At 32.6% G+C, this 288,358-nt stretch overlaps 4 protein-coding genes and 1 pseudogene across 14 annotated transcripts; 3 read left to right on the forward strand and 2 right to left on the reverse strand.

Annotated features, from left to right (window-relative positions):
- Nucleotides 1–428: 428 nt before the first annotated feature.
- On the forward strand, nucleotides 429–38,562 carry LOC143072978 (hexokinase-4-like). 6 transcript variants are annotated; one of them, XM_076248171.1, is made up of 12 exons: nucleotides 451–578; nucleotides 5,086–5,100; nucleotides 27,016–27,178; nucleotides 27,754–27,893; nucleotides 29,243–29,458; nucleotides 30,990–31,089; nucleotides 32,616–32,695; nucleotides 33,120–33,232; nucleotides 33,602–33,757; nucleotides 34,099–34,241; nucleotides 34,755–34,891; nucleotides 35,252–38,562. In XM_076248171.1, exons 1-12 carry the CDS (start codon nucleotides 495–497, stop codon nucleotides 35,378–35,380), a joined length of 1,476 nt encoding a protein of 491 aa, XP_076104286.1. In that variant the 5' UTR covers nucleotides 451–494; the 3' UTR covers nucleotides 35,381–38,562. The 6 variants fall into 6 exon arrangements, with proteins under 6 accessions (XP_076104288.1, XP_076104286.1, XP_076104284.1 ...); XM_076248173.1 differs by lacking the exon at nucleotides 5,086–5,100 and having other exon boundaries at nucleotides 429–578; XM_076248169.1 differs by lacking the exons at nucleotides 451–578; nucleotides 5,086–5,100 and adding an exon at nucleotides 14,403–14,830.
- A 4,326-nt stretch (nucleotides 38,563–42,888) lies between these two features.
- Nucleotides 42,889–87,330, forward strand: LOC143072979 (hexokinase type 2-like). 3 transcript variants are annotated; one of them, XM_076248178.1, is made up of 10 exons: nucleotides 42,889–42,909; nucleotides 63,392–63,554; nucleotides 72,167–72,306; nucleotides 73,607–73,822; nucleotides 81,081–81,260; nucleotides 81,676–81,788; nucleotides 84,946–85,104; nucleotides 85,478–85,617; nucleotides 85,961–86,097; nucleotides 86,888–87,330. In XM_076248178.1, the coding sequence occupies exons 2-10, from the start codon at nucleotides 63,446–63,448 to the stop codon at nucleotides 86,990–86,992; spliced, it is 1,299 nt and encodes a 432-aa protein (XP_076104293.1). In that variant the 5' UTR covers nucleotides 42,889–42,909; nucleotides 63,392–63,445; the 3' UTR covers nucleotides 86,993–87,330. The 3 variants fall into 3 exon arrangements, with proteins under 3 accessions (XP_076104293.1, XP_076104291.1, XP_076104290.1); XM_076248176.1 differs by lacking the exon at nucleotides 42,889–42,909 and adding an exon at nucleotides 58,196–58,353; XM_076248175.1 differs by lacking the exon at nucleotides 42,889–42,909 and adding an exon at nucleotides 58,630–59,190.
- An 11,428-nt stretch (nucleotides 87,331–98,758) lies between these two features.
- On the forward strand, nucleotides 98,759–155,026 carry LOC143072980 (uncharacterized). Its single transcript, XM_076248179.1, has 10 exons — nucleotides 98,759–98,941; nucleotides 107,365–107,452; nucleotides 110,179–110,339; nucleotides 112,022–112,118; nucleotides 116,398–116,510; nucleotides 128,104–128,209; nucleotides 137,578–137,723; nucleotides 141,089–141,239; nucleotides 145,999–146,135; nucleotides 153,363–155,026. Exons 1-10 carry the CDS (start codon nucleotides 98,896–98,898, stop codon nucleotides 153,431–153,433), a joined length of 1,116 nt encoding a protein of 371 aa, XP_076104294.1. The 5' UTR covers nucleotides 98,759–98,895; the 3' UTR covers nucleotides 153,434–155,026.
- An 18,395-nt stretch (nucleotides 155,027–173,421) lies between these two features.
- Nucleotides 173,422–177,050, reverse strand: LOC143073752 (uncharacterized; annotated as a pseudogene).
- Nucleotides 177,051–180,633: 3,583 nt separating this feature from the next.
- LOC143072981 (fibroblast growth factor receptor 3-like) lies at nucleotides 180,634–224,312 on the reverse strand. 4 transcript variants are annotated; one of them, XM_076248181.1, is made up of 12 exons: nucleotides 224,159–224,312; nucleotides 223,154–223,327; nucleotides 221,804–221,957; nucleotides 220,586–220,713; nucleotides 218,347–218,409; nucleotides 210,724–210,881; nucleotides 209,456–209,579; nucleotides 205,304–205,491; nucleotides 204,303–204,432; nucleotides 183,240–183,293; nucleotides 182,541–182,594; nucleotides 180,634–181,928 (listed from the first exon to the last, which is right to left on the reverse strand). In XM_076248181.1, the coding sequence occupies exons 2-12, from the start codon at nucleotides 223,242–223,244 to the stop codon at nucleotides 181,717–181,719; spliced, it is 1,356 nt and encodes a 451-aa protein (XP_076104296.1). In that variant the 5' UTR covers nucleotides 223,245–223,327; nucleotides 224,159–224,312; the 3' UTR covers nucleotides 180,634–181,716. The 4 variants fall into 4 exon arrangements, with proteins under 4 accessions (XP_076104296.1, XP_076104295.1, XP_076104298.1 ...); XM_076248180.1 differs by having other exon boundaries at nucleotides 204,291–204,432; XM_076248183.1 differs by lacking the exon at nucleotides 182,541–182,594.
- Between the last annotated feature and the right edge of the window lie 64,046 nt (nucleotides 224,313–288,358).

Here is a 288,358-nt window from a genome sequence, read left to right on the forward strand (position 1 = left end):
TCAGTTTTGGTATGTTTAGATATGTAGCTTATAAATACTTTGCATGTATTACAATGTGCTTGTTCTATTTCAGTGGTGTTGTTTTTTTTAAATAATTGCTGCTTATATATCGTAGTCTGCATGTTCTGTGTTTTAATGTTACATAGAGCTAGCTGGCACGTTAAACCCCATGAGCATTTTGAAAAGTTGGCAGGTCACATGATGATGTTATCAGTGTAGGCCCTATCTTATTTCTATTCCGCGGTAAAAAGCTCTCAAGATCATATTTTTACCGAATCAATATAAAGCTTTCGTATTCGTACTCGACCGCAAGGATTTGTATAGTCAGTGAGACTATAGAGGTCACTACACAAATTCTTGTCGTGACTGCAAGCGAAGTATTTTACCGGAACTGTTACAGATCAGTGTCGGTATTACAGACCGCATTTAGACACTCCTTTATTAAGTTTGACTCTCCTGACTGAAAGTCAGTGTTTACGGGTAAATTAATTATTATGTCGGCATCACATGAAGAAAATGTGTCATTAATACCAGCAAGCAAAAGAGGTTACCATCCAGTACCCAGAGATAAAAAATCGGTAAGGACATTTGAGCAAAATGAAACTTCTCACTTAGAAGCACAGCCACGACCCCCCTTTCCATCTGCCATTAGAGATTATTAACCCCCTTTATGATTATCTTTATGAGACTTTAGGATTGTAATAATTAGAGGCAAACCTTCCAGATCAGAAAATATTAGTGGTGAGCCTTTAATCATATTTGAGACTCGTGGGAATGCTTTAAAATAGTGTAAACAATTTTAAAATCTGCAACACAACTCCACTCAAATAATTTGTGAACAATTGACATTAAACAACAATAACTTTTTGTTTTTGCGTCAGTAGCCTGGGATAGGCTACATAAAATTGAACATAAGTGATTAAAATACACGCATATGTATCTAATGTACATGTATCTATTTCAAATGATTTCAAAATGACAGTAGTTGGCTAGTTGCCTAGTGATGTCCATCATTTGTCCATGTTCTATATTATAATAATTCATTATTCAGTGTTCTTCCTAGAAATTGTAGATGGAATACCTTTAACTGTGACTTGTTTCTTTGTCAACTCATACCTTTTTTGCAATCAGGATTTCACTTTATCCTTGAGTGGTGATTTGATTTACACCTTGTGTATTAATTAAGCTACAGGTGGAATAACAATGGACAAATATTATAAGTTATATGGTTCGCCACTGACCCCTTACGGATCCATAGAGGGTTAATAAAATTCATAGGGGGTGAGGCCGGTGGCCGAATCCCTTATGGATTTTATTAACTCTCTATGGTCCGTAGGGGGACAGTAGTTAACTGTATAACGAATTTATGGCATGCTGGACTTTTTCTGCTGCATAATGTCGAAAAATAAACAATGAAACACAACAACATTAATGACAGTCACCATTAACGCATCATGGACACCTTTTGAAATTTACTAACCCACTACGGTCTCATATGGGTCACCAAGTGACGACGTTAAACCAATTACAACGTTATATTTTACCCGCGGTGCGATAATGTATATACAATGTACAACATGTATATCGGATCAATCATGGTGAACATACTTTTTATGGCCATCATTTACCAGGTCGTACTTAACAATGTATATCACAAAATATACTGCATTCAGCTGTTTTCTGCTCTTTTTGTCAGGAGGTTGACTCTTTTACACATTCCCCATTTCTATTCTCAATTTAACATATATCTCTTACTTTCTTACACAAACTTGTTTTATTTCACCTGAAACTGAAGTTTTCCAAAGGGCCAGGTGAGGAGCTTTTCCCCATCACTTGCACAGGCACTTGTCTCAGAACTCAATTTTCAATGATGCTTTTTAAAAAATTGTCTGACAAATGCAATCTCTTAAATTTGTCAACAGTGTTCAATTAACCATTCCATTAGGTTTCACTTAACTTATACCTCGATATAGAATGTAAAACAACATTGTACTGTCAGGCTAATAACAACATTGAATGGTTCTCTGTATAGCAAATATGAATTCCACATAAAAAATCAAAAAAATCTTGAACATGTTGAATGGTTTGTTTTTCTAGCTTTAACGTTTTAGTAGAAACGAACATTCATTTTGCCATGGCCTTACTTGTACTTTTATTCAGTAAAGTCTTTTTTCAATTTTGTTGTTTTCCTAGTTTGGTATATATACAATGTTAATCAAGGGACACAACTCTTATCCATTTCCAACATGTATTGTTTAGGAATTTGTTTTTTTGAAGTCGAGAACTTACTAGTTTTAATTTTTGTATCATTGCATGTGCATAGATCTCATTTATTTTCAATAGATTTTAGCAGCAGTTCCCGTCTCACAATATTACATATTCAGCATAGAAATTGAATAATTTTAATAAGAAGGCACTTTTTATGTTAAAATATATTTTTACAATTAACAAGATTGTACTGAACTGTGTATATCATAGCTTTTTGTTGAGCTTGCAGGTTAAACCTGTGTTTTATGATAAATTTTATAAAAATAAATTAACACATATATAAAAATAAAAATTTATTAATAAAAAAAAAAAATATTGAATTTTTGATATTAATTTACCTCAGAAAGTGTTATCTTACATTATTATGCATAAAAAGGTAAAAAACTTGGTTTGAATTTCATCATCCAGAACCTCATGTCATTTGCCAAAAAGTATTGTAGCATTCTGGTGTGTTAATAGTGTACATGTACATGCTATTGTAATTGACTTATAATCAGATAGTTAATATCAATTATAAGGTGCATTGATATAATTGGTTCAGAAAGAAGTACCCTATGTATATCAGCTTGGATGCAGTTTACTGTTAGATTCTTTGCATGTGAATAATATACCTAACATTTATGTCAGCTCCTGAAATATACACAAAACAGTTAGCAAAAAGGCAAATTGCATAATATCAAAACAAGACATAGAATAAGAATGTTATTTTATCATGTTTATGATATGAAGTAATCAAATATCAGGGATTTATTATTAGTTGGATACCCATTACCAGTATTGTGGAATTCATGGGTACATTTGTTTAATGATAAGCGATCCACAAATTTAAATGTTCAACAAATTAAATTTTTTATATATTCTTGTATGAAGACTTTGTTCAATCAACAAAATCAAATGTACACAAAAATGCAACTTTTCCTAAAGTAATAGGAGTATTGTAGATTGCTATAGATTTGCAAACAAGTATAAATATGCATAAGTTAGGATTAGGATGAACAAGTATTAGGATCATGTAATTAAACTAAAAATAATTGCAGTATTCCAACTTGATAGATGTGATAGATACATGTATGCAAAAATACTTAAGAAATCGGTAATCAAACTACATGGATATGCAATACTACTAAAATAATGCAGTAATTCATACATGTATCTGCAAAAGTACTAAAGAACTGCAGTTATGTATACATTTATATGCAGTCGTACTAAAGAACTGCAGTAATCCAACTACATGTATATGCAGTCGTACTAAAGAACGGCATGTGCAATAATTCTAAAAAACTACAGTTATGCATACATATATTTGTAATAGTACTAAAAAACTATAGTTATGCATATATGTGTATGCAATTGTACTAAAGAACTGCAGTCATGCATACATGTAAATGCAATATTACAAAAGAAATGCAGTTATGCATGTACATGTTTATGTAATAGTATTTAAAAAAGTCCATATATTGAAACTTTATTAACCAACTAAGGCAACTTCATTCAAGAACAGTCTTCGAGTCTCAAATCCAAAATTATACAAATCTACAACAGGACCAATACAGAAAAAGCCAGTTTTATAACATGTTTGTTAAATGGTTTTAATTCTTTGATTAAACAAAGAGTAAGAAACTTACCGTGAAGAAGATACAGAAATTTCATAGCTGAACTTGTCTTTTCGAATTCACGATGGAATTTTGGTCAACATTGTGACTGTCAGATGTAATTTCTGGTTTCTCATCCAAGTACTTAATTTTATGCTATTAAAATTCATTTCATCTAGCAAATATAAAGTAGCTGGGAAGAATAAATCAGACAGTTTAACTATTCTTAATCTTTGTCTTGAGTAGTCTGCATTCTGAGGATTGAACAACGGAAATGAAACAGTGATCAATAATAATCAAAAGTCGTACTAGAAAAAGACTGTGAAATATTTCCGTTTCAAGTTGTTACAAAACATTGAACATCATTTAAACTTGTTTTTATAATATTAAGTTTTTTTTTTTTAAATTTTCACACTATTTAAAAAAATAAACGACATTTTGATTTAATTGATGTCCTGTTTCATCTGTTCCTAATGCATGACTGTGATTTCGTAATGCACGGATGTGATTTCATAATGCATGACTGAGGTTTCGTAATGATTAGCTGTAGCAATTTCTCCGTTCATAATGACCAGTTGTCAAAATTTTCGTTTTATAAAGCATTAGCATTTCTATACTTAAAAACTATAGTTATTGCATATAGTGTATGCAATTATACTAACAAACTGCAGTAATCCAACTACATGTATCTGCAATATTACTAAATAACTGCAGTTATGTATACATGTCTATATGCAATAGTACTAAAGGACTGTAGTAATCCAACTACATGTATATACAATAGTTATAAAGAACTGCTGTTATGCATGCATGCATGTGCAATAATATCAGGTTAATTAGTGTAAATGTGTATTCATGTGGTTTTTTGTTTAAATGTACTTTAATCATTCTAATCATTTCTGTGCTTTATTTTGTAATTCATTTGATTGTATAGCTCAAATTTTGGGCACCATGATTGGTTAATAAAATTATCTATCTAATACTAAAAAACTGCAGTCATGCATACATGCATATATGCAATAGTAAGTATAGAACTGCAATAAAGCATACCTTTATACTTGTATGCAAAAATACTAATGAACTGCAGTCATGTATACCTTTTTCTAGCACCATATACCTCCATGGAAAGAATAAAATATGATTTGAAATTATGCATGCAGCTTTTCCAATCTTTCCACAGCTGATTTCGAAAAAATCTTCAAAACATTTTTCTTCTAATTTTAAGCAAGTTAAAGAGATGGTGAGTATTTTTTTCACATTCATTGTAGTGATTATTTTCAGTGCATCATCAGTACTTCCATGACAAATAACATATACATGTATACGGTGGCACAAACTGTGCATTAACACCTATCCAGGAAATAATTTTAACACAATATTTTGCTTTTGCTTCTTAAATTGATTTAAAGTTTAAATAACATATAAGTAGCAACAGTTTCTAACACAGCCACAATTTCAACCCTAGGTTACCCAAAAAACAAGGAAAGACAATTACATGTATAATGATCTTTGAAATGAATTCTTAAAGTCATAAGAAACGAGTAACCGGTGTTTTAGATTTCTTCCAATTCTTGAACCAATGCATACAAACATCATAAACTTAGTCTTCTGTGCACGAATTTATCATTTTTTTCGTGTAAATTTCGTATAATTGTGATTTTTTCCCAATCGGTCAGTGTTGTTGTCAAAATATGGCAGGTAATTAAAGTTCGTGTTTTGAAGCCGAAGTTTAACGATTGTCACCTGTTTGTCAACAATCGACAAATAATCAACAAAAAGGGATGGAAATTGAGCACGTGTTTAACATGTAAATTCAGATAATAGTCTATTTTAAGGACATCCATGCGTATTGTGATTACCGGATTTTTACGAGATGGGTCACACTGAGGTCACTTTGCATACGGAAAATATGTCGGGGGGAATTGCTTGCTGGAAGGAAGCAATTAAAATAAAGTAAACTTCTTCTAAATATGAATAAATTAAAGAATTTTCTTCAGAAAAAAGTATATGTACATAAGTTTTATAATGAAAACTATCCATTGAGTTATAAAAAAACATATGCATTATTTTTTTTGATTTGAGGTTTCTTATTACTTTAACAAAAAAATCAATGTTTTTATTTTTTTATAACTTTTTTACACCATATATACTTAAATTACTTCTGGAAGTGATTTATAATTTAATCATAGTGTGCTGTTTTAAAAGAGCCGTTCTGATATCCCAAAATATTTTTGTAAATTTTACGTAACAATGATTCTTAATTCAATGACACACTGCTTTATATAACATGTCCACACTGGTACTTTTGCTTTATTTACATGTAACTCTTTGCTATTGCTTATGTTAAAATTGATAATGGGATGATAGCCCCGTAGCCAGGAATTTCCAACGGAAAGGGGGGGGGGGGGGTATTTGGACTCACGAACTTGACTTTTAACAGTGCTTATTTGTTTTAAAGGGGGAAGTCAAAAGAGCTTCAAGCTTATTTTCATGAAAAACTACTTTCATTAGAAAAAAATGATTTATTCAATGTTTATTTGTAACTATTGATTTTATATATAATTAACTAATGCAATTTTCCATCAGTTAATATTGCATTAAAATTGAGAATTGAAATGAGGAATGTGCCAAAACGACAACAACCTCTCCACTGAACAGTAAGCAGCTTAAGGCTACCAATGGGTCATCAACACAACAAGAAAATCCTGGCCCCAGAGTGGTCTTCAGCTGGCCCCTAAACAAAAAATGTATACTAGTTCAGTGAAAATGGATGTCACACTTAACTCTAAACAATATAAATGAACTGAGATTAAAAAAACACAAGCCCCCTCCCTTCCCCTTAAAACTTCTAGCCAGTGTAGAATTTCAAAGAAGTCTGAGTGTGATGTGGGAATAGGTAACAAAAAAACACTTTAAGCAAAATGACAGTGATACATAAAGTAACAAAGGACTTCTAACGTTACTTAAGACATTACATATTGACAACAATAGTACAGGAGATGTGCAGGTAGTTATGTTTTCATTTTAAATGCCAAGTATATATGTAGGACTTGGATAGCTTTTTGCTATATTAATGTTTTAACAATGCAGACAGATAAAATCTTTATAGCGTTATACATAATGAGTCAGAATTATATATGTCTGCTTAAAGCTACATGTATTGTATGCACCTTATAAGAACAGGGTGATATACTTGTTTGCATGAAGACAATATCTGGTTTAATGTTGGGAAGACATTTATACACAAGATGTATTATAACTAAAAATGGTCAAAAGGTTTTAAAATAATTTTTGGCTGTAGTGTCATAATAAGGCATATTTTGTTCATTTGAATTGTACTGTCATACAAAAAGTAATTGTTAACAGGGGGTTGAAGTTATATGAACATTTTTAGCATACCATCACTGGTACCCTTCTTAACTTGTTGTGAACAACTGATATTGCTACATCCTTGTTCCCTGTTAATGATGATATACATGTATCATATTTTTATATGAACTATCATATCCTTATGTTAACCCAACCTACAAAATGTATTATGAAGTTCAGGAGAATATATATATAAAAGTCAAAGTTTGAAATGCTAGGTGACTGAACTTTTGAATTGGTAATTTTTCAGTTCAAAAGTTTGAGTATATATACCAAAGATTGGTTTTAGCAACAATCGTTTTATTAAAAAAAACTTCAATGATAAGTACCTGCACATATTTGCAAATATCATGAATTTAACAGCATGAAGTAAATTCCTAAAAATTATAAAATGTCAAAAAATTATTACATAGACTAATGAAATCCCCAGCTAAATGGAATACAATGTACTGGCCCAAGACCACAATTAATGATCCCGCTTTTCGTTGTCCACGAATATAGTTCCCTTTAATTATAGTGTATTTTTTCTTTATTTTTTTTCTTTCCCTTTCTCATTCATTTCTTAGCTTTTCTTGGGTGGAAATGAAAGAAGAGAGCTGAAATAAACTTTTGGATGTTTTATTTTAACTGATTTTAATAAAGAAAGAGTGATTAGGCCAGGTGCAAAAAGGTAATATTTACACTTTTCGGAACATCTCTTGACTTGCCTATAGGGGTATGGATGTGTATTGGCCAAATTTGTATGATGTAAAGATGCAATTTTTCTGAAAATTGCATATATTTTTGGACTTGTACTGTACATTACACACACAAAAAATTAGACAAAAAGAATAGGCAAAATTTTTTTAATGCGACAAAACGTTATAAAGAAATGATAGAGGAATTAATTGTGGTCTCGGGCCTAAGAGGTGCATTTCAGTAAATTTTGAATTTATACTTTAACAACTTTTCTAAATGATCTATTGGTATTAATTTGTAAAACTATATGAGAAGAAATGATTTCCATATTTATTTGATAGAAATTTGTAAAAAAAAGTCAGTTTTCAGCTGATATGCCCAAAAAGTAGTTTTTTCACTTTTTTCAATATTTTTGCAAAAGCATGCAGCATCCTTAATTTTTCTCTGACATTTTTTTTTCTGATATCTATTTGTGTTTGTGGTATTTATTTCATGTGTTTTACTCATTTGTGAACTCTGAGCACAAAGAAAAGTGGATAAAAGCATAAAAAGAGTGCAAAATGTGCTGTTTTAATAGTCTAGGTCTAACGGTCCGTACGAAGCAAGTGAAATATGAAGTTGTATGCACTTAAAAATTGTATTCCTTTAAACAGATTGCACTGAATCTATATCAAAAGCACTTATTACTGGTTGTTTAAACTTGTCTGTTTCACAGAATACCTTTCTTTTCTTCTGTTGGATTGCTGTTGGTTAAAATATTGGCATTTTAAGACTGAAATTTCATGAAGGTTTTAAACAGTAAATTGAAAAAACTTTGCATCATACCATACTGTCTACATATATAGTTAAAAGCAACAGTCTTGTTACATCCAGGCTTCATATTTGATCATATCTCAGCAAGGATTTGAGCAAAAAGAATCATATTTCCATCTCCAATATCATTTATATGCAATTTAATATGGAAATATAGGGAACGACCCAAATTGACAACTTGTTATTTTAAGCTTGACATTGCTTAAGACCATGTAAAACTCATGTGTTATGCTATTTGAAACTTATATTTACATGAAAAGAACATTTATGATATGTAAAATGTTTTGTTTTAACTTAACAACTTCAGAAAATTGTTGTAAGTGGAAAATATTACATTTCCTATAAGGCCTCGCTTCATTTGAAAACCTCTATTTTTTGGCATAGGCACATATAAAATTAACTTTTGTCAAATCTTTATAAGTCACATACATTAAGTATGCTATCATTTACTTTGAATAGATAATATCTTATACATTGAGACATTAAAAAGTGCAGTTTGGTGGTTTTTTTTTTTATTTTTGAAACCAAAATTTGAAAGTTGAAATTGTTCTATTTCAACGTCACAATTCAGCCACCAAAGTTGAGATATAAAAAATGCCACATTTTCAATAATGTATATCATATGGCTTTGAAACTTTGTAAACTGACTCCTAATACACTAAGCTTAAATCATGCCAAGTTTTATTGGAATTGGTCAAGTTTTTGGCCCCTAATAGGCCCAAGACCACAATTAATGATCCCGCTTTTCGTTGTCCACGAATATAGTTCCCTTAATTATAGTGTATTTTTTCTTTATTTTTTTTCTTTCCCTTTCTCATTCATTTCTTAGCTTTTCTTGGGTGGAAATGAAAGAAGAGAGCTGAAATAAACTTTTGGATGTTTTATTTTAACTGATTTTAATAAGGAAAGAGTGATTAGGCCAGGTGCTAAAAGGTAATATTTACACTTTTCTGAACATCTCTTGACTTGCCTATAGGGGTATGGATGTGTATTGGCCAAATTTGTATGATGTAAAGATGCAATTTTTCTGAAAATTGCATATATTTTTGGACTTGTACTGTACATAACACACACAATTTTTCTGAAAATTGCATATATTTTTGGACTTGTACTGTACATTACACACACAAAAAATTAGACAAAAAGAATAGGCAAATTTTTTTTAATGCGACAAAACATTATAAAGAAATGATAGAGGAATTAATTGTGGTCTCGGGCCTACTAGTATTTATTTTTACATCTAAAAAAATGGGGGGACAACTCTGATGTTCTCAATGAGATTTGTGTACAAGGGAGATAACTCTGAATAACTTTAGATGTTCATTATGGGGAAGTAACTCTGTCTGACTTACAGTTTCAAGTGAAAAATGACTGCACGACTTTACCCATTTGACTTTAACCTTGAAACTACATTGATTAATTGAAGTTTTTATATAGATATATGAATAATTGTACTTGTCATGATAAGGTAGCATAAAATAATGTAAATAAAAAAGCATTTGGACAGAATTGTAAACATAAAGGTACAGAAGTTAAAAGTTCAATTAGTAGTACCTTTTGTCTCAATTTAGGTCATCTGGATCAGTACCAAATAGGTAAATAGACATTTTCAATGCAAGTTGGCGTACAATCAATAAAAATGTTACATGAAAGGTACCATATATATAAATCTTTGCCAAAGTCTATTGTTTCCCTTAGAACTCAGTGGCAGTGTTTCAATGCACTCATTCCAGTTTCAAAACATGTAAATACTTAAGTCCATGTTTGATTACAAGAATTAAATGGTACTGATATAGGTGATTATACGCTGCAATTCACCAAGGACGTAAATTATAATAGTTGTGACTAATTATCATAAGTCAAAAACTAATTAACATCAAAGAGAATAGAAGTTGTTTTGTATGTATTAAGCATCATTCATAAAGACGGTTGATGGTCTGTTATGAATGAATAGGTGTCTATAAAATGAGATTCTTGTCATGATTTCAAACTGTACATGTTGATATGTATTTTGTTTGTTTACAATTTTCATATTTGAATAAAATTGTTGACATCAATGTAATACATATCTGTATTTGGTTTAGAATTTTTCTTGCAAAAAGATTATAGACTGTGCAAATGTACTTTACATAAACCAATGAAAATATGAAATTGTGTAAATAAAAAAAAAAGAAGATGTGGTATGATTGCCAATGAGACAACTCTCCACAAGAGACCAAAATGACACAGAAATTAACATCTAAAGGCAACCCAAAATCTTGTCATTAAAAAAAAATACACACCCTATTGTCTGCAAAGATAACAAAAAACCCTAAACCTACATATGACAGTTGAAATTATTAATATATTCTAAAAAAAAATATATAACTAAATAGAACAAATTTCTCTTAATTAGTCTTCAAATATTTCGATTTGTGTCCTGAAAATTAAATGGTAATACATGTTTGATATTGTTAATTGCTAAAGATTTTGTCATTTTGCCAATTTTGCTTACTGTTTGACGCAAGTATGAATTTGAAAGCTCATTATAACTACAAGTGTATTTAATATTACAACAATGATATACAGTGTTTTTTAACATCTTTTAAATAAGAATGTTAAATTTCTATAATCCTGTATGAAAGTACATTAACAGGATTATTACAATTTTTTCAACTTGTTTGTCATATTTTATAGTACATTTGTTCAAAGTTTTGTTTACAATTGTAATGCATGTTTTGATTCACATTGGTTCATGCAGATAGATAATTGACATTCCACATGTATTTATGAAACCTACACAGATATTTATTGTCTGCGCAATATTATTTTTGTCTACATGTAGGTTGATCATGAAGAATTTTCCACAAAATATTATGTAAACATTAAATTATCCAGGAAAATCATATTACAAATGTAGTATGCACTATTCAGTTGCAATGAAAATTTTCAAAGTTCTCTCCCATTCAATCATATTTTCAGACTCTGCCTTATATAATTGTATATACAATTATTGCAGGTTCTTGCCGTTGAATATCCATGAAATACTTGCCACTGGATTATAAGCAAACTGCATTCAATATTTTGCAAAACTTTGCTTATAAACCTTTAATTTATACCTACTCACATTATATATGACAAATGTTGCTGACATATTTGTTCATCAGTCTGAACATCTGTAAATTACTAAGATTTGTAAATACAAAATTTCTTTTGCTTCACAAGCATGTTGAGAAAAAAACTAGAAACACTTTACATCATAAGATATCAATTGCTAGCTTATTAAATAGATGTATTTTATATATTCTGTGCATTCTATTTCTTATGTTAAAGCATTGGACTTTTCACTTTAACATTTCATAGATACCATGGCCAGATTTTGTAAATTGAGGATCATATTTACTTTAGGGGATATTGTTGCAATTTCATTGAAAATTACAGAGAAATAAACCCCTCACACCCCACAGCTGCCAATCAGTGTCCTTGCATTAACTCTTGAAATGTTCAACCTAGACATTTCAAATTTTAATATGTTGTTACTGATTACAAAACAGAGGTCAAGTTTGATATTGACAATTTTCACCATTCAGGAGTTGTGGTTCTTGAAAGATTGGAAAATGGTGTTTTCAGTTGTGTCTGTGTTTTAACTCATGAACTGATAAACTAAACCTTTATGAATTTTGATATGTAGTTAAAATGGAGTTCAAGTTAATAGCTAGTATTGGTGATTGTCACTTTTACTGTTCAGGAGTTATGGTCCTTGTATTATTGAAAAATTCCTGGACCCAAATAAATGTTAAAAAAAAACAGTTTGATGTAACTCTTGTTTTTGATACATTTAAATTCTACCAAAGTAGTAAAAGAGAATTATAATTTTTATTCTGCAGCACTGCCAGCTAGCATAACATATATTTTGAGACTGAAGATATTGACAGTCAGCAAAAATATGTTTTCCTGAAAAAAACACTTTCACTATATAGTACACTTATTTGTGGTTTCTGTTTTGTTGGGTTTTTTATTGCGATGTTTGTTTCATGTTTCATAGTCACAATTAGTATTGGAAAAATAGAGAAACTTAAGATAAACACTTGTGGTAGCTCATAACCTTCTCCTAAACTGACCAACTTTTAGGACAAAATAAAAAAATGTCATATTTATGATTACTTTGCCCTAATTGCTGTTTATCTAATTAAAGAAAACTATTTGACCTGTTTGAAAGATGTTGTTAGAATCTCCTTTTTATTTAAACTTTTTATGAAAGCTTGGAAAAGAAAAAAACATCCTTCATTTTGATGATTATAATATTCCAGTTTTTATCAATGAGTATTTCAGACAATCTCAGAAAAAAATGGATATTTTGCAATTTTGTCTGACCTTGTATTCACTGAATTGGTCTTTATATTGCATTTATTTACAAGGTTTATATTTTTGCTAATACCAAGTGTTTTCTTTTCTTAGAAGTAGTTTGTTTTTCTTAAGAGAATAAGTGTGTTTTTTTCTTGCTTCCTCTATTATTTTGTTGACCTTGTATTTTTTTCAGATTCTAATTAAGTGTTTTGATTTTACCTATTTTTTCAATGATAAGGAATTAAACCTTATCAGTCCTTATCATTCAATGTATTTTGAAATGCCTTTGCAAATTTTAGACCTTGACTTTGAACTAGGTTATAGCAAGAATTAATGACTACCTGGCCCATTGCCCTGCCCTTAACAGCTTGAATAGGGTAATTTATTACCAGCTAAATGATATACTGTTTAACTTTCTTTATATGGCATTAAATATCATACAAAAGTTTTATTAGGTGATACCCTCTTAAAAGGATGAAACTACCGGTAATTGAAAATAACTGAAATAAGTATGCAGATAGATTCAAGTTTCATATCTTTTTGAAATATTATACATTCAACTAAACCCAACTATCCTATGTCATGAAAACAAAAATTGAAGCTAATTGAAAATTGTACAGATGAGTTTAAGTTTCGTCTTACTTTAAAAATATTATGTCATTACCTTTCTTTTTTGTGTCATTGTCACTTGAAAAATTTGGAAGACCGAAGTGCACTTAGAATATCTAACATTTTCCTATTTGGGTGATGATTGTTCCAAATCACTAGAATGGAGAGCAGTGCCCTTCTCTGTTTTTAGATCTTGATAAATGTTACTGGTACTTGTTTTTTTTTTTTGCACTAAACTTAAAAGCAATATTTAATACTTAAATGCATTTTCATTATTAAAGGTCCATTTGAATATTTATCAATACCATAAACCTAAAAAGGGTAAATGCTGAATTATTTGAGATTCTTATCTAAAACTATTGAATATGCTTTTAAAAATTATCTGCTGTAAGAGTTTAGCAGTTTTATACAATTTTTATCAAAGCCTCTGGGCCTTTTAGAATGAAAAGATTGATTTCTATTTTAAATGTCTTAAATTATCCTTTTAGATCAATATAGAAAAATGTGATTTAAGTCATGTCTTCAAATGTATTCATGTAAAAATATTTATTTATTTCTGTTTTCCTGTAAATTACAGTCTAAGGTCATAATTAATCAACCAAGGTTTTAAATCTCCACACAAGTACTCAGCTTAATAATAAAGTTCATTTATATAATATCCAGGACGTAAAAAGGTATAAGCAGTTGTGTGTGACGTAGTTAAACAACTGAGTATAAATAGACTGAAAGACATGTTCAATACATATTCATATGTAAACAGTTGAAGACTAACTAACTAAGGAGAAGATTTTTTTCACAAATTTAAAAAGAAAAACATAACGGAAAAATTCCTGTGACTATTAAATCAGTTTATTGATTAGAAGGTTTTAGAACTGTGTGGTTTAATTGTTAAAACAGACTTAAATTTTTTGACGTGTTGAAGTTTGTAAAAGATTTTGTGAAATATGGCTGCAGAATATGAAAATTTTGAAGAAGGTTCTATGATGAATAGGCAAGCAGAGGCTGAAAGGGGAGATGGTGGGATTATTGGTTTAAAGCCCGAACTTGAAATGCCTGATGGGAACATTCTTTCCAAAGAAAAAATGGTCCAGGCAGCCAAACAGATGTTACAACCGGAATTTCAGGCCGTTTTGCAGGCTATGCTGAAACATATGCCTCACAATAAAGATTATCTGGTAAGACTTTTAGATTTTTGTGAGGAGTATAGAACTTCCAAGTTACTTATTTATAGCGTGCTTTTGTTTGTTTTTTTCTAATAAGTTAACATTATTTATGATAATGTTTTAACATTGAATTGGCATTTTGTTCAATTTGAAGAGGTTTTCTTTAAGTATTCTTTTGAAATTTTATGTCTTTTTACTGGTTCAATGTATTGAATTTTTTCCTTCTGAAATTTTGGGTCTTATATTTCTCTATTTACATAAACATGGAAAACTACATTGACTCTATGTTTCCTTGTGCAGTATGATTCATAGCAAACTTCAGCATAGACTGAACATATTTATTATGAAATATTATGCATAGTTAAATCTTGTAAGCAGATTTTCCATAATATTACAAGAAACTATCAATACTTTAACAAAGTACGTGATTTGAACAATGTAATAACAATAAGATGTTTCTGGTAACATATGTAGTCATATTGATCTTCATCGATGACCTTGATGGAGGAGTGTCATCATCCTTGTTTTTGATTGGCCAATAATGGAGGAGTGTTGTTAATGTTCCTTCAGAATATTATAGAATGCATGTTTAGAACATGTTTGTAATGATATCCTGTTTAAATACATAAGACATTTAAAAGTAAATCAATAGTTTATTAGAAAAATGAATACATGTTGTGATCAATACAGTAAAAATCACTATTATTGAAAGGCATTTAATTCTTTTCAGTCTATGCTTGCTACATGTAGATATATAAGAGAAATTGTAAATATTTTGAATTGTAATGTCAGTAGCATTTCAAAATTACCTTGAACACTTTTAAGATCTTACATGTTAAGTAATTATTAGAAAATTAGTGGTCCATTTCCCTATTGAACTTAATGTTTTGAATTTGATTGGCTGGTATGGTGTCAGATGACCTCAAGTTTATAAATGATGCAATACAAAATATTTAGATATTTTTACTTAAAATGATATTTAAGGTAGGAACTTTTTACTTAGTTTCTTGTTTTTGTTTTGTGCACAACCTGTGCAATAGAGTGATTTCAAATTATATGCTTTTTATGAATTGAAACTGATCATGCACTGATTAATATATATATATAGTTTTAAATAATTGATTAGTATCAGGAAACATTTTCTTATTATAGTTTATTATAAAAGACAGTATTATAGGGTTATTTGGGACCAATATTCATGCAATAACCCTTTTATTGTATAGCAGTATAATAATTGAAATTAAAAATTGGTTAAACTAAAATTTTGTTGTTGATGACGTCATGAATTTTGAAGATTTTTGCACTAGTTCAATATTGGAATTTATTGCACGCTAACTTTTGGTTATTTTCTGTGGGAAATATTATATTGCTATGCAATAAAAACACTTACTGTCCCATGTTAACTGGGACTATTATACTAAGAGTATTATATTTCCAGATGTTTATTAAAAGATGTAACTTTTTTTGTTGTGTTTTCAAACAGTCTTTACTTTATGAAAAAGGTTGACACAGATTCCAATTCCAATAGCCTAATATAGATCTAGATATATGGAATGTGGTGGAATGATTCCAAGAAAACAATTGGACTTCAGTTCATGTATTGTTTGTAAGAAAGTTTATACTTGTATGAACTTCCCTGTTAGAACTGAAAATAAAAAAAATCATATGACTGTTACTCACTTCCCGATATAGACATGTCTTTTTTTTTTAAATAATCGATATAAAAAAACAAGCCTTCTTGAAATATATTTGGTACTAGGTATTTTGCAACTTTTTCTGTTGGTTTGAGGAAATATTTGTATACATTAAATAAAATTATTTGATAACATCCGCATATAATAAAAGTAAGTTATACCAATAAGTATAATGTAGGTCACTGCAACCAGATGTGCAGAATTTTCAGTTGGTGCTCAGCTTTGGTTTAGTAATTGAACTTTCACAAAGATTATTAGCTCACATTGCCTGAAGGGCCACTGAATGGAATGAAACCAAACATGGCATGAATGTTCCTCATGAGGGGCTGACCAAGTGTTGTTACTTTGCAGACAATCCATCATCCAAGATGGCGGCCAGCGGGGGACCTAGTTTAACATAGGACCCTATGGGAAATATATACAAATGTCTTGTTTTAGAGAAGCACTGAATGGAACGAAACCAAACATGGCATGAATGTTCCTTATGAGGTGCTGACCAAGTGTTGTTACTTTGTAGCCAATACATCATCCAAGATGGCTGCCAGTGGGGGACTTAGTTTAACATAGGACCCTAAGGGAAATATATACAAATGTCTTCTTTTAGAAAACCACTGAATGGAATGAAACCAAACATGGCATGAATGTTCCTTATGAGGTGTTGACCAAGTGTTGTTACTTTGTAGCCGATCCAACATCCAAGATGGCTGCCAGCAGGGGGACTTAGTTTAACATAGGACCCTATGGGAAATGCATACAAATGACTTCTTTTAGAGAACCACTGAATGGAATAAAACAAAATATAGCATGAATGATACTTATGAGGTGCTGACCAAGTGTTGTTACTTTGTAGCCGATCCATAATCCAAGATGGCCGCCAGCAGGGGACTTAGTTTAACATAGGACCCTACGGGAAATACATACAAATGTCTTCTTTTAGTGAACCACTGAATGGAATGAAACCAAACATAGCATGAATGTTCCTAATGAGATACTGACCAAGTGTTGTTACTTTGTCGCCATTCCAACGTCCAAGATGGCCGCCAGTGGAGGACTTAGTTTAACATAGGACCCTATGGGAAATACATACAAGTTTCTTCTTATAGCGAACCACTGAATGGAAGGAAACCAAACATAGCATAAATGTTCCTTATGAGATGCTGATCAAGTGTTGTTACTTTGTAGCCCATCCATCATCCAAGATGGCTGCTAGTTGGGGACTTATTTTAACATAGGACCCTATGGGAAATACATACAAATGTCTTCTTTTAGTGAACCACTGAATGGAATGAAACTAACCATAGCATGAATGTTCCTAATGAGATGCTGACCAAATGTTGTTACTTTGTTGTCATTGCAACATCCAAGATGGCTGCCAGTGGGGGGACTTAGTTTAACATAGGACCCTATTGGAAATGCATACAAAAGTCTTCTTCTAAAGAACCACTGAATTGAATGAAATCAAACATAGCATGAATGTTCCATTCCTTATGAGGTGCTGGCCAAGTGTTGTTACTTTTAGCCAAATTGTATATTTTTTATATGATTTCAAAAACCCAAGTAGAATCAGGTGAGCGATACAAGCTCTTGAGAGCCTCTAGTTTAGTATGTCACTGTGACTTTGAAATTTTATGTATCACTTGTTTAACTCATTCGCCCCCAAGACATTTTTGGAAAATCAGGCATTTTCGAAAATTTGCAAACATATGCAAATTATATGCAAAGGAGCAAACTTCTGATGCTGTAACTGATGCTCATCTATTAAACTACTTATTGGGATTTGGTGGCGGATGGCATGGGTGGGGGTTGGGATGGGAGGTGGAATATTTTCTCGTGGGTTTGAACTCACCCCCAGTGTAAAAATGGTAATTTTCAGTCTATTTTCCGATTTCAAAACGACCTTGAGAGGTGAACACTGACACGACTGTGTTTTTTTGTCATTCAAGTATTACCCTATAGTTACAGTAGTACATTCATGCTAGCTGGGAGTATATTGGACTTCAGTGTCTTGCTTGGGAATTATTATTGTCAAGTCAGGTCTGCCTAAATGTCCGTTTTTATGGATTTTTAACAAAACAGTGACCTAGATTTTACAGACTAGATTCCTATTGGCCATATTATAACTCGTTGTGTTCCTATACCACCTATGCATGCATATATGATAATAGTTTTTACCAACAGTCACTTCCAGTTACGTAGTGGCCATCAAAAGATGCCCACCCCCACCTGATTTTGGCTACTTTTCATGTTTTTCCGATTTTGAACTCTTAAACGGCTTTCAAAGTGCCATATTTTCATGAACAGACATCGGAGAAGAGTTGATGGACCATGAACTGCTTGGTTGAAGTCCCTGCTATCATGACAGTTCAGCTGGGGCAGTTCAAAAAAAGTATGGAGGGTCATACGGGCCATCAAAGAATGGTTGTCGCCATCACGCCTACAGGCGGGATTGGGGGTTAAAGGGTTAAGAAATTTCTGTGCTATATATCTCTCAGTTTACATAAATAGAAATATTTGTATAGTGGACACCAGGACTGAAATTTATCAGATACAATATTGATATCATGGCATCTTTCCCCAACACACGTGAATTTATGGAATCCATGTGCATTTTATGCAAACTTAAATAAAAGAAAAAACTGTTATTTCATATTTTCTTACCATATTATTTGTTTTGACAAAATAAATGGGTTTAAAGAGTGCATGCTATTATTACATATAACATACATGTACACATATAGGATGCATGCATATAGAGGAATTTAGATCTAATCTGCATAAAACTAGTGTTAAATTTAAACCCAAATGATAAAAGCCAAGCTTTTTCTCAGAAAAAGAAATTTAAGAATACATAATTCATTTAACTACCTGTATGTAAGTATATACCAGTAATTTACATTTAACCCTTTTTAAGCTAGAAAAAATACCTTGAGATAGCCAGATGGACTTTATCAGTGATAAAATAGGACCGTTAAACATCTTAATTTTTTTAAGGTATATAAATGAAAATGTACACGAAATAAGTGCGTCGTCTGGATTCCGAAATATTTTTACACATTAGGGAAGATCTTACAAGATTTGTTCTACGGTCAACTTGAATGTATGATAATTGTGAATTGGAGTGTTCTTTGAGTTTAGATGCTATGGATATAAATGCATTCTGTCGATGGGTTTGTCCCATTCATCCAGATCAGGTATGCACTATTTTTTTGTACATTCCGAAATTTTGACCTTCATATTAAGCTATCTAATTCAAGATGACTTTCATTTTGCAATAACAAGGATAATTTTATTTTTATGTACATCTTATTAGATAAGAGAGAATTGTTTATCAGAATTATAGGATGATAATGCAAAATTCATAGAGGATGATATATAATGATTGAAATCTTCTATCTCAAGTCCTGAATAAAATAGTAGATTTATGACATTGGTACAAAATTAAAATTTTGTCTGGTTGAAGCTTGACATATCCCTACAAATCAATTGATTTTGTCATTTTCCACCTTGAATTGATGGGAGGTGCCACAAAACAGGCCAAATTTCTAGAGTCTCCTGTACCATACCAACTGTTTTGTCTGATATGTTTGCATCATTTGATTGCTGTGTCATTGAGGTATACTGTATCACTAGGATGTGAGTTTGAATTCTAAATGGTACAGGTGCACTTGACTCAAATCTCAATTGACTAGGATTGTCAGTTTTCCTCTCCTAGGTCTGTGGTTCCCCTCGGCACTCTGGCTACCTCAGCCATTAAATGACCTCCATGAAATAGCACAATAGTTTTGAAAAAAGTTCACACCAATGATTCAATCAATCAATGGATCTTGTCTCTAAAAGGATAAGTGTATCAATAAATTACTGAAACCTTTTGGAGCTATATTGTGTCTGTTACTTACAAATTCTACTATTTTTGCCAATTGAGGATTTTTTATTGAGCACTCCATTCATTGATTATTAGCATTGGAAATTATGACTTTCAATGCAATTTACGCACTTTTTATTAGATCATAATAAAGTTTTAATCCAGGACTTCCTCAAGAAAGAAAAATTATAAATTATAATTTCACAGTTAATTGAAAAACGAATATATATTATTGAATTAAAAAAAACTCGTTAAAAATTTACATAAACTTTGTCCTAATTTTCTTAAAATTGTAATCTATTTTTTATACAGTAGGTGACTTTAATGATAAATCTAGACAGGAAATGACTTGCAGACAGGATCTTAGAGATCTTTAATATTATGTTTCATATGTATTATTAAAATTTCATTTCTTAATTAGCTCGTAAAAATGGAATTTATCAGGAACTAATAAGAAGTTTGAATAATCACTCAAATTGTGTTTGTTATACAAACACTGGGAAGGGGCCATTAACAACTTGAGATAAACACAGGGTCAGACAGTGTATTAAGGACCATTTTATAGGTGACTGATGAATTGTGATTGCATCAGCCTTTCCTCACCTTTATTTGCATACAAAATAAACATGTTTAACATATTTAAAGGATCTTTCAGGTCAAAGTAAACAGATGATAAAAGTAGTTTGTTTTGATTATTTGTTGTGATGCAAACTCCTAAAGCATAAATTTTTTTGGTAAATTATTATGTTGAAAATTCATAAAAAATAAAAGGAGATACTGACCCAACAAAACAATGAAGCTAATTTTTTTTAGTATTTAAGACATTTAAACATATCTGAAGAATAGAATTTATTATGATCACTTTTTTTGATTTGTGAAATTTAAGAAATATGCAAATGAATACCTCAACAAACAGTATAAGAAAATTCTTTTCATGTAATTTCAAATTGCATCAATATATCATCATATTGCTATGCTTAAAGCATAAAACTCATAAAACTGAAAATATAAAAATCAAATTAATGCCTCGTTCACACATATATGTAATTCGAATTGAATTTGAATCGAATGCGAATCCAATTCGCTAATCGCGTTCACACACTCTTCTTTTTTAATTCGAATTGATTCGAATTGGCTAATTCGAATTATCCAATTTGCATTAGAAATATGCTTTTGTTGATACGAATTAAAAATTAACGTCGTTTGGACAGTAGAGCGAATTCAAATTAGAGTTGATGTTAGGACGTAAGAGGTTTCAAATGCCAATTAAACTAATTCGAATTAGTTAATGCAAATCGAATTCGAATTACATTTGAACTCAGCATAAAATGCAGACGTCATTCTAAAACTTTTTGACGATTTTTAGAATCGGATCTTAGCCTCAATAGTTTGGTTTATTTTGTTTCACAAAATTACAGAAAATATCTTAAAATATTAAGATGGACTCAGTTTTACTGAAAGCCATTTTTTTATGAGAAATTTATAAGTTATTTTTTTTATTTGAAAATTTATAAACCTTATAAATAATAATGATCAAAGTAGTGCCATGTTTTTTAATGTCATTTGTCTGGCTATGAATCAAATATTAATTTATCAGGGGTCATGTATAACTGTTATATATATTTCTTTTATGCAGGTGCCTAGAATTATGAATATGATAATGAGCTTATAATAATTAGTTATGAAACATAACCTAGCCTACTTGGCAAAAAGCCCATGCTTTACATTGTAATTGTTGAAGTGAACTTTAAATCAACTATCTGGTAAAAATCCAATTAATGTATTGTTTTATTTTAAACGTTTTATTCTTATGCCAATTTCAAATCATCAGTAAATCTTAAATTTTCAATAACAATCAAAATAAAACTATTACAAACCATTATTTACACCTAGGCTGACATAGTTGAAATAAAGCCAATAGATTAAACAAAACAAAAAAGAGGTAAACATTGAATAGACAATAACATTGATAAGTACATTATAATTGGTAAACAGATGAAGGGCAATAACTCTTATTTGTGATTTATTGTTTATCTTTGTATCCAGTGGCAAATATTTTAATCATACTTTGGACTATGTTGAACTGAAATATTTGATATGAAGCTTTGAATTTATGAAAGAAAATTTGTAAAACTATGTTTTTAAATGTATATAAATAGCATTAAGTCTGGATTTTGGACTGGAAAAATTCTTTGGATTTTAAAGTCATAAGAAACCTCAAATCAAAAAACGATAATGCATATGTTTTTTATAACTCAATGGATAGTTTTCATTATAAAACCTATGTACATATACTTTTTTCTGAAGAAAATTCTTTAATTTATTCATATTTAGAAGAAGTTTACTTTATTTTTAATTGCTTCCTTTCCAGGAAGCAATTCCCCCGACATATTTTCTGTATGCAAAGTGACCTCAGTGTGACCCATCTCGTAAAAATATGGTGATCACAATACGCATGGATGTCCTTAAAATAAACTATTATCTGAATTTACATGTTAAACAAGTGCTCAATTTCCGTGCTTATGTTGATTTTTTGTCAATTGTTGACAAACAGGTGACAATCGTTAAACTTCGGCTTCAAAACATGAACTTAATTACCTGCCATATTTTCACAACAACACTGACCTATTGAAAAAAAAATTGACGATTATACGAAATTTACACGAAAAAAATGATAAATTCGTGCACAGAAGACTAAGTTTATGATGTTTGTATGCATTGGTTCAAGAATTGGAAGAACATTATTTTTCACCGGTCACTCGTTTCTTATGACTTTAAATAGCATTTTTTTTTTTACATTTGTTTTGAACTGAATTTTGCTAGTCTTTGGCAGAGATATAAACATATATACCTCTAACAGTCTTTGGCAATTTTTCTTTGAATTTCTTCTTTGGTTTTTGGACCAATCTTGCTTCTTTAAGAATTGTGTAATGTTGGATATATATTTGTTGGTTTATAGTAGAACTTAAGAAAGAAACATAAACCTGAATTAGATAAAAGTTAGGGGCATTAAACAAATTTAGTTCTTTTCTAAAGCTTAATGAAAAGTGAGGATCTGATTTACTGATCATGCTAACTTCAGGACACAAGGGTCTGACTCTTTAATGGGGAAATAACATGAAAAACATTTTTTTTTAACACTATTTTTTGGTAGAAAGGGTGGTAACTCAGCATTCTGTGTCAAATATAACTTCTGCAATAAGAATAAAAGTAGGCATTAACATTAATAATTTTACATGTTGATAGTTGATCTATTCACAAAATGTTTGTGGAACCATTTTTGCCCTTTTTTTGGCAAATCCTGGCCATACAGCTGTGATTTATTGAAGTATGCTCCTATTTCTTTTTACATGTGCTGCACAGGTACAAATGAATAAAATGAAACAATTGCGGAAAAAAACAAAAAATCCTTTGAAATTTACCTATGATCTCTTGTTAATTAATTCTAGTAAGTTCAATCATTTTCATACTTTTTTTAACACAGTAAATTCACATGGAGAAAGTCATGTTTATATTTAAAAATAAATCAATATGCCCTTGGATGACATTGAAAGCTGTTGGAATGCTTGTATTTATTGATTCGATTGCCAGGCTTTGGGAGGTTTCCAGAAATTCTCGAATTATCGATTTAAAGGTGGTCAATTAGTTTATAGAAAGATGGGAATGTAGTCTAGATATTACGTCATATGCCCTTTTATGGCTTCAAGTCGCATGGAAACTTATTTTAATTAAATTCCCAAAATTTGCATGAACTGCGTTGTTCTGAATATTGGTAAAGTTACATATAAATTAAGACAATTTTGTTTGTGTTTATTTGTAAACATTGAATCCAAATACTTATTTCACTTGCTTGAGATAGTATCTAAAGTAGTGTTTGTTTATTATAAAGTCATGAAAGTTAGATGACTTCTAGGTCAAGCATTGGTCATTTTGTGTTTATATTGACAAAAGTCACTTCTCAGTATTAACTTGATATTTACTAAAATTGTTTATTTACCTACTGGTCACTACTTTGGATTAATTTGTTTAAAATTATTGCATCTGTTTACCAGCACTTAATTACCATATTCCTCATTGCTTAGGATTATTTGTTATTTATTTATAGTTTAAAAGTATTGTGGTCACTTCCAGGCTAAAGGTGATATTCTGAAAACTTTGTTTTTGTTTATGAATGGAAGGATATTGTTCAACACAGGATTGAATCACTTATTTTTGTTTACACATTTATAACAGGATATACCAACCATTATATATATTTGTAATTGAGGGGAAACTAGTTATTTGTAGAAGTCATCACCTACTAGCTTCTAACATTGTCTAAGAGCACACAAAACATAAAAACAGTATTTTATGTGAGATAATGTGATTGGTAGTAACCTGGTTGAACTGGTTTCAATTAACATCAATAAGAGAGCAACCTTTTTGCACACTTTATTATTGTGTACATATACATTTTTGTGTAATATTTTATTTTATTAATGTTAACTAAGTGACTTCAAGTGACTAAGTATACTGTAAAATTCACTAATCCGTGACGTCAAAGTGACTGTGTGTGAATTTATCTGTTTTACCATCCTATTTTATTCATAAGGGAAATTTTTACTGTGAGAATATTGATTTGTTTGTTGTGGAATCCATTTCATTCATAGTAAGCTATTTCCTTTTGTGAAATCTACATTATGAATATGATTGATAAAGAAAATGTACCTGCCAATGCTCGAATTATTAAGACTTATAGTGGTCGAAGAAAGAGTAAAAAGTTGGCTAGTGATGGGACACCATTAACAGTAAGTGAAGACAAATATTTACTTCAAGGTTAAAACTTTACCTGGAATAAGTGTGATCTTGCAAAATAGGTTAGTTTTATTTGCTTGTTTTGTTTGTAAAACTGTGACAAAATGGTCATTTTGAAAGATTGGTTTATGTAGGATGGGCTAAAGTTGAAATTTCTTTGAGAAAATATGATTGGATGGTTAAGTGTCATAAAAGGGGTCAACTTATTTTCTGTCTATAGAATACAAATTTCCACTTGAAAACTATGATGAAATAACCCTATTCAAATTAGTCTGATATTGTATAATTGGAATATTGAAAGGGGGAAAGTATGAAAAGATCAGGGAGGCAGACACCTTGCTCTTCTATCAGTCACGTTTTGTCGCCTATAGCAATCTATTATAATACATTGTACTGTAAATTACCCTAATATCCATTTGCATTCAATCAAAATTTGGCAAAAAAACCTGTAATGCATGCTAGGTAAAGTAAGGGGAGTAAAGAGCATTTTTAAGGGATTAGAGAACAAGGGATTCATTAATTGTAAGGGAGAAGGAAGGTATGGGAAAGGGGATACTAAAATGCAAGGAGGGAACAGGAGAGAAGGTCATGAGAAATAGATGGGAAAGTTACTCCTCATCTGTAATATGTGTGTTTGAAGAGGATATAAAGTAGTTATTTTATCTCAGGAAACAGAAGATTGGGAGGTAGGATGGACGACATGAAATTAGGAGATGTGATATAACATATACATGCATATATTGTCAAGGAAAGGATATGGGATGATTTTACTAGAAATACTAAGATGGGATGATTGTACTTCACACATCAACCCATGAATAACAAGTAAACACATCTTTCCCAGAACAATCTAGTTTTATGTTAGGCCTACATGTAGACAAGTGTTTGTGGCATTCTTTATTAGGTCTATATGTAGTCTTTAGCTTATGTCTTACCTGTAGGCCTATAATACCTGTAACTTGGGTTTTTGTCCAACTGGTTGGACTTACAATTGTCTAGCAGACATACATGAATATTGCATGTATTAGGAAAGCCAATAACATGCAGTGCAGTCATGTACTTTTTGTACAATAAAATACAATCAGTAGATTTAAATCCAAATTTTTTTCGAACATCCATGATCGACACAAAGCCCTATTAAGGTTTGCTTGACTTAATTCAATCAATAAGATCAAGGTCGTTTTTTAATTGAAAAAATGCAGATGCATGCACTGTGTAAACCTAAGAATGTTTTTCTAACATAATAAATGCAAAGCTAACTTGATAGTTAAGTCAGACTTTGTTATTTCTATGAAAGCAGTATGGAGTTCTTTTGTTGTTGCGAACATGTTTTGAGTTGGAATGGATTCTTATCTTGAGGGAGTTTGTGAATTAATAGTCATATTCAAAGTAGACAAGCCTTTATTTTACCTCTGTTTTCTGATAAAAATATAGATGACCAAGATGATTGATTGGTCATCTTATTTCCGGAATTGTCTTGGAAATTTTCCCCTCCAGTTGCATCAGACAGAATGAAGAAGTTGGAAATAAACATACAATGGGTAACCAGCTAGCAAGTGATTCGGTGAGGACGACTATAAATTCTGAATGGATTATTTTGGGATTTATTTTAGAATATAAATGTTCTAATAATTAGCTTTTTCCATACTGTTTTTGTAGAGATAAAATCGTCTTTTTTTCATTGTGGACTGTTTAAGCTGGCAGAATTACAGTTGCTGAAATGTCAATGATTTCGCTGCATATTTTCAGGGAATTACGAATGTTTCAAGAATGCAGTATTGGAAAGCATTGAAAAGAACAAATATTTTTAAGAACTTTGCATTTAATGTTTGTGTTTTGTGTTTCAGGTTGAAAATGTTGTTAAACCATTTATCTTGTCGGAGGACGACTATAAAAAAATTATGGATGTTATGTTGGACAGTTTTAACAAAGGATTAGGAAAAGAGACAAATGCTAAAGCAGCTGTAAAAATGTTCCCAACATACGTCAGATCAGTACCTGATGGAACAGGTTAGTAGTTAACTGTCATGTTGTAGAAACTAGGTACCACTTTCTGCATGTATGTGAAAAATACAAAAAAAAAAACTTTGCGAGTATATCATAATGGTGTTTTGAATAAACAGCATTTTAATCAGTAGTTTAATTTGGTGTCTGCTCACAGTTTTGCTGTTAAGAATGATTATCACTTTTTTTTTATTGCTTGAAATCCTTTTAAGGAAAATGCTCTTCATATTCACATAATATCTTATGATGATAATCTTGATTATTTTAACAGTAAGTTTAAAAATACATCTTTGTTTCTAAATATAGTTTCAATTAAGGGAGATAGTTTTTGGCATTGTTAACAGTTATCTGGATTGGATATTTTGAAGCCCCTGTCGTAGGTGATGGGGGCATCAAGTGTTACCAGTGATTGTCTTTCCTTCAGTCTTTCCATCTTTCTGTCTTTCTGTCCTTCCATCAGTCCCATTTGCAAAACTTGAGCGGGGCATTAATGTCCTTACAAACAATCTTCTTTTATTACTACCAGTAAACTGTTTAAATTAAACTATTCTTGTACGTAATAATTCATGATTTCTTTGCAGAAACTGGTAAAGTATTAGCCCTCGATTTAGGAGGAACTAACTTCCGTATTCTACTCATTTCACTGGACGGTCAGGAGGTCAACATGGAGAGCAAAATCTTTTTAATTCCACAAGCAATCATGACTGGTACAGGAGAACAGGTAAGAGTACCAGATACAACTTTCCATTCTTAAACAAAGATACCATAAATTACCAAAAATATAAGACAATACATAAGACCACAATGCAACCACTAATGTCTGGCTCCTCTGAGAAACTGAACATACAAACAAAGTCAAACAAAAAACAAACAATATTTGGGCTGAATAGGTCAAATTTGAAACTGTTGTAGGGCTAAACGGGTAGATAACTCATTGGATAAATTTGTACATGCTTGGATGCTTCGTGTCCTTCATAACCTTGAATTAACAACGGAAAAGATTCAACCTTTTCTGTCAAATTCTTTATACTGATGAACATGGTATTTAGCTCATATCATGTACAAATATAGATGTGGTACACTGAAATATCCATTGTTGCCAAATACCTGTCATTGATGTTAAATAAATCAAAAACTTTTGTCATGTACTTGTGGACAAAGTTAGAAAAGAAATGTCAACAATGTTTTATGTACATTGTATTTGTACTAATACTTCGCATGGTACACTGATTTTATTTAGATTTGACTAAAAGGTTTACAATACATTTTATAATTGATCCAAAATATCCACAAGCTTCAAGTTAAAGAAAGGAGCAAAAGTTAAAAAAAATCATTTCGAATCCTAAACACTACAGACTACAAGAGACAGACCATTCAAGACCTCATTGGTAGTCAAAGTCGTTAAGTAAAAACCTTTTCGTCTATAAGTGAAATGGACTATTGTACTAGCGCAAGCCATTGATTGAAATCATATAAAGAGAAACCACTTGAAATTCTAAGTAATCTCTGCTTCTTCACACTTAAAACTTCAAATGGTGTAGTTAATTCACTAAGTCATAACTTATAACATGTGTGTAGTCAAATGATTCTTATAATTATTCAAGTATATAAGAAATTATGAGTTTTCTAGTTTGTAAACAGTGAAAATATGTGATGGTGTTTTACCTAATAGAATAATAAGGAAGTAAGGCTATTTTTGGTTGTTTCACTTACATGTATTGGTTTATTTTTATCATAGCTTTTTTTTTTTTTTTACCAAAACTGAAGTTTTCTAAGCTTGATAAGTGCAAGGTGGCTAAAAAAATGATAGATTATAATGGGTAAAAGGTGATTGAGGTTGATTTGAGTTTGAGGATAGAGGTTGTCAGAATGCAAATCTTGTAGTTTTTGAAGTATAAAATTTTTGAATTATTATTGTGATTTACTCGTGTATAATAAATCTCACCTATAATCTTTTATTGAAGAACCCCTCAACCCTCCAATTTGCCCATTTCTTGAATGGGCCCTAAATAAAGTACTGGTAACAATTATAAAAAAACTAATGTTAATATATTTTTGTCTTTTTTTCAGTTATTTGACCATATAGCAGAATGTATACACAAGTTCATGAAAGATCATGATTTGCTACATCATAAGATTCCATTAGGATTCACATTTTCTTTCCCATGTCGGCAGGAAGGACTTAATAAAGCCATCTTAACTCATTGGACAAAAGGATTCAAATGTGCGGGAGTGGAAGGACATGATATTGTACAGTTGTTACATGAAGCTATAGAAAGGAGAGGGGTAGGTTTACATTTTTATATTTCATGAATTTGCTAGTGTTATGTAATGAATATTTGTCACCATATGGCATATTAATTTTTAGTATACATTTCATATATTTTCAAAAAATGAGTTTGCATACATTTATGATTGAATTTTGACAATCCATGAGTTATGTCTGTATTATTTGTTTATCTGTTTATAATTTTTTCTTCAAATGTTTTTATTTTCTCATAAAATGAACATGAATAATAATTTTTCACAAATCAATTTGATTGAACTATTTAGCAAAAGCTGGGTCGTATATATAAGAATTTGTATATCATATTGATCAATTGTTTAGTCAGAATTCCATTTATAATTATCTATTGTATTGTATTTGTATTATATGGCTAACTGAAAAAGGATATTATGGCAATCATTGTGCAAAGCTGTTATTAAGAATAATGAATACAAATTGCTATATTACTAGAAATGTAGGCTTTTTACGTATCATTTGTTTTTTGGGTTTCATCTATTTAATATTAAAATCACAAACATTATTTTTTTTATTTTATAGTTCTGTATAAAAATATAGCAAGTGGACATAAGAAATTCCTTTTTAATTGTTTCCATATCATTTTAAACCAGTTTAAACTTAAATGTTTGAGGTATCAATTCCAATATGTACATGTATATAGAAATATCGTGATATCAAAATTAAAGTTTATAATAGAATCATGATGTTATTAAAATTTCAAATTTCAAAATAAAGGTGACAGTTATCAAATGAAACTAAAACATACTTCTGAATGTATTAGTGCAAATTTTATAAAAAATAGTATAAAAGATGAGTTTTATTATTTAAACATTATTTTATGACTACTTGCATATTAGTTTCCTGAGGATGCATTATAAATCATGAAATCAAATGTACATGATAATACATTGTACATATTTTTACCAATCCTTGAAAACTGGTACAATGTACCAACGAAAAATAAATGAATCCATAGTTTTTAAAAAATTATTGAAAAAGATGAATGGTATTGACTTTTAGTCCACTTTGTGTATTTTAAAAGAAGATTTTAGTTTTCAATACAATAAGTGGTTTATTTAAAGTAAGAACATGGGAATATGTGTTAAAATTTATAAAGTGTTTTATTAAAAGATTATTTTAACAATAGGGGGATATAGACTGCATGACTATGAGATAAAAAGTACTTAGCGGTAATAAAAAGTTCTATTTCTTGCCATAAGGCTTAAAATCAAAGTGAAAGAACTTAAGTACCGAAGAAGATCCTTGTTCAAAACATTAGAAAATTGAATTTTTGTTCAACATATTGTTTTTGATATTCCTGTTGTTTAATTTTTATAAAAAAAAATCACAATATCTCAAAATATACCAAAAAAACACTAACATTCTCACTCTGAAGAAATAAATTATCATTTTTGCAAATCATTCAGATGTGCATTTGTACTTTTGTTTTAATTATGAAAACATGTTTAAAAGTTAAACTGTTAAAGTGAAATTATTTTTCCGTGACATGATCATATGGTTTTTATTTTTCAGGATATAGATGTAAATTGTTTAGCTGTGATAAATGATACTGTAGGTGCTTTGATGTCGTGTGCACATGAAGACAGAAAATGTGCTGTGGGTTTAATTTTAGGTAAGATTTTATAGAAAGTCTATGTATGATTCTGATTAAAAGTGTTATTGGGTAAACCTCTATGGTTGGGCATTCAAACAATGTACCTCCTTACCCAAAACGCCCATCCACCCCACAACGAAAACCTGAAAAAAAAATAAAATTCTTTGATAACAGTAAACTTTTGTTACAGAGCATAAAATACCAATTAAAGTGACAAAGTACATTGCAAAATAAGTTTAAAAATTCAGAAGAAAAATATGTTTATCCAAATAAACTTAAAATTATGTAATCACTTAAAAATATTCATGATGTGCCTGCTAGCAGGTTTTTCCCCCCAAGAAATTGCTTTATGTGAGTATTAAGATCTTAAGTAAAGTTTTCAATAAGGATGTAGACAGTTTGTTTTCATTTTCCTTAATAGAAATTTTGGTTAACCCAATATGCGATTACTATATACATATATTGGTATGTTCTGTAATCACCACACACAAAGAAACTCCTCCAAGGTACAAATACGTATTGAAATAAACAGAAAATCAATAATGACAAATTAACAACTATTTCTATTCACCAGCAAATGAATATTACGTAATGAAAACACATAATCAACAGGATTTATTTCCATTAAATTCTCAATAACATAGTGAATGGTTCATTTGAGTAGGCAAAACTACAATAATTACCAAAATTAACAATTTATTTTTAGTAGTCAATACTTGACATATAAGTTAGTTTCAATAGTTTTTTTAAAGTGTAAACTCAGAATTTTTAAGTGAAGTTAGAATTGTAATTGTTGATCTAAAGATACACAATGCAAATTAGTTATTACTTTTTCAGAAGATGCTTCATACAAATAATGCTATCTAAATTTAAAGTTCTAGTTTTTATTTTTTGGCAAGGAACTTATCTGTTGCCATTTTTGAAACAAAATAAATTAGAATTTATAATGTGTAATTCAATCCTTGTGATTAATATAATATTTTTCATTGATGTGAGGTATATCAATTTCCAATGAAATGTTCAAACTTGTGTGACAGCTAAGTGTCTGATTGAAACATGCTTTAGAAAAAATTTAAATCAAATCAGCTCTCTGTGTGGTAATGATTTTAGATATTTAGCATCGAATAATTAAGCAGAATTACGTCAGACAATACAACATTTGTCTTTTGTTAGTAACAGCTGATACACCTACTCATATATAATTATACACAACTGTTTGTAATCAAAACATTGGTCTATGGATTTTTTAAAGAAATTATACTTTCTAGATGAAAAGTATACATGAACTACATGAATTATGATTGATCTAATTAGAAAATAAATAAAGAAGGGGTCAGTCGACCAAGCTTGATTGAGGAAAGTTACTTAAAGTTGTTTCTTAATACTTTTATAAGTCCTGATTATTATGGCTTTTATTATCAATTATAAATGAAACAGGTCTATGGTAAATTCAAAATAGACTTCCAACCGGTTATGATTATTTTGAGTTTATTTTGATTTCCAAATAGCAGTTTATATTGTTTGGATTTTTATTATTTTTATAGGTACAGGGACAAATGCATGTTATATAGAAACATTAGAAAATACAGAATTATGGGATGGTGATACTGATGAACCACATCAGGTAGGATTCACTTAAACATGGACAGAAAAATATTGTTTCAATGAATTTCCAAATACCTTTTCCATTTATAAATTTTCTATGCTTATTAGATATTTTGGAAAAGGACTGTGACATTTTTACTGCAGTTGACTCTCTGTAGCTTTGAAATTAAGAAATAAAATTAAGAGATAGTTCATATTTTAGTATACCCACAAAAAATATTTTTGTACACTTTCTTTGGCACCAACTGTTCCCTTTCACAATGATTCAGATTTCCCCTTTTGCAATTCCTTATGTCTGCCTCTTCAGGTTTACAGATGACAAAAGTCTAATTGCTTTTAAATATTTCTTACAGTTTTAGTTTTATCTATGTACATTTAAGCATGATCAGATAGAAAGAAAAGTACATGCAAATAATATTTTTTATTTTTTTTTTATCTTCAAGGTGATGATCAATACAGAATGGGGAGCATTAGGGAATGATGGTAGCTTAGATTTTATTATGACAGATTATGACAAACAAGTTGATAAACATTCAATCAATGCTGGTCAACAAATGTAAGTATAACAAAATACAATGTTTTAAACACATCACAAACATTTCTGATTTTACAGTAACACTTTTTGATTGAAAGTTTTTCATTTGGAGAAAATGAAACATAAAGGATTAAGTATGAAGATATGTGAAAACTGTTTAGATACGTTTCTCTGCTTTTATACAGAGAAGAAAATATAAAACCAAGATTTCATATTGCTCCCTTAAATGTCCAGAAGAAATAGGATGAAAGTTAAGATACTAATGTATGTCATGAATGTACCAAACTAAAGAATTCAGAGAATTTTATTTTCCATTAAATTCTTTTACATGTTTAAGCTCTGAGACAAATTTTCTGTTTTATTTACAAATTTTTTAATATTTTTTGGCAGATATGAAAAAATGATCTCAGGAATGTACATGGGAGAGATTGCCAGACTTGTGATAGAGAAACTGAGGAAAGCCAAACTGTTGTTTAATGGAAAAGGTTCTGAGGAATTATCAGAGAGGGGCAGATTCTATACCAAATATGTCTCTGAAATTGAAAGGTATGTTGATTACATCCTGTCTTATTTAGATGTCCATTGACTATATGAAACAGATATAATATATGAGCATAGCATATTAGGAACACTTTGTTGTTAGGTTTTTATTGGTGAATTTCACATTCATTGACTTATGCCATTCATTGTTAAAGACTTATTATGCCCATTTGTTAGTCTGGAAATAACTGTAATGGTAGCTGGGGCAGTGGTCAAAATGTTCCCCAGTTTCCCTAAATCCAGTAAACCATTATTGTACTTCTTGTAATTTCAACAATTATGAAAATTATAATCGTCATCTTCTTTTCACCACATTTATAATTCAATGTTGTTTTTGTGTATTTCAGTGATGGTGATGATAGTAGTTTTAAGTGTACAAAACAAGTATTTGCAGAATTAAATTTAACAAAGTATACTGATGAGGACTGTAGAATTGTACAGTATGTGTGTTCACTCGTGTCAACAAGAGCTGCTTATCTTGCCAGTGCAGGTAAAGAATTAGATAATGATGAAATAGTTTACAGCATAAACTGCTCATTTGTTTTTACCCAGTTTCATTTGAAATTTCCAGATCTACTTTGATTTTTATCCGTAATTATTTTTTTAAATTATAAGATATTTAAATAAGAAATTGATTAACTACTATAAAAACACACATAGTTGATTCATTTAGCTTTACCTTACTTTAACCCAAGTTAGAATTCAGTACGTTTGCCTCGGTAGCCTACAACATGTTTTTAAAAAGCTCTTAGGCAAGGAATTTTTATTTGTTAGTTTATGGATCCACTGAATTATTTTTTTGAGGTTTCAAAAGAAAAAAGTTGTAGTTTAATCATTTCTAATACCGACTCTATTAAACACATAACAAATATACATAAAAATTTCTGCATAGTTCTGTATACTTTCTAATTATGTATGATTTTAATCATATACAGAAATGATTATAAATTGTATGCCATGTTTTTATGTATGAGTATTTATGATTTCATTCATATTTTTACAGGAATTGCAACGTTACTGAATAAAATGAATCGACCAGAAGTAACAATAGGTGTTGATGGGTCACTGTACAGATTTCATCCTCATTTTCATGATCTCATGGAAGAAAAAATCAGACAGCTAGTCAATCCCGGTATTAAAGTGAGTATTTAGATATGAATGTTATACCCCAAGTCAAGGAGTGGAGGTTATGTTGCATTCTTTGTTAGTCTGTCCATTCAATTGTGCATTGCATAACAGATTTTCGTCACAAATTTCTCAGATACTGTTCACAGAATGATTTCATATTTGGTCAGCAGCTTAATATAACGTGTTGAGAAGTTTGAGCATCTTAACGTCTTTTAGGATATGTCAGACTTCTTATTCCTGTTTTCCCTATTTTTTTATTACACAAACAAAAAAGGTTTAATATAACATAGAAATACATTGTTTTCATTACCAATATATGTTAGTGTGTATGTATCTGCTAGGTAACCTAATCTTGTGATCTTTAATTTTCAGTTCAAATTGATGTTGTCTCATGATGGTAGTGGTAAAGGAGCAGCCATTGTTACTGCTGTAGCCAACAGATTAGCGCTAGAAAAAGAACAAAAACTAAACGCAAAAAATGGTATACCAAATGGAGAATAGGTTTCACAATATAGTAGCATATCAGACAGTCTGGGATAAATAAAGTGGGACACACTAAAGTTCCGCATCACTGAGCACAATAATTTTATCTACAAAAGCCATCAACAGCTTTATTATAGAAAAAAGACAATTTTGCTTTGTTTGCAACTTTTGTCAGATCAGTTTAGATTTCGATTCATTAAAACTGTAAAACAAGGATAATGTTCTTTAGGAACACAACCTGGAGCGAGCTCTCCCTATTGTTATCTAAGTGAGAAGGACATTACCTGGTGCATATGTGTATGACCACAGAGTGAATGGTGTGTATTTGTGTATGTGTGGATGTATGGAAGGATTGGAAGAATGAATGATTGTTTCATAATTGTGCAATTATTTAAAGACGGTGTTAATTTTGTGTAATGTTGAATAGTTTAGTAATATGTTTGTCTTGTTTACTTGTTTAGTTTGAACTTAATTTCAACCTGGAAAAAAATTTGGATGAATACATTTTGAAATTGTTTTTTGGTTTTTGTTTGGAAGGTTTTGTTTGTATGCGCAGATTTTTATGAATTTTTTTTATCACTACCTGTTCAAGGCAAATATTGATCATTTGGCTTATTGTGAATTCTTATTTTTGAGAAAGAGAGTGTAGTTCTCAACATTCAAAGAAAAGAAAGATAATTCTTGTGAACATTTAATGCTCTCAGATGGTGCAAACACAGGCTTTTATCTAGTAAATTGTCAACTACCCTATTCCTGTTGTAGATGCAAACATTCCAAACATTTTGTAAACATTCAGTCATATTTTTGTTTTTTCCATCCCACCATATTTAAATTTTTATTTTTCAATGACTGTCATGCATCAGTAAAAGTGAAACATGAACATTCACATGCTGCATAATTCATGAATGTTTTCAAAACTTTTTTTCTCATTTTAAAGGCAGCTGTGTTTTTATGTTCATAATAGGACTGGGTAACAAATAGATTACAATGAAGGGAAATATGTATTGGGTCAGGTTGTTAGTCTAGCTCAATAATTAGAATTGCAATTGAAACTGATATGATTACAAAATTAAAATTAATAATAAATAATATAAAAGATGCATATGTAATTATCTATTTATATGATCTAGTTTTTGTTTATCTGTTGAAAAAATATTTACCGGTATCTGACGTTACCAAGTCTTTCAGAATTTTTAACATGTAAATAATTTTGTTTTATTATTATTATGTACATATGCATAAACATAAGATGGTGTATTCAAAAGATTAAAAAAGAGTAAAGGTGACCAATTTCACAATAAAATATTTCATAAATTCATGAACAACTCACTTTAAACTACAATCAATTTTAGTCTTAATATAAGTGTGAAAACAGCTGCAGATTTTGTAAGATTGTTTTTTGTCACATTAATTGTAACACAGGGATAAAGATTTAGATTTTTTCCCTGCAAATTTTTGATTTTTTTTATTACAAATACTATTCTTTTGAAATAAATAAAACTAGTCAATATTAGAGGTAGCAGTAGTTCTCATAAATCCCTTCAAAAGTTACAAATTGGGGTAAAAACAAAAAATGACGGCATCGTATGAACTCCAATATGAGAAAGACCAAGTGTGTCAATGAGGTTACAGTTATATTTCTTCCGTAGCTGTATTAATAAATTATAAATATAATAAAGTTCAATGAAATCCAGTTAGTACTTTAACAGGAGTTATGTTTAAGATGTGTAGACAGATGAATTTAGGACAGTAAATAGTCACAACAGGCATTATTGACAGAGATATATTATGAATATAAACATTAGAAAGACTCAGAAAGTGTTTTTATAGTAAGTCTTTACTACATGTCATATATTTATAGTGATTAATATAACATTGACACTTATTACAATGTTACCAATTGTCTGAACGCTTAACAGCCAGTCAATTTGGTTATACCCTCCCAAAGAAATAAATTTGCATAATACTAAATCGTTTAGTATACAGTAATTGCATAAAACTTTTACTGGTGTTATTCTTATCTTTCTGATTACCCGTACAAGAAAACTTGAACTCAGTCTCTATTTATTCTTCATCATCATGCACCTTGCATAGAATCATTTGTGATAAATACCCTTGCTTTACATTTTTTCAAAGAAAATCTTTTATCATTTTTTCATTGTGTCAATTTTCTTTTTTTTTAATCGATGAACTTGGAAAATGTTGAATTTTGAATTATTAATATAGTTTTTAGAATATTTTTGTCATTCACAGCTTGCCCCTCAGTAAAGAAGAATCTCAATTTAGTTCATTTTTTCTTTTTGGTTTGTACATTTAATGATAAATGATTTTTGATTAAATTGTGATTTAGTTTAGTCTCCTATGTATTGTAGAATTTTCAGATTGTTTTCGTTTTGAATTTTCAAAATATTTGTAAGTTGGTTAAGAAAAGTGGATGCATTATGCAGCAACTAATTGAAAAAATGTTCAATTGCATTTACCTTCAAAAATTTGTTTGAAGAAAACCTCATATGTTGAATTATTTGTCTATTTAACTGATATTTATGATTAGTTGAAAAAAAAACAATAGATTAGTGTTGAATTCTTTCAAATGTAAAACTTTCAATGTCCATCATAGGCACCAACTAAATTTAACATTAGTAAAAAAAAATTTCATGTTACACTTTCATAATTAGTCCAGTTGTGACATTTAACATATCAACTGATGACAATAAAATAAATGTTCAATTAATTTTTAGCTCTAATCTCAATACCAAATAATTTATTTGATAAGGCATTTTTTAAACTTTTTTCAACAGACTGTTGAATTTGATCTTACTATTGGGCTGTTCTACCAAATCTATGCCAAATTTATCTCAATACCAAATGATTTATTCAAAAGGATATTTTGTTTTTTGTAACATTTTTTAAAAACTTTTATTAAATGTCAGATTGATGAGTTTGAACTTTCTATTGGCTATTACTATAGTGTTTTTGCCAATTTTCTGATCTTGCATTTCATATCATCAAGTCATGCCTAGGAGGCGGAGTATGCAAATTATACGTAGAAATCCTAACTGCTTACAGTTGTTGTGTGATACTATAGAGTTAATGTTCTTACTGTAATATAGTGGTTTTGTTTAAGGTTTCTAGAAACATTCAATATAGGATTTGAACACAAAAGTTTACATCAACTTAAACAAATAAATTATCTGATCATTTGTTATACTTATTTTTTATTATAATGGCCATCCTATGAACAGTGCAACAGTGCAACCTGGATCAATGTTCAGTACAACCAGTTGATTGCCAGTTCAATATACAGTACAAACCTGTTTAAGCTGAACATATGCTGCATAATCTGGAAATTTGTGTAAACTGAATATTTTATGAGTATTTGCAATAAATATTCAGTTATTTAACCTGTGTAAAACATAGACATGTCTAATAAAAACAGAGGGTTCAGTTTTGAAAAAAATGAGATAAAAGTGTTATTGTCAAATCAGTATTTTATGGTTGAATGAATGTGTTTTGATGTTGTCTTGGTAATCTTTCCACCAAATCTATGACAGCAACACTTTGATGTCATGTGAAGATAGATATGCTTTGTGCTAGACTAACATGCTTAGTCAGATTTCTAATAAAGGCAACTACATAGACAAACAGTTCAAAAGAAAAACTGTTCCCAAAGTGACAATTTATATATTTCTTAGTCTGAGCTGGATAGTCTCCTCTTACTCTGAGATGCTATAATACAAACTCTAAAGGTCTTCAACAAATAACAGGTGACTATGCAATACATAAAGTCCTACTTCACCAAAAATCTATAAAAAGAAGTGTATAAAAAAATGACAATTAAAGATCAGCCATCAACACCAAATAATCCATACGACAAAAAAAAAATACAAAAAATAAAACATGAAGAAACATGTTTAAACAAAAACCACTGATGAGGTTTTTGACATGCACATGAACTTCTGGCTGAGGGAAAACACATGAGGAACTAGCAATACACTTTTCAACATACTTAATATTTCCAAGGGATAGCCACTGATTTTGGAAGTTGTCTAAAAATGTCAATATATGATACATGTTTCATTGGAAGAAAGACAAACAGACAGACAAGACTAACAAACTTCACTGAAGGCACAATGTGAACACAAACTACATTGAAAATAAGATAAAAACACAAAAAATCTACCTTAAAACAAGACAGGACTGCAAACAATACTACATTTAAAATAAGATAAGAAGAAAAAACAGCAATGAAAACAAAAGAAAAGAGAAAAATGTATAGGAATGCAAACAATACTACATTTAAAATAAGATAAGAAGAAAAAACAGCAATGAAAACAAAAGAAAAGAGAAACATGTATAGGAATGCAAACAAACTAAACTAGAATCGAGATAAGAACACAAACAAACAATTCTTATACAAGATAAATCAAACTGCTCTCAAACAAAATAGAAATGAAACGAAAACAAACAACTCTAAAGCAGTGCAGGACTGCAAACATCATATGCTTAAAATCAGATAGAAAATAAACACAAACAACTGAAATACATATAGGAACGCAAACAAACTAAACTAGAATCGAGATAGGAACACAAACAAACTACTCTAAAACAAGACAGGACTGCAAACAAACTATACTTAAAATAACTTATGAAAGCAACCAAAAAAAAAGAAAAATACACAAGATAGGAGCTCAAACATACTACACATGTAAAAAAAATACACTGAAAGCAAAACAGGAACAAAAAGACTACACTGAAAACAAGATAGGAATACAAATAACTACACTGAAAACAAAACAGGAACATAAAAAGACTACACTGAAAACAAAACAGGAACATAAAAAGACCACTGAAAACAAGATAGGAACACAAAAAACACTCCATTACAACAAAAAAGGAACACACATAAATTACATTGAAAACTAGATCGGAGCATAAAAACACTAAACTGAGAACAAGATAGGAACACAACAAGAATACACTGAAAACAAGACAGGAAGATAAAAAGACTACACTGGTAACAAGACAGGAACATAAAAAGACTACATTAACAATAAAGGAACGCAAAAGGCTACACTGAAAACAAGATCTGAACATATAAAGACTACATTAAAACAATAGAGGAACACAAAAAGACTACACTGAAAACAAGACAGGAAGATACAAAGGCTACACTGAAAACAAGATCTGAACATATAAAGACTACATTAAAACAATAAAGGAACGCAAAAAGGCTACACCGAAAACAAGATGGACATAATAAGACTTCATTAAAAAACAATATAAAGACTACACTGAAAACAAGAATGGAACACAAAAAGACTACACTGAAAACAAGAATGGAACACAACAAGACTACACTGAAAACAAGATAGGAACACAAAAAGACTTCATTTAAAAAAAACCAGGAACACAAGAAGATATTTACACAAAGAAACAATTCTAAAACAAAACAGGAATGCAAACCAAACTATGGTGAACTTTAGATATGAACACTGGAATGATTATGTGAACTTTAGATATGAACACTGGAATGATTCGAAAGCATGTACAAACTATTAGAACACAATAAAAGAACGTCAAAAAACTACACTGAAAACCAGATAGGAACACAAACAAACTTCACTGAAACCAAGATAGCTATAGGACCGAAAAAAATGTATAACAATTTAAATGAGAAACATCATGGTGCATGAGACTAACAACTGAAAAAAAAAACATTAAGTGCAAAAACAAACTATTCTGAAATTGGGATAAGTGCACTATAATAATGTATTGAAATAATTAAGAGTGCACAAAATTGAGATAAAAATATTTGAAAAGTATTATTTTTATGTTAATTTTGTCATATAGCTCTTCGACTGGTTTGGTCTTTAATACAACCTAAAATTTCAAATGTTCGGCTTTGAGAGTTTCAGATGAAGGTAAACTCAGGAAGGCGCTTCGGGTGCATGTAATTTATGAAGTATTGTTTTCGTTTTTTGACTAATGACTTTAAGCAAACTTAAGACACAGATAGCCAAGAAAAAAGTGGTGTCAGAAACAGTCTAATTGTTTAAAGATTAAGGTAATGGAAAATAGTCGATTATCTGCAGACATAGAAGACGAGATAAGCAGCAAAACACAATTCACCAAAGAGACTATAATATTTGCAATGAATCTGATTACTAATTTTAATTGAAACTATACATGGGGATTAGGATGAACCAAGCTGTCACAACTTCACTTCGTGCTATTGTACTTATGTACTTTCAACACAGACAACTTAACCAACTTCTTGCAACTCCGACGTTTGGAAATATCATTTAAAGTTACAGAAATGATTTAAACAAATTCTATTTGAAAAGTCTATAATTCGGATTTATGTTAAAACGGAAAGGTCACAATCGGAAATTTACTGACATAGTTTCATTTTGAAAACTAAACTATGCGAGGGACATGTTATATAAGCAATCTAAGTTTTACACGAAATCGGAATGCCAGAAATGCTTCAAATGCTCTGCTGAAGATAAATTATATTATGTTCATTTGACGGACCGTGAATCAACCCCCCCCCCCCCCCCCCCCAAGAAATTTTCGTTACCGATTTGGTTAACGATTTGACATTGAAGGAAACTTTGCAAGAAATGCCGGCTCGCGTGATCATATCGGCTCATATATATTTCGTCTATATCGTGTCACCTCACCCATTATTATATGTATATACTTGTGAGAACTGGGAGATTTTGTGTTATTCACATTTAAATACAATGTAAAATGAAACTATTAAAACACCTTATTGTTATTAAAAGTTGTGTTGCGTCAGTTGAATATACATGTATATATGCCAAAACTACATGGTTATAGTACTAGCGACTATATTTCGATATCATTTAATATTCTTAACATCTTAGCAAGGTTTTTGCAAATCTACAATAATGCTATGTATTCTTTATTGTCACGACTCATTTCCGGAACGCCCATTTCTCAAGGACTTCACGTTTGAAGTAAAAAAAGAAAGACAATTTCTTTTCAGCATGTGAATAAGCGAACACGAGCACGCATCGATCACGGTCTACACACTCTTAATTCAATTTTAACAAATGATACACCAATAGAATACATTATATAGCCCTCGGCAGAGCGATCGTTCGTGTATTTATTGATATTTAGCAACAAATATTACTTATCGTGTAATATATAGTTAATAATACAGTATATTATAGTCTTATAGGGATTTATCAGCAAGAACTGTTGAAAACAACATAAGCAGTAGAAGATAATATTGAACATTAGTGGACATTATACATTTTATAAACAAAGTTCCTACAAAAGATGAGAGTCCATGTACATATAACACGTGCCATGGAACAGAGTCTAAATGGTTGATTTGAAGAGATGGAATGCGCTTTGTTAACGTTTGGTTGTTCCTTTGATGGAATATAAATCCCGACACCATCTGGAGAAATGACGAATCAAGAACCGCAAGATCGATCGACTCTTACTTGAACGTCCAGTGGCAGTTATTTCATGCACACAGGACAAGAACAAATGAAAATTTGAAACAAAAGGTAGGTTCTGAAAGGTAGGCCAACCGAGATGAAATGAGTGGGATGAGTGGGTTGGAATGCAATTGGAAAATGAGGGTTTTTTTTAAAAGGGGCGGGAATTTTTACTCGCAACCGGCAGACAACTGATCCCTCAGATAGATGTACCAAGGGTCGTACAGAGATTGTTTTCATTACACATCGTATAACCCAACCCTCATCCCAACAGGACGTAGCTGCAGATTTATTCATCTTGCACAGCCAAACGAGCGCCCCCTCGATATATAGCTGTACTGCCGGCTGAATTGGAAAGGTCAAGGGATAACAAAAAATATATGCCAGAGTCAGAGACATATAATGCATATGTATCTGCCAAAGTCGACCTTAAGCCAACAAAAAGGGTGAGAAAAAATCATTAAACTGGCAATAATGGTAATTAATACATAAAATTTAAATATGATGATTAGACACATTAAAACAAACAGATATAACATTATTCTTAAAGAGATGGACCGAAAACATATACAAAGGAGAAAATCAAAAATAACTAACGAAATCCTCCCCTTAAGAACTTATAATATTTTTTGGCTGCATATTTTGTAACTTATTATGTGTTTTCTATGCCAGCGGATTAAACGTGCTTGACATACAGATAATCAAATGTCTTTTTATGTTTGTCAAAACATACATCACAAATACACTTCTGACTAAAAGTTATAATTTTCATTTTTTCGAACTACGATTTTCATACAGCTAAGCATTCCTTTCATCACATGCTTAATAAGGAAAACTAATAGGGAGCCTACCGCTGTTACATTGCTTATATCCACATGAAATAACAAGCAAACGGGGTTGTCTTTCTTTTTCCATAAATTAGTTCTTTGCAATTGGTCCAACCATGTGAACTATTAACAGGACTTTGCGTTTTTCGTCCATCCATCCATCGTTCAAACTTCTAAATTTGCATAATGTCCTCTGAACCACATGCTCTTTTGAAACAAAAATTGACAGGAACATAATCTTGTTTCCCATTTTGTTCCGGACGAGTGATAAAAATGGCTGTTGGGATCAATCTTTGTTTCTGATAACCATTTAAAAAAAAAAACAACAGATAAGTGTAACATGCAATTTTTAAACGGTTCCTGTCGTGAGGCATGTTTATTTTTTAGTTTAGCGTAAGGGTTGAACATTTTCGATCCTATATTTTCCATTGTCTTTCATAAAATGATAGTATGGATCCAAAGCTATGTACTTGTTGTGGGACTTGTCAGTAAAAAATAGGCAGGGAATAATCTTGCCGGTTTGTTGTAAGTTAAGTTATCATAACCTCACGGATTTCTTGATGTAAACAAGATATAGGCCTGGCTATTCGATGGAATTTGTTACAATACGACCGAAAAGAGTTAAAAAAAGACAAACAAGCAATTTTTATCCCAATGTTTGGTTGATTTGTTTCACCCAACAAAAATTAAGGGAAGTGAGGGGTTCCAAATCAACCAAAGGCTACGAATGAGTCTTATGACAACGAATTTATGAATGACGGTCGATAAATGGAGACAGAAAGGCCACACCCAGCAGGCAGGTTGCAGTCTGGTCTTGAAAAAAGTATTCAATATATCAGTTCGGCGAAACAGACATTCCGTCAGACATGCAAACCCCGGCCACAAAAAAAAAAAAAAAATAAAAAATAAGCCCGTTTTTATTTATCTTGTTCATTTAATGCTAATTAAATCCGTTCGAAATTTTGTTTCTAATAGCAAAAAAGTGGACAAGATTATTGTTTTCAATCCAATTCCGGCAAGAACTTGTTTACGGCAAAAATCAGTCATTTTTTTTCCTCTCAAATATCTAAGACTGCCACTTCAACTCAAATGGTTCGTACCTTAGACTTTAAATCTATCTAGAGCTTATACAGACTTGTGATCATTATTCAGCTATGTTATTTTAGAATTGGCTGGGTGATTGGGGTTAAACATGTTTTCGTAGGTATTACTGTTGAGGCTTATTTTTTCTTCATGAGAGTGTAATAGTGTATAGAGTATTTCTTTTCTGTTTGATGAAATAATGAAATAGAAGTCAATGCGTTCTTGTTCAATCCTTTGTCGCTTTATTGGTGTTATGATTGTCATCCCAAACCTAAATAATGTATAACTGTAATTTGAATTTCAAAATGACTGAGTGACGTTTGTTCGATGCACTGGTCCACTGGTCAACTCCATCATAGCGAATCACACGACTTTGACAATCAGTAAATTCCAGCGAAAAATATCTTTATAAGTAATGAATTGTCGCCAAAAAAATAAGTACTAGAGTACACGGGAAATGGCAAAGTTCATGAAGTCTAGTCTGATTTATCATTTTACCAAAAAAAAAAAGTCCAAACAAAAGGGGGGGCGTACGCCCTCTACGCCCCCCTCTGGATCCGCCACTGGCTCTCGCCGAGACGATGCCCCCACATGCAAATGTCTTCATTCCCTTATATAGTGTAAGCTTTGGTTCAAGTATTGAAGTTCCAAATACTTAACAACATTTCATTATATACCGGCTAACTCCCAAAACACAGTAATCTTTTTTCTATCTAGAGGGCAAAGTTCAAAATTTCAAAATCATGGACACAAACAATTGTTAGAACATGTTACATGTATGTAATGAAATAAAAGTGCAATCGGAATTCCGACTACCGTGATTCGACCCCCAGAGACAACACTCAAAAGGGTCATAGAAACATTACGACAGCACATCCTGAATGCAAGCTATGTGATTCAAGCAGAGGCGGATTTAGGGGGAGGCAGGGGACCCGCCCCCCCTTTTTCAGAAAAATTTTGGTTGGTTATATAGGGAATGACTGAAGCGTGACGAAATCGCTCCCCGCTTTTCCTTAGGAAGTCAGTGGGTCCCCTCTTATGAACATTTCTAGATCCGCCACTGTCAAGTATCAACTTCTTACCCCAAATATACATAAACCAGATAAGTTCGCAATCCTAAAGACAGCCTTGTCTCTATGAACTTATTGCAGATAAATAACCAAATATATTATACATTTTCAGCAAATGTAAAAAACATCTTAAAAAATAAATATTAAGAAATAAATAAAAAATACTGCAGAATAGATCAAATGACTTTTCTAGAGCACCAACTCTGACATATAAAGTAATTTTAACATTTAATCACCAGACTCTGTATGCATGACATGTACAAATATTGTATGTTGTAAAGTATCATAATATGTTCCACTTGGGAAACATAGGATATATTTATCTTTATCTCTAATTCATACCTATATATATATATGTCTTGATCCTGTGCGACAATTTTGTGATCTTTCTACAAATTTCAAATTTCTACATCGACGTGTTTGTGTCATAGATAAATGATTGTTGGTTACGATAGTTTTTATCCATCACTCCTTCGTTTGCATGATGGACTAAACCCTGTCCATCCTGTCCCAAGTCAGAGGTTGTTTTTGGTAGCTGTCTTTCACATTCATTTTTTTATTGTTTTGTCAATAATCAGACCGTTGATTTTCTCATTTTTTCTTGTAGTGCATAGCTGACGATAAGGTTGAGTTTTAGCTCATTGTTGAAGGCCACATGGTGATATCTGGTAGCTTAAAGCCACGTCAGACTTTGGTGGAAAGTTGTCTCGTTGGCAATCATACCACATCTCTTATTTTTATATTGATGACATGATTTTGCCCTTTTCCATGAACTGTTGTGGCCTTGATTTTTAATGTTGACATTTAAAAATGACCATGAGATAAAAGTTACAAATCAAATATTTGTGTCCTGGACATAGGACATATTATATAGTTATCATATATGGTTTCGTTTTTCATTCAGTAGTTTTGATAATATGCAATCGTATATGGAACAGCCGTGTCTCAAAAAAATGGAATGATATGTCCCACTTTAACGTCGAAATGTTGGCGGTCCTCATTAACAGTCGGAAACCCGGTTGAAATAGAACAAAAGAATCGAAGCTCTTTGTTAGAGAAGGCGATAAATGTGTACTGTATTGTTTACTATAGTGACCAAAATTTTAAAAGTTAATAGAAACAAACAAAATTACAATTTTCTTCACAATTACGAGGTGCTTTATTTTAAAAACACCATTTGCATAAGTTTTCAATTTATCTAGTACATAGTTAAGCAGAACAATTAGATTTCAAGTCGACGACATGGGTTTCTTTCAAGTTGGAAGAAGAAAATGCATAAACTCCGATTTTTTGGAAAAAATTACCACGGACGGAATAGTTATCAAAAGTACCAGGATTATAATTTTACACGCCAGACGCGCGTTTCGTCTACATAAGACTCATCAGTGACGCTCAGATCAAAATAGTTAAAAAGCCAAACAAATACAAAGTTGAAGAGCATTGAGGACCCAAAATTCCCAAAAGTTGTGCCAAATACAGCTAAGGTAATCTACTCCTGGGGTAAGAAAATCCTTAGTTTTTCGAAAAATTCAAAAGTTTTGTAAACAGAAAATTTATAATAAATACATACCAATCTATTAGTTCAAAAATTTTCGTGTCTGCCCTTCCATTATGTGACTCAAGAAAAAAATTCAAAAAATGGGTAACAATTGTATCGAAAAGAGAAAATCGAGTGCACATTGTTATGTTAGGGCGTGTTTGAGTTGAATATTTTGTCTTGATATCGTACAAAGTAAGACTATTTCATACATCGTCTCGCTTCAGATTCTATTATTTTTATATATCAAAGCTATAGATTGACTTTATGACACAAAAAAATAACAGTACTAAAAGATGAAATATATGGGTCAAGTGAAATACCTATCTAATGAGTCACAAAAACAGAGAAGGTGTGTTCGAATAGTTATTTTTTACTGAAAGTACTTGACGACAGTCTTTCAAGTTGGATGATGAAAATGCATATCTTTGAAAAAATATATTTTTGTGTGTGTGCAAACTAGGGTTTATAGTTTTTATACACTAAAAATATCTAGTCTGCCCTTCCACGAAATTTTTAATTAGATTTTTTTTAATGTTAATGAATTTTCGAAAATTCCACCTGACAACCGATCAGACAATAGTTTTAAGTTGAATCAATGCAGAAAGGATCATTAACTGATGCTCATTAGCTAGTTGATACATTTGTCTTTTAAAATACAACTGACATATAAGGATCGTAATGGTGCAATGTGGATAAATTTATCGGTTTCCATGAGCAAAATTGGTAGCGCGTCATCCCTACTACAATGGACGAAGTAGAATCCTGACTGTTAACAGCAGTTTTTTTCTTTCTTCAAAAGCATAGGTTGGTTATCCTAAATAAGAAATTATCAGTTATTCTTAATTTATTGCACCTTTTTTTTTTCTTGACATCAGTTGTTTTGCTAATTATTCTCTATTCTGTATATTTCAACACCCCCATATTCTCTATTCTTTTTTTTCAGCCTATTTATCTTTCTTCTTAATTTTAAGCTCTTTATTCTACACATTTTGTCAACTATTCACTATTCTGTAAACCCCGTCTAGACCCTCTCCTATTAGAGTTAATTTGTTCTCGACCTGAATGTAACTGAAATGGTTGCCACTGACCATTAAACAAACAACAGTTAATCATTAAAGCCCGGTAATGGCATATATGTATCTATTTGTCTCTTTTAATCTGATATGAGTGTGTGGTTTACTATTTACTTTTGATTTAAGCTATATTAAATAAAGTTCTAGATGGCAGAAATCTATCCAGATGTATACTACTTACCCTAAAAATCATCCTACATACTATGGAAAGAATGGCAGTGTTTCCATGAAAATTTATTATTTTTTTATCTGACAACTTTAGTTTTTGTAATGAAGGAAAAAATGATTGAATTTTGTTATCTTAATGTCCAATAGCAAATATTTCAAGTATATGCAACTTGACAATTAATCCAAGTCTGCATAGTGGTCGAAAATATCTTAGGGTGGAAAATGAAATTAAAAAGAAAACAGGGTAACATACATTCAGGATAGGTACGACACTGAAAGAACATACATGTTAGTAAAAGTATATACATACAGAGCACGGAGGTTCAATTGTGTACTTTTTGCATCTACTTCCGACAAAAATAATGAACGAGATTCCGTTGCCTGTAACATACTGCTAGATTTTCTTGAACTCAATGATTATCGTAATATACTTATATATACAAGGCTAATTGTACTTATGTTCTTTTTCACGGGTTCAACCGAACATAAAGCATTTCTTTTCTATACAAGGCTTAATAACACAAAACACAAATATACTATGGAATGTAGGTTTGCAGCATCCAGTCTTTTAATAATACATTCGGAACATAATAACATGTGGGGGGGGGGGGGGGGGGGGGGGGGGGAAACAATTAGAATGGCAGGTGTTACGCCAAAAAACGGTCCTTATCACATTCTCTTCACTAGAAGTATGATCAACAGCCTGAACAATCTACAAAATATAATTACAAAAATTAGAAACAATTCGCAACTACATTTAAATGAATGAAAAGAGAAATTGATTAAATACTGTAACTTTGGACAGTATACATGTGCATCTATTGAATTGCATAATTCTATAAGAATAATCTTAATATACGTGTGAAAGACAGTACCTATAGAACAACAAGTGTTTTTTAAACAAAAACAAAATAAAAGTCAAACAGACCTTAACAGCAATTGAATTAAACGTGTAGACTGATTGAATGCAAACCGTCGAATGATTTAATTCCCGCTTAGGTATGCACGGGTGAATCCACCCGTGCAAATTACTACGCATAACGGTATTCGTTAAGCCTTATAACGAAAAGAAATTTATTTATGTTCTTTTTCACGGGTTCAACCGAACATAAAGCATTTCTTTTCTATACAAGGCTTAATAACACAAAACACAAATATACTATGGAATGTAGGTTTGCAGCATCCAGTCGAGACAAAAGGCGAAAGAGTGTATATTAGATGCCAAGGTATAAGAAACAGACTGTCTTTCACCTATCCGTCTTTAGAATTTTCGGCTCGCCAACGGCCATTAACTTTGAAAAGCATATTTGAAACACCGTTGTTTGCGGCTTGAGAAGCGCCTTCTCTTCGTAAACTATACAAACTAAATTGTTTTTGTCTAACCCTATTGCACTTAAAGCTTCTCTGGCTCTAGTATAAGATGAAGGCTTATATATTTTACTCAATACTAAGGTATCTTTTGGGGGCTGCAAAGAACAAAAATGTACTCCGAAGAATTAATCTTAAGATTGCTAATTAAGTCACAATAATATTTAAAAAAAAATTAACAGGATAAGTTGGTATATCCGTATTTGCTATCATAACTATACTACCTTGTCTATAAATATCGGTCTTGCCATTGTGAACTATAATTTCAACGTGTGTTTTATGAAAATTGATATCACTCATTATTATAAGCGAGAGTTCTTTGTATCTAAAAAATCAAGCATAAGCCAATTATAACATACAAAGTAACCTACAATAGGACAGGTTAGAATTATCATGATACAGGTTAAATAGGAAGTTAAATTCTTTCTTTTGTATGGTTTTCGCCTATCCTTCAAGTACAGAAAATCACGACCAGGTCCGTGATACAAGCGGCCAGGTCCGCATATTAAACACATTTACAATCTACAATCTACTGTTACAATACCAAAAAACAAAAATCGGCAAGGTCCACATAAAGAAATTTTTACTCAAAATTAATTAATTCATATTAGCATCAAGTTTCAATACAAACATGGAAAGATATGCAATATCCTATCCTTCAAGGACAGAAAATCACGGCCAGGTCCGCATATAAAACATATGTACACTGTACAATCTACAGTTACAATATAAAAAAAACAAAAAAGCAGCAAGGTCCGCACAAAGATATTTTTATTAAAAAATCATTCATTCATTTTAACATCAAGTTTCAATACAAGATATGGAAAGATATGCAAGATCCTATCCTTCAAGGACAGAACATCACGGCCAGGTCCGTGATACAAGCGGCCAGGTCCGCATATTAAACATATGTACACTGTACAATCTACAGTTACAATATCAAAAAAATCAAAAAGCGGCAAGGTCCGCATAAAGATTTTTTTTTTCTCGAAATTCATTCATTCACTTTAGCATCAAGTTTCAATACAAGCACATTTGAAATAAACCTATAATCGTTTAAAACCGAATTCTCAGCACATCCCCTGTTGAAAAAAATTAGAAGGGGTTTTATACTCAACAAAGTCTTTCACTAAACCAACAAACTTGCCGGTGTCAACAGACTCCAGTATCGACCAGAAAACTCGATTTCAAGTAAGGGATACCCAATGAACCGTTAGCTTTAAATAATTGAATATGTTTTACAGTGTAAGCTATTAAAGATACATGTGACAAGAGCAAATTATTATCGATTGACCAGTCAAACGTGAATGCATCAATTATAAACATATACCTTTTGTTAAAGGATCAACAAGCTTTGAATTATACCTTGGGAGTTAAGCATTGTCACTATTAGCAAACCGATCTAAGCTAAAAGGTCCCAATATTTTATTAAAATAATGGAAAATTCTGTCCGACAACGACCAATCGTCAAAATCAAATATTTTCCTTTACTGATCCGCGGTAGTATTCAAAGTTCTTGGTATCCACTCAATTTTCAAACACATCGAACTTTCTGTACAAAAATAAAAAATCTCCATAGCTAGATTGGGCAAATCCAGTTTCATACTGCCAACTTCGAATATTTTATCTACGTTTTGGTAATCGGTGAGTAGTTTGAAATTTATTTTAAAATGATCAGGAAAGCTTTCCAAGTCAAAATCACTGCCTTTAATTCTCGCCAAGTTGACCTTGAGATTTTAGTGAAGAATGCCAAAATTCTAACTTTTTAATAGACACAAGCTTAACTCTAGAGTCCCAAAAGGATCGATCATTTACTAAATGGTGTAAGTGTCTTGTCAAAATTCTACATATATTACCTAATGCGGGTGATAATGCAATAATTTTACCAATATCCGCTGCAAATTTCCTTGCAGTCGTATAACAAGGATTTATAAGTGTCACTTTTCTATTGAAAACACAAGAAACTTTTGTGATTCAACATGCATATCTATATGAAGGTACCCCGATGATGTCTTGAATCAAACTTAAATGCAAAATTTTTATTTGCTGCATACGTTTTGGCCTCTTTTACAAACTCGTATTTAAATTTAAATAACATTTCGTATTGATGTACGTGTCTGAGGTCAAGAATCAACACCGATAAAGGATTAACAACAAAAGGGGGAGTGCTAACTTCCTTAGCGACTCCCGTAAATACCAAAAATACAGAAGTAGGTGCATCGGTAATTTTCCAAAAAAAGCCAGATTCAAGTATATTCTATTCTATTCTATTCTATAGGTAAAACTAATTTTTTTTTTTGAACTCGGCCGATAAAAGTTTTTCTTTCCAAAATGGTAGGCTATCATAATACAATCGACCTTTTACATTATAAACTTGTACTAACTCGTTGTCATACTCATATGTGTCTAAACATAAATTAAAGTCAATCGAAGATAATACCTCATTTGGAACTGCTGGTGTTGTTAGACCGCTTATTTCGGGACAATTAGACGACCAATATCCTGTGGAAAACAACGAGAAAGCATCAGCTGTAGGGATTCTAGTAGGATTGTCATCTTCACTCCTATAATGACTTCTTGCAGATGCACATTCAGGAGAACTTTGGACTTCCTCGTCAGACATGAAGTAGAAAAAAAGTCAAACAGACCTTAACAGCAATTGAATTAAACGTGTAGACTGATTGAATGCAAACCGTCGAATGATTTAATTCCCGCTTAGGTATGCACGGGTGAATCCACCCGTGCAAATTACTACGCATAACGGTATTCGTTAAGCCTTATAACGAAAAGAAATTTATATATCAGATGATGCTAACACATTGATATCTGTCAAATACACAAACAATCAGCCAGTTAAGATAAAGTGATTTTTAAGACTGTATACTGTAAAACAATATGTCAACCGAGAGATTCAAAAGATAAAATTAACATCCCCCCCACCCCACCCCCCCCCCCCAAAAAAAAATCTAATCAAATATATAAAAGTAGGAAGGTAGTATGATTGTCCATGAGACAACAGAAGGAACCAGAGTCCAATTGATATAAATTCAGTTTAAATATTTATTAGATACTTTGATATAGACGTTGGGTTTCGTTATTGTTGTCATTTTGATTTAGTTGTGTGTGGAAAAGTATTCATTTAACCGGTGGAAAAAAAAGACAGAACCAGTGAAAAAAAAGTGTGTGTTTTTTTGTATTTCGTACTATTTTGTGTTCGTGTATGTGTTTTTTGTGTATTACTTTGGATTTACATTTTTAATGTGAACACAAGACCCGATATGTATTTTATAATTTTTGTACCCGATCAGGATTGTCCATATATGTGTTTCCGATCCGGGGGTCACCCTCGACCGATAACATCAATAAATTTTTTCTAACAACACTTTTAAAAGTACATATTCGATGTAATGTAGTCTGATATCTAGTTCAAGTAGTTCAAGGCTAAATAAGTGTACAAGTACGCATAGTCCTACCGAAAGAGACAACATTTTTTTTTATCTAAGATGTCTATAAGAAAACAAGAAAAAACTCATTTTCTCTACGTAATAATATAATACGTATTAATATTTTGTACAAATTGCTAAAAAGGAAATTGAGTTATCCAGAATTTCTGTTAAATGCTCTGTCATTATTATCCCTCTCACTACCACACGCTTAAAAATGCGATTGAAATCCCATTGATCGATATTTTTTACATTGTTCAATATTTGCCGTTTCAGAATCTGTTACATAATCTTATTTATAAAACCGCGCATTAACATAACAACGAGAAAATTCCGCACCCGGGGTCGGGCTTCAGTTGTCCCCTAAACAAAAATGTGTTATAGACTAGTTTAGTAAAATGGACGTCACACTAAATTGCTAAACATATAAATGAACTAAAATTAAAAAAGCGTACAATACTAACAAAGGCCAGAGGCTGCTGACTTTGGATTGAATATTTGTTATTGGCGATCCACAACGCCAAAATTTCATGGATAACAAGTGAAAATTTTTAAATATCTAGAATATTTTGTAATCCCGACCTAAACGAAAATACTTTGATGTTTTACATGTCAAGATTACATTTGGATGACAAGAAAAAGCAAATTAAATATATAGTGAGTCCCTAGGGGTCATCCCAATCCATGACTTTGAAATAACTGGAAAATGGGTTAGATCCCCCTCCCCTAAAAAAAAACATATATTTTTTTTATTTTTGTTAAACCGTACGTTTCTTGTTTTTGAAGTACAAATGATGAGTCCTGGTGGGCAGTCACCAGACATTTGAGAATGTCGAAATATCTTAAAATGAATGTCACCACCCCCGAGACCATATTTTTGCTCCTTTTTCATATCAGAATAAACTGAATACAAAGTGTGAGTCACAGGTGTTATCTCAACCCATGCCATGTTAGAATGTCCAAATATCTTGAAAATGGTTGCTATCAACATCTCTGAACCATATCTTTGCTTTTTAAATGTCAAGATGATTTGAATGATGTATACGTGGTGAGTAACCAGGGGGTATATATTTACGGGGACTTTGTTTGGAAGACTTTGAATCAGTATCAGTAGTAACCGTTTTATCAGTCTCTTTTATCAGCTCAATATCTCTATGATTAATGCGTACGGCTCGAGTTTGTAGAGAGATACAGGTACATGCAAGATACTCAGTGCCAGTGGTGTACCCAGACACTGATTTATGCACCATTCCTTAATCTTGGCCAGGCCCATTATTATTTTTCTGCAAACCCTAACCTTTTGTCGTAAAGTTTTGTTTTCAACCGACCCTCATTGTCAATTTCTAGATGTAAGTCAAGGTATGAAGCCGACTTAACTGTATCTGTTGTATCCTTTATCTCTAGTTCGATTGGATAGATGCGTTCAACATAGTCACCAAATTTTGAATTATTTCAAGTAGTGAAAGAATATCATCTATATAGCGGAAAGTAGAGTTAAAGGATATTGCTCACTTCTTATCTTTCTCCCTAAGAAGTTCCTGTGTGACGTTAGCCTCATAATAATAAAGAAACAAGTCGGCAAGAAGAGGGGCACAATTGGTTCCCATTGGAATGCCGACAGTCTGTTGAAAAACACGTCCTCCGAATGTAACAAATATGTTGTCAATCAAGAAATCAAGCATCTTGGTAATGTCAGTTTAAGAGAATTTTTTGTTTGAATCAGAGTGATCCTTTACAAAGTAGGATTTATCTCTCCCTAAGACAAGATACTTTAACATTTGCGGGTCCAGAAGCGCGTCTGATGTTTTGACAGTGTTATATATGTAGTATGCAAAAATCGACGAAACATAGCTGACTCAACCGTGCGCCACGCCCCTTCTCGGATTCAAAAAATTCTTGACCCAACTCTGTAGATAACAAAAGCACCGCAAACGACGACAGATAAAGATAAAAGGAATAGCGGCACAGTTTTGACATTCCGTTCTGGATTAAAGAATCAATATGGTAAAATCAGACGGCGTAAAATAGAGAAGAAACAAACGGTTCATAGAAATATAAGTCGAATAAAAATAATCAGCTGTTTGGATCGCAACACAGACTTTTTTTAGCAGTCTATTAAAAACACTACACAGAAACTACGGATATACCCCCCTTCCCTCAACTACTAGCAGGCGCGTAGCTACGTTTACGTCAAAACGCCTTGGCGTACACTTGAATTTTGCACAAAAATTATTTTGATATACACAAATTAAATAGAACTGGTTGGAAGCACACGATCCTTGTAATTAATTCTTAGATGGGTTGTAATTGAAGATAAAAGAAATTTACTTTTTAATCAAATGGTATCATATGATATATGTGTTCATTTTCGGTCATAGTCCGGGGGCCCGTATGCATAAAGCTACTTAAGTTAAGGTTTTTTCCGAACGGACGGACTTTTCTACATGTCCTACGATAAATTAGTACTACGATTGGATATCTTAGGGACGACATCAAAAGATCAATGTAAGATAAAAAAAACTTAATTCAAACAGTTTGGAGGTGGGGGTTGAACTTCAGCAAGATTTGGTTATCCGACATTGATTTTTACATATATCCATATAGGTCAAATCAATTTTCCCCAAATTAAGTTAAGAGGGGGTGGGGGGGGGGGGCAGTGAAAAAACTATGTGAATTAAGTTTTTTATCCTTCATTGAACTTTTGAGGTCGTCCCTTAACCTAAGTGGTTTTATACATATCAGCCTTATCTACTGCGAGTTTTAATCATTTTCCCTTTGTTTAAAGCTATTCATTCATTATCTGCTTAGATTATATGTGTGGTTTGTATTTTTGTCAAGCCTAAAACATTTATGTCGCGAAAGCAATACAGAGCGATCATAAATTTCGTCGTCGTTGGCTTTAATACTTAGACTGGGCATTAAAAACAATTTAAACACAAATAACTTTGTCAAAACTTCATGAAAACAGAAGTTGGACAGAATCTTTTTATGATCAAAAGAGTATGCAGAGCTTTGCGAGTGAAAAAAAAATTACTGATAAAAGTTTTTAAGGGACTTATCATTATTTACCTGGGAAAGGGGGGGCTGGTCATTTTGAATTCTGAATTCAAACATATAAAATTTTCTTGATCCCCCCATAATATTTCACTATTTTTATTTTATCCCCCTACAAAAACATTTTAAAAAATGTGATGTAACATGCAAAATATTTCTTGTATCATAGACATCATGAGGCAAACATTAAATATTCTCAGTGGGTTGAGTCCAAAAACAATAATCGAGGGAACCTTGCCTTGAAATAGGGCTCTTCCATCATTATTTCCATGAATTTTAAGAGGTAGGCAGCAAAGCTTTTTCTGACTCTTTTTTTCTAATTTCCTATATTGAGCTTTTAAAGAAAACTTTTTCCTAAGTAGTTCTGTAAAAAGTAAACTTTTTGATACCGCAACAACACATTATTTACTAAGTGGGATATTTATTACCCGCAGTATGTGTTCCTCTCTTGGACGCTGCTTGAAACTTAAGTTTTACAGTAGGCCTCATTGAAACCTCCATAAGGTTTATATGGATTGGTTATTCGTTCATACTTACTCATTTATTGACACATTTCATTCATAAATTTATGTGTGATAGAAACCCCAAAATTTTGAATTGTCAGACTAAAAAATACAGATTTTGAGGGAATGAGAGTTATAAATTAACTCAAAGGGATCTTAAAATAAATAAAAACAGTACGATGATTAGTGATTTTCAAACTACTTATTTCTTTGTGCAAAAAATATTGATCCCCCCATTTTGAATTTACAATAAAATTTGAACCCCCTATTCCACATACAGGAAAAAACTTGTTCCCCCTGTATTTTGACCAGCCCCCCTCCCAGATAAATAATGATAAGTCCCTAAAGCAATATAAGTAGATACAGTCTGGGGTTTAAGTTTGTTTCACATCAATTACTTGTTCAAACCCTCAACCAATTTTACGGAACTTTTGCAAAAGCTTTTTTCACGACTTATTAACGAAGCCAAATTTTAAAATGATATAATTTTATTTCTTCATTTTTGAGTATCATACTGACAGACAGATTTGTCTTATTTTCAATTACAATTAACAGACGATCTGGGATTATATTTTTTTATAGTATAAATTCATAAACGTTCACAGATTGTCATGAAATTTGGGCAGTAGCGCTTATATTCAAGATCAAGAAAAAAGATTTTTAAAGAAAACGTTTGATTATTTTTTATCCTGTATTTGATTGATAAATGGGATTCACTTTATGCAGTCAATGATTACACTTTTACACTGAACGCAGCAATTACTGGCGAAACTTCCTCGGGGCTTCGCCCGATCAAACCCACTACAAAGAGGCCCTCAGACCCCTGTAAAGTTTCGGGCGTACACATAGAAAAGGCTTAGCTACGCCACTGACTAGTAACCAACAATTAAAAAAAACTCGGAAAAAAACATAGGGTAGTATTAAAGGCAATCCTACTCTACTGGTGGCATCTGTCAGGTTGCCTTGCAAGGAGTCCGCTCGCAAATGGTTGGAGTGAGCGAGGACACGAACAAAAATGCATATGCATTACATGATTTTTTTTAATTATGAATTCGGTCAGTGAGAAAAAAGGAAAATACTGATTAACAAATGAGGAAACATAGAATTAAGTAAGGAAATTCTGTGTATTTGTTCAGTTTAAATATGCTTGTTTACCCGGATACCCGTAAGAAGTACATTAAATGGACTGTTTACATTACAGTAGCAATTGACGTAGACCTCATGAATATGAATGAAGGTAAATTAGGTCAATATCGAAGGAGTCCGTCATTGCAGTTGTGTTAATTTTGTCTTGATTATTTGCTAAAAAATCGTGAATTAAGGATATTTATTAAAAACTATTGTGATGCCTGCTAATCAGGAAAAGTTATCTAAATATGAAAAGGTAAGAAATTATTTTATATTATGTTTTTGTGCTTCTCCGTTTTACAAAACAATTCGTGAAAACAATACACAACGACGAAAGAGGTCAATAATGTACGTCTGGCTTGAAAACAAGGATAAAGAATCTAACCTAAATATGTCTAAAGATAATAGAAGCACTATACAGTATCGATACATATTATTATACATATTTTTGAAAATGAATTATATTAGAAATGATATTTTAAACGCGTAGATTAGGTTCGACATTTTTAAATTGACATCTGCAAATAGTACTTCAGCTTCAACTTTTTTTAGCAGTTGTTGACCATGTTGACCACTTGCGTTGTCCTTATAATTTTAAAACAATCAGCTTGCAAGAATTTTGTAGACAACAGGTGCTCTTTATCAATTAAATGTGGACTTTGTGTTCAGATTGTTAACTTTTTGTTGACAATGTATTTAAAATTTTGACATTGTCAATATGATCGTCTAACAAATTAAAGGACTCGAAATTGACAATTTTTATTGTGGTTCTAAATTTGTAAAAGACTTGATACAACATTATATGTTAAACGATACTTTCTCCATTTGGGAAAATTTTAGACAAATCTACGTTCTAGCCAACAACAGCATCTGAATTTTCATTGGCTTAGATGTGCTGTGTGTCGGCACACACCTACTTTTCTGCCAGGAGTTCAAGGTCGTTTTCATGTAGATTATAAAATGTCTTTAACTTTCTCTCCCAACTTCCATTTGCATCCAAGCTGTGAACATCATCAGTTGCACACTTTTAGAAATGAACACCATTCTTAAAAATCCGTTGGGAGGCAACTTGAAGGATGCTCAAATAGAGAAGGTAAAGATTTTGCATGAAAAAAGGGGGGGGGGGGTATTTTGATTATTTTCATATACATTTAAAAATAAAAAAAAAAAAGATTGCAGGTTTGCATGGTTCCAACAATAAAAGATAGTTAGTAAAGCATTGTCTATAACAAAGTTTCCAGTTTCCTTTTTTAGGAACAAGTAAGATGACAATATAATTTGCATCATCTGAAATAGTCTAGTTGAAAGTAATTACAGAATAAGTAAATACAAGAATCAGTTATAGAATAGAATAGAATAGAATAGAATATTTTATTTACCAAATTAGGGCCCCAGGAGGGCATATGATACAGACAATATTATTATAAACATAATAAGTATGTTAAATTAAAATGAGTAATCTTTAGATAATTTGAAAGCATGATTTTGGAAAGATATGGAGACTAAATTTGACACAAAAGTATTAAAGTGAAATTCAATTAGGGACTTTAAAATAATTGTGAACTTAGTGTCTATAAGTCAGTGTTATAATAAAAGTGCGCACTTGAGAAGAACATTTATTGTTTTGAAAAATGGTTGATTGATCATAAGCTACCTAGTTAAAATCCAGTTGCAAATATTACATATAGATTAAGAAGATGTAGTATGATTTCATGCATATTTAGGATGAATAGACATTAATGAGATATTTTCTGCCCTATCATACTTCATGTACTTGGTTATCAGGCATGCTAACTAAAAGCCACTGCATGACTTTAATTTTTATGCACAGTCCAACCATGCGATTCTTCAGAAATTTACTGACTATATAAACTTCTGTACCCTGTACTGAGTTTTCTCATTCTTTCTTTTAATCATTTTCTTTGATTTTTTTAAGAAAAGTGTGTTTGAGTAGGAGAATTGATTCCATAAAAAAAAAAAATTGTATTGAAGAATCCCTAGAAAAAATGTCTGTCTTTAAGAAGTATTTTGATGTTCAATACAGATAGAATATTTAAAGGCAGTTTAAATGTTTTGAAATTCAATTCTGTAAATATATTGATACCAAGGCATTGATCATTGTAATGAATTCAATTGATCTTAGTATTAAATCATTTACCGGTATGCTCTACCAAGTAATATTTACAATGGAAATAATTCTTTCTTTATACTAAATACATGTTAAATTCAGGCCTTCCAATTGGAATAAAATTTGGAAACAGGGATTCAGGGTGGTTTGACAATACCTCTTTTCCTTAAAACTTTTGAAAAGTCTGAAAAAATCATTAAAAAAAAATATTAAAAATTGCATGATTAACCAATTTGGAAACATATTCATATTGAAGAAGGTTTATCTCTGTTCTATTGCCAGGCAATTTTAACGGTTGCATTTTGTAATTGCCATGGTTAAGATTCCTCTATAATTTTACTCAATAAACTTCTTGAATATAAGCCTTAGAAATCAGCCTCACATACTAGAGTAGACACCCAAGTATTAAAATCAATAATCTGAGTATTCAAGGACATCACTGAGTCATCCTAGGAAATATTTAAAATATCAAAGTACAAAAAAATAATGCCAGAATTATGACTGTCAGAAGATGTTTGAAACACAAGAAATTGATTGGTTGCATGATGGAAGCACAATTTGACAAACATCCTGCAAAACAGGATCAAACCAGATTAACAAATAAGAAATTGAGCTGAAGAAAATATTATGGGAAATTAAAACTGGATATTAACCATTTCTTCAATGCCATGTATAATAAATCATTATTTATTTTCAAATATGGTGAACATTAACAATTGAAATATCCAAGGGAACATATATTACATTATTCATTGCCTTCCAGTCAGTTGCAGAACATACTCACTGAGACTGTGATATAAATTAGCCACCTGTTATAAAACAATCAAATAGGACAACAGAAGAAATTTGTGGTGCCCCTCCCCAACACCAACCTGAAGGGAAAAAAAACACGCACAACAAAAACAAAAAAACCTTTAGAGGAAAATTTAGCAGTGACAAAAGCAGTATAATTAGTTATATGAATATTTTTGTATATAACAAAGTGAAATTTCAGTATTAGTGACATAGATGTATTTAAAGTAGTAAACTAGAGAGGAAATAAGAACAAATATGTGTGTCAGCCACAAGGTCATATGGTGATCATGAAGATAGAGATAAACATTTGGTATACACAGTATATTCATTTATATATGTATATTTATATCGCATTTATTGCAATTGATTGTGGCTTAAAAATATGTTAATGTAGAAAGACTACTAATTTACTTGTTGAAGTAAGCTTTACACTGTTTGTATGACTACAGGGGTGGATCCTGCCATTTTAAAAAGGGGGGGTTCCAACCCCTGGACCCCCCCTTGATCCGCCAATGGACTATGTAAATTGTCAAAAGAAAAGAAAAGAAGAAAAAAAAACAAGTTTCGCATTTCATTTCGGATAGTCATGATAGTTGACCTTATTTTTTTTACCGTTATCTTTTTTAACCCCATTTGATTATCATGATTATATTGTTTCTTAAGTGTATGTGTATTTGAATGGCTTTTAAAATTTTGTTTAGTGTAATTGTTATTGGTAACATTTTATTCAAGTGTTTTAAATGCAGTAAACTAGTATACTTTGTATGATTAGATATGTGGATATAGGAAGATGTGGTATGAGTGCCAATGAGACAACTGACTCCATCCAAGTCACAATTTATAAAAAGTATCCATTTATTTCAAATGAATCCAAAAAAGGCATCAGTGGCTGAGTGTTATATGTTATAGAACTAATTAATGTACATGACACTGACGAGCCTGTCGAAGTTTGAATCTCACACCTTGTTGATTCCAATCTTAATTGACTAGGATTATAAATATACAGAGGGTTGTCAGTTTCTCTACCACTCTACCCCGGCACTCAGAATTCCTCAACTGTTGAATATAAACTGTGCCTCAAAAATAGCACAACAGTGCTGAAAGTGATGATAAATACCAACCAATCAATCTATCTATAATTGTTTTATCTGAAAAGCAATACTTTAAGAAACTTTCAAAAAGATGGTAATTCAATTCTTCCCAAACATACTAAATTGATGAAAAAGTTCAAAACCTAAATCCTTTCTTAATCTTAACATTAATTTTGTTTTCCAATTTTTGTTGGAAATAATTGAAGTGCCAAAGTTTTCTAATCTTAATGGGACATTTACCCCATATTTGAAGTTTTGATTTCACCTATTTAGAATCAACCTGTATATTTGGACTTTGGCACCATGTTGCATCATGTTGTTTACTCAAAGATAATACCACTAACATTTGTGTTTCTTCACAGATATTTCTGTGTTGTCAGAAAGGAATTCATGATATGTTCTATAAATACAAGCCACTGTACTGTCTCACCCACTCACTGTTATGTAATTATTTGGCTTATTATTGTGTTATTTATTTATATTAAAAGATTCAATGTACTCAATTGTTAGTACATTTGTACATGAATCTCAGAATAGGATTATTTTTTATCGGTTATATTTGATATCAAGGTTATGATGTTACCATATAATTAAAAGCTCTCATGATTTGTGATTTTCAGGAGGCTGCAAATAATTTTTATCTCCTCTTGATAGAGTTACAGAGGCCACACTTATTCATGCTGCAAGCTAGCTGGCTAACATTGCTGCAGCTTCTTCAAAAATTTGTTTAGGCCTGTGAAGGGGAACAACTCAATGATAAGTCAATGATATTTGGTATGAAATTGTATTAGCATTGGCACATCTCTTTTCCATGGGTAATTTATGTGTCACGGATGGATACCCCATAGCCTTTTCTATTTAGTTTGTCTACAACGAATTAACTAGAATATGAGTCAAGGTCAAAGGGAATTGCATGTATAGAAAATCCTTCACTTATTTCTTTTAACATTTATGGTACATATACTTTTATAAAGTGGGTGACAATCATGACAATAGGAATTTAGAAAAATAAATATCATTATACTGTTCCTATTTTGTGGCTATTATCTAGTATTTTCTATTGGTTCAGTAAATTAATTAGATATAAAACTAACTTTTTGTAGAGGGATAAACAAAAACAAGGGGAGATAATTGGAAACCTAGATGGGCCTCTTTTTATTTGGAACAATTCCAGATTGCACGACACTTGGACACTTGAATTCTCTGATGACAGGTGAAAAAAAAGAACACAATAAAAAAGAATACAAAGCATTAATTAACCATATTCTTTATATTTTTAGATTGAAGGATTTGTACGAGGATTCAAGTTATCCTCCTTGACTTATAAAAGAATCATGCAGCTTCTTCATGAAGAAATGAACAGTGGGTTGTCAAAGAAAACCAATCATATGGCAGATATAAAGATGTTCCCTACATTTGTACGGTCATTACCAGATGGAACAGGTAAACATAGTTTCTTAAAGGACATTTAGTTAGGACATGCATCATGTAGTCCTAAAAGTGGTTAAGTGTGCCTACTAAGGTGTTATTTCCCTTTGCTAAAATTCTAATGGAAGCATTACTTATTTTGAAAATGAACTTTTTGCACTGAACTGAAAAAAGATTCTTCTATGCATTGACAATCATTCTTAAAACAGAAAGATGAAATAACAACCTATTTATTTGATTTTAATTGAACGCTTTTTATTAAAATTTCAAAATCTGTCTTTGGAATAAATGAGTTGTTTTCACGCATCAAATCTTAATGAAGCCTTTTCACTAGATATAGAGTCCAGTCCAGTCCAGTAGAGTCATTCTGCACTTATAACCAGACTTTTATATATTTAGAGCTATTTAAAATGGAGCTAAAAGCAGTGCCAAGTGAAGGTTGTGACATTCTCTCTGCCACCAAATTTAGCAGTGTTTATATAACCAAAACAGGGCATAATAATGTTCAAACAACCAAAACAGCACAGTTGTCATTTAAATATGATTGATTGTTGATGCATATAATGTGTATAATGTGTGTTTTGAATGTCTGGGTAATATAATGTCAATGTCAGAGGTTAAATTAAAAAAATAATATGTAAAGAGGTGTTTATATCATATATCACATGTTATTTAAAGTTACTTTGGTATTGAATCTATACAAATTTATCTTGTGATTAAAACATGAGACCAAATGAGGTTTAATGATCAGGCCAAAATGAGATACATGTTTATAGTATTTCCCTACCAACCATAATTGTTTTATTTCTAAAAATGTCTGTTAATAAATGTATAAAACATTTATTAACAAAATACAGACTTAGCAATCACTGTTTAAGAATAGAAACTGGCAGACATGAACGAATTACCAATGTATGTGGTAAATATGAAATATTACCTCGACATGAGAGGATATGTTTATATTGTAATACAAATTGTATTGAAAATGAAATGCACTTTCTTCTGGAATGCCCTATTTACAATAACCTCAGAAGAGATATCACTGATTATATAAAAAAATACCCCAGTTTAGATAGTTTAAATATAAATGATCTTTTTTCATGGATCATGATTAATGAAGATAGCAGATTTCTATCTATTTTATGTGCATACCTGGATAAAGGCCTGCAACTAAGAAAATCAGAAAATTAGTTAGATACTCTAAAATATATCAAAATTATCTCCCCTTGACCACTGATCCTTTCTTCATGCATTTGAATTTCAATTATTATTTTATGTTTCTTTAATCACTCTGTAATGTTTATGTCATGTTGTAATTAATGTTATGCTCTTAATGGGCCCTTTAATTTGGAAAATAAAAATATTGTATTGTATTGTATTGTATTGTATTGTATTGTAGACCCCAAATTTCTAATTTGAGCTTTAAATTGTAACAAAGTTAAGGGCACATCAAGGTAAAAAGAAATTGAGCAATATAAGAACAAGCTCTCATAAACAACAATAAGAAAACCCTTAACATGCATGTATTTTTGTCTGGCCTCTTCAGACAGATATACATACTTTAACATGTTATACGTGTATATCCTTGTCAAGAAAATGTTATACAGAGACTTGTATTTCAAGGGATCTCAAACTGCGTTGTATTTTAATTAGTCAGTTATGCATATCATATAAATAAACTGTTTTAACTGTCTGTCATATAATTACACCTTTGTCTCTGTATGCAATGTTTATATAATATATATGAATATAAGTTAATGAACCTATTAATTTGTGATACTTAATTTTTTAAATTTCTATATTTTACTACAGTTTATTTACATTAATTCACTTCCTGGTTGAAATGACATCTTAATTCAGAGGAATTTATAAACATTATATTTGCATTTGATAATCCTCTGCAAGTGGTTTTGAATGATTTAATGAAATAGTCCTTTTCAAATTTAACTTTGAAATATTAAGACATTTTTATTGACCATATCAACTCGAAAACAAGGTTTAGAATATATTTAAATATTTCCATCATGTTTGTATGAATTATTATATGTGATTTGCTGAAAATAGAATATAAATGTATTAGTAAATTATAAATGAAATACAGCTTAAAAGGGCAATATCAAATGCTCCTGTCAGAGTTGTTGCCCTTATTATACCCCATGCATAGGATATAATTTTTGTATACCTTGTCAACTGTCTGACAGTCCTTTTTTTGTCTTCCCAACTTCTCTAAATCACACAACATGAATCTTGGAAGATATTAGCACATACTATGCATCAACAAAAACTATTATTCAATTGTTGTTTGAGGAGTTGTGTCTCTTTGATCATCAAATTTTGCAGATTTTTTCACAAAAATTCTTTAGAGTAAAAATAGATTTGAGTTATATACATTTCATTATTACTAACGATCAATTTTAGTCGTAAGATTTGTGTGAAAAAAATGGCTGGCCTAAATATACTGAAGCAACAGTTTGTCATTGGAACTCTTCTGAAACTACCTATGAGGTATGCCCTTAGAACTTAAAATTTTGGCTTAGATATACTACTGCAACAGTTTGTCAGCACAACTCCTAAAAACACACTACAGAATTTCAAGAAATTTTGTAGTTGATGAGGACAAGTGAGAAATTTATCACTTACAGAGGTAAATATTATGTAGGTCTCTTATTATTTTGAAATTTTAGTTTTATAAATTAGACAGATAAGGTTGTAGGTTTGGTAGATTTGAGATAAGTTTGCTGCATTAAATGCATCCCTCATGGAAAATTGGTGGCTGAATATTGTCTGAATTATTTCTGAATTCTATCTGAAAAATCGTCTGAATAGGTCTGAATGTTGTATTTGTGTCTATTTCTGAATATTGACTGGATTTCGGACTATTCAGCCAGTATTCAGAAACAGAAATATTCAGAAACTAAGAAATATTCAGAAAATTTATGGTTTAAATGATGCTGCATTAAGAAATATTCAGCCATTTTTTAAGACATATTCAGCAATATTCAGAAATCTTCAGCCAACATTCTTCCAATCTTCAGCCATACTAAGAAATATTCAGACATATTAAGAAATATTCAGACATATATTAAGAAATATTCAGACATTAAGAAATATTCATATATATTCAGAAATATTCATATATATATTCAGAAATATTCAACCATATTAAGAACTATTCAGACAAATTCATCCAATCTTCAGCCTTATTAAGACATATTCAGCCATAATAAGATAGCATGAAATGGAATCAAAACCCGATTGTAACTGATTTGATCTTCCAATTAAGCCCAAGGTTTATCACTTTTTCTAAGAAACACAAAATATAGTGAGTGCTTTGATCATAGATTGATCTGAATATATTCAAATATTTAAATAAATAACATTCTTAACATCCTATCCATGAAAAAAATGGCCTGCATGGTTTGCATAAGAATAAAAACAGTAACTATGGTCAGCTTAAACCTCACTCACAAACTGATTAACTAATATAAAAATTATGTGTCAGATATAAACTTCTCTTCCTTTCTGTAATTTAAAACTTGCTGTCTCTGTACTTCAAACTTGAATTGCTGAATAAAGGTATTAAAATGGAGTCTGCATAAAATCTGTTTCATATCATTGCTGGTAGCTCATATTTAATCCCCTAAAAGTACAAAAATATCCACAAAGAATCAATTGTTCTTGAGGTTATGAAGCAATAAATTCAATAGAAACATTATTGCATTATGCATTTGTACTGTATCTCAGTGGCGGATCCAGGGGGGGGTTCCGGGGGTGCGCACCCCCCCTTTATTTTTGCCGATCAATGCATTTGTATCGGGACATATGTTTTGCACCCCCCTTTGCCATGGGTGCCCTGGGTTAGCACCCCCCCTTTCGAAAATTCCTGCATCCGCCCCTGTATCTTACATTGGAAGCCTAAACTCAAATTAAGACCCCCCCCCTTTTTATCCCTTGAAGATAAAATTGGTGACTTATAGTTTTCACTAAGTTTGTTCACCCAATTTAATTTCTACATTTAATGTAGAAAGTGGTAGTGCATTTTTAAAGTTATTGACTGCAGATTAACCTAGTTACTATTTGTTTTATGAATGTGACAACAAATTTTGAACAATATATATATTCATTACATTAATTGTCTGCCAAAATTTTCTGATGTTTTCTCAGATTTAAATCCTAAATGTTTTATAATAGTGCCTCAACAAATTGCATTTTATAATAATTACAATTATCATATGTTCAATCAAAATACTTATCTGAAAACATTTGCGTTTGGATTCTCCATTTTGTTTATCCAGCGTAATCTTTGATGACGTATGCCAGTGCGTTTCAGTCAAGGTGTCAATCTCGCCCCATATCATATCGGCCCGAAATTGATTCGTCCCCGTAACGGTGTTTCAGTGAAACTTCTCAAAACATGCCGCCGGTCAGGTCACAAATTACGGCCGATTTGCAGGGTTTGCTGGTTAGTTGAAATTTAAAATTTCGAAGAGTAACTTCCCCTTAATATGGGTGTTTGAGAAATATTTAAAAATGTATTTGATCTATTCAAATATACGTTTTCCTTTGTGAATTTTAGTTTTGTGAATAATTTCTATTGTAAAATACTGCTACAACTTGTATTTCATCTTATTTATTTTTTTTATTTTGCAGGAATAAAAAATAAAAAACACCATACACTAACGATTTTTCCCTAATAATTATGTGAAATTTGTAAACAATGTAACACTGGAAATTGCCGGTAATCACTATTTGTAAAACATTGGGATAATGAAAATAAATTGACAAGCTGAACAGTACTCACAGTTTACTGTCTTTATGATACATAACAATGTTATTACTAATCAGTGATATTAAGATGACAAGGCCCGTTTTATGAGGTTGAATTATTATGATTTTAATTATTCAAATACGAAAATGACACTTGCGTAGTATCCGATTGAAAGGAATCATATGGTCAGTTTTGTAAGGTTAAGTGACCATTTAATGTACGGGTCTCCTTGATTTAGCCGGTATGGTGGGAGAACTGTATTTAGAGAAGTTTTAATGTATAAGAAACATGAATTCCTGGTGTTGCATTAAAAACATTTCCCCACTGAATGGTTATTTTATTGTCGGCTTTGCACCTTGCTGCAAAAGGTGTCAAAGCTAAAATTAAATAGCCTTTCAAAACATCATAATTATTTGGACTAGGTACAAATAAATTGTACTGATAATAACTGTTAGAATTTAATATAAGTACCTTTTCTACCAAAATTAATGCCCATGCACCAGTATATCCAATATCTTAATGATAATAAAGCAATACTGCTTTAATTTTCAAAAACACAATATTTTAAAGTGAACAAGTGTTTGTTCAGTTTTTCATCACTAAATGATCAAACTACTCATGAGTTTTTTATTATGTACACTTGGTTCTCCAAAGTATTTCATAGTTATATATCAATGGGTTTAAACTGATGACTGTAACTGCATTCACGGTCATCCCAAAATGTTAGATGAAAAATAGGGGGGATTATTATTACCCCGGGATCGGGTGTTTTTAAGCTCAGGATTTCGGGATTCACTCTTTCGGGATTAGGGAATTCTTTTTTGGGGATTTCGGGACGTCGGGATTATGGGATTTCGTTTTTTAAGTCCGGGATTTCGGGATTAGGACCCCTCCTATCCCACCTCAAAAATAAGGTCAGTAGCTATATTGCCTTGGGAAAACACTGTAAGATTCTTGCACTTTTATGTTGATGAGCCAAATGAAGGATTTCAAAATTTTTGTAATCAGGGAAATTAATTCTTGCTGTTATTTGTACATTTTCAAAATATTTTATTTTATGTAGTTTTGTTGGTGAAACTTATTCACATAACATTCAGACTTTTGAAGAATTATTTTTTATGTTTCCATTTATGTGTTAAAATTAAATAACTCAGTGTAATTCAGATCTATGACTTATTTCTAGTTTTCTGAATTTTGTCTAACTTCTGAATGATTTAGAAAACTTCAGACAATATTCATTTCTATGAGATTATAATTTACTTATTTCCAGTTTTCTGACTTTTGTCTGACATAACTTCTGAATGATTTTAAAAAATTCAGACAATATTCAGATCTATATATTAGAATTTACTTATTTCCAATTTTCTGAATTTTGTCTGACATAATATCTGAATGATTAAGAATAATTCAGACAATATTCAGATATTTAGGGGTGTTTTTAATTAATTTTTGGTTTCTGAATTGATCTTACTGCTGTTTCTTAATAATTCAGACAAATAAGACAGTATTCAGAAGTTCTGAATATGTCTGAAACTTTTTCTGACTAAATAAGAAGTATTCAGACAAAATTCAGAACTATAAGACAATATTCAGACACCATCAATAAACAGGTCAGACAGGATTCAGACACCTGATTTGTTCTAAGACACATTTCAGCCAAAATTCAGAAAATTTCAGTCACATTCAGCTAATATTCAGAAATTATGGTTCATGAGGGAATTGTAAGCATTTTTTTTGGTTGTTAAGAAGGAGAAACTTAAATAAAGAGAACCATTTATTTTCTGTCAATATACGTTTCACTGACGAAGTGTAGAACAAATACACAAATACGGTATTGTTAAATAAGTGTTTTGTCAACATTATATTTTATTGAGCGACATATTGGATAGACATTTTATGGGTTGAACTTTAAACCTTTTCTTTTTATTGGCAAGATAGAGTTTGAAAAGCAAGGCCAGATTTAGTGAATGAAACCTTTTTGTCAAAACATGAAAAAACTCGTGCACCAGTGTTAAAAGTTGAAGATAACATAGACAGACGATGAACTCAATTTAGGTCACAGTTAAGAAAGATATACACCAAGTAAATGAACTTAAATGTAAAACACCTTAACATTTATTACCCTCATCAAATTCAAATGTTCATATTATGAATTAATTGAAATCTATTGTCATTTGAAATTCATGTTTATAGATTTGAAGCCAAATCAATAAAAACTTTCCACTGCACATTAAGTTAAACAAATGAACTGTATGGATATTATCTTTTTATTTTCTTATATTGTTGAGAGCGCCTAAACTTGATCACCACAATCATGATGATTATGAATCTTAAAATTATTTTATAGTTATTCCACTTGTTTGGGAGGCAAAATGCTTGTTTGATCTTAAAATTTCTTTATTTGTAGGTTTAAAAATAAATCTGTTCCTTTTATAAATTTTATGGAGCAACCAATTTCCAATTCAGATGTTATCAGCAATATGCATTTGTCCTATTAAAAGACAGTTGGTCAGTAACCACAGTCAAGGTCATGACAATTGAACATTCAAAGGTCATGGTACTTGAAAAGATTTACTGTCAAGATTGCATAAACCTGTGCATTTTTATAACCCTAAGATTTCCAGCAATCATAATGTAACCTTCATCATATCTTTACCCAGTGTTAAAATTATATATATGCATGTTTTTCACGGTTCACATTTGAGGTCAGTTAGATGAAGTGAATTGTCATAATAGTTGTGAGTTAAGTGGATACATACATTTATGTATTGCTAGTGGTCAGTTAGGATAATGGTCAATATGTAGGTGTAGGTCAAGTATGTCAGACATGTGTTTGTATTTAGTAATATGGTAGTGTTTTGTAAGAAATAGCTTGGCCATCAACTAGGTCAAACTTAAGCTGTTAAAAAGGTACAATAACCACTTCAATTGGATCAAAAGATTTAAACTTGACCCTGATATTTAACCCTTCTTTTCAATATATTAATGTTATTTTGATCAAGTCAGTTATATTCCTTGATCAGATAAAATTGAGAATGGAAGTGGGGAATGTGTCAAAGAGACAACAACCCGACCATAGAGCAGAAAACATATTCTCACATGACTACATGTAAGAAGAAATAGATAAAATCTGCAGGTTCACAAATGATAATTGAACATTTGTATTGTTCATGAAATATTACTTTGTATTAGAGAACCAGTTTTCTGAATTAATAACAATTCTTGATGTTGGGTTTTAATTGCTTTCATTTGAAAACCAAATTTATATGGCCATAAAATATCTATGTAATTGAAATTTTTATGTAATATCTTTTATGCAACGTTAACCAAAACTTAATTGCTTGTCCCCAGGTTTAGAAATACAAACTGAGTTGAGAACAAAACAATATTTCAGCGTTTTTTAATACTTTTGAAATTGAAATGTTCTGAACAACAATATTTGATTTAGGATTTGAAGATTGAGTTTCTCTGTACTAAATCATTTCACCTGCTATTTAAATATAATCAATGATACCTCAATTGCTTACTGACTGAAAAAAAAGGGCATATATGGTGGCATTGTCAAAATAAGTTGCAATGTAATACAAACAACTTAAGTCCACCAAACACTACCAGAAGACTAAAGATTGAGTCTCACAAACCGCATTAAAAAAACATGTAAAAACTTATGATGGGCTAGGATGGTTTAGAAGTGGTTGAAAAAAAAATAATATCCCTGTTTTGTTAAGATTTTGAATAGTATTGCCAGACAATGCCTTGAAATATATTTTAAAGAATGATAGCTCAAAACAAAGATAAGATACTGATAGTTCTGGGAAAAAAAATTATAATCTAAAATTGTCTCTTTATTTTCTTTCAGAAAAAGGAAAATATTTAGCCCTTGATTTAGGTGGTACAAATTTCCGTGTATTGATGGTAGAATTGAATGGTAAAGATGTAGACATCCAAAGTAAAACATATTTAATACCTCAGAGAATCATGCTAGGAACTGGAACACAGGTATGTGTACTTTTAGATGTGTTACAAAATAACAAGTGTCAAATATATTATAATCAGGTTAATACATTATGTATTGCCTCAGACAAATGTCTTAAGTCTTATTACATGACAATAGGTGCAGTTAGGTTACTTCCAATCTTATTTTGTGAAAAATACAAGGCTAAGGGTTGGCTCCATCAGTATTAACCCATGTTTATCCATGTATGGCTATGAGTTATCCACATGCACATATGTATCTAAAGATAAAGTACCTGCAATGACAGTTTTAACAATATTATTTTTTTAATTTGAAAATCATCATTTTTGGAAAAAGTTACACAATTTTTTAATTTTTATACTATTCTAAGTAAGACTTATAACAACATACAAATTTATAATATTTTATTATTTATGTTATTCCAAGATTTGAATAACTAAATTTATCAAAATGTATTTACTGAATGCAAGTACTGAAGACTTACAATATTCATGGCTATAGATATAAGACTTGTTTTGACAAATGTAGGCCATTTAAAATCCAAAACAATAGATAATTATACTTTGGAACCAGTACTGATGCACTGACATAATGTATTGGCTTTTACTGAAAAGAGAAGGATCGTTAAGATTGAGCCAAGTAATCAATACAAGCTATTACAAATTTAAATTGCACATAGACACAGCATCAAAGATCAACTAAATTTCCCTCTGTTTAAATATACTTTGTTGTAGAAACGCAGGTACCAGTATTTTAAGAAATTTGTGCTAGTGTCCTATTGACATGCCAGCTTAAAGTTTTTTTATTCAACAGAAAGAAATATGATAAGTTAAATCCAATGGGCCATTTAATTTATATTCAGTTTGAGTACAGAGATACTGATTATACCTTTAAAGTTAATTACTAGTAAAGAATATGTGGGTTATTATCCAGTTTTAGGACATTTCCAGAGGATAAAATGCACATTTAAACAACTCTTGCATTTTCACCTTGTAATTTCAGAAATGAATGTAAATGCTACAATTTAGTAGTAGCAAAGCAACCTATGAAAAAGTTCAAAATTTTCTTTTCAACAGATATAGCATACCATATGAGGTGATTGATAGATTTATGGCTGCATAATGTCCAGCAGCAAATATCACATGCATATTCAGAATGAAATGTATTATTTTTTAGACAAGAAACTATGGTAATGTGTCCTCTGCCCTTCTATCAAACTACAATACAGAAAAAGATAAATAGCTGTTGTGTCTTTTTCAGCTGTTAGAGTAATTCATACTTCAAATTGCGATATTTAATTTACATATATTATTTATATTGCAGTTATTTGACCATATAGCAGACTGTATCTGTAAATTTGTCAATACACATGACATTATGGGAGAGAAGTTACCGTTGGGTTTTACATTTTCATTCCCATGTAAACAAGAAGGACTAGCTACGGCGAGACTGTCCAAGTGGACAAAAGGATTCAGATGTGAGGGTGTAGTGGGAGAGGACCTGTGTATCTTGTTACATGAAGCTTTAAAACGAAAAGGGGTAAGGATGACTGCTTAACCTCATTGCAATGTTGTTTTAGAACAAATATTCAAAAGACATTCTTTACAAAAAGATGGGATCCCAGTAAATTATTTGACAAATAATCTCATCATGCTGTTTAAGAGAAAAACAAAATTGGTAATATCAAGGGGGATCCAGTGTCTGACAGCAAATTTCATTTTAGTTATTTTTTGACAATCACAGTTTTGAACAAATTCTGAAATTGCAAAGAAGGTAATTTTACCTTGTAATATAAAGAACATTAATGAAAATATTATACTTTTTACCATTACATTTCTTTAGATATTTAATATATAAAATTTTATTGTGTAGACTTATGTCCAGATATTATTTATCTAAAGTATTTTATTAAAGAATTGAAGGAAGCTTTAAAATAACCCCCGAAAAAACCTAAAAAATAATTAGAAAATATTGACCATGGAAATTTAGAATAAGGATGCTAAGCATAATTTTTTTTTCAAATCGGAAAAAATTCTAAGCTCTTGGCTTTTGAATAGGAAGCCATTAAATTTTAAAGTAAACAATTAAAGTCCTTTGTAAACTATCCTTATACGTAAATTTCTGATAAATGTGTCTGGACTATATCAAAACAAATCATGATTGTAATCTTTGCACCTGAACTTTTAAAGACATATAGTACATGTATGAGGTTAATAAACTTCATGAACAACATGTTTGCATACTAAAAAATATATTTTTTTACCCAGTGAATAATATTTGTTCTACATGCAAGGTCATTAGGTAACATCACTCAAACTGTACTTCAAATTACACAAAAACAAAAATAGAAGATAAACAAATTGACCTACATCTATAAGTAAAGATGAATAAACAAGTGCATTTTTGTATTGCATATTTTTTGAGATTTTCCTTTGGGCAGTCAGGCAGATCTGTATTTATACCAAGAAAGCTTAGATTTTATATTTCATCAAATTAAATGTTAAAATACTATTTATTCAAACATCATGCTGACCCTGCTCAGGTTTTGGTAGAACAACTCCCAATGCATGATATTTGCAAGGTTATCAGATGGCATACATTTTTGTGTTTATATATGATAAATGTGTCAGAAAGATATGTGTATGCGTACTGTTATGGACGAATTAGAAGATAACATATTTGGTCCTGTAAAGATTTAAAAACCTATTCTTATATGGAAAATATCAAATAATGAAAAGTACTGGACTGTACAGTAGAATGCACAAGGCCAATTCCTCCAACAAAATATACATCCAAGACAAACATCTACGAAAAGACTTAATTTTAAGAGACATTTTTAGTGGAAGAAGACGTCAAGTCTTCTGAAGACTTAAGGGGCCGACCATTGGCTTTGAGTCTCCGTATGCCGCATTCATTTCGTGTATTACAATTTCAAAACAACTTAGATTCCTGACACCGATTTTTACACATGATTGGGCATCTGAATCATTTAATTTGTAAATTATGATTGTAAAACAATCACTATCGTAAATATGACCCTTTTATTTTTTATGTAAATTATTAGATTTCATCTCATCTACATGAACGTAATTTGTTTACTTGTAACAGGATGTTTTAACTGTAGATATTTGTATTACGCATGTGTGAATTTGGTATCGGTACAACTCGCCCTGTTTACAAGTTCGCCCTTGAAGTTACGAATTTGCAATCCTGCAGACAAGAAGATTTTATTTTTATATAAATAAAAAGGATATATAAAGTGTTATCTTTATTCATGGGTTTCCTTTGTCATGTGAATTAGATGCCCTTCGTAACATACATGTGAACCTCCCGTTTAGGAGAAAAAACTCCCGTGTATGAAATTTTTCAGACGCCATATTTGATCATTTCTTACTACTGTACGGGTGTAATTGACACCTGTGTTAAATTTTACCTGAACATCAAAGAAGATGTATAATTATATGGCTTCACTTGACAGCTTGGGTGTCAAACATACTGGTAATCAACGATGTTTACCTCCGGCTAACTGCCGTTGTGTTATCAAAACGATGTGTATTGGGAATATTGAAATACTTTTTTGTTACTTCCCTTTGTTTTATCCTGTTTTCAGTTATTTTGCTTTTAAAAATGTAAATGGTAAAAAGACTATAAATGATTAATATTTTAATCAAATAATCATAAAAGGATGTTAATTAAATGAATTTAAATGATTTTGGACAAATAAAAAAATTAAAATTTATAAATTATTTTATTAATTTAGACCTCCTTTCAAGGATTAAATTGAAGTTTATATATTAAATTTGTTTAGTTAGATGGCAACATACAATATGTGCAACTAGGCTAATAGTCTAGCTTCTGCTAGCTTCATGTATAATTTTTCTACCGATTTAATATATAACTAGAATTATGCAAACAGACTTAAGGAAAAGGCATGTAAGTCATGTAAGTTCATACAAATATGACACTTTTTCTAGACAATCCAGATCTTGCAAAATACATCGCTAAAAATTGTAACCTTTAATTTTGTTGTTGTGCAGTAAAAACCCATATGGGAACTTTCAAAAGTTGGCAGGTATGTAACAAGTCTTACTATTTTTATGCTCCATTTATGGGCAATATGTTTTCTAGTCTGTCCGTCCGTCCTGCTTCTGGTTATAAAGTTTATGGTCGAGGTAGTTTTTGATGAAGTTGAAATCCAATCAACTTGAAACTTAGTACACATGTGTTCCTCTTGATATGATCTTCTTAATTACTGCCAAATTAAAGATTTTACCTAATTTCCATAGTCAACTGAACATAGAAAATGATTGTACGGATGGGAAATCCATGTACTTATGACCTTTTCTTGTTTGAAGAAAAAAAATACATTTTAACGATAATGGAACAAAGCAGCCTGGGTAAGTGGGGCTGCTTTTATGGTAATTCAAGTTACCTTTTATTCACCTTCTTCCACTTCAGAGCTATCAGCTCTTTGATTGTAATTGATTGAAGGATGATGATTGCTAAAAATTTTGTGATGCAATCTGTGCTTATTTTTATGAGCCCTACATTTAAAGGACTTTTTTGGCATTGTATTAGCATAATAGACAGAATATAATCGCTTAGTAAGTTTGTACTGCTAAGTGCTACAGTTATTTACACAATTGACTTGACAGCACATGCTGGTCCTTGTCATTCACTTACAGCAGGACCATGGTGTCGAAGTGTTCTAAGTGTTTTATCTACTGTATCATTAGCTTGTCAAAACTGTGCTGGTCCGTTTCAAACTTTGTATGTGGAATGTGTTTGACTCACATCTTAAGGATGTTTGCTGCTCAGTTTCAAAATAAATAACTTTTTATAAAACTAGTATATATTGACAGGGGATTCATTGAGGATCCAAAAAAGCTAAAAAAAAAATATAGGGGTCAATGTGCTTGTTTCGAGATATAAGCCATCAGAATTTTGGCGGGAAAATGTTCTCTCTTGATTTTTCATAGCTTTATCATTGACCAGTTAAAGTTCTCAAAAACTATTAAGAAATAAATAAAATTTTATAAAACTTTGACAAACGGCTTATATCATACATGTAAAAGATTTATGAAAAGAAAAATGGAGGTTCATGGGCAAAAATTTTTTAAGGCATTCAAATGGATAAAACCAGAGGATTTCGAAAATCTGACAAACATTCCAAAACATGACAAGCAAACATCCTTAAGTGACATAAAAATTGCCTAATTTCCTGATGCAGGTTGGAGGTTCTCTCAAGCCACCCTGGCTGCTCTACCAACTGGCTAAGTGTAAAATAAGTTCCTATGTGATTCCATTGTCTAATTTATAGAAGTACATTTTGTACAAAGCCCTTTCAAGGCTATCATACAAAACAATGCTTTAAGTGTTTTGTATCATTTACAATTGATATCACTAGCAGAGTCACTAGCAATGTCTTCTAATGGACAAACAAACATCAAGTGTTTGTATCCTTGGCAACATTTGCAATCATTGTGTTTTTCTGTAATAGTACTAAACATTAAGATGTTTGTTAGTATGGAAAAATACATTAATAGCAACACTTTGCTATATACAGAATATAAATGAAACATCTCTTTATTTGTCTAGATTTAAATTCTATTTTGCGTTCTTATCTGGAAAAAAATGACGTCATTGATGCAATTATACCATAAAATACCTTATGGCGAAATCTTTTATGAACTCTTAGTTCTAAGATGCGTTGATTTTTAATTGTCGTATAAAGAGACCGGAGATTAAACTCTCTTTTGCTATGATTCTGTCTTGTCATTATTAATGACATTTTCCCGTCTTCTTCTGTTTTATGTTGTTATTGCTTTAAAAGAAAATTAAAAAAGCTAATAGAACATTTAGTTTGAGGAGGCAGATCATGTTTTGGTAAACATCAAGTCAATAACTTTTGTCATATTTTATATTTCGTATTCATAACAATGATTATACAACAGCTTGGGTTTTGCTAGTTAAAATGAATATTGAAATCAATATGGAAAAGATTAACTTGTATGATTTATATCTACATGATTATAATAATGAACTCTGGTATATAAATGATGTATTTATAGCTAGGACCTTACAAAAGTTCAGCTGTTCTAAATATTTTCAGGAATTTTTGTCTGTCCTTCCATAAAACTAGCCTCTAACAAACATGTTTCACCCAATCACATTCTTCATGTGCCTTTCTTTAGTTAGGAGTCTGTAATTCAGTGGTATATGTTTATTTATTTGTTTTTCCTTTATAAGAAGATTTGGCATGAGTGCAAATGAGACAACTCTCCAAATAAAGTTTATAATTGATTTACATATATACATGTATCAGTGATTAAGGTTTATGTACCCTTCTGTAGCCATTTTTGTACGAATTTTTCAAACCTCAATTGTATCAAAACTAAAGATATAATAAATAATAGAGATAGCCCATTTAGTACATGTTCCAAGGGGAAACTTGATGGAAATCATAATTTTTTACTGTTTCATTGCATTTGATAGAAAAAGAGGACTTTGTGGCAAATAAATCAAGATTTTTATAGAAAATCCACAGCCTTTAATATAGAGATTTTTGTTATAAAATTTGAAACATAAATTACTCACTTGATTTTCTATGATGTGCTAGTGTTTATTTTTTACAAAAAGTTCTAAGTAACCTGTAAATTCCAAAACACCTCGTGCTGAGTCACTGAAGTCGAGCGCACCCTAAAAGGTGTACTTGATTTTGGCCATATTTATACTTGTCTTAACCAATAACTACATTTATCAACTTGTTTTAAGGAAATCAATGCTAGCACTGCATGCAATGCTCCTATATCTATCAGTCACCAAATTGCCAAATATGAGAGTACAAGGATAAAGGCTGTGGATTTTCTATAAAAATCTTGATTTATTTGCCACAAAGTCCTCTTTTTCTATTAAATGCAATGGAACAGTAAAAAATAATGCTTTGCATCAAGTTTCCCCTTGGAATATGTACAAAATGGCCTATCTCTATTATTCATTATAGCTGTAGTTTTGATACAATTTAAGTTTGAAAAATTCGTACAAAAATGGCTACAGAAGGGTACATAAACCTTAAGACATAAATATGAAAATAGAAATAAAAATGTTTAGTTTAGAATAAAATTACATTTTAAGAATACTGCAATATCTAAGAGAGCTATAGAGTTATTTTAAAAGCAATGATAAAATTGAGACAATAGGTTAGCTTATTATGATTTTCACCTATACATCAAATCCTTCTTCAAAAATTGCTTGCCTCAGGTCTCAGAGTTGACTTATGTGAAAGTTCAAAGAAGATTGATATTACAAAAAAAAGGTTTTCAAATGAATACAATTCCATAACATAAAATTTGTAAATTAGTCCTAGGTATTAAAAACAGACTCATCATAAAATTGAAATTAGCATAAATGCACTTTTATGTTGACAAGGTCATATTTTCCTAAGATTTTATAGATAAACTTTAAATTATTGAAATAGTAATATCAGATCATGAATAAAATTTTCAGAAATATAATAAAACTGCATAGATTAGAATTCTGTTACACAACTGTGTTTTATTGCTGTTTGTTGCATATAAGTTTTACTTATTATATCAGTGCACATGTTTGTAATTAACCTAGAAACACAAATTCTATGCTATTTTAGACCATAGACATTTTTCGGTCTGTCAACATTCTTAAACAAAGACATGCAATAAATGTTTCTGGTATCAAAAGTGATTTGCTTGCAAATGCATTTATTTATTTTTTTTATAATTATTGAAGAGTTTGAAATTTATACAAGTAACCTAGGCCTCTAATGTTGTTTTTCTTGAAATTTTGAACAATTCTTTAGAAAAATACTTGAAAGGTTTATCTTTGATCTGTCTATACAGATAAGTAATGTGTTAAAAGTCATATTTAGCAATATCAAAGAAACACATTAAACTTTTTTAACTTTATTTTTAGAGTTGCCTTCAAGTACAAACATTAAAAATGAAACATTTTATTCCTTATTTTAAAGATTAAAAGGGAAAGTCTACTTCTCTCCATTGACAGACTTACTCTATTTTGTATTCCTAATATCATCTGTACATTTATTATTGTGAATTATTCTTAAAGAAAATGTGGCACATTTGATTGTGTCCCATAACCTAACATATTATTTTGAAGGTCCTTGGTAAGTCTTAATGAAAAATAACTTGTGTCATAAATGTCAAAAACTGTACAAGTTTTCATTATATATATGTGTAGTGTTAACCTTTGTATATATATATTTAGTTTATAACAGAAGAGATAATTTGTTCAACACATTAATTTTTCAGTAGCCATTTAGGTCAATTCTAATTTTGTAGTTTCAGAAATGGTCTATTTGCATATATTACAATATCAGATACTAGCCATATTTATTTCAAACTTTTTTTTCTCATCAAAATTCACCAAAACAAATTAACCTTTATAACATTATATCATCTAACAGTTTATGGACCTTGGTGGCTGGTTCTCTGTTATACAACTTTTAGTCCTAATGGCTTTATTGTGGAGGCCTTTTGTTATTGACAGAGAAACGAGGAGTACCTGGAGAGAACCACTAACCTTAAGCATAAAAAGCACAAACACATCTTTTTACAAGGGGGATACTTAAGCCACATGCCCATGGAGGCTCCACTTAAGCTGTTCAGGATAACCCCTCCTAAAAAAAAACCAAATACCTACAGTATGTCAAGGAAAGGGAAACAAAGAAAAAGATATTTTAGAGATATTATAATGATAGTAGAAACATATCTCATTATTTTAACATGATTGTATTTTATTTCAGAATATTGATGTTGAAGTGGTTGCTATTATAAATGATGCTGTCGGTACACTGATGTCAACGGCTCACAGTGATAGAAACTGTGAAATAGGGTTAATCTTAGGAACTGGTTGTAATGCATGTTACATGGAAAATTTAGAACATGTTGGATTATGGGATGATGAAATCAGGAATCCAAAACAGGTAGATATATATTTATATGAGGAGATGTCAAAATAAGCATCAAGTTTTTTTGGTAAATTAAAATGTCTTTTTATTTGACAAATTGTTTAAAAAAATGTTAAATATTTTTCAAAACTTTTAGTTTAAAGAAGAAATTTTCATTGGAATTGAATATATAAATTTATTCTCATACTTTCATGAATCTTATACTTAAGTATTCTCTGAATCTATTCAAGTTAGGTAAAAAGAAACTTTTTTTCTTTTTAATCTAAATCTAACAATTGTTAATTAGAAAAAAATTGAAGAGAAACAAATGTTTGTCTAATATATTGGATGAGAATTTTTAATTTATTACTTTATAAGGTATTAAATGAGAAACAATGACAATTTCTTTACAAAATACTGGTATTAAGTGAATTTTTATAAATTTCTGCAGGTGATAGTTAACACTGAATGGGGAGCATTTGGTGATAACGGCTGCTTGGATTTTATAAGAACAGAATATGATAGAGAATTGGATACATTTTCTATAAACCCTGGAAAACAAATGTAAGTTGGAAAGTTAGAAAATGAACCAGAACAAAATAGATTCTCGTGAACTCACTCCTATACAACATTTAAGAAAACTCTCTGGATTTTTCAGTTATTTCACAGGAAATTTAGATTTTGCCTGAGCCCCTAATGTATGCCTTCTGGAAAGGGGACCTTAAAAGCAGTTTTTTTTTTTCGGATATGATGCCTTCAAATACATTATTGTTTTGACTTTTCAAACTCTTTCATTGTACTTTTCTCTTATGGATTTTATTTCTTAAGTATGTGTTGTTTGTTTATAAAATAGTGTCATAAGTTTTCAATGCACTATTATGTACCGTAATTTTAGTATTATTTTTTGTTAGAAAACAAGTTACTGGTACTCATGTTTTCTAGTTCAAGAGTTTCATCTAATTTCATTTTACAAACAAGAGAATTTATTTAAGACAGATTTTTTCTCTCTTGATTTTTGACTTTTCTTTATTTATATAAATTGAATGAGATGTTGATTAACAATTTTTAAAAGACGGTATCAACATCAGAACAAAAGTTTTTAAAGAAAAAATAATGTCTGTAGGTCACAAGGTATTGTGCCGTTTCTTTTAAACTGTCATTCAACTTCTTAAACTTAAAATTTAATCATGTTATGAACATGATACTTCATGTAGTCATGTGTTCATGTAATGGTGTCACTAAGAAGAAATTATCATGATGGTTAGCCCTTCACAGAGGACAAAAATGAAAATTGATATAAATCCCTTTTACAGAGGACGAAAATGAAATTTGATATAAATTATTCAATAGTATTTTAAACTGTGACGATACTAATGCAGTTATAAATAGGTTTACAGGCTAAAAACTCAAATCATAATTGTATTATCAAAGTTTTTATACGACCGCAAAAATTGAAAATTTTTTGGTCGTATATTGGTATCATGTTGGCGTCGTCGTCTGCGTCGTCTTCGTCCGAAAACTTTTAGTTTTCGCACTCTAACTTTAGTAAAAGTAAATAGAAATCTATGAAATTTTAACACAAGGTTTATGACCACAAAAGGAAGGTTGGGATTGATTTTGGGAGTTTTGGTCCCAACATTTTAGGAATTAGGGGCCAAAAAGGGCCCAGATAAGCATTTTCTTGGTTTTCGCACAATAACTTTAGTTTCAAAAAGGGCCCAAATAAACATTTTCTTGGTTTTCGCACAATAACTTTAGTTTAAGTAAATAGAAATCTATGAAATTTTGACACAAGGTTTATGACCACAAAAGGAAGGTTGGGATTGACTTTGGGAGTTTTGGTCCCAACAGTTTAGGAATTAGGGGTCAAAAAAGTATAAGTAAATAGAAATCAATGAAATTTAAACACAAGGTTTATGACCACAAAAGGAAGGTTGGGATTGATTTTGGGAGTTGAGGTCCGAGCAGTTTAGGAATTAGGGGCCAAAAAGGGGCCCAAATAAGCATTATTCTTCGTTTTCGCACCATAACTTTAGTATAAGTGAATAGAAATCTATGAAATTTAAACAAAAGGTTTATGACCATAAAAGGAAGGTTGGGTTTGATTTTGGGAGTTTTGGTCCCAACAGTTTAGTAATAAGGGGCCCAAAGGGTCTAAAATTGAACTTTGTTTGATTTCATCAAAAATTGAATAATTGGGATTCTTTGATATGCCGAATCTAACTGTGTATGTAGATTCTTAATTTTTGGTCCTGTTTTCAAATTGGTCTTCATTAAAGTCCAAAGGGTCCAAAATTAAACTAAGTTTGATTTTAACAAAAATTGAATTCTTGGGCTTTTTTGATATGCTGAATCTAAACATGTACTTAGATTTTTGATTATGGGCCCAGTTTTCAAGTTGGTTGAAATCAGGATCCAAAATTATTATATTAAGTATTGTGCAATAGCAAGAAATTTTCAATTGCACAGTATTCAGCAATAGCAAGAAATCTTCAATTGCACAGTATTATGCAATAGCAAGAAATTTTCAATTGCACAGTATTGCACAATAGCAAGAAATATTTAATTGCACAGTATTGTGCAATAGCAAATATTTTCAATTGCACAGTATTGCGCAATAGCAAGAAATATCTAATCGCACAATATTGTGCAATAGCAAGAAATTTTCAATTGGAGTTATCTTTCTTTGTCCAGAATAGTAGTTGAATCAACTTAAATCATTGTTTTATACAATATACAATGTATATTCACTTTTACTACCAACTGATAGATTAAAACAATCTTTACCATTCAGTGATAACAAGCACTTTATTTTACATTTTAATATTTTATGATCTATTTAAATGAGTAGTTATTGTTGCAAACTCCATTAGAAATTTGATTTGAGATGAGTTTTGGAAAAAGGGAAAGGAGGATGTGAAAAAAAAATGAGGATGGGGGGTTAAATCTTTCTCATTTCAGATTTCATAAATAGAAAGACAATTTCTTCAAACATTTTTTGAGAGGATTAATATTCAACAGCATAGTGAATTGCTCAAAGGCAAAAAAAATATTTTAAGTTCATTAGACCACATTCATTCTGTGTCAGAAACCTATGCTGTGTCAACTATTTAATCACAATCCAAATTTAGAGCTGAATCCCGCTTGAATGTTGTGTCCATACTTGCCCCAACCGTTCAGGGTTCAACCTCTACGGTCGTATAAAGCTGCGCCCTGCGGAGCATCTGGTTATTATTGTTTACTTTTGCATTATGATAAGCAGATTTTTGGAAAACTGTAGGGGTTTATGACCTTAGTTTAAGGTTTCTTGTGAAGATACAGATAGCCTGTAGTATTGCTTCTATTCACTTTGTGCCTTTGTCAAATTAATATATTCTTTGTGCTATATCATTCTTAGTTTGTAGACATCTTCTTTCTTATTGAAATAAATCAGTCCATAAATATTTATTTTGATTCAGACTCCCAATATTAATGCAAAAGTTTATAAAAAAGAAGCTTCTTTTTATCTTATTATGTAAATTGATAGGTTTCACAAAAATTAAAAGCTGAATTTTAAAATTTTAATTGCTTTGTTTGTTTACACCATTTCCCGAAATTGAAATAACTTATTCTCACAATTTTGTCCATTGTACATATGTAATAATAAATGCATCCAAAAAATTTCTGATCCTACAGTATTATATCCTTTTATTGACTCTACTATTAACAATTAACATTATAGATTGGAAAAGATGATCTCTGGGATGTACATGGGAGAGATTGTACGTCTAGTGTTAGAAAGGTTGACAATGGAAGGTTTATTATTCAGTGGTGTGGATCGGGAATGTGAATTGTTTGTACGAGGACGGTTTTACACAAAATATGTGTCAGAAATAGAGAGGTAAATAAACTCATCATAGATACCAGGATTAAATTAATATATACGCCAGACGCGCGTTTCGTCTATAATATTCATTTAATCTTTATCTTGACTCTTAAAGAACACACTGACACTGACACAAAGTACACAAGAAAATTTTGAAATAAAGCACAACAGAAAAAGTGTTTAAAGGGGAGATAATTCGTGTTGGATTTTACAACAGTTGAAATATAGTTTAAACAATATTTTATTTAGAAAACAAATAAATAAAAATGCACAGTACAACAATGCAATGGGTTGGAATTCAAGTGACAAATCACTTATTCAAATTCTTCCTCTAATTTTAAATGAATTCATTACCTCAGATTTACTAAAATTGTTTTTATTTTTTCAGTGATCATGATGAATTCTTCCGTAATACTAAACAAGCATTAGATGAGTTAGGATTAGAAGGATACAGTTCAGAAGATTGTAAAATTGTAAAATATGTGTGTACCTTAATCTCTGCAAGGGCTGCCTTCCTGTCAGCAGCTGGTACGTATTATAAGTTACCGGTAATCTATATGATATGTCTTGCGCAAAAATTAAAAAAAAAAATTCAACAAAGCACTCCGCTATTTAAAGCACAACTCAAGTTGACAATGGCAATTTACTGAAGACAAACAATGAAAGTATTCATTACCAAATCACATATCATTTTCTTAGTTTTAGATGATAGATGACATTAAATGCAAGATTTAAGTGTTTAATACACAGTCATTATTTTTTTTCTCATGAAAGAGAGATAACTCTGTTTTTTAAAGAAAATTTATAAGAAGGCATATAGACCTATTGTTGGACTTAAAGCAATGACATAATAGATCTATTCTTTTTCTAGGTCTTGCAACTTTGATCAACAAGATCAACAAACCCAATATGACAATTGCCGTTGATGGCTCGCTTTACAGATTTCATCCCCGATTCCATAATCTCATGTGTCTTAAAATGAAAGAACTTGTAAAACCAGGATTGAAGGTAATATTGATAGATACTGCTTTATTTGTACAAATAGGATCTATTTATAATGATTGTACAAACAGGATCTATTTATAACGATTGTACAAACAGGATCTATTTATAATGATTGTACAAACAGGATCTATTTATAACGATTGTACAAACAGGATCTATTTATAATGACAACAAATAATGAAACATCAAAAATTCAAAACAAAATCATGATTACTGAAGAGATTAATTATAGTTTCTTTAATGTTAAGTCTCAAAAAATATTTCATAAATTTCTGGAACAAAAAAACTTAAACAGTAGATACAATAGACAAGGATGAAATAGAAATAGATATAGAAGACATTTGTGTCAAAATAAAATTATTTTGTGGTCTTGTTTCAACATTTTCTTAAAAGATCCAGCATAAGTCCAATTTACCTAAAGAAATTGGATATTAATTTAGATGATATGGATAAAGCATTCAGTCTCTTACTTTTGTGGATAAAGCATTCAGTCTCTTACTTTTGTGGATAAAGCATTCAGTCTCTTACTTTTATGGATAAAGCATTGAGTCTCTTACTTTTGTGATTTTAAGATATTGAAGGAATAGACTAAATTACACATTTTCTATGATCTGTTTCCATTTTGTTTTGTACTTTCTATTGTTTCTATTCCCTGTGATATAACATTTACAAGAGTTTTTTTCCAAAATCACAAAAAAACACTGCACAAAATTTTACAAAATTACAGTATTCCACAATGGCTAAAATCCGCAGCAGCAGGATACATTTAATTAAAAGTTTATTTTATTTTCAGTTCCAGTTACAGTTATCTCATGATGGTAGTGGTAAAGGTGCTGCACTGGTGGCAGCAGTGGCCACACGACTGCGAGACAGTAAAGAAATTTCAGTTGATTGCTGATTCTGTCCATCACAAATATGATTTTGACAATGTGATATTAAAAAGCATTTCTGTTGATTGTATGGTGCATATGTTTGTTTTTGTTAGCAAGGTGTTATGAATGAAAAACATTGGTCATGTTAAATTAATTTTTATATTTCAATCCCTGTAATTTTGCTAAAAGACATACTTTTATAGGAAAACTGGATATATTCTAGTTTTAGTATTTTGTTTTTTGTTCCTTTAACTAAAGCAGAGAATTAAATTGCTGGATAAGCTTAAATATTAGGTTTGGGATTGAAATTGAAATTTTACTTTAGTGTGACCTCAGTAAGGAGAGGGTAATAGAGAGAGAGAGAGAGAGAGAGAGAGAGAGAGAGAGAGAGAGAGAGAGAGAGAGAGAGAGAGAGAGAGAGAAAAGGAGAGTGAAATTATGAAACATCCAGTTTTGATGAATGAAAAGTTATGTATGCATTTAAAGCTTGAATAATGCTATTGTGTGAATGTACTGTGTTCAAGATACTCAAATATTGTTAAATTGTTTTGTTAAAGCTAGAATTTCTAGAATGAGTTGTTGACTTTTTTTCAGGTGTATGAGAATTGTCTTATATTGTGTGAAGCCTTTTAAACCAAAGTTCTAGGAAAATAACAGTATTTCATTCAAAATTTTCAGTATTGTATTAGAAATGTATGTTTATTGGACAATGCATATATTCTACTTTGAGGGTAATTATTTAGACTATTCAGTGTTTACTTTTGATTTCTGAAAATATTAAAAGGAAAGGATTTTTATTCATTGGATATGTATAGATAGTTTTCAATGGACTTAATTTTCGTCATACTTATTTCCCGTTATTGTCATTTTTTAGGTCAATTGTACACATATTCCGTCATAAACTAACCAATTACAAATTGTTATACTGATTGTTAAAAGTTAGAAAAGGTTTTTCTCGTTGCATTGAAGACTTGTTGGTGGCCTTCTGCTGTTGTCTGCTCTATGGTCGGATTGTTGTTTCTTTGGCACATTCCCCATTTCCATTCTCAATTTTATGTCTTCTGAACAATCTACAATTGCTAATAATACATCACTACCATTTCAATCACACTCGATCACAGTGGCCAAGGGAAATAACTCCAGCTAAAATTTCATCACATTAAAAACTATTTCTTTAATCCTGTCTGAATTAAATAACCTTAAATCTGATATTTGGATCCTTAATAAAACAAAAAAAGATCTTAAGTAGTATCAACTCCTGGATTTCTTGAATGAAACATTTTGTCTTTTGGCAATGTTTTTTGTTCATTATATCAAAAAGGTGTGTGATCTGATTGGAAAGAGATCTTCTGAAAAAATCTGTAATAATTAAAGTTAGAATACTCGGTTCAATTTCTATCTACCAGGACATAATGAAATCACTTGCTGTTTGTCCACAGATAAAGTACAAGTTAATACTAGGAAATGAAGTTGTTGCAAATAAATGCATTGGTAAGCTCAATTTACTAGCTCTTCTTAACCCATAAAAATAAAATAGTATCACGAAATTATCACACCCACTAGACTTTTTTTATTTCTGGACTTAACAAAACTATTGAAAAAATCCTTATGGTTACCCCATTACTTTTCTTGTTTGCACATAAAAATACCATACATTAAGGATATTTTATATATTATGAAAATATTGCTGTCTTGTGCATTCCAACATTTAATTTCATAACATTACAAGGACCAATGGAAATTAAAAATGAATAATGTAACTTTTCTGCGGACTTCCGGTTTATTTGGGATTTAACGATCATTTTCATGTAATAATCATGAAAAACACACAGTTTAAGTCACCTATTTTTCTTGTTACAAAAATGTACTGCATCGGTTGTGAAAACCATCACCAGATATTGTATATAGTCCTAGCCTAGGCTTGTTTGAAGTTAACAAATATGTATATACTGTAAATACATTAATCCTCCAAATCAGCAAATTACACCTTTTTAGATAATTTGTAACATGTCCTTAAAAAAGTTTCATTTTATGAGAACATTCATGTAGGAGAACTTACATTGTATAGGAAATTGATGATATTTTGGATGAAAATAAAATTTCTCACCTAATATTTATGAATTTGACTTCTGTGGATTCATTTATTTTTAGTGGGTACCAATTTTCGTGGATAAAGGAACTCTTGTGTGTTCGTGGATATTTAATTTTGTGGTTTTGATGGGGTCTGCATTCAAGCCTATAGAAAATGTGTCCTACGTTGAACATTTAATTTCATGGTTTACCTCTGCCCACAAAAACCATGAAAATTGGTATCCAACGAATAGTAATGAATCCACAGTATTGTACTCAGACTCAGAAATCAACCAATCAAAATACAATAGGCGACAATACATTTACAGTTAAAAACTAAAAGGTAGAATTTGTTCAGTTGGGTGGATTAATGAAGTGAAATATGCAAATTGTATACAGCAAATATAACTTATTATAACCATTGTATATAAACCAATATAAGTTGTTACATGAATGAAATTAAGAAAATAACTGTGTTTGAAGTTGTTTATCAATGAAAAAATATAAAGGTGGGGTGTATGTTTAATTGAGATTGAAACCAAACCAATAATATAGCTACACAAGACCTACATCTAGAGGTTGCTAGGGTACTTAAACAAAAAAAAAGTGGTAACATATGCCAAGCTCCAAATGATCCTAAATTTACCAATCCAAAGTAAGTTTTGATTGAAAACAAAATTTTAACAGAGAATACCAAAAATCTGCCATCAATACCAGTAAAAATATGTAAAATTACGACCATTGTATATTAACCACTATAAATTGTATGTGAACAGTATGTAAAGTTGTTTTCCAATATATGAATAGAAAGTGATGGAAGTAAAGTTCAATGAGACAGCAACCCAAGAAAACTTAACAACAATAAGAGGGATGTCAGGAGGGAAGCACATGGTCTTTCTGTACCAAATGTCAAGCTTCAAATTGTCTCTTGTTTAGATTGTAAATGGATTTAACAGAAACTTTCATAGATTTGTCTGGGTCCTCAGTGGCTGAGTGATCTAAGTAGTTACTACTGTAGTCACTAGCCAGTCAACACTGAGGTTGTGAGTGGGAACCCCCCTGGTGTAGGTGCACTCGACTCCTATCTTAATCGACTAGCATTGTCAGTTTTCCTATCTAAAGTTGGTGGTTTTATCTTGAGACTCTGGCTTCCTCCACCAATAAAAACTGGCCACAACAAAATATCATATCAAACCAAACCAAAGATCTGCCATTGTCACAAGTATATAAGGCAGTTTTCCCTATAATTCTAATCGTAAACAGAAAAATGACATAAGATAATGTACAACTTATTATATATCACTAAAATATATGTAAAAAGGGAAGTAACCAGAGATTCCTGACTTGATATAGCTAGATTTACAGCTGATGTTGTTTACAATAGCTATTTTCGAACTCCACAGGTCAACACTCGGCCGTTTTTATATTGATCATCAAACAAAAACAGAAAAAAAATACAAACAACACTCTATAAATGATTATAGATAACAGAAACACATGTACATGTTATAAAAAAAGTATACATAATATTATAAAGTTCATTCCACCATCTACACGCCTTTTAGTTGAAAACAAGCAGAAACTGGATTACAAAAAAAATATATATAAGTTAAATAGCCAGTTCATCCTAGAGATTTGAAATAAAATAAACTCAAACAAGCACATGATTTCTGGAGATCAATTTACAGTCTTCAATAACTTCTGAGTTCTCTGAGCCCACTTGTGAGTGGTCTGAAGGTTTACACCAGCTATTACTTGGCCAATTGTTCTTTGTTGTCATACATTTAAACAAAAAACTTCCCTGAAAACACTTTAGAGATTTCATCCATTCTTTGTGTGATTCTCTTTTGGTATTAACAGTATATCATTCATATCTTGAGTTTTTCTTTCAACAACAAAACAAAAACGGCCTTTTCTAAAAATAGAACACTGGAGAGTATTTTATCCTCTTGACAACTGATCAGCTTTAACTCCAGCTTTCCTTGAATATCCATTGAACAATTATCTCAGCAGTTAATAAATTATATCTGAGGGTTCTAATTAATAATAAGACCATAAACAAACAGAGCTGTTGATGCTAATATTTGATCTGCAGTTTTTGCTCATACCTCAAAACCTAAAACAGAAAATCTGCAAGTCTATAATGATATACTTGTCCTGGGACTATTATACAAATATAGTATGCACTTAGTTAGTGTATTAATCCCAGACTTGTCAAGTTATACAAAATCTCTATTGCCTTGAAATTATAAAGTGACTGGCTAAATCAAAAGTAATTGCACCTGAAATTCATGTTCTGAGGAATTATCGCTGCTTGTTTGGCCAGACCATAGACAGTTCATACAATATGAGCTGACAGATTACAAAAAAATAATCACATCCAGTTGGAAATATTCGATGACTATCAGAGCTGTTGCCCTTGAAATATGTTTCTTTGCTGATTTTGGTTTGCTTATGCCTGATAAAACCTAAAAACTGTACAGCAAGCTCTTAATGAAATGTAGCAATTGCAAAATTTGCCTGTTCATCAAAATCTACAAAATACTTTTAATGTGGTAATTAAAATTTAGTCACTGATAGTCAATGTCAATATCTAAAAGTTTGACAATCTCATCACAGGATATTGTTGATGACTGTATATTAAAGGGCTACAAGATATATAAAAAACCTAATATATTATTTTTTTTGGCTCAATCAGTAATGAAATACAAATAGTGAAATAACAATTCCTTTTTAGTAGCCAATAAGGTTCAATTTTGTCAAAATAAGCAAAAAAACATTGATAATGATTTATTCACTTGCAAGTGAATAATTCGACTTCATTGAATCCGTATTCATATGAACTTTAATTTAACCCCTTAGTTTGAGATGGATAACATGTGAATTGTATGTGTAAAGTTATTTAAAGGAAGAGAATGTCAACATTGAAAGTGAAACAAAGGTACATCATTTTATTAAGATAAGATTTATTTTATTAAAGTGTCACCATCCATTACAATATCAATATATATACATAAAGTCATAAGAACTTAACATTTAAGTAAAAGAATTTTGCCAGCCGAAAACGACTTATGAGACACTATCATTAAAACAAACATCTAATACAAACATAAAAGGACAGCTTTGTTACATTTAAAAAGCATTTCGTAAATAAAAAAAAATAAAAAAAAACATATATAATTTCTAGATAACATGTTTTCGTCGATAAAACATGATAAAGGGAACTAGCTAAAAGAGGAACCATATTCTCATTACACATAAGATAACACAGTTTTTCAATATCGCATAAATACTCGAAATCCAGAGGCGGATTTAGAGGGGGGGGCCCAGGGGGCCCGGGCCCCCCCTTTTTGGGAAAAAATTTGGTTGCTTATATAGGGAATCACTGAAGCGTGACTGGAGCGGGCCCCCTCTTAGGTCAGTCAGTGGGCCCCCACTTATGAAAATTTCTGGATCCGCCACTGAAATCAACGTTTAAAGGACAGGCTTTAGCATATAATTCATGTCTGATATCAGAGTAAAAACAACAATTAAAAAGAAAGTGTTTTTCATCTTCAATTTGGCACTATCACAAAAAAATGCATAAACGGTCTTGTAGAGGTTTTGGTGGTCTAGCATATCGACCTGTTTCAATTTTAAGTTGTAACGAACCAGCTCTGAATAGTGACAAAATACGTCGGTGGCATCTATTATTAACTACCTTTACATAAGGGTCCGTACCAATACAAGTTTTAAACAATCTTTATTCACTGATTCGATCTACAAATAAACATTCTAATACAGGTAAACACAATGATTAAACATTTATTTTTTATCTGTAATATGAAATTAAGTAGACCTAGAATAATTAAACAGCTCGTGTTTGCTTACTCTATTTATATTTTTTATTTATATTTATGTTTATGTTTTTATATGGTCATCGGATGACTATAGAGGTCAACTCGATAAATAATTAGATGGCGTCTAGACTCAAATACACAAGAAACAAAGCTACGTATTTTCATGCCTGTGCCTTGTTTATTGTTTTATTTAGACTTTTAATGGTTTGAATAAATGTTTTACATTGTTTATGAATCAAATATGAGAATTTGATTAGAATCGGTGAACCTGAATTTGACAGCTAGTGCCCCTTTAAAAACAGGCTTTTTTCCCCAAATGTTTCATTTCCAACTGTAATGGCTTGGAATTTATTAGAATTAGCCTTTTATTAAATCTATTATACAATTAAATCTATACAATTAAATCTATACCAATCAATTAAAACAGCTCTTTCTCTTTCAGTGTACATATTAAATTTTCAAAATTGATGTCAGCCTACGTCAGAGTATTATCATCAGCATAATTATACAGGGTACCATGTTCAATAAAATAAATTATGTCATTTATAAAAATATTTAATAATATAGAGGCCCTAGGATTGAGCCTTTTGGGTACTGTGTATTTCTGAATATCAGCCCAACTGCTGAGTCACAGGCACTTGTCTCTGTTTTTTTCCCTAAAAATCTGAGACAAGTGCCTGTGTCTACAACCCGATTATCAATCCGCCAGTGTGTAGAGCAGGATCTGCTAACCAAACTTGAGCACATGAGATCACGTAAGTTTTTTATCGACTTTGTATTGCTCAGTCTTAAAATTTTGTCGTTTTCAGTCGTTTTAAGTGGTATTGTAAGTTTGTATTCGACGTATTCGTTTGAATATTGTTTTGGTATCTCCTAGCATATTTATCAATGGATGTTTTGAACAAATGAAATGAATTGACAATATTTTGTTTTACGACGAATAAGATTAGATAACTCGAAGAGTTCACTTTGTTCATTAATATGAAATGGAAAGTCATTATTCACTGTACAGCATTTTATAGTGCAAAGGAAGATATATATACAATGTACTATGACAAATCAAGGATGCCAGATAGGCTAATGTTATCTTGTCCTGTTTAAGAACATCTTCTTTCGTTTGTCGACTAATTCAAAGTTTTGTTAATCGTGAGTTGATTTACGAAAAAAGCGTCTAGTGTCTGAGGTCAAATTGATAAGTGGGTATCTTTTATGATTTTTGTCGAGCCTGCGACAGAAAGCTCGACATAAGGATAGTGATCCGGCGGTGACGGCGGCGGCTACGGTGGCGTTAGCTCACTTCTTAAAAGCTTTATATTTTAGAAGGTGGAATACCTGGATGCTTCATACTTTGTATATGGGTGCCTCTTGTTACGAAGTTTCTGTCAGTCACATGTCCAATGTCCTTGATATCATTTTCATGGTTCAGTGACTACTTGAAAAAAATTAAGTTTTTGTAATGTTAAATTCATTCTTATTATAAGTAATAGGATAACTATATTTGGTATGTGCGTAACTTGCACATTCCATGCACATTCCAAACTAAAAGACAAATTGAAAGAGTTGTTATTGCTTTGTTTCATAAAAAAGAATGGCCAACGAAGATACAAGTATCTTGTCTTAGAAAGGGTTAAATTTTACTTTGTAAAGGATCACTCTGATTCAAACAAAAAAATCTTTGAAACTGACTTTATCAAGGTGCTTGATTTCTTGATTGACAACATATTTGTTACGTTCGGAGGACGTGTTTTTCAACAGACTATCGACATTCAAATGGGAACCAATTGTGCCCCTCTTCTTGCCGACTTGTTTCTTTATTATTATGAGGCTGGCTTCATACAGGAAGAAAGATAAGAAGTTAGCAATATCCTTTAACTCTACCTTCCGCTATATATATGACCTTCTTTCACTAAATAATTCAAACTATTTGGTGACTATGTGGAACGCATCTATCCCATTGAACTAGAGATAACGGATACAACAGATATACAGTTAAGTCGGCCTCATATCTTGACTTACATCTAGAAATTGACAATGAGGGTCGATTGAAAACAAAACTTTACGACAAAAGAGATGATTTCAGCTTTCCAATTGTGAACTTTCCATTTGTAAGTAGCAACATTCCAGCAGCACCTGCATACGGGGTATATATCTACCAATTGATACGATATTCCCGTGCTTTCATTTCCTATCATGATTTTCTTGATAGAGGGTTGTTGCTCACAAGGAAGCTATTAAATCAAGAGTTTCAAATGGTGAAGTTGAAATCATCACTTCGTAAATTTTACGGACGCCATCACGAGTTGGTTGACTGTTATGGAATAACCGTTTCACAAATGATATCGGATATGTTCTTTACGTCGTAACTACAATCCCCTTCCCTTTCATGAATATGACCTACCGAATAAGACTATTTACCTGATTTGTTATCTCACTAATCAACACAATGGGTGCCACATGTGGAGCAGGATCTGCTTACCCTTCCGGAGCACCTGATATCACCCCTAGTTTTTGGTGGGGTTCGTGTTGTTTATTCTTAAGTTTTCTATGTCGTGTCATGTGTACTATTGTTTGTCTTTTTGTCCTTTTCATTCAGCCATGACGTTGTCAGTTTGTTTTCGATTCATGAGTTTGACTGTCCCTCTGGCATCTTTCGTCCCTCTTTTGCAAGGTCCTTATGCCTATCAGACAGTTTTCATTTGACCTCGACCTCATTTCATGGATCAGTGAACATAGTTAAGGTTTTGTGGTCAAGTTCATATCTCAGATACTATAAGCATTAGGTCTAGTGTATTCGGTGTATGGAAGGACATAAGGTGTATATGTCCAACTGACGGTGTCATCTGTCATGGTTCAGTGGTCAAAGTTAAGTTTTTGAGTTTTGGTCTTTTTTCTAATACTATATGCAATTGGTCAACTATATTTGGTGTATGGAAATATTTTATGATCTATATGTCAGTCACCCAGGTTTTATTTGACCTGGACCTCATTTTCATGGTTAATTGCTCAGTGTTAAGTTTTTGTGTTATGGTCTGTTTTTCTTAAACTATAAGCAATAAGTCAAATATATTTGTTGTATGGAAGAATTGATAGCTGCATGTATACATGCCTGCCTGGCATGGTTCATCTGACCTTGACCTCATTTTCATGGTTCATTGGTCAATGTTTAGTTTTCTTGGTTAATGTTAAATTTAAGTGACAGTTGAAATAAAGCTTTATATTTTGGACTATCAACATAATATCAATGACTAGTAAAGAATGCGAGACATTTCAGTGTGTGCACTCTTGTATCTTCATAGTAGTAATGCCCTTTGCCTTTTGATGGTTTAAAAGCCCATGCAATAGAGGGGCGTCTCCGTGTCCGTTTGGCTGTGCGGGATTTATAACCTCCTGGCTCCTGGTTAATTGGGATGGGCGTTCAATCCAAAGCCTTGGATAGTGTCACATCCGCGCGGAGGAGCCTGTTCAATAACTCTTTGAAGTGTCTGTATATATTGCCTTATCTTTCTCTTTTTAAACATAACTCTTTTTTTATATGCCACATAAATGACTTCTTGATAGACGCCGTCAAAGCTTCAGTACGACTTTTCGCTGGTGATTTGGTTTACTCTACAGTGTATACAAAATCAATCTAATTAAAAACCGATCTCTCATCGCTCCCGTTTTCTGATATAAATACAATAGATTGATACAAAACCAACTAAACGGCAACATACCTTAAAATATATAGTACTGCAAGCATGAAAATCAAACAATCTGAGACGTTTGAGCAATCAACATAGGAATGCGTTTTAATGCAAAAAAAATATGCTTTATCCTGAGCATCAAAAAGATAAGCCGTAGATAGTATACGCTCAATACTGGTGATTCCCCAACAAGTTAATATCAACCCATATATTTTAGGAGTAGACTTTAAGCGAATCTGAATTGGACACGCACAAATGTAGCCAAAAGGCAAATTCTACCCATGTTTCTTTCCAGAAGGAACCTTTCGTACTGCCCGCAGTAATAAAAGAAAGTTTAAACTACATATATATATATATATATACATTTCACTAATACGATAAACGTAGAATACACAGTAAGAGAATGGAACACTTACAATGTAGCAGATATCAACAAGCTAGAAAGCTATAAAACGGCAAGGGGCTTTATCAGGCGATTACAAAACAGGGCAAATTCGGTCGACATACCAAAATTCTGATTCTGCCTGTTGGATTATCAGTCTTAATTTTGTGTTCGTCCTGAATACTCATGAAATACTTGCCACTGTACTTTAAGTAAACAGCAAATCAATTGGCCAATCTTTCAATGAATTATTAACGTGTAAGAATTTGGCTGTCACGGAAATCAATCAATGCTTATATGTGATTTAATTAAAATACTAACTGATTAGTATTATTGTGATAGAATTAAGGAACACATACTGTATGCCATACTTATATATAGATTGTTGAAGTCTTTAAACGTATACTTATTTGTATGTTATGTTTAAACTATAAACCAATCAATATGTACACTCATGGTTATCGCACCGTTCTTGTCAGATTAGCTTATAAATAATAATTTATGTAGATAAATAATGGCAAATCCCCAATATGATATATCAGGGTTTGCTTCGCCATACCCATTACCTGTTAACTGACATGGATACAGATTAATCAGTCAAATATATAGAAATTAAAAATTACAATCTATTTATCTATTTTATCCTAGGATACAAAATCTATCATATGAGCTTTAAGCAACGGGTGATCAACCTCATTAATAAACTAAAAGAAATCAATTTATGCTATAGAAAGATGCATGTGCTCAGTTTAATGCATAAGTATAGATATCGACTTGGCTGAAAGTGTGACAAATGCACATGACTAATTGAGCTCATAAAAAATTAAAAAGATGAAGTCATTCTTCCCCACATGACCTCGAGTACATGACCAGAACATATGTCACTGACATTACTGATTAAAATTATACGTCCTACCATGAAAAAAGACTCGTTTCAATAGCTCACATCTACAAAACAATATAAGAGCTTATGTTGTATTGTTATTATGTACAACAGACTTTTAATAAATATTTCAAGGCCAGTATTGCTTAAGCTTATGCAGAAGCCTGCTTCTATATATAGTCACCATGCAAGGATCTGTATAGTTACAAATCCTTGGGGTCATAAATGAAAACTTTTGATGTCAGTGCCTATCTACCCACCTAAATAACAGCTTTCTACAAGAAAAAAATAGTGAGACTATAAAACTCCTTGCTTCATTCAAATGTTTAGGTGCAATGAATCGTGGTATTAAAACTACCGTGATTATAATATCGGAAAACTTAAAAAAGAATAAAGAGTCAAATAAGTGATAAAATTTAATACAAACACATCAAAATATAAAAACAAACACCTACACCGGCAATAAGGAGGGCCGGCATGTGACTTTGCCGTAGAAAATGTTGTCTATTACAAATATTGAGCAAATACTATCAAATGCAGGTACAATTTTACATTACCCAAACATGTAATAAAGATAAATTTGAAGCCAATTTTGCGTCAAAACAAAGTCTTCTAATTCTTATTTTCAATATATCACAAATATTTTATACATCTCAAAAAGCGATGAATATCAGATAATGATATTCACCGTATGTACTTATACAATAATATAATATTAAAGCCCAATCCCTGGGACTAAATATTATACTATATTAGTCCCAGCCAAGACTAAGATTAGGTTAGTCAAAAGGTAACTAGTTCAAAAGGTGACTTTATTTATTTTTTAGATGTGGTATGATTGCTATTGCCTAATGAGACAACTCCTTATAAGAGACGTCACAAGAATAATACAAAAATTCCCAATTAGGTCACCGGCGTAGGCGTACGGCAGTTCATTCCCAGACTAATCATTGATGTTTAGTGGATCAAGTACGGTACAGAGTTATCGAACTTTCTTGGCGCCGACTGCAGACTGTTGTAAAAGGAAGAAAGCCGGACGAATAACAAAGAGTAGACTGCTAGTTAATTCATCATGAATAGAGAAATTATCTTTGCAGTAGTTTGTACATTTATTGCAGGTAATTTATTGACTTTAATAAATATAAACATAACAATTTCATCTTCAAAAACTTAATAATGTCTCAGTTGATGCACATGTGCATGTAAATTCCATTATTATACCGGCACATTTTCGAAGAAGGGTGTGTCGCTGGAAATGTGGAAATTTTAAAATCATTGCATTTATTCAGTTGTCATATTGCATGCTTTTCATATATGTACACAGGTATATTTCCTTATATAATTTAAATAGCCATAAGGTGAATCATCATCATGATCTTATGTTTGCAGGTGCTCGTTTAATCGATGGTTTTAATAAAACAAGAGTTATCTTCCTTTGCTATTAATTTAAAAGCACTGACTTAAACAATCTTTAACAATATTGAATCATTTCACTAAAAGAACATTTCATGCATTTGATTAATGTCATCACTATTTTGGAAAAGATGAAAGAGTGCTGTTAATTAGATATATAAAGGCAACAGATTTGAGCTCAAATTTAAGCTACAGGTACACATTTAATGATATGGTACTATAACATGATTAATACACTAACATTTATATAGAGAATAATACATGGTAAAGTCCGTATCACAGGCCGTATCACCCTCGACCAATATCATCTCTCGGGCCTAAAGGCCCTCATGCTGATATTGGTATCTCGGGATGATACGGCATATGATACGGATTTTGCCATGTATTATTCTGTTTATTATATATTTTTTAAAACCAAATTAAATTGTAAATAAATGCATTTGTGCAGAAACAAACTTCACAAAAATTATGACCAAATAAACAATAAAACTTCAGATATTTCAACATCTTATTGTACTATTTTATATACAAATCGCTCGTCAAGTTTCTGGGTAATAATTATTTGGAAAAAAATCGATTTTAGTTGAATTGATAGGACGTGTTTTTTTTTTAATAGAAATCATTTTTTCCCTAAGCCTGAAAATGCAGCAACTGGACGTCATAGGTCAAACGTTGACGTCATTTTAATTATGACGTCACGCCAGGTATGCGATACAGATTTTGCTATGCGATACGGGGTATGCGATACGGGTTTAGCTATGCGATACGGGGTATGCGATACAGGGTAGGTGATACAGACTGGAAAAAAGAACCTTTATTAGATATACAAAATTGCTGTATTTTGTACTAAATATATGATAAAGTTATATATTTATATAGTCCAAGAAATTTTAAAACTTTCTGCAATTATTATTTTGTTCCAGATTGTTTCTTTTAAAATAGACATTGGAATATTTCAGGCCTAAATTAAAATATTGTTTGTTTGCCCTTTTCCGACCCTATGTTTTGAAACAGGGTAGGTAGGTACATGTAGGTAAAATATTTTATTTTTCTTTCCCCCCAAAAAAAACTTAGCTCGGTACATTTTTTGTCATGGGTAGGCATAATATTAAAATTATTTTATTTTATAGATACAAAATCTGCATGATGTCAATTTTGTCTGTATTGCTTTTGTTTAAGTATAATGCTTTTGCTAATAAGTTTCTGGGACTAATTAAGTATAAAGTCCCAGGATGTTTTGAAAAAAAAATTATCATGTAGAATGTGAAATTAATTCATATGCACTACTATTTTGTTTTTAAATATCAAAATATAGGGCTGTGCGCCATATTTTCAACGTTTATATGCCTAGTGCTGGAACTTTTTAAGAGTTTTGACTTTCACTAATATTCTGTACTACATACCCTGTACGCTCACCTGGACCTAAAGGTTTTCTGTAAGAGATAACTTTTTCCTAGTAAAATATGTCCGCGCAGACATACATTACTAGTAGAAAAAGTTCCTAGAGTGTTTAAATATTCGTGTGTGTCTGGGTTTCCAATAAAAAAGATACAAGACTTGAAACTCAATTGTCACATATTTTACATCGCATTTATAAATGATCTGTATGGAAAAACTTGGCGATTTTACTGCCAAATATTCTCTACTTTACAGACCTTTGGTTCATGTCAGATATAAATAATATATCAATGCTGGTTGAAGGCATTGTTGACATAATCATCCTGATCTTAGGATTACTAAAGGCCATTCTTACATAGGATACAATGTAGGAATGACCTGGCACTCACAGTTTGCGATATCTAGAATCCTTAGGGAGGCTGGCCTGGCACTCGCAGTTTCAGATAGTCTAGAATCCAAAGGGAGGCTGCCCTGGCACTCACAGTTTGAGATATCTAGAAACCAAAGGGAGGCTGCCCTGGCACTCACAGTTTGAGATATCTAGAAACCAAACAAAATATTTTGTACACACGTTGATTATTTTGTATTGGACGAACTTTTTTTTTAATGACCCCTACGTACTCTTCAAGTATAAAGACACAGAGTAACGTTCGTCATATCATGATTTCAAAGCTTTCAACATCGATTTCAAACAAATGCTTTGAAACTCTAAATGAAAGTGTTCATGTCAAAAGCTCACGTGATACCAACAGACTAGACCTTATACAGGAAAGATAAAACCAGAGGATTCTGGTAAAAATGTTTTGAGCAGGAAACACAAATATAAGATTTTTTGTAGGAACGGAAAAATAAAACAAAATAAAATCTTGCTGGTAGATAAGAATAAAAGATTTTTAGGCTAAACGAATTTATAGGGTCGGTCGGTAAAGGGCAAACAAACAATATTTTAATTCAATGGACATTTCTTGAGGGATCAATTTAACTAGTTAATCAGAATCTGGAAAAGTCATTAACCAACAGTTGCTATACAGTGATCAGACTGTGTTATATGGTAGTCTCAGCTATATGGTACTAGAATAGTCTAGAATCCAAAGTGAGGCTGCCCGTGCACTCACAGTTTGAGATATCTAGAAACCAAAGGGAGGCTGCCCTGGCACTCACAGTTTGAGATATCTAGAATCCAAAGGGAGGCTGCCCTGGCACTCACAGTTTGAGATACTGTGGATTCATTTATTTTCGTGATTGAAGAAAATTTGCATATTCGTGGATTTTGGCAAAGTCTGCCTTCACTCCTTTAGAAAATTTGTAATTCGTTGAACATTTAAATTCGTGGTTCTCTTAGCCAGTACCCATGAAATCCACGAAAATTGGTATCCAACAAATATTAATGAATCTACAGTATCTAGAATTCAAAGGGAGGCTGGCCTGGTACTCACAGTTTGAGATAGTCTAGAATCCAAAGGGAGGCTGCCCTGGCACTCACAGATTGAGATATATAGAAACCATTTAGGGAGGCTGCCCTGGCACTCGCAGTTTGAGATATCTAGAATCTAAAGGGAGGCTGGCCTGGCACTCACAGTTTGAGATATATCTAGAAATAAAGGGAGGCTGCCCTGGCACTCACAGTTTGAAATATCTAGAATCCAAAGGGAGACTGCCCTGGCACTCACAGTTTGAGATATCTAGAATCCAAAGGGAGGCTGGCCTGGCACTCACAGTTTGAGATATCTAAAATCCAAAGGGAGGCTGCCCTGGCACTCACAGTTTGATATATCTAGAATCCAAAGGGAGATTGGCCTGGCACTCACAGTTTGAGATAGTCTAGAATCCAAAGGGAGGCTGCCCTGGCACTCACAGTTTGAGATATCTAGAATCAAAAGGGAGGCTGGCTTGGCACTCACAGTTTGAGATATCTAGAATCCAAAGGGAGGCTGGCCTGGCACTCACAGTTTGGGATATCTAGAATCAAAAGGGGCTGCCCTGGCACTCGCATTTTGAGATATCTAGAATCCAAAGGGAGGCTGGCCTGGCATTCACAGTGTGAGATATTTAGAATCCAAAGGGAGGCTGCCCTGGCACTCACAGTTTGAGATATTTAGAATCCAAAGGGAGCTGGCCTGGCACTCACAGTTTGAGATAGTCTAGAATTCAAAGGGAGGCTGCCCTGGCACTCACAGTTGGAGATATCTAGAAACCAAAGGGAGGCTGCCCTGGTACTCACAGTTTAAGATATCTAGAAACCAAAGACATGGTCACACATTTCTTTTGTTTAGGGGAGGGGGTATTACATTTTTATCCTTGTCCATCTGTACATCATTCCAGAAATTGGTTTCAGATCTCTGTAGCTTGCCTAAACCGAATGTTTTTGCACTATGTCATCAGTGAAACAGACAGATAATTTTTTTTTTAAATTTGTTGTTATCACTTTGACCTTTCTAGAGTTTTTCCCTTTTCAAATGAAAAAAAAATGCAGAATTTTTTTTCGTTTCAATTCTCTTTCATGTCTACTCTAATACTATGCCTTTACCAAATTTGAATCTAATACACAATTCTTATTACCCCCAAAACAAATCAAGTTTGAATTTTGGAGGCTTCATATTTACTGTTCTAGAGTTATGCCCTGTTCTCTAAATTATCTTTCCCTCAACCACATATTGTGAAACTTATTCACAGTGTTTAATTTACCACTGGAATTTACTACCACAAAACTTGGATCAAGTTTGAATTTTGGTAGAGTCACTTATACCATTTTTGAGTTATGTCCCTTTATATTGGTGCATCATCTGTGTCCCTGGCGTTGATACATTCCCCATTTATCTTATAAGCCCAGATTTAGAGAATCAAGATGAATGATTTTTATGACATTCATGCAGGTTAACATTATCATTATCTGACTGCAAGGAGTTGCTAAGTCGTCATGCTTGATTATTTTTGGGGAGATCGAAATGTTATTGAAAACAGAAAAGTAAACAAACTTGCCTAGAGATCACAGACTGGTTTTGTTTGTTAAGTTTTATGAAATATATAATTATATATAGATGTGTCTTAAATATCTTGAACAAATTTGAAAATCCTTGTTGATCTATTATGTTTTACAGTAGTTATGCCTAGTATTTTAAGTGATGTGGAAATGAATGGTCTGAGAACATAGGCTACTCTGTAAAAAAGTTGCTATTATTATTTTATCCTCTTTGTTAATTTAAACACCTTGTCCCTAATACACTTTATTCCTAGTACTCTTTGCACTGAGCACATTTTTCCTCTTAGTAGCACAATTTTCTATGTCCTTTGCACACTTTGTCCACTTTAACCTAGCCTGGTCCTCTATTGGAAAATAGACATCATGTTTCTTTGTTGGTTGCTAGGTGATTGAGACTGGCCTTTTAGATATGTTTGTTTATGTAGTGAATATATGTATTTAATAGGGAGTTTAAAAACATATATGAGAAATAATTCAGAACTTTTTGTTTTTCTGTCTTGGAAAACCTAAGCAAATACTGTAACAGATACATATATTTTGATTTATATCAATTCAGGAAGTACAGATATATTTTTATGCCCCATTTATGGGCATTATGTTTTCTGGTCTGTGCGTCCGTTCGTCCGTTCGTCCGTCCGTTCGTTCGTCCGTCCGTCCGTTCGTTCGTCCGTCTGTCCCGCTTCAGGTTAAAGTTTTTGGTCAAGGTAGTTTTTGATGAAGTTGAAGTCTAATCAACTTGAAACTTAGTACATATGTTCTGTATGATATGATCTTTCTAATTTTAATTCCAAATTAGAGATTTAACCCAATTTTCACGGTCCACTGAACATAGAAAATGATAGTGCGGATGGGGCATCCGTGTACTGGGGACACATTCTTGTTATGTAGTAAATTAATCTAGGTGTCCACACATTACCAAGTCACAACTTGACAGGTATTTGATACTTTGCTTGTTCTCAAATTGCAAACTTTCTGCCTACAACATTGATTGTCCAGAAATACAAGCTAAGTCCTTTCAAGCTGGTGAATGACATTTCAATAGGGTGTGTACATGTAATTGTGATCACTGATGATATAATTAGGTTGAGAACTTCAGAAATTGGACACTATTTGAAAGTTTTGAAGTGCCCAATAGTCATACTATACTTATATATAAAACTTAAACATAAGATTAAAGTATATAGAACTATAAATCTAGGCGCCCTTTATGTCGGTCAGAAGTGATTCAATTTTTATGGGTTTTTCCAAAAAAGTTAATGAACTGTTGTACATGTTTAACAGAATGTTAAGAATTTCAGTGGGATGGGGGCTCCATTTATGATTATCAGTCCTAAAAATGAATATTATTTTTGAAAATGAGCATTGCAATTGAAATTGTTTAGTTTAAGAGCCTCAAAAATTGCAGTTATTTTATTATTGCAGGCATTTGAGCTTGTCTTTTGAAAATTTGTGGTGCTTGCCTCTCAGGAGAACAAGTAGTATAACATTTTCCCACCCTTAGGTTGGCCTTTTGTTTACCCAAGACAGGTAAAGGAGTGCTATGATTGATTGCAAGGATATAATATATTTTTCACTCCTTTATAAATAACTGATGTGTGTATAATTAGGACATAAATTTTTAAACACATTGAAAAATGTACTTAAGAATTATTCAGAATATCTTTCAAATTTTCATAAATTTCATGTAAAATGATGCTGGATATGGATATGTTATAAACTAGTCCATTTTTTAAGATGGTCATGTTACCATTTGACCTCAATTTCTTAAACAGACTACCAGTAATAAGTACTCATATCACACATAACTTTATTTTGCAGGTTTTTCTAACATATTAATTAAGTTGTAATTCTAGAAAATATAAGGATTATCGCCTATGGAGGAAAAAAAATACCATTTTCCCATCAGAGCCTCACAAATAGCATGAATAGTAGTAATTTTATTTATGCAGCCATTTATCTCAGAGATAAATGTTGATGAAACGTACATTCCATGTAATTAGTTGTTTGATCATAATTCATGATAATGCTGAAGGGGCTTTGATTATAACATATATCATACAGTTTCATTGCCAGTTGTGTAGTTTTCAGTACAGTTTTGTTTGTTTTGAAGTGTCAAGAAGAAATTTTACATATGTAATGTAAATTTCAGACTATTAAAATAGATGTTTTATAAAATATATGACCTAAATGTAAATGTTGAAATATGTAAACATAAAATTAAGTATGAATTATTTCTTTTGTAAGGCATTTTTAATTGATTAGGTTATTTTAAGAAATGGATCCAAACTAATTGATATGGGACAGTCTTTGGGTCATAATAAACCTTACTGGAATTAGATCTCTGTATGCGCTTTTAGTCTTAGATGCAGTGACCAAGCCTTTAAAAAGCAAGTGCATAGATTTAATTTAAAACTTAGCTGATGTTCATACTATAATATATATCTGCCAGAACATACCCTTTTATAATGTAATGCATCTGATAGTTGCACTGAAGAAATTGTGACATTAATGTATTCAAAATGAGGTGATCGGTGAAACAGGCATGTCCAAAAACGTTGAGTGGAGTGGAGTGTTGGTGTGGAGCGTTGGAGTTTTTGCCAGGAATAAAACATACATTTTTTTTAACTAGATGCCAAACCTGCCAAAATGCGAAAATTAACATGAGCACTCTTAGAAATTTATTTTCAAATGAATTTTTTAACAATTTAATTTGATAGGTAGTGTTATTGATTTGTGGATTCATTAAGTATTTAACAAAAATCCTTTACTTCACTCCACTCCATTTCTAGACTCCCATGTTTTCACTCTATGATTCCACTCAACCTTTTAGTACATGCCTCCTTGGAAAGATGGGAATGCTCAGGTCACACATCCCATGGACTATTAATGTCCAGACAAGATCCTGTACATATGAATGTCTCTCTGTTGAATATTTATCAAACCACCTGTATATTAATTTGTTTACTAGTGTATAGCTTAACAGTATGTTGTTTTATACCTGTACCTGTACATACTTTTGATCTGTTATTATAAAGAGTGAACCTAAGGGAAACTTTATTATACTTACATAGGTAGAAATATATTTTTTTTGTATATTCTAAACAAAGATTTTTTTAAGATCCCTATCACATTTATTTCTGCTAAATTTATCAAATGAGAAGTGATCGCTCTGAATGACTACTTCGAAATTATTTAAGATTTAATCATACATATCAAATAGGGTCATATTGAATGAGAGGAAAATCCATATTGATCATGAGGTGACCATCTCGTTTACTGTGGATTATAAAATGAAACTTAAATTTGTGTTACTGAATCAAATACTGCTTTAAGGGAATTGCATCCTTCATTGAAAATCTTGTCACATATTACTATGCAAGGAGGATCTGTATTTGAGGTCAATATCTCAAAGATCAAGGTCAAAGTGACCAGACAGATAGAAATTATTATGTTTCCAACCTAAGTCAAATACTGCATGGATTGCAACCTTAATTGAAATAATGAGAGAAAAAATCCTATTTATTTTTTGTCACAATTTCTGAAGGTCAAGAGTTCCTAAAAGAATACTGCAAGAGTGATTACCACATTGTAGATTTACTTACATGTAACTAAGCAATAGTGATTGTAATTGAATCACCTTGTTTATGTATAACAAATCTCAGAGTCATGTAGTAGGAATCTTAAGAACAAATTAAACCCTTGCTTAGCAAAAATAATAGTATAAATAATTGTTTCTTTTTTTTCTTACAGCTGTAAATGGAGTCTGTGACAGACAAGCAGTAGCAACATGTTTTGGTGCTATGCAGGGTAGTAATGAAAATATGCAGGCACAATGTGCGTAAGTATCTATCATCAATTATAAACTCACAGGTTTGCATTTTATGCCCCTGCAGTAGCAGAGGTAGCATTCGTTTTGCCCTTGTACTTGCGTGCATCCCAAAATTGGTTTCTGTTCCCTAACTTAGTTTGCCTCAAACAAATGTTATAAAAAATGATACACAAAAAATAATTGAAGTGTGATTTTTGTAGGTGTCATACTTTTCTAGAGTTATGCCCCTTTGCAAATGAAATAAATGCTGAATTTTTCCTTTCTGTTCTCTAACTTTGATTTGCTTAAACCAAATGTAATGAAAGCCAAACACAATGCTTATTACCACATAACACTGATCAAGTTTGAAAGGAGTAGGTTCAGTAAGACCTCTTTTTGGCCCCAAAATATAGCAGTTTTACAAAATTGTTAAAATTTAAACTTTTTCTTAGTTATTGGATAGTAGAATGGTTCTGCTACAATAATATGGGCTGTTTTTGACAAAACAATGCACATATATTGGGTACTAGCACCATGAAGTCGTGCTTCACAATTCCAGCATTTTTTTTTTTTTTTTTTTTATCCAACATATATAATATACAACAGTACAGTTATCAAACAATAAGTTCATATATATATAAATGTAATATGATACAACCTATTAGAAAATGTATAGAACTTGAAAAATAACATTTTGTTTGGATTTTATAATTGTATCTTATTAAAAAGGACATACAAAAAAAATATAATAGAGAATTAATAAATAAAAGAATTAAAAGATGATTAAAGAAAAAGAAAAAAAACAATAAAAGCAACAAAAAACAAAAAAAAACAAAAAACCAATATAAAAAAAACAAAAATCATTTTGAGCATTTTAGTTAAATTTTTTTAGACGGGTAAAACGAAAGTGGCCGCATTCGTGCTCATCCAAAATATTGAAATGGAAGTTGTATTTGATGATAATACATAACATATGTAAAGATTGAGGATGAACACGGATGCGGCCACTTTCGTTTTGGACAATTTTTTCGCATATTTGGTAGATTTTTCATATTTTAGCTTGAATCGGATTGTTTTTAATGACTAAATATGTTAAAATCTTGCACATAGATTAATTGAATCATATGAAATAGACACTTAAGAGTTAAAAAAGTGGTCAAAATCTTTCAACATGAAACTTAACAATTTGAGGCCAAAATCTATAATATTAAAATAACGAGGTCCAATTTGTCAGCCATCATAGGGTAAACATGACAAATCAAAGAAGTCAACTTTATATATATATATATATATATATATATAGCCAATATAGGACAATGGTGTTGATTAAAAATTACAACACTCCAAACCCTTTTGTTTTTCACATAATTAATATTGCTAATAATTAACAAGTTCAGGGTCAAATCTGATACTGATACCAATGGTATATTCAGTTGTTACCTACTATCTAATGTGTACGTTCCGCATCTGACAGGAGCACCACCAAACGGTGTATTCAGGATTTTTCTACATACACGGGTCATAATCACAGGATTGACACTAATAACTTCAATCATTGTCACATTGTTCCCGATTGAAGTATTTTAATCAGTATGACTTTCTAAGATGACAATACAAATACTAAAAATCTGGACTTAAGATAAGACTTATAGGTACAGTTTTTAATTTGTAAGCCGGAATGATGTAAAACAGCGAATCAAACAATTCAACTTTATTTATAACACATATACCACAATACTGTTGATTAAAAAATACTCCATACCAGGCCCTTTTGTTTTCCAAATAATTAATATTACCAATAATTGATAAGTTCGAGGTCAATGGGTTCAAACAGAAAGATTTTAAAAGCAGAGAAAACTGTGCATCTTATAATCGGCATGACTTTATCAGATGACAATACCTATACTAAAATAAGGCTTACATATAGTTATATACTTTAATTCAGTCACAGACCCGCAATATCACAGGTGTGTTCTAGTATGTATTAAAGAGGTTTGGTTTAGAACTTGTCTGTAAACATGAAAAACTATTAAAAATTTAAATACAGGTAGAATATAAGTGTTTTGTCTATTATTTTGAAAAGTGCTCTATACTTAGAGAAAATCTGATTTGGGTAGAATTATAAGTTATAACTGTTCTTTTAAAAGATATTTTCGGCTAAAACTGTCAGAGAAATTCATATAGGAGTTATTGCTTTTAAATGATGAATTTTACCATCTGACAGCTTATGACCCCTTACCTTGAAGTGATTATTTTTTTTACATTTGTATACATATTTTGTAGATCATATAAAAAACATCATATATCAACAGGATTAGATCTTCAAACATGTCAACATAAACTGAATTCAGCAGTGAACTGTTGATAAAGTTATTCCCCTTTTTAATGAAATTTACTAAAAATTTGCCATTTTTTATGCAAGTAAACTTGAGAGCTTTAGAACATCTAGTTTTAGTTTTACCTATTGTCTTAAAACTTTAAACATGATAAAAAAAACTGACATTACGAATACGGTAGACACTATTTACATAAATCAGGACAAATATGTAAAACTTAGATCATTCCTTGTTTAACCTCTCAAAGTAAGTCAGAAAATTGCAAAATTAGATATCCGCAAAGTGATCTAGAAAGGGTAAAACGTGATAGAAAGTATCTGAGAAAATATGTTGGTTTACAGTAAGTTGTTAAACTGCTATTCATAAAACATCTGCTTCTTATGAAACTATTTATTTTCATCTAAATACTTTTATTCATAGAGCATATGAGACCGTCAAGACATGTATAGCACCACATAAAGATGAATGCGCTGGTGATCCAACACTGACCGGCTTAGCAGGTTTAGCACAGCTGTGTGGTGGTGGTGGAGCTGGTGGTGCGGGTGGTGCCGGTGGTGGTACCCCACCAAACATGCCAACCAGTAAGTATTTAGTACTATTGTCATTATTTATATGTATATAAGTGTCAGACCAGCAATTCAAAATCTATTTAACCAAATTTTGAAACTTTCACAGATTACTTAATATTTCATCTTGAAGTGGTACCCAACACCTTTACTAAAATTAGTTTGGCTTGTTTGATTTTCACAAAACTTTAGCAAAGTAGTTACTTTGATCTTTTGACAAAAATATAAAATATTAAAAAAAATTGAACTACACACTCTATTGGAAAATGTTCATTGGATGTATAGCAGTTTGACTAACGCCAATTTTGATCATTGAGAATCTTTAAAATATTTCCTTCACAATAGAACACCATTAAAATGTTCCATTAATTTGCAGAGCTATCTCCCTGTTGTATTTTGTACCACCTTAAGTTTAAATTCATAGAAACTAGTTATACCCTGACGTGTACACGTATCAACATGCCGATTTTCAATCCATGTTTAAAACTTTCATTCAGATGTTAAGTACTGCTATAAATGACCCCTTTTTTTTTGGAAAACTTAAAATTAGCACTTTGGATTCTTTTATTTTTGTGGGTACCAATTATGGTGGATTGAGGAAAACTTTTTGGTGGAAATTTAATTTTGTTGTTTTGGCAAAGTCTGTATACATTTCTTTAGAAATATTTTAATTATTTGAACATTTAAATTGTGGTTCCCCTGTATCAAAAATCTTTACAGATCAATACATTTGAAAAGAGTTATGCCCTTGGAAATGTTTTTTATATGGAAATTAATATGTTCAATTCCTGCCAGAATTTTATGAAAGTTAAAATTGAGAATGGAAATGGGGAATGTGTCAAAGAGGCAACAACCCGACCAAAGAAAAAAAAACAACAGCAGAAGGTCACCAACAGGTCTTCAATGTAGTTGAATCTATCATAAGTTTATATCAGCAATTTTTTGACACTTTCAAAATTAATTATAATGGAAATCACATTGCATTTGCTCTGAAGCCTTCATTTCTCAGGATTGGTTGGAAATTTATATTGAAGGGTATATATTGTAAATTTTATTGGAAATTGCATTGCTAGCCCTTCTTTGGCTTATTATGTATGTCTTGTCTGAATTTTGATGGTTTTGAAATGAAAAGTTTTTATCAGTAATTTTTGGATGAGTTAGTTAGTCAGTGCTGATCAACAATTTTTAAAGGAATTTACAATGAGTATTCTGTTTTAAGCACTCCGATCCTTACATTTGTTGTTGGATTTTTATGAAATATAATATAGGATTATACCAGCAAAGCATTAAATTGTTTGATAATCAGTATCAATCAAGTATTTTTGTTATATGTTATGCCCCTTGCAAGTAGAAATTAAATGGAAAATTACATGTTAGCAATCTCATATAAAATAAGAAGATGTGATATGATTGCCAATGAAATAGCTCTCTACAAGAGACCAAATGACATATAAATTTACAACTGTAGGGTACTGTAAGACCTTCAACAATGACAAAGGCACCAAAATGACAGTGTAAAACAATTCAAACAAGAAAACTAAGGGCCTGATTAATTATATGTACAAAAAAACCTACATTTCTTATAGGATATTAATAAAAAAAAAATTTGAGGATCGTTAGAAAATGATTGTCAGTGAACATATGTGCTACAGCAGGGCACACTTTTCTTTTACTTTACCTTCCTTTTATTTTATTAGTGTGTGCAGTTGATAGTTGTGCTATGAGCATGCAGAAATATATGCCTCAGGGGGAAGGAGAGACACCTATTGTTAAAGCATCAACAGAGATGTGTGCGTAAGTATTTGAATAATCTAGTTGTTCAGTCTAACATTGAGAAATTTAAACTGTTAAATGTTTTGTCAAGTATAGCAAGAACTTAAAGGATCTTGTTTGTCAAGGTTCTGGATTTAAATTGGTATTCCTTGAATAGTAATGACATACAATGGAACACATATAAGTTACACAGACAAGCAGTTTTTAATATGGTACAATAGACTTTTTTCATATTTCTGACTTTTGGCTCGAGATTACATAATCTTTCAACAGGTTAGAATAATAAATAATAGGTTTGTTTGCCCAAACGCTACCTACCCAGAAAAAAGCTGCCTACTCAAATTCTTTTATTGTCCTGATTTGAAGAAGTTTTTTTTTCAATCAAATAGGCATAAAGACTAATAAACATCTGATACTTAAATTTCTTTTTTTGAAAAAAAAAAAAAAAAAAATACCTACCTACCTACCCACTGTCTCAACCTTTGGGTAGGGTTCGGGCAAACCAAAATATTTTTAAGTGTGGCCTTACATATTAGAAGAAGACATCCTGGTACTCTGTCAAGAAAGAGCAACCAAATGAAGTAAAATCAAATACATAATCAATGCAATTTGATCAAAAAGTTTTCTGTTTTCTGATGATTTTGTAATTTGTGTATAGAAAACATAATAATTTATTTCTCAAGAATAATTGTACCAATTGAAAGCATGATTTTACTTCTTAATGTGGCTTTTACCTAATGAGTACCAGGATATCTTACCACCAAAGAAGTAAAATGACGAAAAAAGCATTAATTTCAGTCATAAGTTAGTGTTATGAAAATGATCTTTTTATATGACCACTAACAGAACTTTTTTTTGCGTTGTATATTGGTATGACATTGCAGTTGTTGTCTAACTTTACCAGAAGGTATTTTTTTTTCCATAAAATTTATTCAAATATTTAATTCACAACAGCATAGTGAATTGCACATATTAAAGCAAAAAATTGAATATAAATTAAAATCATATAACTAATTCATAGTTCTTTGACTACAGTTATTCTGTGTCAGAAAACTGCTATATGTCAAATGTTTAATATCAATCCAAATTCAGACCGGTATCAAGGGTGAATATTTTGTTCTTTTTTGTCCTAACTGTACAGGGTTGGACCTCTGAGGTCGTATCCAGCTGCGCTTGGCAAAACAATTTATTATAGTGTAGGTTACTTTCATTCCATTGTAACAGTACAAATTTTAGGATTTTAAGTCTTTGATTTTAATATGCATAAATTGAAAATTTCAGTTTTTGTCTACTCTTTAATCTTTTTGTTTTACTTGAACTTTGTCAAAGTCTTTTATTTACCCTCTGGTACAATTTTTTTATGTAAAAGGAGTAGGTACGGTAAGACTCCTTTTTTAGCCCCAAAATATAGCAGTTTTACAAACTTGTTAAAATGTAAACTTTTAGTTATTTTATTGGACAGTAGAATGCTTCTGCTACATAAATATGGGCTGTTTTTGACAATATATGTACATATATTGGATACTACCACCATTAAATCATGCTAAATTACTGAAATCTTCACAATTCTAGCATTTTTGTTAAATTTTAGACGGTTTTCGTGTAAAACGAAAGTGGCCGCATTCGTGTTCATCCTTAATATTGAAATGTAAGTTGTATTTTATGATACTACATAACATATTTAAGGGTTGAGGATGAACACGGATGCGGCCACTTTCATTTTTGACTAAAGCTATTGGAAAAGTGAAATTTTTAGCATATTTTGAAGAATTTTCATATTTGAGCTTGAATCGGATCATTTTAAATGCTTAAATCAGTTAAAATTGATTCAAATGAAGTAGACACTTAAGTGTTTAGAAAGTGGTCAAAATCTATTGTTATATGAACCTGAAATTTGAGGCCAAAATCGGTCCTTACCGGACCTACTCCTTTGTCTTGTTTCTTAACTTGCGAGATAAAATATTCCTTCAAGTTCATTTGATTGGATGAAAATTGTGTTTCTGATTATAAATCTAAATATGTTGTTGGCAATTTCATATATATATAGATTTTGTCTGTCTGCAATTCTTTGTATTGATTTACGCACAATGCTGCTGTATCAGGCAATAAAACTGGTGATAAAAATGCTTGTTATCTCATATGGCAAATAAATATTAAGCATATTCTTATATTTATGTTTACATAAGCATTGTGTTTGCTAAAAATTAACAAAGGATTTTAGAGTTGTATCGAACAACATTTGAAAAATAAAAATTAAATGTCTAGCAATACAATTCTTTTGTTATTCTGTGTTTCTCCAAATTAATTTCCTTTATTGACAGCAATTGCTTCTGATACAAGTTATGACTTGTCTATAATTTCATACTAATTTTTTCTTTAGATTTCCCAGCATAAAGTATTACCAATATCATTAATGGAGCAGATAGATAGTATGTTACTATCACAATTGTTCTAGATTGCAATGCAGTCATGTCCCAGGACATCAATAGAACAATTAGTCTACTATTGATTTTGATGTAAATCATATACCAATACGTTGGGGATTTAGAAACTTTGACACAATATTCTCTGTGTCAGCATTTCCTTCTATGGGATATGTTTACTTAAATATTCATAGTCTGATCATTTCCATACCGTAAATGTTCAAAGTCAAGAAAAAACTTTTAATCTAGTAATTGAAAAATAAACGATTGCTCGTTGTTATAATTATAGATTATTGTTGATCATCTAAGCGTGATAGATTTTCTCGCTTGAGCCGGTACGGCAAAAGCGAGAAAAGCAATCGTGTTGAGATGACCAATGATAATCTGTTTATCGCTATTTTACCTATGACAACGTTGTCAATTTCATGTCAATTTCATTAGCAGCGCCACGTGCCTCCTTAGTTTCTAGCGATAATTTTCCATCTCAAGCCAGTAGCATGATATGAAAAATTATCACAAAATAAGATCAAAGGAAAAATGCACAAAATAGTGATAAGGTTACAGTCTTATTATATAGATCGATTAAAATGAAAAGTTGTGCTTATGTCAATAAGTGAATTGCAATGAAAGAGCAACTCCAAGTTAATAATAACCAAAAGACATCTATATGGGACAAAATAAAATCATAAAAGTAGGGGACCAAACAAATTAGATACTACTACTGAAGGGCTTCTGCAATGCATAACTGTAAGTATGTACTGATATTACAAAATGTGTGTCTGACTACTTATACACATGACAAATGTGTGTCTGACTACTTATACACATGTGTCTGACTACTTATACACATGACAAATGTGTGTCTGACTATTTATACACATGACAAATGTGTCTGACTACTAATACCCATGACAAATGTGTGTCTGACTACTTATACACATGACAGATGTATCTGACTACTTATACACATGACAAATGTGTGTCTGACTACTTATACACATGACAAATGTGTGTCTGAGTACTTATACACATGACAAATATGTGTCTGACTACTTATATACACGACAAATGTGTGTCTGACTACTTATACACATGACAAATGTGTGTCTGACTACTTATACACATGACAAATGTGTGTCTGACTACTTATACACATGACAAATGTGTGTCTGACTACTTATACACATGACAAATGTGTGCCTGACTTCTTTTACACATGACAAATGTGTGTCTGACTACTTATACACATGACAAATGTGTGTCTGACTACTTATACACATGACAAATGTGTGTGACTACTTATACACATGACAAATGTGTGTCTGACTACTTATACACATGACAAATGTGTGTCTGACTACTTATACACATGGCAAATGTGTGCCTGACTACTTATACACATGACAAATGTGTGTCTGACTACTTATACACATGACAAATGTGTGCCTGACTTCTTTTACACATGACAAATGTGTGTCTGACTACTTATACACATGACAAATGTGTGCCTGACTACTTATACACATGACAAATGTGTGCCTGACTTCTTTTACACATGACAAATGTGTGTCTGACTACTTATACACATGACAAATGTGTGCCTGACTTCTTTTACACATGACAAATGTGTGTCTGACTACTTATACACATGACAAATGTGTGTCTGACTACTTATACACATGACAAATGAAGAGATTATATAGACAGTTAAATAATTACATGATTTTGTACTCAATGTTATGTTAAAATTTTCTGTTTTAGTTAAAGCCTTATATAAAAGTCACACTTATTTACTGAAAAGTGCCCTTGAAGGGCTGAATCTTGAATAAGTAAGTTTATTCTGCTTATCAATAGTCTTCTTTTTAATGTCATCACAGGGCAGCGACTCAATATAAGACTTGTGTAGAAAATGGAAGGTCTCAATGTCCGGACTCCCAAAGTGTTACAAATGCAGATATGATGATAAAACAATTTGAATCAATTTGTGGAGGTAAGTACAACCAAAGAGCATGATATGTCTTAAACATATTTTATGCTGAATGCAAGGTTCCTTAGAATTAGGTTTTTATAGATTGAAATAAATTTTACATATGCCATTTCGTTTCATTCAACCTATGCCAACATTTTGAAATTTAGGTCTTAAACTGTATGAAAAAATGTTTTGTGAAGTGCACCAGCGTTTTGTTGTTGATCAGTTTGGAGTTTGTCATCTTGTTTATTTTCAGTGATACTACCATAATCAGTTTTTAGCTCACCTGGCTCATTGTTGTCATCATCGTCACTTTTACAATAATCAACTTAGTCTTCTGGGTCAAAAAGAATTACACTTAGCCACAATTTCCAATAGGGTATCTTGATTAAAAATGTGTCTTTTGATTTAAACCTTATTTTACATGATTTCCAAAAATAACATTAGATATAGATGAGTGACACAGGCACTTTGAGAGCCTCTGGTTTAATGTTTCATTTTAAGTCCAAATATTTTTCTTGTGGTGGTAATATGATGCTTTCAATGTATTCCAAGCATGATTTTTTGCCATTTTATATATATACGGTAGTAACTGTTCATTCAAAAAACAAACTGGCATTTTTGTTTTACATTTTTAACATTGAATTCTCTTTAATTTTAAAGATGTTTGCTTTGTAATTTAATATTTGTTTGGACTTCAAACTGTGACCAATGTACCTTCAACAGTCAGAGCTCTGACATAAACAAGTCAGAATAAAATGACTTCTTCAAGTCAGAAAATGTTTTGACATTCTGACCTGTACGGGTCAATTTTTGTTTTGCGTAGTTTTCCATCGAGTCCGTCAAACCAGAAGATATTTTGAATTTGCCGCCGATCTAAGACACATACGATCACGTGGTTTTTTGCGAGAGATCACGTGTTTGAGAGACGTTGTTTTGGGAGTTTCTCGAACGAGAAGTTATTGAAAATATAGTGATTATTTACGTTTTTTTATTGAAAATCTAGGTCAATGTGGTCATTTTCAGAAGGTAATACATATTACCTCCGTATTTTCATGGCCATTTTAATATTTTTTGCGTGTGAAGAAGGTCTTTGCAAGTGATTTTTTTGCTGTTTCATGAAGGCGCGTGACCTGTAAATACGGACGCGTGGCCTTTGAGATGACCTGGTGTCTGACAATTCTGACTTGTTCAGGTCAGAAAATGTTGTTATGATAATGAACTGTTATTTTCGGGAGACAACTCGTGTTGTCTTAAACAGTATTAACATTAATAACCAGTCAGTGCAATTTTAAAAGTAAAATTATTGCTTCGAGCTGAACATCATCACGTGATTTTTAACCGGATTTTTGTGACAAAAATGTCGGTTATTGATTTGGGGATGTACGGCGGGCGGCCGGGCGGTCGGGCGGCCGGGCGGGCGGGCGGGCGGGCGGGCGGGCGGCAATCAAATGTTGTCCGTGCATTAACTCATGAACCGTTCAACCAAAGCTTTTAAAATTTTAATATGTTATTACTGACAACTATACGAAGGTCAAGTTCAATAATGGTGATTTTGACTTTTACCGTTCAGGAGTTATGGTTCTTGAAAGGCATTCAAATGTTGTCCGTGCATTAACTCATGAACCGTTCAACCAAAGCTTTTAAAATTTTAATATGTTATTACTGACAACTATACGGAGGTCAAGTTCATTAATGGCGATTTTGACTTTTACCGTTCAGGAGTTATGGTTCTTGAAAGATTGAAAAATGGAGTTTTCAGTCATGTCCGTGCATTTACTCATGAACTGTTCTACCAAAGCTTCCCAAATTTTAATATGTTGTTACTGATGACAGAATGGAGGTCAAGTTCAATAATGACGATTTTGACTTTTACCGTTCAGGAGTTATGGTTCTTGAAAGATTGAAAAATGGAGTTTCCAGTCGTGTCCGTGCATTTATGCATGAACTGTTCTACCAAAGCTTTCCGAAATTTTAATATGCTGTTACTGATGACAAAATGGAGGTCAAGTTCAATAATGACGATTTTGACTTTTACTGATCAGGAGTTATGGTTCTTGAAAGATCGTAAAATGGCGTTTCCATTTACGTTGTTGCATTTACTCATGAACCATTCAATCTAAACTTTTCAAATATTATTATTTCAAAATGTTGATACTGATGACAAAATGGAGGTCAAATTTGATATTGATGATTTTCACTTTCACCATTCATCAGTAATGGTTCTTGTGATATTGCCAGGACACAAATAAATGTAAATAAATCCGGTTTGCTGTCGTTGTGACAGCCTCTTGTTCTATTTTTAAACTCAATCATGAATTGACTTTTTAACCTTTCCGAGTTTGCGGCTTATAAATATATTTGTTTTTTCGTTTCTCCCAATGAGAAAAACGATCTTTTGAATATTGATATTAATGAAAATGAAATGAAATCGGAATAATTTTAATAAAGGAAAAGGGAAGGGAGGGTTTAACTAAAAGAACCGAAATATTTTTTAATTTTTATTTTAAAAATGATTTTAACTTGAGAACATTATAAAGGATCTATAAAGAGATTCACAAAACGGGTTTTTCAATTATGAACATGGAATATGATATTAAAAACAAATCAAATGAAATGTAGGGTAAGGCTCCAGTGATCACCCTATCCCTGTCATTTGACAATGTTGAACAGTCGAGATCCCTGCCCCCTTAACTCAATTTTTTCTCTCTAAAGTATAATGAAATATACCAAGCTAGTCTCTATGGGTCGCCCCACCCCTTGTCATTTGAGAATGATCTTATATCTTGAAAATTGTCGAGATCCCCACCTGTAAACAGCCATATATATTCCTTTTTATAATGTCAAATTGATTTGAATGAAATATACCGGGCTAGTCTCTGGGTTTACCCCCTCCCCTGCCATTTGCGAATGTTCTTATATTTTGTAAACGGTCGAGATCCCCACCCCTAAACTATATATATTCTTGTATGGGAAAATAAAACAAACCGAATGTTATATAGGGGAAGTCCCTTGGGGGGGGGGGGGGGGGGGTTCACCCCTACAGTGTGAAAACATGTAAATGGTCAAGATCCCCACCCCTGAACCATATATATTAGTGTAAGGGACAACAAGACAAATCAAATGAAATAAAGATAAAGTCCCTTGGGGTCACCCCACCCCCTCATGTTTGAAAACATGTAAACGGTTGAGATCCCCACCCCTTAAGCCTATATATTATTATATGGGACAATACAACAAATCAAATGAAATAAAGGGAAAGTCCATGGGGGTCATCCCCATCCCCCTTTTTGAAATGGTCTGGATCACCACCCCTAAACCATATAATATTCCTGTTCGTCATTTCAAGAAGATTTGAATGACATACATGTACAGGGTCAATCCCTAATTATATGGCATATATGTTTTCCTATGAAGTTACACATCTATAATTCTTACCCCAGATGCTTAGCCACATAAAGCATTAACCTTTTATTTGAAATATAGATAGTCTTTGTTTCTACAGAAGTGAGAAGAACATTGGAAGTCAGTATGTTCTGACTTATAAAAGTCTGAATGTTCTGACTTATGAAAGTCAGAATGTTCTGACTTATGAAAGTCTGAATGTTCTGACTTATGAAAGTCTGAATGTTCTGACTTTAATTTAATAAGGCCAGAAAGACTCAGAATGATCTGAAGATAATGACTTGTTTTTAATGTCAGGGCCGTAACTACCTATGAGGCAGGGGAGGCAACTGCCTCCCCTGAATTTTCTATACCAATTTTTTTTTTGAAGTAATAAAATGAAATATTGACAATATGTACACGAAGAAATTGAATTAATATCATAAACAACACAAGTTTACAGTTTTAACAGTGTTATCATGATATGTGATATATCTGTCATTTTGCGGATTTTTGATCGAAAGTGAACCGTTTCAGTATTGTTTTTAATTTTTTATTCGTGTGGTCGTCCGGCTGTTATTCAGTATTCGTACGAGAACACATATGAGACTTTGCTTTCGACAATTTTGAATAAAACTCAACTATAATAATATAATAATAATTCACATTTATTTAGGGGCTCAATTAAGCACAGTAAGTTCCTTTTTTATTGTGAATCTTTTATGATATCGGAAATTCGTTACCAGCTGAATAGTATATATATATAGAAAGTCCCTGGTTGTAGTTATATACATGTCTGTTCAGCTTTCAATAATATTGAAATTCAAGGTCCTCGATAAAAAAAAAAATATCTTGCGTTCTATGATCTTGCTTTATATGTTTTTTTAACTTACCAGTTTCATTTCTAACAGAAATATCTTTATATGTTTTTTAACTTACTAGTTTGATTTCTAACAAAAATATCTTTATTTGGTTTTTTTAACTTACCAGTTTGATTTCTAACAAAAATATCTATAAAACGGATAACAATTGTATGCATAAATATTGTTTCCAGGATCCAGCAATACTGATGTTTCTTAATCGAAGGAAAACAGGTGATTTTTAGACATATTGAGAAAAAAATTATTTAATGTTAATAATTATAGGTCAAAGAAAGGTTTTTTGCATATAAATTGCGTCCAGGTTCAAGCAATACTGTCGTTTCTTAAAGGAAATCGAAGGAAAATGGGTCTTTTTTAGCCATTTTACTGAGAAAAAAATCGACAGGGGGGGGGGGGGGGGGCAAACCCCCTCTCTTGAGGGCCTCAATCGGCGGCCCCCATACCCCTGTCATGCTAGTACCATAAGAAACCCTGACAAGATTTTGTTCCCAAAAAAATATATATTAAGAATAACAAGTGTACAATTGAACATAAATTACAAAGTTATAAATGTTGCTAAAAAATCTATTTAAAAAACACCCAATAGATAGTTGTAGTGAAAATATTATGTATTTATATGTACCACTTCTTGAAGGACAACAAAGTCACCAAACTTAGTCTGATTTTCATAGTATTTTCTCCTCAACATTTTTTTAACAGAACATGATTTGACCTGTTTAAGTCAGTTTACAGAAAAAAAATCCGATCAAACTAGGTTTCTTCATTTTAGCCCCCCCCCCTTTTTTCTCGTTATCTGACTCTGCTACTGTTGGGATAATTAATTTTTTTTAAGAAACAATTCAGTCAAATGGTTTTTAGAATAATGATTTTTTACAACCAAAAGTTCTATATGTTAACTTTACAGAAAAAAAAGTCATGAAAATACAGAAATAAAATAAATTTTTAAGATATAAATTTGATGAAATTTGTTAAAAAAAATACATTTGAATATAAAATATACCAAATACATTTTTTTTTATAGTCCTCAATATTGTGACTTGAGGGGACCATATTTCATCAGTCTTTTATCTGGTTTGTCATACATTTTAAAATCAATATGAAAATCCTAGACTTAAAAGTCGACATAAGTTTAGTTCTGACTGACTCTCTGAAGTCAGAACATGATTTGACCTGTTAAAGTCAGTTTACAGAGAAAATTAAATCCAATCAAAACTAGGTCTTCTTCTTCTAAGCCCCCCCCCCCCCTCCTTTTTCCCTTTTATCTGAATCTGCTACTGTTGAGTTAATTAATTGATAAGTTTATTAGAAACAATTCAGTCAAATGGTATAAAATAATATATTTTACAACCAAAAGTTCCATGTGTTAACTTAACAGAAAAGAAAGGTCATGAAAATACAGAAATATAATAAAATTTAAAGATGATTTGATGAAATTTGTAAACAAAATATATTTGAATATAAAATATTAGTTCTCATTATTGTGACTTTATTATTGGGTGTCTTTTATCTGATTTTCCCATACGTTCTTAAATGCATATATTTATGACAATGTCGGACTTAACAGTTGTAATAATAAGTTAAAGTGAAGTTTTTGACTGACTCTTTGAAGTCAGAACATAATTTGACCAGTTTAAAACAAAATACATTTAAATATTGAATAATCAATATGCAAAATAAACTTTTTAGCTCACCTGGCCTAAAAGGCCAAGTGAGCTTTTCTCATCACTTGGCGTCCGTCGTCCGTCGTCGTCCGTCGTCGTCCGTCGTCGTCGTTAACTTTTACAAAAATCTTCTTCTCTGAAACTACTGGGCCAAATTAAACCAAACTTGGCCACAATCATCATTGGGGTATCTAGTTTAAAAAATGTGTCCGGTGACCCGGCCAACCATCCAATATGGCCGCCATGGCTAAAAATAGAACATAGGGGTAAAATGCAGTTTTTGGCTCATAACTCAAAAACCAAAGCATTTAGAGCAAATCTGACATGGGGTAGAATTGTTAAACAGGTGAAGATCTATCTGCCCTGAAATTTTCAGATGAATCGGATAACCCGTTGTTGGGTTACTGCCCCTGAATTAGTAATTTTAAGGAAATTTTGCTGTTTTTGGTTATTATCTTGAATATTATTATAGATAGAGATAAACAGTAAACAGCAATAATGTTCAGCAAAGTAAGATTTACAAATAAGTCAACATGACTGAAATGGTCAGTTGACCCCTTTAGGAGTTATTGCCCTTTATAGTCAATTTTTAACCATTTTTCGTAAATCTTAGTAATATTTTACAAAAATCTTCTCCTCTGAAACTACGGGGCCAAATTAATCCAAACTTGGCCACAATCATCTTTAGGGTTAGTAGTTTGAAAAATGTGTCCGGTGACCCGGCCATCCAAACAAGATGGCCGCCATGGCTAAAAATAGAACATGGGGTAAAATGCAGTTTTTGGCTTATAACTCAAAACCCAAAGCATTTAGAGCAAATCTGACAGAGGTAAAATTGTTTATCAGTTCAAGATCTATCTGCCCTGAAATTTTCAGATGAATTGGACAACCCGTTGTGGGGTTGCTGGCCCTGAATTAGTAATTTTAAGGAAATTTTGATGTTTTTGGTTATTATCTTGAATATTATTATAGATAGAGATAAACTATAAACACCAATAATGTTCAGCAAAGTAAGATTTACAAATAAGTCAACATGAGCAAAATGGTCAGTTGACCCCTTTAGGAGTTATTGCCCTTTATAGTCAATTTTTAACCATTTTTCGTAAATCTTACTAATCTTTTACAAAAATCTTCTCCTCTGAAACTACTTGGCCAAATTAATCCAAACTTGGCCACAATCATCTTTTGGGTTAGTAGTTTGAAAAATGTGTCCGGTGACCCGGCCATCCAAACAAAATGGCCGCCATGGCTAAAAATAGAACATGGGGTAAAATGCAGTTTTTGGCTTATAACTCAAAACCCAAAGCATTTAGAGCAAATCTGACAGGGGTAAAATTGTTTATCAGGTCAACATTTATCTGCTCTGAAATTTTTAGATGAATCGGACAACCCGTTGTTGGGTTGCTGACCCTGAATTGTTAGTTTTAAGGAAATTTTGCTGTTTTTGGTCATTATCTTGAATATTATTATTGATAGAAATAAACTGTAAACAACAATAATGTTCAGCAAAGTAAGATTTACAAATAAGTCAACATGACCGAAATGGTCAATTGACCCCCTTAGGAGTTATTGTTCTTTATAGTCAATTTTTAACAATTTTCATAAAATTTGTAAATTTTTACTAACATTTTCCACTGAAACTAATGGGCCAAGTTCATTATAGATAGAGATAATTTTAAGCAGCAAGAATGTTCAGTAAAGTAAGATGTACAAACACATCACCATCACCAAAACACAATTTTGTCATGAATCCATCTGCTTCCTTTAATATTCACCTAGACCAAGGTGAGCGACACAGGCTCTTTAGAGCCTCTAGTTTATAGTCCTCATAATTGCGCTGTATGGGGACCTTATTTCCACTGTCTTTTATTTGGCTTTTCCGTACATTTTTAAATCAATAAGAAGAAACTAGACTTAAAAGTTGAAATAAGTTTAGATGGGACTGACTTTTTGAAGTCAGAACACTATTTGACCTGTTAAAGTCAGTTGACAGGAAAAAAATGTCCAATCAAAGTTGGGTGTTCTTCCTCTAATCCCCCTCCCCACTAAATATCAATCTGCTACTGTTGAGTTAATTAATTACTGATTTTTTTTTAGAAACAATTCAGTCAAATGGTTATTAAAATATAATTTTTTTTTGCAACCACAATTAAGTTCCATGTGTTAACTTAACAGAAAAGAAAAGTCATGAAAATACAGAAATAATACAATATTTTTTTTTTTTTTTAGATAATTTGATGAAAATCTTTAAAAAACAAAATGCATTTGAATATTGAATATATCAAATAAAAATGTTCCATACATTTTAAATCAATATGAAAATCCTGGACTTAAAAGTTGAAATAAGTTTAGTTTTGACAGACTCTTTGAAGTCAGAACGTGATTTGACCTGTTAAAGTCAGTTTACAGAAAAAAAAATCCAATCAAACTATGTTTCTTCATCTTAGCCCCCCCCCCTTTTTCCCTTATTTGAATCTGCTACTGTTGAGTTAAAAAAAAATTAAGAAACAATTCAGTCAAATGGTTTTTAGAATAATGTTTTTTACAACCAAATGTTCTATTTGTTAACTTAACAGAAAAAAAGTCATGAAAATACGGAAATAGAATAAATTTTTAAGATATTAATTTGATGAAATTTGTTAACAAAATACATTTGAATATAAAATATACCAAATACATTTTTGTATAGTCCTCATTATTGTGACTTAAGGGGACCTTATTTCATCAGTCTTTTATCTGGTTTCCCATACATTTTAAAATCAATATGAAAATCCTAGACTTAAAAGTTGAAATAAGTTTAGTTTTGACTGACTCTTTGAAGTCAGAACATGATTTGACCTGTTAAAGTCAGTTTACAGAGAAAATTAAATCCAATCAAAACTAGGTCTTCTTCTTCTAAGCCCCCCCCCCCTTTTTCCCTTTTATCTGAATCTGCTACTGTTGAGTTAATTAATTGATAGGTTTATTAGAAACAATTCAGTCAAATGGTTTAAAATAATATATTATATAGACTAAAAAGTTGTAATAATTAGCTAAATTGAAGTTTTTGACTGACTCTTTGAAGTCAGAACATAATTTGACCGGTTTAAAACAAAATACATTTAAATATATTGAATATGCAAAATAAACTTTTTTATAGTCCTCATTATTGTGCCGTATGGGGACCTGATTTCCTCTGTCTTTTATCTGGCTTTTCCGTACATTTTTAAATCAATATGAAAAAAACTAGACTTAAAAGTTGAAATAAGTTTAGTTGGGACTGACTCTTTGAAGTCAGAACATGATTTGACCTGTTAAAGTCAGTTTACAGAGAAAATTAAATCCAATCAAAACTAGGTCTTCTTCCTTTAAGCCTCTCCATATCAAAATCTGCTACTGTTGAGTTAATTAATTCATAATTTTTTTTAAGAAACAATTCAGTCAAATGGTTTTTAAAATAATGTTTTTTAAAACCGAAAGTTCCAAATGTTAATTTAACAGAAAAAAAGTCATGAAAATACAGAAATATAATAAAAAAATTTAAATAATTTGTCCGAACATGCCCATTTGACCTGTTCAAGTCAGATTGCAGAACAAATTTTCCAATCAAAGCTAGGTGTACTTCCTTTAAGCCCTGCTTCTGAATCTGCCATTTGTGAATTTATTTGATAAATGTTTAGAAACAATTAAGTCAAATGGTTATTTATTTTAGGGGATCTTACATATATTTCTTATGTCTGACGTTCCCATACTTTCATTTAATATCATATGTCAGTGCCCCACTCTAAAAATTTCAATAAATTTAGTTTTGGGCTGCCTGTTTTAAGTCAAAACATGATTTAACCTGTTTAAAAGAAAATGCATTTAAATATTGAATATACCAAATATTTTTTTTTTTTGTCCTCATTGTGACTTTAGGGGACCTTAATATTTTCTCTGTCCCATATCTGGCTTTCTCATACATTTTTAAATCAATATGACAGTACTAGACTTAAAGGTTGAAATAAGTTTAGTTTTGACTGACTCTTTGAAGTCAGAACATAGTGTGACTTGTTTGAGTCAGTTTGCACAACAGTATTTACCTCAATGAAATATTAAAATAATAAATGTTTTGCTCTTGATAAATTTAGCTAAAAGTGGATGAGAATAGATCCCTTATTTTTTCCTTGGAAGATTTGAAGTATTGTCATGGTACTAGTTAATGTATCCAATATTGTATTTTGTAAATCTTTTGATATTGACAGAAAATTGTATGATCCATTTTTTCTGCTTTGGTTTTTGTTTGTATTTGGAAATGATTGAATTTGATGAGATAGATATATTATGTTAAGATTCTGGAAGAAGAAGGTATGATGAGCCCCACTTTTTAAACTCTTTGATTCGAAACTAGTAATCACTATATTTTATGGAGATTGATAACAAAGTGGTAGAAATGACTGCTTACAGTCAGAACAAAAATGACCTCTCTAAGTCAAAATGCATTAAAAAGGGACATAAATCTTATTAGAATATGAAGATATTAAGTCACAATATTTTATGCAAAAGCTGACCTGTGGAAGTCATTTTATGATAAATTAAAGTCTAACATAAACTGACCTGTACAAGTCATATTCTGTTGAGTGCAAGAAGGGAGACAACACTTACATCAAATTATATCTGACCTATGGAAGTCATTTTATTCTGACTTGTTTATGTCAGAGCTCTGACTGTTCAAAGTTTATTTCGAAATGATGAATAAAAACAATTAAGAATACTTTCATAACTGTTAGCGAAATACACCTTTAAGTGTTCAAGTCTCTAAGATCGGATTCTAAATTACAATTATATTAGTAATACATGTAGGTCCACCAGATTTGGTCTAGAATGATTGTAAGGTGATCATGTTTATCTAAGTGTGTTTACCTAACCTTGACCTCATTTTGATGGTCCATCTGACAGAGGTCATCTAACCTTAGCCTCTTAACTGAGGTTCATTGATCAATATCAAAATTTAAACACTTGGTTCAGTTCCTCTGAAAAAAAAATAGGTCATTTGTCATAGAATATTTGTAAGGTGTACAGCTCCAGGATTTGGATTTTCTAGCTGCATTGAAGACCCATTTGTGGCCTTCGGATGTTGTCTTGTCATGGTTCAGATTGTTGTTTTCTTGCAAAACATATTGTTACGAGCACAACATATCAGGATCTGTGAACAACATGAAATAGGATGTAATTACTTGATGTTTTTTGCATGATTTGAAATAATGTCGCAGAGCTTTTATGTCACAACCAAGTTGTTTTATTTGATGAACATAAACAATAGACTTTCATCAGCATTTGCTACTTCATTTAAGGGGTTAGATCTGGGTTAAGGATGGTACAAAATGTAACTAAATTAGCAATGGATATGTTATAATTAGTCACATAAATGATCAATTATGCAAAGCAGAATAAAAATAAACAGTGTTTATAAGTTAGAGGCTTAGAATGCATTTATTGAAATAGTTAAAATAAACAGTGTAAGTTAAAAGCTAAGAAATTTGTATCAGTCTTAAAGTTCTGTACAAAGCATATACCTTAACTTCAATTGTTAGTCCTAAGAAAGCATGTAATATTTACAGTTGGATGTTATTTTCCCATAAAGTATTAATTTGTTTTAAAGCCTACAAAAAAACCTTTCATGCATTAATGTAAATTAACAGAACTTAAAATTTTTCATATTTCTTATAGGATGTGCTACCCCAGAAGTGGTGAAATGCTTTAATATGATTGGATCTTTGACTACAGAGGATTTTGAAGGGTATCCTACTCATGAGCAAATTAATACAGCTTGTCCGTAAGTATACATTTCTTACAGATGAAACTGTAAAAATCATTTGGTATGGCAATAAAGAAGAGGCTGTAGTTAATTGTTATAACCTGTCAAACCATATCATTAGAATTATGAATTTGAGTTAGGGTTTACATTAATGATGTAACTGAATAAGCAACCCAACAACACAATATAATAAATAAAAAGAAAAAAAACCTACTGTAAAAATAAAACTTGGCTAGGGATTGTTTTCACTGATATTTTGCAATTTATATAGAATTGCAACTATCCACTTTCATACTGTGGATTCATTTTTATTCGTGGTATACCAATTTTCGTGGGTTTCGTAACACAATGTAACATAACACGTGTTTTTTATTGAAAGAAGATACAAGTATTTTGATTAAATCTATAATAAATATATCGAATATCAGTGATAATTTACTTTTTGAAATTGATTAAAACTGTTCATGGAAAATAACTGCAAGTTGTTAATTACCGTGTCATAGTTTGGTTTACCAGTGATTAAAAATTAATAGGATTAAGTACGGATATATTGCCCGTAGGTAATATTGTTTATGACAGGAACATTTATTTTCACACCTTATACTTATATCACTGTTTATTATATCGTGATTAGGGAAATGAGCTTTCAATCATAAAGTTTTGAATGCCTTATAGAATTCAGACAAGAATTTATTAATTGTAAAACAAACAAATAATTAGTTGTCTCTGTCCATTATTGTAATCGAAGTTATCAATGAACACTTTAAACTAGAATGACCAAGCGAGGATTTTGACAATTCAAAACTTTTTCAATGAATTCCTTCTTTTTAGCTCACCTGGCCCGAAGGGCCAAGTGAGCTTTTCTCATCACTTGGCGTCCGTCGTCCGTCGTCGTCCGTCGTCGTCGTCGTCCGTCGTCGTTAACTTTTACAAAAATCTTCTCCTCTGAAACTACTGGGCCAAATCAAACCAAACTTGGCCACAATCATCATTGGGGTATTTAGTTTAAAAAATGTGTGGCGTGACCCGGTCAACCAACCAAGATGGCCGCCACGGCTAAAAATAGAACATGGGGTAAAATGCAGTTTTTGGCTTATAACTCAAAAACCAAAGCATTTAGAGCAAATCTGACATGGGGTAAAAATGTTTATCAGGTCAAGATCTATCTGCCCTGAAATTTTCAGATGAATTGGTCAATCGGTTGTTGGGTTGCTGCCCCTGAATTGGTAATTTTGAAGAAATTTTGCTGTTTTTGGTTATTATCTTGAATATTATTATAGTTAGAGATAAACTGTAAACAGCAATAATGTTCAGCAAAGTAAGATCTACAAATAAGTCAACATGACCAAAATGGTCAGTTGACCCGTTTAGGAGTTATTGCCCTTTATAGTCAATTTTTAACCATTTTTCGTTAATTAAAGTAATCTTTTACAAAAATCTTCTCCTCTGAAACTACTTGGCCAAATTAATCCAAACTTGGCCACAATCATCTTTGGGGTATCTAGTTTAAAAAATGTGTGGCGTGACCTGGTCAACCAACCAAGATGGCCGCCACGGCTAAAAATAGAACAAAGGGGTAAAATGCAGTTTTTGGCTTATAACTCAAAAACCAAAGCATTTAGAGCAAATCTGACATGGGGTAAAAATGTTTATCAGGTCAAGATCTATCTGCCCTGAAATTTTCAGATGAATCGGTCAATCGGTTGTTGGGTTGCTGCCCCTGAATTGGTAATTTTGAAGAAATTTTGCTGTTTTTGGTTATTATCTTGAATATTATTATAGTTAGAGATAAACTGTAAACAGCAATAATGTTCAGCAAAGTAAGATCTACAAATAAGTCAACATGACCAAAATGGTCAGTTGACCCGTTTAGGAGTTATTGCCCTTTATAGTCAATTTTTAACCATTTTTCGTTAATTAAAGTAATCTTTTACAAAAATCTTCTCCTCTGAAACTACTTGGCCAAATTAATCCAAACTTGGCCACAATCATCTTTGGGGTATCTAGTTTAAAAAATGTGTGGCGTGACCTGGTCAACCAACCAAGATGGACGCCACGGCTAAAAATAGAACAAAGGGGTAAAATGCAGTTTTTGGCTTATAACTCAAAAACCAAAGCATTTTGAGGAAATCTGACGGGATAAAAATGTTTATCAGGTCAAGATCTATCTGCCTTAAAATTTTCAGATGAATCGGTCAATCGGTTGTTTGGTTGCTGCCCCTGAATTGGTAATTTTGAGGAAATTTTGCTGTTTTTGGTTATTATCTTGAATATTATTATAGATAGAGATAAACTGTAAACAGCAATAATGTTCAGCAAAGTAAGATCTACAAATAAGTCAACATGACCAAAATGGTCAGTTGACCCGTTTAGGAGTTATTGCCCTTTATAGTCAATTTTTAACCATTTTTCGTTAATTAAAGTAATCTTTTACAAAAATCTTCTCCTCTGAAACTACTTGGCCAAATTAATCCAAACTTGGCCACAATCATCTTTGGGGTATCTAGTTTAAAAAATGTGTGGCGTGACCTGGTCAACCAACCAAGATGGACGCCACGGCTAAAAATAGAACAAAGGGGTAAAATGCAGTTTTTGGCTTATAACTCAAAAACCAAAGCATTTTGAGGAAATCTGACATGGGATAAAAATGTTTATCAGGTCAAGAACTATCTGCCCTGAGATTTTCAGATGAATCGGTCAATCGGTTGTTGGGTTGCTGCCCCTGAATTGGTAATTTTGAAGAAATTTTGCTGTTTTTGGTTATTATCTTGAATATTATTATAGTTAGAGATAAACTGTAAACAGCAATAATGTTCAGCAAAATAAGATCTACAAATAAGTCAACATGACCTAAATGGTCAATTGACCCCTTAAGGAGTTATTGCCCTTTATAGTCAATTTTTAACAATTTTCATTAATTTGGTAAATTTATGTAAATTTTTACCAAATATAGTTCTCTGTTACTAATGGGCAAAGTTCATGATAGATATAATTGTAAGAAGCAAAATCGTTCAGTAAAGTAAGAACTTCAAACACATCACCATCACCAAAATACAATTTTGTCATGAATCCATTTGTGTCCTTTGTTTAATATGCACATAGACCAAGGTGAGCGACACAGGCTCTTTAGAGCCTCTAGTTTGCTTTGTTTTATTATTGATCAAACCAAGGAGGTTATATGATCTCATAAATCAAAAAGAAATCCATGAATTACGTATCTAATTTTTTGTTGTTGTAATCAGCGATCCACGAATTTACGTATACCACGAAATGCCTTTTTTTCTCTATCCACAAAAATTGATACCCACGAAAATAAATGAATCCACAGTAAGTTTAATCTTTTGGGCAGAAAAACAACAAATGTTTTAGTTTCTTAGTCAATGATATAATCATATATAGTGTAACCTATGTTGTTGGACACACTAATAGACCAGACAAAATGACAGATTAAGCAGGGTGTCAAAATACTCATTTTTTTTCTACAAGGATAGGCATATTTAGGGACCATGAAAATGTGCCATTTAAAGCAGGATGTTGGACTACTCAGGTGTCAGATTAGACAGGTTACACAGTACATACAATTTATATGCAAGTTATAAAAACATCACAGAGCTCTTTCTCGCAAAGACAGATTTTTTTTTCAACTGTTAGATTTTTTTTCAACTTCCTTGACTGGTTTGTAATTCATGAAACAATGAACAGTTAAAGCCACCTGAAGGATTAATAAAGAAACTCAAACATTTTTTATTTATTACTTCATTTATTTTTTAAGATGATTATTAATAAAAATTAATATCGATGATTTTTTCCATGTTTTTATACAGCCACAAAAATTTAAAAAAATTTGGTCGTATATTGCCATCACTTCATCGTTGTCCTCAACATGGTCCGAAGAGGGATGATTTCCAGATAATTACTTTATTATAAGTGAATAGAAATCAATAAAATTTCAACACAAGGTTTATAATCACTAAAGGAAGGTTGGGATTGATTTTGGGGACTTTGGTCTTAACAGTTTAGGAATTAGGGGCACAAATAAGCATTTTTCTTGGTTTTTCACATATTAACTTTAGTATAAGTAAATAGAAATCTATTAAATTTAAACACAAGGTTTATGACCACAAAAGGAAGGTTTGGACTGATTTTTGGAGTTTGGGTCCCAACAGTTAAGGAATTAGGGGCCAAAAGGTTCCAAAATTAAACTTTGTTTGAATTGATAAAAAATTGAATTATTAAGGTTCTTTGATACATATACCAAATCTAACTTGTATTTAGATTCTGAATTTTTGGTCCTGTTTTCAAATTGGTGTACATTAACATGTAAATGGTCGAAAATTAAACGTAGTTTGATTTTAACAAACATAGAATTCTAGGAGTTCTTTGATATGCTGAATCTAAACCAGTACTTAGATTTTTGATTATGGGCCAAGTTTTCAAGTTGGTTCAATTCTGGGTCCAAAATGAAACTTTGTTTGATTTCAACAATAAATGAATATATAATATGGGGTTCTTTGATGTGCTGAATCTAACCATGTATTTAGATTTTTGATATTTGGGCCCCTTTATCAAATTGGTCCACATTGTGTTCTAAAGGGTCCAAAATTGAACTTTATTTGATTTCATCAAAAATTAAATTCTTGGGGTTCTTTGATATGTTGAATCTAACCATGTATTTATATTTTGGATATTGGACCATAGTAGGTAACTGTCCGATTAATTTTTTTAAGTTCTTGGACCACAATCATTCTGTGTCAACTATTTAATCACATTCCAAATTCAGATCTGTATCAAGCTTGAATGTTATGTCCATACTTGCCCCAACTGTTCAGGGATGGATCTCTGCGGTTGTATCAAGCTGGTCCCTGTGGAGCTTCTGGTTAGAATGTGGTACCGTATATCTGAACACAACATACTTTTCTTAACATTGCAACCTGCAGACACAAAGTTTTTTGAATGACTGAACAATGCATCAATCAGATGTTTAAGAACACAGATGATTAACATTTATCCATGAAAATCATATCTGTCATTGATTACAATAATTATTCAAAAGAAGGGTCAATGACGGGAAAAATAAATTAAAAAAATATTACATTTTAGATGTTGCAATTTGCAATACAATTTTCAGGCCATTTTTCTGGGTCATTGATAGATCATGCCAAACAAACTTAATTTTATTTTAGGCACTATAAGCAACACATTTTATTAATAATTGTTGTTCAAGTTAACATACACCTAATTTGACTCTTTTTACAATTACTCTCAATGGTGACTGTAAATTATCACATTCAGTTTTGTAGGTTTTTTTATACCTGTGCTCTAGCAGAGTGGGCATTTAGAGTTACCTATGTCCATGTGTACATTCTTCTATTGTCCCCCTGTAGTCCAACTACAGTTTTTGTCGAGCCTGCAACTTTTGTTGCAGAAAGCTCGACATAGGGATAGTAATCCGGCGGCGGTGGCTACGGCGGCGTTAGCTAACTTCTTAAAAGCTTTATATTTTAAAAGGTGGAAGACCTGGATTCTTCATACTTTGTATATAGATGCCTCATGTTACGAAGTTTCTGTCAGTCACGTGTCCAATGTCCTTGACCTCATTTTCATGGTTCAGTGACCACTTGAAAAAAAAGTTCAAATTTTTTGTAATGTTGAATTCTCTCTTATTATAAGTAATAGGATAACTATATTTGATATGTGTGTACCTTGCAAGGTCCTCATGTCTGTTAGACAGTTTTCACTTGACCTCGACCTCATTTCATGGATCAGTGAACAAGGTTAAGTTTTGATGGTCAAGTCCATATCTCAGATACTATAAGCAATAGGGCTAGTATATTCGGTGTATGGAAGGACTGTAAGGTGTACATGTCCAACTGGCAGGTGTCATCTGACCTTGACCTCATTTTCATGGTTCAGTGGTTAAAGTTAAATTTTTGTGTTTTGGTCTGTTGTTCTCATACTATATGCAATAGATCTACTATATTTGTTGTATGGAATGATTGTAAGGTGTATATGTCTAGCGGGCAGATGACATGTGACCTTGACCTCATTTTCATGGTCCAGTGGTCAAAGTTAAGTTTTTGAGTTTTGGTCTGTTTATCTAATACTATATGCCATAGGTCAACTATATTTGGTGTATGGAAATATTTTATGATCTTTATGTCAGTCGCGCAGGTTTTATTTGACCGTTACCTCATTTTCATGGTTCATTGCACAGTGTTAAGTTTTTGTGTTTCGGTCTATTTTTCTTAAACTATAAGTAATAGGTCAACTATATATGTTGTATAGAAGCATTGTTAGCTGTACATGTCTGCCTGGCATCGTTCATCTGACCTTGACCGCATTTTCAAGGTTCATTGGTCTTTGTTTAGTTATCTTGGTTAATGTTAATTTTATGGTACAGTTGTTATAAAGCTTAGCTTTATACTTAGGAATATCAACATAATATCAATGATTAGTATAGAAGGCGAGACATTTCAGCGTGTGCACTCTTGTCTCAACTAAATGCTATGAAACTTATACTCAATGCTTAGTACCACAAACCACAAATCAAAACTGGTGTCACTTCTACTGAACTAGAGTTATGCCCCTTAACAATGAAAAATATTCTGATTTTTTAGGTTTCAGTTTTCAAACTATGGCTTGCCTTAGCCAAATATTATGAAACTTACACACAATGCTTACTACCACAAAACTCGGATCAAGTTCATATTTGGTGGGGTCAATTTAACCTTTCTTGAAGTTATGTCCTTTATAATGTTATATAGGTGTAATACCACCATTGATTTTCCCCTATTAGTCTTGGTTAAATTTGCACTTTTCAAAAAAATGTGCAGAATTTATCCTTGTTTCAAATAAAGAAATACTTGGCATGAGTAAAGTTTTATTCTGTCCAGTTCTACAGAAAAAAATTCACATAACATTACATTGCATATAAGAAAATAACCATTATTGGAAGTTAACCAATCAAATTTCTCCCCTTATTTTATCTGTGTACAAGGTTTAGTCACCATGTAACCTCAAGATAACACAATTTTCTATAGAAATCCCAAATAAAAAATAATGGTGTTTTGAAATACCCAAGACATATGTTTATGACACAGAAATGGTTTTACTGCAATAAAATGTAGGATTAATTACCTACAACTGTCAAATTCAAGGGAATATTTTTTTCGACCTACTTTCATATACAACCGGATGTGACGTACCATGATTTGGTGGTATTACACCTATATATGCTAGACTGGGCATCATTAGGTCCTAAGGACACATTCTTCATTTATTTTGTGTCGTTTTTTATCCTGATGATGGTGCCCAAGGTACTGAATTAGTGTTCATTAAGTTACTGCTATCCTATAGTCTTTAGTTTTCTATGTTGTGTCTTCAGTACTATTATTAGCTATAGCCATCACTTTGTGTCCGTCGTTGTCGTCGTCCGTCTGGTGTAAACCATTTAAAAAATCTTCTCCTCTGAAACTACTGAACCAATTCCAACCAAACTTAAGCTGAATGATCCTTAGGGTACCGGTATCTTGAATCAAGTTTGTGGTTTTTTTTCTGTTTCGTCAAAAAAACATGGCTGCCATGGCTAAAAATAGAACATAGGGGTAAAATGCAGTTTTTGGCTTATATCTCAAAAACCAAAGCTGACTTGGAGCAAATCGGACATGGTATTATAGGGTTTTCAAGGTAACGTTCTATCATCCCTGAAATTTTCAGATGAATATAATAACCCATTGTTGGGTTGCTGCCACTAAATTGGTAATTTTTAGGAAATTTTGCAGTTTTTGGTTATTATTTTGAATACTATTAATGATAAAGATAAAGTGTAAACAGCAAATATGTTCAGCAAAGTAAGATCTACAAACAAGTTTATACGACCAAAAATGTCAATTGACCCCTTAAAGAGTTATTGCCCTTTATACATTAAACCAAAAAAACAAACTACAATGAAATTGGACACTCTTAAACGTAAGATAAATGCCAAAAAATCAAGGTGAGCCATTCAGGCTCTTGAGAGCCTCTTGTTATTTTTAGCCATGGCGTTGTCAGTTTATTTTCAATCTATGAGTTTGACTGTCCCTCTGGTATCTTTCGTCACTCTTCTATACAAAGTTTTGTCAAATTAATTTTAGTGAAAGTGTTGGGTACCACCTTAAATTATAATACCTATTTGACTAAATTCTACAAAATGTTGTCTTTTTACACTAAACTGTTTATGTTTTGAAAGCAATTGACTCGTGTTAACTTAGATTTGAAGCTGTCTAAATACAATGAAATATTACCTTTTATAAATAATAGAGGCATGATACTGTATGGTAATTTATAAATAATAGAGACATCATCAGACAGATACTGTATGGTATTTATAGATAATAGAGGCATGATACTGTATGGTATTTATAGATAATAGAGGCATGATACTGTATGGTATTTATAAATAATAGAGGCATGATACTGTATGGTATTTATAGATAATAGAGACATGATACTGTATGGTATTTATAAATAATAGAGACATGATACTGTATGGTATTTATAAATAATAGGGACATGATACTGTATGGTATTTATAAATAATAGAGGCATGATACTGTATGGTATTTATAGATAATAGAGACATGATACTGTATGGTATTTATAAATAATAGGGACATGATACTGTATGGTATTTATAAATAATAGAGACATGATACTGTATGGTATTTATAAATAATAGGGACATGATACTGTATGGTATTTATAGATAATAGAGGCATGATACTGTACGGTATTTATAAATAATGTATGGTATTTATAGATAATAGAGACATGATACTGTTTGGTATTTATAAATAATGTATGGTATTTATAGATAATAGGGACATGATACTGTATGGTATTTATAAATAATAGGGACATGATACTGTATGGTATTTTTAAATAATAGAGACATGATACTGTATGGTATTTATAAATAATAGGGAGATGATACTGTATGGTATTTATAAATAATAGGGACATGATACTGTATGGTATTTTTAAATAATAGAGACATGATACTGTATGGTATTTATAAATAATAGAGACATGATACTGTATGGTATTTATAAATAATAGGGACATGATACTGTATGGTATTTTTAAATAATAGAGACATGATACTGTATGGTATTTATAAATAATAGGGACATGATACTGTATGGTATTTTTAAATAATAGAGACATGATACTGTATGGTATTTATAAATAATAGAGACATGATACTGTATGGTATTTTTAAATAACATAGGCATGATACTGTATGGTATTTATAAATAACAGAGGCATGATATTTACTACTTTACTTGGAATATTTAATTTAATTACAATGCAAATTTATTTATTAAACATTTTAATATATGTTTTAGAAAAATGAATCAATTCAAGACTTGCATTACTCCATTCAAAGCTAATTGTGATGCTATAAATACTGATCAAGCAAAGCAAATCAGCAAGGGTATAGAGGCAAATCTTGGTTTGGTTGACTTGATGTGTGGCTCTGAATTTAAAGCAGGTAAATTATGTTAAATATAGTTGTTTTCTCTTATTGTATGCTGTTTATAAGGGTAAATGGGGATTTTATTTTTGAGAATGTTATGCCCAATAACAAAAAAATGTAATATGATTGCCAATGAGACAACTCCCTTCATGAGACCAAATGACACAGAAAATAACAAATATAGGGCACCATACAGCCTTCAATAATTAGCAAAGACCATACAGCTGAACTTGTTATTTGTGGTATAAATTTGCACATCTGATGATAAGTGTGCCATTTAAAGCCTTATTGTTGACTTGTTAAAACTCTTTGAATGAGGGAAATATTTGTGATATTTCCACATTTAGAATAGTCAAAATAATGACAAAATTATGCACAAAAACTATTTTTCAGAAGTAGTTGAATGCATTTTTTCTAAACAAAGACCCGCTTTTTAAGAGATAACTGTATTGTATTTGAAACTTTAAGGACGTCCATCGGTAGTTTTACTGTCGCAAATTTAATTTACCTGGCAAAGCCTAGAGGAGACAGGTAAACAGGTATTTGCGACAGTAAAACTACCGATGGACACCTGCAAAGCTTCAAATACAATACAGTTATCTTTATTCTAATGCAAAACAAGTTCATAATTAAATTTCAATCATTATTTCGGTGTAAAATCTTCATTAAAGTAAATTCTGCGAAAAGATGTTATCTTCTTTGGTCCCTACACTAGGTGACCTCATAGGTATGCTTCCGGCGTCAAACATAAACACAGGGCGTTTTCTGGCTTCTGTGCCGCTTCAGAATGTAATAAAATTTGATTTAAAGAAGATTTTAGGTGCAACATGTGAGTTTTTGGCTTATTATTGTAGAAATCACATGTCAATACATTTAGCAATTCAAAATGTCGGCTACCTTAGTTACAGACAAGGAGATAGAGAATTTTAAGCTAACTGTCATCCAATCGAACCATTGATACAAAATAATTGCAATAGAATTCTTTGTATATAGTCTGAAAACTGTTTACTTAGTATTGCCCAACAGCACAGTTTATTACACAACTGCAAGAAATCTTCAATTGAATAAAAATTCAAATTATATATAAATCAATTTCAAGTTCTATGACTACATTAATTTGGTGTCAGAAACCTTAAATGTGTCAAATTTTTAATTACAATCAAAATTCAGACCTGTATCCAGCTTGAATATTGTGTCTGTTTTTGCCCCAACTGTTCATTGTTGGATCACTGCTGTCGTATCCAGCTGCTCTCGGGGAAGCACTTTATTCTTTTTAAAATTTAAATCAGGTGATACGTTGTTTTGGAGGCACTCTTTAGAAATATGTTAATCTGGTAATAACTTGATTTGAAAGACATGACAAAAGTAAATATGGAATTCTGGTGATCATGGTCCGAGACCACAATTATTTCGTAGTGCATTTCTTTTAAAACATAAATGAAAATTAAAAAAATCTCACCTGCGCTTTCCCAATGAAATTTTTACAGTGTGTTGTACTACTTTTGGGACAAATTATATCAAAATTATAGAAAACTGCATCGGCTCTAACTCAAATTATGGTCAATTTTATGTTAAGGGCGTCTTGAAATCTTTTGTCAGCTTCCGAAGTGCTAATTTTAAACCTTTTTCAACTGGACCAAATCACTTCTTTCCTTTAAAATTCTGTACCCAAATTTTTTTACAGTGTAATTTCACCCCACTACTTACAATTTGAGGCATTAAACATGGAGAAATAAATTTGGAAGGGGTATAAAATTTAATGGCAAGTAACCCACTGTCAACACTAGGAACTATATTCGTGAACAACGAAAATCAAGGGACAACAATTGTAGTCTCGGACCTTAATTTATTTAGAAGATATCAATCTTGTGATATGCTGTTTTAAAAGACAAAATAAATGTAAACCTGGTGATCATGGCGATTGGTTGTTTTGTTACACATGACAATTGAAAGGTATCAATTGACATCATGAAAAAAAATTATAACAAAAATACCAAACACTTAGTCAAATTCAGAAAAAGGGGGACGTCCATAAAAATTGACAAAATCAAAAGCTAAAAATCAAAGGAACAAGTGAAAAACAGCTGTCTTATTCCTGACTTGGAGTGCATTTGTTTCTAACCCGAAATTTTGTCATCGATGACTATCGTTTAGTAAACGTTAAGCTGCTAGAAACAAATACATCGTTTAATAAACTTTATCGACCCCGCGTAGTCAGACAGAAATAGATTACACTCACGCACTGTAAACAAACAGGTAAAAGTGCGGGAAATAAATAACCAGGACTTTATGAAAACAACACGTGCTCGTAATTATTTAAACGACAGATGCAGAAACAAATGTATCGTTTACACGTCTCAACGATAAACGATCAACGACTACGCGACTATTTTGCGCGTACATCGTTTACGTAAACGATGTCAACGTTGACTAAAAAATGTTAGAAACAAATGGATTAAACGACTACGCGCGTAGTCGTTTACATCGTTTAGGTTAGAAACAAATGCGCTCTTGGTACAGGCATTATAAAAAGAAACACATACATTAATAGTATTATTGGCATCAGTTCAAAGAAGTTATTTCTACTTTATGATTAACATTTTATTTTGTGATGAATACATTCCTTATTCATTTTCAGAATAAATATAATACATAAAAGGGTTTAAACAGGAATTATCGCCATTTTATGAAATTTTCCTTTGATCTTGCTGACTGATAATTTCCTTTCTCAGTCGAGTGATATGTAAAATTATTGCTAGAAACTAAGGGAACGTGCCCATGTCAATGAAAATAATCTCGTTGAGATAACAAAAGATAATTATAGATTATTGTTGATCATCTCAACGAGATTGATATTCTCCCTTTGGGTACCGGCTCAAGCGAGAAAATCATTTGAGTTGAGATGACCAACAATAATCTGTTTATCAAAATTTTACCTATAACAACGTTGTCAATTTCATGTCAATTTCATTAGCCATGCCATGTGCCCCCTTTGTTTCTAGTGATAATTTTTCATATCACTCCACTCCGCTGAGAAAGGAAATTATCAGATAGCAAGATCAAAGGAAAATTTCTTAAAATAGCGATAATCCTTAATTCTTACAAAACTACACAGTTCAACATACCATATCTTCTACCAGTAAAACGTACCTACAAAGTATGACAAACAAAAAATGGCCAATACATGGTCCAGAGTTCTTATCCTTTTACCTTTTTCTTGTACTTTGATATATTCACAAATTCAAAGTGTATTTTATAAACAGAAAAGAAAACATTTTATTTGAAAAAAGGACAAGAGTAATTTAGAATTTCAGCTTTAATTTAACCTGCTGCATGTGTTTTGCATACATTATATTCAAACCAATATTTTGTGTGTAAAGGTTTTATGAAGCATGGTATGGCGTGTTTTGATAAAGAATCCTTCAAAAATGCAACTAAGGCAAACTGTGACAGCATGAAGGCTCCAAAACCAGAACCAGGGACGACTGGATCTGCAGAACCTGAACCAGAATCAAAAGCTCAGGAATGTCAGTAAGTAAATAAAAGTATTCAGTGGTGGATGCAGTGTGGTTCAGGGGGTTGGAACTCCCCCTTTTTTTGACAATCTATGCTTTTCAATTGGAAAACCCTTTTTTCTTGGTTGGAACCGACTCTCTTTATCCTTGGTTCAAAGTTAAAAGTGGCTGGTTCAAAGTCAAAAGTGGCTGGTATTGGTGTATAACATTGTGGTCTGTTTTTATTACAAAGTTCATAAAATCAGTAGACACCAAAGATGACTAAAGGACTATCAAAATCCTAGATAGAAAAAGTAAAAGCAACACAACTGGTTAAAGGAAGTGAAAAAAAATGAAGTAAGGACAAAAAATAGTCCACAATTACTACTGAATGAGAGAAAGTTGAGGATTAATCAACATGAGCCTTAATGAACCCCACAAACAAAACTGGGCATGTACTTTGGAAGTATAAAAAATTCTTGCATATATATATATATGGACCTGTTAGTCAAATGTGTTTTGTTTAAATATACTTTTTCACTTTTTTGGTCTTTTGGAAAATGTTGTTTGTGCTGTATTTAGACCCTTCTACAACGAAATTTGTTTTACATGCAGACGTATAAAAATTGCGGTTTTTATCCAACGCAATCATAGGTTTGAACGTAGTTTTCAATTTAGACCCGTTTATACATATATATATATATATATTTATGCAAGAATGTTACATCTCCATGCCTTATATATCATGTACTGTAGTACGATGCTAGATTAAAACTGACGAGGAAAGGTAACACATGGCCACCGAAAGCTTAATTATTGTGAAGTCCAGGTGGTCGTGTGGTCTAGCGGGATAGCTACAGTGCAGGGGATTTGGTGTCATGATATCTCAGTAGAATGGGTTTCGAATCCCTGCAAGGGAAGAACAAAAAATTTGCAAAAGCAAATTTACAGATCTAACATTGTTGGGTTGATGTTTAGACGAGTTGTATATACATAATGTACACAGCCATGTATCACCATCATTGCTGGTGATCCGATTGATAATCTGTTGTAGAGTTGTCACTGACTCAGACGTACTTATAAATATAATTATTTTCTGTGACTGTATCTTACATTAATTTGTAGGATCCTTTACTATAGATAATTGAGCTGATCTGTAACAATAACATCTCCATGCCTTATATATCATGTACTGTCGTACGACGCTAGATTAAAACTGACAAGGAAAGGTAACACCCAGCCACCAAAGCTTTATTATTGTGAAGCCCAGTACGTCGTGTGGTCTAGCGGGACGGCTACAGTGAAGGCGATTTGGTGTCACAATATCTCAGTAGCATGGGTTTCGAATCCCGGCGAGGGAAGAACAAAAAATTTGCGAAAGCAAATATATATACTTCTAGCTGTAACACAAATTAAGTTTTCTCTTAAAGAAAATCTCTTTCTTGGCTTTCAAGAACTACCTTATTTTGGCCAACTACTTCTCTTTTCAAAATATCTGTTTAATATAAAAAAAGAAGATGTGGTTTGATTGCCAATGAGATAACACTCCACATGAGACATAAATGACACAAAAATTAACAACTATAGGTCATCCTTCAGCCTTCAACAATGAGCAAAGCTCATACCGCATAGTCAACTATAAAAGGCCCTGAAATTACAATGTAAAACAATTCAAACGAGAAAACAAACAACCTAATTTATGTACCAAAAATGAACGAAAAACAATATATGTAACACAAACAAACAACAACCACTGAATTATAGGCTCCTGACTTGGGACAGGCACATACATACATAATGTGGTGGGGTTAAACATGTTAGCGCTCCCCTAACCTGGGACAGTGGTAAGTCAATTTTTCAAAATGGCTGATTAAATGAGATAAAAGTTGAGAAAGGTAAGAAACTTCAGACTTCAGAAAATAATTTTGCAGTACCACATTTCTTGGGAAGTTGAGAAAATTGAAATGCAAGTTATTTCTGCCTTTTAGCAAGTTACTGTTTTGATAAAAAAAAAATTTTGTGGTCGATATTTGCAAAGATAGATTGTGAATACAAGTCCATTATATTGATGTTTTTGAGAAATACAGCTAAATCAATGCTCTTCAACTTCGTACTCTATTTGGCCTTTTTAACTTTTTTGGATTCGTGCGTCACTGATGAGTCTTTTGAAGACAAAAAGCGCGTCTGGCGTGAATACAAAATTTAGTCCTGGTATCTATGATGAGTTTATTTACAACCACTGGGTCGATGCCACTGCTGGTGGAGATTTATTTCCCTTAGGGTATCGCCAGCCCAGTAGTCAGCACTTTTTGTGCTGACATGAATTATCATTGATGTGGTTATATTTATAAATTAACTGTTGACAAAATTTAGAATTTTTGAAATACTAAGGCTTTTCTACCTCAGGCGTAGATTAACTTAGCTGGATTTGGCAAAACTTTTAGGAATTTTGGTCCTCAATGCTCTTCAACTTCGTACTTTATTTGGCCTTTTTAACTTATTTGGATTCGAGCAACACTGATGAGTCTTTTGAAGACGAAAAGCGTGTCTGGCGTATATACAAAATTTAGTCCTGGTATCTATGATGAGTTTATTTACAACCACTGGGTCGATGCCACTGCTGGTGGAGATTTATTTCCCCGAGGGTATCACCAGCCCAGTAGTCAGCACTTTTTGTGCTGACATGAATTATCATTGATATGGTTATATTTATAAATTAACTGTTTACAAAATTTAGAATTTTTGAAATACTAAATTAAGGCTTTTCTACCTCAGGCATAGATTAACTTAGCTGGATTTGGCAAAACTTTTAGGAATTTTTGGTCCTCAATGCTCCTCAACTTCGTACTTTATTTGGCTTTTTTAACTTTTTTGGATTCGAGCGTCACTGATGAGTTTTTTTAAGATGAAATGCGTATATATGTCTGGCGTATATATACAAAATTTAGTCCTGGTATCTAAGATGAGTTTATTTAGATCCACAAAATTTTATCGGCAAAACTTCATTTATGTTAAAAACGTACACATAAAGTAAGAATATTTTGCCTTTTAAAAGTTTAAAGTCATATGAAACCTCAAATCCCCCAAAAATGATGCATATGTTTTTTTTATAACAATATGGATGGTTTTTATACGACCACAAATTTTTTTTTGAGTCATATAATGCTATCATGTAGTCTGCGTCGTCTGAAGACACATTTAGTTTCCGGACAATAACTTTAGTTTTAGTGAATGGATCTTTATAAATTTTAATCAGAAGGTTCAAAATTATATAGGTAGGTTGGGATTGATTTTGGGGTTTATGTCCCAACAGTTTTGGAATAAGGGACCAAATAGGGGGCCCAAAATAAGCGTTTTTGTAGTTTTCAAACAATAACTTGTGTTTAAGTGTATGAATCTCTCTTCAATTATACCACAAGTTTTCATACTATTAAGGGATAGTAAGGATTTATTTTGGGGGTTATGGTCCCAATAGTTTAGGAATTAGGGGCCAAAAAGGGGGCCCAAAAGAAGCATTTTTGTAGTTTTCAAACAATAACTTGTGTTTAAGTGTATGAATCTCTCTGAAATTATACCACAAGTTTCTCTACCATGAAGGAATAGTTATTATTGACTTTGAGGGGATATGGCTCAAAATGTTTTGGAATTAGGGGCAAAAAAAGGGGAAAAACTAGGTTTTCTGGTCAATGGACAATTAAGACAATTTAAAAGCCGTGTAAGGTTGGTAATTCAACAACATTTAACATACAATGTTGGGTATGCTAGGACTTGCCTCCCTTACACTACTTGTAAATTATGTATAAAGGAATGTCAGGTTTTGGACTAGACTGTTGCAAAAAAAGGGAGGTGGTAGTAGTTTTCAATTTTTTTCCCCCAAATTTCTCAAATTTCAAATTTTTGAAAAGTTTGAAAAAAAAATCTTTAATTGCATAATATTGTGCAATAGTTTGGTAAGATCTTGACATTTATTTTGTATAAGAAACCCATATTATGTCAAAAATTTGATCACAATCCAAATTCAGAGCTGTATCAAGCTTGAATGTTCTGTCCATACTTGCCCCAACTGTTCAGGGTTCGACCTCTGTGGTCTTATTAAGCTGCGCCCTGCGGAGCACCTGGTTATTATTAATCTTATGTACATATACTTTTTTCTGAAGAAAATTCTTTAATTTGTCCACATTTAGAAGAAGTTTTCTTTTTTTTTAATTGCTTGCTTCTAGGAAGTAATTTGCCGACATATTTTCCGTTACCTTAGCGTGACCCTTCTCGTAAAAATCTAGTGATCGCAATATGCATGGATCTGTCACTGAAATAAACTATTATCTGATCGTACATGTTAAACATGTGCTCAATATCCATGCTTCTTTGTTGATTGTTTACCATAAGGTGGCAATCGGTAAACGTGGTAAACTTTGGCTTCAAAACAAGACAAGTAATGAGCTGCAATAGTATCTCATCATAACAGACAAAGAGAAAAAAAAATGACGATTATATGTTATATTTGCATAAAATATGATAAAATCGGTCACAGAAGACTAAGTTTATGATATATACATGCATTGGTTCAAGAATTGGATACACATTATTTTTCAACAGTAACTCTTTTCATATGACTTTAATATTGAAAAAGTAGTTTTGTTGAGAATATTGTTTTTGGACAGGGGTATCCAACTTTTTCAGTTTAAGACTACTAAGTGGAGTCTTCCATAATATATTGGAGTATTGTTAGTTATACTTTTGTATATATTGTATCATCATAATTAATCTGTAAACTTGTTGGTACATTATACTTTTAGGCGTACAACACAGATGTTTGAATGTACTGCTCAGCAGGTTGAGGCTGAGTGTGACGATGAGGCTGTGTCGTTTGTTGAAAAAGTTCAAAACAAATTCATGAACATGATGCTCGGAAACCTTGGCTGTTCAACAAGTGGTAATTACATCATATATATATCATGAATATTGTTATACCCTTTTTTTGCCCCACCTACAATAGAAGAGGGGCATTATGTTTTCTGGTCTGTGCATCCGTTCGTCCGTCTGTTCGTTCGTTCCTCCGTATGTCCCGCTTCAGGTTAAAGTTTTTGGTCAAGGTAGTTTTTGATGAAGTTGAAGACCAATCAACTTGAAACTTAATACACATGTTCCTTATGATATGATCTTTCTAATTTTATAGCCAAATTACACTTTTGACCCCAATTTCACGGTCCACTGAGCATAGAAAATGAAAGAGCGAGTTTCAGGTTAAAGTTTTTGGTCAAGGTAGTTTTAGATGAAGTTGAAGTTCAATGAACTTGAAACTTTGTACACATGTTCCTTATGATATGATCTTTCATATTTTATAGCCAAATTACACTTTTGACCCCAATTTCACGGTCCACTGAATATAGAAAATGAAAGTGCAAGTTTCAGATTAAAGTTTTTGATGAAGTTGAAGTCCAATCAACTTGAAACTTAGTACACATGTTCCCTATGGTATGATCTTTCTAACTTTAATGCCAAATTAGATTTTTTACCCAATTTCACAGTCCATTGAACATGGAAAATGATAGTGCGAGTCGGGCATCCATGTACTTTGGACACATTCTTGTTAAAACTTTAACCACACACTTTATCAGAAAAAAGTCATTGGATGTATAGCAGTTTGACAAATTCCCATTCTGATCATTGAGAACATTCAGCTGATTTGTACAGAGTTACCACCTGTAGTGTTATGTGCCACCTCAAACTGCATTATCTGATCATGAAATAAGAAGTTAAGGGTTGTTGTTAATTAAAAGGGGAAAACAATGTGTTCAATTAAATATTCCTAAGTTCAATTTTAACTTTCCAAATTGGCTTGCATTTACTAGAGCAAAGATGTTTAACAAATAAAGTTCATTGGTCATGCAATTTTAAGGAAATACATAGAAGAGTTCAAACTTTCCTTAGTTTTATTAATTTGTAGAAAAACTGTAGACATAATTTCTTCAGAGCATCAAACACATATGTGTTTCCTTAAACATATTAACTACTCACAGTTTATATAGCCTTTCTAATTATAAACCATGAGTATTGATGCTTGTTCATTTGAGTTTTTAACCCATTTTAAATGTATGTTATAGGTGGTGTAAGACTAGCATTGTTCATTTGAGTTTTTAACCCATTTTAAATGTATTTTATAGGTGGTGTAAGACTAGCATTGTTCATTTGAGTTTTTAACCCATTTTAAATGTATGTTATAGGTGGTGGAAGACTAGCATTGTTCATTTGAGTTTTTAACCCATTTTAAATGTATGTTATAGGTGGTGTAAGACTAGCATTGTTCATTTGAGTTTTTAACCCATTTTAAATGTATTTTATAGGTGGTGTAAGACTAGCATTGTTCATTTGAGTTTTGAACCCATTTTAATTGTATTTTATAGGTGGTGTAAGACTAGCATTGTTCATTTGAGTTTTGAACCCATTTTGATTGTATTTTATAGGTGGTGTAAGACTAGCATTGTTCATTTGAGTTTTTAACCCATTTTAATTGTATTTTATAGGTGGTGTAAGACTAGCATTGTTCATTAGCATTGTTCATTTGAGTTTTGAACCCATTTTAAATGTATTTTATAGGGGGTGTAAGACTAGCATTGTTCATTTGAGTTTTGAACCCATTTTAAATGTATTTTATAGGGGTGTAAGACTAGCATTGTTCATTTGAGTTTTGAACCCATTTTAAATGTATTTTATAGGTGGTGTAAGACTAGCATTGTTCATTTGAGTTTTTAACCCATTTTAATTGTATTTTATAGATGGTGTAAGACTAGCATTGTTCATTTGAGTTTTGAACCCGTTTTAAATGTATTTTATAGGTGGTGTAAGACTAGCATTGTTCATTTGAGTTTTTAACCCATTTTAAATGTATTTTAAAGGTGGTGTAAGACTAGCATTGTTCATTTGAGTTTTTAACCCATTTTGATTGTATTTTATAGGTGGTGTAAGACTAGCATTGTTCATTTGAGTTTTGAACCCATTTTAAATGTATTTTATAGGTGGTGTAAGACTAGCATTGTTCATTTGAGTTTTGAACCCATTTTAAATGTATTTTATAGGTGGTGTAAGACTAGCATTGTTCATTTGAGTTTTGAACCCATTTTAATTGTATTTTATAGGTGGTGTAAGACTAGCATTGTTCATTTGAGTTTTGAACCCATTTTAAATGTATTTTATAGGTGGTGTAAGACTAACATTGTTCATTTGAGTTTTTAACCCATTTTAAATGTATTTTATAGGTGGTGTAAGACTAGCATTGTTCATTTGAGTTTTGAACCCATTTTAAATGTATTTTATAGGTGGTGTAAGACTAGCATTGTTCATTTGAGTTTTGAACCCATTTTAAATGTATTTTATAGGTGGTGTAAGACTAGCATTGTTCATTTGAGTTTTGAACCCATTTTAAATGTATTTTATAGGTGGTGTAAGACTAACATTGTTCATTTGAGTTTTGAACCCATTTTAATTGTATTTTATAGGTGGTGTAAGACTAGCATTGTTCATTTGAGTTTTGAACCCATTTTAAATGTATTTTATAGGTGGTGTAAGACTAGCATTGTTCATTTGAGTTTTGAACCCATTTTAATTGTATTTTATAGGTGGTGTAAGACTAGCATTGTTCATTTGAGTTTTGAACCCATTTTAAATGTATTTTATAGGTGGTGTAAGACTAGCATTGTTCATTTGAGTTTTGAACCCATTTTAAATGTATTTTATAGGTGGTGTAAGACTAGCATTGTTCATTTGAGTTTTGAACCCATTTTAAATGTATTTTATAGGTGGTGTAAGACTAGCATTGTTCATTTGAGTTTTGAACCCATTTTAAATGTATTTTATAGGTGGTGTAAGACTAACATTGTTCATTTGAGTTTTGAACCCATTTTAAATGTATTTTATAGGTGGTGTAAGACTAGCATTGTTCATTTGAGTTTTGAACCCATTTTAAATGTATTTTATAGGGGGTGTAAGACTAGCATTGTTCATTTGAGTTTTGAACCCATTTTAAATTGTTTTTTATAGGGGGTGTAAGACTAGCATTGTTCATTTGAGTTTTGAACCCATTTTAAATGTATTTTATAGGTGGTGTAAGACTAACATTGTTCATTTGAGTTTTGAACCCATTTTAAATGTATTTTATAGGTGGTGTAAGACTAGCATTGTTCATTTGAGTTTTGAACCCATTTTAAATGTATTTTATAGGTGGTGTAAGACTAGCATTGTTCATTTGAGTTTTGAACCCATTTTAAATGTATTTTATAGGTGGTGTAAGACTAGCATTGTTCATTTGAGTTTTGAACCCATTTTAAATGTATTTTATAGGTGGTGTAAGACTAACATTGTTCATTTGAGTTTTGAACCCATTTTAATTGTATTTTATAGGTGGTGTAAGACTAGCATTGTTCATTTGAGTTTTGAACCCATTTTAAATGTATTTTATAGGTGGTGTAAGACTAACATTGTTCATTTGAGTTTTGAACCCATTTTAAATGTATTTTATAGGGGGTGTAAGACTAGCATTGTTCATTTGAGTTTTGAACCCATTTTAAATGTATTTTATAGGTGGTGTAAGACTAGCATTGTTCATTTGAGTTTTGAACCCATTTTAAATGTATTTTATAGGTGGTGTAAGACTAGCATTGTTCATTTGAGTTTTGAACCCATTTTAAATGTATTTTATAGGTGGTGTAAGACTAGCGTTGTTCATTTGAGTTTTGAACCCATTTTAAATGTATTTTATAGGTGGTGTAAGACTAGCGTTGTTCATTTGAGTTTTGAACCCATTTTAAATGTATTTTATAGGTGGTGTAAGACTAGCATTGTTCATTTGAGTTTTGAACCCATTTTAAATGTATTTTATAGGTGGTGTAAGACTAGCATTGTTCATTTGAGTTTTGAACCCATTTTAAATGTATTTTATAGGGGGTGTAAGACTAGCATTGTTCATTTGAGTTTTGAACCCATTTTAAATGTATTTTATAGGGGGTGTAAGACTAGCATTGTTCATTTGAGTTTTGAACCCATTTTAAATGTATTTTATAGGTGGTGTAAGACTAGCATTGTTCATTTGAGTTTTTAACCCATTTTAATTGTATTTTATAGGTGGTGTAAGACTAGCATTGTTCATTTGAGTTTTGAACCCGTTTTAAATGTATTTTATAGGTGGTGTAAGACTAGCATTGTTCATTTGAGTTTTGAACCCATTTTAAATGTATTTTATAGCTGGTGTAAGACTAGCATTGTTCATTTGAGTTTTGAACCCATTTTAAATGTATTTTATAGGTGGTGTAAGACTAGCATTGTTCATTTGAGTTTTGAACCCATTTTAAATGTATTTTATAGGTGGTGTAAGACTAGCATTGTTCATTTGAGTTTTGAACCCGTTTTAATTGTATCTTATAGGTGGTGTAAGACTAGCATTGTTCATTTGAGTTTTGAACCCGTTTTAAATGTATCTTATAGGTGGTGTAAGACTAGCATTGTTCATTTGAGTTTTGAACCCGTTTTAAATGTATTTTATAGGTGGTGTAAGACTAGCATTGTTCATTTGAGTTTTGAACCCGTTTTAAATGTATTTTATAGGTGGTGTAAGACTAGCATTGTTCATTTGAGTTTTGAACCCATTTTAAATGTATCTTATAGGTGGTGTAAGACTAGCATTGTTCATTTGAGTTTTGAACCCGTTTTAAATGTATTTTATAGGTGGTGTAAGACTAGCATTGTTCATTTGAGTTTTGAACCCGTTTTAAATGTATTTTATAGGTGGTGTAAGACTAGCATTGTTCATTTGAGTTTTTAAATGTATCTTATAGGTGGTGTAAGACTAGCATTGTTCATTTGAGTTTTGAACCCGTTTTAAATGTATTTTATAAGTGGTGTAAGACTAGCATTGTTCATTTGAGTTTTGAACCCGTTTTAAATGTATTTTATAGGTGGTGCAAGACTAGCATTGTTCATTTGAGTTTTTAACCCATTTTCATTGTATTTTATAGGTGGTGTAAGACTAGCATTGTTCATTTGAGTTTTTAACCCATTTTGATTGTATTTTATAGGTGGTGTAAGACTAGCATTGTTCATTTGAGTTTTGAACCCATTTTAATTGTATTTTATAGGTGGTGTAAGACTAGCATTGTTCATTTGAGTTTTGAACCCATTTTAAATGTATTTTATAGGGGGTGTAAGACTAGCATTGTTCATTTGAGTTTTGAACCCATTTTAAATGTATTTTATAGGTGGTGTAAGACTAGCATTGTTCATTTGAGTTTTGAACCCATTTTAAATGTATTTTATAGGTGGTGTAAGACTAGCATTGTTCATTTGAGTTTTTAACCCATTTTAAATGTATTTTATAGGTGGTGTAAGACTAGCATTGTTCATTTGAGTTTTGAACCCATTTTAATTGTATTTTATAGGTGGTGTAAGACTAGCATTGTTCATTTGAGTTTTGAACCCATTTTAAATGTATTTTATAGGTGGTGTAAGACTAGCATTGTTCATTTGAGTTTTGAACCCATTTTAATTGTATTTTATAGGTGGTGTAAGACTAGCATTGTTCATTTGAGTTTTGAACCCGTTTTAAATATATTTTATAGGTGGTGTAAGACTAGCATTGTTCATTTGAGTTTTTAACCCATTTTAATTGTATTTTATAGGTGGTGTAAGACTAGCATTGTTCATTTGAGTTTTTAACCCATTTTGATTGTATTTTATAGGTGGTGTAAGACTAGCATTGTTCATTTGAGTTTTGAACCCGTTTTAAATGTATTTTATAGGTGGTGTAAGACTAGCATTGTTCATTTGAGTTTTGAACCCATTTTAAATGTATCTTATAGGTGGTGTAAGACTAGCATTGTTCATTTGAGTTTTGAACCCGTTTTAAATGTATCTTATAGGGGGTGTAAGACTAGCATTGTTCATTTGAGTTTTTAACCCATTTTAATTGTATTTTATAGGTGGTGTAAGACTAGCATTGTTCATTTGAGTTTTTAACCCATTTTCATTGTATTTTATAGGTGGTGTAAGACTAGCATTGTTCATTTGAGTTTTGAACCCGTTTTAAATGTATTTTATAGGTGGTGTAAGACTAGCATTGTTCATTTGAGTTTTTAACCCATTTTAATTGTTTTTTATAGGTGGTGTAAGACTAGCATTGTTCATTTGAGTTTTGAACCCATTTTGATTGTATTTTATAGGTGGTGTAAGACTAGCATTGTTCATTTGAGTTTTGAACCCATTTTAAATGTATTTTATAGGTGGTGTAAGACTAGCATTGTTCATTTGAGTTTTGAACCCATTTTAAATGTATTTTATAGGTGGTGTAAGACTAGCATTGTTCATTTGAGTTTTGAACCCATTTTAATTGTATTTTATAGGTGGTGTAAGACTAGCATTGTTCATTTGAGTTTTGAACCCGTTTTAAATGTATTTTATAGGTGGTGTAAGACTAGCATTGTTCATTTGAGTTTTTAACCCATTTTAATTGTATTTTATAGGTGGTGTAAGACTAGCATTGTTCATTTGAGTTTTGAACCCATTTTAAATGTATTTTATAGGGGGTGTAAGACTAGCATTGTTCATTTGAGTTTTGAACCCATTTTAAATGTATTTGATAGGTGGTGTAAGACTAGCATTGTTCATTTGAGTTTTGAACCCGTTTTAATTGTATCTTATAGGTGGTGTAAGACTAGCATTGTTCATTTGAGTTTTGAACCCGTTTTAAATGTATTTTATAGGTGGTGTAAGACTAGCATTGTTCATTTGAGTTTTGAACCCGTTTTAAATGTATTTTATAGGTGGTGTAAGACTAGCATTGTTCATTTGAGTTTTGAACCCATTTTAAATGTATCTTATAGGTGGTGTAAGACTAGCATTGTTCATTTGAGTTTTGAACCCGTTTTAAATGTATGTTATAGGTGGTGTAAGACTAGCATTGTTCATTTGAGTTTTGAACCCATTTTAAATGTATCTTATAGGTGGTGTAAGACTAGCATTGTTCATTTGCGTTTTGAACCCATTTTAAATGTATCTTATAGGTGCTGTAAGACTAGCATTGTTCATTCGAGTTTTGAACTCGTTTTAATTGTATCTTATAGGGAATGTAAGACTAGCAGCACAGTTTTTAACCCATTTCATTTGTATTTTATAGGTGGTGTAAGACTAGCAGCACAGACATCAGTATTCTTAGCCTTCCTGTTGGCAGCTTTCTTCATGTACTAGAAAACCATTCTGTGTGCACCATTAACAACAAGAAGCTGAATGTTACAGAGTTACCATCAGTTGAATAGTTAAATGGATTATTTACCAATGAAAGAAACAATCTCAATGAAAGATTTATTACAACAAATGCTTCGAATTTCAGATGGTGTTACATATATACATACAGATAATATATTGGAGGAATTAAAATGGAGAATTAAGAATGAATAATGCAGTTGTCAATCCATACATTGCCATAGATAAGTTTCAAATATGGCAATTTTAATTGGTATGTGAATAAGATTTTTGGCCAGCAACTTTTTTTTTTTGGATGGGTGGCTTTTTTTATGGATATGTATCTTTATATATCTGTTTATTTACATTTTCCACTAAAATTAAAAAAAATGCTATTTGCTGGAGACTATTGACCATTGACCATTTTTTCCCCATATGGTAACTTCTGTTAACTTTTGATTGATACTTGATTATTGTGAAAATTAATGTTGTGTAAAGACCTTAGATTCAGTTAGTTCTCCATGAGTAACTTTGTTATCGAGACCTGAGAAGTTTTCCTTCAAATAAAGCTCTTAACAAATTAAAATAAGAAGGAATTTGAATTTTTTACTTGATAAATTGGTTTTTGTGGTACTTCTGGAAATACTCACAGATCTGTTTAATCAGTTGAATATATCTCAATGCAAAGGAATGTTTTTTGATAATTTTTAGTTGTTTATAGAAGTTTGTTTGTTATTGTTCATTATTTTATTAATTTACAACAAAACATTTTGGATATTGTATACTTAAGTTATGACTGTTAAGATTACAAGAATATGATTTTTATTTTATATTTATTAGTTGATGCAACTAAGAAAAACTAAATATAAGTTAATGGATGCATAAGTTATGACTAGGAAGATCATAAAAATTTTTCTTGAAATAATCAAAATATAAATGCATTTTACACCAACTAGTCTTTTTCTGGCATTTTTGATTTTATGTTTTATTTTGTGTAATTTTATATTCAGAATTTTTTAAAATGAAACAAAGATGAGGCACTTTTTCCTTTTGGAAATAAAAAAAATCTGGCACAGTTTTTTGTGTATCATAGATTTAGTCTGAATAAGGATATTGTCTGAACTGACAAGTTTTGGTCTATGCTTTTGAAAATATTACTCAAAAAGCATTAAATTTTTGAAACAATGAAAATGAAAAAAATATATTTGTTTCCTGTACCTGACTATCCAAAAGTGTTGAGACTGAAACATATGTTTTGAAATTTGGGCATTACCTTTTTAAAAATAAAAAAAAACCCAGTAGAACTGCTAAGAATGGGAAACAAACATATTTTTTAAGGTGCCTTTAAGGTTGTAAATGAGGCGAGTATGAAAGATTTTTTTTGTATACTTTTAAATCTTGATCTGTCAGGGACAGATTTGTATATACATGTACTTGTATTGTTTTGTGCTATTGGTCTCTTTATGGAGTCCTACACCTTTTTATTAAACCATTAATTGGAGGACTATGGATTTTTGCAGAATAGTGTGCCTATTTTTTGTTTGTTTTCTGCCTTATTGAAATATACAACACATTTTCCTTTTTTCACCTGTATAGAGTGGGGTGCTCATTTTCGCCGGGGACACAATTTCGCCGTTTAAGGATTTTGAGGTGTAAAAACTTCAAAGGATGGCTGAAATGGAAGAAATGTACCCGTAAATAATATTTTTATAACAAATATAATATTTTTTAAACTGAGACAAAATTGCGGCTCCTACCGAAAATGACCGAAAAACGGACAACGATTTTCGGACAATTTCCTGAATAAAAAACACGATTTCAAAGAAGTATTTCTAAGTAAATATTTGACTGAATGCGTCCTAATTTTGAATTCTTCATACCTTTGAAAAGTCTGCTATTCATCTATAATGCAATTGATTTGATAAAAATTGTTAAAAGCTGCGGTTATTTGGTTTTAAATAAATGTGTAAAAACGGCGAATATGTGTCCCCCATTGACAAAACATCCGGAAATTTCAAACACCCTTTAATCTAACTTTTCAGATGATTTTCTTAAAACAAACCGGTTTTCAAGCTTAAGTATATTTTGCATTTGAAGTTATCTTCATATAGAAATATCAGTATACTTCAAAAACATTTAGACCTGAACATAAACTGTAGAAAACATGGAAAGATGTGGCGAAAATGAGCACCCCACTACAAATTGTTTTTTATCAATAAAGTTGAAATTTTAACGATTGTTTACACTTAGGGGAATACGATACAGTTACAGGGAAGGTAATGATGTTGCTAACATGTAAAATGTTATTTTCGCGACCTCAAACTCTGACATATCGAGAAAAGATGCATTTTTCGACTGATTTTTATCATTCAAACTGATTTAATTTGAAAACGAGTGCATGGACCCCTATTTTTTAAAACAGCAATTTGTTTCATTTTGCAAGGAGATTATGTGACCCAAATTTTATAAAACTGTAAAGAGCGCAATTTTTTTAATTTTGATAAACATGCAGCAAAAAATGACGTTTTTTCCTCTATTCATGAACATTTGATAAATATAGAGTTATTTCTGAAAAAAAATTGCATAATTTTTAATGATACTTATAAAATACAGAAATTACCTATTATTTAACAAAAACCATTTTGTGTTTATCTTTTAAAACAAAAAAGTTATGTCTTTCTTTTGAAAAAGGAAATACGGACACAAATCTGAATTTTAAGCAAATATACAAAATTTCAACCTTATTTTACTCAAAAAGTAGCACATGAAGGTATATTTTTTATTACATATTTGATTTAATCAGGTAAAATGCAATATATATGCAAATTTTCATCAACTTGTAAATACAGGTTCAAAACTGTATCGTATGCCCTTAAGTGCAATTTATAGTTCTTTTCTGGAAATTGTTTATTTAATTTTGTAATTTACTGAAATGGAAACATTACCTCTGTTAAGTGTTGTCTTGACTTCCTCTGATACATGTTTACTGTACATCTTCAATTGCTTCAAGTGTTTAGAATGGAAACTAATACTAAAGGCATTAAACTCAGATATTTAAAAATCATTTTAGATCTGCACTATCAAAAGTGCAATTAATATTGTTATAAAATTAAAAGCCATTTTTTTGGTGGCATTTATAAGTTATAACTATATTTTTATTTCAATTCTAGCTAATCTCTAGGAAAGTAACACTGAAAAGCAGTGAAAAAAAGTTACCGTTTTATTTTATTACCAGTAGGCATGGTGCCTCCAGTAGACATGGTGCCTAAGTCAAGACACATAGTCCTTCAAATATGGTTATTTTATATAAGTGCTTCGCTGTAGATCTGGTAGTGGTTTATTAGTGAAAAGTTGTTTTTAGATATAGTATAATAAATGTTGTGTCTATTGGTTGTAAACATAGTATAAATTATTATGGAGACACTTGTTTTAGTATTTGACTGTTTAATGCTGATTTTACACTTTTGCCTGGTGCTTCACTTATATGTTAAATTATACTTTGGCTGACAATTTATTGGTTATTTTTGCAACATGTTCCCTGTATAATTGAAGCATAAAACCATTTTGCATGCTTTAAATAGGTTTTTCATTATATAGATTGTTTTTATACAACCCTTCTATCACTAACTTGATGTGTATTTACCTTGTTTTCAAAACTTTACTGATTATTAAGAACAGTGGTCTCCATACTCTATATACTAATATAATTGCCATTCCTCCGTGGCTGACTTTGTATGACAATTCTTTAATATAGGTGAAAGTTGCTGGTGATCGGGGCATTTAACATTGGGCATTAGTTTTATGGAATGTCAATTTATTTTTACATATTTTGACCCATTTTGCATTACAAATATTTTGTTTTTCTTATTTCAGTATTTAAATGATCTTGACAGCAAACTTGAATAAATTTACATTTGTTTACATTTAGTGTTTTTGAAAAGTATATATTAACTAGTCATAATTAGTGAAGAAATTTGACAGATTTTATATATTAATGAAAAAATTCTATTCATTATATATAATTAAATTCCACCTAAAAAAATGGACCTTCTAGTACAATGTCAACATAAAACTTTTTACTTACTATTAAATAACAATTTTTAAAATCCAGGCTTATAAATGTTAATTGTCTATATATTCCCATGGTGATTGTTATTTAAATTTTTCTGCAATAGATTGATTTATCTTGCCTTAATAACTGCCTTATTGCCATTATGCCATTGTAGTGCAATACTTCAGTTGTAAAGTGACATAATTTGCCTGAGTGGTTTTGCTTGTTTATTGTTCATTAGATAACTTCAGATGATCTTGAAGAATTTGACCTTAATTTTTCTGCATACAAAATAAAAAGATTTTTTTTTTTAAGAGTTGTAAGGTTCCACTGCATAAGGGAGATCAAATGTTGAAAAGAAAAATGCAAAGAAGGTTTTTCAACCTTATAACTTGTTCCTGAAGGCAATTTTACAGCCATTCAATAATGAAGGAAATATGGTTATTGCATTTCAGGTAATTTAATTGATAACATTTATTCCAGGGTTTAAATGGATACTTTATTGGTACAATTTCTAGCAATGATTTTTACCTCAGGTTTTGGTGATTTTGTGATTCCTTTGTAGTTGTAACTATGCAACATAGTTTTATATTCAATGTTTATCGTGCGTTGTTGTACAATGTAGCATTTATCCTCTTAATAAAGAAATTGTGAAAATGTACTTCTTCATTTTTATGCCCCACCTACAATAGTAGAGGAGCATTATGTTTTCTGGTGTGTGCGTCCATCCGTCTGTTCGTTCGTTCGTCTGTTTGTTTGTTCATCTGTTCGTTCGTTTGTCTGTTCGTCCCTTCGTCTGTTTGTCCTGCTTCAGGTTAAAGTTTTTGGTCAAGGTAATTTTTGATGCAGCTGAAGTCCAATCAACTTGAAACTTAGTACACATGTTCCTTATGATATGATCTTTCTGATTTTTAAGCCAAATTAGACTTTTGACCCTAATTTTATGGTCCACTGAACATAGAAAACGAAAGTGCGAGTTTCAGGTTAAAGTTTTTGGTCAAGGTAGTTTTTGATGGGCTGAAGTCAAATAAACTTGAAACTTAGTACACATGTTCCTTATGATATGCTCTTTCTAATTTTTAAGACAAATAAGACTTTTGACCCCCATTTCACGGTCAACTGAACATAGAAAATGAAGATGTGAGTTTTAGGTTAAAGTTTTTGTTCAAGGTAGTTTTTGATGAAGTTCAAGTCCAATCAACTTGAAACTTTGTACACATGTTCCATATGTTATGATCTTTCTAATTTTAATGCCAAATTAGATTTTTATGCCCCACCTACGATAGTAGAGGGGCATTTTGTTTTCTGGTCTGTGGCTCCGTTCGTCTGTGCGTCCGTCCGTCCGTTCAGGTTAAAGTTTTTGGTCGAGGTAGTTTTTGATAAAGCTGAAGTCCAATCAACTTGAAACTTACTACACTTGTTGCTTATGATATGATCTTACTAATTTTAAAGCCAAATTAGACTTTTGACCCCAATTTCACGTTCCACTGAACATAGAAAATGAAAGTGGGAGTTTCAGGTTAAAGTTTTTGGTCAAGGTAGTTTTTGATGAAGCTGAAGTCCAATCAACTTGAAACTTAGTAAACTTGTTGCTTATGATATAATCTTTTTTTTAAATTTTGAAGCCAAATTAGACTTTTGACCCCAATTTCACGGTCCACTAAACATAGAAAATGAAAGTGGGAGTTTCAGGTTAAAGTTTTTGGTCAAGGTAGTTTTTGATAAAATTGAAGTCCAATCAACTTGAAACTTAGTACATATGTTCCCTATAGTATAATCTTTCTAATTTTTATACCAAATTAGATTTTTACCCAATTTCACGGTCCATGGAACATGGAAAAGGATAGTGCGAGTGGGGCATCCGTGTACTTTGGACACATTTTTGTTTACCCAATTTCACAGTCCATTGAACATGGAAAATGATAGTGCGAGTGGGGCATCCGTGTACTTTGGACACATTCTTGTTTATATTCGTTATGGTACATTTAGTTGATAAACAAAAGTTTTTACCAAGGAAATGTCGACTGTTTTTAAATCTGATCCTTGATGGATTTGTATATTTGTGTCCTTTGGTCAAATAACTTTTTTTTTTTCTTCTTTTTTTTAAGACTTGAAATACATTTATTGAAAATCACCTGGATACAATTTACCTTGTATAACCCAGGGAAGTATACCCAAGGGGCCCTGTGTTTACAATAATCCATCGTCCAGGGATAAACAGTGGACTCTATTATAAAATATTTTTTATTTAATTTTTTTTTTTTACACATTAGTTATACCTTCATATTCATTACACATACTGAGTTTGCATACAAAGGGTTTACTATTCTACATTAGATAAAATACATCAAAAGACAAACTATAATCTACACTAAATAGCTCTTAGTGTTTCAAGTATTTATAATTTCTGGGTTTGAGCATTCCTGATGAAGTTTGATATAGTTGATGAATGAAACCAACCATTGAAAATTTTTTGGTCGTATATTGGTATTACCTTGGCGTTGGCGTCGTCGTCGTCCAAAGACATTTGGTTTTCGCCCTCTCACTTTAGTAAAAGTAAATAGAAATCTATGAAATTTAACCACAAGGTTTATGACCATAAAAGGAAGGTTGGGATTGATTTTGGATGTTTTGGTCCCAACAGTTTAGGAATAAGGGGCCAAAAAGGGCCCAAATAAGCATTTTTCTTGGTTTTCGCACAATAACTTTAGTATAAGTAAACAGAAATCTATGAAATTTTAACATAAGGTCTATGACCACAAAAGGAAGGTTGGGTTTGATTTTGGAAGTTTTGGTCCAAACAGTTCAGGAAATAGGGGCAAAAAACAGGTACCAAATAAGCATTTTTCTTGGTTTTTGCACAATAAATTTAGTATTAGTTCTAGAAATCTATGAAATTTTAACACAAGGTTTATGACCACAAAAGTAAGGTTTGGATTGATTTTGGGTGTTTTGGTCCCAACGTATTAGGGGCCAAAAGGGTCCAAAATTTAACTTTGTTTGATTTTATCAAAAAATTAATTATTGGGGTTCTTTGATATGCCAAATCTAACTGTGTATTCAGATTCTTAATTTTTATATGACCGCAAAAATTAAAAAAATTTTTGGTCGTATATTGGTATGATGTTGGCGTCGTCGTAATTGTCATAGTCGTCCAAATACTTTTAGTTTTCGCACACTAACTTTAGTAAAAGTGAATAGAAATCTATGAAATTTTAACACAAGGTTTATGACCACAAAAGGAAGGTTGGGATTGATTTTGGGAGTTTTGGTCCCAACAGTTTAGGAATTAGGGGCCAAAAAGGGGCCCAAATAAGAATTATTCTTGGTTTTTGCACCATAACTTCAGTATAAGTAAATAGAAATCTATGAAATTTAAACACAAGGCTTATGACCATAAAAGGAAGGTTGGGTTTGATTTTGGGAGGTTTGGTCTCAACAGTTCAGGAATAAGGGTCCCAAAGGGTCCAAAATTGAACTTTGTTTGACTTCATCAAAAATTGAATAATTGGGGTTCTTTGATATGCCGAATCTAACTGTGTATGTAGATTCTTAATTTTTGGTCCCGTTTCAAATTGGTCTACATTAGGTCCAAAGGGTCCAAAATTAAACTTAGTTTGATTTTAACAAAAATTGAATACTTGAGGTTCTTTGATATGCTGAATCTAAAAATGTACTTAGATTTTTGATTATTGGCCCAATTTTTAAGTTGGTCCAAATCGGGGTCCAAAATTAAACTTTGTTTGATTTCATCAAAAATTGAATAATTGGGGTTCTTTGATATGCCAAATCTAACTGTGTATGTAGATTCTTAATTTTTGGTCCCGTTTTCAAATTGGTCTACATTAAAGTCCAAATGGTCCAAAATTAAACTAAGTTTGATTTTAACAAAAATTGAATTCTTGGGCTTTTTTGATACGCTGAATCCAAACATGTACTTTTTTGATTATGGGCCCAGTTTTTAAGTTGGTTCAAATCAGGATCCAAAATTATTATACTAAGTATTGTGTAATAGCAAGAAATTTTCAATTGCACAGTTTTCAGCAATAGCAAGAAATCTTCAATTGCACAGTATTGTGCAATAGCAAGAAATTTTCAATTGCACAGTATTGCGCAATAGCAAGAAATCTTCAATTGCACAGAATTGTGCAATAGCAAGAAATATCTAATTGCACAATATTGTGCAATAGGAAGAAATTTTCAATTGGAGTTATCTTACTTTGTCCAGAATAGTAGTTGAATTAACTTAAATCATTGTTTTATACAATATACAATGTATATTCACTTTTACTATCAACTGATAAATTAAAACAATCTTTACCATTCAGTGATAACAAGCACTTTATTTTACATTTTAATATTTTATGATGTATTTAAATGAGTAGTTATTGTTGCAAACTCCATTAGAAATTTGAATTGAGATCAGTTTTGGAAAAAGGGAAAGAGAGATTTAAAAAAAAATGGCGGGGTGGGCGGGGGGGGGGTGGGTGGGTGTGGTTTGGGTTAAATTTTTCTCATTTCAGATTTCATAAATAAAAAGAAAATTTCTTCAAACATTTTTTTGAGAGGATTAATATTCAACAGCATAGTGAATTGCTCAAAGGCAAACAAAAAAATTTAAGTTCATTAGACCACATTCATTCTGTGTCAGAAACCTATGCTGTGTCAACTATTTAATCACAATCCAAATTTAGAGCTGAATCCAGCTTGAATGTTGTGTCCATACTTGCCCAAACTGTTCAGGGTTCAACCTCTGCGGTCGTATAAAGCTGCGCTCTATAGAGCATCTGGTTAAGCTAAATATAGAAAGTTATGGATTTAATATTGACCGTATATTACCTTTGTGATCTCTCGTTTTGATGGTTAAATCGCAGGTACTAAACCAGATGTAGATTCAAATTTTACCGAAGTGTCTTGTTGCTCTTTTGATAATTCGTTTGATACATTGAATACTGAGGTATATCCCTATCACCCCACCATCGTTTGATACATTGAATACCACTTACTGAGGTATATCCCTATCACTCCACCATCGTTTGATACATTGAATACCACTTACTGAGGTATATCCCTATCACTCCACTGGATTTATTTTTCAACGGTACTATAACTTCTTTGGGTATATAATTGGTAGTGCCTTGCTTTTGTAGTAGTTTTGGAGTATATTGCTTGATTCCATATAAATTTGGCAGTTTCAGTCTATAAAAATCTTTAAAGTTTTGATGTTGACATTTGTGACTAGAGTTAATGTTGGTACTGAAATCTCTCAAAGAATAATATCTTCGGAGTAGGTGTGGGCTTTTAATGCTAAACTCCTTTCAACAACCTATTAACTAGTCATCAAAACAACAATTCATCATTTATTTTTGCCAGTCTTGGGCATTCCACGATACACTATTCTCAATGAAAATCGATTCATAAAGAAAAACAAATAGGATGGCACTGGGTGGTTCACCAAATATTTCACAGTCCACGGTACCGTCCTCTACTACAAAGTTACGCAGAAGCAATAGACAAAAGTAAAATCCACAGCATTGTTGAGACAAGATTAATAAGGATATACAACAAAAAGAAAGATGGTTCAACTGGAAATCAACGCAAGTATACAGTAAACAGCTATAATACATCATCTAGAATCCCGGTCAATGGAGTCAAAACAGACAAATATTCCAAAAATGTCTTACCAACCATACTTTAATTAATTACTAGTAATGAATCAGAACTTGACTCTATTTCTAATAACATTCAAAGATCGCTACAATCAATTGAAGTGTATAAATGGAGTAGCATCTCACCTAATAAAGATAATACAAATGTAACTGGACCTAGAATAACGCAAAACAATATAGAGTAGACCTAAATCTCTCAAACTGTTACTATTTACCTCTGTCTTATATGCAACGATAAAACAGGCAAACGTACTGTTGCTTGTGAACAATGCGATGAATTGATACATTTCAACTGTGCTGTTTTAAAAGACAGTGAGATTAATAAGATAAGAGACAATCCATTTGCCTGTCGCTTATGTATTGAACATAACCTATTATATAGTAATACTGTATTGAAATGGTCCATAACAAGACCTATGTAAAAACACAGCCAAGGAAGTGCTACATTTAAATCAACAAGAACCAGCAATTGAGTTTAAAGAAAAAAACAAAGACCACTCTTCACTCCACCAGAAAAGGGAATGGAAAGAACTCAACAAAATATCCAGATTGTTAAAACCAACAGTAGCATAGTCATATAAACAGAAGAATCGCAATCAAACGACCAAAATATGCTAACAACCTCGAACTCTTTACAGGTAGTTGCGCTAATTAAAATAGCAATAGAACCAGAACAAAGACCAACTGTAAAGAAGAAAAATACCAGCAATCAAAGAAGTTCGAGCCAGATTAAAGGCCAATAAACAAAATCTAAAGATATTGAAGAATTCAAAAATACATATATGAGCGGGAAAACAAACGTTAAGACCGAGACCAGAAAATAAACCTTTTGGAACGAAAAATGGCACTATTAGAAGGTAACATACAAATCAACAGATAAGAACTAATAAACATTTAAATTAATAATCAAACAGGTAACCACACAATAATCGATGTCATTCAATGTCAATATCAGCTCCTCTCCAACAACATTCGGGCTTTAGAACAGCAAATGTCTCAGCACATATCGATCACTACTGCATTGACAACACAAATTGCAATGTAACTGCAACAGTCTGTTTCATCAAGGAACAAAGTGCCACCGGTAGCTATCCATCTGGGCTGGTACCACAACTAGCTCCATACATACAAGGACACTCACAAATATATCATCAACATCCGATATATTATTATACTGCTCAACCAGCTATGCCGTCATGACTATTCAATCAATTTCATGTTCCGTAAGATACTAACTTTGCATTCCATCCTACTTAAGAATTTGCCAACTCGAATCTAGCCCTCCATAATCATAATAAATACATCGTAGTACTCATGGTTATCCAAGCAGAAATCATCTAAAACCAACAGTTACACAAGCTTCATATCAGTCCTAAAACAGACATACGAACGGGCACATTCCACCTACCAGCAAGCCAATCTACAAAGGTCATCTCAATGCCAGCAAATGAGAAAAACAACCAATCAAGGACGACTCAACATATCAATAAAAACATATCTATCAATATATTTGAAAAAAACAACAAGAAAATACTTAACATGTATTGTATTAATAAGATTAACGGTACCAATTTTTCTGCAAATACATGCTCTGATGGACAAAACAAAATGGTGCATAAAAAATGTAAGTACTCAACACATACCAATAAGAAATTAGACAGCCCACAACAATAATTAAGCAATCAGAATTAACCATAACTCCAGTGATAATTGAGAACGTTTAAATGTCGACTTAAACCGTACAATAAGTAGTACAATAAGTAGTACAGTAGTACAATAAGTAGTACAATAAGTAGTACAATAAGTAGTACAATAAGTATACAATGAGTAGTACAATAGTACAATAAGTATACAATAAGTAGTACAATAAGTAGTACAATAAGTAGTACAATAAGTAGTACAATGAGTAGTACAATAAGTAGTACAATAAGTAGTACAATAAGTAGTACAATAAGTAGTACAATAAGTAGTACAATAAGTAGTTCAATAAGTAGTACAATAAGTATACAATGAGTAGTACAATAAGTAGTACAATAGGTAGTACAATAAGTAGTACAATAAGTATACAATGAGTAGTACAATAAGTAGTACAATAAGTAGTGCAATAAGTAGTACAGTAGTACAATAAGTAGTACAATAAGTATACAATGAGTAGTACAATAGTACAATAAGTATACAATAAGTAGTACAATAAGTAGTACAATAAGTAGTACAATAAGTAGTACAATGAGTAGTACAATAAGTAGTACAATAAGTAGTACAATAAGTATACAATGAGTAGTACAATGAGTAGTACAATGAGTAGTACAATGAGTAGTACAATAAATAGTACAATAAGTAGTACAATAAGTAGTACAATAATAAAATTGAGAAAGGAAATGGTGAATATGTCAAAGCGACAACCACCCGACCATAGAGCAAACAACAGCCGAAGGCAACCAATGGGTCTTCAATGTAGCGAGAATTCCCGCACCCGTAGGTGTCCTTCAGCTGGCCCCTAAAATATGCATAATAGTACAGTGATAATGGACGTCATACTAAACTCCGAATTATACACAAGAAACTAAAATTTAAAATCATACAAGACTAACAAAAGGCCAGAGGCTCCTGACTTGGGACAGGCGCAAAATTGCGGCGGGGTTAAACATGTTTATGAGATCTCAACCCTCCCCCTATACCTCTAGCCAATGTAGAAAAGTAAAAGAATAACAATAAGTATACAATGAGTAGTACAATAAGTAGTACAATAAGTATACAATAAGTAGTACAATAAGTAGTACAATAAGTAGTACAGTAGTACAATAAGTAGTACAATAAGTATACAATAAGTAGTACAGTAGTACAATAAGTATACAATAAGTAGTACAATAAGTAGTACAATAAGTAGTACAATAAGTAGTACAATAAGTAGTACAATAAGTAGTACAGTAAGTAGTACAGTAGTACAATAAGTATACAATAAGTAGTACAATAAGTAGTACAATAAGTAGTACAATAAGTATACAATGAGTAGTACAATAGTACAATAAGTATACAATAAGTAGTACAATGAGTAGTACAATAAGTAAACAATAAGTAGTACAATAAGTAGTACAGTAAGTAGTACAATAAGTAGTACAATAAGTAGAACAGTAGTACAATAAGTAGTACAATAAGTAGTACAATAAGTAGTACAATAAGTAGTACAGTAGTACAATAAGTAGTACAATAAGTAGTACAATAAGTAGTACAATAAGTAGTACAATAAGTATACAATGAGTAGTACAATAGTACAATAAGTATACAATGAGTAGTACAATAAGTAGTACAATAAGTAGTACAATAAGTAGTACAATAAGTAGTACAGTAAGTATACAATGAGTAGTACAATAAGTAGTACAGTAAGTAGTACAATAAGTAGTACAATAAGTAGTACAGTAAGTATACAATGAGTAGTACAATAAGTATACAATGAGTAGTACAATAGTACAATAAGTATACAATGAGTAGTACAATAAGTAGTACAATAAGTAGTACAATAAGTAGTACAATAAGTAGTACAGTAAGTATACAATGAGTAGTACAATAAGTAGTACAGTAAGTAGTACAATAAGTAGTACAATAAGTAGTACAGTAGTACAATAAGTAGTACAATAAGTAGTTCAATAAGTAGTACAATAAGTATACAATGAGTAGTACAATAGTACAATAAGTAGTACAATAAGTATACAATGAGTAGTACAATAAGTAGTACAATAAGTAGTACAATAAGTAGTACAATAAGTATACAATAAGTAGTACAATAGTACAATAAGTATACAATAAGTATACAATGAGTAGTACAGTAGTACAATAAGTATACAATAAGTAGTACAATAAGTAGTACAATAAGTATACAATGAGTAGTACAATAGTACAATAAGTAGTACAATAAGTATACAATAAGTAGTACAATAGTACAATAAGTAGTACAATAAGTATACAATGAGTAGTACAGTAGTACAATAAGTATACAATAAGTAGTACAATAAGTAGTACAATAAGTATACAATGAGTAGTACAATAGTACAATAAGTATACAATGAGTAGTACAATGAGTAGTACAATAAGTATACAATAAGTAGTACAATAAGTAGTACAGTAAGTAGTACAATAAGTAGTACAATAAGTAGTACAGTAGTACAATAAGTAGTACAGTAGTACAATAAGTAGTACAATAAGTAGTACAATAAATAGTACAATAAGTATACAATGAGTAGTACAATAGTACAATAAGTATACAATGAGTAGTACAATAAGTAGTACAATGAGTAGTACAATAAGTATACAATAAGTAGTACAATAAGTAGTACAGTAAGTAGTACAGTAAGTAGTACAATAAGTAGTACAGTTGTACAATAAGTAGTACACTAAGTAGTACAATAAGTATACAATAAGTAGTACAATAAGTAGTACAGTAAGTAGTACAATAAGTAGTACAATAAGTAGTACAGTAGTACAATAAGTAGTACAATGAGTAGTACAATAAGTATACAATAAGTAGTACAATAAGTAGTACAATAAGTATACAATGAGTAGTACAATAGTACAATAAGTATACAATGAGTAGTACAATAGTACAATAAGTATACAATAAGTAGTACAATAAGTAGTACAATAAGTAGTACAATAAGTAGTACAGTAGTACAATAAGTATACAATAAGTAGTACAATAAGTAGTACAATAAGTAGTACAATAAGTAGTACAGTAGTACAATAAGTATACAATAAGTAGTACAATAGTACAATAAGTAGTACAATAAGTATACAATGAGTAGTACAGTAGTACAATAAGTAGTACAGTAGTACAATAAGTATACAATGAGTAGTACAATAAGTAGTACAATAAGTAGTACAATAAGTAGTGCAGTAGTACAATAAGTATACAATAAGTAGTACAATAGTACAATAAGTAGTACAATAAGTATACAATGAGTAGTACAGTAGTACAATAAGTAGTACAGTAGTACAATAAGTAGTACAATAAGTAGTACAATAAGTAGTACAATAAGTAGTACAATAAGTATACAATGAGTAGTACAATAGTACAATAAGTATACAATGAGTAGTACAATGAGTAGTACAATAAGTATACAATAAGTAGTACAATAAGTAGTACAGTAAGTAGTACAATAAGTAGTACAATAAGTAGTACAGTAGTACAATAAGTAGTACAATAAGTAGTACAATAAGTATACAATAAGTATACAATGAGTAGTACAATAGTACAATAAGTATACAATGAGTAGTACAATGAGTAGTACAATAAGTATACAATAAGTAGTACAATAAGTAGTACAGTAAGTAGTACAATAAGTAGTACAGTAGTACAATAAGTAGTACAATAAGTAGTACAATAAGTATACAATGAGTAGTACAATAGTACAATAAGTATACAATGAGTAGTACAATGAGTAGTACAATAAGTATACAATAAGTAGTACAATAAGTAGTACAGTAAGTAGTACAATAAGTAGTACAATAAGTAGTACAGTAGTACAATAAGTAGTACAATAAGTAGTACAATAAGTATACAATAAGTATACAATGAGTAGTACAATAGTACAATAAGTAGTACAATGAGTAGTACAATAAGTATACAATAAGTAGTACAATAAGTAGTACAGTAAGTAGTACAATAAGTAGTACAATAAGTAGTACAATAGTACAAATAGTAGTACAATAAGTATACAATGAGTAGTACAGTAGTACAATAAGTAGTACAATAAGTAGTACAGTAAGTAGTACAATAAGTAGTACAATAAGTAGTACAGTAGTACAATAAGTAGTACAATAAGTAGTACAATAAGTATACAATAAGTAGTACAATTAGTAGTACAGTAAGTAGTACAATAAGTAGTACAATAAGTAGTACAGTAGTACAATAAGTAGTACAATAAGTAGTACAGTAGTACAATAAGTATACAATAAGTAGTACAATAAGTAGTACAATAAGTATACAATGAGTAGTACAATAGTACAATAAGTAGTACAGTAAGTAGTACAATAAGTAGTACAATAAGTAGTACAATAAGTAGTACAATAAGTAGTACAATAAGTATACAATGAGTAGTACAATAGTACAATAAGTATACAATGAGTAGTACAATGAGTAGTACAATAAGTATACAATAAGTAGTACAATAAGTAGTACAGTAAGTAGTACAATAAGTAGTACAGTAGTACAATAAGTAGTACAATAAGTAGTACAATAAGTATACAATAAGTAGTACAATAAGTAGTACAGTAAGTAGTACAATAAGTAGTACAATAAGTAGTACAGTAGTACAATAAGTAGTACAATGAGTAGTACAATAAGTATACAATAAGTAGTACAATAAGTAGTACAATAAGTATACAATGAGTAGTACAATAGTACAATAAGTATACAATAAGTAGTACAATAAGTAGTACAATGAGTAGTACAATGAGTAGTACAATAAGTAGTACAATAAGTAGTACAATAAGTAGTACAGTAGTACAATAAGTATACAATAAGTAGTACAATAGTACAATAAGTAGTACAATAAGTATACAATGAGTAGTACAATGAGTAGTACAATAAGTAGTACAATAAGTAGTACAATAAGTAGTACAATGAGTAGTACAATAAGTAGTACAATAAGTAGTACAATAAGTAGTACAGTAGTACAATAAGTATACAATAAGTAGTACAATAGTACAATAAGTAGTACAATAAGTATACAATGAGTAGTACAGTAGTACAATAAGTAGTACAGTAGTACAATAAGTAGAACAATAAGTAGTACAATAAGTAGTACAATAAGTAGTACAATAAGTAGTACAGTAGTACAATAAGTAGTACAATAAGTAGTACAATAAGTAGTACAATAAGTATACAATGAGTAGTACAATAGTACAATAAGTAGTACCATAAGTATACAATAAGTAGTAGCACCTATGCCGAATGAAACTATAAAGGAATCAACTTAAATTGTTCATCTAGAAGAAAATTCAAACAAGCAAATGACAGGAAACAATCAAGATGCAGCTTCCATCTCGATCTTTTAAGAAAAATACAGTCCAGTCTTTTCGTAAAAGGACAGCATGTGCATCAGTATACCGACTTCTGTGAGATCTTTCGCGTAATGCTGAATTTCACAAAAGACCACTTAGGCTCTTATTTGGTGTTTGTTCTCAACAGCAAGAATAAAACTATTAGATCACTAACTATGCGTCAATATATGTCCGGAAGATCTACAACCGTTCTTTACCGAAATAGTTGAAATTTTAGAGATGTTAACCCTACCTTTCTTTCTAGAATTATTTGAGAAAGAAGTATATAAAAATAGAATGAAACGAAACAGGCAGAAGTAGAACTGATTTGTCCAAATTTTAGAACCGAAATGGAAGACCTATGTCATGTGTTAACAGCTTGTTCATTGTATATGAACATCAGGATAGTATTATATACTTGAAGTTGAGTATTATATTTTTAAAAAAATATTTGCCAACTCATTTCAGTAACCGTGATGAATATGTACACTTATAGTAGACTGTCAGAACTTTTCAAATCTCAGAAATACTTGGAAATAATGAAAACATGTCCAGAATATACTGTAATGAAAGTCACAAAACGATATAATCCACCAAGATATAACGCTTTGGTCTCACAGCTCCTCATTAAGACACCAATTACAACATTTACCACCATGTGTCTGTATGAAAAATATTAAAAGCTAAGTGTGTACAGTATTTGCCAAGGCCGTAACTATCATTGAGGCAAGTGAGGCAATTGCTTCACTAAAATTTCGACACTGATTTATTTTTTATGATATTTAAATACGAAATATAATAGTCACTTGTTGTTCTGTCACAACCTTAATTTCTATAAATTGTCATAATTCCTTTCAAATTATTCTTCCTGTATATAACTCAGCATCCCAACGGGTAATGTTCATTCTTGATTACATTAACCTAGTAGCGAAACTCATCATGAATATCTGGTTAAAACAGATTTATTCTAAGACTCCAGGGACTTAGGAATATAACAGAATAACTGAAATCCATGACTTAACAGAAGTAACCATGACATTGACAATACGACGAGGGATATAACAGAACAACTGAAATCCATGACTTAACAGAAGTAACCATGACATTGACAATACGACGGATGCAGCAGGTGATGACTTATTCATTGTTAAGTCTGTAATCTATTCTGTGGTTTATTGATAATGATTCATGTACCTTGTTTAGCTAGTTGCTTCTTGTTTAGGTGTTCCTCATGATTCAGTAAAATGTGACCTTTAAAGAACTCCTCTTTTTAAGAGGTGTTTGTGGTGATTCTTTTATACCCTGTATTTGTAGCTCTCTTGTTTAGGTGTTCTCTAGTGTTCTTTTATACCCTGTATTTGTAGCTCTCTTGTTTAGATGTTCTCTGATATTCTTCAATACCATGTATTTGTAGCTCTCTTGTTTATGTGTTCTTTTATACCCTGTATTTGAAACTTATTTCTTAACATACTCATGAAGTGTTGACAAACTGACATTTAACGTGACCTTCAGACATAGACATCCCGATAAGATTGAAACAGAGAATCTAGTAAACCAAACATTATATCAATGAGTTTGCTGCTGACAACAAGATTATTTAATTTCTATTTTTTATTAATAAAACATATAAATAATTTGGCCCTTGGAAGTCAAGTACTGCACAAAGGGAAATTTAGCTCCAGGCCCTGTCGACGGCACTTGGTATAGATGGACCAAGCCCCATGGACATGGACCCTCCGTCAACCAACCGGAACCAGATGAGCTCCTATAAGGGTATGAAGCGTTGCTCCATCTCATAGCAGGTGGCTACGATAAAGGGGGTTAGATTGACGGTGGAGAGAGAAATAAATGTAGATGTATTACATTTAATGAATTGGGGGAAATGAGAAATTAGACCAGTGGTCAATTTCGAAAGGGTCCAAAAAGTCAGGTGTGAAACAGCTGAGTGACCCCAAGGTAATAAATGTGAAAAGTTGGGTAATGGAATGAATTAACCTTCAACTACACTGTGGAATTCCATGAAACACAATTTAAGCTGTGCATAGTTTAATGATATAACATACACACAACTGACCAGTTCATGAAAATAAAATGAGCAAGAGTTATTCTTAATGCTACATAAATTTACATACATATATTTTTAGATGGTGACGTTCCCTTGTCACCATCTTACGGTGTTTATATATCTCAACTTGTACGATTCGCTCGTGTATGTTTTAGATTTTAACGAGAGAAGTTTATGTATTACTGAAAAATTATTACACCAGGGTTTTAAATATCACAAACTAGTAAAAACATTTACTAAATTTTATCATCAGTATAAGGACATCATTCGGAAATATAGCTCAACATGCAGACTTCTTATACGTTCAGGTATTTCACATCCAATTTTTTATGGAAATATTCTTTATAAAGCGCAAAGGTGTCAGTATTCACCTCAAAAACTAACAAAAGCTTTGCATAGACTTATTAAGAAGGGATATAGTTACGATACTGTTGTCAGGTCATTAAAGATTGCATATTTTGGCGTTAATATTGATTCACTTGATTCGTCTTTGCATCGGAACTAAACACATTTATTCAAATACCAGTTGTTGGCATGATACGGGTTATGTTCTTATCATATATGTTATGATGGTATGATACTAAACCCCTAACGGGAAGGATTGTGCCTAATGTTCATATGATGAAATCATAATCTTTCAGTCAGTTTAATTGAAGTCTGGAGCTGGCATGTCAGTTAACTGCTAGTAGTCTGTTAATTATGTATTATTGTCATTTTGTTTATTTTCTTTGGTTACATCTTCTGACATCAGACTCGGACTTCTCTTGAACTGAATTTGAATGTGCGTATTGTTATGCGTTTACTTTTCTACATTGGCTAGAGTTATAGGGGGAGGGTTGAGATCTCACAAACATGTTTAACCCCGCCGCATTTTTGCGCCTGTCCCAAGTCAGGAACCTCTGGCCTTTGTTATTCTTGTATTATTTTAATGTTAGTTTCTTGTGTACAATTTGGAAATTAGTATGGCGTTCATCATCACTGAACTAGTATATATTTGTTTAGGGGCCAGCTGAAGGACGCCTCCGGGTGCGGGAATTTCTCGCTACATTGAAGACCTATTGGTGACCTTCTGCTGTTGTTTTTTTCTATGGTCGGGTTGTTGTCTCTTTGGCACATTCCCCATTTCCATTCTCAATTTTATATTATAATAAACGTAATTTCTGTTAGAAAGATTTTAACTGTTACACATTTGTTGTTGTGCATTCTTAATAGAAGATTTATCTGTTCTTATATAGCGACAATAACTATCAGAACTCCATCTACCCAATGTTTTTATTAAGTGATCTTCAACATTAGCTTTTCCAGCACTGGTTGCTGCACCTATACGAAAGGAATGACCATTATATAGCGCTGCTTGGTATCCGCAGGCTTCTAATATTTTTTTTTAATTTGTAATAAAATATTTTCTTTCTGAAGCTGAAAAATTTTCATTAATGAACAATGGATCTGAAAGTGCACATTTCCCTTTAACTGATCTTATTTGTAAGTAGTTCTTTAAAGTTGTATAGGATATTGTTTAGCCAATGCAATTGTATATCAATGTCTTTCCTAAAAGGATCTGTTTTAGACTGCTTTAGGTGAAAAATTGCAAAATCTTCGTAAAATGTAACATCAGAAACACATAAATTAGATTTTGAATCAAAGTTAGATGCACTATCTACAGTAAATTCACCACAACGTAAAAAACCACGAAATGCTACAATACAAACAATTTCCAGCATTAAGTCTATAAATTCTGAAAAAAGCCTCTCTTCAGTTTTACACACATTTGCTTTAGTATGTCAGAAGTAATTGGAAATCTTGGCCTAACTGACTGTTTCTGTAAACGTTTAACCGACTTTAGATATAAAGATAGTCGAACCATTGATGTATGGTCCCTGTCTGATGATTGAAACGGTGAGGGAATGTTGTCTTTGAGACACATGTATCTAATACCACAAATATACAACTTAATAGTAGAATATTGTAATTTCAGAATTTGAAAACAATGACTACGAAATAATTAAAAGTTCTTCAGATATGGGAGGTAATTTTTTCCCAATCAGGTTGACCCCATTTAAAAGTAGAAATGTTTTGAAATGGTTATATCCTGTCTTATAAACAGCTCTTGTCCTCATAGTTACTGCATTATGCCATAGTTTGTTGACTGCGTTTGTTAAGACCATATTACTTCTGACACATTTGGGCATATATGAGGGTTCTGCTCTGCCTGGGGCCAGTTTTCGGAAGCGAGTCATCTGAAAACGAGAAAAAGCATCAAAAATTTGGTTTATATGACCAGGTACATGTTTAGCATTAAAATGAAAATTAAACTGAGCTGCACACCGTGTAAATTGACGCATAGGTTTCATAATTTCTAAACATTTAGAGCGTCCCTTTCTGACAATAGCAACAGTAGCTTCATTATCACACCAACATGATATCTTTTTACAGGGCTAGAGGTGGCCCCACAACAATGCTGCTACTATACTAAGGTATAAATCAAGGAACGCCATTTACAAATTTTCAGTTAAAGTAGGTAAATTAACAGGCCAATAAGGAGAGAACCATTTGCCTTGGAAATATCCCCTAAAGCCTATTGTAGAAGCAGCATCTGTATATAATTCAAAGTCATAACTGGATGTGAAATAACAATCATGGAACATTCCAAATTGACAAAAATCCTAATCAAAATTCTAAATCTACCTTACATTCTTTAGTTAAATTTACAAATTCATTTAAATGTTTAACAGTAGTTGACAAATTAATAAGGTATGACAACAAAAATCTGCCAGGTAAAATAACTATTATGGCAAAATTAAAATGTCTCAACAACTGTAATAACTGTCTCTTTGTACAAGATGATTTTGACAACAATTTGGAAATAAACTCACATATTCTCTGTACTTTAATATTTGGAAGTCTTGCGTCCATTTTGTTTGAATCTAAAATAATACCTAAATGCTCTAGACAAGTAACTAGTCCTTCAGTCCTGTGTTTGGCTATTGGAATATTTAAACGTTTAAAAATTGTCATCATTATAGCCATACTTCTTTCACCATCTTCACTTGGGTGATCAATAGTAAGAAAATCATCAAGTAGATGTAAAATGTTCTTAATCTTATAATTTTTCTCTGCAATATGGCAAATTGCTTGTGATACATTGTCATGTGGAGATGAAAGATCTAAACGTTTCTTCCCAAAGTATTTTCCTTCAGCAACACCAAGTGGACTAACTCTATAATTTGCAAAAGGTACGAAATGAAAAGGTCCATGTACAAAGCCTTTTTTGCATTCAGTTTTAATTAACTCTGATACAACTTTAACTTGAGTGAGACCTTACAGAAAAATTATGTTTACACTTTTTAGATTCTGAAATTTCTCCTTGAACTAAACAATCAAAACCCTGTCTCAGAACATTACATAGATATAATACAAAATTCTCAGGATGTGATGATAACTCTTCCTCCAATTTATCAACATTTATTGGTGTTGAAGCTTCACGCAAGAAAATTTTCCTTGGATAGTCATCCTGAATTTGGTTTCTCCGATTTATTCCCCTTAGAGGACATAGAAGATGTTGAAGAATTAACAGGCACATTGCTATTGGATTTCCTACAGGTTGTGGCACCATGGTCTGTTTTACGACATTTTGTACACTGGTGGAGTAGATAACACACTTTCCTATAACAACCTTTGGGATTATTGAAATTATTGCACATTTCCCGACCTTCGTGAAATACTCTTGAACGACCTTGCTTGTCTACCGATTGTAGGTTACTAGATGGAGATGATATTGAAGAACGATTTTCAACCTGGACTGATGATTGCAATGGGCAGTATTGTGTCGCATGATCAATTAAATTACAGATTTTACACACATTTACTGAGGCTCCTGCTGTAATCAATGAACTGATATCACGGTCGGGGAGACTCCAATCAACTTTAATCTGTTTCTCTCTCAAGAGAGCTGCAGCTTTAGCGGAAAATATTTTATGGTGATCATAAAATTTAAGGCCATGGAAATTATGGATGTTGATTATGTCGGCTTCGTAAGCATTTAGTTCCTCCCTACGTTCTGGATATGCATTACACATTATCCTTTTGAATTTCCCAAAAGCTTGGATGAATTCTTGGATGGAAAGATGACTATTTAATCTAGGATCGGGTTTGTTTGCCATGTTGACGTGCAACCCATCGGCAATTATTGAATTGGTCAGAGGATCTTCAAAATTAGGAATGAGGGGAGCGCCTAAATTAACGTCCTTACCCTCAATAATATTCTTCTGTACCGATGGTGCCACAATATCTACGTTGGAATATGAATCCGATCGAACACCTGTCGCACCCGGTGTAATGGACGAGTATCCTAATGAGGGTGGTATTTGCCAGCTTTGTATGGCTCCATTCCCTATGAGTGGTGCGTCCTCTGCGTTTCTGTTGTGGTACCACTGGGCAAGATCAAATTTCTTCAAAGAACTGCTTTAGTGCTTTTTTGGTTAGCAATAAGGCTGACTGTCTGTTGGAGACCAGACGCGCATTGTGCTACGGACTGCGACACAATGCTGAAGAATTGCATAATGACAGCCATGTTGTTGCCACCGACGCTGTCGAACTGCTCACTTCCGGTTGAGTCGTTGACATTGTTCCGCGAACTACTCTCATCAGCTGTTTGATAACGCAATCCGTCTGTCACATTTGCGGTACTGTCTGAGGCACACGCTGAGGCTGAGGCAATCCCGGAGTGTTGTGCTATAGAATTCGGTACGGCACGTTCTGGATCACTTACAGCTTCCTAGTTCTGGGCAATATTAACATTGCCATTTTGGCGATCTTTATTTTCTAAATAAAATTGTTTAAGAACGGTTTTAGCAATATTTTTGGGTACAACAATCCCCAGCTGATGTAGTTTTATCCTCAGTTGCTGTGACGTCCAATTGTCTGGATTATTAAGGTCCAAATGTCTATTTTAATACGGCTGATTCCTTATATTACGTCTTGAAGCCATATATTATTATGAAAAGTTCAATATATTTGTATTTACGGGAAAGTTCTTTCAAATTGCTATACGGTGAACGGAATGTTAAAATTTTAACAATTTCAAAACACGAAGTTCCTTTTGTAAAATAATCGCAAAGATCCAATATTGAAAGATATTTAGCAGTCTAGTTCGCACTCACATATATGAGGATAAACACAAATGTCCAATTGCAATATTGCAATAATATACGGATATTAACACCTAGTTAATATTCTGCTTAAAACGATATTTTGTAACTTTATGACAACTAGTGTTTGACTTTCCCTGTCAGCAGCAAAACTCAAAATGACCAACTACCTAGCATCCTTGGGAAATTTGAGAATGGAATATATCACTCCTTGCCTTATAACCAAATAAGGAGTGATCATGTAGTCAGAGGATTGTCAGTACCAAACCTGTGCTACACCCATGCAGACTATGATCGGTCATTAAATAAACAACGCTTATATTTACATAATATAAGCTTCTACTTTTGCAAAAAAAGGAATAGCGATACTGAAGGTAAAAAAAAGAATAATATACAATTCTGGCCCGTTGAAAAGGTGAATATCCAAAATTGTCAACACGAGAAGGTTATTTCATTGAGGGCGCAGCCCGAAGTGAAATAACTTTTACGGGATGACAATTTTGGATATTTATCGCTTCTAAGGGGACACAATTGTTTTATTATACCGAACTAACAGTGGAAGGGCATTTTGAATCAATGTTAAAGCACTTACCCTTACTTTAGTCAGTAACAAACACAAGTTGACGTTCAAAAATACATGTAATTTGTGTCTTAGAATTCTCGTATGTACAACAAAGGTAGATTCTTTTTGTAAAATATTGATGGCCATGAAAAGAACCGTTATTAGAGATATCATCGGCACAAGATGCACGTCGAAAGCCTTATTTTCTCTTCTCTCGATCAATGGGCTTCCTGTAACTTGAACGTTGCCATTTTGTTTATTTACGTCTGTGAAAAAAAGTTATTCGCCGGTGAATAATAGGGTTATTCAACGCTGGTGTAAATTTTTAGGGTTATTCGTTCTTTCTTGCAATCAGAGATATATCTGTTGCAATTGAATGAACATAAACTGAATTATTCAATGTCACGTGATAACGTTTTACCCAATAGAATTGTTTAAAATATATGTAAGGTATAATAATTCTAGTAAACTAAATGTTGTTTTTGAACAGAGTCTGAGTAGTGAATCTAACTACACTGAAACTAATCCAAACACGAGAAGTAGACTAAAAATGATCAAGTACTGGGAATCGCAAGGGAACAGTCCTGTCGTGTGTATTCATTTCTTCGTTTCACCAAATTAACTCGTTCTCTTTACAGTTAAACAAAATATAAATAATATGAAACATGCATGGATTAGTTTTTATCCAAGTTTCTTTAACCTTAAAAAATTAAAGAAAATCCCGTATTCCAATTTGACATTATTGAGGAACGGTAGGAAACGGGATTTGGTTTCTATCGGGAACAATTCCGTAGTCCCATTATAGAAATTGTGTGTCCCCACGATGGAGAGATCTACATAAATAAGAAGGAGAAGAAGTTGTGGTTCGATGATATTTGGTATGCAGTTGCATTTGCATGTCTCATTTCCATAGAGATAAAACAACTCAATCACGGTCTATAGACTTTGAAACTTTTTCTTAGTTTACATTTAAAGTTTGAGTTTAGATTAGATTAAGTAAAGCCGGGCCACTAGTGGTAGGTCAATGATATTTTGTATGCAGATGTATTGGAATATATTTCCATGGACATGTATCAGCTCAGGTTATCAGGTAAGGTCCTTTGACGTTGAAACCATTGCATAGATTACATGTTCAAGTTTGTGTGAAGCAATTATAGCAACACAATTAAAAAGCCCTATTTTGTAACAGAATTCAATTGATGAAAAACCAAAGTCCTGACGTATTTACGAAACTAAATATATAAGTAGATTTTTCATGAAGACAACGTATTGAATTGACCATTTTAGAGTTTTTATATTTTGCCTTGAGACGTCATTGCGTGATTGTGTGTAAAATTATATCCATGAATTCACAAAGTTCAATCATCATTCTCATCGCTTATAACACCCTGCTTAGTCGAATCGTTATTCTCATATCACGGATTTGAGATTTCGAAAGACATTATCATTAACGTCACAATGTGCGAGGAGGCGTTATCAAGCATGGTTTCGTCAAGCATAAAATTTGTCTAAGGGAGGAAAAAGACCAGTGATTGAACGATAAACAAATAATAACATTTTCTACATATAGATTTTGTAAAATATCATGCCGCTCAACACAACGTGAAGCTTATTGGAAGTTCTTATTGTGGCTCACGGCTAATATTGTGTTGAAAACCAGATACTCTATATGTGTACTCTCCTTACATCAGATTTAACGTTTCCATTCAGACGACTGCCACCAAATGCATGGTTGTGTATAACTTATCAAGTAAGGTTGACAATGTCAAATTGCTATGCAACCACTGCTAACAAGTCAGATGCAACACATTCTTGACCGTTTATGAGAATACTATCAATAAATAATAAACTGTGTGGTTAAAAAAAAATGTTTTCGCTTAATTATGACTATTGAACAGCGGTATGCTACTATTTTCTTTATTTAGTATAAGATTATGAAATGAAGATGAATTCATAATGTAACTCCTGTTTGTTGTTCTTTATCCATGATATCGTTTCATTTTTCGACACGGTGTGAGATTTTAAAATTGCTTTAAAGGTAATTAACAACTACAGACATTAACAAGGAGTCTGACACTCTATACAATATAACAAACTTCTTACTCTGAGACTAATTACCTGAATGATAAACTATCACATGATTACGTTTTAAAGATAAGGGCCATATACCTACGATACAGATACCAACTGATATAAATAACTAGAAGACATATAGAATATGTGCTAACAGTGCGAATCTGATTAGAGGAAATTCAAACTGGCATGAAAACAATTGTTTTTTTTTTTTTACAATTTCACAACAATTGTATAATATACTCAAATTTTAACAATTATTTTATTCGAATTAGAATGAAATCACATGACAAATATTCAAATAAAATGGCGGAACATATAGACGAAAGATTATTAGAAGATAACTAATAATAAAAATTCAATTATATAAAAACTGTGTACAGATGGGTTAACTTTAATTTGAACAAAGCAGAAACCAGTTTTTATTTGCTATTTGAAATGATATCATTTTCTGATTGTTACTATGCCTGAGTGATGCTAGCGCCATGAAATAATGTATAGGTATTTGAATCCTAAATGGTTTTGAAATGTTCTTGGCAATCTATGATATTTTTATTAACCATCAACAATAATACATTTCTGTACAAACAAATAATTCAAGAACTACATTTACAGAATTTCTTTATTTAAAATAGTAAATAATGTGCTTATATAAAATTATGTTACATGAGGATTTCGTTACCACAAACAACTTAAAACCTTAACAATTAAAAAAAATATAGTTAAATAGATTTGATTTGCAAGTTTGACCGTATCTGTAGAACAATTATTTCAATCAGAATAGCTCAACCTAATGTCAACGGTGATATTGTTTGACGTTATAATTGGGGTACCTTCATGACGAATAACGGTAGAAATTACGTTAACGATACACAATTTTTAATGCATGACAATAAAATGTTCACTTTCTTTATGACGATAACGCGGGATTATTTGAGACCTGTGAAGAATCACGAAAGTGACCGTTTGACGTCTGACGTTAAGGGCAATCATACATATTGTTTACCATGGTGCTTTGCTTTTGCGCCAATTGGCATTTCATTTTCTCCAAAAAAATCTTTCATTTGCGCCACAAACCATATTTCATTTGCGCCAATACTGAAACCTTTCATTTGTGCCAATATTACAGGTAAATACAGGCAATACATTTATGATATATAGCATTATAAAAAAGGATAAAATTGTCATTTTCATTAGTCGAGATTCATAATTTATCCACAGACTTTTTAATCAATTGAAATACGATCCGGGTAAAATTATCAGGACTTATCACTCCTTTAAATTAACTAATTCTAAAAGGTTACCAATTCAACACTATAATCATACCTTTAATATTGTTCTTCATTGAAGACTGACAGGTAAAATTATTGTATTTGAATTTATACATTAGTATACAAAACTATATCCACAGGGACCTATTGCAAAAGATTCACATAGTCTACAGTTTTATAGCCACCTCTTATGTAAAATTTAAAGAAGGGGCAAGATTTAAAAATTGTAAAATATACAGTAGAGTTTGTGTCATTTGAATGATACTAATGATTTATGCCAAGGAGACAAACTAGTTCCAATGTTAAACAATATTTTAACTAAGTGTAAACATTTGTTTCGGGAAAATAGCAATATTGTAAACTATATAGATTTGAACACCAAAATATTAAGATTTATGGTATTACACATGTTGTATCTATGGTGCGACACAATCAGGATACTCAGTCTGCAGTTTACATATGAGACATCGGTTTTTCAAAATAAAGACTTCTTTCTCTAGTTTTAAATTTTCTTGTACAAGTTTAAGCCTTTTTGTTTCTTCCCGTAGACGTTCATTATCTAAAATCAGATTTTCTTTCTTTAATTCTTCCAGAATCCTTCTGCTGTTGCTTCCCCTTTTCAAATTTCCTAGTAAAATGAAATATAAATTTAACATAAGGTTATTATCATGCTACATATATTTATATTGTGTTGTATTATGTAACTTTATGCAATAATCCCATATATGCACATTACAATTGTACAAAATGGTTGTTAAAAAAAATAAAAAGTTGCCATTTATTTCAATTTGTAATATATATTTTCTTTTTCATATTCTTCTGAGATTTGTATCTTCAAATATTTGTTTTACCGTTCTAACAAGTGTTTAGATAATATAGCTGCATTTATGTACAATGTATACAAACTTCACAAAATAAAAATATTTCAGAAAAAAAACCATTCCACACAATAATGTATGCATGAACGTCTATATACAGACTTTTCTATTCCATTGAATTATCAATAAATGACCATCAATGGCTTCAGTGGTAGATTAAATTTGTAAATTTCCCTCTACATATAAAATAAATATACAATATCTGTAAAGTATCACTATACATATATTTAGAATATCTTTAAAAGTATGATAATAAACACCTAAGATTATGCTTGATACAGAAATTGGTTTGAAACTAATATTACATATCTGTTCTAACTTTTGACAGAAATTTAACAAGAATGTTTTTGAAATCCAGTTACCTTCAGTTTCTTTGGTATAACTGCTTGTTGTACTTGTCACGCTATCATTTTGTCCTAGTATATAAGATAACATTTATTACTTAAAAAATAATTCATGCATTCTAAAAACATTTAAATTGGTTTTAATAGAGGTAATATTCAAAGTTACAATTGTGCAATATGGTTATTAGAAAATGTAAAGAGTAAGTTTCCCTCTATTTTGTAATATATATTTTTCATTTTCATATCCTTCTTGGATTTGTATCTTCAAATATTTGTTTTCCAGTTCTAACAAGGGTTTAGATAATATAGTTGGATATATGTACAAAAAAGAGGGACGAAAGATACTAGAGAGACAGTCAAACCAACAATGTATACAAACTTAACCAAAAAGAAAAACAAAAATATTTCAGAAAAAACCCATTTTACACAATAATGTATACATGTACATCTTTAAAACTTTTCTATTCCATAAAACTATCAATAAATTACCATAATTTGCTTCAGTGGTAGAAGAAATTTTTAAATTTCACTCTTCATATAAAATAAATATATAATATCTCTAAAGTATCACTATACATATATTTAGAATATCTTTAAAAGTATGATAATAAACACCTAAGATTATGCTTGATACAGAAGTTGGTTTGAAACTAATATTACATATCTGTTCTAACTTTTGACAGAAATTTAACAAGAATGTTTTTGAAATCCAGTTACCTTCAGTTTCTTTGGTATAACTGCTTGGTGTACTCGTCACTTTATCATTTTGTCCTAGTATATAAGATAAAATTTTCATATCAATATTTATAACTTAAAAAACAATTCATGCATTTTAAATACATTTAATTTGGCTGACCCTTTATATTCACAATTTATCCAAAGTGATAAAGATAAAATTTACAAAAATGAAGGTCAAACCGATGTTTAAATGTACTATGTGTTAGAATAATGAAGTTAAAAATATACCCTTTGCACAAGTGCAAAGTATGTATATATTTGTTTGAAAAATCTAACAAATACAAAGTATAAATAGCGCGTCAAATTAGAATTTTCATGAAGTTTAAAGCGGCACACCCTCTAAATCTCCGCACTGAAGGTAAGTTTGGTACTCTTTTCTAGTTTTCAAACACAGAAGAGTTCCATATACCATGTTTTCTTTACCTGAGTAATATAATTCATTCTTAGATTTTTTTTCTTCTTAGAAAATTAAAGTTTTATGGCGGTGTTACAAGTCTGAAAATGAGGCAGAGGAAGCCGTATCTGTTCTTTAATTTCTAGTTCTTTATGATATGTTAACGGAACCCAATCAGAAAAGTTTGGATAAGTAATGAAAAAAAATCATTAATATATCTGAATGTGATATTAAATGATATGGCTTTTTTGATTTTCTTGTTTTGACAAGTGTCTGAAGGAACGCCGACTCATATGAAAATAAGAAGAGGTCGGCAAGGAGAGGCGAACAGATCGTTAAAACAAATAAACAATTATTTCTGCATTTGTTGACATTTCCTAATATTAACTTCACGTTTTTTTTTTGTCCGATACGAATATGTCTTCTCGTTATTTTTTACCTTTGGCTGCTGTCTTGCTATTATACCTTCATAACCAGTCGATAAGTGTATAATTTAACACCGTTTTATTCGGATTCTCATTTATAAAGTTCCTTGCTTTATATGAGAGTTGATGAAAAGTAAATGATTTTATTATCATTTCTCAAACACTTTGTCTTCACCTCATAATTGAGTGATCACACACATATTGGAGTGATCATAAACGTATGTATATGTGTAACAAGATTTGGTAAGAAAATCCACGAAATACAAATGTTTTTACAGCATGTTTTATTAAGACAAGGATTGTCATTTACATTTACATTCCATAAATGCTCAAAACTGACATGACCAATGGTAGTTTTTTTTGTTTTTTTTCAGTGATTGAAATAGACGACGTTAAATTCTAACTTAAATTAATTTCATCCATAGAATATATATCACTTCAAACCAATAAAAGAATGTACTGATTTTTAAACGACCAGTCTGAATTGGTCTGAAATTTTCTTGATGAATACTTGACTGTAGTCTGAACCATACTTAATAGTCTGAACTTGTACTCGACCGTTTTTTAACCTTTTTTAACGCGTCTGAATCTTGCTCGACCTATTCTGAACCATACTCGACATAGTCTGAACATACTTGACCTAGTCTGAACTAACATAGACCTTTTTTGTTTTGTTTTTATCTATTTTAAATCATCAGTTTAGGAAATTCTTTTAATAATAACTTTTACCCCTGACTTGAAATTTGAACAACAATATGAAATTAAAAATGTATTCAATATAGCAGTTAAACCAAAATTTCACAATAAACAAAATATAGCTTCAACACCATATCCATCAACACTTATATGTATATGTCACCTTCAAAATAAAAAAAAACCAAGCTGATTAAATTTTCTTAAAACTGAATTGTGAAATATATTTTCAATGTTATTCAAAAATGTTTGAATGTTTCAAATATAATTTATGGTTAATGGACAATTTTCATCATTTAACTTTGACTATGGTGTCATTTGAGTTAAGCTAATAATGCATTCATTGAACATCTATTTTTAAACAATATATATATAAAATAGTATATCAAGCATCTTAATAAATTTTAAAAATGGCACCTTTGTTTTGTAAAACCTAGAATTAAATATAATCATGATAACAAAACTTCCATAGCAATCCTTGATGACCTTTTAAAAGAGAAAATGTGTTCCAAAGCTGTACGTTATTTATTTATTTCAATTAGATTAAATATTTTTTTGTCAAAATTAAACACCCCAGTACAAGTGTGTTTTACAGGTAAAAGAAAGAACACTTTTCTTTAGCTCGTGTATTACTCTATTTCTAGTGAATGCAAAAGGCCTTGCGATTTAAGTTTAATAGGATGTTGCAATTTCGGATGAATGCTATTTCGAATTTAATACTCTCTGACCAGGGGTGATCTGTTTAACAAGCAGGATGTATATATTAATTTATACTTCACCACTAATCATAAGAACAAGTATCATTATTTTTTTCCTTAAGTTGATGTATCTATAATACTAAAATAACGAGGTCCAATTTGTCAGCCGTCATCGGGTAAAAACGACAAATCAAAGAATTCAACTTTATATATAGCTTATATAGGACAATGGTGTAGATTAAAATTACACAACTCCAGACCCTTTTGTTATCCACATAATTAATATTGCCAATAATTAACAAGTTCCGGGTCGAATCCGATACCGATACCAATAGTATATTCACATGTTACCTATTACCTTATCTGTACGTTCCGCATCTGACAGGCGCACAAACAAACGGTGTATTTATGATTTTGCTATATACACGGGTCATAATCACAGGGCTGACACTACTAAGTTTTGTATTTGTTAGCCGGCATGACGTTAAACAGTGAATCACAGAGTTCAACTTTATTTATGACTTATATAGGACAATGCTGTTGATTAAATACTCCATTCCAGGACCTTTTGTTTTCCAAATAATTAATATAACCAATAATTGAAAAGTTCCAGGTCGACGGGTTCAAACAGAAAGATTTGAAAGCAGAGAAAACTTATCTTATAATCGGCATGACTTTATCAGATAACAATACCAATACCAAATTAAGGCTTACGCATAGTTATATACTTTAATTCAGTCACGGACCCGCGATATCACGGGTGTGTTCTAGTATTACATATAACTAGAACACACCCGTGATATCGCGGGTCCGTGACTGAATTAAAGTATATAACTATGCGCAAGCCTTATTTTTGTATTAGTATTGTGATCTGATAAAGTCATGCCGATTATAAGATACACAGTTTTCTCTGCTTTCAAATATTTCTGTTTAAACCCGTCGAACTGGAACTTATCAATTATTGGTAATATTAATTATTTGGAAAACAAAAGGTCCTGGAATGGAGTATTTTTTAATTAACAGCATTGTCCTATATTAGTTATAAATAAAGTTGAATTCTGTGATTCGCTGTTTTACGCCATGCCCGCTAACAAATTGAAAACTGTACCTATACGCCTTATTTTTAGTCCAGATTTTTGGTATTCGTATTGTACTGATTAAAATACTACAATAGGTAACAATTTGACAATTTAGTAGTGTCAACCCTGTGATTGTGACCCGTGTATATAGCATATAAATCCTGAATACACCGTTTCGTGGTGCGCCTGTCAGATGCCGAACGTACAGATAAGGTAATAGGTAACAGGTGAATATACTATTGGTATCGGTATCGGACTCGACCCGGAACTTCTTAATTATTGGCAATATTAATTACGTGGAAAACAAAAGGGCCTGGAGTGGTGTAATTTTTAATCTACACCTTTGTACTATATTAGTTATATATAAAGTTGAATTCTTTGATTTGTCGTTTTTACGTGATGACGGCTGACAAATTGGACCTCGTTTTTTTAGTATTATAGATATATCCCTAATTATTGTATTAGATACATTTCTAATATAAGGTTAAACAGTTTGAATGCTTCTGTTTGGCTGTTGTCACCTCATTAAAAAGATAATTATATAACTATTGTATGTAATCATAAAACTCTTTTTTATTAAGCAATTTAGGAAAATTACGATTAAAAAATGAATAAATTATCATATGAGATAGTTTTATTGAAGGGGGTATGGGTGTCTTTCGCCATCTTGGATTGTAAAAAACATAGAATATAAAGTCCATTATTTCAATCAAGTTACCAAATTTGAAGCCGGAATGCAGATAACTAATGTGATTTATCTAAACAGTTAAAATTTAAAAAAAAAGTGGAGGTTATTTGTTCAAGTATGGTTCAGACTGGTCGAGCATGGTAAAGACTTAACAAAATAGGTCAAGCACTGGTCGGGAACGGGTTAAGACTGTTTCCAACTGGTTGAGTGCAGGTCGAGAACGGATTAAGACTGTTTCAGACTGGTCGAGTAATAGTTTAGACTATTTTCAGTGGTAAATATTAGGGTCACGTACAACTCAGTACAGTCGAGTATAATAAAAACTTGGGTCAAGTAATGTCGAGTAAAATGCAGACCAATTCAGACTGGTCGAGTAAAAATTACACAGTCGAGAACAGGTATGGGCTATTTCAGACTTTAACTGGTTTGTGGGGAACTGCGAAATTTTCTACAACATCCTAGATTTTTCAATAAATTAAAAATGAATGCATTTGTTGGCTGCTCAGCAACATTATTTTAAATATATACCTATCTCAAAGGAACCAGGGTTTATAATAATAAATGTTTCCTCATAATTAGATTTCTGCATTGAAAATAGCGAAATGTGTTTGTTTACAAAGTGTAAATACGGTCCTAATTTCCCAACGTTAACAATACAAACGTAACAATGGGTCATCAAAATCATATTTCGTCGTAAAACTAAAGGAAAGGATTACTCTGTAAATATTGACTTTGGCTTTATATAATTATTTTAAATATGTGGGTTTTCAGGAACAGTTATTATTTTTTAGTACCACGAAAATCAAAATTACACTGTGGCAGATATAACATCGGTAATGTCAGAACCCCATAGAGTCCCTAACTTACCACCACACAACGATTCAAATGATATAATCATCATCTCTGCATTTTTAACACTTTGGGAGTCCGGACATTGAGACCTTCCTTGTTCTACACAAGTTTTATATTGACTCACTGCCCTATAATGACATGAAAAAGAAAAATATCGATTATAAAAAAAACTTATCAAAGTGTCAGTATTATAGATTAAAAATATATGTTTATCCTCGTTTTTATCTCTATAAGATTATTTATTTTGTGTATCGAATCAGTCTATCAAATGATTTACCCTCTTTTTCAATGCTGAAATTCTTTTTCTTTAAAAAAAAAACCTTGACATTAACAAATCATGCGTTATCCATCTCTAGCTAATGCGTTAAATTGGAGTTCACATGAATACGGATTCAATGAGGTCGAATTATTCAGATGCAATTGAATAATTCATCATTAATGTTACTTAGCTTATTTTGACAAAATTGAACTATACTGGCTGCTAAAAGCGAATAATTATTTCACTATTTCTCTTTCATTAGTGATTGATCAAAAAAGATCATACTTTATATTTGTTATATATCTCGTAGCTAGTGCCCCTTTAAGGTATTTTGTGGTTACAGGTCTTCAGCTGTTTCGGTTCTTAAACATTCTTGGCTTTAAAATATTTGGCTGATGAAGGTGAAGCCAGAAGATTGCTCCAGATGCATGAAATAAATAACGTGATGTTTTCTTTGTAAAATATTTTTATTTGTTTGAAATACTGAATATTGGAAAATACGTAAATAAAATGTTTAAGAACATATATATATAAAAAATGCTTTCAATAAAAAGGCAACAATATTTAGAAACACATATTAACATAAAATTGTTGTTGAAATTAAATGTATTTTTTTTTCAAATATTGTTCAATACTTCATTAAAATCCTTTGGTTTTTCTAAAAAAAAAAAATGTATATGAAAACATTACTTAGAATACACTTAAATTTTATTTGGCAAATGAGCTATTACTATCAGCTGGTATGTTGTACAGATTATTAACCTTACGACGGAGTTTATACACAAATTCCAAGTACGAATTGTAGACAGAGAAAATCTCTCTATCTCTCTCTTTATATAAAATTCCCATACAAAATATTTGTAATTGATTTGTAATCAAGTCAAAAGAAATTAAGTCAATATCTTCATTTCTTCCCACACAAAAAGCATAGATAAACTCATCATAGATACCAGGACTAAATTTTGTATATACGCCAGACGCGCGTTTCGTCTACAATAGACTCATCAGTGACGCTCGAATCCACAAAAGTTAAAAGGCCAAATAAAGTACGAATTTGAAGAGCATTGAGGACCAAGCCCACGCATGAATTTTATTTTTTTTCTTGCCGCTTGGTAGGTTAGGGGGAGGAAGTCTTTTCTTTGTCATTTTGAGGCCTTTTATAGCATACAATGCGGTATGGGTTTTGCTCATTTATGAAAGCCTTATGGATATCTATAGATGCTATCTTCTATATATTTTTGATTTTTATAGAAAGTTGTCTCATTCACAATCATACCACATCAAATTACACAATATATTACGCAATGCTATACTGCTTGTCAGTTTAATTCTAAGATTTGTATAGTATCTGTCATTATGATTCGAGGGATACGAACTTTTTTGGACTTCGTTGGCATATGTGAACAATTCAAGGCATCTAGTCTTGCATTACAAAATGTAAAATGTTAAATGTTTTTTATAGAGGTCAAAAAACGATGATAAACATATATTTTTAACCTATAATACTGGCACTTTGATAAGTTTTTTGATAATTGATATTTTTCTTTTTAATGGTATTACAGGGCAGTGAGTCAATATAAAACTTGTGTAGAACAAGGAAAGTCACAATGTCCAGATTCCAAAAGTGTTACAAATGCAGAGATGATGATAAAATTATACGAATCGTTGTGTGTTGGTAAGTTAGGGACTCTGTGGTGTTCTGACGTTACAGACGTCATATCTGTCAGTGTAATTTTGATTTTTGTGGTAACAAAAACAATAACTTTTTCTCAAAACCCATATATTTAAATTATATATAGCTAAAGCCAATACTTCTCCGTTAGTTTTACGACGACATACTACAAGAAGTCCGATTTGATGATCCATTGTTACGTTTGTATTTTTAATGTTGGGAATTTGGCCGTATTTACACTTTGTAAACTAACACATTTCGTTTTAAAACACCATTTTACTATTTTCAAATAACTGTTTAAATAAATTTCTTTTTAACTGACATGACAAAAACCACAATAGAATAAAGATATATAGTAAAGCAGATTTTTTACATCTGTATAATGATCAGAAGAACAATTTCATTAAATTTTCTATTTTTTTTCAATTTGATGTATGTATATTATCATGTAATATATCTCAAACATACATGAATTTTTTTTTTTTTTAGTTAATTATGAAAGTGAACTCTTAATAGCTGCACTAACGAAGTGTACAATCCCCTAAGGCATTTTCCTTGGGAAAATAGCTTACTGATTAAAGATGAAAAGAGCAAAAATTAAAATAAAACATTTTGAATTTTGCAAAATTTCATGCATTTTCTAATGGTGCACATATATAGAATACACAAAAATAATGTATAAGGATAAATAGACTATATATAAACATAAGCTTTTTAAGGAAATGAATTTCCATATAACACTTAGAGTGTATCGACAATACAGTTTGACTGAGGATACCTTATCCTGTGATTTCATTGTTTGCTCCTATCACAGGACCTAACCAGGTGCTCCGCAGGACGCAGCTTTATACGACCGCACGGGTCGAACCCTATCGAACAGTTGGGGTAAGTATAGACACAGCATTCAAGCTTGATACAGCTCTGAATTTGGATTGTGATCAAATTTTTGACAAAATATGGGTTTCTGACACAAAACAAATATCAAGATCTTATAAATCTATTGAACAATATTGTGCAATTAAAGATTTCTTCAAACTTTTTAAAAATTTGATTTGAGAAATTTGGAAATTTTTTTTGAAAACTACTACCACCCCCGTTTTTTGGCAGTTAGTCCAAAATCTGACATTTCTTTATACATAATTTACAAGTAGTGTAAAGGAGATAAATCCGAACATACCCAACATTAAAATTGAGAATGGAAATGGGGAATGTGCCAAAGAGACAACAACCCGACCATAGAAAAAAACAACAGCAGAAGGTCACCAACATGTCTTCAATGTAGCGAAAAATTCCCGCACCCGGAGGCGTCCTTCAGCTGGCCCCTAAACAAATATGTACTAGTTCAGTGATAATGAACGCCATACTTATTTCAAAATTGTACACAAGAAACTAAAATTAAAATAATACAAGACTAACAAAGGCCAGAGGCTCCTGACTTGGGACAGGCGCAAAAATGCGGCGGGGTTAAACATGTTTGTGAGATCTCAACCCTCCCCCTATACCTCTAGCCAATGTAGAAAAGTAAACGCATAACAATACGCACATTAAAATTCAGTTCAAGAGAAGTCCGAGTCTGATGTCAGAAGATGTAACAAACGAAAATAAACAAAATGACAATAATACATAAATAACAACAGACTACTAGCAGTTAACTGACATGCCAGCTCCAGACTTCAATTAAACTGACTGAAAGATTATGATTTCATCATATGAACATCAGGCACAATCCTTCCCGTTAGGGGTTTAGTATCATACCATCATAGCATATATGAGAAGAACATAACCCGTGTCATGCCAACAACTGGTTTTTGAATAAATGTGTTTAGTTCCGATGCAAAGACCCTATAAGTGAATAAATATTAACGTCAAAATATGCAATCTTTAATGACCTTACAACAGTATCGTAACTATATCCCTTCTTAATAAGTCTATTCAAAGGTTTTGTTAGTTTTTGAGGTGAATACTGACACCTTTGTGCTTTATAAAGAATATTTCCATAAAAAATTGGATGTGAAATACCTGAACGTATAAGAAGTCTGCATGTTGAGCTATATTTACGAATGATGTCCTTATCCCGATGATAAAATTTAGTAAATGTTTTGACTAGTTTGTGATATCGAAATCGTAATAATTTTTCAGTAATAAATAAATTTCTCTCGTTAAAATCTAAAACATTGTTACATACACGAGCGAATCGTACAAGTAGAGATATATAAACACCGTAAGATGGTGACAAGGGAACGTCACCATCTAAAAATGGATAATTAACGATAGGAAATGAAAAATCATCTCTTTTATCATAAATTTTAGTATTCAGCTTTCCGTTAGTGATATATATATCAAGATCGAGGAAAGGGCAGTGGTCATTGTTAGTATTAGCTTTATTTAAAGTAAGAAGTTCAACAGGATAAATTTCTTTAATATACATACTGAAGTCGTCATTATTGAGAGCCAAAATATCATCCAAATATCTAAAAGTATTATTAAATTTGTTTATCAGATGTTGTTTTGATGGGTCTTTGCTTATTTTTGTCATAAATTGTCACTCATAGCAATAAAAACCAGGTGCTCCGCAGGGCGCAGCTTTATACGACCGCAGAGGTCGAACCCTGAACAGTTGGGGCAAGTATGGACAAAACATTCAAGCGTGATACAGCTCTGAATTTGGATTGTGATCAAATTTTTGACATAACATGTTTTTTTTTACACAAAACAAATGTCAAGATTTTACAAATCAATTAAAGATTTCTTCTTCAAACTTTTTAAATCTAAAATTAAATAGTTGACACAGCATAGGTTTCTGACACAGAATGAATGTGGTCTAATGAACTTAAAATATTTTTTTTGCCTTTGAGCAATTCACTATGCTGTTGAATATTAATCCTCTCAAAAAAATGTTTGAAGAAATTTTCTTTTTATTTATGAAATCTGAAATGAGAAAAATTTAAACCCCCCCTTTTTTTTCACATCCCCGTTTCCCTTTTTCCAAAACTGATATCAATTCAAATTTCTAATGGAGTTTGCAACAATAACTACTCTTTTAAATACATCATAAAATATTAAAATGTAAAATAAAGTGCTTGTTATCACTGAATGGTAAAGATTGGTTGGTAGTAAAAGTGAATATACATTGTTTATTGTATAAAACAATAAAAAAAACTTCATCAGCAACATTTTATATTGGCAAATTTCCAATGAAGTTATTTACATAAAGTTATGGGCAAATAAAAATAGAAAATGACATCATAGTCATGTCTGGCAAATGTCCAACATACATTATCTAAAAACATTTTAGATAAGATAAGGAAAAAAAGCTTCATCAGCAACATTTTATATTGGCAAATTTCCAATGAAGTTATTTACATAAAGTTATTGGCAAATAAAAATATATAATGACATCATAGTCATGTCTGGCAAATTTCCAACATATATTATCAACTTCTATTCTATACAAAGAAAGATAACTCCAATTGAAAATTAATTGCTATTGCACAATATTGTGCAATTAGATATTTCTTGCTATTGTGCAATACTGTGCAATTGAAAATTTCTTGCTATTGCACAATACTTGATATGGAATCCTGATTTGGACCAACTTGAAAACTGGGCCCATAATCAAAAATCAAAGTACATATTTAGATAAAGCATATCAAATAAGCCCAATAATTTAATTTTTGTTAAAATCAAACTTAGTTTAATTTTGGACCCTTTGGACCTTAATGTAGACCATTTTAAAACTGGACCAAAAATTAAGAATCTACATACACAGTTAGATTTGGCATATCAAAGAACCCATTTATTCAATTTTTGATGAACAAAGTTTAATTTTGGACCCCCATTTGGACCAACTTGAAAACTAGGCCAGTAATTAAAAATCTAAGTACATTTCTAAATTCAGCATATCAAACAACCCCCAGGATTCAATTTTTGTTAAAATCAAACTAAGTTTAATTTTGGACCCTTTGGACCTTAATGTAGACCAATTTGAAAACGGGACCAAAAATTAAGAATCTGCATACACAGTTAGATTCGGCATACCAAAGAACCCCAATTATTCAATTTTTGATAAAATCAAACAAAGTTTAATTTGGACCCTTTGGGCCCTTTATTCCTAAACTGTTGGGACCAAAACTCCCAAAATCAATACCAACCTTCCTTTTATGGTCATAAACCTTGTGTTTAAATTTCATAGATTTCTATTTACTTAAACTAAAGTTATTGTGCGAAAACCAAGAATAATGCTTATTTGGGCCCTTTTTTTGCCCCTAATTCCTAAACTGTTGGAACCAAAACTCCCAAAATCAATCCCAACCTTTCTTTTGTGGTCATAAACCTTGTGTCAAAATTTCATAGATTTCTATTACTTAAACTAAAGTTATAGTGCGAAAACCAAGAAAATGCTTATTTGGGCCCTTTTTGGCCCCTTTTTCCTAAAATGTTGGGACCAAAACTCCCAAAATCAATCCCAACCTTCCTTTTGTGGTCATAAACCTTATGTTAAAATTTCATAGATTTCTATTCACTTTTACTAAAGTTAGAGTGCGAAAACTAAAAGTATTCGGACGACGACGACGACGACGACGACGCCAATGTGATAGCAATATACGACGAAAATTTTTTCAAATTTTGCGGTCGTATAAAAACAGGTCCGCAATAAGTGGTGCACAGTTAGTCCCCATTGGAATTCCGATAATCTGACGATATACGGAATTCCTAAAGCGAACAAAAATGTTATCTACTAAACATTCAAGGGCATATATAGTATCAAAGCATGTCCAATTGACATAGTTTTTTTGTTTATTGCTACTAAAAAATGACCTAAAAGAGTTTGAACATATATATACACATTCTGATTTTTTAAATGCCCATTTAATTAGGTGTGTGAATTTTTTCTTAATGAGAATGTGAGGCAATGTGGTATACAGGGTAGAAAAATCTAAACTTTGAACAGATTCAAAATCACCAATATAAGCATGCAATTTATCAAGTACTTCCAACGAGTTCTTGACACTCCAAAAGTAATTAATTCAACTATTTTAGATGGCCTTATTTGAAAAATTTATTATCAGGTTTTTAATGGTACCAAGTTCGCTGGTAAGAAGAATAGACAATTTAGTAGTGGAACAATGGCTGGAAGACGAAATAAATCTATATTTGTAAGATGTTTTGTGTAGCTTCGGAAGCCAATACATAGTTGGGACTTTCATTGTATTTGGCTTTGCTTGTAAAGCGGTAGCTAAAAGTTTATGTTTGTTACAGATGTCGTTTTCTGAAAATGGAGTCAGTTGGAATGTTGGTGAATTGGTGATTTTTTTTTCAGAACCTCAATGTAAAATTTACGTCAAACAATAATAATATTATTAGCAGCTTTATCGGTCGGACAAAAACAAATTTCTTGGCTAGTTCTTTTAGTTTATGTTTGATACGAGAAATAGGTTTATTGTGGTTATTGTTAATAGTAGTGGAGTGACAGATCAAGAAAAAGGTGCTTATTTTACGACTTTAATGGACCGGCATACCTGCAGGCTGAAAAAGATTTTTTTGCAAAGCCAATACCCTAAGCTAACTTTTTTGCCCGGTCGTAGACATTTCATGCGGTGCAATTTTTTATAAAATGGAAAGAAAAAACACATTTGGATTTATTTTTCAAATTTTAAGATGGGAAAAAAAATATTTTTTTTTACTTTTTTTTTGTCTTTTGACATACGATTTTGCATAATATACAGAGTTTAATTGTTTATTCATGATGTAAAACTAAAATTACTTATTTATTTTTCTAAATCTTGTCCATTTTCACTCAGTTTAGCGAAAGCACACTCTGTATTATTTTAACGAAGTGGTTACAACATTTGTAAATTTAGATTACACTGATAATTTCATGATTTTCCGAATTAAAATGTTTTAAACTTCCTATTGTAAAGTTTAAAAGCCATTCCAAGTCAGTATTTCTTATAAATTAACTTTAATGAGGACTTTTAGCTTTGCATTATAGTTAAATGAATATGATATGGACCTCCTCATTATTATGAGGCTCATTGAAAGATTGTAGAAATGTTTCTAAACTTCCTGTCGACAAACTGCGAAAAGTCCTAGCAATAACAGAATGTAGACTTGCTTTAATCATAAACCTGTTAACCCCATTTCATCTTGCATTGGCATTACAACTACACCATAAGTTTGGCTCTAAAAAAATTATTGAAAATCCCAGCTCTCATGGTTTTTGTGCATCCTATTCTACGTATAAGTACGTAGATATCGGACTAGTTTAGCAAATTTGGAAACAGACAGAATCCAAGACATGTCCTATGTACCTAATGGTATTGATCTATTTAGAAAAGGTGGTCGGAATATACAGGAGGGAGCAGAAAATATTGACTTAAATGCTGAAACAATCGATGGTAAAAATACATTTCACTCCATGGTAGAGTTGTATTTCAGTTCCAAAACGAATCATCGAACGACCACATGAGTTCCATAAAGGTTAAACGGGGAGTAGAAAGGTCTTTGACGTTGAATGATTCGCATACCAATCTTATGGCATGTTTACCTTTTGCTAACAGAACGGTATGGACCTCCTCGTTATTCTAATGTTTATGGGAAGATTGTGTCTTGTTTCATGGAAAACCGAGATATATCTGTCCTGTCTTTGGTATTTTTGCTACTTCTTTCGACACAAAACTTAGATTCGATTCATTTTCTACAGAAAGCACTGAACAAATTGTTCCATTTTGGACCGGTTCTTATAAAAGGCTAAATCTGAAAATTTCATCTGTAGCCTATGCTCCGGGTTATAGATGCCAAGCCTAGCGACATGGCAATAGTATTTACAACTTTGAAACAATGTTCAGATATGTCAAAACGTGCTGGTCAACAATATGCTGTGCAAACATTTGACAATTAATTGTATGCTGTTGCCAAAATGTAAAATGGTCTATGCCAGACGTGTTCGAGGATAATTTTGGTATATGAGGCTAGCTCTCATGGCTCTTTTGTTTAATTTAAAAGCATTTTTCAATTGGTGTAAATCGTTTAATTAATATTGAACCAAATGTATGGAAGGCGTTTTTTTGACTGTCACAATTCATTTGCTGAAACACCCAAAAGAGCTGAAGGTATTGAACAGTTTTTTTGTTCTAATTTTAAAGAACATGTGTTGCCATTGTTTGAAGAATTCAGAATACACTCTTGTAATCTATCACCAAACTTCGCATTTTGAGATATGTTTCTTCGTACAGTTGAGATATTGTTACAGAACATTAGGGCTGAACGGAATGGGTTGTGGCTTTCACATTTGCAAATGCTAGCTGCAATCTTGCGATTCTTTTTCTTTACCAATCGTACGAGCTATGCTAGGTGGACACCAGCCTACATATTGGATATGTTGAATCCGTCTGAAACGGTAAAATCTGTCTTTATGTCAGGTGAGTTTTCAATCAGACATAAACATGGAGCCTTAGTGTCTGAGTGATATGGCTACAGATAAACTATTATTAAAGATTCTAATTCTAAAGATTTTAGAGGCATCATAGGACTGACAAGGAAAAAACCGCTGGTCTTCGATGGATGCATATAAGTCACATCCTTGCGCATTTTAGTTCTGAAATGAGATCAAGATCGGGATTAGCCACAGATGCAGAAATTGAACACGAAGAAAACAAGCCAACGGCAATGACATGAGACAAGAAGAATGTCTCTGATTTGATAGGGTATCTGCATTCAAATATGACCGATCCATTTAACGTTGCCAATCATCCGTAGCCATTGATAAATATTTCTACAGAAGTGAAAGCCTCAATAAATGTTCAGGATTCTTTTCTTCAATCTCTTGAACGTGGCATTTAGATGGTTAAATCTTCTGTGGAAGGCTGCTCTAATGAGTATGAAACCCATGGATTCTACAGTCCTATGTCGTGTGGTCTCTCAATACTTTCCATGATACGATTAAGACCTCAAAACTCAGGTGTAAATCAGGTGACTTTGTTAAGGCATATATAAACCCAGTAAAATTAGTTCGTCGTGCTTTAGTTCTTGCTAATGTTCGTGAAAATGTGACTGTAGTCAGGATATTGGTATATCCTATAAGTCCCATACCTTCAGCTCTGTTCCATGATGATGGTACCATGTGGAAATGTTGTAAATCTGATAAAATTCACCTCCTTGAAGAGGAAATTTGCTCTTCTTTCAATCTTCCAAATTATGACAATATTTATCAAAGGTACCAGGCTTATAATTAATACGCCAGACGCGCAGTTCGTCTACATAAGACTCATCAGTGACACTCAGATCAAAATATTCAGAAAGCCAAACAAGTATAAAGTTGAAGAGCATATATTGAGGACAATAATTTCAAAAAGTTGTGCCAAATACGGCTTAAGTAGTCTATGCCTGGGATAAGAAAATCCTTAGCATTTCCAATAATTAATACTTTTGCAAACGGTAAATTATACAAATGACCATATAATTGATATTAATGTCAACACCGAAGTGCTGAATACTGGGCTGGTGATACCGTCTTCCGATAAATTTTCAAACGGGAGATCAGAAATCGCCGTTAACATTGGAAGTGCATTTATCGCCTCATTGTATGACCCGAAGAGAAAGTTCAGGTATCTTCATGATGATCTAAACAAGCTAAGGTTGGAGTTTGCCGCCACAAAGGATGTCAGTCTTGTGAAAATTTCCCCATGTATGCGAAAACACGTTTATACAGCACATCCCACGTGCAATGCTTCTAACACAAGTTTGGATTAACTCTCATATTGCTTAACCAGTGCCCATACTTTCCAAAGACTAGTTGGTAAGAGGGTAAAAACGGTTTGCACTTGGTTTTCTTTGAGGGACCTATGTCAGTAGATTTCTTTCAAGACCTTGTTTGTACGTTTACGGACAAGGGAAAACAGCTTGCAACAACAACTGTGAATGCAACCAACAGAAATCCGAGTATACCAATATTTTTTCATGTGAAAGGTTTGATTGTTGTAGAAATTATTTAACCCACCGAGCAATATTGGAAGAAGACGACAATGAAAACGATGACTGATGTCAAGTTTTCGAAAGTTGATATGCCCTTTGTTTGTTAAAATAGCCCATAAAACCACTCATCTAAGGGGTCCGTGTGCGCTTTTGTAAGGCAAAGGCACATAAAACCTAAAAAGTTCATAGAGCTAGAATATACGCTGAAACTTTAGTCCATCATTAAACTCATTTGATTTAATTTCCTTGTGAAATATTTGTGACTGGCAATACATATACATCAAAGCAAAAACCAAATTGACTTCGATTCTTTTTATAAAAGCCGTAAAATTCAGAAATATATCTTCAGAAGTACATACGATGTAAAAAAAAATTGAGAGTCGGTGGTTCCATCTTCTTTTTTCTTATTGTTGCTAGTCTGATTTCCCTTTAAAATGTGCATTTGGTGGTTTCATTATTTTCAAATTAAGTTGAAAACGAAGTGTCACAGTTTATTTCATTATGAATTTATTGTTTAATAACAATTCAAATATTATTTGGAGACTTTTTATGACCTCTTGTGAAATAAATTGACAATAGTGAAAAACTCAATCACTAACCTTTGACTTTATTTTACAAAAAATTGCACCATATTTCAATTCTACGACCAGGCAAAAATTAAAGAATAAACATTTCTCTTTCCAAAAAGTCATAATTTAGCCTGCAGGTAGGGTGGTCCATTAAAGTTGAAAAATTGTTGGCTTGGTCACTCCACTATAGTAAAATGTTATTTAAAAATGTTGAATACGTATATCAACTATCTTCATTACTGAATTAAAAAAAGAGTCCAAAGATTTTTTGTCAGCTTTTTCCCGTTTTATCCATTTCATACAGTAAGTATGGAGTGAGTCGTGGATGATATTACTACACTCATTCCAATTAATAGTTGACGGGGGACGATATTTAGGTCCTTTACTGAGGAATAATTTTAACTCTCGGTCTTGAACGATGTTAAGATCTCCTGTTATAACATGGAAAATGGGTCCATAAATATATTCGGAGGTACTACAATTACATGAAGTAGGTGTATTTTCACTGATATTAACATCTTTACACAATTGACTATAATTAAACACAAATTTCCGGGTAGATTTCTTGTAAATGTAACAAATAAGAGGTAGCTCAGTATTGTCAAAATATCCAGGAATTTGTTCTTTTACAGAATGGTCGTTAAATATACCGGCAATATTTATAAAATCAAAACCTTTATTGACATAATTTATTTTAATAAAATGTTTTTTTATGATCTTCAGGGCGATCAATTTTGGGAAATAGTTTAGAATAACAATATGCCATAATAATTTGAACAGTTTCATACTTAGGACTGCTATATAAAATTGTGTTGCAATCCTCCAAAATTTTATTTAACTTATTAACCGGTAATGAACAGAGTTTTGTTTTTTTTTTTTGAAATAGAAATTAGGTCCGAAATATTGGTATGATTGGTCCGAAATTTTCTTTGATTGCGATTTGTTCTACGACCGTGAGAACGGTTTTTACGAACACTTTTAGAAACTATATCTAAAATGTTAACGGAATCGGTTTTAGATATATTACCAATTCCCATGATATTATCATTTAGACCGAGAGGGTAGACTGTCTATAATTTTTTAATCCAATTTAATTCAATTATTTTCCGTGATCGTACAAACTTTGAATGAGATTCACCAGGCTGCTTATTTTCTACTTCTAAAGGTTGAACTGCTAAATATTTAAAAGGATGGTTGTGCTTCTTAAGGTGTTGGTAAATGATACTTTTGAATTTATTGGGTCTTTTAAAACGAAACAGATGTTCTTGAGTGCGTTTAGATAAATATCGTCCAGTTTCTCCTACGTACTTTATACCACATCCCGGTTTGTTTCATGTGAGTAAATAAATAATACTGTTTGTTTTTCAAGTTATTCAAAGAAAATGTGCGACCATTAAACGTAGACCTTACCGTATTGTTGGTGGAAAGACGGGGACATGTAAGTCATTTTGTGGCATGACACTTATCGATAGAAGGGTAACCACGATTTTTATTGTTAAAAATGTTAACGATGGTAGTATTTTTAGATAACCGATTTTGAAGATTGAGATACCCTTTTAACAATGCTTTTGAATTACCTCCCCTACACTGCTTTGAAATTGTCTTAATTGTCCATTGACCAGACAAAAACTAGTTGTTCCCCTTTTTTTTTTGCCCCTAACTCCTAAACTATTTGGACCATAACCCCCAAAATCAATACTAACTATCCCTTCCTGATATGGAAACTTGTGGTATAATTTCAGAGAAATTCATTCACTTAAACACAAATTATTGTTTGAAAACTACAAAAATGCTTATTTTGGGCCCATTTTTTTTGGCCCCTAATTGATTTGGCCCGACGACATGATAGCACTAATCGAAGCAAAAAAAATTGCGGTCGTATAAAAACTACAAAATTTAGTGGCAGCAACAATGGGTTGTTCGGTAATTCTGAAAATTTCAGGGCTGATACATCTTGACCTTTTGAACATTTTTACCCGCATTTCAGATTTGCTCTAAATGCTTTAGCTTCTGAGATAAGCCAAAAACTGCATTTGACCCCTATGTTCTATTTTTAACCATGGCGGCCATGTCTGTTAATGGATCAAAAATTTGGATACATTTCATAAACTAGATTCCTAAAGGAACATTCATTTAAAGTTAAAAAGTATTAGGCACAACAGTTTCAAAAGTGAAAATTTTTAAATGTTAGCAAACTTGTAGAACAAATTGTGTAAAATTGTCTTTAAAGGGCAATAACTCCTTAATGATACTTTGCTACTTTAGATCTTGTGTTTGAACTTTTGCCCGATTTTCGGAATCCTCTGCTTTTATCCATGTATTGATATAAAAAAAGTTGCCGCCTAATCCCTTCTTTTGTTTTCATAATCTAATTACATATAGTTTAACAAGCCATATTTGAAAATCTTATAAATTCCTTGTTATTTTTTCATAGTTTTTGAAACAAAAATATGGCCATTGCTAAAACTATGAAAAATCTAGAGAAAACCATTCCCCGCCAAATTTTCAATGGCTTATATTTCGAAAACAAGCACACAGACCCTCCAATGTTTACTACTTTTTTGGTTCCTTTATTCATAAACTATCATTTTACTCTTTAAAAAAGTTTGTTATTTTGAAACAGAGTAGCAAACATCCTTCAAGGATCAATTGACAATTTTGGTCATATAAATTTTTTTTGTAGATCTTACTTTGCTGAATATTATTGCTATTTACAGTTTATATCTATCTATAATAATATTCAAGATAATAATATTTTTAGCAATTGCGGCCATGTTTGTCGATGGATCAAAACTTCGGATACAATTTATCATGTTTATATACCTAAGGAACATTTAGTTAAAGTTTGAAGGTATTTGACCCAGTAGTTTCAGAGGAGAAGATTTTTTAAAATAGTTTGCGAAGACAGACGACGACGATGACGACAGACGACGGACGCCAAGTGATGGCATAAGCTCACAAGGGCCCCTATGAGCTAAAAAAGTAATTAATAAACCATATGCTACACAGGGCGCAGCTTTATACGACCGCAGAGGTTGAACCCTGAACGGTTTGGGCAAGTATGGACACAACATTCAAGCTGGATTCAGCTCTAAATTTGGATTGTGATTAAATAGTTGACACAGCATAGGTTTCTGACACAAAATGAATGTAGTCTAATGAACTTAAACAAAATTTTTTGCCTTAGAGCAATTCACTATGCTGTTGAATATTAATCCTCTCAAAAAAATGTTTGAAGAAATTTTCTTTTTATTTATGAAATCTGAAATGAGAAAAATTGAACTGCTCCCCACCCAATTTTTTTTTCACATCCCCCTTTCCCTTATTCCAAAACTGATCTCAATTCAAATTTCTAATGGAGTTTGCAATAATAACTACTTATTTAAATACATCATAAAATATTAAAATGTAAAAAAAGTGCTTGTAATCACTGAATGGTAAAGATTGTTTTGATTTATTAGTTGGTAGTAAAAGTGAATATACATTATATATTGTATATAACAATGATTTAAGTTGATTCAACTACTTTATGGACAAAGAAAGATAACTCAAATTGTTCACAAAAACTGAGCAACTGAAAAGTTCTTGCTATTGCACAATATTGCGCAATTAGATATTTCTTGCTATTGCGCAATACTGTGCAATTGAAGATTTTTTGCTATTGCACAATACTGTGCAATTGAAGATTTCTTGCTATTGCCCAATACTGAGCAATTGAATATTTCTGGCAATTGCACAATACTGTGCAATTGAAGATTACTTGCTATTGCGGAATACTGTGAAGTTGAAAATTTCTTGCTATCGCACAATACTTAATATAATAATTTTGGACCCCGATTTGGACCAACTTGGCCCATAATCAAAAATCTAAGTACATGTTTAGATTCAGCATATCAAAGAACCCCAAGAATTCAATTTTTGTTAAAATCAAGCTAAGTTTAATTTTGGACCCTTTGGACCTTAATGTAGACCAATTTGAAAACAGTACCAAAAATTAAGAATCTGAATACACGGTTAGATTTGGCATATCAAAGAACCCCAATAATTCATTTTTGATGAAATCAAACACAGTTTAATTTTGGACCCTTTTGGCCCCTAATTCGTTGGGACCAAAACTCCTAAAATCATCCAAACCTGCCTTTTGTGGTCCTAAACCTTGTGTTAAAATTTCATAGATTTCTATTTACTTATACTAAAGTTATTGTGCAAAAACCAAGAAAAATGCTTATTTGGGACCTGTTTTTGGCCCCTAATTCCTAAACTGTTGGGACTTAAACTCCCAAAATCAATCCCAACCTTCCTTCTGTGGTCATAGACGTTATGTTAAAATTTCATAGATTTCTGTTTACTTATACTAAAGTTATTGTGCGAAAATCAAGAAAAATGCTTATTTAGGCCCTTTTTGGCCCCCAATTCCTTAACTGTTGGGACCAAAACACCCAAAATCAATCCCAACCTTCCTTTTATGGTCATAAACCTTGTTTTTAAATTTCATAGATTTCAATTTACTTTTACTAAAGTTAGAGTGCGTAAACAAAATGTCATCGGACGATGACGATGAGGACGACGACAGACGACGACGCCAACGTGATACCAATATACGACCAAACTATTTTCAATTTTTGCGGTCGTATAAAAATTGTATCAACATCGATAATCACTGACTACTTATTAATGATTGTTTTACGAATATTTTATGATGAGAAACAAAACATTTTACATTCTAACCTAAGCCTTTACCTATTACTACTAGCCAAGCACTCTGATAATCTCTACCAAGTGGATTAGAAACCAAACAAGTATACCATCCAGCATTGTCTTTAGTTACATTCTTTATTATCAGTATTTCTGGTTGACTTACGGATATATTCTAAAAATGGATTGCTTAAAATTCAAATGAAACACATAAACAGCATAAGAAAATATTTTGTTAACAAAAGCTTTTTAAAACAAAGAATGAGATTTTGTCATAACCGTCATAATCCTAAGAGCTATAAGCCTAAGGAATATATAGAAAAAAACAATGTTTTGAAAATGTTATTAGTTATTAATTATTCAATAGCTGTTTCATACATTATAACAGTTTTGCTGAAACCACTCTGCCAAACTTAAGTCTTAATACATTCACTGTGTGATAACACTTTAACCATTCAAATCATTTATAAACATAAATAAAGAGTCAAAAAATCATGTTTTTGATCCTGTATTTACATATAAGTATTTTTTTTAGTTTACAAGCCATAATTACGATTATAATGAAAAAAGTATTTCAAATACATATTATATTAGAAACATTAAAAGGTCAAATAAAAAAAGTTATTAAGACGAAAAATTATCAAGAAACTAAAAAAGTAAATTAACAATTTAAATACACTAGACAATGATTAAAATCACATTCTTTTCTTAAGTCATTTGGGATCAGTCATGCATGTAATTTTTCTATTTTTTTTGTTATATATTTTCGGATCTCTTTGAGCACCAATTTTTCCCGATTAATGAAAAAAAAGCCTTAGGCATAATTTTTTTTTTATATATTTCCTAATGAAGATAGATTTTCAAAAATCAGTAATTTACAGAATGCTGCCGCTTTTTTTCTATTTTTTTTATATAAAAACCAGAAATTGTGGGACCAGCAAATCAGACAGTATCCAACAAGATATTTAAAATTCTAAAACAGCTTGCAAAAATGAAAATTTTAAAATGCCTTATGAATCTTTTTATTTCATCTTATTAATATTTACCTGTATAATGTTGACATATGGCTGACCTTCATCGTCTCTATAGGAACCATTGACTGTATAGTGTTGTAACCATTGTGTATGGTGCTGTAGGTCATTTCTCAACACTTTACATTCAAACCTAGCATCACTCCCGGCTTGGACTGTCTGATTTGTTGGCCCCACGATAACTGGTTTTGTTATTCTGCTCACTGTAAATATATACATATATCTATAAACATAGTTCATTAAGGAAATTAATTTCCTAAAATAACACTCACTGTGCATAAGTAATAATAAAAAATCACAATCATTAAAACGATTTTTTTTGGAAAACATGCTTATTCACACAATGATTCATGAAATATCTTTAATATGTGATGTGAAACTATTTATTTTCGTTGGCATCAATGTTGGTGATTGGAGAAATAAAATCCATTTTGAGGACACCTAAACTTGTGATTTTATTATTTGCTTCTATTAAAGAGCCCAAAAAATTGATTTTCTTTAGAGTAAAAAAACTGTTTTAAATTCCTAGTTTTCCCCTATCCACAATTCCAAGAAAATTTGTATCTCATTAATATAAATGCAGCCACAGTATATTTTTCAGTCTCTCATTAAAAAACACTTTTATTCCTTTTATTGAAAAGAACCTCAATTTAATTTAGGTATTAAGACACATAATGTCTATACCAGATTGGAAAGTAACTGCAACGAATAAACCAAATCATGCTTTAATATTTTTCAATTTCTATAAATCTAAAGAAAATATCGGATGAAAAGAAAAATTTTGCAATCTTTTTTTTTTTAAATTTCTATTTAACACTAAATGTTTGAGTTTAATTGACTTTTAAATCGACACCATCAGCATTTATAGTTATCATCAAAGAGGGGGGATAGGACCTTTATCGGGACTCCGGGTCGGGTGTTTTAAAGCTTGGAATTTTGGGATTGACCCTTTTGGAATCCGAGAATTTTTTTTCGAATTTCGGGATGTCCGGATTTAATTTTTATTAAATTCGGGACCTCGGGATTTCGTTGTTTTAAAGCCCGGGATTTTAAGATCAGGACCCCTAGCCCTACAACCCCTCATCAAATGTCTCAATCAAAAACATCTGATGTAGAGTGGAGGTTATCAAGCTATATATTAGATATACCCTATGTATCAAAATAATTGGCTATCAATTACTCCTGTTACTTCAATAATCAATAAACTTCAGCAAAATTACTTTCATTTCCCCAATTTAAAATTAAACTATGTAAATAAATAACTTTTGATAATGAGCAAAACCTTACATAAATCCAGATGCTCTGCAGGGCGCAGCTTTATACGACCGCCGAGGTCGAACCCTGAACGGTTGGGGCTAGTATGAACACAACATTCAAACTGCATACAGCTCTGAATTTGGATTGTGATTAAATAGTTGACACATCATAGTTTTCTGACACAGAATGAATGTGGTCTAAGGAACTTAAAATATTTTTTTTGCTTTTGAGCAATTCACTATGCTGTTGAATATTAATCCTTTGATATTTGAAGACATTTTCTTTTTCATTTCTGAAATCTGAAATAAGAAAAATTGAACCCCACCAATTCCCCCTCCCCTTTCCCTTATTCCAAAAATGATCTCAATTCAAATTTCTAAAGGAGTTTGCAACAATAACTACTCATTTAAATACATCTTAAAATATAAAATGTCATACAGTCATGATTTAAGTTGATTTAACTACTATTCTTGACAAAGAAAGATAACTCCAATGCAACATTGTATATTGGCAAATTTCCAATGAAGTTCATTAAACTAAAGTTTTTTTGGCAAATTTCCAATAAACATTATTTAAGAGCAGTATAGGTGAGATATTAAAATGGGTTTCAATTACCAATCTTACACTGCTTTTAAATTTTGTTTTGTACTTAAGTATTTGTCCATTAACCTGGAAACACTTTCCACCCTTTTTTTGCACCTTATTCCTTAACGATTTGAGCCATAACTCCCAAAGACAATTCTTACCATCTCTTTGTGGTATTCCAATATCCAAAATCTAAATACATGGTTAGATTCATCATATCAAAGAAACCCAAGAATTCAATTTTTCATGAAATCAAATAAAGTTCAATTTTGGACCCTTTAGACCTCAATGTGGACCAATTTGATAACAGGTCCAAAATATTAAAAATCCTAATACATGGTTAGATTCAGCATATTAAAGAACCCCATATATTGAGTTTTTGTTGAAATCAAACTAAGTTTAATTTTGGACCCTTTGGACCTTAATGTAGACCATTTTGAAAACAGGACCAAAAATTAAGAATCTAAAAACACGGTTAGATTTGGCATATCAAAGAACCCCAATAATTCATTTTTTGATGGAAACCATACAAAGTTTAATTTTGGACCCTTTGGGCCCCTTATTCCTAAACTGTTGGGACCAAAACTCCCAAAATCAAACCCAACCTTCCTTTTGTGGTCATAAACCTTGTGTTAAAATTTCATAGAATTCTTTTTACTTATACTAAAGTGTGCAAAAAACCAAATGTCTTCGGACGAGGACGAGGACGACGACAGACGACGACAACGCCAACGTCATACCAATATACGACCAAAAAATTTTCAATTTTTTCGCGGTCGTATAAAAATTAGATTTTCTTTGAATTGAAATATTGGTTTAAATTTCGGTATATCAAAGAACCCCAATAGTTCAATTTTTGATGAAATCAAACAAAGTTTAATATTAGACCCTTTTGGCCCCCAATTCGTTGGGACCAAAACTTCCAAAATCAACCCAAACCTTTCTTTTGTGGTCATAAACCTTGTGTTAAAATTTCATCGATTTCTATTTACTTATACTAAAGTTATTGTGCAAAAACCCAGAAAAATACTTATTTTGGGACCTGTGTTTGGCCCCTAATTCATAAACTGTTGGGACTTAAACTCCCAAAATCAATCCCAACCTTCCTTTTGTGGCCATAGACGTTATGTTAAAATTTCATAGATTTCTATCTACTTATAGTAAAGTTATTGTGCAAAAACAAAGAAACATGCTTATTTGGGCCCTTTTTGGCCCCTAATTCCTAAACTGTTGGGACCAAAACACCCCAAAACAATCCCAACCTTTCTTATATGGTCATAAACCTTGTGTTTGAATTTCATGGATTTCTATTGCGAAAACCAAATGTCTTCGGACGACGACGACGACGACGACGACGACGACGCCAACGTCATACCAATATACGGCCAAAAAATTTTCAATTTTTTTGAGGTCGTATAAAAATTAGATTTTCTTTGAATTGAATCATTTTTTTTTCTCTCACATTTTCAAGAAAACTCATACTTTGACTTATATCAACATATCGACAGTTTTTAGTCTCTCATTTCAAACATTTGAATAACTTTACTGAAAGAAAATTCAATTTTGATTTAAGTATTAGAACACATAAGAACAATACCAAATTAAAAACTGCAACAAACACGCTTAAATATTCTTGCAACATTAAATCTCACAAAACTATAAGGGGGGGGGGGGGATGTAAAGAAAAATTCTGCAAATCCTTTTTTTTTATTTCTATTTAACACTGTTTTAGTAATTGGCTTTTAAATTGACACCATCAGCATCTCTGGTTATCATATGTCTCAATCAAACACATCTGATGAAGATTCGAAGGTTATCAAGCTATATATTAGATACCCTATATATCAAAATAAATAATTGGCTATTAATTTCTACAGTAACTTCTATAATCAATAAATCCCAACAAAATTACTTTCATTTCCCTCAATTTAAAAATAATCTATGTGTAACTTTTAAACAATGTGCAAAACCTAACATAAGGAAATAATTAAAACTGTTCAGATAACTGCTGTGGATTTCTGAATTGAATTACATTATTAAATGGAAAATAAACCCTCCCCCTCCCTATGAAGTTACATATGGTTTTTACAATTTTGAGTCCTATTTCTGAGGTTGTCATGCCATTGTATTGTCTTTTTCCATTTTGTTTATCTGAGCAGTCTAGTATTGTTTTTGTGTCTGCAGACTAATTGAAAATAATCATGATAATTGTTTTACTACATTACTATCCAAACCAAAATCGCACATTACTAAAAATCTTCATTCCAGTAAATATTGGTATTCTTTTTTCACTTAATGAATTAATCTTTATAAATGTTCACATACTTAGAACTTCAAGTTTGTAGGTGAAATTCAGTTTTCCAAGGTCATTCTCAACAACACATGTATAGTTGCCTGCATCCGATTTCAGAAGTCTATCAATCTTTAGTTGGTATTCTCGAACATTGTACTGAAAAATAAAGAAACTTATTCCTAATGTGTTAAAAACAAATAATTGGCTTGTTTCATCAAAAAGCTTCTTGAAGGAGTATTTTACTGATATATAACAGTGGCGGATCCAGAACTTTTCCTAAGGGGGGGGGAGGGGCCGCTGACTGACCTAAAGGGGGGGGGGGGGTGCTCCAGTCATGCTTCAATGATTCCCTATATAATCAACCAAATTTTTCCAACGAAAAGGGGGGGCGGGCCCCCCAGGGCCCCCTGGATCCGTCTATGTACAAACATATTTATTTCAACCCACTTTTAGTTATAGATTTTAACAAAGGTATAAATATGTGCTGGTTTTCCATCTTTAAAAAGATCAACAATTGGTCTTCATGTTCGTCTTCATTTGTAGCCACACCTTTTCAATAATTTATTTAAATTAATTCCTATATTTCACAAGCTTCGCATCTGGTTTCATCTGAATATTAATTTGAATTTAAAAATATAAAAATTAAAAAAAAAAAAAACTTGTTAGAAAGGAAATGTGATCTGCCCCTCATTGAATCCCCCCTATTAAACAAATTAAAGCCACATTTACTTAGTTACTCCTAAGAAGAATGCACTATGTAGAAGATTAAGAACTATGACGGAGCGGATTTTAATACATCTTTCAGTACTGCCATATGGCTTGAATACAAATGTTTATATGTGGATCCAACATTGTTTATAAATCATGCCCCTCTTCGCTCTAGTCATCACTTTTTTCAATTTATAATTTCTTGTATCATATCAAAGGAATTCTAAAGAGCAGGCTCATCAGACAGGAATGTGTCTGGTAGAAACATATAAAGGCAGGCTGTTACTGTTTAAAATTTGTGAAAAGCGTCAACTGTAATGAACAATGTTGTTACTCACGCTTCGCTTGTGGCAAAGTTTGATTTGTACAAGATAAATACGAATTAATATCAACCATTTGTTTTTGCCAAAGGGTTTTATAATGTTTTATTTTTTTAATTGCAACACAGTATTCCATAGCAAACTGATCAACAATAAATGTAAAATGTACTTCTCTTCTCATATAGAGACTAGATCTAACTACTGCACTGTATATAAGAAGTGATATTAATCCCTTTCTATATTCTAAAACCAAATAAAATATTGTTGACTACCCGTCCTCCTGTGACACCAGGGTCAATGAACTGTTTGTCTTTGAACCATTTAATTGTAGGTTTTGGTTTTCCACAAGCAACACATTTAATTTCCACAGGAGACAGTTCTGGTCTGGCAATCCACTCGCCATTGGTTCTATATTTAAAAATTGGTGGACCTGTAATACAAAGACTGGTTAGAACTTATTCAAGGACTATAGTTTCTAAAGGCTGTTCTCGTTAATATTTACATGCTTTGAGGACTGCCAGTGCAGCTTTCATTGAGGTTTTAGTAAATTAGTTTATACCAATGTTTTAATTGCCCATACACACCCATGTTAATTTAGGAAAAAAAGGAATTCAATACTTCTTTTTTTTCCCAAGCTAAATTACAGTACACAATATAATTTTTTTAATCATGAGATATCTCCCTTTCTCTATTGAGCGTAAAATATTACAAACTTAGTATAAAGCACACACCAGTTGCATTTTCATTTGAAATGAAAATCTACTGTAATTTAGCAAAAAAAAAAAAAAAAAAACATTTCTAGGCTTAAAATGTTTATTATCTTTTTATCTGTGTTTTTTCGTAAAAATCTCCATTTACATGTTCATAAATTAAAAGTTCAGATGATCGAGAGCTTTTATAATAATAAGAATATTGTCAAACGTGGAAAACATGAAATAATTTTATTTTGTTGGATACTTAATAAATCTGCTCAATGTGGTTTCTATACCATTGCTAATCCCTTTTCAAATGCTACAAATTTGATGTAATAGAGAAATTTGGATTAGTCAGAAGCCACAGACCCATATGGTTCCAATCATAACCAATTAAAAATCCATTACCAAGTCAAAAGATGACATATTCCAAAAACTTGTCATTCTTGTTTACCATGATTACTTCATCTAATGTCACCGCAATTTTTTTTTTACTTTTCTGATGTTTTTCCTTTCCATCTCTTTCTCTCTAATTCTTAAGCAGACAAAGATGAGACTATAAATGCTAAAGACGAAAGTGATTGTAAATCTGATTTATCTTTCTCTGCAGGAAACCTTTATACATCAATCAACATGGCTATATTCAATTTGTAATTTATTAAGCAGAATTTATAAGAAAATAGAATTAACATATGATTTTGGGTCAAAGGTCTTTAAAAAGGGTCATGTGTTTGTTCAAACAGCAGGAAGCAGACTGGCATATCCTGTATATTACAGACAAGTGGCTGATCAGGTGAAAAATATGTTGCCAAACAAATCTATATTGTACTTAAAATATAAATTGTAACCTAGATATTAATAACTATTAGCGAATTACAAAAAGCTTAACCTTTTAAATCATTTTTAAAACCCCATTTATAGTAATTTGAATATTCATAGCTTATTTATTCGGATTTGATAGGTTGTGTAACTTGTAAATTTGCATGGAGATACTACTAAAGCTGAAAGCACTTTTAAATCTTGAAATATGGCTATGACTTGAATTTTTCGAAAAACTAAGGGTTTTCTTATCCCAGTCACAGATTACCTTAGCCGTATTTGTTATAACTTTTTGGAATTTTCGATCCTCAATGCTCTTCAACTTTGTGATCTTTTGGTTTTTTAGATATTTTGATATGAGCGTCACTGATGAGTCTTATGTAGACGAAATGCGCGTCTGGCGTACTAAATTATAATCTTGATACCTTTGATAACTATTTACACCACTGGGTAGATGCAACTGCTGGTGGACGTTTCGTCCAAGAGGGTATCATCATCCAGGTAGTCAACACTTCGGTGATGACATGAATATCAATAATGTGGTCATTTTGATCAATTTTCTGTTTAAAAAACTTTGAATTTTTTCGAAAAACTAAGGATTTTCTTATCCCAGGCACAGATTACCTTAGCCGTATTTGGTATAACTTTTTGGAATTTTCGATCCTCAATGCTCTTCAACTTTGTGATTGTTTGGCTTTTTAGATATTTTGATACGAGCGTCACTGATGAGTCTTATGTAGACGAAATGCGCGTCTGGCGTACTAAATTATAATCCTGGTACCTTTGATAACTATTGATATCTAAATTGTAAAATGTACCAAGCATTTAGTTTCATAGAATAAAAGCACCTTGAAACAATCTGTTAAAACAAATAAATCCAGAATTTTACATAAATAAAAAAATAAATCCATGATTTTATGCTCAACTGATTCTACTTTGATCAAATAAATTAAAAAACAAATAAATACTTATTCAAAGATCTAAGGTTTCAAGTACAAATTGAATAGGAGTGTAATTTCCCCTTTAAATCCCTTGAATTATATAACTTCACTGGAATTCCTGCCAAACCTCTATACTTATCACAAAAGAAAGGAAGTGACTTTCATAAAAGTCTCTGTGATATTTACTCTTCAAACACTCTTATCTGATGTCAAACTGGGCACCTGCTATATAATTGATCCAAAAGGGACTTAACAAGTTTGTCACACTAACCAATGAGATTATATGAGAAGGAGAGTGAACACTCTGTTTGATACAAAATTAGCATCCCCAGGATAGCAATTCCATCAGAGAAAAATGATAAAAATATAAAGAAACCGACATGTTTATCACGCACGTGACATGGCCCTCTGATGTACCGGGCTGTTACCGCGAGCAGTTCGGGCAATTAGATAAATTGCATATGTCACGTGATTGTTATCAGTGACTAGATCATTAAAGTTCAGGTGTAATTTTGGTAACCATGCAGTGTACAGGTGTTTATGATATCGAAAAAGATTTGACGCGCAATTTCAAAATCAATCGTCTGTCTACGGTGAAAAAAGATGAAGAAATGACAAAGTTATGAGGGTTTAAAGGAAAGTTAGTGTGGGATTTTTATTGTCGAGCCTGCAACTTTTGTTGCAGAAAGCTCGACATAGGGATAGTGATCCGGCGGCGGCGGTGTTAGCTAACTTCTTAAAAGCTTTATATTTTAGAAGGTGGAAGACCTGGATGCTTCATACTTTGTATATAGATGCCTCATGTTACGAAGTTTCCGTCAGTCACATGTCCAATGTCCTTGACCTCATTTTCATGGTTCAGTGACCACTTGAAAAAAAAGTTCAAATTTTTTGTAATGTTGAATTCTCTCTTATTATAAGTAATAAGATAACTATATTTGATATGTGTGTACCTTGCAAGGTCCTCATGTCTGTCAGACAGTTTTCACTTGACCTCGACCTCATTTCATGGATCAGTGAACAAGGTTAAGTTTTGGTGGTCAAGTCCATATCTCAGATACTATAAGCAATAGGGCTAGTATATTCGGTGTATGGAAGGACTGTAAGGTGTACATGTCCAACTGGCAGGTGTCATCTGACCTTGACCTCATTTTCATGGTTCAGTGGTTATAGTTAAATTTTTGTGTTTTGGTCTGGTTTTTTCATACTATATGCAATAGGTCTACTATATTTGTTATATGGAATGATTGTAAGGTGTACATGTCTAGCGGGCAGATGTCATGCGACCTTGACCTCATTTTCATGGTTCAGTGGTTATAGTTAAATTTTTGTGTTTTGGTCTGTTTTTTTTCATACTATATGCAATAGGTCTACTATATTTGTTGTATGGAATGATTGTAAGGTGTACATGTCTAGCGGGCAGATGTCATGTGACCTTGACCTCATTTTCATGGTTCAATGGTCAAAGTTAAGTTTTTGAGTTTTCGGTCTTTTTATCTAATACTATATGCCATAGGTCAACTATATTTGGTGTATGGAAATATTTTATGATCTTTATGTCAGTAGCGCAGGTTTCTTTTGACCCTGACCTCATTTTCACGGTTCATTGCACAGTGTTAAGTTTTTGTGTTTTTGTCTATTTTTCTTAAACTATAAGTAATAGGTCAACTATATATGTTGTATAGAAGCATTGTTAGCTGTACATGTCTGCCTGGCATGGTTCATCTGACCTTGACCTCATTTTCATGGTTCATTGGTCTTCGTTTAGTTATCTTGGTTAATGTTAAGTTTATGAGACAGTTGTAATAAATCTTTATACTTAGGACTATCTACATAATATCAATGATTAGTATAGAAGGCGAGACATTTCAGCGTGTGCACTCTTGTTCAACACTACATTGCTTTAAACAAAGATTTTCACTTCACCGTTCAATTTCTGTTTATGAGAATTGGCAGGTTATAATCATAGAAAATATACGAATATGTACGGTGACCGGTAACGACTGGAAGGAATATTTGCAACTGAAACATAGAGAAATTTATCGGGAACAACGTAAAAGTGACTATCTGTTGATATTTACATTGACGGCAATGAGACGGATATTCGTTTCATTTCTATTGGTAATAAGTTTACTTTTAACATAAAATTGTAATTTTTAATTACTTAATAAAACATATCACAAAAATTCTTTTTAACATGCCAATAATTGTATATCCGGTCAGTTAATGACACCTCGGTTGTTTCCGTTATTACTCGGGTATGTAATAAGGACAACATTTTTCCTCTGTGACAGAGTCGATCTCAACTTATTAACACCCACTTACAGAAAATTCGGTAACATTTTATGTGTAATTATCGTCTTTCGTCCTCTTTCCTTCTCATATAACCTCCTTGCACTAACCAATTAATTAAATAAACCATAAGGGACATCCAGCCTCTTAAAATATGGATAAGAATGCAAGTTGTTAATTGTTGAGATGTTTGTTTGTTTTTTTTTATCAGAGGTATTTAGCTGTTTGATTGAAGATTGTATTAAGTCCTGACCTGTAGAAAGTTTATGTTATCACACCACGACCATAAGTTAAAACATTTCTGTTCTGTGCTGAGAACAAGAGAGGAAAATGTTTGAAACTAAACATGATATGAAACTTTAACTTGTTTATGCTGAACCTGATGGTCAATTTGTTTGCGAAGAAACAACCAGTAGTCTGAAATTTTCACCATGAAAGAATTATATGGTTCCCTCATTTTCAATTGTTTTTCGTCTTTAATTTTTATCCTTAATTTGTTTTTACCCCTGATGATAATAAGGTCTTGTTTTATTGCCAAGTGAAAACAGCCATTAAAATGTTTTAATCTGTGTGTCCTTTCCCCTTATCAAAAGCGATAACCTTGTGACTGGTATTTAGATACACCATGCAAAGCAAAATCAGATTTTTGTTTCAAGTCTTGTTTTAAAAGCCAAAGATCATTTCAATGCAAATATATCCAAAATAAACTAGAGCATACAACAGCTTGCGTTAATTCAATTCTCATAGTGCCAAAAGTATAGAAACTGGCATACTTTATCGCACACAAATAGTATTTGATTGAAAGCTTAAAATTCAATTTATGTATATCTTTGTAAATCAAAGAACCAAAGGCACTATAGGCAGTTATTTAAAAAAACATAGGCAAACTTGGCAGAAGCAGGTACATATATATTAACTAGATATACTGTTCCCAGGCAGAAGTTAAGACGAATATTGTGGAAAAATTGGTGAAAATATTTATCTCGACTATTTCTCAAGTATTGAATAATGTTTGTACCCTAAAGTTTTCACTATCCAATTCTGCCACTTTCAAAAGTTATGTTCAATTATCTTTTTTAATATTCAATATCTGTGATTATGCACATATTGTACACTGTCCAATGTTAGGGGAGAGTTTTGTGTCAGCTAACATGACAGTTTAACCCGCCACATTCTGTATTTACCTGTCCATATTGAGGACCCAGTAATTTGGTAATTGTTGCTGTACATGTATATCATATCTTTTTTTTTCATAATTGTTTTGTACATAAATCAGGCTGCTTTAGTTTTATTGTTTTACATTTGTAATTTCCTAGTCTTTTAAAGCTTACTATGAAGTATAGGTTTTGCTAATAGTTACAAGATGCATGGAGGAATATTCTTATCAGAATAATAATTTCAATAATGGTGTCCAACAGTGGTGTATGGTTTAATTCCACTATATTCTAGAGTATGAATAAGCCATATTAGCAGTTTAAGTTGCATTAGCTGGTGCATCTATATGCACAATCATCAAATCATGGCTGAAACTATCTGAAGTTAATATCCATGCGCCATTTGGGAAATTTTAATGACTTCATTACAGACATTTTCGGCGATGAAATTATTCTTACAATACTTCACTTACATCTTCACATAAAGCACAGACCATAAAAAGCTATGTTTAACTTTTTAATTAGCCTTTTTTTTAAATGGGGAACATCACTGATTTGGGTGATTCGACGATCATTTACGATAATCTTCCTTATATTTATTGCTTTTCATAACAAAAAGTGTGAAAAAATGACGAATTAATTATAAAGAATCTACTAGACCTACCAGATCAGAGCAATGGCACTTTTTCAAAAATTCCAAGGGGGGACCCAAATCCAGGGTGCTCTCATAAGGCAGCTTAACTGCCTAAAAATAGTTGTACAATGGATTTTTAATACAGTATGTTTTTACACAACATTTAACATTTCTCATTGTTTTTGCTTCAGTAGTAATATTTATGGGACAAATATTCATGGGTTCATGATTTACATTGATTGGTTGTTGGAACTAGTACTTGCACTAAATATATTTATAAGGAGATTGAAATATATCAGTCTGGCCAGGAAGAACTTATATCTTTACTCTCTTTAATTGTAAAAGCCCCTATAGGTGGAAAATAAAAATCTCTATTCAACATAAAAAGTCCTTTTCCCAACAGATCAAATATTTATGAAATAAAAGTAAGAGACCAGCTAACAAGCTTCATTTCAACCAAAATCCATCCATGAAAGAGGAGAAATCTTTTTCTGGAAAAGAGAGCTCTTTTATAACAGTAGTATTTGATCAAATAAGAAATATCATATACTTGTTATAACACAACCATAAAGTCAGCCAGCTAAAACATGGAAAGATGTATAGGCAAAAAATGGTTATAATTTGTGTAAATCTTAATGCAAACTGACAAGTGGAGAAAATAAAAGATTATGACTTATGGCAGGAAATATGACAGTTTAAAAACAATGTTACATTGTAAGTGGAGGGTTATCTTCTTCCCGTCAACATAAATTTACATCTATATACCTATAATGTATATACAGATGGTACTGATTGTGTAAGACAAAGACAAACTACCAGGACTCTATTTACGTAACTACCGCATGTTTGATTGGAGTAATATTTTCAATATTTATAGTGACATAAGTAAGAAGATATAAAATACAGAAAAATCAACAACAAAAAAATCCTCCTTACCATTAAAAGATTTCGTCTTTCCGTACTACATTTTTTTTTAGCTGAGCACTGATTCTAACGTAAGTCTACCTTGACATTATCTTGATCAAGAGCAATTTTTTTCGAATATAAATTTGATAAACAAATTCTGTCCAATATCAAATAATGAGGTACAAAAAAGGAATACAAAACTAAATATTGTTTCTAATTCCAAGAACAATCACATGGCTTTCAGATTCAACATATTAAATAACGAAGACCAGTGGAAGGAGCCAAAACCTTACAGGTCCAAATGATTTATAATCACAGATTAGACCCTCGGTATCTTAGAGAGAAGATGTTCACCATTACAGTGTGGTCTTTTCATCTTGATATGTACAATGCAGTTGTTATACATGTTTATCTTGATTAGTCTAGAGAGCTACTAGTTTCTGAACACAATATTTACCTTCTTGACATTTTCCATCAGGATCATCGTATTCTACCCCATCATAATCATCTACTTCTTCTCCTGCAAAATACAATACAATACATTATGAATATATAGTAGGGATAGTTGGTGAAAACACAAATTCTTATTAAAGTAGAATGTAAATAATAGGGACATTTTTTCACGAAAAATATCTACCAACCAGAATTTTTTTTTTAAATTCTGAATAAAAGAACACTTGATAATTTTTAATTGTATATTTCCATTATAAAGTGACATCTTATAGAAAAGTGACAAAAATCTTATCATTCACTTTTTTTTATCATCAGCAGAGTGGTAAATTTTTCCTGTTTTTGAACTGTATGTAAAACAAATGCTTTACATTGAAAGTTTATGTGTACTTATACAAGCACTGAATTCCGTATTTAATAGTTGGTAAATATTCAAATATTATACAGATGACTACTTTGTTTGTCAAGAGAGTCTTTTTTTGTATTTGCTTAGTACTTGGTTTTTTTTTAAAAGCGCATAACTAACATGACTAAAGTCCTTTAAATTATAGAAGAAACTTAAAATATTGCAATTTAGTACACATACAACAGAATTTCATGTAACAAACAACATGATTTGATAGTGGTTGTCAGACTGTAAAAGAATATATATGTCTCATTGATAGATATATAAATAACTGAAGTCAAAATTTTGTGATGTACATGCATTATTACATGTACTTTATTTGAAATCAAAAAACTATCTATCAAAGAAAGAGATCAAAGAAAGAGTTATGTCTTAGTTTAGATCTCATTTGTTTTGTAAATGTACATTAGCACCACATGGCCGTAGAAAGGTGTCAAGAATTGTAACTGACCAGCAACTTCGTCCATGGCGGATGATTTGATTTAATCTTGAAGACAAGGTTCAAATCAAAGGCATTTCATGTCTGGACCAGAGACCCTTTTGTTAATTTTCTACAGTGCATTTTTAATGGCTTATTGAAATTTAAAAGGTATCCACCTCAGGGCCAAGTCATAAAAATGAAAAGAAACTATGCAGTGAAATTTTTTTCTTTTCATAGCCAGCTGCAATGTAACAAGACCAGGGTGACACAAATATTTACCTGTTTTTTTTTAACGGACACAGGTGAAAAATTTGAAATGTTTGTTACAAAGATTTGAAGTAAATAAATTGAAATCCACATTTTTGGAAAGGTCAGTTTTTGATAGGTTAACTTTGAGACAAATTTATTTGTATACTTCCATTTCCCAAAATTCTTACCGTTGGGAAAAAAATCCAAAAATAGTATACAAATTAATCTTTTAAAATAATATCTCCGACATTGATTGATTGATTGATTGTCGGTTGCTGAGATATTGAAATGTTTGTTTGAATTTAAAACAAAGACTTATTTAATATTCTAATAAATAATCAGGGTTGTTTTCTAATTTGAAGCATTATGGCCAGAAGATAGAAAATATGCTTAAAATCTATATATTATTTTTACAAAATATAGTATCAAGAAGTTCAACAGGATAAAAAAATTGCAAGTGATATTTTCTTAATATTTATGAAGTCCATATATATTTAAAACTTGACAATGTAAGTTCACTGTCTTTGTCTTTACTTGTATTTTCTTTTGGAATGTCAGAAAGTGTAATAATGTAATAATATGGTCTGTTGTACTGTCAGATATCTATGCAGTTCCTGCTATCTTATTGACTACATGCATAGATCTATCAAATGTTTCTTGCATAACAATACTGTTAGCCATCTTCAATTCTTAAAAATTAAATATACATCTTAGTCGTCTCTTGACCATTTTGTATCAATGATATTTTATAATTGCAGAGTATCATAAAAAGACAGCTCTTTGACAGGTCAATTTATCACCAATGGCTAAGTTCTTTATTGCTTATTGATCTAAACTTTATTATGATGTACTGGATATTTTAAAAAGCCCACACACTTTTTACAGCTTTAAAAGTAAATTGTATATATTCCTACTAATTTTGCATGTAATTTGCCAAAGGTTTCTTAAAGTTGAAAGTAAAATTGAGAATGGAAAAGGGGAATGTGTCAAAGAGAAAACAATCTGACAAAGGATACCAAAAGTTTAAGTTCTTTAATTTGATATAGTCCTAGGCATGTTGGGATGAAGGATAATGATTGTAATTGGTATTGGATTAGTTCACCAGATCTTATTTAATGGTAGAAAATCACTGATATTCAAAATATGCACAGAATCTGAAAAATAAATTACCGGTCAACACTTTCACAGTAAAGTTAATCCATAATTCACCAAGTCCATTTTCTACATGACAGTTGTAAATTCCAGAATCATTCTTTTCAACTGGGTCAATTGTTAATGCTTTTCTTCCAAACTTATACCTGAAAAATACAATTAATAGTTTGAAATATCAAATTTTGCCACCAAAAATATATAGATTCATTATACAGCAGAAGAATTTTAAAGAACCAACATGATTTACAAAAATGTTATTAAAAACAAATGATATATCTTAAAAAAAAAGCACTGTACACTGTGTGTAACCGTTTTCAGAGAGAATAATTTGATCTTTTCTTCATCCATTAAAATTGAATTTCTTTTGGGTTTTAGACACATTTGGTTCATTCTACTGCCATAAATTTCTGCAATAAAATTGGTAATTGAAAATTTTTACTCTTACAGAATTAAGAATGATATTATAACTAGAGATATGATACTTAAATGGAAAATTTGCTCTTAAATGAAGGTTTTACAATTCAAGTAAAGATTTTATAATCAGCTTTTTTACACCAATTTTACCGAAACCTGTTTCATCTAATTGCCATTTACAAAATGTACTATAATTTATTGACAACAAAAGGTATTTGCAACTGCTGTATACACACTTATATAATAATGAATAAAATTAACACTATATTAAGCTAATTTTTATACTTTAAGAAACATGATTTTCTCCATGTTACATTATAATTATATATTTCTGGTATAATTTGTTTTGTCATTTCAAACATTTTTACCTTTCACATTTCCTGAGTGATACATGTACTTTTATTTGAATGAAAATAACACATTAAACTTAAAGTTTTGAACAAAGAAATGTCAATATAGATCCAGATTTATAATTCAAACTTTATTAATTTAAAAGTTTTTACATTTGAATGATATTTTTTTTCATCTAACTGAACAAAGTACATTACAAAAAAGTTTTATATTGATATCAATAAAGAATGCGATTTCCTCCTCCGGTTTTTTAGGATGGCGGTTTCCTTTATTCTATATTCTTTGAAATGTATAATGGAAGAGAAAGGATTGTATATATTGTTTATTCTTTAATGATACAAATTCAAAGAAAGGACCTCCTTGTATTGCTGTTCTTCAACTCTAAGTCACATCTGCTGAAGGGAGAGAACTCTTGCAAATGATAGTTTACTTAAGTAATATCCATATCTAATAATACAACTATTTACCTACCTGTTATCATACTTTGAAGACAGTGGTTGCTGGTCTTTATACCATATTTTAAAAGGTCTTGGACTGGCTATTACTTTACAAGGGAGTTTTAATCTATCTCCTTCTAACGAAACTAAGTTCTGTCGAAAGTCAATGTCAGCAACTTGTGGAGCACCTAGGAAAATATTATATTCAAATTTTAAGTAAAACTCATAAAAGTGGTCCATTGTATGTGAGATACACATGAAGTAATTTCTAGTACATTTGTTCAATATTTCTTTAAAAGAAACTTCATTTATTTAGTGTTGAAACAAAGCAGTTGTTTCTAACAGATACGTGTACAATTTTTTTTAATGTTTTTTATGTTTGATCTGGGACTAATATATCTGTTAGTTCCAGGTTTGATGTACACTTTTTTTTAATTAATGGTCATTTCTACATGACCTTTTACAATGTTTTAGAGGATCAATGCATGTTCAGTCTCTCTTGTTTATTAGTTCATTCAAAAATGACAAATCTATTTTCTCACTTTTATTTTCCAGTTCAACTGAAAAAATTGAGGAAATAGTAGCCGAAATCTTTTCCTCCTAAAAGTAAATAAATAAATTTCCTATTATCTGATTTTCAATTTCTTTTAAAACAAATACAATGTGTTTAAAACTGCACTTTGTTTCTGTGTTTTTATCCATATATTACAAATGTAGATGACAACATTTCAATACAAGGAAAATAAAATTGAAATGTATAAATCTTGCAAAATGAAGAAGTGTTATATATAAACTTTAAAAAGGTTGTCAGTTGTACAATAAATAAATAATGTATCACAAGTGTACCTCATATGCAAGAAAAATGCATACAAATGTATCTATAATACATGGGTACAAATAATGTTAAAACAAATACAAATATAAAATTTAAAATCCGGTAAATTTGAATGGATCCGAATTTCCTGAACGTTCGATTTACTTTATCCGGAAATTCGGGTCTGTCAAATTTTAACGGATTTTAAATTTTATATTCACCAGAAGTGACGTTTCGTTGGTAATTGTGGGAAATCATTTCCATACAAAATAAATATTCTCCCACTCTAAATGGAATCGTATTTTATTTAAACCTTTCTTTTGGAATTTCTGGAAATATTTTACATCAATAAGCACAAAAAAGGTAGGACTTTGTAACTACGTAAAAATTTCTAACCGGCAATGAAAATTTCTTGTCAAAATTAGGTGTCAAAGGTTCCCCCCAAAATTTGTTCTCAAACTCCTGACGTAAAAAATGGCTTCAGTGTTACTATGGCGTCTCAGAAAAAAATAAAATAGCTTGGCCAGATGTCATAAGTATTTGGACTAGATGAAATAATGAAATACTTACTCTTGTATTTATCTTTTTGTCTGCTTCCTGCTACATAAAATGATATTCCAAGAAAAAAACAAACAATGATAACACTCCAATTTACTCCCATATTAAAATTCCACACAGTTAAAAGAATTGATAAAACACACAATTCACTATAATCCTCTTCCACGTTTTGTTTGAACTTTTAGTCTGAAATAATAGAATATAAGAAATAAATTCCTTCAATTATGAGTGAGTAATAATTTTCAATGTACAACTTAAATACAATGCACTTAAACTTTTCCTTTCTCTGTTTTTACTGATGTGATTTATACAGCTGTCTATTTTTTGTTTGTTTTTAATTCACAAATTAAACTTTAGATGAAGTATATCCAGATGTTTTAGATGAAAATTTTATACTGTTATAAATCAGGACTGAAGTATACATTTGATATCAGATTTTCCGTCAATCTAGCACCAATGTCTTTTAATAGCACTAAGACAAAGCCTTTCCACTAATAGGTAAATTATATTTTTGCGTCAGTATAAAATACAATAATAAAAATATTTACTTGAAGTAAAGAAAGAATGTTGTACTTTTTTTTCGTTTTTACAAGATATATATTGATTTTGAAATTTTATCACCAACTCTTGCAACATTGGCATCAGACAATGAAATCTTTAATCACTGGGAATATCCCTTCATACTTTCTTTTTTAAAGATAAAACTACAATCAGGAGATAGTTTTATATTACAGATAAACTAAACTCAATTCTTTGTGTTCCTTAATGGAAGTATAATACATACAGAAGAAGAAGAAGAACTACCTGTACAAGAGAGAGTAGGTAACAAATATTTTACATTGGTTTTCCAAAACAGTTCTTTCTACGACCCTTTGTGCATTCGATAAAATCATTAAATTTAAATTCCCCATTTTTTGTTGCAATCATGACCTTTTGCGCAAAAAATACTAAAAATGTTTTGATTACATGAAAGGTCATTTCACAGTAAAAATGCACATAAAAAGTTTCATAACTCACCATAGAAATAGTTATTCTCAAACAAATTAATAAAGTTTTACATCCCAACAGATTAATAACGAGAACTATTTGTAGGAACTCTAAAATTGCACGGTTTACTCCAAGCAAACGACTTTAATTTCACACTCTATGATCGTAACCACGTGATCTAATACTGTTCAAAATTGGCAGGTGCTACCACGTGACCACACATCTTTGCATATTTTACAATAAACAGGAAATTCTTTCTTTACAAAAATACAATATTTTTGATCAGATTACAGCAGAGAAATCGCCTTTCTTTCAATATTAAGTAAATAGAAAATACAAATACAAATATTATATTAGCACAAACTCATCAACAATAAATGGTTAAGGCTCATGGTATATCAATTACATAGTTGGTCGAACATAATAAGTATTGCAAAGAATGACTATATTAATATGTAATATTATAAACAATGATTATGAATTAGACATATTGACAATTTTATAGAGTTTGTTCTGCTTTACGCAGGTTCAGACTGTCTGAAATGAAAGAGGAGGTCAATTTTAGGATTGTGTATAAATTATTATTTAGTAACAAGATAATATTATTTTCATGTTTTTGAAATTTTGTAGGATCAACGATTATATTTGAAACTTTTTGGTAAAATATGGCCCTTTTAGTTGAGTATTTTTCACAATGTAATAGAAAATGTTTTTCATTTTCAATTTGACCAGAATTACATACAGAGCAGTATCTCTCATTTCTGGGAATATTTAGATGTCTCCCTCTTTCAATCATCAGTATATGAGCGCTTATACGGATTTTATATATTGCAGCTCTGTCACTTCTGTTTTTCAATACATCAACATAGGGTGGTCTTCTGCCCATTATGTAGACTCTCTTGAAAAAGTCTAACTTTTTTTATTCAAATACATTTGCATTTTTAACATGCAAACATTGGTCATTAAATCTTTGTGTAATAGAATTTAAATTACCTTTAACATAATTTAAGTTATTGATGATATAAGACATTCCAAGTCCATTCGAAAGACTCTTGACCTTTATGACCCAAGGGTTTGAATCTACAGATTGAGTGAATATATCATATGCCAAAGAATTTTCCGAAGAAACTATATGGTTCAGGTAATTGAATATTGAATATAATATTTTATTTTTCAACGGAATTCTGTTAAGTTCGGCTCGACATCCATCATTAGATGCCTTACAGTGAACCCCTTATATATCTTGGATAAATTTAACATTAAGTTTTTCAAAGGGATCAGAGTCTTTAAAATGTGAATCGATAGAGATCAATTTAGCTGTTTACATACTTTTTGATAAATTGTCTATCAAAATTACGACCTTATAACTGTCTCGAAAAAAGACATAATTAATAACTATGTGTCACTACTTTTATCATTAAAAAATAGAAAAAAATAAGTAGGTAAATTTTTTAATTGGTGTTTTCAATGGAAAATTAAATCAAAGACTAGTTCGTAAATTAATTGAGATTGTTTTAATCTGAGGTAGGCTTTAAAAAAATCATAATATGATTTCCGTGTGCAATTATGAAGTTACTGTCCTAGTACGTGTAGAACGTCATGAAATGATATTTGATATTTATATACCTTACATTTGAGGGAAATGTTTTTTTTTCTTTAAAAAAAAACACAATGCCAGACTGCTGATATATAAAGCAAAGGATTGTTTTCGGAGAAACACAATAAATTTAAATTTATCAATAAAAAGTAAGCATTTAATGTTGAATGATCTGAATTCCAATATTCATACAGAGAGTTTTATATTTAAAAAAAAAAAAAAAAAAAATTCAAAAAGAGGATTTATATAACATTGTGTTGCGTTTTAAAATAAAAAAAATCTAAAGATATATAAGTATTAGATTGTACCTGAAGCAGAAGAAAAACTAGTTATCCTTCAAAAACTATGTCAGTGCTATTTCATTTCATCTGTTGAAATGATCATTACCTATGTTTTATATTTAGTTAGAAATTTTTAATTGATGTTTATATTAATGTTTCATGTTCTGTCCGACTCGGCTTCTGTTAAAATCATTATTTATTTAGGTGGACGATACACATTTTATTACTAGATTTATGATGTCTGTGGTAGAGATGGGAATGTTTTCTTAACCGTCTCATGAACTTGGTGCACGTGTTAATTTTTCAATCTTTGTTTATTCAGGTTTATTCAGTCAGTTGCATTAATAAGTATGGGGTTCGTGTTGTTTATTCTTTAGTTTTCTATGTTGTGTCATGTGTACTATTGTTTTTCTGTTTGTCTTTTTCATTTTTAGCCATGGCGTTGTCAGTTTGTTTTAGATTTATGAGTTTGACTGTCCCTTTGTTATCTTTCGTCCCTCTTTTAGTAGCAGTATAACAGTGCAAAATTCAAATTAATATTTTTTGGTTATTTCACAACTTCCTTAAAATGCCGCCAGTTCGAAAAAAGCGTGTTTCCAGTAAGAAAAGTAAGAAAAGTGACACACCAGTTGTACAAAAATCCAGTAATACAGAATTGACATTTGACGAAGTTAAAGAAAAACTAAGGAAGCAAGGCATCAGGTCTCCATCAATTTTCACCAAAGAGCAGTTATTGGAACTATTAAGTGAGAATTCAGGGCAGGATAATACAGTTATGCCCGAAATTCCAGCATTAACTCAACTTACCACCAGTTTAAACAACGTAGAGCAAACTGTTCAAAATCAAGGAGCTTTAATTCAGTCGCATTTAGTTCGAGAATCAAATATCATTAGTCAACCTGCAGTCGTTAGTGATATAAATAATGGAGTACATCATGATACAGGATCTTATCACACTGCCAAGGTTTCCTCAGGCATGTTTCCGCATGTTCAAGCAGTGGCACCGAACGTTCGGAAGCAGATTTTAGAAGGCAAGTACATTAATCTGGCTACTCTACTTAACAATCAAGAAAACGTAGAAGATTATAAAACCGTTGATGAATCTGACGGGTCCGTTCTGTTAATCAAACATCGCGATCCCCGCCTTCAAAGAAACTTGTCTATTCAAGAATTTCTAGAAGCTTTTAATATTTACAAAAATATTAATTGTGAAAAGCAAGACCGACGTATCGAATTCGATATGTATATTCAAGATGTCATTGATATCTCTGCAAGGAAATTGACTAGTATGCATGTTGCGTGTTGCGTGTTGCATGTTGCGTGTTGCATGTTGCATGTTGCGTGTTGCATGATGTTCCATTATTTCTTTTACAGTTTTTGTAAAATTGGATGAATTTTTAATTTGGATATACTTTTTGTAATTTATTTTTATCAGTCATCATATTTTCACCCTTATATCTATGACATACATCATGGAGTCTGCACTTTTATCAATATCTGTCTTTTAATTAAAGTTTAAAATAGTTGTTTTAAATGTTTGTGTCATTTTGGTCTTTTGTGGATAGTTGTTTCATTGGCAATCATACCACATCTTTTTTTTATTGTCTAATACCAAAAAAAATATTTAACAAAAAATAATAAGACTAAATTGACTTTTGTTTTTAAATAAACAACAGGAATCTATGAACTGTTTTAACATCTTTGAATTACAAGTTTTAATGTTTTCTCTTGTGTTTTTTTTGTCAACATGTATATAATACATTTCATTGCTTTTAATTTGAAACTGCTTTACCTTCCTTCTAAATGATCTTCTATCATTATTTTCAAACTCTGGAGGGTATTGATCATCACACAGAAAGTCATATAGCTGTTTATATTCACCACTTTCCATTTTTGTTTACATCTGTGTTGTCTTTATTTAAATTTCAATTATGATTTAACTAATTGATTAAAACATTTCAATGATTGCTAAATTATTTCCCTTCTTTAGGGACAGAAAAAAATAGCTACACTATGAAATATTGTCTTTTGTGACATTTTTTATAAAACATCCATGAAATTATGTGCAAGTACTAGGCACAATTTTTCACTTAGGGGGAAACGATTTTATAGTAAACAAATGTGATATTCTGTCCCATGAACAAAATTTCACAGATGAACTGTGAAATAATGTTCTAGAGGACACAATTTCATGGGACACTTTTTTGGCTTACATAAACACGGCCATATTTTTCAATTCCTTATGATGAACCTTAAGTCAACATTCAACATGCAACACGCAACACGCAACACGCAACACGCAACATGTAAAATAGCAGTACCCCTCTGCAAGATATAAAGGTCCCGTTTTCTACGAGTATCACAAGGCTTTCGCAAATAAGGTAGCTGCTATCAAACTGACCCACGGTAAAGTTGTAGATTGGTCCATCAGAGACGAAAAACTCTATTCATCCATCACAAGTGGACAAATTATTAAGGAATGTGAAACATGCGGTAGTCTTGGGCATCTCACAGCTGTTTGTCAAACGTTACCAAGCTTTTGTCAATCGAATAATCGATCCAAACCAACTTATAATCAAACTCATTTTCAGAAAGTACAAGTTGGGAGTAACGATCGTGATGATTCTAATACAGATATACGAGGACGCCTTGTTCTTTTCTTTCGTGGTCGGGAAGTGTGTAACAATTTCTTATCAGGAAAATGTTTCAAGGGGACAAAATGTTCATTCGCCCATGTCAATACTAGATCATCTAGTGGTTCTACTCCGAACAGTAGGCCGTCACAAGAACAAGCGCAGGCTAAGAATTGACTAGTGTCTACGCCTATTGATATCGATCAACTTTAAGTTGAACTTACACATTATCCAGATAAAAATTTTGTTTTTAATTTAACAAGTGTGGACACAGATGAGTGTGGATAGTACAGGCGCGGATCCAGAGGGGGGGGTCCGGGGGTTGGAACCCCCCTTTTTTTGGACGATCAATGCATTTGAATGGGGACATGTAATTGGAACCCCCCCCCTTTTGTCCTGGGTTAGGAACCCCCCTTTTTAAAATGGCTGGATCCGCCCCTGATAGTATGTTTGGATGTTTGACAGTGTCTTATGACAAAAGGAGTTCTATGTTTTTCCTATATGGTGTTATTAACTGTGTTGCACGATGAAAACCAATCTGAGCATTAGGAGTGTTATTTATTAAAAAAAATTATGTTAAAGGCATGTAGGAGACAGTAATTACATTAGTTACCAAATTATTATGATATAATATGTTCTACATCTTTGATTTTGGATACATTTTGTAGCTAGGAGAGCAACACATAATAGCTAGGTTCTTTTTTCACGTGTTTTTTTCTAAATGGGACATGATATCTAGTTTTGAGAACATGCTATAAGGAGCCTGTAAGTCAGTGGTTGTCGTTTGTTTATGTGTTACATATTAGTTTTTTGTTTATTTTTTTGACAAAAAAAAAAGCCATTAGTTTTCTCGCTTGAATTGTTTTACATTGTAATTTCGGGGCCTTTTATAGCTGATTATGAGGTATTGACTTTGCTGGTTTATCCCCATACAGTGACATGTAGTTGTTAATTTCTGTGTCGATTTGGTCTCTTGTGGAGAATTGTCTCATTGGCAATCATACCACCTCTTTTTTATATGTATTTGCTTACTATTGGTATGGTTCTATTTATATTACTTTGTGGTGGATCGTCGGTATCATTAGTTAAAATTTTGTTAAAATGTTCATATGTTCCTCAGATTAGAATACATTTATTGGTTTTTAGTAATGACAATGCCTGACATGATGCTTGGGGATAGATGAGCTAGGAAGTAAACTTCTGTGCTGATTTATATCAATTCTTTGATTATATCTCCTCCAAAGCTGGTCGAAGTAAAGAAAATTTTGACTAATATGAAAATGATTTCATCAAAAGAACTTTTGTGAGCATGCTTCAAAGACTCATAACTGCTCCAAAAGTAATCTGATAGAATTTCAAGCATGTCAAGCCAATATTATCAACATCTACTTAATTAGTCTTAATATGTCTAAATATCTAAAAAGTCATAGTATTCAAAAGGTAATGCAAAGTTATTCCTTTTCATTTTTTGTTTGTTATATGGATACAAATATAAGTGATACATGTACCAATACAATATTTGTTGTGGTATGAAAGTGTATTAATTATCATTTACTGTAACAATGTTAATTCACAAAAATTAAGAAATAAACAAATGAATGGACCAGATGCTCCACAGGGTGCAGTTTTATACGACTGCAGAGGTCGAACCCTGAACGGTTGGGGCTAGTATGGACACAACATTCAAGCTGGAAACAGCTCTGAATTTGGATTGTGATTAAATAGTTGACTAAGCTTAGGTTTCTGACACAAAATGAATGTGGTCTAATGAACTTAAAATATTTTGTTTTGCTTTGGAGCAATTCAGTATGCTGCTGAATATTTAAAATCCTTTCAAAAAAAAAATATTTGAAGAAATTTTCTTTTTAATTTCAGAAATGAGAAAAATTGACCCCCCCCCCTTTCCCCAAATTTTTTTTCACCTCCCCCTTTTCCTTATTCAAAAATGATCTCAATTCAAATTTCTAATGGAGTTTGCAACAATAACTACTCATTCAAATACATCATAAAATATTAAAATATAAAATGTCATACAGTCTTGGTTAAAATTAATAATAATTCATAGTAACTTCTAAAAAAATAAATGGGGAATGTGTCCAAAGGGACAAAAATGATGCCCCCGCTAACATATAACGTTATAAAGGGACATAAATCAAGAACTGTAAAAGTGAAGCTGCCAAATATTAAACTTAAACTAAGTTTAGAGGTAATAAGCCTTATATACACATTTCATTTAATTTAGTGGAGACAAACTTAAGTTAAGAGATCAGAAAATAAAAAATTCTTCAATCTTTCCATTTGAAAAAGGGCATAACCCTAGAATGATAATCAAAGTGCTTGTATTCACTGAATGGTAATTAATGACTGCTTTAATTTATCAGTTGGTAATAAAGTGAATATTGCATTGTATATTGTATAAATAGCATTGATTTAAGTTGATTAAACTACTATTCTGAACATAGAAAGATAACTCTAATTTTCAAAGAAAATATCATAAAGCATTGGTTTTAGGTTATTCAATAACCATTCTGGAAGTTTTGGCCCTTAATTCCTAGAATGTTTGCCCCATAATCCACAAAATATATCCCAACCTTCTACTTATGGTATGAAACATTGTGGTACAATTTCAGAACAATTGAAATACTTGTACACAACTTTTTGTACTGACACTCTAGATTAAGGCTTGTTTTGGGCACCTTTGTACCCCTTATTCCTAAACCTTAGGGACCATAACCCCCAAAATCAATCCCAAGCTTCCTTTTGTGGTTATAAACATTGTGTTATAATTTTATTGATTTCTATTTACTTATACTAAAGTTATTATCCGGAAACCATCCGTCTTCGCACAGGATACCAATTTACGACCGCATTTTGTGGTTGTATAAAAATGTTGAACATGTACAATGAAATATAATTTTAGAAATAAATTAGACTAGATAGGCCTTATAATTTTTTTTTAAATAATTGAAGGACCATTTATACTCAGGACCGAGTCATCAGCAGGCAGTACAGATGTATTAAAACAACCTACAATGTAGCATCATATTGCAAGTAGCGGGAGTAGCATTGTCGGGTAAATTTGTTCTTTTTTTTTTATAAAATGTTTGGTTCAAATCAAAATAGAATGCTTTTATCTCCCCAATACTTACATTGTACATAGAGGTGACTTTGACAAATCCTTGTCCATGAGAGTTGTCTGTCAAATCTTTATTTCACAAAGAATGAATTGCATAACAGTGAACTGAGCTCAAAGCAAAGTACTTTAATAATACACTTAGACAAAGAGCTAAATCCAGTGATATACTTTGTACTACAGGTCCTTCATGAACATCCATCCAACAAAACCATATCTCAATAACATTCCATACTACATGGTTGGATTCAGAAGTCCTGAAAAAGACTAGTGTGGATCTAGCCGGCGTTAATATTGATGAGGCTAGCCGTCAATAATATTCATGAGATCAAAACCGCGTTCGATGAAATGTTTTGGGTAGTTATTAGATTGTGACAATAAAATAACTTTTGCTGTTAATATCCATTATGGTTATGCTATTTATAGCAATATAAAGTAATTAGGAAATAGTAAGCCAATAGGTGTCTTCTGCAAGGTCCGCGTCATTTAAATTGAAAGTAAATGAAAAGTTTAATTGCATTGCCTCACACAACACAAAACAATTATGAACATTAAAATGTTGTTATTATTGATTCAATGTAAACTATAGTAATTAAAACAAGATGATTAAATATAGGGTAATTAAATTGAATTAATTGTCATATGGGCATTCCATAATCTGTTCGTTGTCTACAAATATAGTCCAATTCTAAAACTAAAATATACAATACATACGATAGTATCACACAATTAAAAAGATCAGAAAAACAAGAAACATAGTTTATTGAAGGAATATAATAAACAGAAAAATAGAAACTGTCAATTACTATTTCAATGACATAATTCTTCAAAATTACGGAGATCAATAAGAGTTTTTAATCTCAACATTACCAGTCCATTTAATTGCCTCTAAAATGGCCCATAGCACTTATGCCCTAGACCCGTACGAGTTAGTCAGAAAAGGATAAGGAGGGGGGGGGGGTGGGGTACCCTGGTATATCACAAATTCGAAAATGAACTATTGCCGGCTGGCCAAACGAAGAGATTCTCCACGTGGGCAATGATACCAGAGGAAGAGATACTTATTGCCTTTAAAATGGCCCATAGCACTTATACCCTAGACCCGTACGAGTTTGTCAGTAGAGGGTTCAAAGGGGGGATATGGTATCCCGGATACAACGAATTCGAACTGAACTATTGCCGGCTGGCCAAACTAAGAGATTCTCCACATCGACCATTATACCAGAGGTAGAGGTTGGTATTGCCTCTAAAATGGCCCATAGCACTTATGCCCTAGACCCGTACGAGTTAGTCAGAAAAGGATAAGGGGGGGGGGGGGGGTACCCTGGTATATCACAAATTCGAAAATGAACTATTGCCGGCTGGCCAAACGAAGAGATTCTCCACGTGGGCAATGATACCAGAGGAAGAGATACTTATTGCCTTTAAAATGGCCCATAGCACTTATACCCTAGACCCGTACGAGTTTGTCAGTAGAGGGTTCAAAGGGGGGATATGGTATCCCGGATACAACGAATTCGAACTGAACTATTGCCGGCTGGCCAAACTAAGAGATTCTCCACATCGACCATTATACCAGAGGTAGAGGTTGGTATTGCCTCTAAAATGGCCCATAGCACTTATGCCCTAGACCCGTACGAGTTAGTCAGAAAAGGATAAGGGGGGGGGGGGGGTACCCTGGTATATCACAAATTCGAAAATGAACTATTGCCGGCTGGCCAAACGAAGAGATTCTCCACGTGGGCAATGATACCAGAGGAAGAGATACTTATTGCCTTTAAAATGGCCCATAGCACTTATACCCTAGACCCGTACGAGTTTGTCAGTAGAGGGTTCAAAGGGGGGATATGGTATCCCGGATACAACGAATTCGAACTGAACTATTGCCGGCTGGCCAAACTAAGAGATTCTCCACATCGACCATTATACCAGAGGTAGAGGTTGGTATTGCCTCTAAAATGGCCCATAGCACTTATGCCCTAGACCCGTACGAGTTAGTCAGAAAAGGATAAGGGGGGGGGGGGGGTACCCTGGTATATCACAAATTCGAAAATGAACTATTGCCGGCTGGCCAAACGAAGAGATTCTCCACGTGGGCAATGATACCAGAGGAAGAGATACTTATTGCCTTTAAAATGGCCCATAGCACTTATACCCTAGACCCGTACGAGTTTGTCAGTAGAGGGTTCAAAGGGGGGATATGGTATCCCGGATACAACGAATTCGAACTGAACTATTGCCGGCTGGCCAAACTAAGAGATTCTCCACATCGACCATTATACCAGAGGTAGAGGTTGGTATTGCCTCTAAAATGGCCCATAGCACTTATGCCCTAGACCCGTACGAGTTAGTCAGAAAAGGATAAGGGGGGGGGGGTACCCTGGTATATCACAAATTCGAAAATGAACTATTGCCGGCTGGCCAAACGAAGAGATTCTCCACGTGGGCAATGATACCAGAGGAAGAGATACTTATTGCCTTTAAAATGGCCCATAGCACTTATACCCTAGACCCGTACGAGTTTGTCAGAAAAAGAAAAGGGGGGGTACCCTGGCATATCACAAATTCGAAAATGAACTATTGCCGGCTGGCCAAACGAAGAGATTCTCCACGTGGGCAATGATACCAGAGGAAGAGATACTTATTGCCTTTAAAATGGCCCATAGTACTTATACCCTAGACCCGTACGAGTTTGTCAGTAGAGGGTTCAAAGGGGGGATATGGTATCCCGGATACAACGAATTCGAACTGAACTATTGCCGGCTGGCCAAACTAAGAGATTCTCCACATCGACCATTATACCAGAGGTAGAGGTTGGTAGTGCCTCTAAAATGGCCCATAGCACTTATGCCCTAGACCCGTACGAGTTAGTCAGAAAAAGAAAAGGGGGGGTACCCTGGCATATCACAAATTCGAAAATGAACTATTGCCGGCTGGCCAAACGAAGAGATTCTCCACGTGGGCAATGATACCAGAGGAAGAGATACTTATTGCCTTTAAAATGGCCCATAGCACTTATACCCTAGACCCGTACGAGTTTGTCAGAAAAAGAAAAGGGGGGGTACCCTGGCATATCACAAATTCGAAAATGAACTATTGCCGGCTGGCCAAACGAAGAGATTCTCCACGTGGGCAATGATACCAGAGGAAGAGATACTTATTGCCTTTAAAATGGCCCATAGCACTTATACCCTAGACCCGTACGAGTTTGTCAGTAGAGGGTTCAAAGGGGGGATATGGTATCCCGGATACAACGAATTCGAACTGAACTATTGCCGGCTGGCCAAACTAAGAGATTCCCCACATCGACCATTATACCAGAGGTAGAGGTTGGTATTGCCTCTAAAATGGCCCATAGCACTTATGCCCTAGACCCATACGAGTTAGTCAGAAAAGGATAAGGGGGGGGGGGGTACCCTGGTATATCACAAATTCGAAAATGAACTATTGCCGGCTGGCCAAACGAAGAGATTCTCCACGTGGGCAATGATACCAGAGGAAGAGATACTTATTGCCTTTAAAATGGCCCATAGCACTTATACCCTAGACCCGTACGAGTTTGTCAGTAGAGGGTTCAAAGGGGGGATATGGTATCCCGGATACAACGAATTCGAACTGAACTATTGCCGGCTGGCCAAACTAAGAGATTCTCCACATCGACCATTATACCAGAGGTAGAGGTTGGTATTGCCTCTAAAATGGCCCATAGCACTTATGCCCTAGACCCGTACGAGTTAGTCAGAAAAGGATAAGGGGGGGGGGGGGTACCCTGGTATATCACAAATTCGAAAATGAACTATTGCCGGCTGGCCAAACGAAGAGATTCTCCACGTGGGCAATGATACCAGAGGAAGAGATACTTATTGCCTTTAAAATGGCCCATAGCACTTATACCCTAGACCCGTACGAGTTTGTCAGAAAAAGAAAAGGGGGGGTACCCTGGCATATCACAAATTCGAAAATGAACTATTGCCGGCTGGCCAAACGAAGAGATTCTCCACGTGGGCAATGATACCAGAGGAAGAGATACTTATTGCCTTTAAAATGGCCCATAGTACTTATACCCTAGACCCGTACGAGTTTGTCAGTAGAGGGTTCAAAGGGGGGATATGGTATCCCGGATACAACGAATTCGAACTGAACTATTGCCGGCTGGCCAAACTAAGAGATTCTCCACATCGACCATTATACCAGAGGTAGAGGTTGGTATTGCCTCTAAAATGGCCCATAGCACTTATGCCCTAGACCCGTACGAGTTAGTCAGAAAAAGAAAAGGGGGGGTACCCTGGCATATCACAAATTCGAAAATGAACTATTGCCGGCTGGCCAAACGAAGAGATTCTCCACGTGGGCAATGATACCAGAGGAAGAGATACTTATTGCCTTTAAAATGGCCCATAGCACTTATACCCTAGACCCGTACGAGTTTGTCAGAAAAAGAAAAGGGGGGGTACCCTGGCATATCACAAATTCGAAAATGAACTATTGCCGGCTGGCCAAACGAAGAGATTCTCCACGTGGGCAATGATACCAGAGGAAGAGATACTTATTGCCTTTAAAATGGCCCATAGCACTTATACCCTAGACCCGTACGAGTTTGTCAGTAGAGGGTTCAAAGGGGGGATATGGTATCCCGGATACAACGAATTCGAACTGAACTATTGCCGGCTGGCCAAACTAAGAGATTCTCCACATCGACCATTATACCAGAGGTAGAGGTTGGTATTGCCTCTAAAATGGCCCATAGCACTTATGCCCTAGACCCATACGAGTTAGTCAGAAAAGGATAAGGGGGGGGGGGGTACCCTGGTATATCACAAATTCGAAAATGAACTATTGCCGGCTGGCCAAACGAAGAGATTCTCCACGTGGGCAATGATACCAGAGGAAGAGATACTTATTGCCTTTAAAATGGCCCATAGCACTTATACCCTAGACCCGTACGAGTTTGTCAGTAGAGGGTTCAAAGGGGGGATATGGTATCCCGGATACAACGAATTCGAACTGAACTATTGCCGGCTGGCCAAACTAAGAGATTCTCCACATCGACCATTATACCAGAGGTAGAGGTTGGTATTGCCTCTAAAATGGCCCATAGCACTTATGCCCTAGACCCGTACGAGTTAGTCAGAAAAGGATAAGGGGGGGGGGGGGTACCCTGGTATATCACAAATTCGAAAATGAACTATTGCCGGCTGGCCAAACGAAGAGATTCTCCACGTGGGCAATGATACCAGAGGAAGAGATACTTATTGCCTTTAAAATGGCCCATAGCACTTATACCCTAGACCCGTACGAGTTTGTCAGTAGAGGGTTCAAAGGGGGGATATGGTATCCCGGATACAACGAATTCGAACTGAACTATTGCCGGCTGGCCAAACTAAGAGATTCTCCACATCGACCATTATACCAGAGGTAGAGGTTGGTATTGCCTCTAAAATGGCCCATAGCACTTATGCCCTAGACCCGTACGAGTTAGTCAGAAAAGGATAAGGGGGGGGGGGTACCCTGGTATATCACAAATTCGAAAATGAACTATTGCCGGCTGGCCAAACGAAGAGATTCTCCACGTGGGCAATGATACCAGAGGAAGAGATACTTATTGCCTTTAAAATGGCCCATAGCACTTATACCCTAGACCCGTACGAGTTTGTCAGAAAAAGAAAAGGGGGGGTACCCTGGCATATCACAAATTCGAAAATGAACTATTGCCGGCTGGCCAAACGAAGAGATTCTCCACGTGGGCAATGATACCAGAGGAAGAGATACTTATTGCCTTTAAAATGGCCCATAGTACTTATACCCTAGACCCGTACGAGTTTGTCAGTAGAGGGTTCAAAGGGGGGATATGGTATCCCGGATACAACGAATTCGAACTGAACTATTGCCGGCTGGCCAAACTAAGAGATTCTCCACATCGAACATTATACCAGAGGTAGAGGTTGGTATTGCCTCTAAAATGGCCCATAGCACTTATGCCCTAGACCCGTACGAGTTAGTCAGAAAAAGAAAAGGGGGGGTACCCTGGCATATCACAAATTCGAAAATGAACTATTGCCGGCTGGCCAAACGAAGAGATTCTCCACGTGGGCAATGATACCAGAGGAAGAGATACTTATTGCCTTTAAAATGGCCCATAGCACTTATACCCTAGACCCGTACGAGTTTGTCAGAAAAAGAAAAGGGGGGGTACCCTGGCATATCACAAATTCGAAAATGAACTATTGCCGGCTGGCCAAACGAAGAGATTCTCCACGTGGGCAATGATACCAGAGGAAGAGATACTTATTGCCTTTAAAATGGCCCATAGCACTTATACCCTAGACCCGTACGAGTTTGTCAGTAGAGGGTTCAAAGGGGGGATATGGTATCCCGGATACAACGAATTCGAACTGAACTATTGCCGGCTGGCCAAACTAAGAGATTCTCCACATCGACCATTATACCAGAGGTAGAGGTTGGTATTGCCTCTAAAATGGCCCATAGCACTTATGCCCTAGACCCATACGAGTTAGTCAGAAAAGGATAAGGGGGGGGGGGTACCCTGGTATATCACAAATTCGAAAATGAACTATTGCCGGCTGGCCAAACGAAGAGATTCTCCACGTGGGCAATGATACCAGAGGAAGAGATACTTATTGCCTTTAAAATGGCCCATAGTACTTATACCCTAGACCCGTACGAGTTTGTCAGTAGAGGGTTCAAAGGGGTGATATGGTATCCCGGATACAACGAATTCGAACTGAACTATTGCCGGCTGGCCAAACTAAGAGATTCTCCACATCGACCATTATACCAGAGGTAGAGGTTGGTATTGCCTCTAAAATGGCCCATAGCACTTATGCCCTAGACCCGTACGAGTTAGTCAGAAAAGGATAAGGGGGGGGGGGTACCCTGGTATATCACAAATTCGAAAATGAACTATTGCCGGCTAGCCAAACGAAGAGATTCTCCACGTGGGCAATGATACCAGAGGAAGAGATACTTATTGCCTTTAAAATGGCCCATAGCACTTATACCCTAGACCCGTACGAGTTTGTCAGTAGAGGGTTCAAAGGGGGGATATGGTATCCCGGATACAACGAATTCGAACTGAACTATTGCCGGCTGGCCAAACTAAGAGATTCTCCACATCGACCATTATACCAGAGGTAGAGGTTGGTATTGCCTCTAAAATGGCCCATAGCACTTATGCCCTAGACCCGTACGAGTTAGTCAGAAAAGGATAAGGGGGGGTGGTACCCTGGTATATCACAAATTCGAAAGTGAACTATTGCCGGCTGGCCAAACGAAGAGATTCTCCACGTGGGCAATGATACCAGAGGAAGAGATACTTATTGCCTTTAAAATGGCCCATAGCAATTATACACTAGACCCGTACGAGTTTGTCAGTAGAGGGTTCAAAGGGGTGATATGGTATCCCGGATACAACGAATTCGAACTGAACTATTGCCGGCTGGCCAAACTAAGAGATTCTCCACGTACGAGTTAGTCAGAAAAGGATAAGGGGGGGGGGGGTACCCTGGTATATCACAAATTCGAAAATGAACTATTGCCGGCTAGCCAAACGAAGAGATTCTCCACGTGGGCAATGATACCAGAGGAAGAGATACTTATTGCCTTTAAAATGGCCCAGAGCACTTATACCCTAGACCCGTACGAGTTTGTCAGTAGAGGGTTCAAAGGGGGGATATGGTATCCCGGATACAACGAATTCGAACTGAACTATTGCCGGCTGGCCAAACTAAGAGATTCTCCACATCGACCATTATACCAGAGGTAGAGGTTGGTATTGCCTCTAAAATGGCCCATAGCACTTATGCCCTAGACCCGTACGAATTAGTCAGAAAAGGATAAAGGGGGGGGGGGTACCCTGGTATATCACAAATTCGAAAATGAACTACTGCCGGCTGGCCAAACGAAGAGATTCTCCACGTGGGCAATGATACCAGAGGAAGAGATACTTATTGCCTTTAAAATGGCTTATAGCACTTATACCCTAGACCCGTACGAGTTTGTCAGTAGAGGGTTCAAAGGGGGGATAAGGTATCCCAGATACACCGAATTCGAACTGAACTATTGCCGTCTGGCCAAACTAAGAGATTCTCCACATCGACCATTATACCAGAGGTAGAGGTTAGTATTGCCTCTAAAATGGCCCATAGCACTTATGCCCTAGACCCGTACGAGTTAGTCAGAAAAGGATAAGGGGGGGGAGGGTACCCTGGTATATCACAAATTCGAAAATGAACTATTGCCGGCTGGCCAAACGAAGAGATTCTCCACGTGGGCAATGATACCAGAGGACGAGATACTTATTGCCTTTAAAATGGCCCATAGCACTTATACCCTAGACCCGTACGAGTTTGTCAGTAGAGGGTTCAAAGGGGGGATATGGTATCCCGGATACAACGAATTCGAACTGAACTATTGCCGGCTGGCCAAACTAAGAGATTCTCCACATCGACCATTATACCAGAGGTAGAGGTTGGTATTGCCTCTAAAATGGCCCATAGCACTTATGCCCTAGACCCGTACGAGTTAGTCAGAAAAAGAAAAGGGGGGGGGGGGGTACCCTGGCATATCACAAATTCGAAAATGAACTATTGCCGGCTGGCCAAACGAAGAGATTCTCCACGTGGGCAATGATACCAGAGGAAGAGATACTTATTGCCTTTAAAATGGCCCATAGCACTTATACCCTAGACCCGTACGAGTTTGTCAGTAGAGGGTTCAAAGGGGGGATATGGTATCCCGGATACAACGAATTCGAACTGAACTATTGCCGGCTGGCCAAACTAAGAGATTCTCCACATCGACCATTATACCAGAGGTAGAGGTTGGTATTGCCTCTAAAATGGCCCATAGCACTTATGCCCTAGACCCGTACGAGTTAGTCAGAAAAGGATAAGGGGGGGGGGTACCCTGGTATATCACAAATTCGAAAATGAACTATTGCCGGCTGGCCAAACGAAGAGATTCTCCACGTGGGCAATGATACCAGAGGAAGAGATACTTATTGCCTTTAAAATGGCCCATAGCACTTATACCCTAGACCCGTACGAGTTTGTCAGAAAAAGAAAAGGGGGGTACCCTGGCATATCACAAATTCGAAAATGAACTATTGCCGGCTGGCCAAACGAAGAGATTCTCCACGTGGGCAATGATACCGGAGGAAGAGATACTTATTGCCTTTAAAATGGCCCATAGCACTTATACCCTAGACCCGTACGAGTTTGTCAGTAGAGGGTTCAAAGGGGGGATATGGTATCCCGGATACAACGAATTCGAACTGAACTATTGCCGGCTGGCCAAACTAAGAGATTCTCCACATCGACCATTATACCAGAGGTAGAGGTTGGTATTGCCTCTAAAATGGCCCATAGCACTTATGCCCTAGACCCGTACGAGTTAGTCCGAAAAAGAAAAGGGGGGGTACCCTGGCATATCACAAATTCGAAAATGAACTATTGCCGGCTGGCCAAACGAAGAGATTCTCCACGTGGGCAATGATACCAGAGGAAGAGATACTTATTGCCTTTAAAATGGCCCATAGCACTTATACCCTAGACCCGTACGAGTTTGTCAGTAGAGGGTTCAAAGGGGGGATATGGTATCCCGGATACAACGAATTCGAACTGAACTATTGCCGGCTGGCCAAACTAAGAGATTCTCCACATCGACCATTATACCAGAGGTAGAGGTTGGTATTGCCTCTAAAATGGCCCATAGCACTTATGCCCTAGACCCGTACGAGTTAGTCAGAAAAGGATAAGGGGGGGGGGTACCCTGGTATATCACAAATTCGAAAATGAACTATTGCCGGCTGGCTAAACGAAGAGATTCTCCACGTGGGCAATGATACCAGAGGAAGAGATACTTATTGCCTTTAAAATGGCCCATAGCACTTATACCCTAGACCCGTACGAGTTTGTCAGAAAAAGAAAAGGGGGGTACCCTGGCATATCACAAATTCGAAAATGAACTATTGCCGGCTGGCCAAACGAAGAGATTCTCCACGTGGGCAATGATACCAGAGGAAGAGATACTTATTGCCTTTAAAATGGCCCATAGCACTTATACCCTAGACCCGTACGAGTTTGTCAGTAGAGGGTTCAAAGGGGGGATATGGTATCCCGGATACAACGAATTCGAACTGAACTATTGCCGGCTGGCCAAACTAAGAGATTCTCCACATCGACCATTATACCAGAGGTAGAGGTTGGTATTGCCTCTAAAATGGCCCATAGCACTTATGCCCTAGACCCGTACGAGTTAGTCCGAAAAAGAAAAGGGGGGGTACCCTGGCATATCACAAATTCGAAAATGAACTATTGCCGGCTGGCCAAACGAAGAGATTCTCCACGTGGGCAATGATACCAGAGGAAGAGATACTTATTGCCTTTAAAATGGCCCATAGCACTTATACCCTAGACCCGTACGAGTTTGTCAGTAGAGGGTTCAAAGGGGGGATATGGTATCCCGGATACAACGAATTCGAACTGAACTATTGCCGGCTGGCCAAACTAAGAGATTCTCCACATCGACCATTATACCAGAGGTAGAGGTTGGTATTGCCTCTAAAATGGCCCATAGCACTTATGCCCTAGACCCGTACGAGTTAGTCAGAAAAGGATAAGGGGGGGGGGGTACCCTGGTATATCACAAATTCGAAAATGAACTATTGCCGGCTGGCTAAACGAAGAGATTCTCCACGTGGGCAATGATACCAGAGGAAGAGATACTTATTGCCTTTAAAATGGCCCATAGCACTTATACCCTAGACCCGTACGAGTTTGTCAGTAGAGGGTTCAAAGGGGGGATATGGTATCCCGGATACAACGAATTCGAACTGAACTATTGCCGGCTGGCCAAACTAAGAGATTCTCCACATCGACCATTATACCAGAGGTAGAGGTTGGTATTGCCTCTAAAATGGCCCATAGCACTTATGCCCTAGACCCGTACGAGTTAGTCAGAAAAGGATAAGGGGGGTGGTACCCTGGTATATCACAAATTCGAAAGTGAACTATTGCCGGCTGGCCAAACGAAGAGATTCTCCACGTGGGCAATGATACCAGAGGAAGAGATACTTATTGCCTTTAAAATGGCCCATAGCAATTATACACTAGACCCGTACGAGTTTGTCAGTAGAGGGTTCAAAATGGTGATATGGTATCCCGGATACAACGAATTCGAACTGAACTATTGCCGGCTGGCCAAACTAAGAGATTCTCCACATCGACCATTATACCAGAGGTAGAGGTTGGTATTGCCTCTAAAATGGCCCATAGCACTTATGCCCTAGACCCGTACGAGTTAGTCAGAAAAGGATAAGGGGGGTGGTACCCTGGTATATCACAAATTCGAAAGTGAACTATTGCCGGCTGGCCAAACGAAGAGATTCTCCACGTGGGCAATGATACCAGAGGAAGAGATACTTATTGCCTTTAAAATGGCCCATAGCAATTATACACTAGACCCGTACGAGTTTGTCAGTAGAGGGTTCAAAATGGTGATATGGTATCCCGGATACAACGAATTCGAACTGAACTATTGCCGGCTGGCCAAACTAAGAGATTCTCCACATCGACCATTATACCAGAGGTAGAGGTTGGTATTGACCCTAAAATGGCCCATAGCACTTATGCCCTAGACCCGTACGAGTTAGTCAGAAAAGTATAAGGGGGGTACCCTGGTATATCACAAATTCGAAAATGCACTATTGCCGGCTGGCCAAACGAAGAGATTCTCCACGTGGGCAATGATACCAGAGGAAGAGGTACTTATTGCCTTTAAAATGGCCCATAGCATTTATACCCTAGACCCGTACGATTTTGTCAGTAAAGGGTTAATAGGGGGGATATGGTGTCACGGTATACAACGAATTCGATCTGAATTATTGCCGACTGGCCAAACTATGAGATTTTCCACGTGGGCCATTATACCAGTGGTAGAGGTAGGCATTTCCTCTAAAATGACCCATAACAATCATGCCCTAGACCTGTGCAAATTTGTCAGCAGACGGTTTAAAGGGGGATATAGTATCCCGGTGTACAACGAAGTCAAAATGAAATATTGCCAGCTGACCGACTAAGATAATCTAAACGTGGACCATATTAGCAGAGGTAGAGGTAGCCATTGCCTTTAAGATGGGCCATATCACTAACCCTGATTGCGTTGTCAAACATATCAGATGTATGGAATAATGTTGCCTCGAAAATTACCCATGGTTCTTATGTCCTAGACCCGTACCTGTTGAACAGCAAAGGGAAGTACTCTTGTATATCACAAAGACCAAACTAAGAGTTTCTCCTTGTGGGCTAACAAAAAGATTAGCGTAGCGTAAAAAGGCCCATGTATTGTATATCATAGATCCGTACGTATTGGTAGGAAAAGGGTAAGGGAAGTACTCTTGTATATCAAAATATTCAAACATACTTTTACTTGCTGGTCATTTTAAAGGTAATTAGTACCTTAACCTCTGTATCATGGTCCACGAGGAGAATCTTTTAGTTTGACAAGTCGTCAATAGTTCAATTCGACTTAGAGATATATAAAAGTGCCCATCTTTCTCTTTGCTGACTAGGTCGTACGGTCTAGGGTATAGTAGTATGGGTCATTTTAGAGGCAATTCCTATTTCTTCCTCTGATATAATGACCCACGTGGAGAATTTCTTAATTTGGCCATCCGGCAATAGTTTTTTCTACTTCGTGATGAATCGGAGTACCACAACCCTTGTTATCCCCTCCTGACAAACTCGTACGGGTCTAGGACATAAGTACTATGGGCCATTATACAACTACTACATATACCTCTTGTGTCATGACCCATGTGGAAAATGTCTTGTTTTGGCCAGCTGGAAATAGTTCATTTCGACTTTGTGATATATAAAGGTACCAACCTTATCCTTTCCTGGCTGAGTCGTACGAGTCTAGGGCATTAAATATTTTTGTCATTTTTGAGGCAATGGATACCTCTCCCTCTGATATAATGACTCGTGTGAATAATTCTTTCTATTCAAGCTCTAATGTCAACATGTCACACATGTTACAATGAATATGGGCAGCGAGAACGTTGCGTTTGTGATTTTGCTCTTAACATACTTGGGCCGCACATGAATTACTTTAATAATAAATGAAAGTGATCACAACATTAATTATTAAAGTTCTAATAAAATAAATAACTAGTAAAATTTTAAAGTTTATATGTAAAATATTTAACAGCCCACGGTTTAAATTCATTTTAATGTCCATATGCTAATCACACGTTATCATTTTACTTTTCACGATTTATATTTAACACATGTTAGTCTATGTTTTTATTTTCGTCTTTTCCTCACTCTGAGCTGCTATATTTTCAAGTTCCAAAGAATTCAAGTTTGATGATTGGTCTAGATATCAAACCAGTTTTTGTTCGAATTATGGCTGATCGTGTAAGTCCATCTTTGCCGTAAAATAATTTGTCAATGATCGCCAAAGTCCAATTTACTCTAGATACATAGTCCTGAATCTGAACTACATATTTCCGACGTTGATGTTCTATGTGTTTCGATCTGTGTATCGGTAATATTTCCTAAGCGAATTTATGTATTCCTGCTTCCATCTTTTTATGTAGTTTTTAAGAATTAATGAAAGAAACTTCGATTGTCTAGCCAGTTACTGGTTCATGCGTAGTGTCTTTGGTTCCTGGTTGTAAACTACAGTCTTTAAGGCCGTTATACGGTAGCGTCTTGGTCCGTTTTCAATATAATAAATGTGACGGAGTAAGGGGTTCGTCGTCCGCGTTTGATCCGATGAAACGTATGTTAGTGGGCGATCACTGAGTAAACGTTCTACTTCAGTCATTATCGTGTTGAGTGTTTTATTGTCCATATGTGCTCGTTTAATGCAGTTTTTCGTTATTCCTTTCAATCTCTCCCACCATCCACCGAACAAAATTGTTCCATAAGGATTAAGCTTCTCGGTTACATGATGATTTTGATAAATGTTCAATTTCTTATACTCTCGCATCATACAAATCATTTACAAATACTAAACGTGATGCATGGAAGAAGTCTAACAAAGCTCTTTGTTAATTAAAGCTCGATATAATATTGTCAACATAAAAGTATTTCTTTAACATTGCTGTCCAGTCTGTTGAATTGCAGTCAAATGTTTACGTATAACAGCATTTAGGATAAACGGAGAGAAAGTTGCTCCAAATTATACTGACTTGAATCTGTTTGCGGTTAGTTGACTATTTGGGTCATCCGGGTTACTACACATAAGAGAATCTGGTAACATCACGATCCTCTTCATCCAGCCCATAATAAGTAAGGCTTTTTTCTATACCTGTCGAGACGGCGTATTTGTGCATTCTAAATCGGAGAAAAATTCCGGTTAAATCATTAAAGTTTGGCCAAAGATCCATCAAACAATCATTTAAGCTTAGATTAATAGGTGAAGGTTTGCAGCTACAGTCAAATACAATTCTGATTGGCGTGGTTGACGACTTTTTACGGAAATGATGGTGCGGTATGGAATGAACAATTGTTTTGGCTGATCGTTCATCAACTCTGTCGATAAATCTACGTTTTTCTTGTTCATTAATAATTTTTCCGTTTTTCTGTAAAAGTGTAAGTTCACGATTAAGACGCTTAATGACATTTTCTGTTCTCCGTTATTCAATACTTCTGTTGTCTAGTAAGGTGTGGTGTTCCTCCTTATAATGTAACTTATCAACATATCTTTATGTTTCCATATGGTAACCTCTACCATTTGATTTATATACATCTTGGAATTGTCTGTTTTCAGATTTGTTGTCACTATTATTTATACAAGCAGCTTCAACTTCCATAAATTTCTCCATTATAAAAGTTCTACTCTTCAACTTTGTGACCTACTAATATGTTCATCATTGACGTAAGTGTGTGATCTGGATTTGCAGGTATTCAATTGATGGTGCCGGACAGAAGGTTACGGATTTCCGACTTTACGGTAGTAGGTCCTGTTCCTCATACTATTCTATCATCGACAATTGACCAGTAATAATCGAATTAGATATAATTCAATAGAGAATCTTCAACCATTGGGTCATGTGAGACCGGATGGTCTAATTTCAAGCCAAACAAATACTTTAAATTTGTTATATTACGTACATAAATCTTCATTGGTACAGCTATTTCTGGTACAATCAAAACGTTGATAGGTAATTTGCCGTTGTCTGTGCCATCACTTGTGTCACAAAATCCTGACAAGTTTATGGTCTTCTGTCTGGTAATTGTCAAATCAAGCTCTGTAGCTTATTTTTCTGTGATGAGGGCATCTGTGCGCCCTTGTCAAATAATGTGTTTGTGTAAGTACATTGAATGCCCGAACTTACTTGCGCTACGACAGTTTTTAGTCTGTGTCTGTGAGTGAAGAACTGTACCCGTTTTCTTCGCGTTGTGTTGTGTTTACTGAATTGTGTTACTAGTAATATATTCATTAGTGTTACTCTGTTTTTCATCTTTTTAACCTCGTCTTTGCATAAACTAGTATGCTGCTTTATTTTACATTTCCTGCAACTTTTGTGTGATTTGAAATCAGCTATATTGGGGGTCAAAGACAGTTAAAACATAAACGATGCTGTTTAACAACAGAAATATTTGCTGTTTGATCAATTATCTTAGTGCAATTAACGGGAACATGTGATTCGTTACAAAAGTACACATGATTTTACGTTTATTTGTGTTGATTTATTTTGCACGTACCTTTGCATTGGTGTGAAATGCTGCTGTAGTGGTTTAAGTTTCCGTATGATCAGAGGAATTGCCTCTCTCCATAATGTTGAGTTATTGAGATAGTATATGTAGTAGTTCATTTAATTGCCAACTATTTGATTCATGGTGTCTTGTAAGATTTATGCGTACGTCCCCGGTAACTTTTTCAATATGATAGGGACCAATAATGGGTCATATGTATTCTCTGTCTGACCAAGGGATTCTAAACCACGTACATATGTTTCAATTTTGTCGTAAAAAAAAACGTAATCTCTTGTATGAAGGTATGTAAAATTATGCATTCATGTACGTTTGCGTGATGTTGCGAACTTGTGGCATTTGTGTTTAGCGTTGATGTTTGTACTTAGATAAATTTTGCTATTGGCTGTATTTTTTTTCTAAATCAAATAAATAATCATCAGAGTTAACGATTTCTGTTTCGAAGGTTATTGGAATCAACACTGGAATATTCCGGAGACGGCACTACTATGTCCTGCTAGTATCGATTTCAGCTGTAAATTCATCCTGGTCACTTGACACCAATATCGTTAAGAGGTTCACTTGACACCAATATCGTTAAGAGGTTACATCGGACAACTATATAGCTAACTATAACAAAAGCGAATAGAATGTATGTATATCTATTTTGACTCTAATGTCAACACGTGACACTTACGTAACATTACAATGATTAACAACAGCGAAAACTTGACCAATTACTCCTTAACATATTGTCTAAGTATCGGTACCCAATACGATTGTAATACGTAAGTAAGCGTAGCATTGAGTCCGAATTAATGAACGCTCGTGTGCGTCTGTCACTATCAGTTTGGTTAGTAAATGATTCGCAGGTAATAAATACGGAAATTTGGTATTCTCTAAAATGATTCCGCTGTGAATCCTTCCATTGCGTCTCAAAAAGCTACCGTCATCTATGAAGAGTCACAATTGTCTAGTGCTAGGATATTGCCTTGTGTTTTTATCTCAGATGTTTGGTATATGGGTATATTGGTAGTTAAATATGAACCGCTGAACGTAAGCAGTTACTCAAATCACTTTCCTGAAAATTTCAATATTTCCAATTGTCTATAACGTTACTGATATCATAGTGATCAGTATGAACTTCATTGTTTAGAAATTCCTCGTCTTCGTTTTTTTCTGTAATTGTCAATCCCGTTAACTAATTCTGTTTTTTTTAAAGGACACTATCGATGTATTGATCGACGTCAATTCCTCGTGTTAAGAGATTGGTTGGGTTGCATTCTTTTGGGCAATATCTCCATTAATGTTGATTTTGTAGATTTTGTTATTCCTCGCGCTCGATTCACAATAAATCGTTTAAACAGTTTCGATGATTTAACCAGTGCAATACTATACAGCTATCCGACCAGAAAGCCACGTTTTTACATTAGAAGGTCGATTTTACATGAAAAGCTAGTCTAGTTCCAATAACTGCGGCCATAAGTTCTAGTTGAGGTTATGTAAGGGTTTTCACTTGCGCTAATCTGCTTTTCGCAATCACTAAGTAAACGTAATTTCGGTTCCGTTGTTCAGATAGTCAGTCGCAAAATACGTGTAGTTCAAGGTATACCGAAGATTAGATGAAACAAAGGAGAATACAAAATTCGATCAAGTAGAAGTCATTACAACACTAGGAAAACTTGTGCAAACACAAACATTGTTTTAGGACTTGAATGAACAAATTCTAAAGTTAACGGAACCGGAAGATGTGGTAAATTAGATTATTTCATTCAGATGAATTTTCGGTTAATATGATAACCTTGATTTGACACGTACGTAAGTTCATACAAATGTCCAAAATCCTGCAGTCCCGTCACATTGAATCAAATACTAAAGTACTAGAACGCACACTTTAAATCCAAAAACTATACCGTTTGTTTCAACGCAAAACATAGCAAACCTACACAACGCACTGTCGTTTGAAAACCAGTTTGCCCAAGCCATTCTCACAATCAACACGCAATAAAGTACATTTCCTGCAACTTTTAATCAGAGTAACGTACCAAAACTTACGCTTCCAACTTTCGAAGGCACGATTTCAGAATGGCAAACCTTCTGTGACTCATGTGAGTCGTCCGTACAACTTAACTAGTTACTTACAAATATACAAAAGTGTAACTGCTTGAAAGCTCATGAAGTAGAACACGAAGCACTAGATTTAGAAATTCCTTCGCCTATAAATCAGTAAACAAGCTTACGAAGTTTTTTACGATCAAATTGGAGGTAGCGTCAAGGTCTAGAAACTTTGGGTAAGACACATGAAACATACGGTACACTACTTCTTCCCATTATTGTCAACAAATTACCCGTTGAAGTCAGAAAATATCTCGCGCGAGGACATAGAACAAAAACGTTGGTATAACGGACCTCCCTGAAAGCATATTAGACAATATCGTTATACCGACACAGGACAAAAGAGTCGACATCCGAAATTGGTGAAATCTAAATCTTACAAGAATATTGAGACTAGACCTAGCGTTTAATGTCACGAAATACATCCACCAACTCATTGCAGTAAAACAGCCGACACATAATGCCGTATGAACAAATTTGTTATCTTTAACTACCTTGGTATACACAGACTAAACGAATGTAAATCTAAACGCACATTGTAATGAGAAAAACCACACAAACTAATGTAATGCACGTTAAACCCACTATCTTCGAATTCGCCCAACGTTCAACTCGTGAATGACATTGATGATACGGAACATAATACTACTATTTTGTATTCTCAACGGACAGAATTGCAATCGAATGTACTTTTGAAAACTGCCGTGGCACAAGTAGGCTCAAATCAGTTCTTTATCGATACGGATATTCTTTTTGACGAAGGAGGGAAAACATCTTTTGAAACGCAAAACTTAACTAAATTTACAGATAGCGGGAACATAAATAATATATTAATCGGCATTTGAATTGCAGAGAAAAACGTGAGACACATAGAAAAGTCAACAATCTATCTGAAAACCGATGTAGGACACGTATTGTCAATCAAAGTACTGATAGTACAGATGATCGGCATGCCTATAAAATCACATACGTAATATTGATACACAGAACGGTTATTTGCGTGGTTTAAAGATAGCGCACACGGTGACAAAGCACGATTCATTCGAGATATCGTTGCTGGTAGGCGCATATCACTACGGGGACGTTGTTAAAGATTATATAGTCCGTGTAAACGATCCGACCGCCGTGAAATCCAATATCGGATAAATGCTTTCGGTACTTACATACGGTAAGAAAACAAACACGTCGAAGACTAGTATGTGTAATGTTCTAGTATCACACAAAGTTACAGAATTCAATCTGGAGAGATTTTGGAATTTAGATTCAATAGGAATAAATAGTAGGGAGGTAGACGAAGACGACAATGCATATATTTAACTCTATCAGGACAGATCAATTGAGTTCTGAGAAAACAAATATTCCGCTATGTTACCTTGAAAACGTGATGAATTGCCTATAAATTAAGCAGTCACGAACAGAAGGACAGAAAACGTCCTTCAAAGACTTACTCAAAACTCAGATATGTTAAAGAAGTACGGGAACATTATACAAGAACAGGAACGAAGAGGATTCATAGAGAAGGTAGATGAAACAGATGAACTTAAGAAAAGTATCACTACATTCCTTATCATCCTGTACAGAAGGAATCAAGCACTATGCCTATCAAAATTGTTTACGACTGCATTTGTCGACATCGCATAATTCGCAAAGTTTGAATGACTGATTTGTATGTGGACAACATTCTGTTAAGTTTACAGAACGAGGGTGGGCTGACTATAAGGAAGGTAGATCAATGATGGAGGAAACTGGATTCTATCTACGATCCTGGACGTCAAACCGTGTGGATATACGTAAGCTAGCTAAAACAGAAAAAGTACTACTATATGCGGACAAAACACAAAAGTACTTGGTATGTTATGGAATAGCTGATTCGATGATCTGATGTACCAGAAATTAATACGGCCGCTTTGTGAAAAATTGTGCAAATCATGCTACAGGAATAAAATTTGGCATAGACTCAGCTCAGCTGTTACTCTTTTATTCAAGATAAGGAGGCATTTGAAAAAATGTCTCACATCCGGTAAAAATCTTAAATGGCCGACATCATACTTAAATCATCCAAATATCAGAGGCTAGTGTAAGTGTGTGAAAAGCGGTTTTTATCATGCTGATATAATAATACTTGGAAAAAACCTTTGTTATGTACTACTTTTGGATATTTTATATAGATTAGATGTCTTTTAAAACCCTACTTTCGGTAAAATCCGACATGGCGGACATTGTACTAAAATAAGATTATATTTAAAGGAGGGTATTGCTACTATCATTAAATTGTTCAGGAACCTTTCTTTGATGCTGCTAATGGATACAATACATAAGACATATGTCTTTAAAAGCATTACTTCCGGTTATAGTCAAACTGGCGGACATGAAACATCATTATTTTACTTTAATATTCAACTTTATTTCAAAATGTAAAGAAACTGGTTTTTTTTTGTGCTGGTCAGTTACCATTTGGTTTTGGCTTTAAGTTATCTTCTAAACCACCTATTGTATTCTATAGATAATGATTAAATACAAAGCTAACACTTCCGGTATATAAAACCAATTTGGAGTAAATTTCAAAGATGAGTCCTCAGTCCATATCTTCGAAATAGAGGTTTTATTTGGATAGATTGATGAAAAAAAGATAAAATCACTGTAGTACTAAAACATCTTTAAAAGTACAGATCATTTATGACCGCAAATATTCACCATGGGAAAGCTGATTTTCCTCATTTACTAAGACAGCGGCGGTATTGGTTTTTACATCAATAATGTACAAGCTCCTGATAAGGTGAAGAGGCCTCACAAAGAGTTGTCCAAAGGGGTTCCAATGTTTCATATTTTCCCCGCCATTATAAGCGTCTGGAATAGTAAGCATAGAAACCAAATCTCAAGCTTGTTACTCATCCACACCCGCCATGGTATATTGCACGTTTTACATGATGAAAAACATTAGACCGAGTCGTTCAAATATCATCAATAAGTCTTTCCACTTTCAAAAACATGTTTTCTTGCTTCGTAAACCCCATCTGACAAGTTTGTTCGATCTTACTACAAAACCACGTATCGTTTTATCAATGGCATTATCAAATCCATATCTGGTGATGTTGGCTGATCAATCATCATTCTAAATCATTAAGTCACATCTTCAAACGCCATCCATGTCAACAACGAAGTTCCCTTTCAAGTAAACGTGCACTTGAAAGGTCACGGATATATTATATCTAAGGCTTTTTCCACTTCCAAATACAAGCCAAAGTTCATCTGCCCCCATGTCACGGAATAATGACACAGCAATGACAGCAGCATCAGTATCGACTGTTCAAGTCATGAGTCAGTTAAGTCTGTGAATCACTGCATCAGACACATGTTTTTTTTTTGTATATTGATTCTATAGTATAAGCCTATTCATTTTAACATGGGGCTAAACTTGAAACACCATCATGTGGTGAATAACACAAAACATCCTGAGCATTTGTTGCTACAATTAACTCTTCCTCAAAATCTATTGATCAAGCGCCTGTGAATAAAAACTAAAAAGTTCTTTCTTAATGTCGTCATCTCTCAGAAAACTTTACCAATTTTGAGATTTGTTTCGACTCTGGATTCATCTTTGTATTCTCTTACCCCTAAGTGTATTTCTTCTTTCTTGTGGCAGCATTCAAACTACCGGTATTGTCTATATATGCATTCATCCACTGTTACAGTTTCAAGTTGTTTCATAACGAGTATGCTGATAGGGTATTATGCCCTTATCTTAAAAAGCATGAAACTATTATGATAAAGTCTTGGATGCATATGACAGTTGTAGCAACACATGTTCAGGATATTCTATCTTTACCGCCGTGATGCGTTTCAAGTTAAACACCATATTAATACATATGTATTAAAAGGCTGACACTAGAATCATGGTGCATGTGTCTGATGCAGTGAAACACGAAATTAAACAAGTCATTATTCGAACAGTCGTTACTGATGATGCTGTCATTACTGTTTCGCTATTCCGTGACATAGGGGTAGACGAACTATGGATTGTGTTTAAGAGGAGGAAAAGCTTTGGATAAATATATATAAATGACCTTCCAAATGCACTCGCGATTAGGGATCACACACAAATATTGTGATCCATTTTCCGGTTGTGATACGGTTCTCTGTTTTCTTGAAAAGGGGGAAAAAGACTGTTTGGGAGACATTGATAGCATTTGAAGATGTGACTTTAACTTAAAGAATGATAATTGATCCGCCTAAATCACCGGTGTTTACTTTAAGATACCAAAAAATAATCATATGGGGTTAGCATGGTTAACAAAGCAAGAAATATCTATTTACGCAAAAGGGTACGTTAATTGAGGTTATCAACTTAGTCTAGTCTTTTCCAGCATGCAAAATGTACAATATACTAAGACACGTGTTTAGGGGACGAGCCTGAAATTGGCTCGTATGCTACCAAGTCCAGGCGCTAATGGATGACGACGGGACAAAGAGGATCACTTTTAAAAAACTCTTTCTGAGGGCTCATCATGTTGTCAGAAGCTTGCACATTGTGGATGTAAGAAAGGTCGTCGCGGTTGTTTTTATGAGGAAAATCAAGTATCCCGTGCCCTGCGTCGTGTGCATGTGGTGGTAACTGGGAATTTACAAGTTTTTTTTGCCAAATAGTGGTAATTTTTAAAAGGTTTAGTACTTAAGTGATTTTATTTTGATTAAATCAATCTATCCAAAGCTCTACATCGAACATATGGAGTGAGGACTCATCTTTGACATTTACGCCATATTGGTTTTTTTTTACCGGAAGTGTTAACTTTGTATTTAAATATTAACTACAGAATATGATAAGTGGTTTAGAGGATAAATTAAAGCCTAAAGTTGATGACCACCACAAAAAAAAACCCCACTTTCTTCACATTTTGAAAAAAAAAGATAAATATCAAAATAAAAAAATGACATATTTATGTCCTCCATTTTGAATATTACCGGAAGAAAGGATTTTTAAGACATATATCTTATACATTGTATCCCTTGGAAGCATCAAAGAAATGTTCCTGTACAATTTAATGATAGTAACAATACGTTAAAACACATTTCAATCCCCCTCCCTAAAAAATAAGCTTATTTTAGTCAATGTCCGCCATATTGGATTCTACCGAAAGTAGGGTTTTTAGAGACATTTTATCTATATAATATATCCAAAAGTATTACATAACAAAGGTTTGTACCAAACATTATTATAGCAGCATGCTGATAGATCCTTTTCACACACTGTGGATTCATTATTATTCGTGGGATACCAATTTTTCGTGGATTTCGTTGGTACAGGCAAACCACGAAATTTGATGTTCAACGAATGACAAATTTTACAAAGGCTTGTACTAGTATGCAGACTTCGGTAAAACCACGAAGTTAAATATCCACGAATATGTGAGTTTCCCTGAATCCACGAAAATTGGTACCCACGAAAATAAATGAATCCACAGTACTAGCCTTCTATATTGGGCCGATTAAAGTATGATGTCCGCTATTTTTTATTTAACCGGCAGTGAGACATTTTTTTCAAATGCCTTCTTATCTGAAATAAAAGAGTAATATTTCAGGAAGGTCTATGCCAATGTTCATGCTTATATCAGGATGTGCACAACTCGTCTGAAATATACTTGTGGCCGCCGGACTAAATGTGATATTCCAATACTAGACATTGTAACAAAAAGTGAGATTTTGAAAATTCTTCGAAAAAATACGACCCACTTAGAATACTTAGCCTGGTCACAATACGAACAAAGAAGCTCATACAGGATCTATGGAAAAGTGGATTGAATTGGGATAAACACGTTTCGGAAAACTCTAAGGATTACTGTAGCAAGCGACTTTGAGAAAGCGACACACAACGTATTTCCGAGATATTATTTCTCCGGTAATTCTATTTCGGAATAGTTTGGTAACAGCGCTTCTGTCTTCTGTTCTACGATCTGACTGATTTCATTTTTTCGAGATCCGGGTCACGGTATCATAAATAAAGATGATAGTTAAGGCAATATGTACTACAACAACTGTTCAGCCAGTACATTAAATATACATATTCGTATTCCAAGGCGAAGTCACTGACAGTACGACGTCGACAATGGACAAGTTCAATAAATCGGACGTTATGCTCCCGCGATAGGTTAACCAATAATGGCTAACGTGGAGAATCTCTTAGTATGGCCAGTCAACAATAGTTAATTTCCATTTTAACCCTCTTCTGAAAAATCTTACGGGTCTAAGGCATCAGTCCTTTTATCCATTTTTAAAGGTAATAACTATCTTTGTCCCTGTTATCGTGGCCCTAGTGGAGAATCTTTTAGTTTTGCGAGTCGGCAACAGTTCAATAAACCCCATTCCCTTTGCTGACTGACTCGTACGGGTCTAGGGCATAAGTGTTATGGGTCATTTTAGAGTCAATATCAACTTCTACCTCTGGTATAATTGTCGATGTGGAGAATCTTTTAGTTTGGCCAGCCGGCAATAGTTAAGTTTGAATTCGTTGTTAACCGGAATACCATATCCCCCCTTTTAACCTTCTACTGACAAACTCGTACGGGTCTAAGGTACAAGTGCTATGGGTCATTTTAAAGTCAATAAGTACTTCTTCCTCTGGTATCATTGACCACGTGGAGCATCTCTTCGTTTGGCCAGCCGGCAATAGTTCATTTTCGAATTTGTGATATACCAGGGTACCCCCCTTATCCTTTCCTGACTAACTCGTACGGGTCTAGGGCATAAGTGCTATGAGCCATTTTATAGGCAATACCAACTTCTACCTCTGGTATGATGGTCCAAGTGGAGAATCTCTTAGTTTGGCCAGCCGGCAATAGTTCAGTTCGAATTCGTTGTAAACCGGAATACAATAGCCCCCCTTTTAACACTCTACTGACAAACTCATACGGGTCTAGGGTACAAGTGCTATGGGCCATTTTAAAGGCAATAAGTACCTCTTCCTCTGGTATCATTGCCCTTGTGGAGAATCTCTTCGTTTGGCCAGCCGGCAATAGTTCAGTTCGAATTTGTTGTAAACCGGTATCCCATATCCCAACTTTCAACCCTCTACTTACTTACTCGTACGGGTCTAGGGTTCAAGTGCTATGGGTCATTTTAAAGTCAATAAGTACTTCTTCCTCTGGTATCATTGCCTACGGGGACAATCTCTTCGTTTGGCCAGCCGGCAATAATTCATTTCGAATTTGTGATATACTTGGGTACCCCCTCCTTATCCTTCCCTGACTAACTCATACGGGTCTAGGGCATAAGTGTTCTTGGCCATTTTAGAGGCAGTACCAACCTCTACCTCTGGTATAATGGTCGATGTGGAGAATCTTTTAGTTTGGCCAGCCGGCAATAGTTCAGTTCGAATTCGTTGTTAATCGGAATACCATATCCCCCCTTTTAACCTTCTACTGACAATATCGTACGGGTCTAAGGTACAAGTGCTCTGGGCCATTTTAAAGGCAATAAGTATTTCTTCCTCTGGTATCATTGCCCACGTGGAGAATCTCTTCGTTTGGCCAGCCGGCAATAGTTCATTTTCGAATTTGTGATATTCCAGGGTACCCCCCTTATCCTTTCCTGACTAACTCGTACGGGTCTAGGGCATAAGTGCTCTGGGCCATTTTATAGGCAATACCAACCTCTACCTCTGGTATGATGGTCGATTTGGAGAATCTCTCAGTTTGGCCAGCCGGCAATAGTTCAGTTCGAATTCGTTGTAAACCGGAATACCATATCCCCCTTTTAACCCTCTACTGACAAACTCGTACGGGTCTAGGGTACAAGTGCTATGTGCCATTTTAAAGGCAATAAATACCTCTTCCTCTGGTATCATTGCCCACGTGGAGAATCTCTTCGTTTGGCCAGCCGGCAAAAGTTCATTTTAGAATTTGTGATATACCAGGGTACCCCCCTTATCCTTTCAAGACTAACTCGTACGGGTCTAGGGCATAAGTGCTATGGGCCATTTTATAGGCCATACCAACCTCTACCTCTGGTATGATGGTCGATGTGGAGAATCTCTTAGTTTGGCCAGCCGGCAATAGTTCAGTTCGAATTCGTTGTAAACCGGAATACCATATCCCCCCTTTTAACCTTAAGCTTCTACTGACAAACTCGTACGGGTCTAGGGTACAAGTGCTATGGACCATTTTAAAGGCAATAAGTACCTCTTCCTCTGGTATAATTGCCCACGTGGAGAATCCCTTCGTTTGGCCAGCCGGCAATAGTTCATTTTCGAATTTGTGATATACCAGGGTACCCCCCTTATCCTTTCCTGACTAACTCGTACGGGTCTAGGGCATAAGTGCTCTGGGCCATTTTATAGGCAATACCAACCTCTACCTCTGGTATGATGGTCGATGTGGAGAATCTCTTAGTTTGGCCAGCCGGCAATAGTTCAGTTCGAATTCGTTGTAAACCGGAATACCATATCCCCCCTTTTAGCCTTCTACTGACAAACTCGTACGGGTCTAGGGTACAAGTGCTATAGGCCATTTTAAAGGCAATAAGTACCTCTTCCTCAGGTATCATTGCCCACGTGGAGAATCTCTTCGTTTGGCCAGCCGGCAATAGTTCATTTTAGAATTCGTGATATACCAGGGTACCCCCCTTATCCTTTCCAGACTTACTCGTACGGGTCTAGGGCATAAGTGCTCTGGGGCATTTTATAGGCAATACCAACCTCTACCTCTGGTATGATGGTCGATGTGGAGAATATCTTAGTTTGGTCAACCGGCAATAGTTCATTTTAGAATTTGTGATATACCAGGGTACCCCCCTTATCCTTTCCAGACTAGTTCGTACAGGTCTAGGGCATTAGTGCTCTGAGCCATTTGATAGGTAATACCAACCTCTACCTCTGGTATGATGGTCGATGTGGAGAATCTCTTAGTTTGGCCAGCCGGCAATAGTTCAGTTCGAATTCGTTGTAAACCAGAATACCATATCCCCCCTTTTAACCCTCTACTGACAAACTCGTACGGGTCTAGGGTACAAGTGCTATAGGGCATTTTAAAGTCAATAAGTACCTCTTCCTCTGGTATCATTGCCCACGTGGAGAATCTCTTCGTTTGGCCAGCCGGCAATAGTTCATTTTAGAATTTGTGATATACCAGGGTACCCCCCTTATCCTTTCCAGACTAACTCGTACGGGTCTAGGGCATAAGTGCTCTGGGCCATTTTATAGGCAATACCAACCTCTACCTCTGGTATGATGGTCGATGTGGAGAATCTCTTAGTTTGGCCAGCCGGCAATAGTTCAGTTCGAATTTGTTGTAAACCGGAATACCATATCCCCCCTTTTAACCCTCTACTGACAAACTCGTACGGGTCTAGGGTACAAGTTCTATGGGCCATTTTAAAGGCAATAAGTACCTCTTCCTCTGGTATCATTGCCCACGTGGAGAATCTCTTCGTTTGGCCAGCCGGCAATAGTTCATTTTCGAATTTGTGATATACCAGGGTACCCCCCTTATCCTTTCCTGACTAATTCGTACGGGTCTAGGGCATAAGTGCTATCGGCCATTTTATAGGCAATACCAACCTCTACCTCTGGTATGATGGTTGATGTGGAGAATCTCTTAGTTTGGCCAGCCGGCAATAGTTCAGCTCGAATTTGTTGTAAACCGGAATACCATATCCCCCCTTTTAACCCTCTACTGACAAACTCGTACGGGTCTAGGGTACAAGTGCTATAGGCCATTTTAAAGGCAATAAGTACATCTTCCTCTGGTATCATTGCCCACGTGGAGAATTTCTTCGTTTGGCCAGCCGGCAATAGTTCATTTTAGAATTTGTGATATACCAGGGTACCCCCCTTATCCTTTCCTGACTAACTCGTACGGGTCTAGGGCATAAGTGCTATGAGCCATTTTATAGGCAATACCAACCTCTACCTCTGGTATGATGGTCGATGTGGAGAATCTCTTAGTTTGGCCAGCCGGCAATAGTTCAGTTCGAATTCGTTGTAAACCGGAATACCATATCCCCCCTTTTAACCCTTTACTGACAAACTCGTACGGGTCTAGGGTACAAGTGTTATGGGCCATTTTAAAGGCAATAAGTACCTCTTCCTCTGGTATCATTGCCCACGTGGAGAATCTCTTCGTTTGGCCAGCCGGCAATAGTTCATTTTCGAATTTGTGATATACCAGGGTACCACCCTTATCCTTTCCTGACTAATTCGTACGGGTCTAGGGCATAAGTGCTATCGGACATTTTATAGGCAATACCAACCTCTACCTCTGGTATGATGGTCGATGTGGAGAATCTCTTAGTTTGGCCAGCCGGCAATAGTTCAGTTCGAATTCGTTGTAAACCGGAATACCATATCCCCCCTTTTAACCTTCTACTGACAAACTCGTACGGGTCTAGGGTATAAGTGCTATGGGCCATTTTAAAGGCAAGAAGTACATCTTCCTCTGGTATCATTGCCCACGTGGAGAATCTCTTCGTTTGGCCAGCCGGCAATAGTTCATTTTAGAATTTGTGATATACCAGGGTACTCCCCTTATCCTTTCCTGACTAACTCGTACGGGTCTAGGGCATAAGTGCTATGAGCCATTTTATAGGCAATAGCAACCTCTACCTCCGGTATGATGGTTGATGTGGAGAAGCTCTTAGTTTGACCAGCCGGCAATAGTTCAGTTCAAATTCGTTGTAAACCGGAATATCATATCCCCCCTTTTAACCCTCTACTGACAAACTCGTACTGGTCTAGGGTACAAGTGCTATGGGCCATTTTAAAGGCAATAAGTACCTCTTCCCCTGGTATCATTGCTCACGTGGAGAATCTCTTTATTTGGCCAGCCGGCAATAGTTCATTTTAGAATTTGTGATATACCAGGGTACCCCCCTTATCCTTTCCAGACTAACTCGTACGGGTCTAGAGCATAAGTGCTCTGGGCCATTTTATAGGCAATACCAACCTCTACTTCTGGTATGATGGTCGATGTGGAGAATCTCTTAGTTTGGCTAGCCGGCAATAGTTCAGTTCGAATTCGTTGTAAACCGGAATACCATATCCCCATTTTAACCCTCTACTGACAAACTCGTACGGGTCTAGGGTACAAGTGCTAAGAGCCATTTTAAAGGCAATAAGTACCTCTTCCTCTGGTATTATTGCCCACGTGGAGAATCTCTTCGTTTGGCCAGCCGGCAATAGTTCATTTTCGAATTTGTGATATACCAGGGTACCCCCCCCCCCCTTATCCTTTCCTGACTAACTCGTACGGGTTTAGGGCATAAGTGCTATGGGCCATTTTAAAGGCAATGATATAAATTGTTAATGTTAAGATTAATGCCTGAGATTGGTCTCCGTAATTTTGAAGAATTATATGTCATTGAAATAGTACTTGACAGTTTTTATTTTTCTGTTGTTTTTATTTCTGCAATTAACTATGTTTCTATTTTTTCTGATCTGTTTAAATAGAAAATACTGTCTGTATTGTATGTTTTAATTCATGATTGGACTATATTTGTAGACAACGAACAACGAACAAATTATGGAATGCCCATATGACCATCAATTCTCTGTAATTCCTAAATTTCTATACTAGTATTCAATCATTTTTTTTATTTATTGTAGCTTACATTAATTCAATAATCACAAAATTTTAATAAGAACTGTTCTTTACTTTATTTGTTTGTTGTAATGTCCCATTAAATTTCTATATTTAATTATATTTATTTCAACTTGTTATTGCTTCAGTTTACATTATTTCTCTTATCACAGAATGTTAAAAGACCATTACTTTGTTTTATATTCATGGAAGCATTTGCATTGTTTTTATTACATTTACAATGTTATTTAAAGACGCAGACCTAGAAGTCCTTGAAGAAGACCAAAAGTTAATTTAGTAAAAGACCTCGAAGAAGACACCCATTGACATGCCTGTTTGAAGTAATATCACATATAAATAGGAACGTTATTTAATCATAGTTATCGTTCATAGTTTCTAACAACACTTCTTCGAACGCAAGTCATCTCATGAATATTATTGCCGGCTCATGAATATTATTGAAGGCTGGCCTCATGAATATTAACGCCGGCTGCTATCGACGGCTAGATCCACACTAGTCTGAAAAAGACATGATTTTTTTTTATCGTATTTTAAGTATATATGCACAGGTTAAAACTTTCTTGTGGTATAATCATTCAGTATCTAGCAACTATCAATTTGATTCATGCACATATTGATATAGGTTGAGTGCCCCTCTGTCAAAAATAAGAACACACCTCCGCCTAATTTTAGTCAACTGACGAAGAAACATTCAAAACTATAAAATGTTATCTAAGACTTGTCAGTGTCTATTTACCATTGCCACTGAATAATATTCAATTTCTACAACCAATGAAAATCAATATCCCTCTAATAGACTAGCATGGAAATCCCAGTTTTCTAAAATGGTAGCTAGGTGGAACTAAAAAATTTGAAACAATAGATCTTAAATATTTCAAATGCATGTTAATTTAATAATATTAATTCTCCAAAATTCACAATATTTTTCCTTTTTTTGTTTTCTGTTCGAGACCGTATATGACCTCTATGGAGCCTTTTCAACTTATTAAAGGGGGGATTCATTTCCATAGAATAAGACTTTTCTGAAAGAATTAATTCCATTTATTTTCAAAAAATAATAAATATTGAAGTCTATCTCAGGCATCTAGGAACAGGCTCAACATTATTTCTATACATGTATTAATATATTCCAAAAATGTGGACAAACTTACATTAAATGTTTTACTTCAATGACTTTAATTAGTGGAGGAGATCAAATTAAAAAGTTGCAATGGTTAAATACTCCAATGGCAGTCTTTTCAGCTAAAATCTTGCGTGTAGAATGTGATATACCATTTTTGGGTCTATATACTGTCCTTTATCATGTTTATATTTAGGTCATTTTAACACAGCAAAATAAAAAAAAGATGTTAACTGTGATCTGGAAATTGAGTTCTTTTTTGCAAAATAAACCCACTAAAATTTAACTTTAAATGCAAAAGACCCCTAAATGGCTAACAGATACAATTGCTATCGATAAAATTGAGAATCGAAATGGGGAATGTATCAAAGATAACAACCTGACCATAGAAAAAAACAACATATAGAGAATAGTCATGTACATGATATTAAAGAATTCATGAAATTTACACCTATTCTGTCAGTTGAATGGACTACATTATAGAATGAGATAAGTTATAGAGAGTAAAAAACATGGTGTCCTCACACATTTTGACGTGGCTGCAAAAATTTTGGTTGACATATGTGTCCTCTTCTCATCAGTTATTGTGCTATTAAGAATGCATTCTGGCGTCACAATTTCATTTGAAAAAGCGAAGTACAAATTCAAATGACATACGAAAACATATGATCTGACCATATACAAATGTACATGTACATGTATGAGGGTAGTAATGGGGTACCTTATTGAAGTATTCTTGCCAAATGAAAACAACGGTACGTGCATAATTTTTAGACATGAGGATAAAATGTACACTTTTGTTCAGAAGATAAAAAAAATCAGCTGAATTTTGACAAATCACGCTATATGTTTTCCAAAAATAACAGTAATGATAATTATTTGAGAATCACCTTCAGAATATTTTCACTAATCACAGCGAGTTAAATTTAAACTAATTTGAAGCTAAGGGTAGCGGAGAATGACTGTTTGACACCTGACAGTAAATTTAAGGGCATTACCACCCTCATGCATGTACATGTTATCAGCTTTTCTTCATATAAGCCAGTAAGCCGCAATGAACGTAATGGCGAGCGAGTATAGCTAATGAGCTAATGTGAATCAAATTGTGTCCTCAGTGGGGGATATATAAGGGATCTATATGAAGAAAACCTGATTATCATTCTATCTCGCACACATGTTTAAATTATCAGCTTACCTGCACATGATTATCATAAAATATTTGCCAGTGAACCGCAATGAACATTTTTAGCAAGTGAGCCCAGCTAATGAGCTTAAATGAATCAAACTGTGTGCTCATGCAATCAGAGTTGGTGATATTTTAAGGTATCGTTACCAAGAAAACCTGCAAATCTCAGTGGCGGATCCAGAACTTCTCATAAAGGGGTGGGGGGGGGGGGGTTCTGACTGACCAGAGGGTTGCCCTCTCCCATCATGGTTCAATGATTTCCTATGTGTATATAATCAACTTAATTTTCCCCACCCCCTTGGTCTGTCTATGCATCTGTCTATAGTCCTGCGAAATAGTACTAATACTGTTTTTTTCCCCTCCCTTATTTGGCCCTAGACAGTTGCTTATCTGTTTTATCTTTCTATCACTGGCATTTTTAGAGTAGAGATTTCATGCGTTCAAACCCATGTTCTATTGACCCTTTCGGTGTGTGTCTTTTTTTTTTTAAATTTCTCAATCTGGATGTAGGGATTTGATATCTTTTTAATTTAGGACTTCAGGATTTCATGTTTTTTCATGTCAGGATTTCGTGATCAGGACAACTCCAATCCCACTCTTGAATAATGACTTATTTAGACTTACCTTCTAATTCTATACAAAAAATGCAACTCAGAACAGGAAAAATGACACGAAGTCTGATTTACTTCGACTACTGATCAGCTAATATGCAAAGCTAAAAACAGACACATAAATAACATACGTCACAATTTGCATTGCTCTTGCAATACACTACAGTTCACTCATACAGAACCCATTATCATGCAAACATGTAAAGTGAATGTGATTGGTTATCAAATAATACAGAATTAATGCATGTACAGTTTTAGAAGAAATTAGTTCATCAAATAGATTTTGACACGAATAGGTCGGGTTGACATTTCTGTCATCGGGGATAATATTGAGATAAATGGGGTTAAACTGACCGTCAAAAATGTCTAGAGATGCACATCTCAAGAACCTTATAATTAATAAGCCATACTTACCAAAATTACTCTCTAATAATAAACCTTACGTAAGTAAAATTTCACAATGATAATGATAAGTAATTTTGATGATGGCGATGAAGCTGGTTAAATTGGCGCTCAAAATATTCTTACTCCTACTGCTTTACGTAATAAAATTTGTATAGAATAAAATTTGACTAAAGTTCAGCATAAAAAAAAGTGAATATGCAGAAGCATGACAATATATTACTGATAAAGTGTGTATATATTTCTGTAAACGAAGTTGCCTGTATACTTCACTAAGGATTACATTTGAGCGCAAGGAGATCTCTATTTGTGGATCGGTTTATTAATTAATACCTTTGAACCCAGGGTCAAAGTTTAAGATGTTAACATATTAACGAAAAATTTTAGCGGTTGCCTTTACCACTGACATGATTGAGGCCATCTATTTTTATTGCCGGGTTTCACATATTTAAATCGAAATTATAGAAAAAATTGGAATGTTAGCAGAATCAAAACAGAAAAAAAATGAACAATTGATTATTTTCAGCAATACATACATTGGATTGAGGGTCTATGTATACACATTATTTGTAAAATTCTCCTTATTCCTGTGAAGCATGTGCTTTACATTGAGGCTTGCTATGCTTTACATCGCACCACAGTACTTCAACCAATCAGGGAAGGTTTATTTTGGGGCATTCGACCTATTTTTACTCAGAATTTGGCACATTTTAATCGAAATTATAGAAAATGGAATATTGTTAGTACATATGAAATAGAAACCGATGAATACTTTTAGCTAAAGATGATTTGGATGGGGGTTCTGTGTATTCACATTATTTGTACAACTCTCCTCACTGATGCCATATTTAGGAACTTCCGTGACCTAAATGGTTCGCCAAAATTAATATTTTTATAAATAGTACAATATGAAAATTGCAGTTAAGATGGTAAAATCACAAATCAGCCGTTACTGTAAATGGACTGAAAGTATGACTTTTGAGCAAATTTAAAGGGAATTAAATGACAGGGAAGGGGCCAAATAGTGTTTAAGAGGAGCAAATGCCCTTTAATTTGGTATGCAGGTTTTAAAAATAGAGGGAGAATTAGAGGGAAAGTTGAGCCATTTTTTCAGACTTCAGTTAATTAATGACTTATGAAGTTATGTAGACTTTCTAATTCTAAAAAAAAACCACACACACTACTCAGAACTATGTCTAATTCACTTTGACTACTGATATGCAAACCTAAAAACAAACAGAAAAATATATCATAAAATAGTGATTGAAAGATTCATAACACTTTGAAAGGATAATTCACACGTGTTACACGGGGAGCATGTTTGTTTACAAATAATAATGTCACGTGATCGCGCAGACCTCACATGTTGCATCGCCTTGCGTTACAATCCACTAATACATAACCCATTATCATGCAAGCATGCAACGTGAATGTGATTGGTTATCAAATAATACAGAAATAATGCATGTAAAGTTTATGAAGAAATTATTTCATCAAATAGATACGATTTTCACTTTTGACACAAATACTGATATAGGTCGGGTTGACATTTCTGTCATCGGGGATAATATTGAGATAAATGGAATAAAACTGACCGTCAAAAAGGTCTAGAGAAGCACATCAGTAGAACTTAACATTAATAAGTAATACTTACCAAAATTTCTCTAATTGATAAACTATATAACTGAAATTTCACAAAGATAACGGTAAATAATTTTGATGATGGTGATGATGCTGGTTAAATTGGCGCGAAATAATATTCTTACTCCTATTGCTTTACGTAAAAAAAAATGTATAGAATTGAATTTGACTAAAGTTGAGCATAAAAAACGTGAATATGCAAAAGCCTGGTAATATATTAATGATAAAGTGTGTATAAATTTCCGTAAACGAATTTACCAGTATACTTCACTAAGAATTACATTTGAGCGCAAGATCTTTATTTGTGAATCGGTTTATATAACCCCAGTTGAACTCAGGGTCGTGTTAACGGAATTTTTTGCGTTGCTTTTAAATCATTGAGGCCATCTATTTTTATTACGGGTTTCCTCATCTTTAAATCGGAATTATAGAAGAAATGGAATGTTCTTAGCAGAATCAAAACAGAAATGATGAACACTGCAACATTTTCAGCAAAACATAAATAGGATGGAGGATCTATGTATACACATTATTTGTAAAACTCTCCTTATTCCTGTGAAGCGTGTGCTTTACATCGAGGCTTTCTATGCTTATTATCGACGCCACAGTACTTCAACCAATCAGACAATGTTTATTTTGGGCATTCGACTCAGATTTTGGAATTTTTTAATCGAAATTATTGAAAAATGGAATGTTGTTAGTACATATAAAATAGAAAAAGATGAATACTATTAGCTAAAGCAAGTTTAGATGGGGTTCTGTGTATTTACATTGTTTGTACAACTCTCCTTACTGATGCCATATTTTGGAATTTCCGTGACCTAAATGGTTCGCGAAAATTAATATTTTTATATATAGTATAGTAATTAATGGACTTCGATATGGTTTTGACACAGGCATAAACGTACTACCAAGTAAATCTTTGGAATGTAAGAATTTATTGTCTACCAAGAAATTTCCCGATGATGTTACGAAACTGGTAGATGACGAACTTCGTAAAGGATACCTTATTGGACCATTTACAAAACCTCCGTTTGATACTTATAGAATCAGTCCGATAGGTATTGTTGAAGGAAAATATTAAAAAAAGAAGCGATTAATTCTAGACCTTTCGGCTTCTCACAACAAAATGAGCATCACATCATCAATGATTTAATAAATAAGGAAGACTATGCATTAACCTATGTAAGAATTGACGACGCTATAAATATAATTAAGTCATTAGGAATTAAAAGTCAATTATGTAAGTGTGACGTAACCGATGCATTCAAATTAATACCCGTACATAATTCTTTATGGCGATTTTATGGATTAAAATGGAATGACATGTACTATTTTTATACTCGTTTAGCATTTGGTTGCCGTTCAATTCCCAAGATATTCGATACATTATCAGTTGCAATATGTTGGATCTTACAAAATAATTACGGTTTGCGGCACGTGTTACATTTGTTAGACGATTTTCTCCTGATTAACAATCCTTACGTAAATACTACAAGGAATATGAACACAATGTTATATGTATTTAATAGTTTAAAGATTCCTCTCAGCGCTCATAAAACAGTTGGTCCATCTACTTCATTAGAATATCTCGGCATAATTCTTGATTCAATGCATATGATTGCTAAATTACCTGATGAGAAGCTTGTTCGAATTAAAGATATTTTAAACAGCTATCTTAATAGACGTTCATGTACTAAGCGTGAAATTTTAAGTTTATTGGGTCATCTCAATTATGCATGTAAAGTAATTATACCAGGGATATCGTTTGTGTCGTACTTATTGACATTAGCACACTCCGTTAAAGAACTTTATCATCAAGTTACAATTACAAAGGGATGTAGAGATGACATGGCAATGTGGTTTAAATTCCTAAGTCAGTGGAATGGTTTATTATCAGATTATTACATGGCATTTTTCATATCGCATGTATTATCAGCCCTAGGTTCAATATCAGCCCAAGAGCCGCATGGCTCGAGGGCTGATATTGACCGAGGGCTGATAATACATGCGATATGAAAAATGGCATGTTATGATCTTTTTATCATATGCTTCAACAGTAGAGAAAAATAACAGATTCATATATTGATCCTTCTACGTGGTTCCCGAAAAAAAGTTGAAAGAGTAAAAAGTTCACGGACGTTGGACCCAAAATTTGATACATTCAATATGAAATCTTTCTATCATATGCCTCAACTGAGGAAAAAAAAAATCATTTAAATATTGACGAATCGACAAAAAATAATTCAACAACAAACATAATGAGCATTGTTTGGAAAAGTCAACTTTTTTAAAGTAACTTTCTAAATTATGTTTCAGAAAAACTTAAAAACTGCATTTATTTAATATTTTTTTTTTTTAATTTAATTTAATCATTTTACACAATATATTTTCCACTATTCAAATATACTGAGTGCCAATGAAAACGCAACACTTTGTTTTTCAAAAATAAAATTTATATTAGAAATGATAATCTTTCAAAATAAATTGTTCTTGAAAATTAACAATTTTAACAATAGATCGATATCAAACAAAAATGTTTCCTTGTCATCTTTCAGGCGCAATAGGTAAACGAAACATCCAATGTCGAATCATCAACTCACAGTCATAACAAAAAATGTTCCAACCCCGTGGTGCAGCGCAATCTCGACAACGCCGTGGAATTGATCATCCCGGGCGTTTAATGTAATCCCGAGGAATGTTTCTCCACTTGTCCCGCAAAGAAAACTCAAGCTGACTTTATGATATTGGTGGTGGTTTTCATCGTCTAAACCATGTCAAATCTGATGCAAAATTTGCTCGATCGGACTAAAATCCGACGAAAAGCATGACTTTTGGCCAAGGCGGGTGCTAAATGTCTATGTAACCACCACTGACGGTTATTTGATACATCATGCATGATTTTTGGTCTACAGAACTCAATGTTTACGCCAAACGGCCGTTCAGATAACACTAAGGAAAGACTGTGGTGCTCTTTAACAATTTCTGCGCAAATGGTGCTTTACTGAAACTGCTCCAAAGGTTCTACCGTGACCACCATTGAACTCTCGTGACCTTTGGACAGCCATCAGAGTCGATATCGGATATGTTAAAGACCAAATGTATCGGTCTTGCTGAGCGTTTCTTTGCGTTTTGTACCCCGGGATGTGACTTATCATTAAATGATCCATTTTGGTTGAATTTGTGGATGATTGGTGTTATTGTAGACGCTACAACTTCAGTCTTCTCGTAATTGTATGCTGTGAAAGGCTTCATTGGATCATGCCCAAAACTGCATGTCGCTGGTTGTCGGAAAGTCCTGGCATTTACTCAGATGTTTATTGCAGTTTCTTAACAATAGGGGCGGGAAAATTCATGACATTAGCCAAGCTTTAAATGACAAAATCGTGAAAATGGTGCGTATGTTGAAAAGCGGTGAACTCGGTTAATGTCCGTTCAAAATAACCCTTACTTCGCATTTGTTCCAAAAATCACTCAACCGTAAAATCGTCGACAATTGTCTTAAAAGTCATTTTCAACCAACTATATAAAGTTCTAATATAAATAAAATAAAAACTTTAAGATTTTTTTCAAAAACAAAAGTGTTGCGTTTTCATTGGCACTCAGTATAGTTATTTTGTACACTACTTTGTAATGTTTTTCACTGAAAACGTAGCATTGAGGTGTATTTTCTGGAATTTGCCAAGTATCACCGGAATGCCATGTGATAACGTTACGGAAAGGCATGTGATAACAATCGAAGCATGTGATAAACTTTTCATATCAGCCCGCTAAGCACCAATTCGGAAAATATGGAAAATACTTTAATTTAATGCTATTATCATACGGTAAAAATCATTTGTTATTTAGTCTAAGTATATGATAACATTTTTTATCAGCGATAACGTTATTAATGCGTCCGATTTTCATTTATTTACGGATGCTTCATCAACAATCGGATACGGCGGTTATTTTAGAAAAAGGTGGTTTCAAGGCATTTGGCCCGACGATTTTATTCGGCCCGATGAGGAGTCTTTCTCAATGGCTTACTTAGAATTGTATCCGATTGTTATATCTGCTATTTTATGGGGGCATGAATGGTCTACTAAACGCATTCTTTTTGATTGTGATAATATGTCTAGTGTGTACATTATTAATAAGGGTCGTTCAAAGTGTAACGTAATTATGAATCTTGTACGCCGTTTAACATGGTGTGCGGCTAAATTTAATTGTGTTGTACATGCTGTACATGTACCAGGGAAAGAAAATAACATAGCAGATGCTCTTTCTGGTTACCAGATGAAGTGGTTTCGACAATTGGCTCCGGCCGCTTCGCCAAATCCATGCACCTGCCCTCCTCATTCCGAAATTCTGCGGAGTTAGATCAAGCAGTCGACAGCTTATGGATTAAAAGTATCAATGTGAATACCCGCAATGTTTATTCAACAGGATATAAATGTTTTATTCAATTTTGTGGCGATCATATCACTGGATTCTTCCAAGGAGCTTCAATATGTCTAAAGTTTCGGAAGATTTATTGATCTATTTCGTGGCACATTGCCAATCAGTATTAAAAGTGAAATATTCAACAATCAAATTATATCTCGCTGGAGTTCGTTTTCATGGAGTTAATTTTGAAAATGTGAATCCCCTTTGTGATAAATTTGGTCATACATACCAACGATTGCAAAATGTGTTAAATGGAGTTAAAATATCTGAGAGTAAGCCATTACGACAAAAGTTACCAATAACGTTTAAAATTTTACAGGAAATAGTAACTTGTTTGCAATGTGGATTTTTCAATCATGATTATATGGATTTAACATTTCAAACAGCGTGTGTTCTGGCATTTTATGGTGTCCTTAGATGCAATGAGTTTACATGTAGAACTGTGTTTGATCCAGATTCAAATTTATGCGTTTCTGACATAAATTTCGTTTCAGAATGCAAAGTAATTGTAAATTTAAAAGCTACAAAGACAGATATATTCCGACAAGGTATTATAATTTCCTTGTTCAAGATAGAGGGCGTCGTTTGTCCGCATAAATTGCTATCCCAGCTGATGAGTGTAAGACTAAACCTAAACGCAAAGCACAATGATTCGTTTTTCGTTGAAGAAACCGGAAAACCACTTTCCCGGAACTATTTTATAAGCAAGCTGAAAACAATACTCATAGCATTAGGATATAGTGACAAGGATTATAGCGGACATTCTTTTCGATCAGGTGCGGCCACAAGTGCTAGTTCTCAAGTAATTGAGGACAGCATGATACAAACACTGGGACGTTGGAAATCAGATTGTTTTAAACGTTACATTAGAACTTCTAAATTGGATATTAAATCCGCACTTGAAAAGATTAAATAACAAGATACAATGCAGAAAAAACGTTTTTATTGCAATCGGTTATACTTTGTAACTTGTCCTCCATCCTAGCCTTGTGTCTTTTCTTCTCACGTTGATCTCAATATTGTGGTTAAGGTATTTTATATTGACATTAAATTTTTCTCTAGATCAACTTTAATTTTAACAAGACACAAGGCTTCATCAGGCACAACATCTTCAAATTTTGGGGTTACTCAATATGCAACTCGGGCAGGCAACATAACGTTACATATTTCGTTTTGGGCTATGATATTTTCTTTTGGCCAAACATAATATTGTTTCCCCAAAAATTTCTGAGTAGTTAGGGTACCTACGTACCTCAACGAGGAATAGTCTCATCTTGATTGCTCAACAGCTCTATTTCACGTCGGTCTATGCCCACAAAGATTTACTCTTATGCGGTACCACGTGGAAAATCAAGTAAGGCTATACCGCTCGGGAACGGCTTGCTAACGTACTCTGAGACAAGTAGACTGGTAGTCGTACACACACGTGTATGCAAATACCCCTATGAGGGGGGGGGGGGGGGCAAGGGGGGTCCCAATAAAAGCAAAACAGCAAATTGATTTGGCTCATCACAGATAACAAGGAATTAAAATGGACAAAAACAGATAACAGTAAATGAAATATTAAAATAATATGGTCTTTGACAAATCAGTATTTCTTATTACGGATATAATCCTTTGTAATGCATTCCATTTTCTATGACTATGTTTTTAGTATTAATTTATGTATCTAGAATGTGTTTAAATTACTACTCAATATATTATAATATGTTTATACGCTCGTTAACGGAACGTATCATGGTATATTGTTGTCTGTCTGATGTCAACATGTCGGACATTAACTCAAAAACTTTATAACCAATTTGCATTAAACTTTGGGAAATTGTTTAAATCTATTGACGTGAGCTCCCTTTTTGGTTTTTTTTTTTTTTATAAATTTTAGATTTTAAGTTTCTGGGTAATGGGTTTTTATTCAATAAATTGGTGTTTTTTTTTTCTTCAGTTTTCTGATAATATCTCAAAATGCCATACGCGTAGCTACGTTTACGTCAAAACGCCCGGGCGTACACTTGAATTTGGTTAAAAAAATATTTTCATATAAATAAAAAATAAAGGAATTGGTTAACAGTACATCAACATTTTAATTCTTTCTTCAATGGCTTGTAATTGCGAATAAAAGTGACGAAAATTAGTTTCATATTATTTCTGTCAAATTCTAAATCTACCGTTAATTCTATACTCTCTCTCCTTATTTTTTTAAGCAATTCATTATGAGCTAAGATTCGATTCAGTGGCGGATCCAGAACTTTTCCTAAGGGAGGGGGGCCCGCTGACTGACCTAAGGGGGGACCTGGATCCGCCTATGGATATGTGACTTTCATTTTTTGTCGAGCCATTGACATTTATGTCGCGAAAGCGAGCTATTTTGATCATAAATTTCGTCGGCAGTGCCAATATTATAACTATGTACATGCAGGTTCATTACGTAGTTTTAGTTTTAAGATATAAATAATTTTGTCAAACATTTGTGAAATTTTACGGTAGCTGGACAAAAACTGTTTATGCTCAAACGAGTATCCAGAGCATAATGACGAAATTATATATATATGATGAGTTTTCCCGTATTTTTTTTTTTTTTTTTTTTTTTTTATCTTTTTTTGCATTTACAGTCTGACGTTAAAATTTATTACATAACAATTACTTAAACCTTCGTCGAATTCATTTAAACTTCCTTGAAGTTTTTTTTTCATGGTTAATTTCAGAAGCCATTTTTTTCCGTTTCTATTTTAGTTTTAGCGCGATTTAAGTAAGACGATCTGGTCACCGTTTAGTAACATATTGCAAGCTTTCAAATACTTGAAAGATCTAGTTACGTTGTTACATCAGATCGACAGATGCAGAAGCCATCGCTTTGCTAGGTTCAATTTCAGATGAAAACACTTTTCTGCGATTGATCCATCTTGTTTTCATGAAGTAAAATAATTCTAAATGAAAGACCACGCATACTGCTTCGGTAATGATTGAAGGTTATCCACGGCTCCCTTTAATCATAGTTTAAGGTAACTGGTTTGGACGTTTACTCCAAATTAAACCAATGACCGTCATTAGATTCATTCTAAATAGATTTTAAACACAAAAATAGATTAAACATAAAAAAAAAAAATTATATTGAATCTAAAAAATGTTGTTTTGGTGAGTTTTCAATGACAGGAATTTTATGACATTCTCTATTACTCTAAAACTTCCGGAGGCTTGTCCCTGCTTATCAACTTCCAGTATTTATTTTTTTGGCCTGGAACCTTTTGGGCATTCAGGCCACCGAGGTTCGGGCGTACACGTAAAAATGACCTAGCTACGCCACTGGCAGAGCGTCATCCCTACAATGGCTTCCATTTCTACGACTGTGAGCATGAACTGGCGTAAAGGGGAGATAATTTTGAAGAAGTAGAATCCTGACTGTATGAATAACATTTCTGTATATATACAAAATGACAACGTTCCGCCTTGTGATACGCTTTTCGTACAATACTATTTTAAGGATCTACTTTGCTGGAGCTCACCTTCACTAGTTTATTCGAATGATATTTTCAAAATATTTCTGTTATTTTATTTGCACGACAAAATGAAAGACGATATAATATCAATGGGTGTACATGCAATTTTTTGGCATTTTTAAAAATGTGTATTTATTATATGTCATTAAAAGGAATCCCAGAAACAAACAAAAAATCTTTTGTCAAGCAGTTGAAGGCTGTGCACCGCATGTCTTTTGGCAAATTCATTTTAAAAATTGAACCCTCTACTGTAAAAAAAGATACATATGGTAATCTTTGCATTTAAAGCACGTCTTATTTTCTTCTACCTATAGGATAAAACTTTCATATTAATATGTGTATACCAACACGATGAATCATTTGATACAAAAAGATAGTTATATTAATACGGATATTTCTTAGAATTGAGGGTCATCCTTTAAAAGTTACGGTCATCATTTTCAAATTACGGTCATCTTAAAAGCAGTTACGGTCAGCCTTGTTATGAATCGCAGATTCTGTTACGGTCATCTCGATTGTGATTTACGGTCATCTTGGCGATTTTTTCAAATCGAATTTCCCGTTTCATGCACATTTCTAAGAAGTAATTAGTGATTTCCGAGTGATTCTTTTATAAATTTACATCGTTTCAATGTATGATTTGTAAGAAAATGATATAGAAACACTTTAACAGACAATACAGAAACTGACCTAATTTTTCATCCGACATCTTGGGATGACCGTGAATGCAGTTACGGTCATCAGCTTTACTCCAGTGAGTGTACGCCCGGGCGTTTTGACGTAAACGTAGCTACGCGTATGTCTGCCAATTTTGCTCTTGAAAACTGATAAATTTATCCACATAGCACCATTACGATCGATCGTTATATGTCAGTTATATTTTAAAATACAAATGTATCTACTAGCTAATGAGCATTAGTTAATGATCTTGTCTGCATTGATTCAACTTAAATATATTGTCTGTTTGGATGTCAGATGGAATTTTTGAAAATTCTTAAGCATTTAAAAAAAATTTAATTAAATATTTCGTGGAATGGCAGACTAAACATTTTCAGTGGTTGAAGATTATAAACCCTAGTTATCACACACACATTTTCATCATCCAAATTAAAAGACTGTCGTCAAGTATTTTTTAGAAAAAATAGCTATTCGAACACACCTACTCTGTTTTTGTGATTCATTAGATAGGTATCTCAATTGACCCATATATTTCATCTTTTCGTACTGTCATTTTTTTACGTTATAAAGTCAACCTGTAGTTTTGATATATAATAATGATAGAATCTGAAGCAAAATGCTATATAAAATACTCTTGCTTTGTACGTTTTAAAGACAAAATATACACCCCAAACATGCCCTAACATAAAAAGTTGCACTCGATTTTTCTCTTTTCGATACAATCGTTACCTGTTTTGGGGAATTTTTTCTTGATTCACATAATGGAAGGGCAGACACGAAAATTTCTGAACTAAAAGATTGATATGTTCTCCGTCCGTGATAAAAAAAAATCGGAGGTTATGCATTTTCTACATCCAACTTATAGATACTATATATAAAAAAGAAGATGTGGTATTATTGCCAATGAGACAGCTATCGAGAAAAGACAAAAATGACACAAACATTAACAACTATAGGTAACCGTAAGGCCTTCAACAATGAGCAAAGCCCATACCGCATAGTCAGCTATAAAAGAAACCATGTCGTCTATTTGATATCTTATTGTTTTGCATTACTATGTAATAGATACATTGAAAACTTATGCAAATGGTGTTTTTAAAATAAGAAAATTGTCGTTTTATTTGTTTCTATCAACTTTTTAAAATTTTGTTACTATATCAAACATTACAGTTAACTTTTATCGCTTTCTCGATAAACACAGAGCTTCGATTCTTTTGTTCTATTTCAAAAGTGTTTCCTGCATATATCAAGACAAATTAAGATTTTAATCTGCTTCCTCTGGACCCATACACATTGGCTCGATTACCAAATATTCGTATGTATTATTAATGTTTTTAATGCTCCATTTATTGGCATTATGTTTTTATGGTCTGTGCGTACGTTCGTCCGTTCGTCTGTTTGTTTGTCCGTTTGTCCAGCTTCAAGTTAAATAAAATTGAAACTTAGTTCACATTTTCCCTATGGAATGATCTTTTTAATTCTAATGCCAAATTACAGTTTTATCCCATTTTCATAGTCCACTAAACATAGAAAATGATAGTGTAGATGAGGCATCCGTGTACTAGGGACACATTCGTGTTTCTTCAACTTTTCGTCGTATCGCTGTAAATTTGTGTTAAAATTTTAACGTCGATATCAATAAATATTTCATTGTTTACGAGAAATATGCAATTTACTATCATTGTTATAAATCCTAAATATGGCCAATTATATTATAGTTTAAAAAAAGAAATTTATGAAACATATTTATATTCGCTAACCGAGCCCCTATTGAGATCGACAAACTCAACAAAAAAGCTTTGAATACAATACGGATATTTCTTAGAATTGATGGTCATCCTATAAAAGTTACGGTCGTCCTATATAAATTACAGTCAGTCTTTACAAATTACGGTCATCCTTTACAAGTTACGGTCATCTTTTTACCAATCACGGTCATCCTTGTTTTATGTTACGGTCATCTTGAAAATATTTTGATTATGATTTACGGTCATCTTAACGATTTTTTCAAATCGAATTTCCCGTTTCATGCACATTTCTCGGAAGTAATTAGTGATTTTCGAGTGATTCTTTTATAAATTTACATCGTTTCAATGTATGATTTGTAAAGAAAATGATATAGAAACACTTTAACAGACAATACAGAAACTGACCTAATTTTTCATCCGACATCTTGGGATGACCGTGAATGCAGTTACGGTCATCAGCCTTACCCCAGTGTATAAGAGCGGTCATTAAAAGCTATCAATTATCTGCGGTCAAGGTTAATTTATATTTATTTGAATATCTCTAATCATTGTTCACGCCTGTAATTCTCTTATCAAGTGGTCTATTAAGGTCAACGCATTGAGGTTTTATTAGTTAATTGGCTTTGGTCTGCTGTGTCGGTATTAACTTTGGATCATACGCTTGATGTGTTTTTATTATGTTTGAAACATGTTGTATAAATTCATTATAAAAAGTGAACTCTTATTTAGGTTTGAATATTACAATTGGAAAAGATAGTTTTTTAGAACATACTCACCCCTTCTCGTCCAATGAAAAGTCCGTTTTTCACCCTCTAATTTTCATAGTACACGGTTTTCCATGCACTATGAAATGCTATACATGAATGACTTTTCATTGTCAGTTAATTATGAAAGTGAACTCTTAATAACTGCACTAATGAAGTGTACAATCACCTGAGGCATTTTCCAAGGGCCTACTGATTAAAGATGAAAGAGCAAAGATTAAAATAAATTATTTTGAATATTGCACATTTTCATAAATGTTCTAATGGTACACATATATAGAATAACAAAAACAATGGGGGTAAGGATGTAAGTAAAATAATATTTATTTATTATAAACAGGGCATTTGAGGGAATTTTTTTTCTTTCAAGAAAACAATTTCAGGCTGCTAATATATAAAGCAAAGGATTTTTTTACGGTGAACACAATACATATAAAGTTATCAATAAAAAAGTATGCATTTAACGTTGAACGGTCTGAATTTAAATGCTTATACAGAGTTTTATATTTATAAAAAAAAACAAATTTCAAAAAGGGGATTAATATAACATTCTGTTGCTTTTTAAAATAAAAAAATCTCAAGATATATTAGTATTAAATTTTACCTGAAGCAGAAGAAAAAGAAAAACAATTTATCCGTTCGGTCCTCACAAACTATGTCAGTGCTATTTCATTCCATCCATTGAAATGATGATTATCTATGTTTTGGTTCATTATAAAATGTGAACTCTTTTTAAGGTTTGAATATTACAATGGGAAAGGCTAATTTTGTAAGGTCACTCGAAAGTGTGAATATGTTCTAAATTGGTCAGACAATACTTGGTCATGTTTTATGAAGATTTAAGCCCAAGGCGAAATACTTGGTCATGTTTTATGAAGATTTAAGCCCTCGGCTTCGCCTTGGGCTTAAATCTTCATAAAACATGACCAAGTATTGTCTAACCTATAAGTAAGGTCACTCGAAAGTGTGAATATGTTCTAAATTGGTCAGACAATACTTGGGCTTAAATTTTCATAATACATGACTAAGTATTGTTTAACCTAAAAATAGATATGACGAGAACTCTTGTTAATAGGTATCAAAGGTACCAGTATTATAATTTAAGGTGGCTCATGGGTACAAAAATTTTAGCAAAAAATTAAACCTTTATTTTTTCATTACAAATTTTATTTATTACACTATTAGTTGTTACTTTATGATATGGTACAAAAAACAACCCAAAAAAATTATTTGGTTTGGCCCCAGATGACTTTAAAAATTGAAAAAGCTCCAAATTATCTCCCTTTGGTGCAAAAATGCCATTTTTTAGCCTTAAATTTGAAATATCTTTTTTAACTCATCGGTGACCTATATTTTTTATTATTGTTTTCAAATAAGCTGTACATAAACTAAATAATTGTAAAATTTAAGCGATTTCTTATATTAGGTTATTTTTTTATTTCGATATTTCCTCTGTTTCTCCTATTAGTTCAACAGAAAAAAAGGACATTAACAAAAATGTATGCTTCTTCTAGAGGCAGATTTTAGCTTAAATGAACGGTGACCCCATTTTTTTATTTCATTTTTCTTTTAAGTATATGATAAAGTTCATTTATGAAAAAATATAGCGAAATCCTATATTAGAAAAAAAAATTCATTTATACCCAGGAGCCCCCTTAATACGCCAGACACGCGTTTCGTAAAAAGTGTACATTTTGTCACTTTGTACATTTGTGACATTTTAAGGATTTTGCAATAAAAGAAATATTTAGAAGATCCATCAAATAAGATATGATATAGTTAAAAGTAAAGTAACAAAAATACCGAACTCCGAAGAAATTCGAAACGGAAAATCCCTATTCAAATGAAAAAAAATAAAAGCTCAAACACCTGTCATGTTCCTGACTTGGTAGAGTCGTTTACCAAAATATAGAGATGACAGTTTCTGTTAACTTAAACAAAGACTATTTTAAAAATATAAGGCCGTTGCATTTGATTATAAAACTACTCACATTTTTGGGAAACATAATTATTTACAGATCAGACAGTTTTTGTATGACTCAGATAAATATCATCTCAATGCTCCATATCACAGAGATATAACTTTGGAATTTACCAGTGTGAATGCAGTTGGATAGCGTTTAGAATGAACTAACAGAAAACTCAAAGTTGAAGCAGGAAAAGGGGCCGGGGGGGGGGGGGGTTCAAAGTTTTAGTATATGTGTTTAGGAAGCAGAAGCATCCAAATGACTTTGTGAACAAATACTCCATTTAACATTTCTACAGTAGAAAAGGATCTTTTAATGAAATTTCATCGTAAACGTGACACAGTTTTAAGCGTAACTTAAGGGGTTTTTATCATGATATAATTAACACAAGTGCATGTTGGTTTATCTATTGTAATGTGGTGTAGCAGCTGTTTGAAATGTCTTTATCTAAAATCCGAATAACTGCACGTATTGATATTTTCAAAAAGAATCATATAAAAAAAAGTACCATTTTTATTTGTTCTCAGTCATATGATTTAGTGCATGTGAAATAATACCGATCTGATATAACTATTATTACATTTAAACAAGCACATGCAACATGCGATTCTGATGAAAATAATTTACTTGAACTTTATTAACACAATTATGAACGTATACCTGTTAACAAATGAAGAACATGCAATTTGGCAACCAATTAAATGAAATTAATGTTAACAATTAAGAAAATTCACGAATTTCAAACTTTTGACAATTTTGTCCGTATTTCAAGGCATAAACAGATGTTTAAGTTGTTGAAGATGAAATTAATCTGTTTAGATTTATAAAGAAATAATTTACCTGCAATAAATGTACAAAATAATGCAAAGCAAACTTCCCTTCTCATCATGAATTAGACTGTCTGCTCTTTAACACTCGTCCGGCTTCACCTCAACTTGAGTTGCCGAGATAAAGTTCGATAACAATAATTTGTATTTCAAGTTAGAGAATAATTAATAAGCTTTCAATCTCCGTTTCAATCCTAAGTTAATGCTGAACAGTTCTAGAGAAATGAATAAACATGAATGTCTTTACGATATTGTTTTATATTTTCTAACGTGTTTCTGATTGTCTCCACATATGTGTTGTTATTTCATTGTATTTACTCTATATTTTATCAACTATGTCAAGTTTACCTTCTGTGTTTTGATTAGTTGAACACATATATCATGTATATAGCTTAATTATATTTTTCAATTTTAGGAAAATTAGTCTAATGACCAGTCCAGTGACTCATTTACGAAGGAAACCGGTTTAATAAAAAGGTAATTTGGGGTTTATAATTAAAGATTATCTACATAGAAAATGCTGGTATCAAATCAGTATTATGACAGTTGATATTCATTCGTTTGATTTGTTTGAGCTTTTGATTTTACCATTTGATAAGGCACTTTCCGTTTTGAATTTTCGTCGGATTTCGATATTTTTGTTATTGTATTGTTCAATAGATAAACTCATCATAGATACCAGGGTTGAAATTTTGTATTTACGTCTACAAAAGAATCAATAAGGTTAAGAAGACAAATAAAGCACAAAGATGAATAGCATTGACTTGTTTAAATAAAATTTTCAAAAATTAAGAAGTTGCACTGTCACGACTCCTCTCGATTTAAATTATTCACTGTTTTTTTAGGGGGGGCATTTTAAGAAAAAAATTGATATAACATTCTTATATATTTCAATCTTACAATCTCTGCTTTTGGATGGATCTTTATTTTCTGTCTTTTTCTATCATTAAGGTGTGTTTTATATAAAGATAAGAAGATGTGGTATACTTGCCAATGTAACAAAACTCCAACATTGAAGTTAACAACTAGACGCCATCGTACGCCTTTTACAATGAGGAAAACCCTTACCACATAGCAAGCTATAAATGGCCCCGAAATAACAAATGTAAATCAATTCAAATGAGAAAAATTACGGCCCAATTTATGTAAAATACATTGCACGGAAAACAAATGTGATATCCAGCAACACATGACAACCATGAATAACAGACACCTGATTTGGGACAAGCACATACATAGTGTTCTAGGGTTAAACATGCTTGCAAGCTCCCTCCAGTATGTTATTTCTTATATAGTTTTGTTATTATTGGCACTAATTTGAACTCGAATTTGAAAGTCATGTTTTGAACTCCTTATCTCACCATTTTTATCAGCACTGATTCTACAGAGGACCTCATTTAATTGAATAAAGGTTGCGGAAAAAAAATGTAGCATTTGAAGTCTTAAAATCAGCGGACTTTTGAGGAAAATGTTTTTAAAAACATAGGACTCTGAACAGTTGCTTCGCTTCCTAGAAATATAGATCGATACGTTCCGTGCATTACATTAGTTTATGCTGATAGTTCTCGAAAATTTGATATATCTATTAATTAACTTGGTAATGTTTTTTTCTCGATTAGAACCAGCCATCCAGTGTTAAATAAAGCGGTATTTTGTGTCTATGAGTCAGAGTTTTAGATGTACGGATTGGTATATATCAGTTGTATATCGATGAAACGAAAAGAAAGCTTAATAAACGTTTGGCCTGCGATACATCAGTCATTAACAGCGATGCAGGTGATTTTGTTAATTGACATTTTAATCCTTTTGATAATTTAATCCTTTGTATGCAAGTTCACATTATCAAAAAACAAATATCCCATATAACTTACAATCCTCATCCTGCACCAACTTTATGTAGACAAAAGGAAGACTACTGCGTTCGAGAATTGGGACCAGCGGCACCATATGGTTTCAATGACAAATAAGGGCAACAGTAGTATACCACTGTTCGAAACTCATAAATCGATAGAAAAAAAAGATCTGGGTTACAAACTAAAACTGAGGGAAACGCATTAAATATAAGAGGAGAACAACGGCACAATATTAAAATATAACACACACAGAAAGAAACATTAACACAACATGGATGGTATAGGTATTTAATTAGTTATCAAAGGTACCAGGATTATAGTTTAACACGGCATTGGCGCGTTTCGTCTACATAAGACTTATCATTGATGCTCAGATCAAAATAATTATAAAGCCAAACAAGTCAAAAGTTGAAGAGCATTGATCACCCAAAATTCCAAAAAATTGTGCCAAATGGGCTAAGGTAATCTATTCCTGGAATAAGAAAATCCTTAGGTTTGTAAAAATTTTAATGTTTTGTCAACAGGAAATTTATTAAAATGACCATATAATTGATATTCATGTCAACACCGAAGTGCTGACTACTGGCCATGGGCTGGTAATACCCACGGGAACGAAACATCCACCAGCAGTGGCATAGATCCAGTGATGTATTAGTTATCAAAGGTACCAGGATAACAATTTAATACGCCAGACGCGCGTTTCGTCTACATAAGACTAAGGATTTTCTTATCCTAGGCATAGATTACCTTAGCCGTATTTGGCACAACTTTTTGGAATTTCGATCCTCAATGCTCCTCAACTTTGTACCTGTTTGGCTTTATAAATATTTTGATATGAGCGTCAGTGATGAGTCTTATGTAGACGAAACGCGCGTCTGGCGTACTAAATTATAATCCTGGTACCTTTGATAACTATTTGTTAGACGCATATACCACATATATCTTGAATTCTTCTTCTTTAGGTACAGAAAACCATCAACATTTTGAAGATTACTTTTTGGCGCATGCCTGATTGAGGTTGCTTTTAATTTCAATTTTTCTTTTATTTATTAAACTTTAACGAACTTTTAATTTTTATATTTTTAATTTTAATTTTTAGAAACAATATGCACATTTAGTTTAAGTGAGAAAATGTTTTAAGGAGTACTTCATGGGTAAGTGCATCCTTAAAGTTGTCTGTAGAAGTTTTGTTTGAAATTGCAGGTTGATAATTTATTCCAATTTTTAATTTTTAATTGTTTGGCTGTAGAATGAGAATTTAAAACTGTCTTTGTTGCACTGGAGTTGTCTATATGTTAGTAGATCTTGTTTTGGACTGGCTTTTTATGAGAATAGCCTGAGATGGTATTGCAATTTCATTATTTATTACTTTGTGGAACACTTGTAGCCTGGTGGTAAGCCTTCTTTCTTGTAGAGTTTGGCAGTTTAGGTTTTGAAGCATATCATATACACTGCTGGTGTTGTGAAATCTGTTGCAAGTATATCGTGCAGCTCTTCTTTGCACTTGTTCCAGTCTGTATATATTTTCTGATGCGTTTGAATCCCAAACTTTACAGCAGTATTCATGTTTTGGTCTTACTATTGTTTGATATGCTCTTTCTTTTAATAATTTTGAACTAATTTTTAGAGTACGTCTGACGAATAATAAAGATTGATTTGCTTTTGCTGCTGATTGTTGTATATGTTTGTTTCATTTGAGATCTAAAGAGATTGTAATGCCTATTTAGCTGATTGTACTTGTTCTAGGATATAACAGTGCATGTTGTAATAAAAGTGTACTTGTTTTTTCTTTGTTGAGACTCTTCAGATGTTCCATTTGTCAGGTTGAAATGACATGAGCCAGTGTTGTTCCCATTTTATAGCTGCTTCTATGTATTCTTGAACCTTAAGACAATCGCTTTGGAAGGTAATAGACCGGTAGATAATGATGTCGTCTGCAAATAGTCTTTTTTGGCTATGTTTCAGGTAGTGAGGCCAGTCATTAATGTAAATAAAAAAGAGTATTGGTCTTAGCACAGTGCCCTGAGAAACACCTGATGTTACTGGATTTTTTTTCAGATGTTGTGTTTTCGAGAAGGACTGTTTGAGTTCTGTTTGATAAAAATGATTGAATCCGATGTATTGCCTCATCTGGGATTCCGTAGTGTTTTAATTTGGAAAGTAAGCGTTTGTGTGGAACTTTGTCGAATGCTTTGGCAAAATCCATGATTACTAAGTCAGTTTGTATATTTTTATTGTTGTTTTGAGCTGTTGGTGTATAAGAGATATTGCTTGAGATTCGCATGAGCTTTTTGCTCTAAATCCGTATTGTAGTTCATAAAGTATATTATTCGATTCGAGGTGTTTCATCATGTTGCTGGCTAGTATATTTTCAAGTAATTTACATGAGATGCAAGTTAGTGAGATTGTTCTATAATTATCAGGATGATGTTTGTCTCCTTTTTATATACTGGTGTAACGTTTGCATTGTTCCAGTCTAATTATGTCTGAGGTTATTTCGATGTTTTCCCTCAGTATTTTGCCAGCGATAGTATCTGGTCCTGTAGCTTTATTGGTGTTTATGTTTTTTTACGAGTTTGTGTTCACCTTCCCGACTGATGTTAATTTGTTCCATTTTAGGGTATGTAGTAGCTTCTTTCGTTGGTATTTCTATGTTTGTTTCTGATGTGAAAGCAGATTGAAATTGCTGGTTTAATATGTTTGCTTTTTCAGAGGGGTTTGTATGGAGGGTGCCTTCGCTTCTTAAAGATGCAATGCCGGTATTTTCCTTTCTTTGGATTTTTATTAATGAGTACAGCTTTTTAGGTTATTTGTTGAATCAATGCTGGTCTGGTTCTTTTATATCGATTTCAAAGATCATATTTTCGATGTATGCCCAGTATGTTTTTCTTATCTCTTTTTGAAGTTTGGTATTTATCTCTTTTTGAAATTTGGTCTTTATCTCTTTGTATTAATTTTTGTAATTTGAATCATTATTTTTCTTTTTATAGAGTTTGTTTTTCTTTCTTATGAGTCTTTTCAGGTCTCTATTTACCCATGGTAATTTTGAATTTTTCCCAATTACTTTACTTGGTATATTTTTGTTGATGGTCTCTGTCGTTTTAGTTTAAAGGTGGTCCATAGATTATCGACAGTCATATTTGTCCTGTTTGCTTTTAAATAATCATGTGTAAGGATGAGATCTTTCTTTATGTTATCCCAGTTTGCGTGTTTGTATATTAGTGCTTTATGTGGTTGTTGTTTTTGTGTTTGTAAAGTAAAGTTGATTTCACAAAAGACGATGTCATGGTCGCTTCCTCTAATTGATGGGAGGGTCTCAACCCTGTTCACAAAGGATGGATTTGTCATGCATATTAAATCTTAAGATCTATCATTTCTGATGTTCTTGTTAACTACTTGTGTTAGGTTATTATCATCCAGAATATTAAGCAGTTGTTAGTGTAGTGCTGGATCAGGTTTGTTTGGTAATACGAAGGGTTTTTTCCCAGTTTATGTGGCTTAGATTGTAGTCACCACTCAGCCAGATGTTTGCATTTGTTTTCTTGCATTCAGCATTAAGAGTGATACCCATGTTTTCTAATGATTCCCTTTATCTGAAGGTGGTCTATAGTACACCTAAGTATAGTGTTTTATTGTTTGGGGATGTCATTCTTGCCCAAATTATTTCACAATCTGTGTCAAATTCATTTACTTGTGATGATATGTAATTGTTTGATACTGATAGTAGTACTCCTCCATATCCGTCTTTTCTATTTTTGTTGTATACAGTGTACTTTGATGGTGATATAGTATTTGAGAGCCAGGTTCTGTGCCGTAAATTATGTCTGGCTCATAAGATTTAATCATTTGTTCAATTTTAGTTTGTTTTTGTTTTTTAGAGACTGACAATTAATGGTAAGTTGTCTCAGTGGTGTTTTACCTGAATTCGGTTTGTTTTTGTATTTCTGTATTTACCCGGTTTTTTTTTTTGGTAAGGTTGAAGATGTAAAATTTGGTGGGCCGATGTTATCCACACCATTTGGCTCATTATTTATGTCTAATTCTGAAAAAAACTGTTTGATGTCTCAATTGTGGTATTGAAAAAGGTTGTGGAAAAATTTGGCATGCCACAGTTGATGCATTCCCATGAGATGTTATTCTTTCCTAATATTTCGTACTTAGAGCGATTTATTTGTTGGCAGTTGATGTGATACCACTTTCCACAGCTGTCACAGCAGACAGCTTCAGTTTTCCATGTGACTTCACGATTGCATGTTCCGCAAGGATATTTTGGTGTACGTGGCCCTTGGCTTGATTCAGGGGCATATGAGTTGGTAAGTAGCAGACTACACAAGTACATAAGTACTAGTTTGTCATATTTTATCAATGATTTCTTTGCCTGTATGTTAAGCATAAGTGTAGAAATGTTTGACTTACTTGGTTCTTGAGGTGACAAAGTTACTGACCAAGATCGATCTGGAGCTTCACTGTTGAGCTGTACATGTGTGTTGTTTGCCATTGTCACAGTGTTGCAGTTAGTATGCATATCTAAATTTAACGATTTTCCAATACAAGTTAGAAGGACTGTTCCAAGTATAGTTTGAGATATTTGATAAAAAGATAGAAAATAGAAGGATTTTAATACAGGTAGACTTACAGAGTTAATCTTCGTCCCTTGTGCGACTCAAGGGTGCAATGTAGCTGTCTATTGGGTTAGCCTGTTTGGTTTTGGATAGAACGTGATAGTTTGTTTACTTCCGGTTTTACGTTTTTAATGGTCACATGATTTATTTGGCGGTAGCAACTGTCAAATTTGATAATTTTAATGTTTTTTTATTTAAATATATTTAAGGATTTGTTCAATATTTTTCGGAGAGCCCAAAGTTTGACCTACTTCCTCTTACAGGCATTCACAAATTTAAAGGATACAGCTAAGTCTGTCCCATATTTCAACTTACACCTAGAAATTGACAATGAGGGACAGTTGTGAACACAACTTTAAGATAAAGGAGATAATTTCAGCTTTCAAATAGTAAAATATAAAATCAGATTTAATCCATCATTTTCTACATAAGAATATGCCACCAGAGGCTGCATTTTCTATCAAGATTTTTTTTTATAGAGAGTTATTCTTCAGAAGAAAGTTATTAAACCAAAAGTTCCAAGTGGTAAAGTTGGAATTGAAATTGGAGGCCATGTTTAGTTGGTTGACCGTTATTGAATATCTGTTTCATTGATAACAGCCGATACATAATTCAATTACTCTAAAAAGAATTCAAACAACCTTTCCACCTACGAAATTAGACTTATCACCTGGTGTTTGTATTATCATGATTAACACGACGTGTCCAACATTTGCCAAATAATAGAACACAACACACAACATGAAAAACTAAAGACTAAGCAACAGGAACCCCACCAAAAGTTGCGGGTGATGTCAGGTACTTCATAAGGATAATCATATCCTGCTCCATATGTGGCACAAGCGTCGTGTTGCTAATGTTATTACAAACCCGACAAATAATATAATTTGGTAGGTAATATTCCTGAAAAGGGAAGGGGTCGTAGTAACGACATAATGCACATATCCGATATCATCTGTGAAACAGTTATACTATAACGGTCAACCAACTCATGGTGGCATCTATGAAATTTACGAAGGGATGATTTCAACTTCACCATTTGGAACTTTTGATTTAATAGCTTTCTTGTGAGCAGCAACACTGTATCAAGTAATTTAAGTAAATCGTGATAGGATATACAAGCCCGGGAATATCGTATCAAATCGGAGATATATACTCCGTCTGCAGGCGCTGCTGGAATGTTGCTACATAGAAATAGAAAGTTCATAATTGTGAAGCTGAAATCATCTCTTTGCTCGTAAAGTGCTTTCCTATGCAGTAAGACGATTTTAAATATTTCTTTCAATGCTGGATCACGTGCTTAACATACTAACAAACAGAGTAACAGCCATGTATGAGTTCTATCAAAGACATAAAAAGAATAGCCATATCCATTGAAGGTCAAATTTGCATGAAAGTGGTACTAGAGTCATGATATGTCTATATATTTCAATCTTACATAGTCCTTGGCCACCTGTGATATTTTATGAACTATCACAAAGTATACATTTTTTAATAAAAAACAATTTACAGAATGTATTTATTTAAAAAAAGGAAACGATAAACATTGAACATAAAACTATGTTTTATAGGTAAACGTTACAACGACAAAGGAATCACATGTCACCAGAACCTCAGGTAAAAGTCATTGCTAGAAACCTTTGAATAAATGTTATCATTTAAATTAAGTAGAAATGCAACTACAATATTTCTTCTTTGCATATTTATATCACTGTACAACCCCCTTTTAAGGATTCCGTTCCGGCTTGAAACTTTTTTAAACTTTTGCTTCCACATATTATCTTTCTATCTGTTATACTATCTACTGTTCATTGAATGCATAC

The sequence above is a fragment of the Mytilus galloprovincialis genome, chromosome 4, assembly GCF_965363235.1.
Source record: "Mytilus galloprovincialis chromosome 4, xbMytGall1.hap1.1, whole genome shotgun sequence".
NCBI classification, from domain to species: domain Eukaryota; kingdom Metazoa; phylum Mollusca; class Bivalvia; order Mytilida; family Mytilidae; genus Mytilus; species Mytilus galloprovincialis.

Bases quoted from the DNA above. Each gene is read 5' to 3' on its own strand.
- LOC143072980 (XM_076248179.1), top strand. From the start codon at position 98,896: ATGAATAGAGAAATTATCTTTGCAGTAGTTTGTACATTTATTGCAG. The intron at 112,119-116,397 runs GTAAGTATTTGA...ATGTCATCACAG, and splicing joins GCATCAACAGAGATGTGTGC to GGCAGCGACTCAATATAAGA. The intron at 116,511-128,103 runs GTAAGTACAACC...TATTTCTTATAG, and splicing joins ATTTGAATCAATTTGTGGAG to GATGTGCTACCCCAGAAGTG.
- LOC143072979 (XM_076248175.1), top strand. From the start codon at position 59,131: ATGAACACCATTCTTAAAAATCCGTTGGGAGGCAACTTGAAGGATGCT. The intron at 72,307-73,606 runs GTATGTGTACTT...TTTATATTGCAG, and splicing joins TGCTAGGAACTGGAACACAG to TTATTTGACCATATAGCAGA. The intron at 81,789-84,945 runs GTAAGTTGGAAA...TTAACATTATAG, and splicing joins ATAAACCCTGGAAAACAAAT to ATTGGAAAAGATGATCTCTG.
- LOC143072978 (XM_076248169.1), top strand. From the start codon at position 14,600: ATGGCTGCAGAATATGAAAATTTTGAAGAAGGTTCTATGATGAATAGG. The intron at 27,179-27,753 runs GTTAGTAGTTAA...ATTTCTTTGCAG, and splicing joins ATCAGTACCTGATGGAACAG to AAACTGGTAAAGTATTAGCC. The intron at 33,758-34,098 runs GTATGTTGATTA...TGTGTATTTCAG, and splicing joins TATGTCTCTGAAATTGAAAG to TGATGGTGATGATAGTAGTT.
- LOC143072981 (XM_076248180.1), bottom strand. From the start codon at position 223,244: ATGGGAGTAAATTGGAGTGTTATCATTGTTTGTTTTTTTCTTGGAATA. The intron at 210,882-218,346 runs GTAAATATTGTG...TTTGTATTACAG, and splicing joins TGATGGAAAATGTCAAGAAG to GTCCACCAATTTTTAAATAT. The intron at 183,294-204,290 runs GTTAGAATGTAA...CTTATATACTAG, and splicing joins AGTAATAGGTAAAGGCTTAG to GACAAAATGATAAAGTGACG.